This window comes from Erinaceus europaeus, chromosome 6 (genome assembly GCF_950295315.1).
Source record: "Erinaceus europaeus chromosome 6, mEriEur2.1, whole genome shotgun sequence".
NCBI classification, from domain to species: Eukaryota; Metazoa; Chordata; class Mammalia; order Eulipotyphla; family Erinaceidae; genus Erinaceus; species Erinaceus europaeus.
The window spans coordinates 43,224,073-43,512,430 of record NC_080167.1 but is presented as its reverse complement, the minus strand read 5'-3'; the positions used below and the strand labels follow the sequence as shown (position 1 = coordinate 43,512,430).

The 288,358-nt window shown below is 41.2% G+C and overlaps 3 protein-coding genes and 1 non-coding gene across 5 annotated transcripts in view; 3 read left to right on the top strand and 1 right to left on the bottom strand.

Moving 5' to 3' along the window:
- The window catches only part of CNST (consortin, connexin sorting protein), a 107,618-nt gene extending 32,710 nt beyond the window's left edge, over positions 1–74,908 (bottom strand). Inside the window, exons 1-4 of one of the 2 annotated variants that reach the window (XM_007534599.3) lie at positions 74,682–74,908; positions 20,801–21,226; positions 8,536–8,747; positions 1,327–1,357 (exon numbers count right to left, since the gene is read on the bottom strand). In XM_007534599.3, coding sequence (XP_007534661.2) covers positions 1,327–1,357; positions 8,536–8,747; positions 20,801–21,176 — 619 coding nt within the window. In that variant the 5' untranslated portion in view covers positions 21,177–21,226; positions 74,682–74,908. Of the gene's footprint in view, positions 1–1,326; positions 1,358–8,535; positions 8,748–20,800; positions 21,227–74,681 lie in introns of those variants that run through there. The other variant, XM_060192105.1, reaches the window with a different exon arrangement.
- Positions 74,909–75,074: 166 nt separating this feature from the next.
- Positions 75,075–100,785, top strand: TFB2M (transcription factor B2, mitochondrial). The gene is made up of 8 exons (XM_060192107.1): positions 75,075–75,474; positions 77,914–78,002; positions 82,540–82,693; positions 83,500–83,648; positions 85,806–85,895; positions 93,043–93,099; positions 94,515–94,672; positions 100,365–100,785. The coding sequence occupies exons 1-8, from the start codon at positions 75,174–75,176 to the stop codon at positions 100,540–100,542; spliced, it is 1,176 nt and encodes a 391-aa protein (XP_060048090.1). The 5' UTR covers positions 75,075–75,173; the 3' UTR covers positions 100,543–100,785.
- Positions 81,311–81,427, top strand: LOC132539185 (small nucleolar RNA SNORA38). Its single transcript, XR_009550480.1, has one exon. It is a non-coding gene; the product is annotated as a small nucleolar RNA SNORA38 (small nucleolar RNA).
- A 28,704-nt stretch (positions 100,786–129,489) lies between the features above and the next one.
- Positions 129,490–286,064, top strand: LOC132538912 (histone-lysine N-methyltransferase SMYD3-like). Its single transcript, XM_060192110.1, has 2 exons — positions 129,490–129,736; positions 285,900–286,064. The coding sequence occupies exons 1-2, from the start codon at positions 129,573–129,575 to the stop codon at positions 286,033–286,035; spliced, it is 300 nt and encodes a 99-aa protein (XP_060048093.1). The 5' UTR covers positions 129,490–129,572; the 3' UTR covers positions 286,036–286,064.
- Positions 286,065–288,358: the final 2,294 nt, after the last annotated feature.

Below are 288,358 nucleotides of genomic sequence, written 5' to 3'. Positions count from 1 at the left end.
GACATTCATGGAATGTACTATGTGTAACTTACCTAGCAAGCTCTACCATATGAATATTACTAGCGGTGTACGTCTGTTTAATTCAAGAGAAAGAAAATTAGGGTCTGGGTGGTGGTATGCTTGGTTAAGTGCACATGTCACTGTGAGCAAGGGCATCGCTTCAAGCCCCTGCTCCCCACCAGCAGGATGGAAGCTTCATGAATGGTAAAGCAGTACTGGAGGTGTTCCTCTGTCTTTCTCCTTTTCTTTCTCCCTCCTCTCAATTTCTCCCTGCCTTATGAAACATACAAAAAAGAAAAGAAAAGAAAAAAAAAATCAATGGAAATTTTTATTGTATTTTTCAAAAAGATGTTTCCCACACTTAAACATCTATGGGGCCAGGTTATAGTGCACCTGGTTGAACGCACATGTTACAATGCGCAAGGACCTGGGTTCGAGCCCCTGGTTCTCAACTGAAGGGGGAGAGCTTTGCAAGTTATGAAGCAGTGTTGCAGGTGTCTCTCTCCCTCTTTATCTCCCCCTTCCCTATTGATTTCTGGCTGTCTATGTCTCTACCCAATAAATAAATAAAGGTAATTTAAAAAATTTTTAAAAATATATAGATTTTGGTAAGAATTAAACTTATCTATGGAAGAACTAATTTGGGACATTCTAGAAACTTGTCTGGAATGACAGAAATTCCCTACAGCTTGCTTTTACAGATATTTATGCAGAAGAGGACAATTATTAAGACTCACTAAAATTATCTCATATTTTACTGTATACAAAGTATATCTCTTCCTTCCTTCCTTCCTTCCTTTCTTTTTAAAGATGTTATTTATTTATCAAAAAGACAGGAGGAGAGAGAGAGAACCAGACCTCACTCTGGCACATGTGCTGCCGGGAGTTGAACATGCTTGAGAATCTAATATTAGTTTGAGAATCTTGAGAATCTAATGCTTTATCTACTGCACCACCTCTTGGACCACTCCATTTTTTCTGTTTTAAGTTAGTGATTTAAGAATACCTCTGGGAGTCGGGGGTAGCACAGCGGGTTAAACCACATGGTACAAAGTGCAAGGACCGGCTTAAGGATCCTGGTTCGAGACCCCAGCTCCCCACCTGCAGGGGAGTTGCTTCACAAGCGGTGAAGCAGGTCTGCAGGTGTCTATCTTTCTCTCCCTCTCTCTGTCTTCCCCTCCTCTTCCCATTTCTCTCCATCCTATCCAACAATGGCTACAGCAATAAAAAACAAGAAGGGCAACAAAAGGGAATAAATAAATAAATAAATATTTTTTAAAAAAGAAGACCCCTATGAAATTCTTCCTTTAAGTATGAAAAGGATACAGTCTTCCTCCTGGAAATACGATTCAGCTATCTGTAATTGAAAATAAACAAAAAGAGGAAATTAACATTTGGATTAAAGGACAAAAGACAAATTAAAAAGAAATTAAAGCAAATTGAGAAGTAAAGCACTGACACCATAAAAGTCTTTGATATTAAACTAAGAAAACTTTTATTTACCTACATTCATTAGTTCAGAAGAAATCTGACAGTAGTCAAACGACACACTTCAGAAATCTGTTCATCTTAATGTAGGACCTTTTCAATGAAAACTATAAGGCACTGTTAAAAGAAATAGAAGATGACACAAAGAAATGGAAGAACATCCCTGTTCATGGATTGGAAGAATAAATATCATTAAAATGATAATCCTACCAAAAGCATTAAAATGCCAGTGACATAGTTCAAGGAAATTGAACAACTTATCCAAAAACTCCTGTGGATCTATTAAAAAAAAAAAAAAAGAATTCCTGACTTTAGTTTATACTTCAAAGCAACAGTAGTTAAAACCGGTTGTATTGTGGGGGAGGAGAGATGGACATATAGACCACTGGGATTGGACAGAGAGCCCAGAACTAAATCCACACATGTATAGGCACATTATATATGATAAAAGGGGCCAGAACTGCCCAATAGGGAAAAGCAAAGTCTTTTTAACAAGTGGTGTTGGGTTAATTGGACAAATACATGTAGAAAAATGAAACAGACCACCAATTAACACCATACACCAAAATTAACTCAAAATGGGTCAAAGATATAGACATTAGCCCTGAAACTATTAAATACATAGACTACACTGGTAAAACATTTCAAGACCTTAACATTAAAGATGTATTTGTATTTGGAGACTTTACCCTATGAACAAATGGAAGTTGAAAAGCTTCTACACATCAAAAGAAAATTCCATAAAGATAAACAGGAAACCCCCAAAATGGGAAAAGATATTTGCACACTACACTTCAGACTAGCAGTTGATATCAAATATTTATAAAGAATTCATACAGTTCAACAAAAAAGAAAAAGAACAACCCAGTTAGAAAGTGGGCAGAAGATATGAATAGATGGTTCTCTAAAGAAGAGATACACATGGTCACAAACATATAAGGAAATGCTCCAATTCATTCATCATTAGAGAAATGCAAATTAAAACCACATTGAGATTCCACTCCACACCTGTTAGAATGTCCTTCATCAACAAAACAGAAGAGCATAAGTGTTGGAAGGGATGGGGAGAGAGATGAACTCTACTACACTGCTGGTAGAAGTGTAAACTGGTGAAACCACTATGGACAACAGTATGGAGAATCCTTAAAAAATGCAAATGGAAATACCTTATGGATCCAGCAATTACACTCCTAGGCATTTACCCAAAGATACAACACTGATTCAAAGGGGGTATATGTACTCCTATGTTCATAGCAGCTCTATTCACAATAGCAAACACTTGGAAATAAGCAAAAATCCCTTTAAGAAATAACTGGATAAAAAAGTTACGGGGCATATACTGAGTGGAATATTACTCAGCAATAAAAAGGTGATATTGTGTCTTTTGGATAAAGTAGATGAAATTGGAGAAGATTATGTTTAGTGAAGCAAGTAAGGAGGTAAAGGACAACTACAGAATGGTTTCCACTCATATGCAGAACATAGAGAAATGAATAGGGAGATCAGGCAGTGATGCACCCAGTTAAGTGCACATAGTGCTAAGTGCAAAGACCTGTGCAAGGATCCAGCTTTGAGCCCTTGGATCTCCACCTGTAGGGGCTCTGCTTCATGAGTGTTGAAGCAGGTCTGCAGGTGTTTATCATTCTCCTTCTTTATCTCCTCCTCCTCTCTCAATTTCTCTTTATCCTATGCAATAAAATGGAAAAAAATGGCCATGAGGAGTGGTGGATTCATAATGCTGGCACCAAGCCCCTAGTAATAACCCTGAAGGAGAGGGAGTTGAACACATGAATGTGAAAAAAAAAAGTGAACCTATATCTAAGACTGAGGGAAAAGTATAGAGGTTATCTAATGGGGTGGGGATGGAGACTGGGAATGGTGATTAAAAAAATTTAAAAAGAGATATAGTGATATTACATTATTATAGAAGAAGATTATAATCCACAATATTCTTCAGTATTAATTGTATTTTAGCAGTGCTTTTTTACACATAAGAACAATAAGTAAAAGATACAGTTAAAATAAAAAATATTAAAAATAAAACACTTAATAGTAATAAGACTCCTGTAATGATTGTGGAAGAAATGTTATCTACACAATGCCTAGCACATAACTGTAAGCACTCAAAATGACTTTGAGTCTAAGTCTAAAGCAGAAATGCAGGATGCAAGGTGGAATCATGTGAAAAAGTAACCCAAAAAGGCTTGGTGGCCAGGTGGTGGCGCACCAGGTTAAGCACACATATTATAAAAGACTAAAGAATCTTGACAACCAAATGCAATACATGAACTTTGATTAAGAAAACCTAGTTGGGGAGTTGGGCAGTAGCGCAGCAGGTTAAGAGCACGTGTTGCAAAGCGCAAGGACCGGTGTAAGGATCCTGGCTCGAGCCACCGGCTCTCCACCTGCGAGGGAGTCACTTCACAGGTGGTGAAGCAGGTCTGCAGGCATCTCTCTTTCCACCTCTCTGTCTTCCCCTCCTCTCTCCATCTCTTTCTGTCCTATCCAACAACGACGACATCAATAACAACAATAATAACTACAACAATGAAACAACAAGGGCAACAAAAGGAAAAATACATAAATATTTCCAAAAGAAAACCTAGTTATAGAAAACCTTTCTGGAAGAACCTACGGGAAAATATAAAACATGGCTGAGTATAAAATAATGGTATCAAATATCTAATTTTCATGTAGTTGGTGATCGCATTCTAACTTAAGTAGAAGAGTAACTTTTTAAAAAAACCTCTTTTTTATCTTCATTTATTTATTGGATAGACACAGCCAGAAATTGAGGGAAGGGGGCTATAGAGAGGGAGAGGGACAGAGAGACACCTGCAGTCCTGCTTTCCCCCTGCAGGTGGGGACCGGGGACTCAAACCTGGGTCCCTGTGCACTGTAACCTGTGCACTACCACCCGGCCCCTAGAAGAGTAACTTTGCTCTTGGGAAATCTATGTGCAGTGTTTAAGGGGTGATATGATATACTTAAAAAAATCACTGTAAAAGTGACTCTGGAAAATGTGTGTGCAGCAGAGGAGCAAAAATTTGGCAAACTATCAACAACTGGAGAATCCCAGGTAAAGGCACAGAGAGAGGTGCTGAGAACGAATGAAATGCAGTATCAATTAATCTCCCTTTGGTTTTTTGGTCTCTCTTTAGAGGCAAAAGGATATTTGTGTTCTTGGGCTAAGCCCCGGTGTTCCAGCTTACTGGAGATTTCAGTATTTCTTTGCTAGTCTTCAGGTCTAACAAGCAATTTTTTTAGTTATGATGGTGACGACATAATTATAATATTTGATATCTAGGTTCCTTTAGCAAGAGAGAAGAAACTGCTGAGGTGTTTACGATGTATGACTTACTGGACTCACTCAGCAAATTGCTATGTCCCTAGAGGATGGTAGTGGACCATCATCGAAATGTAATAAGATGGAAAAATCTTCAGACCTGATCAGCACTACTGCCATCTTCCCATTTCAAAATGTAATTGTCCACTACATCTGTTTTGGTGGTATACTACCAAAACAGTGGGAAAGAGCATCCTTTTGTTTGTTTGTTTGTTTGTTTCCACCAGGGTTATCACTAGGGCTCAGTGCCAGCACTACGAATCCATGGCTCCTGGTGGCCATTTTTCCTTTTTTTTCCTTATTTGACAGGACAGAGAAAATTTAGAGGGGAGATAAAGAAGAGAGAAGAGAGGCAGAGGGTAGATATCATAATGGTTATGCAAACAGACTCTCATGCCTGAGGCTCCAAAGTCCCAAGTTCAGCCCCCTGCACCACTATAAGCCAGAGCTCAACAGTGCTCTGGTTAAAAAAAAAAGAGGAAAGACAGACACCCTGCAGGTGGGGAGCAGAGCTCAAACCCAGATCTTTGCACATGGTGATATGTGCACATAACTAAGTGTGCCATTGCCTATTCTCCCATTTATTTAGTTATTTGTTTGTTTGTTTTTATTGCCACCAGGGTATTGCTGGGGCCCAATGGCCATTTTTCCTCCCCTGCCCTTCTTTTTTCTTTTTTTACTTGATAGGACAGAGACAAATTGAGAGAGGAAAAGGTGGTATTTGGAGAAAGAGAGACATGCAAACCTGCTTTACCACTCGTGAAATTTGATCCTGCAGGTGGGGTGCAGGGGCTTCAATCTGGGTTCTTGTGCACATTAATGTTTACAATGAACCCAGAGCACCATCACCCAACTCCCATCTTTATTTTGGACCAGAGCTCAGTAATTCTAACTCCTTGAAAAGGCTTGACTATAATTGCTATTTTTTTTTTTTTAGTTTTTTTCTTATTAGGGGATATATAATTGCTATTTTCAGTTTTGTTTATGTATTTACTCTTTAATGAATTTTTAAATTTTTATTTATATTTATTTATTTTGGATAGAGACAGATAAACTGAGAAGGGTAGGGGAGATAGAGAGGGGAAAGAGGCAGAGAGACACCTGGATCACTTGTGAAACTTTTCCCCTGCAGGTGGGGACCAAGGGCTTGAAACTGTGTCCTTGCGCCCTATAATGTGTGCACTTAACCACGTGCGCCATCACTTGGCCCTTTAATTTTATTTATTTCAAATGGCTTTCTCTCCAACTTTTTATTGAAATCCTACCAGGAAAGTTTAGACAAAATTAAAATCAACAGCCAACTATCTTTCACTCAGATTTCTAACAGACCACAGTTTGCCAAATTGGTTTCTCAAAAAAAATTTTTTTTCTTATTTTATGAGAGAGAGAGAGACCAGAGCACAGTTCCATCACAAGTATTATAGGATCTCATGTATGCAAGAATGTGCCCTATACACTAAGCTACCTCCCTGGTCACCAAAATTTGTTTTCTATTTTCTTTCACTCACATATTTTGCCCACTGAGATATTTTTACTAAACTGGAGGCATTATGTTACTTCACTCCTAAACACTTGGGTATATTACATATTATATTCAAGAACTAGAATATCCACCTACATAACCTATAATTTTATTATCAAACATGGAGGAATAATATTAGTATAATTATTATTTAGTATATAACTTTTGAACAAATTTCTTCAAAGTTGTTCCAAAAACAGACACACTGAATGAAATCAATAAATCCTAGCCACACAATTATAAGGAACTTGCTTTGTAAAGTTTTTTTTTTTAAAGGATTTTTTATATCTTTATTATTGGATAGAGACAGAGAGAAATTGAGAGGGGAGAGAGAGTGGGATAGAGACAGAGAGACACTTGCAGCCCTGCTTCACCACTCGTGAAGCTTTCCCTCTGCAGGTGGGGACCAGAGGCTTGAACCTAGGTCCCTGTGCACTGTAATGTGTGCACTTTACCAGGTACATCACTGCCTGGTCCCTGCTTTGTGAAGTTTTACCTCTCTCAGTTGTCAGAAGACAAAATAATAATAAATGTGAGTATCTTTTGAAATTCACTTCAGTGTCTAAATTTAAGGAAGGCTGAGAGATTAGAAAGCCTTCTTGGTGGGTGTTTTCATTTATGGTAAGAATACTTCCTTCTTTAAAAAAAAAGTTTTGGGAGTCGGGCGGTAGCGCAGCGGGTTAAGCGCAGGTGGCGCAAAGCACAAGGACCAGCAGAAGGATCCCGGTTCCAGCCCCCGGCTCCCCACCTGCAGGGGAGTCGCTTCACAGGTGGTGAAGCAAGTCTGCAGGTGTCTATCTTTCTCTCCCCCTCTCTGTCTCTCCCTCCTCTCTCCATTTCTCTCTGTCCTACCCAACAACAATGACATCATTAACAACAACAACAACTATAACAATAAAACAACAAGGGCAACAAAAGGGAATAAATAAATAAACATTTTTAAAAAGTTTACTTATTTTGCACAGAGACATATTGAGAGGAAAATGGGAGATAGAGGAAAGAGAGAGACAACTGTAGCACTGCTTCACTGCTTGTGAAGCTTCCCTACTGCAAGTAGGTACTGGGGAGATTCAACCCAGGTCCTCATGCACTGTAGTCATCATTTCTTCATTTCTTTCCAGATAGAGCTTTTGTATAAAAATACTTCCTCATCACTGTACTAAAGACTTTCAAGTTTCCAGGACCTCCACTAATTCATCCTCCTCCTCATCCCAAGTGTTATTATTATTATTACTGAAGTTCAGCTTTGATTTTGGCACTTCTATAATGAATTCTCAGGCCCTAGAAGTAAGGCATTAATGTCACAAACTATGCAATCTCTATTTCTGTCTCTTTTCAATTTTAATTTCCAACAATAACCCAGTTGAGCCATTGCACAGATTGATCTTTTTATATCTGATTTGGGTAGTCCAGTGAGAACCTACATGTCCTGCTAAACCTAGTTCAAAAGTCACCTGCTTTGTCCCTAATGCAAACACAAATTCGTACGCTTTTCTTGAACCTTAAGCATAAGTCCACTCCAACATGTCATACAGAGTTCTTTAATTAATTACTCACATAATTGTTTCTTCTAGTTCACTGTGGCTCTCTTAAGGACATACCCTGATTGGTTTCCCCAATGTCCAGCACAATTTTGCATACCTACTTGGTGGTTACTACATTTTCCTTATTTGTATACTAGTTATTTACTAAATTAAAGATGTAAACCACTGTGTGAATCTCAGGTTGATTAGTCAAGGCCAGTGTGTGGCCAACAGCCAATAATAAGTTCAGTTTCCCAGCAGCGGTTAATTCAGGGTCATGGTCCTCCCCCTCCCAGGCTCACCAATGGAGTTTTGATCAGTTACTGAGAGCTGCATTTTCTTTCTTTATTTTTTTGAGAATTGCATTCAATTTTTAATTTTCATTTATTTATTACTGGATATGAACAGAGAGAAATTGAGAGGGGAGGAAGGGAGACACAGAAGGAAAGAGACAGACTTCTGTAGCCTTGCTTCACCATTTGTGAAGCTCTCTCCTTGCAGGTGGGGACCAGGGGCTTGAACCTGGGTCCTTGCATATTGCAGCATGTGCACTCAACCAGGTGCGCCACGACCTGGCCTCAGGAATTGCATTCTAGATGACAAACACCAGTATTAGAATTTCAGTGAGACTACAAGTGAAGACTTTAATGTAGTACCTGATGAAGGCAAAGGGGCAGTGCTCTTGAATCCAGCTGTTCAACTTCACCTCGTATAAGTGAGAAGAGAGCTTGCAGAACTAGGCTTGAGGCTTCATCATTGCTTGGCTGCTCATTAGCATCTACTTTAGCAGACTCTTCAGTAACAGTCCCGGTGGCTTCACTTGGCACGTGTTCTCGTATTACAGTTGTGGCATCTCCTGAAGAAAATCCTTCAAAAAGTTTTTTTTTTTTTTGGGGGGGAGAACCTAGGTTATGATAAGTTCCGATCATGATATAACATCTTAAAAGAATTTTGTGTGAACCATAGTGTTTTCAATTAAAACTAATCATATTGAAAAAAAAAAAAACACATGCCAAGAACCATAAATCACTTTCATTAAGATGTCTGTTGATATCTGACTACCTCAATTAGCACACATACAAATCAAATTGTTCGAGTCATAAATCAGTAATAATAAAAAGCTAAAGAAATGCATATAGCTTAAAATAAAAAGAAAACCTAATCAGAACTTGATTGTTCCAAAGGAAAAACAGATTAGCTATGACCTGAAGTTCTTGCTTGCCCAAAACAAAAACAGAAGTGAATAAGAAGGCAATTGCATTGCCTTCTTATATCTATACTATACAATAGCCAAAGAAGTTGAACCTTTCTCTTTAACCTCTGGTCTGAAAGTATCAGAACTACTTGTAGATCTTAGGAAAGAAACAAAAATTCAAGTGCTAGAGCTGATGATCATAGAAATGCTTTAATTCAGGAGTCGGGCAGTAGTGCAGTGGTGTAAAGAGGAAGGACCGGGAGTAAGGATCCCGGTTCGAGCCCAGGCTCCCCACCTGCAGAGGAGTCGCTTCACAAGCAGTGAAGCAGGTCTGCAGGTATCTATCTTTCTCTCCCCCTCTCTGTTATCCCCTCCTCTCTCCATTTCTCTCTGTCCTATCCAACAATGATGACATCAATAACAACAACAATAAAACAACAAGGGCAACGAAAGGGAATATTTTAAAAAGAAATGCTTTCTTACTAAAATAAAGTTAACACATATGTATAAAAAAATTATTAATCTCTAGTCCCCACCTGCAGGGGGAAAGCTTCACCAGTGGTAAAGCAGGGCTGCAGGTGTCTCTCTCTCTCCCCTCCCAATTCCTCTGTCTCTATCCAATAGTAAATAATTATAAAAAAATCATTAACAAATGCTTGTCTCACAGTTCCTGAAAGAATGCACCAACTATTGGGGGGAAGAAAACAGTAATTATACACTATAACTTCACCATTCATGGAAATCTTGGGTATCAGCTCTAATTTTCATACACTGAATAGAAGGTCTGCATTTGTAATACCTCCAACTAGTCTTAGGATCATTCTCAGTAATTTAATGTATATGCACAACCTAGAGTACCCTTACCAGGACTCCAGGCTGTGCACAGAACCCTGTCTTTGACTGCCCTTGATAAATCCCCTCCCCTCACCAGACTCGTCAATTCTTTGTTTAGGAGTTTAATGATCTAGAGTAAATGCAGTTGTTGATACACATGTAAAAGTTCTCAATTTTCTGCAAGACACTCTCACCCCCAGCCAAGGTCCTTCACCATCATACATCAGAACCTGAGCTACCACCAGGCCCCCAGTCTTTTACTCTGGTGCAATACACCAAACTCAGTCCAAGTTCTACTTCGTGCCCCTCCCTTTCTGTTCTTATTTCTCAATTATTTTCATGAGTGTAACCATTCCATATTCATCCTTCTCTTTCTGGCTTATCTCAATTAACATGACTCCTTCAAGCTCCATCCAAGATGAAGTAAAGGATAATTCATTATTCTTAATAGCTGAGTAGTATTCCACAGCTTTCTTTTTTCTTTTTTTTTTTAATTATCTTTATTTATTGGATAGAGACAGCCAGAAACTGAGAGGGAAGGGGGAGATAGAGAGGGAGTGAGACAGAGAGACACCTGCAGCCCTGCTTCACCACTTTCGAAGCTTTCTCCCTGCAGGTGGGGACCGGGGGCTCAAACCCAGGTCCTTGTGCACTGTAACCAGTGCACTCAACCAGGTGCACCACCACCCGATCCCTCCACAGCTTTCTTAGTCTGTTATAGAACATCTAGGTTGCTTCCAGGTTTTGGCTATTACAAATTGTGCTGCTATGAACATAGGGTATACACAGATATTTTTGGATGAGTGTGCCTAACTCCTTAGGATACATCCCCAGGAAAGGAATTGCCAGGTCACAGGGTAGGTACATTTCTAGCCTTCTGAGATTTCTCCAGACTGTTCTCCATAGGGGTTGGAAGACTGGTCAATTCTTATCTTCCAAGTAAAATACTCTGTGCCTTTTCTCAGTTTTCATCACTATGGTAGTAGTGCCAACGTAGGAAAAAAAATATTCCAAGAACAACAAAAACACTAAGCAAACTACTAGCTTGAAATAAATTAATGAATGTTTTTATTTACTGTTGGGTTATAATATTATGTAAGTTGAGAATTACTGTCTTCTTTCCCTGTCTCCCAGTTACTCAATTGTGCCCAAGACATTTGATTTTGAAAAGAATTGGGTACTGCCTGTGTTCTAAATTCTTTTTTTTTTTTTTAATTAAAGTCTTCCCATACAGTTATCAAATATCAAACCTGGTTTTCAAATTGTTGAAATTATGTAAAGTTCATTTTCAGTAAAAGGGAGTTTAATGAAACCCTTGAAAACTTATTACCGAAGGAGATCCTCAAAGATAAGGAAAAAGGACAGAAATTATGACACCTTTATCTAAAAAGGAAGCTTTAATAAAAAGTAAGCTGAATCATGGACATGGACACACGTGTTGCAATTACTTCGATTATTTGGTCAGTGTACATTTGAAACCTCCATTTTCTAAGCTATTTTAATAATTTTTTTATATTTATCTTCCCTTTTGTTGCCCTTGTTTTATTGTTATAGTTGTTGTTGTTATTGATGTCATTGTTGTTGGATAGGACAGAGAGAAATGGAGAGAGGAGGGGAAGACAGAGAGGGGGAGAGAAAGATAGACACCTGCAGACCTGCTTCACTGCTTGTGAAGCAACTCCCCTGCAGGTGGGGAGCCAGGGGCTCGAACCAGGGTCCTTACACTAATCCTTGCGCTTTGCACCATGTGCACTTAACCCGCTCAACTAATGCCTGACTCCCTCTATTTTAATAATTAACCCTATGACTGTATACAAAATATAAACAGGCAAAGCATTAGTCAGTGAAATTACCTATGCCATCATATATGCATATTTAGACATATGTATGTATCTCATCAAAATGTGTCAACAGAAAGCAGGGCTTTGAGGAATGAACAGTGGGTCTCATGCATAGTAACCTGTTATGCTTTACCTCTGTGACACTTCTTAGCTCCCCCCCCACCTCCAATATGTTTATTAACTACTGGCTGTATTTTGCATAACCTGTGGGCTGCACAGTGGCATACTTGAGGTTCAGGCAAGAAGAGCACTACATGGTGATTCCACCATGCAGCTGGAATTCTGCAGCATTCCACACCAAAGAGCATGTTTCTGCTTTCCAGTGCTGTCAAGACTTTAGGAAAATAATTGTGTCATGGTTTATATAAACTTATAAATTGTTTTTTATTTTATTTTTTTTAATTTGTTATTGGATAGACAGAGACATTGAGAGAGAAGGGGGAGATAGAGAGTAAGAGAGACAGAGAGACACCTGCAGACCTGCTTTACCGCCTGTGAAGCAACTCCCCTGCAGGTGGGGAGCCGGGGCTCGAACCGGGATCCTTAAGCTGGTCCTTGCACTTTGTGCTACGTGCGCTTAATCCGCTGCGCTACTGCCCGACTCCCAGCTTATAAGTTGTTAATGTGTGTTATTTCTTTATCTTAGACACAACTAAAATTCAACAAGAAAACATCATTTAGTCATATTCTAGCTACATGGACTTGTAAATTACTCAAGATGTGATGTGATTAATGTTAAGCTATAAGCATACAGAATTCATTTGAGAAAACCATCTAATGCCAAAGAGTTAGATGAAAAAGCACACAGAAGTCAGGGTTGCCCTTAGTTTCCACCTGGGTTCCACTATTTACCAGCTGCCTCTGTGGCAGGTTAGTGGTGTGCTAATGCCCCCGCTTTCTTCATTTATAACATGGGGGCTGTACATCAGTCTTTTAAGATTATCACAAACATTAAACAAGGCAGTGCTTGCAAAATGCAGTCTGTGCTCCCAAACCTTAGCTCAAAATAAAACAGATCACTGGAGCTGTCAGGTGGTGATGCACATCATCTTGTCCAAGGAGCTGGGTTCAAGCCTCTGGTCCCATCTGCAGAGGACAGAAACTTCACGAATGGTGAAGCAGTGATACAAGTATCTCTCTCTATCCCATTCTATCTTCCCCTTTCTTCTCAGTTTCAGTCTCTATTTTAAAAAAGGGAGACGTGCACAGGAGTGGTAGGCCAAGCCTCAGTGATAATCCTGGTGGCAATAAAAAAGAAATGAACAGACTTGATGGGCCTAGAACTCGAATAAATGCCTCCATTGTTACTGGACATTTCTATCAAGAACAACAAAATAGACCCCTTTGTGGGCCCCCATAGGACCTTGCCCTCAATTTGGATCAACAATGGTAGAGAATGTTCCATCCTCCGAAGGGAGGACGGACAACATACTCTATGCTACACCTGAGGAAGATGGGTTGATACTGGGGCAGCATGGAATGTTCCTACTCATGACCACAGAATGTGAGCTCAGATCTAGAGGGATGCAGAGGTCACACAGGCTCCTAAGCTAATTACGGGCCCCAGATCACATCAAATCGATGGGGTTTACAGTCAACAATATTTATACCCTTTTCCCATATTAGGGAGATACTCTCTTCCCTGATCCAGCTTTCTGGTCCTTTTCCCAGCCATGACATCATCTCCCCAGACAATAATTAGGATCCACCTGCATATCAGATTTCAGGCTCAGGCAAAAAAAAAAAAAAAAAGAAAGAAAGAAAGAAAAGAAAAGAAAAACACTAGTATAGCCACAGTCCCATTGGAATATAACTAAAATATGCCTACTAGCTATCTACAAAATGGAGGGCCCCCCCCCCCAACATTTCATCTGCACTATTCCAGCCTTTAGGTTCATGATTGGTCAACAATTTGTTTGGCTTTGTATGCTAACTCTCTTTTCAGCCACCAGGTTCCCAGAAGCTAGCAGGATGCGACCAGACTTCCCTGGACAGACAACCCCACCAATGTGCCTTGGAGCTCCGCTTCCCCAGAGCCCATGCCCACTAGAGAGAGACAGGCTGGGAGTATGGATTGACCTGTCAACGCCTATGTTCAGCGGAGAAACAATTACAGAAGCCAGACCTTCAACCTTCTGCATCCCATAATCTTGGGTCCATACTCCCAGAGAGTTAAAGAATAGGAAAGCTATCAGGGGAGGGGATGGGATACGGAGGTCTGGTGGTAGGAATTGTGCCAAGTTGTACCCCTCTTATCATATGGTTTTGTCAATGTTTCCTTTTTATAAATAAAACATTTAAAAAAAAAAGAAAAAGTAAGAAAGGAAGGGGGAGAGGAAGGGATGAAATGAGAAAGAGATTACTGAAATCATAAAGCATGCACACATACACACACATAATAGAATATATATATATATATATATATATATATATATAATTTTTTTGAAGACACACATTCAGAAGGCAAAATAAAAATAAGGTCATCTGGGAGGTGGCACAGTGGATAAGGCATTGAACTTTCCAGTCTGAGGTTCCAAGTTCAATCCCAGCAGCATATGTAACAGAATGATGTCTGGTTCCTTCTCTCTCTCTCCTTCTATCTTTCTCATTAATAATAAAAAAATGTAAAAAAAAAAAAAGAGAACATATTCCTAATATCACAGTGAATATAGGAATTATACAGGAACTCTGGTTAGAGTATTTAATATCTTAGTTATTATTCACCAAATTAGAGGTTTAAGCATGATTGATCTTTTTAATTTATTCATTATTTTTAGGTAGAAAGAGAGGCAGGCAGACACCATAGCACCAAAATTTCCTTCATTTTAGTTGGGGGCAGTTGAACTTATTATTTAATAAAGTTAATAATAAAGAAAATATGAAAAGAGGGGCAGGGGTAGATAGCATAATGGTTATGGAAAGAGACTCTCATGCCTCTCATGGACTTTCATGGTTCCAAAGTCCCAGGTTCAATCCCCTGCACCACCATAAGCCAGAGCTGAGCAGTGCTCTGGTTAAAAAAAAAAAAGGAAAAAAGAAAGAAAGAAAATATGGGGCTGGGGAAATAGCTTAGCTGGTAGAGCATAAGAGTTTGCATGTTCCAAATTGGTATTCTGGCTTCTCTAGCTTATGAATTAAAATAAAACTCCCCCACTACAGTACTGCTCCACTCTGAATTATTATGGTGGTGGTGGGGATTGAACCTGGGACCTTTGGTGACTCAGGTATAAAGGTCTTATTTGTATAACCATTATGCTACCTCCCCTGCTCAAATCTTTCTGATTTTTCTCAAAAGCTTCAAAGAAAAGGAACACTAGTTTAACTGCTTAAGTAACTAATTTGTATTTCATGGACTAATACATTATAATGTACTAAAGCATTTTTGAAAGATAAAGCATTATATAACAGAAATTTCAACACATCTCTTTAAAACATCATGCTTCAAACATTTTGTTTGAAAATTTAAAACTATCAAAATTTAAAACTATCACCGGACTGGTGAAATGGCTCAGTTGGATAATGTTCTACTTTGTCATGTAAAAGACCCAGAGTTGGGTGGTGACACACTTAGCCAAGCACACGTTACAATGGGCAAGGGCCTGGGTTCAAGTCCATAATCCCACCTGCAGGGGAGACACTTCCTGAGTAGTTAAGCAGTGCTGCAGGTGTCTCCTCCTTTCTCCCTTCCTCTCTAGGTAACCCTTTCAGTCTCAATTACTCTCTGTCCTATCAAATAAAATAAACAAATATTTTATTTTATTTTAAATTTTTATTTATAAAATGGAAATATTGACAAGACCATAGGATAAGAGGGGTACAATTCCACACAGTTCCTACCACCAGAACTCCATATCCCATCCCATCCCTTGAAAGTTTTCCTATTCTTTATCCCTCTGGGATTATGGACCCAGGATCATTATGGGGTGCAGAAGGTGTAAGAGCTGTCTTTTGTAATTGCTTCTCCACTGAACAAAATACATATTTTTCTTTCTTTATTTATTTCCTTTTGTTGCCCTTGTTGTTTTATTGTAGTTATTATTGTTGTTATTGATGTCATTGTTGTTGGATAGGACAGAGAGAAATGGAGAGAGGAAGGGAAGACAGAGAAGAGGAGAGAAAGACACCCGCAGACCTGCTTCACTGCTTGTGAAGCAACTCCCCTGAAGGTGGGGAGCAGGGGGCTCGAACCAGGATTCTTACGCAGGCCCTTGCCCTTTGCGCCACCTTCACTAACCTGCTGCACTACCGCACAACTGCCACAAAATAAATATTTTTAAAAGTCATGTGGGGGTGGGGGAGATAGCATAATGGTTATGCAAACAGATTCTCATGCCTGAGGCTCTAAAGTCCCAGGTTCAATCCCTCGTACCACCATAAGCCAGAGCTGAGCAGTGCTCTGGTATTTCACTCTGTGTGTCTCTCTCTGCATCTCTCTCAAAAAAAAAAAAAAAAGAAAGAAAGAAAGAAATATTTTTAAAAATCACGTTAGTTTTTACATAGATAGTAATAATCATTCATAGGCCCTAATTTAACACTTGTCACTTCATCTCCCTGTCATTTCTCAATTTCTCTCTGTCCTATCTAATAAAAATTAAAAGAAAATAAAAAAGGAAGAAATGGCTGCCAGGAATGGTGGCACCGAGCCCCAGCAATAAACATGATAGTAATAATAATAATAAGAGAGAGAGATACAGACAAAGAAAAACCACAGAACTAATTAACTTTGGCTTTTGGTGGTGCTGGGGATTAAACCTGGGCTCTCTGAGGAGAGCCTCCAGCATGAAATCTGTTGCATAATCATTTTGCTGTACCCCAGTCCTACAGTTGTTTAATTTTTTAGTATTTACTTATTTTGGATAGAGAGAAATAAAAAGGGAAGGAGGAGACAGAGGAGAGAGAAAGAGAGACATTTGCATCACTGCTTCACTTCTTGTAAAGTCTCCCTCCCAGGAATGAAACTGGGTTCTGAGTCAGGGTCTTTGCACAATATAAAATGTACACTTTATTAGACGTGCCACCACCCCAGTCCTATGAAGAATTTGTGTGTGTGTGTGTGTGTGTGTGTGTGTGTGTGTGTGTGTGTGGTGGTGGGGGGGGGATACAATATTGGGAAATGGAGCCTCGGTCTCAAGCATCATGCTGTGGTGCTTCCCTATACTACTGAGCCACCATAGTATTCTGAGGTGAGGTGGAGAGAAACACCATAGCTCTGATGCACCATCCATGTAGTTTCCTCAGTGTTGTGCATGGTGCATCTGTGTGGTGCTGGAGTTGAACCCAGGGCCTTATGCACAGAAAGGCAAGTGCTCTCTACCAGGTGAATTATCTTCCACTCCCTGTAATTAAAAGATATATATATATATATATATATATATATATATATATATATATATATGAACACACACACACACACACACACAATTTGGAGCTAGGGATTATATAAATCATCTTGACTGAGAGATTTCATTTGTCATACTACCTGAATTTAATGTGACTTCTGACATAAAATTGTTTTACTATTCAACTTAGAACATCTCTGACAGTAGCTTAAAGGTGTTTATGGGAGAACAAAATAGAATTCTTTTCCTTAAAACATTAAGAATGTACTATTTTATTCTCCTTAAGTAACTTAGTATTGGGTCAGTCATATATTAATATAACCAAGAAGTATGTATTACTGCCTGTGTACTATATGGAGAACAGTGCAGCTCAATAATTAATGACTATATAGGTTACTGAATTAAAAAATTATGCAAGAAAAAAAAATATCTACAATTTTGTGGCTTCAGGCTTTGATCCTTGGATACACTACATAACAGAATTCTTCAAACCACATCAGCCATTCATGTTGCCCCATATTCTGGCCACACTTTCTTAGACAGTGGATCAGGGGGGATCTCAGTAGCTAGTAGCTCATGTAGCTCCAGAGCCAGACTCTGCTCTGCTTATTTTTGTTTGGTTTCTTTCCACATTTCCTCACTCAAAAGTTTTAATGTCATGAAAATCAAGAGGAGGGTTGTAACAATACACACACACACACACTTATTTTTTAACTGCTCAGTTCTGGCTTATGGTGGTGTGGTGGACTGAACCTGGGGCTTTGGAGGTATTCACCATTTAAATGTGACGTGATGATTCTACAAAAGACTTTCTTGCCTGACACTCTGAAGTCCCAGCTTCAATCCTCTTGACTACCATAAATCAGAGCTGAGCAAAGCTTTGGGGAAAAAACAAAAAAACAAAACTCCTAAAACATACATAGTGTTAAAAAAAAAAATCACAAAAAATAAAGAAAAGGAAGGAAGGGAGGAAGAAAAGAGACATGAAGACATGTAAGTGATAAAAAGGAATTATTTCCTTTCCTCAACACTAGACACCAGTATTCCAAGTGAGGTAAAATTGAAAATGGGGCAATTTCGTTCTGACCTAATCTGGGGTCAAAGGGATTCATGATGGCATAACTAACTACCTTTAGATCCACGAGGCAGTCTTCTTCTGTGCCCTCTGACTATATGGCCTGACTTCACAGAGAGCTGCATTGACACAGGAGACTAGTCTAGTCAAGATGCTTGTGATTTAAGGAAAGTGACTTGATTCCTGTCTACCTGGATTCTTTTTTTTTTTTAAGATTTTATTTATTTCTGAGAAAGATAGGAGGAGGAGAGACAAAAAAAAAAAAACCAGACATCACTCTGGCACATGTGCTGCCTGGAATCGAACTTGGGACCTCATGCTTTAGAGTCCAAAAGCTTTATCACTGCGCCACCTCTCGGACCACAATTCCTGTCTACCTGGATCCTCAATAAATTAATGGCCAAACATCAGTGACATGCAAAACTTGATAAATTGGTACTCAGTATGGTTACACTGATCTCTTAGAGCTGGGATATATGATCTCACTGTCAACATAAATGATGGACAGAAAGAGACAAAAATAAAAAGACTGGGGCTGGGGAGACAGCATAATGGTTACACAAAAGACGTTCATGCCTACGGCTCTGAGGTTCCAGGTTCAATCCCTAGTCATAAGCCAGAGTTGAGCAGGACTGTGGTCTGTCTCTCTCATTAAAGTAAATAAAACACTTTTTAATAAGTAAATAAATCACTGGGTTGTATTTTCTGTGGCATCTTTTTTTTTTCTTTATTATGGGATTAGTGTCTTAGAAATGTTACCACTTTACTTAGGGCATACAGATTTACAGGATTATTGTTCCACAGGGATATAGTTCCACTTCTCTCCACAAAACGTGTCTGCCTACCGCATTCTTCGCTAAGCCATCGCGATGTTTTTCTCCACCATATATCTGTTTATAAACTTTTTTTGCATGGGATGAAACAAGTCCTTGTGCCTGCCTCTTACCAATGAATAGTCTCTCCAGCTGAACTATTTATATCAAATGCTTAGATACCACAGTGGCTGAAGTAAATGAGTGTGTTGTTATGACAACTATCTTTTACTTAGCATCATTTTTTTTTAATTCACCCATGCTGTAACCAGTACCAGTATTTTATTTCTTCTTATGGTCAAGTTGTAGTCCACTGTGTCGGTCTAACACCTTTCATTTATCTCCCAGAAATTGGGCAGTTTCTACATTTTGGCTTTTATGAGTAATACTCCTATGAACATTTGCATGCAATCAAACACATGTTTTTTATTTTTGTTTATTTTTTTCTCAGAGTAGAATTCCTGGATCCTAAAGTAACTTTTTTTTTTTTTGGACTCCAGGGTTATTGTTGGGGCTCAGTGCTGCACAAATCCACTGCTCCTGGAGGCTATTTTTTCCCCTTTTGTGGTCTGAAGGTATCTATCTTTCTCTCCCCCTCTGTCTTCCCCTTCTCTCTCCATTTCTCTCTGTCCTATTCAACACAACAACATCAATAACAACAATAATAATTACAACAATAAGACAATAAGGGCAACAGAAGGGAATATATATTTTTTAATCTTGAAAAGAATAAAAATAATAATAAAAGAAATAATTTCAGGATTTTTTTTTAAACTTTTTTTTAATATTTATTTTATTTATTTTTTCCCTTTTGTTGCCCTTGTTGTTTTATTGTTGTAGTTATTATTGTTGTTGTTGTTGTTGGATAGGACAGAGAGAAATGGAGAGAGGGAGGGGAAGACAGAGAGGAGGAGAGAAAGATAGACACCTGCAGACCTGCTTCACCGCCTGTGAAGCAACTCCCCTGCAGGTGGGGAGCTGGGGTTCGAACCGGGATCCTTATGCCAGTCTTTGTGCTTTGCGCCACCTGCGCTTAGCCCGCTGTACTACAGCCCGACTCCCAATTTCAGGATTTATTAAGGTGAAAATATTCAGGGCCAAGACAGGAGCAGGGGAAGCATGCCCACTTTGTAAGTATGAAGCCCTTGGTTCTGCTCTTGCACCATAAGAGAGCAATACACTTTGACTTTCTTGCTCTCATGTGGTGCCAGGGCCAAAAACAAAGCCTGCATACAGTGGTGCACATGATATGGGCTGGAGAGAATTTTTTTTTTTTTAACCAAAGCATGGCTCAGCTCTAGCTTCTGGTGGTGCCAGTGATTAAACCTGGGAACTTAGAGCCTCAAACATGAAGAGCTTTTGCATAGCCATTAAGCTATTTCCCTAGCCTCTCTGAGCTGGTTTGTTTCTAAAGACAAGTATAAATAATATAAATAATTACATACATATATATCCTCCAGGGTTATTGCTGGGGCTTGGTGCCTGCACTACAAATCCACTGCTCCTAGAGGCCATTTTTCCCATTTTGTTGCCCTTGTTACCCTTATTATTGTGGTTATTATTATTATTATTGTCATTACTGGATAGGACAGAGAGAAATCGAGAGAGGAGGGGAGACAGAGAGGAGGAGAGAAAGATAGACACCTACAGGCCTGCTTCACTGCCCCAGAAGTGACCCCTGCAGGTTGGGAACTGGGGCTCGAATGTGGATCCTTATGCCAGTCTTTGTTCCTTGCGCCAGTCCTTGCTCCTTGCGCTTTGTGCCATGTGCATTTAGCCCACTGTGCTACCGCCCAACCCCCAATAATATTAAAAATATATATACCTTGTGGCATCTTCTTAGTCGTGCCTCTTTTGCTTCTTGAAATTCTTTTTCCGGATATTTTTTTGTCCTTTCCCAAGGTCTGTCCATCTCTGAAATCTTCACAAGGAATACTCTCGGAGTTTCCACTTGTAGCCACTTCACAGCTTGGCATGCAGTTTTCATTATTGTTGAGACTGTCCTGCTCAAACACTTCAGGTCTGCCCATTGCACTGTCACTGCTGGTCAGATGCCCATGACTGTCCCCATCAAGCTGATTTTCATTTTCATCTGATGCAGAAGGCAAGCGTGTTACTATGCTGTCCAGACTCTCATCAGGATGACACCCATCTTGTGGTTCTATCTGCAGATTATTTGTAGGAGTTTCACAATCATCCATTAGAGCATCTTCTGCTGAACCATTTAAGTTTCATTAAAGTCCTTCTATGTCTACAACGACAAAAAAAGAAGAAAAGCGACTTGATTTTTTAAACTCTAGATTCTCAGTGACCTTTTTGCATTTCCTCTTTTCTTAGGTTATTTTACTGTAGGTAGTGAAACGATCACATCCCTACTGCCTTTCCCCTCCACTCTGCCCCACACAACCTCACCTGATTCTTGTCTGCACACAATGGTTCCCAATCCTAACTGTGTATTTATTACCTGTGAAGCTTGCTCAATTGCTAACCTAGATATATTAAATCCAAATCAAGACAGATTAAGCTGGGGTACTAATACGTTTTACAAGTTCTCTAGGTGATTAAAGTGCATCACATGAAGGATCACTGCCTTAACGAAAGAAAACACTGGTTAAATTTACTATTTTGTTTTGGTTTGGTTTTTTTAGTTGCTAAAATCAACCACTCATATTATTCCTGTGTCCTTAGAAAGCAAATGAAAATTAACTGTATAAATTTTGGTCTGGTTAAGCATCACCAATATCTGCAAATAAAAAAAAAATTTAACAATTTAAAAAATGTGTTTGTTTGTTTTTGAAAGAGAGAAAAGCCAAAGTGCTGCTCAGCTCTGGCTCACACAGATGCGGTGGATTAAATCTGTGGCCTTTGAAGCCTCAAGCAAATCTTGCACTTTAACATGTTAGGTCATCTCCTCAGTCCCAAAGATCTTTTTTCTTTTTTCTTTTCTTTCTTTATTTATTTTATTTATTCCCTTTGTTGCCCTTGTTGTTTTATTGTTGTAGTTATTATTGTTGTTGTCGTTGTTGGATAGGACAGAGAGAAATGGAGAGAGGAGGGGAAGACAGAGAGGAGGAGAGAAAGACAGACACCTGCAGACCTGCTTCACCACCTGTGAAGGGACTCTCCTGCAGGTGGGGAGCCGGGGTTCGAACCGGGATCCTTATGCCGGTCCTTGTGCTTTGCGCCACCTGCGCTTAACCCGCTGTGCTACAGCCCGAATCCCTTCTTTTTTCTTTTGTTTAAATTGATAAAAGCTATAAAAAAAATTCAGGCGGGGAGTCGGGCAGTAATGCAGCGGGTTAAGCGCACGTGGGGCAAAGCGCAAGGACCAGAGTAACAATCCCGGTTCCTGAAACTTTGGAGTCTCAGATATGAAAGTCTTTTGCATAACTATTATGCTACCTCCCCCACCCATTCCTGCTAGCATTTAAAACATACACACACCAGGAGCCAGGGAGACAGTCGAATGGGTATAGCACAGGCTGTTCATGCAGGAGACTCTGGGTCTCATCCCCAGCACTACAAAAAAGTCTACTAAATAGATTACAAGCTCTATATCAATCACGTTGAAAAAAAGAAAGAAGGGAGTCGGGTGGTAGCGTAGCGGGTTAAGCGCTGGTGGCGCAAAGCGAAAGGACCAGCATTAGGATCCTGGTTTGAGCCCCCAGCTCCCCACCTGCAGGGGAGTCGCTTCACAAGCAGTGAAGCAGGTCTGCAGGTGTCTATCTTTCTCTCCCCCTCTTTGTCTTCCCCTCCTCTCTCCATTTCTCTCTGTCCTATACAACAATGACATCAATAACAACAATAATAATAACTACAATAATGCAACAAAAGGGAATAAATTTAAAATTAAAAAAAGAAAAAAGAGCTTATCAAATTTAAACATGCTTATACATCCTACACAGTATTATAGTTCTGAATCAAATATACCAGTATTTTGGGACCAAGTGGTATCACACCTGGTTAAGCACATACATTACAGTCCACAAAGACTCAGGTTCAAGCCCCAGGTCCCCAATTGCAGAGGGAAAGCTTCATGAGTGGCGAAGTAGGGCTGCAAGTGTCTCTCTCTTTCCCTCTCTATTCCCCCCTCCCCTCTCAGTCACTATACAATAATATATATATATATATATATATATATATATATATATACACATATATATATCAAAGATTTTATTTATTTATGAGAAAGGCGAGAGAGAAAGAACCAGACATCACTCTGGCACATGTGCTGCCAGGGATCGAACTTGGGACCTCATGCTTGAGAGTCCAAAGCTTTATCACTGCACCACCTCCTGGACAACAAATAAAAATATTTTTTAAAAGGTGTGTATACTAAAAAAAAAAAAACAGTATTTTTTGTCTATAAAGGTTTCTCTGGGGCTTCACACCTGCATAATTCTACCACTCTTGGTAGACTCTTCTTTTTCTCATGTAGAGGGTGAGAAGCAGACACACACACATACACACAGAGAGAGAAGCTTCCCCTTTGTACAGTGCTCCCATGTGGTGGTTGTCAGGTCCCAAAGACACTGTTAGATAAGTGTTCAGTCTATCAGGTGAGCTATTTCTCAGTCCTCTCCAGTAATTCTAAAATAAGACATTTTTCTTCAAATTAACAAAAGGGATGTTTACTTTTTAGAAAAAGGGATGATTTTACTTAAAAAATAGTTATTATTTTAGTAAAGTTTCTTGAGGGCCAAGTGGTGAAACAGCCAGTGAAATGCTTGCTCACATTACCATGCTCAAGGGTTTGAGCCCCTGCTCCCCACCTGCAGAGGGGGAGCTTTACAAGTGGTGAAGAAGAGCCGAAAGGATCTCTCTCTCTTTCTCTCTCTCTCTCTCTCTCTCTTCCCATCTTCATTCTCAATTTCTTACTGTGATATCAAATGATAAAAAAATTCAAGATTTATTTAAAAATAAAGTTTTGGGGACCAAGTGGTAACACAGTGGATTAAGCGCACATGGAGCAAAGTACAAGCAGCAGTGTAAGGATCATGGTTCGAGCCCTGGCTCCCCACCTGCAGGACGGTCACTTCACAATTGGTGAAGCCGGTTTGCAGGTGTCTATCTTTCTCTCCCCCCTCTCGATTTCTCTCTGTCCTATCTAACAACAACAACAACAACATAATTGGCACAATAATTACACAGCAACAAGGGCAACAAAATGGGGGAAAATGGCCACCAGGAGCAGTGGATTCGTAGTGCAGGTACTGAGCCCTCCGATAATCCTGGAGGCAAAAAAAAAAAAAAAAAAAAAAGTGAAAATAACCCAAATATTCATTTATGGACCAAAAACCAAAATGTGCACCAGGGAAAGATAGAAACAAACTTGGGGTATGGGTCAATCTGCCAACACCCATGTCCAGAAGCCAGACCCACCTTCTACAATCCATAAAGAATTTTGGTCTATACTCACAGAGGGGGAAACATTAGGGGAAGATGACTGGAGGGCTCTGAAATCTAATTCCATCAGGACCCAGAGAGAAAAGAGTATGTGTGTGTGTGGGGGGGGGGGGGGAGAAGGATGCTCAGAAGTAGGAGTGTTGGATGTGAGGGTGATATGGCTGCGACATCTGTCACCCCATTGATCACCAGGGTTGATTCGGCTGATCTGGCTGGCTAGGTGGGTGTCCCCTTCCTCCCTCACCTCTCCATGTGCGTCCCTACTGGAGCTGCGCACTTGGTGGAAGAAGACGGCCTTCCCCAAACAGAGCCTTCCCCAAACAGAGACTGACCCGGTCTTCGTCAAGTGTATACGAGTAGCTGCGCTCCCCTGCTAGAACCTCCAAGCAAGCTCTCAAGGTCCAGAAGTAGTAGGTGTGACTTAGAAAGGAAAAGGCAGAACTTTAGGAAAATGGATATATATATGTTTGTGTGTGTGTGTATATATATATATATATATATATAATGTTACATTTATAGAAATAATAGCCAACCCATATGTATGATCTTAGGAGAACTAATGCAGTTTCCGATGGAGGGGATGGGAACACAGAAATCTAGTGGTAGGAAAGGTGTGGAATTATACCCTTGTTATTTTATAATGTTGCAAATCAATATTAAATCACTAGTAATTTTAAATGTGGTATGTTCACACAGTGGAATATTACTCAACTCTAAAAGGAATGAAGCTCTGATTTGTTGTTTTCGCTGGGCTGGCTTCACGGGCGGGTAACAGACGACCAGGGACTCATGGTTGAGCTGTACGCAGTATCTCTTTATTCATGCAGGACACAGCGCAATCTATACCAAGCTAAGCTAAACTAAACTACAAACAATCTTGTCCTTATAAATATACTAGCCCAGTAGGGTGGGAACAGGATTCAACACAGAGAGGGTGGAGAGAAAAGTGACTGGTGAAAATCAGCGTATGACAAGGAGAAGGGGCGGAGCAAGCAAGAATTCTATCACTGAACCACCAATGTCCTGGAAGGAGGGTGGTGCTTGTTAACAGTGGTTATGTAAATAGAATGAAGTGGTTATGTAAATAGAATAGTGTTAAGCAGGGGGGATTAAACTAATGAAACAGAAGGGGTTTTTAGAAGCATACCAACAATTCCCCCTTTCCTTTTAACTAATGGCCATAGTATCAGGATTGTGGGGTGAACAGAAACCTATATCGTACAGGCGTTTTCAAAAGAACTGGCATAAGACATGGAAAACAAAATAGGCGAACAGCAATAACCAGTATGATGCCAAGGGGAACGTTTCTTGGCTCAAAGGGCAAGGCCGAGCAGGCAAAAGGGCATTTCTTGCCTCTAGGAGCGCTTCATGGCTCTGGGGGCATATCTTGCCTCAAAGGGCGTTTCCTGCCTCTGTGGCCATAACCTAATAAGGAGGGAGAGTTTTCTGTCTCTGGGAACAGAGCCTGCAGGCGAGGGGCCATGGTCTATAAAGTCTCAAGGCAATTGGCTGAAGTTAGTCTTTGAGAAACACAGCAGCGAGTACCAGTAAGTCTGATGGAAGTGTCAGTCCAAAGTAGATGACCATGGAAGAAAATGCCAGGGGATGAAAAGCTGCACGTCTGTCTCGATGGGGAATGTCGGCCACCAGAATTCTGCTTTTCTGTAGAGAGTGAGCTTTGGAGTCTGTGAATCTGTTTCTTCAGGTCGTGCCAGGTCACATCATTGGTTTCCAGGGGTGTGTTGTAGTCATTCCATCTTGTGGGCGATGTCAGAGAACAGGATCCAAATGGATTTCCAGGAAATCCATTTGAGTAGATGCTTTTTCATGTGAAGACTTGACAGCTGAAATTCACTTACTTGTCAAACAAAACTTGTAGCAGATTAGAAGTTTACTATAATTGATAACTCCATTATAATTGGAAGTACTTTCTAGTATCATTTCAAGGTTGTTAAAACAGTTTAAACTCAATAAAATGTGGAAAGGTAAACAGAAGAACCACGGTAGAAGCCTCAGGCATGAGGATAATTAACATAATGATGGCACTATCTGCCCCGCCCATAACTCATACCGTTTCAGGATTAAACGGTTCAGATTTATGCCAAGACGTAAAAAAAATAAATCAAAGGAGGAAAAAACAATTTTTTGGATTGTTTCTGGATGTCTCTAGAAATCATGGCTGAGTCCAGCATTTTTTATTTTAAGTCAATGTCAAGCAAAAATTCAGTCATTCAAATCACTCTCTTCTTCTTCTTCTTCTTCTTCTTCTTCTTCTTCTTCTTCTTCTTCTTCTTTTTCTTCCTCTTCTTCTTCTTCTTCTAGCGTTTGCCCTTCTTCCGTAGCCAGTCAACAGCATCAGGTTGAGCCTGATGTAAAGTTTCGAGACCTCCTTTGAATCTGGAGAGGTGGCAGTCGTTGACTATGTGGGTCTTAGTCTGTCTGTAGCCTCAGGGGCAGTTCGGGTCGTCTCTGGCTCCCCAGTGATGGAACATAACTGCGCACCGGCCATAGCCTGTTCGATAGCCATTGAGGAGGGCCCAATCATAACGTGCTAGGTCAAAGCCGAGTTGACGCCTGCAGGGGTCTATGATGAGGTGTTTGTTCTTTACCTCAGCTGACTGCCAACTCTGTTTCCAAGAGATTGGAACAGAGAAGTTCAGTGTAGGTGTAGGAGACCAGATTGGGTGACGAGACGTCAAGCGTTGGACAGGGTGGGCAAAGATCTCCGCGTAGATTGGCAGGTCCGGTCGAGCGTAGACGTGGGAAATGAACTTAGATGATGCCGCATCCCGACGAATATCTGGCGGGGCGATGTTGCTAAGAACTGGCAGCCATGGAACCGGGGTGGAACGGATGGTTCCAGAAATTATCCTCATGGAGGAATATAATTTGGAATCAACCAAGTGGACATGGGGGCTACGGAACCATACTGGAGCACAGTATTCTGCAGTGGAATAGCATAATGCCAGAGATGATGATCGTAGTGTGGAAGTGCTCGCGCCCCATGAGGAGCTGGCCAGTCTTGCAATGATGTTATTCCTCATGCCCACCTTTGCTGCAGTTTTTATGAGATGTTTGTGAAATAACAGAGTGCGATCGAGAGTAATGCCAAGATAGACTGGCTGGGCTTCATGCCGGATTCTCGTATCGCCAAGCTGCACATTAAGCTCACGTGAGGCCGAGGCATGGTGTAGATGGAAAACAGATGATACCGTTTTTGCAGTGCTAGGAATTAGTCGCCATTTTTTACAGTAATCAGATATCAGAGACATGTCTTTCGTGAGTGTTATCGGCGTAGATGAACTTCCTTGAAGAAGTTTCTGGGAGGTCATTGATGTAAATATTAAATAGTGTAGGAGCCAGAACAGAGCCCTGGGGGAGGCCACTTGAGACAAGTCTCCATCTGCTAGACTTGTCACCCAGATGCACCCGGAATCTTCTGTTTTGGAGAAGAAACAATATAGTGTTGGCCACCCATGGAGGCAGGCATCTTGAGATCTTGACTACGAGACCACTGTGCCAGACCGTGTCATAGGCTGCTGTGAGATCAACAAAGACAGCACCCATCTTTAAATTCTTCTGGAAACTATTTTCAATGTAAGTTGAGAGGGCCAGGGCTTGTTCGCAGGTAGATCTTCCTGGGCGGAAACCAGCTTGGGCGGGTGATAGGAATTTCTCTGTAAGATGAGAAATATGTGACAGAAGCAGCCTCTCAAGGAGTTTGTAACACACGGAGAGGAGAGAAATTAATTGGTCTATAGCTGGCGGCCAGTGTTGGGTCTTTCTTTGGTTTCAAAACCGCTATTATCTTCGCACGACGCCAAACTTTGGGCATAGACTCAGATTCCAAGATGTGGGACAGGAATGAAGCGAGCCACTTCTTTGCCACGGGACCCAGGTTAAGAATGAGTTCTGGGGTGATGTTATCATAGCCAGCAGCTGTTCCCGGTTTAACCCTCTTCAAAGCGTCTTCCAGTTCAGACAGTGTAAAGGGAGAGAGTTTTGGAGATGGACAAGATAACCAGAAGTGGGATGACCACTCATGGGAAATTTCTCTTTTCCAGACTAGGTCGATCTTAGCATGTCCAACTTGAGTTAGGTGACTGGCCACTGAGTTTGGAGATACGGGAGGATGGGAGACGGGAGGGGGTTGGCTACCGGGACCCAGTCTGTGAAGAAGCTTCCAGGCCTTCCTACTTGAGTGGGTGAAGTTCAGACTTTCCGTGAGTTGTTGCCAGCGGGCTTGGCATGCTGCATCCAGGGAGGCAATGAGATGGTCAGCCTGACTCATCATACTGCTTTAGTAGTTGCTCGCATTCAGCATCAAGACAAGGTATAGTTAGCATGTCTCCCACGAGGAATGGCTTGGGAAGCTGCTTTGAAGATGGCTTGGCAGAAGCGCCTGTAGGAATTTTCAGAGGGGATAGAATTAATTGGAATTGCAGGAATAGATTTGTTGGTAAGATCACTGAACAGACGCCAGTTTGCTTTCCGAAAGTTCCATCTTAGTTTCTCCGAGCACGGAATCAGTGGGAGCTGGAGACCAATGTGGATGATAGCTGGGCGGTGATGACTGTGCGGGAAGTCCTTGAGAACTTGTCTTGTAGCGGGAAAGGCTTGGCCATTGACTGTGCTAATCCAGCACATGTCGGGTGACGAGTCTTTATTCCATCTAGCACTGTGAAAAGAGCCTGGCTGTTTGGGATCGTATAATAGGGAGAGGTCATTCGCTGAAGCCCAGTTGGCTAAGATAGAGCCGTCAGAACGAGTGGAGGAATATCCCCAGTCTTGGTGATGACTATTAAAGTCTCCAACGTAAACGGCTGAGTGATTCGGGCTGGGCAGGACCTCATGATCCCATGAGGCACTGGGAGGCTTATATATGTTGACGAGCTGAATAGTTCCAATAGTAATGGAGTCGTAGAAGGTCGAAGAGGCCGTATGGTAAACGTCCGCAAGATACGATTTGGCGTAGATGGCCAATCACTCTCTTATGAAACAGATCTCACCATGTAGCATCAAGAGTCCCCGGAGGGCGTCCTAGTCCAAAAAGCTCTTCAAAATTCCATTTAGGGTGCTTCTGACTGTTCCTGCTGTATTGCTTCCAGGACAAATAGATAACCATTTTCCTTCCAATAAATTGATAGCTTCTTTACCTCTTCTGCCTCTACTAGCACCTAAACTTTTCTCTCGAGATCCCATTCCTTCTGCTCCTACAGTCTTTACTGATGGTGGAAAAAAGGGAGCTGCTGCCCTTATATATTACTCAGACAAACAATCTCCTAAACCTCTCTTTACTGAGCTTTCTGAGAATTCCCCTCAGTACAAAGAACTTTATGCTGTTTTCCTTGCATTAAAAGCTGTACCAGAATCCTTCAACCTTTTTTCTGACAGTGTGTATACTGTTAACTTACTTCCATGGCTTGCTTGTTCCTATGTGAAAACTGATGACAACCCACTTTCCCCTCTCTTGATTCAAATCGCCTCTATGCTCTGTTCTCGAATCCAACCACTGTATATTCAACACCTTCGCTCCCACAGCCCTCTTCCTGGTGCCCTGTCTGAAGGGAATGCTGCAGCTGACCGCCTTGCCTCCACAGGAGCTCTCCTAGTCTCTGTCTCTGATCCTGCTGACTTTCATTCCCTAACCCATGTTAATCTTAAAGGCCTTCGAGCTCAATTTCCTGATGTTCCATTACCACAATTAAAACATATCCTAGCTACATGCTCTTCCTGTGCAAGTCTCATAAAAACACCTGCTATTCAGACTCTTGGTGTTAACCCCCGAGGCTTAAAAGCTAATGCTATTTGGCAAATTGATGTCACCCACATACCAAACTTTGGCAAACAAAAACATGTGTTTGTCTCAATTGATACCTTTTCTAAATTTATGTGGGCAACAGCTCAGACAGGAGAAAGCTCTAAAAAGCTTATAAGCCATATGCTCTCCTGTTTTGCTGTGATGGGCTTACTCTTCAACTGAAAACTGACAATGGACCTGTGTTTACCAGCAAACAATTTAAAGATTTTTTTTCCCTCTGGAACATTACTCATGCCACAGGCATTCTCTATAATCCACAGGGACAAGGCATTGTCGAGAGGGCCCATAAAACCCTTAAGGCTCAATTAAATAAAGATAAAGGAGGAATGTACCCCCCCCAAATCCAGCTAGCAAAAGCCTTAACTATGTTAAATCTCTTTAATATTTACAATAACTCGGACTTACCTCCTATTATCTTCACTAGATGGCAAACACCATCTACTCTCCCATCTATTAAGGTCAAATGGAAAGATCCACTTGATAAAATTTGGAAAGGGCCTGACCCTCTATTGACCATGGGAAGAGGTTTTGCATGCATTTTCCCTCATAATTACTCTAAACCTGTCTGGGTTCCTGCCTGCCATGTCTGACAATACCCTCATGATGGCACTGTTATCCCTGAAGAACTAGAAATAATACAAGAGAACTAGCCGCAGGATACATCCCAGGATCCATAATATGACATGGCAGAAGTTACAAAAGTTGGCTCACAGAGCCCTCTCTCCTACACCTTCTCTGAATGTCTTATGTTATGAATGGCCAGTTGTGTTTTGTGAATGAGTGTGTTGAATGACCAAAAATTTTTGTATGACCCATCTGCTCAGAGTACTCTAAATGTTCAAACCATTGACACTAACATGCATTAACTCTCTAAGTAACCTGAGTCTGCTTATAGTCCAAAGTCAATTATAGTAAACCTCTAACTTGTTACAAGTTTTATTATTTTTTTCTTCACAAGTAAGTGAGTACAGCTATCAAGCCTTCATATGAAGAATCATCTGTTCATATGGTAAGGTATTAAACTGTAAGAAGTTCCTCCATATCCAACCTATGTGAATTAACAACATTCACATATTCTTGTAAACTTAACTGGGGTAGCTTGTCTTGCCACCATAAGGCATGCCTTTGTCAGCCAACAATTTAAAGATGTTTCTCTTTATAACATCACCCATGCCACAGACATCCTTTACTACCCCCAAAGACAAATGGCTGTTCCCCTAGACATCACATCCACTGACTGCTTCCCTTAGACTTGAGATATGATCCCACCTCTTCATACAATAGATACATTCCCCCTTCCTTACCTGTCTACCCTTACTTGTGGGACCCTAGCTTGTTTTACTTCTTCTGCTCACAATAGGTCCTATAATTCTTTTTTTTCAACATTTTAATTTATTTATTAATGAGAAAGAGAGGAGGAAAGAGAAAGAACCAGATATCTTTCTGGTACATGTGCTGCCAGGGATTGAACTTGGGACCTCACGCTTGAGAGTCTAACGCCTTATCCACTGCGACACCTCCCAGACCACAGTCCTATAATTCTTAACAAACTCCTGGCCTTTTGTGGCAAAAGATTGATGCCATAAAGATGCAACCTATACAAACTCACTATCATAGGCTGGACATGGCAGAATATTGAGTTGCTGTGGAGGATTTGGCCCCCTCCATCAGAACGTCCACCATGTAGAGGGCTGGCTAGCCAATGATGGGTAAGAGGAAACTAGCGCTATCCAGTCAACCTAAGACAGGGGACCTGGTACTACTGGGCAAAAATGACCAGGTGTTCCAATGACGGGTAAGACGGAAGGCTGATCCCCAACCTAAAACAGGCACAGTCCACACTGCCACAAAACAAAGTCCACCAAACATCATGTGGGGAGCCACATGTGCCCTCAAGGTTGCTATTGGCATGGCCATAGAGTTTATGTTAAAAGATAGTTCCTGGGAATCGGGCGGTGACGCAGGAGGTTTAGCAGAGGTGGCGCTAAGTGCAAGAACTGGCTTGAGGATCCCAGTTTGAGCCCCAGGCTCCTCACCTGCAGGGGAATCACTTCACGGGCGGTGAAGCAGGTCTACAGGTGTCTTTCTCTCCCCCTCTCTGTCTTTCCCTCCTCTCTCCATTTCTCTCTGTTCTATCCAACGACCACAATATCAGTAATAACAACAATATAATTACATACAATAAAACAACTAGGGCAACAAAGGCAAGATACAAAAAAAAAGGGGGGGGGGAGAAGATAGTTCCCGCTTCCCTACACCTTAGAGTCTTTGTTAAAAGATAAGTTCTTTTTCCCCATGAATCACCCGGGACCTTCCAGATAACAGCTAACTACCATGACAAATAATATAAAATATAATCATAAATGAATAGGAAAGATATAGCCCCCAATACTCAGTTGGTCAAGGCACCAAACCTCTTTTTCTATAAAGCATTCAAATCAGATGCCCTGCTAACCACGAGAAGCAGATTGTTTGTGTTTCTTCCACAGGAATCCCGGAAAAAACATCTGGACCCCTGCACACCCTGACATCACCCACTAGATGGCACGACTATAGTGGCACACCCCCCGAAACCCTAGATGTCACCTGACGTGATCTGAAGAACCTGATTCACAGACTCCAAGGACAGAACCTTTTTACTGCCTGTCTGCCTTTCCTGCTTCTGCTTTGACCTGTCACGTTTTGGCGGTTCCAGCTCACTTTCTACAGAAAAGCAGAATTCCAGAGGCTGACCGTCCTCATGCACCATTTCATCTCCTGCCATTTCTCCCCCTAGTCGCCTACTTTGGACTGAGACTTTTATCGGACTTGCTGGTATACCCTTTGGACACTTTAGACAATTTTACAGCAGCTTTCTTCCCTTCACGTTGCTGGTTTTTCATAGACTGACCCTGAATAGTTCACAGACTTTACACACTGTTGCCCTGGGCATTAGATAAAAGGAAAGGGGGAGATGCTGGGAAATTGTGCAGATGCATTCACATCTACCATGTTTTCCCCTCAGGCTACTAGTTCCTGTGAGAGTTGGGACATTCTGGGAGTGCCTGTTCCGCCATGTTATGCCCTCAGGACATTGTCTATATCCCCGCGATATTTGGAGTGCTTTGGTTACTCCTCCCCCCTCCCATTCTCATGAGAGTTATCATCCTATCCTGGAGTGCTATGGTTACTCCTCCCCCTTCCCATTCTCGTGAAAGCTACTTCTATAAAAACCCTTCGTTTTCCGCACCTCGCTCTCTTGCCAGCACTTCACTCCGGTGTTCAGACGCAGAAAAGGTTACTGAGTGAGGTGGCCATTTTCGCTACCTCCACGTGGCCCAACCTGCCTCTCTAACACCCAACTCTGAGGTGCCAGCGCAAATAAAGATTTGTGTTTCCTCTTTGCTCCGGACCCCCTCTCTCTCTTCTCCGCGGCCCGCGCTTAACAACATCTGGCTCAACAACACTGATTTAAACAATATAAATGAACCCTGAAAAATAAATTGTGCTCTAAGTGAAGTAAGCCAGGCATGAAAGGGTATACATTGCATGACCCTTCCCTTAATTGCATTATCTAAAAGGGAAATTCATAGGCAGAGCCAGTACAATGATTATATATTACCAGGGATTGTAGGAAGGGGAATGAAAGTATAGCTGGGGAGCCACACAGGGGTGTACCTGTTTTAATGCACATGTTACCATGCATAAGGACCTAGGTTCAACTCCCAGTCCCCATCTGTAGGGGGAAAGCTTCATAAGCAGTGAAACAGTGCTACAGTTGTCTCTTGATTTTCCTGTCTCTAGCCAATAAAAAATGAAATTAATAAATAAAATACTAAAAGAAAAGAAAGGAGTGTTATTGCTTGATGGACACTGATTTTTGTCTAAGATGATAAAATATATATGAAACAACCTTGGGAAAACTAAGGCAGGGGGATAAGAGCATAGAACTCTGGTGCTAGGAATGATGTGGAATGATACCTCTACTATCTTATATCTTTGTAAATCACTAATAAAAAATAATAAAAGAAAATACATGAAAAAAACAACAGTGGTTACCTAACAGTATTAACATAATTAACCTCATTATATTCTTTAAATGCCTGTTTTATCTTACCTAGACTTATCACAATAAAAACAGTGAACAGAAATTCATGTGGTAACGTAAAAACAAATGCCAATCTTATAAATATCAATCTTTAAAACAAGTAAACTGTCTCCAGTTGTTTTCATTCCAACTCACATTCTGACACGTATTTGCAGTTGAAAGAATAGCAGTTTTATGGGGCCGGGTGGTGGCAACCTGGTTTAGCACATGTTACAATGCGCAGGGACCCGGGTTTGAGCCCCTGGTCCCCACCTGCAGGGGGAAAGCTTTACGAGTGGTGAAGCAGGACTGCAGGTGTCTTTCTCCCTATAACCCCCCCTCCCTCTTGATTTCTGGCTGTCTCCAATAAGTAAAAAAATAATAAATAAATAAATAAAATAGCAGTTTTATTTCTACCTATAAGAGACACTAAAGTCACATGCCAAAGGGGATAGTGGGAAGCAGAAAATAATCTAGAGACTTTAAAACAATAACAACCACCCTTTTTTGAGTCTCTGCTATGCACTAGCAAAGGGGTCAAACATATTACTTGCCTTATTTCTAATTTTCCTAACAAAACAACAGGAGAGGACATTCATATAGTATTTTAGAAGAGAACCTGAGGCTTAGAGAAGCAAAAATAACTTTCTCAGGGTTTTTTTTTTCCTCTAGGGTTAATGCTGGGACTCGGTGCCTACACTAGGAATCCACTGCTCCTGGAGGCTATTTTTTCCCTTTTGTTGCCCTTATTGTTTTATCATTGCTGTTGTTATTACTATTGTTGTTATTGCTGTCCTTGTTGGATAGGGCAGAGAGAAATCGAGAAAGGACCAGAAGACAGAGAGAGGGAGAGAAAGATAGACACCTGCAGACCTGCTTCACCGCCTGTGAAGTGACCCCCCCTGCAGGTGGGGAGCTGGGGCTTGAACTGGGATCCTTACGCTGGTCTTTGTGCTTGGTGCCATGAAGGCTTAACCCACTGCGCTACCACCTGGCCCCCACTTTTTCCATTTGTGAAAAGTGGGGCATGTAACACCCACCTTGATGAGCCATTTAGAGGGCTTAGAAAGCATTGCAGGTAATTAACAATGTGGTAAGTCAACAAAGATACTCAATGAAAGCCATTATGATTCCCCATAGGACACTCACAGGTTCGCAAGAAACATAGGTAGACATCACTCAAAAGAGTCCGTAGCCTTATGGCAAGTGAAGAAACAGTTTTCCCAGGTCTTCCTAAATGATTAGGTTCTTGATGATAGACTAATGTTAACAAACATCATTTGAGAATGCCAAAGTATTAATTTATGATGTAGACAACTCATTCAGTTCTGGTAAATGCATAATACTTGTTCTGTGTACATAGTTTCTCATGATTAAGATATCTAGAAATTAACGATGAGGATTCCCTGGTGAGTATATAATTACATATTACATTCATAGCTTTGTTGATTGTCATGTAGCAAGTCCTCAGTGAGACTATCTTCACAGACCGATAACTTTAGTACTATAAAACTAATGAAGAAACCAAGTCTCATATCTTGTCAAGCGTCACTGAACTAGTAAGTTTAGAAATGGAGTTTGCTATAGGCTTGAGGCCATACTCTTTATCATTATGCTCGATGGGTGGGAAGAAAGTAACTGAAAGAATATTTCACTTCAGCTTTGTTATACACAAATGAGGAATCTCAACCATGCCACAGAGGATACATTTTTCTTTTTCTTTTTTAAGAAAAAGTTTCATTTACTTTCTTTTAATTTTTTTTTTTTCTTCCTGCTTCACCGCCTGTGAAGCGACTCCCCTGCAGGTGGGGAGCCGGGGTTCGAACCGGGATCCTTAGGCCGGTCCTTGTGCTTTGCGCCACCTGCGCTTAGCCCGCTGCGCTACAGCCCGGCTCCCTTGTTTTAATTATTTTCATTATCCTTATTTATTGAAGAGACAGCCAGTAATCAAGAGGGTAGAGGGAGAGAGAGAGGAAGAAAGAAAGACACCTGCAGCACTGCCTCACCACTTGCAAGAAAATGGGGACCAAGGGCTTGAACCCCAGTCCTTACACACTGCAACATGTGTGTTCAACCAGGTACACTACCACCTGGTTCCTGAAGGATGTATTTCTTTTTTTTTAATGCTCCTTTAACAATTTTTTGATTATCTTTATTTTATTTTATTTATTGGATAGAGACAGTCAGAAATCAAGAGGGAAGGGGATAGAGAGGGAGAGACAGAGAAACACCTGCAATACTGCTTCACCACTTGCAAAGCATTCTCCCTGCAGGTGGGGATTGGGGGCTCAAACCTGGGTCCTTGTGCATTGCAATGTGCACTTAATCTGGTGTGCCACCACCCAGCCCCAGGATACATTTCTGACAGCCAAAAGTAACAGTTTCTGAAAGTTTTTTTCTCTTTCCCCAAGAGGAGCTAGATTCACATAAAATATCACTTCCCACTATCACAATTACTATTGAACACTTCAAAAAAAGTAACATGCTATTTAAATTAAACAAGTAAAAAAAAAAAAGGATTCTTTCTTTTGAGGTTCAAAGCATTTTATTTCCTATTACTTTATGATGACATAGTTTGAAGCTCCAAAACTTCATAAGCTACTTTCTAGCATTAATTCTTAGGATCTTTTCCAAGTGTAAATGGTCTGAAATTACTTTCACTTACCTATTAATCTTTAAGCCCTATTCCAGAAGATAGTTCCCTATTCCAAAAGATACATACAAAATGTACTAGTATAGAGTACTTCCTAAATGTGATATATATAGTGTGTGCCCTATTAGACTTGAGCTATTTAAATACAACACAGTCACTAAGTAAGGCCCCAAACTAGTCAATACATTCAGTAGTAACGAAGGTTCTCTTTGTACATGAAGTTCTATCTACACCCCTGCCCCTCTTCTGAAAGCCAGAGGGGAACTATTACACAATATTTGACTTTTGTCTGCATTCTTAATGCATTTCAATTGGAATACTTCAGGAAACAGGTTAGCTCTCTTTCATCTTATCTTTCAAATTTATTTATTTTTTATTCTGGTGCAAGGGATTAAACCTGAAATCGCAGAGCATCAGGCATAGGAGTCTTTTTGCATAACCCCATCTCCTCCTCCCTATACCAAACATTTTAAAAAGTTGCTCTTCGGGGTTCGGGCGGTGGCAGAGGGTTAAGCGCACGTGGCGCAAAGCGCAAGGACGGCGTAAGGATCCCGGTTCGAGCCCCCAGCTCCCCACCTGCAGGGAAGTCGCTTCACAGGCGGTGAAGCAGGTCTGCAGGTGTCTTTCTCTCCCCCTCTCTGTCTTCCCCGCCTCTCTCCATTTCTCTCTGTCCTATCCAACAGCGAACAACATCAACAATGGTAGTAATAATAACCACAGCGAGGCTACAACAAGGGCAACAAAAGGGGGAAAAGATGACCTCCAGGAGTGGTGGATTCATGGTGCAGGCACCGAGCTCAGCAATAACCCTGGAGGAAAAAAAAAAAAGGTTGCTCTTCTGTTATCCTTATATCCCACAATACAAAAGCACCTGTGCAAGAGAAATTCACATAGAGAAAGAGAATGAACTTAAAATACTTTCAATATATACTAATACTATTTAGAGCCTGGAGGTGAGTGAGTAGTGCAGTTGAAATGGCATTCAAAGTAAGTTCTTGTATTTAAACTGCATGTTGGGGGGGGCAGGTGTGCACACAGTACAATGCACAGGGACACAGGTTCAAGCCCCTGGTCCCCACCTGCAGAAGAAAAGCTTCACAAGTGGTAAAGCAGGGCTGCAGGTGTATCTCTGTTTCTTTCTCTATCTCCCTGTGCTCTCTCAATTTATCATTGTCTCTATCCAATAATAAATAAATTAAATTTTAAAAAATAACCTGCAGGGGAGCTGGGCGGTGGCACAATGGGTTAAACGCACATGGCACGAAGCGCAAGGACCCGTGTAAGGATCCTGGTTCGAGCCCCTGGCTCCCCACCTGCAGGGAAGTTGCTTCACAGGTGGTGAAGCAGGTCTGCAGGTGTCTATCTTTCTCTCCCCCCCTCTGTCTTCCCTTCCTCTCTCGATTTCTCTCTGTTCTATCCAACAACAATGACAGCAATAACAACAACAACAACAATAAATAACAAGGGCAACAAAAGGAAAAAAATAAAGTTTCTTTAATAAAAAAAAATCTGCATGTCAGTTCTGAAAGAGTTATGTCTACACCAACTTTCACAGAAGCAATAAGGACACACTGCATTCACTGCAAAGCACTGATTCTGGCATAGTTTGCCTTTTAAAAATATGGTAGTGAGGGTGTGGGTATAGCATAATAGTTATGCAAAAAGACTTTCATGCCTGAGGCTCTCAAGTAACCAGGTTCCACCCCCAACACTGCCATAAGCCAGTGCTGAGCAGTGCTCTGGTAAAAAAAAAAAACATGGTAGTGAGCACTGCCCAAGTTTCCAGCATCTGTGGCAAAATAGCATTCCAAATATGTACACAGTATAAAAGTTATTTGACATGCTGACTCTGTGTAGCTGAAGGATTTCAAGCAAACATACTGAAGTGATATTTATACAAGAGTCGGAAAAAAACCACAAAAAGTGTTGAATAAACAAGTAGTTTGGAGTAACAGACTGACAAAAATAAATCTCAATTATTTTTTTTCAGGCCCAGGACTGATCTGACTTTATTTCTGATACATCTAAATGGTTGTGTGATTTAAGTCTTACCAGGTGCTATTAAAATTAACTCATCTGAGAATGTACCTGGCTTTGCCATGCCTGTGACTCAGGTTCAAGTCAAAGGGACCCTGTAGCACTGGGGGAAGCTTAGATGGTATGGTGTCTCTCCCTCTTTACTCCTTCTTCTTCTCCTTCTTCCTCTTCTTCCTCCTCCTCCTCTTCTTCTTCTTTTGCCTCCAAAGTTATGGCTGGGGCTCGGTGCCTATACTACAAAGCTACTGCTCCTGGCGGTCATTTTTTCCATTTTATTGGGCAAGATAGAGAGAGATAGTGAGGAGGGGAATATCGTGAGGAAGACAGAAAGACAGACACCTGCAGACCTGCTTCACCAACCCCCCTGCAGGTGAGGAGTGGCGGTGAATACAAATCCTTGTGCTTTACACTATGTGTGTTCAAGCCGGTGTGCCACCATCCAACTCTTTCCTTCTTTATTTCTAGTTCTCTCCCTTTCCATCTGAAAAAGATCAGCTCAGAATAGTGAAGTCCCAACAATGACAAAAAGAAAGTTAACTGTGGGACTGGGGTAGCTCACCTTGTAAAGAACATGCCTCACCTTGCCTAAGACCCTAGGTTAGAGCAGGTCCTATGAGGGACAAGTAGAGACAACTCTAGATGAAGGGTGTGTGTGTGGGGGGGGGGGGTGTTGTGGTGTCTCTTCTCATCTCTCTAAATTAAAAAAAATAGAAATAAGCCAAGAACCTTAAGAATCAAATGCAAAGCCAGCAAAATAGCTCACTTGGATAGTATGATACTTTGCCATGTGAGAGACCCAGGTTCAAGTCCACCCCCACCCTGCACTGAAGGAAGTTTCCATGCTATAATCTCTCATTTTCCCTCTCTGCCTCTGTGTCTATATGTTAACAAAAAAATTAATTTTGACAACTTAGGGACTAAAAGACAGCTCACTCCACAAGGCATGTCCTTTGCCATGTGCACAGCAACAGAGAAAGTACCAATGCTAAGGTGTCTCTCACACTGTGTCTGTCTATCTTTATCTGAAAGAAAAGTAGCTAAAACCTTGGCCTGGGAGTGGTCAGATATACATGGGTGAGTCCCCAGTGCCAATAAATTAATTAATTAGCTAACTAAGTTGATAACTTACAGTCAAACCAAAATTTAGAAGACATTTACCTAACCAATCAGGAACTGATTCTATTAAGCTCTAGTTAAAACTGACTTCTCACAGTCAAACTTAGAATTGAGGAACAAAGTCACTTATATACACATTATTATTGTGTTTATTATGGTATTTACATACCATTTTACATTTTAATCCCATGACATGTCCCCAACATCAACAGCAAATCATTACTCAATTCATAGTTTTCTGTGACGGTCACTTTGTTTAGACATAAATCTGTAAGTAGTATTTTGAATACCAGTTGTCAAAACTATGCCTCAGAGAAATGGCCCGCAAAGAATTTGTGACCCAGGGCTAGGGAAATAGCATAATAGTTCTACAAAAAGACTTCCATGCCTGAAGCTCTGAGGTTCCAGGTTCAATCTCCAGCACCATCATAAGCCAGAGCTGAGCAGTACTCTCTTTTTCCCAATACTGTTGTCATTAAAATAGTTTTTTGGGCGGTTTGGGCGGTGGCGCAGTGGGTTAAGCCCATGTGGCGCAAAGCGCAGGGAAGGGCGTTAAGGATCCCAGTTCAAGTCCCCAGCTCCCCACCTGCAGGAGAGTCGCTTCACAGGTGGTGAAGCAGGTCTGCAGGTGTCTATCTTTCTCTCCCCCTCTCTGTCTTCCCCTCCTCTCTCCATTTTTCTCTGTTCTATCCAACAACGAACAACATCAACAATGGCAATAATAATTACCACCACGAGGCTACAACAAGGGCAACAAAAGGGGGAGCGGTGGATTCATGGTGCAGGCACCGAGCCCAGCAATAACCCTGGAGGGAAAAAATATATATATATTTTTTAATTTTGTGACTCATGGGCATAGGATACAGTTCAGTGACAGAACATAAATACATACTTAAATGCTACACTGGGCCCCAGGTGGTAGAGTAGTACAGGATAAAGCTTTAGAGCCTCAAGCATGGGGGCCACAGTTCGATCCTCAGCATCACTTATGCTTTGCTTCTTTTTTTCCCTCTTGCTCTCTACCTCTCATTGATAAATAATAAAAGTAAATCCAGGTGGAAGGTAGATAGCATAATGGTTATGCAAAAAGACACTCATGCCTGAGACTCCAGAGTCCCGGGTTCAATTCCCCACACCACCATAAGGCAGAGCTGAACAGTGCTCTGGTAATAAATAAATAAATAAATAAATAAATAAATAAATAAATATCCTGCATAAAAATACCTCCCATAGTTTCAATACAATAATTCTGGTTAACTGGGTTAGGTTTATTTAAACGTGTTTAAAAAAAAACTATACAGGGAGTCGGGCGGTAGCGCAGCAGGTTAAGCGTAGGCGGCACAAGGACCAGCGCAAGGATCCGGGTTCGAGCCCCCGGCTCCTCACCTGCAGGGAAGTCGCTTCACAGGTGGTGAAGCAGGTCTGCAGGTGTCTGTCTTTCTCTCCCCCTCTCTGTCTTCCCCTCCTCTCTCCATTTCTCTCTGTCCTATCCAACAACAACTACATTAATAACAACAATAATTACTACAACAATAAAACAAGAGCAACAAAAGGGAATAAATAAATATATTTTTTAATTATATAGCTCACATTATACTTAACAATTATTTATTTTATTTATTGGATAGAAACAGAGAGAAATGGGGAGTCGGGCGGGCTGTAGCGCAGCGGGTTAAGCGCAGGTGGCACAAAGCACAAGGACCGGAATAAGGATCCCGGTTTGAACCCCGGCTCCCCACCTGCAGGGGAGTCGCTTCACAAGCGGTGAAGTAGGTCTGCAGGTGTCTAGCTTTCTCTCTCCTCCTCTCTGTCTTCCCCTCCTCTCTCCATTTCTCTCTGTCCTATCCAACAACGACAACAACAATAATAACTACAACAATAAAAACAACAAGGGCAACAAAAGGGAATAAATAAAAAAAATTAAAAAAAAAAAAGAAACAGAGAGAAATGGAGAGGAAAAGGGGAAACAGAGGTGAGGAGGGGAAAGAGAGACACCTACAGCACTGCTTCACTGCTTGTAAAGTGTTTCCCCTGCAGGTTGGTGTTGGGACTATGTGTAAGCCTGATAGAGCTTAGGGAGAACCACCCCCGTCCTTGGATGGAGGTCTGAGAAGATAATCTCTTGGTAAGTCTCTCTCAACCGAGGTGAGCAAAAGGGGGGAGACTCAGACTTAGTTCTTTCCTTCTCGACTCTCAGGCCCACAGAAACCCCAATACTTCCCTCCATTAACTGCAGGCCACATCGCCGCAGATTCACTTATTCAAAGTCACCTTCTGATCACAGGAGATCACACACTTCATCACACACCTCAGACCCCAGACAAGAGAAATTCCAAACTATGTGCCTTTTTGATATCCATCTTCTCTCTGTCTCACTCTTCTGGTTTAACCCCTATGCTTCTCTCAAATACCTTTGGATAATTAAGTTGCTTGTGTCATGGAGAATAACTGTCTAGTATCTCATCAATTCCTGTCATACCAGCCCCCTACCATAGGGGCAAGCCGACCTTTAAGAAACCTGTAATTTCTGACATATTTCAGTAATAATTCCCTTTGTTTGTTTTTCTATTTAACTCATGTCCACCTTGCTAATAAATGAGTTCTGAACACGCTGAAGAGCTCCCCAGTGTCTTTTACTTCATGTCACCCCTGTCGTGAGCGAGAAAGAACCGGTCTGTTACCTTTTCCCTGGAGATCATCCCTCCAGAGACCCGAAAGGTTTGGACCAGGGGCTTGAACCTGGAACCTTGGAAAAGATAACTTATCTGGGGCGAGGGTAGATAGCATAATGGTTATGCAAAGAGACTCATGCCTGAAGCTCCAAAGTCCCAGATTCAATCCCTCATACCACCATAAACCAGAGCTGAACAGTGCCCTGGGAAAAAATATACATACATACATACACACACATATATACTAAAATGTAAAAATTAAAAAAAAAAGACAACCTGTTCTAGTGAGGTCACCACCACCTGCCATGCCCATGTTATATATTTTTAAAGATATTATTGACTGATACTGAGATGGTGAGGAGCAGGAGAGAGAAATAGAGACAGGGAGGATAGGAAGAAGGAGAGAATGAGCATGAACCAATCTGGCACACCAAGCACCAATCTGGCACACGCAATGTCAGAGACCAAACTTATTAGGATGCCATGCTTGAGGGCTCAGCATTTTACCCATTATGCCACCTCCCAGGTCACTCATATTACATTTTTTTTTTGTTTAAACATTTTTATTAAAGTAACTGATGATTTATTTTGATTCAGTTCAGAAATACAGTTTGTTGAAACCAGAACTATTTTTTTTTTTTTTTGCCTCCAGGTTTATCCCTGGGGCTCAGTGCCAGCACTACGAATCCACTGCTCCTGGATCATATTACATTTTTATTGTATAACATCACTCTCTAGGATGCTGCCCTGAGAGTGTATCAGCAGTCAGAGTCACTCCATCCTGGTTCTGTTTTCACTAATCCAAAGTATGTTGGAGGCATTTTCTGTATATATTATTACAACTACAGCTAAATTAGGTAAATACTCGTCAAAGGACATAGTTGGATGTTACACACAATTGTAAGTATCCTGTATATTTATTTTTAGGATCTAAAACCCCAGGATTCTATCATCCTATATTTTGGGTTCTGGGGTTAGAATACTGCTTACCCATTAGAGAAAGCACCTTACTTTTATATAGGGCCAAGGGTTTGAGCCCGTGGCACCACATAGGAATAACAAAGGAGGTGCTGTGATGTGTTCTCTCTCTAAAAAAAATAATAATAAGTAACAATAGTAATAATAGGAGAGGCTGGGAAAATTAAAAAATAAATAAATAAAGGGCCTGAGATATGGTTCAGCAGGCTAAGTGCTTGTCTTAATAATGAATGAGGCCTTGGGTTAGATCCCCGGCACCACATGGAAGTACTGGTGACACCTGGTGTGTGTGTGTGTGTGTGTGTGTGATTCCATGAATGGTAAAGCCCCTCAGGTGTTTTATATATATATATATATATATATATATATATATATATGGTCCTAGGTTCGTTCTGCAGTACTGCATTTTGAAAAAAGAATTAAAAATAATTCCACAGTAACTAGTTAGTTTTTAATAATAGGAAAAAAGAGGTCATCAACCAGGAAACATGGCATAAGTAAGGAGAATGAAAATGTATACACAATGAATATAAAAATATAAAAGGAAAAATAATAAGACATTCACAATCAGTTATGGGACAATACAACAAAGATGGGTTTTTACTTAGGCAGATAAAACCCTATTAATATATGAGAGATTAACTAAAGTTTTATGACATAAATCTAAAACAACCTGGGGGCAGAAAAGTTGAAGGAGAGGAAGCATAATTTGCTTCATTTCCTGGGTCCTCCCAGTCATAAAGTGCCTGAGTGCAAAACAGTTTATACACAAAGGGCTGGGAACATAACAGCAGCAGCAAATGCTGGAGAGGCTGTGGGGACAAAGGAACCCTTTTGCACTGCTGGTGGGAATGAGAATTGGTCCAATCTCTGTGGAGAGCAGTCTGGAGAACTCTCACAAGGCTAGATGTGAACCTTCCATATGACCCAGTAATTCCTCTCCTGGGGATATACCCCAAGGACTCCATAACACCCACCAATAGGATAGGTGTACACCTATGTTCATAGCAGCACAATTCGTAATAGCTAAAACCTGGAAGCAACCCAGGTGCCCAACAACAGATGAATGGCTGAGAAAGGTGTGGTATTTATACACAATGGTATACTACACAGCTATTAAGAACAATGAACCCACCTTCTCTTGACTAATCTTGGATGGAGCTAGAAGGAATTATGTTACGTGAGCTAAGTCAGAAAGACAAAGATGAGTATGGTATGATTCCACTCATAAAAGGAAGCTGAGAAAGAAGGAAAAGGGAAACTCAAAGCAAGATTTGACTGAGTTTGGAGTAGGGCACCAAAGTAAAAATTTCTGGGTCGAGGGTTGAGGGTGAGGGTGGATGTTTGGCTTCACTGGGGAGGGGGGGGGGAGGATGTGATGGGACACAGTCTTTTGGTGGTGGGAATGGTATTTCTGTACACTCCTATTAACTTGTAGTCATATAAATCACTATTTAAATAATATAAGAGGGGAAAAATTGAATGTCTCAAACTTTTTAATGCACAGACCATAGGCCAAGTCTTTGAAATGTTGACTCTTAAAAGCTTAGACCAGGGAAAACAGAAGCAACTGGTGGCATTACTCTGTAAGACACAGCTATATACAAATAATGTCAAAGGACACAAATTATGGTGATGTTGTGTATGATACAGGAAATCCTAACAAAGGGATTTTCAAAGTTAACGCAACTGCCAGATAATTTGATTAAAGCAATACCTTTCTATTGCCTTCTTAAACCCTAAGACAGCAGGAACCTCCCGCTTCCTCTATAGAGCCTATATTTACCCCAGTCCTGGAACCTCTAGGGTGGGGCTCACTTTCCTGCATGCTTCTCTCAATTCATATCAAATGATATTGTATATGCTGAACCCAACCTAATCAACACAACGAATATTACCTCAGCAAGCTTCACTTCAGACTGTGTTTAGAGACATAAGGCGTGGAATGTCAGCCCTTCAGCCTCATAACACAAGATTTTCATGCCTGAGGCATCAGAAATTCCAGGTTTAACCCTGGTACCACCATAAGCCACAGCTGAAAGGGGCTCTGGTAAAAACAAAAAGAAAATGGGGGTTGGGGGCTGAGCAAATGCCTAGGTACCAAAAGTCCCAAGTTTTTTGTTTTAATATTTTATTATTTATTTATTTATTTTCCCTTTTGTTGCCCCTGTTGTTTTATTGTTGTAGTTATTATTGTTGTTGTTGTTAATGATGTTGTCGTTGCTAGATAAGACAGAAAGAAATGGAGAGAGGAGGGGAAGACAGAGAGAAGGAGAGGAAGACACCTGCAGACCTGCTTCACCACCTGTGAAGCGACTCCCTCCCAGGTGGGGATCTAGGGGCTGGAACCGGAATTCTTAGGCTGGTCCTTGGGCTTTGTGCCACATGCACTTAACCCACTGTGCTACCATCCGACTCCCAAGTCCCAAGTTTAATCCCCAGTATTACCATAAACTAGAGCTGAGCAGTGTTCTGGCAGGAAAAGAAAAAAGAAATATATATATGGCATTTAATAAAGCCTAAGGAAAATAGCTTACAGATCCACACAGTCACTGAATTTAACTCCATTACTTAGGTCAATATGACAGGTCAAAAACCTTATTACAGAATTATGGGTATAGCCAAACAGGGGAAAGATATAAAACCACTGCTCACCTTTTTCCCTTCGTTTTTATACATGAAGATAGTTTTTCACTTGTACTGTTGTTTTTTATCCTGCACAGTTCAGCCCTTCTTCAAATAGTTTCTTTTTTCTTTTTTTTCTTTTAAACCATAGCACTCCTCTGGTTTATGACGGTGCTGGGGACTGAACCTGGGATTTTGGAGCCACTGGCATGTAGTACTTTTTTTTGTATAACCATTATGCTATCTCCATCACCTTCATATGTTTTCATGTAAACTGAATATCGTTAGTAATGTCCTTGCTGTAGCTTATTTAATTTAAAGAAAATAAATTCCTAAAATCAAGATGAAAGGGACAGTGAAATCGACACACCCACTGCTTGTGACGGTTCCCCCTTATAGATGGGTCCCTCAGGCATGAATCCAAGTTCTTGCATGGGGCACTGTGTGTACTCTACAGAGTATGCCCCGACTAGTCCCAATGCCTTATTTTAATCAGTCATTTAAGTCTCATTAAAATTCGATGTTTTGCAAAGTCCACAGACATGCAGTAAAATAGATTGTCTCTTTTATTTGTCTGCTTATTTATTTAACTTGTTGAGTGAGGGTGGGGCTAGTGAATGCCTCACTGCTCTGGGCCAACCTTTTCTTTTGGCTAAGCTTCCCTCACTATTTTCATCTGTAAGTGAGGACTCAAAACTGGGTTTTAGGTAAGACAAAGCAGGCACCCCCCCCCCCCAGATGAGCTCTCTTTCTAGCTTCTTACTTTCTTTTTAAATTTCATCTTATTCTCTTTCTTCTCTTTAATAATTTAGATTCTTTCTGACACTAATCTGAGGCGAAATTCATGTTACTCTCTAACTCATGTCACACACTCTAAAGTGTGTGAATCAGAAAACTTGAGTTTTGATGCCATGTCATTTCCTGGGATCTAGGTATCTTCTAACATAAACATTCACAGATTCTAAGTATCCCTGTCCAAGTTCTGTTACTTGTCTTTACTGCTTCAGATCTAAAACAAATACCATGTTCTTGTTCATTTTCTGTGAACTGCAATCACTTGTTATCTACTTTGAAATGACAGCTACTGGCAAATTCACACCTCATCTGCCACCTCAAGCTTGTACCTTTCTTTATCTTTAAAAAAGATATAAAGTTGCTCTTTGAATGGAAATTTGATGCTTCCGTCCCACATCCAGAAGAATAATAGTTTTGAACCATTTATGCAATGCAGAAGGTAATCCTTTGTTTTTTACTAGAGCTCTTTGGAGCCCAAAGCACACATTTGGCAGCATTAAAGGATTACTGTGAGCATGTGAGCTAAAGCAAATGTTAAATTCTCACCCAGAGACTGAATTTTAACCTCAGAAGCGGAGTATTTTAACTGAGTTACCCTGGTGTTGTTACATATAAGATAAACTCACTGGGTACAGTGGGGGAAGAGAGATGAGTTACAACATGCTCAAGACAGCCTGGACTCTAAAAGGAAATAGTTACAAACTCTGCTCTACCGTCTCCAAAAATCCTTTGCTACAGAGAAGAATGTGATAAATCACAAGCAAGCTTTTTTTTTTTGGTGAGAATTCTGAAGAAAGTCACATATAAAGAGAGTGTAATGTCTGAGTATTTCAAAATATCTAATTCTACATTATAAAAATTCAACAAATAGGATAAGAGTGAAAACTAAGAAGAATTCAAGCAGCTTGGCATGTTAAATATAGAAAAAATGAACAGATTAAATATGTATTAATATATTGTGTTGTCGGAAAAAATCATGATATATTTTTCCTGTTTTTTTTTATGCAGAGTCACATGACTTTTTCTGACAACCCAAACAGAAAGGAATGAAACCTACCCACAGTCATCAAATATTCATCAAAACATAGAGGAGACAAATATTCATGAAAATATTGATCCTCGTGCATTTTTAGTTAAGCTAGCCCACCCACTGGTGACAGCCATTCTAGATCTGTACATTTTGTCCAAGATAACAGATGAAACGCATAGCTGTTTATCACACTAACTAGCAGACAACAGAACTGGTCAGTTGTTCTTGTCCCTGCATTTCTTGGAAAGGGCAAAAAGCACTGGCCCTGAGTAACTTCAGTTTGTTGAGTTGCCTTGCTCCATTTCAACTCTGGTCCACACCATCAGACAGTAGGGCTGATGATAACCGAAGACAAGACATATAGATATGATATAAGCTGACTCAGAGGCTGTGGTTTTCCACTACAGTTGCACCCCTGGGGCCCATCCTAATTGTGTGCTGAGGCAATTAATTCAAAGAGGAAAAGCAAAGGAGCAAAATTTTAAAAAGTGAGGCAGAGGATTTGCACACTTTTTTTGAAAAAAAAAATTATTATCTCTATTTATTTCTTGGATAAAGACAGCCAGAAATCGAGAGGGAGGGAATGATAGAAAAGGGAGAGACAGAGAGACACCTGCAACACTGCTTTACTACTCACAAAGCTTTCCCCCTGCAGGTGGGGACTGAGGGCTCGAACCCAGGTGCTTGCACATTATAACGTGTGCTCAACTAGGTGTGCCATGACTACCTGGTTCCAGGATTTGCACATTTAATGCCCCATAGGTCACAAGTGAAGTAAAGTAAATTAGTCATTAAAAAAAAAAAAACCCGAAAGGTTGGAAGGTGGAGCAATGGATAAAGCACTGGACTCTCTCAAGCATGAGGTCCTGAGGTCAATCCTTGACAGTACATGATACTATGACCCTCTTTCTCTCTTCTCCTATCTCTCTCATTAATCAATTAAAAAATATTTTAAAATATTGAAAGGTGATCAAATACAACATATGCTTTAAGAATAGCAAATGATTAAACTCTGGTGACACAGGATGAAAACAATGAAGAGACTGATGAAGTTGGGGCAGTATGCTTCTTATACTACCTGCTGTGGAAGATTTTTTTTTTTTTAATTTTTATTTATAAAAAGGAAACACTGACAAAAACCATAGGATAAGAGGGGTACAACTCCACACAATTCCCACCAGAATTCTGTATCCCATCCCCTCCCCTGATAGCTCTCCTATTCTTTACCCCTCTGGAGTACAGACCCAGGGTCATTATGGGGTGCAGAAGGTGGAAGGTTTGGCTTCTGTAATTGCTTCCCTGCTGAACATGGGTGTTGCCAGGTGGATCCATACTCCCAGCCTGTCTCTCTCTTTTCCTAGTGGGGCAGGGCTCTGGGGAAGCAAGCTCCAGGACACATCGGTGGGGTCGTCTGCCCAGGGAAGTCTGGTTGGCATCCTGTTAGCATCTGGAACCTGGTGGCTAAAAAAGAGTTAACATATAAAGCCAAAAAAAATTGTTGACTGGCGGCCATTTTTTTTTTTTTTTGGAAGGGACAGAGAGAAATTGAGAGGAAGGGGAAATAGAGAGGGGGAGAGAAAGATAACCACAGACTTTTGCCGCTAATCAAGCGGACCCCCGGCAGGTGGAGAGCAGAGGTTCGAACCAGGATCCTTGCGAGTCCTTGCACTATGTACTATGTGCACTTAACCAGGTGTGCCACCTCCCCCATTTTCTCATCATTAATTCACAAGTTGATTACCAGCAACAAATAAACAAATGGGGAGGGGAACAAAACATAAGTCCAGTTTCTAAAAATTATTATATTCGGGGGGGGGGCAGGCAGTGGCATACCAGGTTAAGCACAAGGACCTAGGTTCTAAGCCCTTGGCCCCCATCTGCATGGGGAAAGCTTCATGAATGCTGAAGCAGGGCTGCAGGTGTCTCTGTGTCTCTTTACCTCTCTCTATTTCCCCTCCCCCTCTCAATTTCTCTCTGTCTCTATCCAATGTTAATAATAGTAATAATAGCTCACTTGAGTAGTGTGCTGTAAAAAAATTATATTCAATTGAATTTTACTCTGTTAAAATGCCCAGGAAGCTTCAGAATAGTCTTGATTTCTGTAATGACTTCACTATGGATAGGTAATAAAAGATCTGCAGGACTACCACTGGCTCAAAGATCATCACTGAGTATCATTGATTTAAACTGTGTATGGGCGGGACTGAGAAGCCTTATTAAAGACTACCGAATTAGGGGCCAGCGTATCAGAACTGTGCTTTACTCAGACTAATCTGATGGTAATCTGCATACTAGACCAGTTCAGAAATGGGTCAGAAAGATGAGATGACCAATGTTCAGTGGGAATAGAAACCAGAAGGATTATGTATGTATCCATGGAACTTACAGTCTTCAAACCCAGGTTTCATGCTTTGAAATTCTACCCTACAGCATTTCAAAAGGGAAGTGTACAGGGACAGTAATATTATAGACGGTTAGATGTTCTGATTAAAATGAAAATTTCATATATATATATACATATATATATGTATATATATGTATATATATATATGAAAACTGCCGCATGCAGCACCTCATTTGGATGTGTCTGGAGATTTGGAAGCTTGACTATTCTATGTTCTCCTAAAAATGGACCTTGAGAGCTTGTTTGGAGGTTCTAGCAGGGGAGCACAGCTATTCATATACCGTCAACTGAAGACCGGTCCGTCTCTCTTTGGGGAAGGCCGTCTTCGACCGAGCACGCAGCCTTGGTAGGGTCACACATGGAGCGGTGAGGGAGGAAGGGGACACCCGCCTAGCCAGCCCAATCAGCAAAATCAACCCTGGCAATCAATGGGGTGACAGATGTCGCAGCCAGATCACCCTCACATCCTAAAATGAAAATTTCTTATCAATCAAGCAAAGCAGTAAATAACTCCCTACTATATTGATAATGATAGAACTGCTTTGGCTGAAAAATAAAGAAACACTAATTTGTATTTATGAATAGTTTTGATTTGTATCTAAGAATAGAGTAAAAAATTAGAAATAATTTTGATCCATGCCCTTAAAACCATCTGTGCTATTACTCATCTGACAAGCTCAATGAATACATTTTCACTCATGATAGTTTCAATTTGCATCAAGAGATTGCTCAACTATGGTGAGAGAAGTGGCATACTGGTGCAGGGCAGGACTTGTAGGCATTTAGGGCCCCACATGCCAGAGTGATGTTCTGATTCTTTCTCTCAGGAGTAAATAAATAGGTCTGTAAAGGACAGGAAAAAAAGCGCACTGGCAACATAGCACACTTGGATAGTGTGCTGCTTTGCCATGTGTGTGACCTAGGTTGAAGTCCGGCCTCCACCACACTGAAAGAAATTTAGGTGCTGTGGTTTCTTTAATTTGCTCTGTCTTTCTCTACCTAAAAGATAAAGAGAAAAAGATAGAGAAAGTGAAGGAAAAGAAGGAAGGAAATGAAAAAAATTAAAAGATCACTCTTAGCTGTTGGGCTTAGGCAGAAATTAGTAAAGTCAAGGCCCCTTGGCATATACCTAAAATAGAGCTTTTTCCAAAATGGAGACCCCAAATCTTATCTACTATATTCTTACCTTTAAGTTCCTGATTATTAAACAATTTGTTCTGCTTTATATCTCAATGTTTTTTCAGCCACCAAGTTGCAAATGACACCAACCTGACTTCCCTGGAGAGGTGACCCAGGAACCCCAACTCTGCAGAGCCCTGCCCTACTATGGAAATAGTCTGGAAGTATGGATCGACTTGCCAATGTCCATGTCCAGCAGAAGCCAGACCTCCCACTTTCTGCATCCCATAATGATGCTGAGTCCATGCTTTCAGAGGATAAAGAACAGAAAAGCTTCCAATGGAGGGGATGCGTTACAGAACTCTAGTGGTGGGAATTGTGTGGAATTCACTCAACTATTAATAGTCTAGAAAATTGAAGTCTACATAGTAGACAATAACCATTCATAAGTTATCTTATAGTGTGACTTTCATTGTCTTCAAGACACAATTAAAATATGTAGTTAAAAAAAATCTCCATATTGGGGAAGCAGCAGCTAGAAGAATTCTTGAGTTTTTCAACTTCTGGTTAGAGTATGAGTGAGAGAGTCGGGTGATAGAGAAGTGGGTTAACCGCACACGTGGCACAAAGCACAAGGACCAGCATAAGGATCCTGGTTCAAGCCCCCAGCTCCCCACCTGCTGGGGAGTTGTTTCACAAGCAGTGAAGCAGGTCTGCAGGTGTCTTTCTCTCCCCGTCTTTCCCCTCCTCTCTCCATTTCTCTCTGTCCTAACAATGACAACATCAATAACAATAACTACAACAACAATACAAAAAACAAGGGCAACATAATGGAAAATAAATAAATGAATGAAAAAAAGAAGTATGAGTGAGAGGTCTGGGGAAAGAGCATAATGGTTATGCAAAATGCCTTTCATGTCTGAGGCATCAAAGGTGCCAGGTTCAATCCCCAGCACTGCCATAACCCAGAGCTGAGTAGTGCCGGGGAGGGGGTGGGTAGGGAGTACGAGTGACAACTCATGGTTTTAAAGAGAGACGAATAAATGTAGAAATATATATACACACACATATGCACATCACACACACATTTCCTAACTATGGATGCTGAGGAAATCTAGAAGAAATGCCTCAACTGAGTTTATGGTGCCTGCCATCCAGAACAGGTTCCTAAAAAACATTAAAAAATAAAATTAATTGGTCCGGGAGGTGGTGCAGTAGTTAAGGAACTAGACTCTCAACCATGAGGTCCTGAGTTCAATCCCCAGCCGCACATGTACTAGAGTGATGTCCGGCTCATTCTCTCTCTCCTCCTATATTTGTCATTAATAAAATAAATAAAATCTTACAAAGAAATTAAAATTGGAAGTCAGGCAGCAGCACAGCGGGTTAAGCGCATGTGGCGCAAAGCACAAGGACTGGAGTTAAGAATCTCGGTTCGAGCCCCTGGCTCCCCACCTGCAGGGGAGTCGCTTCACAGGCGGTGAAGCAGGTCTGCAGGTGTCTTTCTCTCCCCCTCTCTCATCCCCTCCTCTCTCCATTTCTCTATGTCCTATCCAACAACTAGGAAGGGCAACAAAAGGGGAAAAAATGGCCTCCAGGAGCAGTGGATTCTTAGTGCAGGCACCAAGCCCCAGCAATAAGCCTGGAGGCAAAAAAAAAAAAAAAAAGATAACTCTGAATTTTCTATTTGAATATGGGCTACAGCATAGACATTATTACATAAATATCCTCCCTGACTTCATAAGTACATTTGGTCATGTAAGAGAATGATCTTATTCTGAGGAAATGTAACTTCTTATACATTTACAAGTAAAAGACATGTCTAAACTGTAACCTTAAATAACACACCAGGAGGTGGTACAGTGGATAAAACACTGCATTCTCAAGTGTGAGGTCCTGAGTTCAATCCCCAGCAGGTCATGTACCAGTGTGATGTCTGGTTCTTTCTCTCTCTCTCTCTCTCTCTCTCTAACCTCCCCTCCTATCTTCTTCATGAATAAATAAATAAAATCTTAAAAAAAAAAAAGTTCTGTCAGGCGGTAGCACAGGGTTAAGCGCAGGCAGCAAAAAAGAAAAGTTCTTATTACCATTTTGTTTACAAGCTTGAAGCCTTTTTTTTTTTTATTTACAAAATTATAAGATAACAGGGTACAACTCTACACGGTTCCCACCACCAGAGTTCTAGATCCCCAGTCCCTCCATTGTAAGCCACAGCAGTTCTCCCAAGGTTGCAGATATGAGTCAACTATTATTTCTACATCTGTCTATACTTGTATATATTTGGTCTTTATTATTTTTTTAAAATATATATTTCCTTTCTGTTGCCCTTATCTTTTTTTTTATTGTTGTTGTAGTTATTACTGTTGTTGATGTCGTCGTTGTTGGATAGGACAGAGAGAAATGGACAGAGGAGGGAAAGACAGAGAGGAGGAGAGAAAGATAGACACCTGCAGATGAGGAGCCGGGGGCTCCAATCAGGATCCTTATGCGGGTCCTTGCACTTTGTGCCACTTGTACTTAACCCGCTGCACTACCGCCTGACTACCGGTCTTAATTTTTTTAATATAGGTACCATTTTCTCTTCCTTTCCAAGTCTTACATACACTCATTACTACATCCAAATGCCCCTCCCTCTTTCTTACTCTCTCTCAAGTTCCTGATGGAGTTGGAGTTCAGAGCCACCTGGTCATCTTCCCTCTATCGTTTCTTCCCCACAGGAAGTCTGGATCAAAATTGGTTTTGGGATGCAGAAGGTGGGAGTTTTGGTTTCTGTAATTGCTTCTCTGCTGGACATAGGTACTGGCAGGTCTATCCATACCCCCAGTCTGTGAAGCCATTTATTTTTTTTTGTAAATTCTCCCCACAATTTATATTTATTTTCATGGCAATCTTTTAAAAAAAATTATTTATTTTCCCTTTTGTTGCCCTTGCTTTTTATTGTCATTGTAGTTATTATTGTTGTTGTTATTGATGTCGTTGTTGTTGGATAGGACAGAGAGAAATGGAGAGAGGAGGGGAAGACAGAGAGGGGGAGAGAAAGCTAGACACCTGCAGACTTGCTTCACAGCTTTTGAAACGACTCCCCTGCATGTGGGAGCCGGGGGCTCCAACCGAGATTCTTAAGCTGGTCCTTGCGCTTTGCGCCGTGTGCGCTTAACCCGCTGCGTTACTGCCGGACTCCCAGCTTTAAAAACAAAATTAACACCATAAGGTTTTAACTATCTAGCAAACACTCTTAAGTGTACTTGTTCTTTTCATGTATGTATATTACTTCCTAGCAGGAATTCACTCCCTGAATGAAGCAAGAGAGCTTGTTATTTCTTTTTCAACTCTTGTTTTATTTATTTTATCTATTTTTTTTTACCAGAGCACAGCTCAGCTCTGGCTTATGGTGGTGCAGGGGATTGAACCTGGGTCTTTGGAGCCTCAGGCATGAGACTCTTTGCATAACCACTATGCTATCTACCCCTGCCCCTTTTTCAACTCTTAACACACAACAACATGCACATAATAGATATTTAATAAATGATTGTTCAACTGAACTAAAATACTATAATATCTCTTTTTACTACATCTTATCCCAGGAAAGTTAGTGAGCAAAAAATGTTACTTAAGATGATATTTAAAAATGCATCAAAATAACCAAACAAAACCAACAAATATTATCTAGTAGGAAACAGAAATAGTGGGGAAACACCACAACAGGAACAGTAAATGTTTTTGTCATTGAAAGATTAGATATAAAGACAAGTCAGCAAACTCCAAAACGAGGTAGTTAAAACAAAAATACGGGCGGTAGCGCGGAGGTTAAGTTAAGCACACATGGCACGCAAGGACTGGAGTAAGGATCCCGCTTCAAGCCCCAGCTCCCCACCTGCAGGGGAGTCGCTTCACAAGCAGTGAAGCAGGTCTGCAGGTGTCTGTCTTTCTCTCCCCCTCTCTGTCTTCCCTTTCTCTCTCCTTTTCTATCTGTCCTATCCAACAACAACGACAACAATAATAACTACAACAATAAAACAACAAGGGCAACAAAAGGGAATAAATAAAATATTTTTTTAAAAAAACAGCAGCTTGGGAAGTGTCATTCATAGTGGTGAAAGTGCTGGACTTACAAGCAAGAGGTCCTGGCTTTGACCCGCAGCATCACACATGGCAGAGTTAGGCTCTGGTTCTCGTCTCCCAACTTTGAGAATTTTTTTTTTTTTTAAGCAAAGGAATGAAACTAAATAGGCCAACTCTACTTTCTTTTTTTTTTTTAATTCTTTTAATTATCTTTATTTATTTATTGGATAGAGACAGCCAGAAATCAAGAAAGAAAGGGGGTGACAGAGAGGAAGAGAGACAAAGAGACACCTGCAACACTGCTTCACCACTCACAAAGCTCTCCCCCTGCAGGTAGGGATCGGGGATTTGAACCTAGGTCCTTCAGCCTTGTAATATGTGCGCTCAACCAGGTGCACTACCATCTGGCCCTTAACTCTACTTTCTAACCAAGAAAAATTTTGAGTCTATAATTTCAAGTTCTTGCGTTTCAATGCTATGCAAATTAAGGGCAAAAGTTAAATATTCAAAGAAAATGTAGTACTATTACAAGTGCTTAAAATAAAACAGATGTATTGCACCAAAGCAAACGTTTCTGGGGTGGGTGGAAGAGGACTCTGGGGTGGGGCGGAGGGTTCAGGTCCTAGAACAGGATGGCAGAGGGCCTAGTGGGGGTTGTATTGTTATGTGGAAAACTGAGAAATGTTATGCATGTACAAACTATTGTATTTACTGTCAACTGTAAAACATTAATCCTCCAATAAAGAAAAAAGCAAGAGTAAAAAAGATTAGTAAAGGGAAGACAGAGAGAGAGACTTTGCACTGGGACAGAATTCTATGTTAGCTATTTTCTTTGTTTTTTTTTTTCATAATCTCAAGGCAATTTTTCAAAACTTTAAACAATTTTAATGTCAAAAAAAAAAGAAAAGAAAAGAAAGAAAACAGAGGCCAGAAAGATAGTATAAAGGTTATGTGAAAAAGGCTTTCACACCTGAGGCTCCAAGGTCCCAGATTCAATCCCAGTGCTACTTTTAAGTCAAAGTTGAGCAGTTGTCTGATAAAAAAAAAGGGGGTGGGGTGGGGCAGGGGAAGGAAGTGTGGCTGAAAGAGTGCAAGTTATAATGCATAGAAACATGCTGCGAAGCAGGTCTGCAGAATCGTCCTCCCCCTTCTCTCTCAACTTCTCTCTGTCATATCAAATAAAATAAAAAATTATGGCTGCCAGGATCAGTGGATTCACAGTGCCAGCACCAAGCCACATTGATAACCCTGGAGACAGAAAAATAAAAATAGGTATTGGGGGGTTGCACACCAGGTAGAGTGCATGTGCTGCTCTGCACAAGGACCCGTCCCCCCCTGCAGGGAAGAAGCTTCATGAGTGTGAGTGTGTGTGGGGGGGGGGCGGCGCTGTACTGCAAATGCCTCTCATTTCTCCCCCTTCCTTCTCAATTTTTCTCTCTCTCAATTTTATGTTTAATTTAAGGAAAGTTTTAGATACTGATTTTCAGGCCTGTCCCCCACCCCATCAGGGTTTTCACTGGGGCTTGGTGCCAGTGAGATTCCATACACCGGCAGCCATTTTTCCTTTCTTTTTTTTTTTTTAATTTTGATTTAAGTATTTTATTTTATTTGATATAACAGAAATTGAGAGGGGTGTGAGAGAGAGAGAATGAGATCCCTGCAGTACTTGCAGGTGGGGAGCAGGGTTTAGAACCTGAGGTCTTGAAGATGGTAATGAGTTCTCACAACTGTTGTGCCACCACCGAAACTCCCCTTTTCAAAATATTCTATTTTATTTTATTTATTTTTGCCTCCAGGGTTATCGCTGGGACTTGGTACCTACACTATGAATTCACTGTTCCTGAAGGCCATTTTTTCTGTTTTAGAGAATGGGGTAGAAAGAAATGGAGGGGGAAGAGGAAGATAGAGAGGGAGAGTAGAAGGACAGACATGCTTCACCTCTCATGAGGCAACCTTTGCTGCAGGTGGGGAGCCAGGGACTCGAACCTGATCTTTGCGCTTCATACTATGTGCACTTAACCTGGTGCAGTATTGCCCGGCCTCCTCCCAAATGACTCTTTATAGTTTTCCTCTCTACCTTTATCTTCTTACTCTGATTTTCTTTGTTGACTCTAATTATTAACTGTCTGTTTTTTAATTAAACTGAAAGCTAAAGTGCCACAGACATGGTAGTATTGACGACATCCTTTACTTCAGCTACAGCTTTCTCTCCATTATTCAAATTCTCAAAAGTATTTCTTTACTTGCCCTTGGACCTCAGAGGTTGCTGTTATTTTAGTGTTTGACTTTTAAAGTTTTAGGAGTTCTGCTAGTAAAATAATCCATTTTCTTTTTTCAGTAAAGGTGGCATAATTCTTACTGGGGCCATTTTTATTCCATTTGTTTTACAGGTCTTCATTTTGCCTAACTTTAAATGAACATGGGATTTTATGTTTTCCTATAGTAGAAATTTAATCTAGACTGTGAGGCGATTTAAAAAAAAAAAAAGGAAAGGAAGGTGAACCTTCTAAGAGATAATTTATGGGAAAAAATAAGTGAAAATAAATTTGACCTTGGTCTGATTCCATATGTCTCATCTCTCTCTCTTTTTTAATTAACTAACTAATCAATTAATTAATTAGGTTATTTACTTACTTTGTCTTGGATAGAGACAGAGAAATTGAGAGAGACACCTGCAACACTGCTTTACCACTCCCTGCAAGGTGGGAAGCTAGGGGTTTGAACCAGGATCCTTGCGCTGGTCCTTCTGCTTCATACTATGTGCCCTTAACTAGATGCACTACCGCCCAGCCCCCTGTTTTAAAAAGTAAACACTGTTCGTTCCTTTACTTGTCCATGTTATAACAAGATTTGCAAATATTTCCATTCTGGCACTTGCATGAATTTTGGAGGCCAAGTTTCCACGAAACCCTAAAGGCAAAAATCAATGGTCTTTAGTAATATTTCTTTAGTGTCTGATGAGTACATATCTGCAGGCTTAATGCAGTGTATGTCTGGGATTGGAGGTGGGATGGGAATAGGACAAAAAGTATAGGGTGGGGCAAATAGCATACAGGTTATGCAAACAGACTCTCATTCCTGAGGCTCCCAGGTCCTACGTTCAATTCCCCCACCCAACCTCAAGCCAGAGTTGAGCAGTGCTCTGGAAAATATATAAATAAATAAAATTTTATCTGTGCCTGTAAGTACTCTATTTGAAGAGACAGAGGAAACATGCAAGAAACAACAGTTAAAGGCAAACTGAGTAAAGATGAAAAGAAAAATAGAAGAGAGCCGAGTGGTAGCCCACCTGGTTGAGCTCACATGTTACAATGGTACATTGTACACCTGGTTGAGCTCACATGTTACAATGGTACATTGTACACCTGGTTGAGCTCACATGTACATGGTACACTGTACACCTGGTTGAGCTCACATGTTACAATGGTACATTGTACACCTGGTTGAACTCACATGTACATGGTACACTGTACACCTGGTTGAGCTCATATGTTACAATGGTACATTGTACACCTGGTTGAGCTCACATGTATATGGTACATTGTACACCTGGTTGAGGTCACATGTACATGGTACAACTCAGGTTTAAGGCCCTGGTCCCCATCTGCAGGGGGAAACTTTGGGAGTGGGGAAGCAGTGGTGCAAGTGTCTCTTGGTCTCTCTTCCTCTCTCTCACACCCTTCCCTCTCGACTTCTGGCTGTCTCTACCCAATATATAAATAAAGATAATAAAAAAATTTAAAAGAAGAATATGATAAAGTATAAATAAGCATTAGGCACAAATACTGAAATCTACATTCTGATTCAAGCTCCATTAACAATATTTTTTTTTAAACTTGGACATCTAGACACTCTTCTGAGCCATACTTTCTTTAGCCATAAAATCATGGGGTTAGGTAAAACAATTCTATTCTACTTATGCCAATATTTATTTCACACACCTCAATCAGTACAAAGTTTTTATTTGTAGTCTCATTTAAAGATATCAAAACAGAATGTATGTGCTTATAATCCTAATGCAACCATTGAACCCAATTTTTAAGATTACATGTAATAAAAACACCAATTAAAACAATGATTTAATATGACTTATGATATAGCTCTATAAAAAATTGATTTTCTGCTTATAGCTTACATGTGGGTTGTAATGAGACAGCTTCTTTCTACGGATTACAAGAATTTGAGGACTGAATTCTCCCACCACGTCTCTCTCTTTTTTTTTTCTCTTACAGCTTGCGGTGGTACTTAATTTTATTATTTTTACTCTCATAATTATAAAAAGAAGTGCAAATCTGGGCACTGAAATTTCTATAGGAATGTTTGGGAATTAGCAGGTGTTTCACCCTCTAAAGCACACACATTACTATGTGCTTCACCTTGCAGAAGGACATGTGTTCAAGCCCAGGGCCCACAACCACACCTGTACCTGCAGGGGAGAAACTTTACCAATGGCAAAGCTATGCTCCAGTGCCTCTCTTATTTCTCTCTTCCTAGCTCTATTTCTCACCCTATTATCTATAGGGCAGGAAAAAAAGAAGAAAAAACTACCCAGTGCAGTGGAATCATGCAGGCACAGATTTCCATTGATAACATGGGTGGGGGGAAAATGTTACTCTAAGGTTCTGCCTATGATCATCTGAACATACACTGAAATAAAAGCCAAGAATTTTTTTATATTTATTTATTTATTCCATTTTTGTTGCCCTTGTTGTTTTGCTAATAATTTTTAAGCATTCTAATTACATTTTAAAATTTTTTTATATTTATTTATCCCCTTTTGTTGCCCTTGTTTTATTGTTGTAGTTATTATTATTGTTCTCATTGTTGTTGGATAGGACAGAGATAAATGGAGAGAGAGAGCGGAAGACAGAGAGGGGGAGAGAAAGATAGACACCTGCAGACCTGCTTCACCCCCTGTGAAGCGACTCCCCTGCAGATGGGGAGCCGGGGCTCGAACTGGAATCCTTACACCGGTCCTTGCGCTTTGTGCCACCTGTGCTTAACCCACTGAGCTACAGCCCGACTCTCTAATTACATTTTCCCTCTTTTTTCTTTTTTGCATTTCTCTGTTTTTTATAAACATGTATTTTTCCAACTGAGGTTTTATAAATGATAACTTTGCTGAGATATAATGCACATACCACGCAATTTACACATTGAAGATGTATAATCCAACAGTTCTAAGTATAGTGACAAAATTGCCACAACCAATTTTAGAACATGCTATCACTCCAAGAGCCTCCTTATTCCTCTAACCCCACTTAGGCGCACTGTCACTTTCCATTCTCTCAGCCCTTCTTCCTCCCCACCACCCAAGCCCTAGGCAACCACTATGCCACTAGTCTTATTTTCTGCCTGTTTGGACATGCCTATTCTGGATATTTCATAGAAGTGGACTCATACAGTATGTGCTTCTGATAATTAGCATAATGGTTTCAAGGTACATCTATCTTGAAAAATGTCAAAATTTTGTTTTACTGCCAAACAGTAGTTTATTGTATAGGTCTACCATATCTTATTTATCCATTTGTTATTAGCTGATGGACATTTGAGCATCTGCTTTTTAGCCATTATAAATAATGCTACTGCAAACACTCCTGTAGGAGTTGTTCTTACACACCTGTTTATAGTTCTTTTCAGTATATACCTAGATGTAGAGCATGCTAGCTTAATGTTTAACTTATGGAAAACCCACCATACCCTTATAACTATTACATTCTCACCAGCAAAAGCTCTAATTTCCGTGCCTCAAGGAAGGAAGTAGAATCTCATTATGGTTTTGATCTGCACCATAACCAAACTTCCACAGAAAGCACTGTGGAAACTAGTCACTTTAACATATTATTTCATGTAATTATACATTTTTCTCCCTTTTGGAAAGAGCGCTTAGCTGTCATTTTCCATTATTCCAGTGGGTACTCTTTGCCTTAGAATCCTATTTTGGGGGAGTTAGGCGGTAGCGCAGTGGGTTAAGCACACGTGGTGCAAAGCACAAGGACCTGCCTAAGGATCCCGGTTTGAGCCCCTGGCTCCTCACCTGCAGGGGAGTCGCTTCACAGGCAGTGAAGCAGGTCTGCAGGTGTCTATCTTTCTCTCCCCCTCTGTCTTCCCCTCCTCTCTCCATTTCACTCTGTCCTATCCAACAACAACAACAATAACAACAACAAGGGCAACAAAAGGGAATAAATAAATATTTTTTAAAAAAGAATCCTATTTTGGGGGGCTGGATGGTGGTGCAACTGGTTGAGTGCACAAGTTACAGTGCAGGAGGACCCAGGTTCCAAGTACCTCAGTCCCCACCTGCAGGGGGAAAGCCTCACGAGTGATGAAGCAGTGCTGCAGGCATCTCCCCCCCCACTCTCTTCCTCTTCTGTCTCCATTTCTGGCTACCTATCCAATAAATAAATCAAGATAATAATAAAAAAAAAATCTGTTTTTGAGGATCATTGAGTGTCCTGACATATTTGTCAATCGCACACAGAAGCAAGAGTTTCTACAAAGCCACAAAGGCATTAAGTAGAAATGACTAGAGAGGAAATCTACAACTCTTAGAAATAAGCTCATCTGGGTGGGGGAGATAGCATAATGGTTATGCAAACAGACTCTCATGCCTGAGGCTCCAAAGTTCCAGGTTCAGTCCCCCACACCACCATAAGCCAGAGCTGAGCAGTGCTCCGGTGTTTCTCTGTGTGTGTGTCTCTCTCTCTGCATCTCTCTCAAAAATAAAATAAATATTTTTAAAAAAGAAATAAACTCATCTGAATGACATCAGAAAATTTCCCATACACTTCCTAAACACTAAATTAGTAGTGTGTCACCGTGATATTCTGGTCCTCTCTTCTCTTTATTAGTAAATAAATCTTTTTTTTTTCTTTTTGGCCTCCAGGGTTATCTCTGGAGCTCATGGCTACACTATGAATCCCCTGTTACTGGTGGCCAGTTTTGTCCGTATTATTGGACAAGGCAGAGAGAAATTGAGAGGGAAGGGGAAGATAGGGGGAGAGAAAAATAGACACTTACAGACCTTCACTGCTTGTGAAGCGACTTTATTTAAAAAAAAAAAAAAATTGCAGGGGCCAGGTGTTAGCACAGCAGGTTCGGTGCACATGGCACTAAGGGCAAGGACCTGCCAAGGATCCTGATTTGAGGCCCCAGCACCTCACCTGTGTGTGTGTGTGTGGGGGGGGGGGTTTGCCTCACCCATGGTGAAGCAGGTCTGTGCAGCTATCTATCTTTCTCTCCAACCCCCCTTTCCCTCCTCTCTTGACTTCTCTCTGTCCTATCCAACAACAGCAGCAGCAATGGCAACAGTAACAATGGCAACAAGGGCAACAAAATGGGAAAAATGGCCTCAAGGAGCAATGGATTTGTAGTGCAGGCATCGAGCCCCAGCAGTAACTCTGGAGGCAAAAAAAAAAAAAAAAAAAAGCCTGGCAAAATAGCTCACTTGGATAATGCACTGCTTTGCCAAGTGTACGACCCGGCTTCAATCATCATCTCCACTTCATTGAAGGAAGCTTCAGTCTCTTTTACTCTCTGTTTCCCTGTCTCTATCTTATTAAAAAAAAAAAAATCCATCAGGAACAGTGGAATCATACAAATCACAGCAATAAGCCATAACCCCCCAAATATATATTTGGATAAATGTGTATAATTACGTATATGTCTCAGTCTACTTACACATGTACTTTAAGAATGGATGTTCATATTGATTAACAAACAAAGTTGTATCACGAATTTAACTAGAATAAAGAACATTATTATTTAATATGGTACCACACAATGTTAACACTGGCTTGTTTGCTTTTTCTTTATCTGATAAGAAAGAAATTGAGAGGGAAAGAGACAGAGAGGGAGTCTGGCGGTAGCGCAGCGGGTTAAGCGCATGTGGCGCAAAGAGCAAGAACCGTTGGAAGGATCCCAGTTCGAGCCCCCGGCTCCCCACCTGCAGTGGAGTCGCTTCACAGACAGTGAAGTAGGTCTGCAGGTGTCTATCTTTCTCTCTCCCCTTCTCTGTCTTCCCCTCCTCTCTCCATTTCTCTCTGTCCTATCCAACAACAATAATAACTACAACAATAAAACAAGGGCAACAAAAGGGAGTAAATAAATAGCAAAAAAAAAAATTAAAAAAAAAAAAGAGACAGAGAGACACCTGCAGTACCTGCTTCACCACTCGTGAAGCTTCCCACACACAGGTGGGGAGTGGGAGGCTCGAATCCAGGTAATTTCTGCGCTTAACTATGTGTGCCTTTGCCCAGCCCCAACACTATTCCAAATTTTAAACCCAAGTCAGGAACTCTATCCTGTCCTAACAAGGAATGGAGTCTCCTTAATTCTATCATTTCATAAATTATGAGATGTTAAAATGAATTTAGGCCAATGTTTGCTTTTAATTAAGGCTCTCATTGTCTCATGGAGCCTGTTCAATCATCCTGTTTACTAAAGGCAGATGACTCTTCAGTAAACACTGAAACACATATGTAATTATACACATTTATCCATATATATATATATATATATATATATGTGTGTGTGTGTGTGTGTATGTATATATAGGGCATGGCTTATTGCTGGGGCTTTGTATGACTTCACTGTTCCTTTTGTGTTTCACATAAGAAAAACAGTGAATTTCTACATATGAAATAAATACTTCGGGGTTTTTAGCATATATTTCCATTACCTTATGAGATAACTTTATTTTTATTATTTTTCTTATTTATTTTAGTATTAATATTGGCTTTTATTATTTATTAATAATGTTATTTAACTTTAATTTCTTACTTATTTTTATTTATTTATTTTATCTTATGAAATAACTTTAGTATATTTATTTGCGTTATCTTATGAGATAACTCCTCCTCTTTGGTTCTAACACACTAAAAAAAAAAAAATTGAGGCTCCTGCTATATTTTTCAATGGCTGATCAACTAAACCACATTCTCTGCTCTTATACCCAAGACACATGTATCTGCTATTAAAGAAACCATGACTACAGAAATTGGTGAACTATAAAAGCCGTAGCGATCCAACCTCAGTAGTCTCAAGGTTGAGCAGATGTGACTCCTCACAGATCTCCCAGGACTACATCCTACAAAACTATAATTAACAATCACAAGGGAGCCTCCAGTCGTCTTCCTATCCTTAGCTCAGCAGTCTCACCTGGACCACAAGTCTAGGTTACCAGATGTTTTCTCATCATCAGGGGCACGTCTACCACCTAAACAGTCTAGTATAGTGAAAGTTTTCTTGCATTTGGAGTTTCTTTCTGGCAGATTCATCAGACATCAAGAATAGGAAGAAAGAGATCAATGGCTTCTGATGGCTAAACCTAAGTTCCTGTTCAACTTTCACTACAGAGAAAAGAAAACAAAACCACCAGGGTCTGAGGCAGAGCATAATGGTGTATAAAATTGCCTACAGAATGAGACCTCAAGGTCCCAGGTTGAATCTCCAGCACCACTATGAGCCACAGCTGAGCAGCCCTCTGGTAAGAGAAATGAATAAATAAATAATAATCAAGAAAGGAAAAAGGAAAAGAAAAAAACAACAACCAATTTTCAAATAACCATGTTTTCCCCAAGTTAAAATTAGTTTAGTGATAAAAAAGAGAAAAAGAATACTATTTGTATGACTTTTTTTTTTTTTTACTAGAGCACTATTCACCTCTGGTTTTTGGTGGGGGGTGAGATTGAACCTGGGACTTTGGAGCTTCAGGCATGAGAGTCTCTTTGCATAACCATTATGCTGTCTACCCTACCCAAAGAATACTATTTATACTCCTAGCGCCACTTCAAGTTTATGAGAAAACCATATCCAATTCTGATTTTGGAGTTTTCCCTAGGAGACAGAAGAGGAACTCTCTCTCTCTCTCTCTTTCTCTCTCACTATCATACATCAGGAGAGGGAAGGCAGAATGCCTCCTGAATATCTTTTTACACACTGTGAAGGGTTAGAGCAAAATGGCTATGACAAAATACGGAAGTGCATGGACACTTCAATAATAAGTCAAACATTCTTAGAGTACCTGTTTTCTTAGCCTGGATAAGTGTTCCTAGAACTAGCTTCCAAGTTTTTTTTTTTTTATGCACACAGATAAGCTTTGTAGGGCTGTCAGGGAATGTGCAACTACACAAAGGTCAAAGTCCTATTGGGGTTCACTGGGAGGTTTCTAAGTTTCCTCCAGGAATACAGCTGAGAAGGAAAAAAGCTTCCATAATCCATATATCATAGTTATTATTTATTTGAGATAGGACAGAGAGATATTGAGAAGGGAAGGGAGATAGGAAAAAAAAAAGGCACAAATCATAATTAACTAGGAACTACTACTTGGTATAATAAACATCGATTTTCTGAACTATTTTTTTATTCTGGTTTAGGCTAATATGAAATAAATCTCTGGCTAGTCAACATATGGACCTTGGTGGACATAACAACCATTAAATCAATTTAAAAACTACAGTTCAAATGTACCAACAAGACAAACGCTCTCCTTTAAATATAGTCACAAGTACTCACTACATGATTAAAACAAGGAAGTCAAATGACAGTCCTTCTAATTTTGGCTCTTCACCATGCTTACCCTTGGCTATTGGAATACTTTGAATTGCATGACAAAAATCCATTAACAACGTTTTCAAAAGTTATTGAGGAAAAGAACTAGTGATACCTCTCAATTATCAAAGAAAATAAAACTTGATTTTTTTTTTTCTTCCCACCAATATTATTGCTGGGGGTTTGGTACCTGCACAGAATCCACTGCTTCTGGCAGCCATTTTGTCTTTTCTATTCTTTTTTCTTCTTTCTTTTCATGTGATGGGAAAGAAATTGAGAAGAGAGGAAGTCAGGAGGTAGCGCAGCAGATTGAGCGTGCCCAGCACAGGGACCAGCATAAGGATCCCGGTTCGAGCCCCCAGCTCCCCACCTGCAGAGGAGTCGCTTCACAGGCGGTGAAGCATGTCTGCAGGTGTCTGTCTTTCTCTCTGTCTTCCCCCCCCTTTCTCCATTTCTCTCTGTCCTATCCAACAATAATGACATCAATAATAATAATAATCACAACAACGATAAACAACTAGGGCAACAAAAGGGAAAAAATGGCCTCCAGGAGCAGTGGATTCGTAGTGCAGGCACCGAGCCCCAGCAATAACCCTGGAGGAAAAAAAAGAAAAAGAAGAAATTGAGAGGGGAAAGGGAGATACAGAAGGAAAGAGAACTACTAGCTTTATCTACAAAACAGAGACACTTCCCCCCCAACTCTTCATCTGCACTATTCCAGCCTTTAGGACCATGATTGGTCAACAATTTGTTTGGCTTTGATAACTCTCTTTTCAGCTACCAAGTTCTAGATGCTAGCAGGATGCCAACCAGACTTCCCTGGACAGACAACCCCACCAATGTGTCCCGGAGCTCTACTTCCCCAGAGCCCTTCCCCAACAGGAAAAGAGAAAGACAGGCTAGGAGTATGAATCTACCTGTCAAGGCCCATGTTCAGCAGGAAATCAATTACAGAAGCCAGACCTTCCACCTTCTGCATCCCACAATGATCTTGGGTCCATATTCCCAAAGGGTTAAAGAATAGGAAAGCTATGGGGGGTTGGGGGGTGGCATACAGAGTTCTGGTGGTGGGGATTGTGTGAAGTTGTACCCCCCCCCCTTTTTTTTTTTAACCAGAGCACTGCTCAGCTCTGGCTTATGGTGGTGTGGTGACTGAACCTGGGACTTGAGAGCCTCAGGCACGAAAGCCTCTTTGCATAACCATTATGCTATACCCCCACCAAGTTGTACCCTCTTATCCTATCGTTTAGTCAGTGTTTCCTTTTTATAAATAAAAAATTAAAAAACAAAAAAAAGGAAAGAGAAAGAGACTTCTGCAGCCCTGCTTCACTATTCTTGAAGCTCCCCCCTCCCCCCGCAGGTGGGGACTGGGGGCTTGAACCCCGGGCCCTTATGCATGGTAGGTAACATGTGTGCTCAACTGGGTGTGCCACCACCCAACCTCACTGGATTAAGGAGTCTTAAGCATGTGTAATAAAGCCTTCTTTCAGAAAATCAAGTTTAATAATTTCCTACAAATGTCTGTTTTCTAAAAGATGCATATGTTTGCTTACAGTGAGATTGGAGCAGCACTGCAGTAGAGGCCATGCCATGGACTGAGCCAGGGACCTTGGGTTTCAAAGCACATAGTCTACCCACTGAGCCCCCTGCCCGGATGCTCTACAGATTTCAAATCCTTTTTTCAGTTCAGGTGGATCAAATCTGAGGGGAAAAATCCGTCAGTTGTTTGTTATGAATCCTTGTTATGCCTTATTTCAGTAACCACAAGTGGCAAAACAACCTAGTCTACTTTAGGGGATTTCATAAGAAGAAAAAGGGAAAAAAAAGTTTTAATAAAAGTAAATAAATTTCTACAAAATTAAATCTCCACTGAAAAATCCATAGCAGCATTTTCCAGCTCATCTAAAATTCTTTTTAAGATGTAGCTGTTGAGTGGTAATCACAAATAAGAAAAATGACAGTGCCTGAATAAAATGAAAATATAGCAGTATAGTCATATATACAGAAATAGCCAATTTTGGTCAGAGAGTTTTCACTTCTTCTTCCTCTTCTTTTCTTTTCTTTTTTTTTTTTTTTTTTAAGACAGGCAGCAAGGCAGAGAGAGTGAAAGAGATCATAGCACCAAAACCTCGTTTGGACACATGGCAAAGCAGCACATTATCCAAACAAATTATTTGACTCACCCAAGTATTGATGTTTTAAGAATATTCATTTCAAAGTCTACAAAAAGGTATAGATTACAAAGTGTTTTACAGTTTTAGTGTCCCTTTGATTAAGTTGAAAACTTTACCTTAGAGTAAAATCTTACTAGGGTTCAAGCCCCAGTTCCCCACCTGCAGGGGGGATGTTTCACAAGTGTTGAAACAGGGCTACAGGTCTTGATTCCTCTCACCCTCTGCATTTCTCTCAGTTCTGGTTAAAAACAATATATATATAATATATGTTATATATATGTATGTATGAAAATTGTGCCTATTTACTGGGTTTTCAAAATGCAACTTAACAAAGTGTTTTCAGTTGCGTAGTAGTTTTCCAAAAACAACAAGTATTCTCATAAGAGAATTTCACAGATATACCAGCTGTAAAATACTGTTACTTCTTGAAATTTTCTAATTACTGTCTATAAGTGTGACTACATTTGTCAATTACTGCTTCAGAAGTCTTCCTATACACAAAAGAGGGGAAAAAATCAAGACTTGTCAGTATTTCAACAAACACACTAGCTATATGGCTTAATGATGATGAAAAAAAGAAAGTTCTGTGGTCCAAGAAGTGGCGCAGTGAATAAAGCACTGGACTCTCAAGCATGAGGTCCCGAGTACAATCCCCCACAGCACATGTACCAGAGTGGTGCCTGGTTCTGTTTCTCCTCCTATCTTTCTCATTAATAAATAAATAAATTCTTTTTTAAAAAAAGCCCAGAAATTTATAACAGATAGCAGGGAGTTGCGGTATAAAAATACCCAAATATATTATAAAACAGAATCTCAAAACAACTAAATATTTAAATCTCAAGCGATTTTATTTACTACTTTCTAAAAGATGTATTTCTTTACAGTATATCACAAATGCTTATAAAACAAAAAGTATTCCCTGGTTGAAAGAAAATATAATTACCCCCTAAGGAATGACTTCTAAATAAAAAAAAACACATGTGATTCTTTAGTGTCCTAATCTGGTGAAATACTCTTTGCTAACAGTATAAAGACAGACAAGTAGGTATCAAATTTCTCAATAAAAATATAACCCCTAAGAGGCCATCATATTTTCTTTTCATCAAGAATTGTCAGATGAATAAGCTGTTCTTCTAAAATTACTAAAAAAAAAAAAAAAAAAAAAGACTAATTTGTAGAAACAAATCAATTAATTTTCTTTCTGATCCAGTCAGATGGGTTATCCAAAAAAACAATGTATTTTTTTTCTTATCCAACTAAAGTGATGTCATATAGGTTTAGAGAAAAATAACAGCTTGTGTTTTCCTATATGCTATGCAAGTATCTCTCAAGAAACAAGCAGTAGCCAGTAACTACTTCAATAGCCCATTTCTGCCTTTGTTCCTTTGCTGCCAGTATGTGCTAGGTTTAAAGTGACCAGACCTTACAGAGGGATTCTGTTTCCTGACCAGGTAAATTGTGATTTCTTTATGCTGTAAAAGAACATTTACCAGGTAAATTGTGATTTCTTTATGCTGTACTAAGAAAGTAGCTGTAAAGAGATCTTAGAGAGGGGCTGGGGAGATAGCATAAGAGTTACTTATGCAAGAAGACTTTAATGCCTGACATGCAGCTTCCAAATTTAATCCCCAGAACTACCATAAAGCAGAGCTCTGGTAAAAATAAACAAGTACGTATTTTTAGAAATGAAGTTATACTTAATTAGGCATTTAGCCAGATTCTGATAGTGAATTTTGACATTAAATGTGGGTGCAACATGCATAAAAGCTCAAGTAGTATTAAAAGAAGTGTATTAGTGTGCAGGAGGCACTAAGAACAAGGATGGACCTTACTGCTTCCCACTGAGATCAGTTAGCTGCAGGACTAACTTCCCAAGAGTTACCTTAAGCAAAACAGTACTGAAGAATAAAGCAAAGGTTCCATGCAAATTATCACTCCCATTACAAAAACAACTTACATAATATGCCTAGGCAGTAATATAGTGCTTTTCTATGAAAACTGCCATGTTTCCTTTTAATTTTACCTAAACCAATCTACACATGTTTGTCCTTTGCTTCTAAGACTCAGTATTTTACAGCCAAGAATTTCTTTCTTTCTAAATTTTGTCTAGGAAATTTTTTTTTTTTTTACTTTTCCTTTAATAAGAAACATCAACATCTATTGTAGAAAAGCAAACTTATAAAACTTTAATTACACCTAAAACTGATTCAAAAAATAATTCAACAATAGGCTACTCTACCTGCTCACAAGTCAAGTTCAACCTTCTTCTGGAAGGTTCTCAAGTTCTTCGTATTTAGTGTCAGTGGTTGCAGTAGTTGAAGACTCAAACAATGCTTTGACAACCTGTTGACATGCCGATGTGATTAAAGTAACAATGACACCCCAGGAAATGACTGGGCACTCTATTCACCTCATGATTCTCACTAAACAAGCTCTGAGCACTTGTTTGTTCTCCTCATTATTAACACAGTCAACACTAAGAGGAAAAGAAATTTTTGGAACATACTTTCTGCATATAGCTTCATATTTTGAATATCCCCAAACTTTAGGCAAAGGATTTTAAATTTTGCTCTAGGGAATTTAACCCTAGATAGTCAGAGCAGGATAACATCTTAAGAAGCACTCTTAAATGAGCACTCTCACTGCTCATTTAAAATGCAGCTAGTTTTAATTCAGGTATATCCTACACCCCATTTCACATATTTAATATAAAACAATGTGCAATGTCTCATTAATTACTTTTCAAGTTGATTATACCTTGAAAGGACATATCTAGGACTGAATTGCATTATTAAACTTATTATTTTACCAAAGTACTGCTCAGCTCTGGCTTATGGAGGTCCATGGGGAATTGAACCTGGGACTCTGGAGCCTCAGTCATGAGAATCTCTTTGCATAACCATTATGCTATCCATCCCCACACGAAATTAATTTTACTTGCCTTTGTTGTTACTTTATTAATGTCTAGAAAACTTTAAGTTGCTTAATGCCTTGCATTGTATTTCTATTTGTGCTGCAACACATCTTAGTTCTGCAGGCAAACAAGGACTAACATTTGGCAATTCCAATTACAACTGTGATTTAAAATGCAGAGAAACAAGTATTTGCTCTTCTCTACAACTGAGATGTTTTGACAATAAAAGTAACTTTAGGGGGGGGGAGTAACTTTAAAAGGATGGAAAAATAATCAACAGACTCACTTTGCCCTGGCAAAGCAAACAGCATAGGATATATATATATATATATATATACCTCTGAAGAAAATAAGTTTCCCTAAAAGAATGGTCTAAATGTTAGGAAGACAATGAAAGAAGACTGTATACACCCAGGTGTTGGACACTGCACAGTGTTACATAGGAAAAGACACAGATTGACACACACCTGCAGTCAGGACCTCTGGAAAACCCGTTCTACCACTTGAGAAAACCATGATGTTCTGCAGGCATCCAGAGACCACCCACCCACCCACCCTTTTCAGTGCCAGGCAAGCCAAGTAAGGAGGAGAGCCAAAGACCCACATGCTATCTGACCAATTAAAAGTGATGAGAGGGTGGAACACTTAAAAACTTAAAGGTGTATGACCTCCAGCCCTTTTGTGCTCCTTTTCAGAAATAGCCCTTTTGGGAGAAAGGTGAGAGAGGCTGCACTATTTCCTAAATAAGCTTACTTACTGTTTCCTAATAAATTTCTTTAGCACATTAATGGTTCCTGTACTCACTGATCCTTTTGGAGTTTGGTTAAATCCTTCCTACCCTGAGTAAGGCCCTGGGTCCGTCCACAGGGATTTATGAATTAGCCTGTTCATTATAAGGTTCACCCTTAAAGTGAAATGGACATTTTCTTTGACATCCACATAAAATGTACAAGATTCTGTCTCTATAATTCAAGCACCACCGTCAGCCACAAACAAGCCATTAACCCTATAAAAGGAAATAATTACCATAACCTAAAAGAAAATAGCACCAAAGCAAAATAAATTTTAAAAATCATATTTTCCTACGGCTGAGTAGGCTACCTTCAGTTCCACAAATGTTATGAAATAAGCATTTTTTAAATCAATTTTATTGATATGTCACAACTTTTAAAGTGACAACTAGGGGGCCAGGAGGTGGCACACCTGGTTTAAGTGCTCACATCACAGTGTGCAAGGACCCAGGTTCAAGCCCCTGGTCCACGCCTGCAGGGGGAAAGCTTCACAAGTGGTGAAGCAGGGCTACAAGTGTCTCTCTGTCTCTCATCCTCTCTATCTTCACTCCCCTCTCAATTTCTTTCTGTCTCTATCTAGTAATAAATAAATAAAAATATATTTTTTAATTTTTTAAATAAAATATGCTTTTTAGGCTCCCCACCTGCAGGGGAGTCGCTTCACAGATGGTGAGGCAGGTCTGCAGGTGTCTGTCTTTCTCTCCCCCTCTCTGTCTTCCCCTCCTCTCTCCATTTCTCTCTGTCCTATCCAACAACGACAACTTCAATAACAACAATAAAACAAGGGCAACAAAAGGGAATAAATATTATATATATATATATATATATATATTTAAAAAATGTATATGTAAGAGAGTAGGGGACGGTTCAGTAAAAAAAATGGAAGAAAAGCGTTCTTAGGAATTCAAGAGGATTCAGAAGTCCCTTATAGGAAATTGTCAATAGGTGGCCATGTGGTGGCGCACCTGGTTAAGCGCACATATTACAGTGTGGAAGGACTGGAGTTCAAGGCCCTGGTCCTCCAAGTGATGAAGCAGGGCTGCAGGTGTCTCTGACTCTTTTCCTTTCTCTCTCCTACTCCCATCTCAATTTCTGTCTCTATCCAATAATAAATAAATAAATAAATAAATAAATACATGGTGTTTTTTTTTTAAAGAAAACTGTCAAGAGGGAAACTACATATAAAATAAGGGGAGTCGGGCGGTAGCGCAGCGGGTTAAGCACACAACAACATCAATAACAATATCAATAGGGAAACTACATATAAAATAATTTAAGGGGAGTCGGGCAGCGCAGCGGGTTAAGCGCCAACAACATCAATAACAACTACAGCAGCAATAAAAAGACAACAATGGCAACAAAAGGGAAAATAAATAAAAAATTTTTAAATCTTCTAAAAAAATAATTTAAGTAAGGTTAGCGTTTTCAGGACTTCCACAATATTTGGTTAAATATTTTGTATGTTATCCCAACAAGTTTATAATCCAAAACAGGGCACACTTGGCTATCAAGTCTTTCTCCATTTGAGATTCATCATCTGAGTAAGTCTTTAGGCTTCTATTTGCTAGGTGATACATTCCTTAGAAATTTTTTCCTTGTGTATTTAAATGTCAAGCTCAATTATATGTCCAGTAGAGTAAGCAGAAAGGACTCTTCATATTTTAAAATAAAAGTTGACTGGCTGCAGTTTCCTTCCTTGGTGGAAAGGATAGTGGTTAAAGCTCCGAGTATAATCCTTAAAACACTGAAGAGTTCACTCTCACAGAACCGAGCCTTCTAATATTGCCCAATTCGTAAGGAGACTGCCAAAATTTCCATTAAAGCATCCTATTTTTAGTCTTTGGGGTTAGTCTTTTTTTTTTTTTGTTAAGCGCATTCCCCAGTATAATGTGTTCAACTAAGTTTATACAATGAAGGGGAAAAGCACCCTAGGATCTTTAATCTTTTAAAGATTAGAATGAGAAGCTATTAAATCTGAATTTTAAAAAATCTAAGTTTAAACCTTTTAATACGGTTAAGGTAAACACTGGGCCAGAGGAAAGGATGGAAGGGAGACAACTAGGCGGTTCCAGACAAGCAAAGCGGCGAGGGGGCAAGACAGGTAGAAGGCGGGTGGGTACACGCCCTGCGCCAGGACGGAGAGCCGGGCCGTGGGCGCCAGCACCCAGGGGCGCGGGGCGCGGGGCGCGGGGCGCGGGGCGCGGGGCGCGGGGCGCGGGATCCCGGCAGCCGAGCGAGGACCGACTTCTGGCGCGGCTCCCCGAGGGAGGGCGGAATTGGCGCGATGCGCAGGAACCAGCCCCAAAGGCTGGAGAAAGGAAAACAGCAGCCGGGAGGGAGGTGCGGGACCCGGCTCCACCTTGCGCGGCCGGCAGAGGCGGCGCTGCCCGCGGGGGGCAGTGCCGGGGGAGGAGCGAGGGGGGGATCCGAAAGGCTGTCCGCCCCCGCCGCAAGCCCGCGGGCCTCCTGCACCTCGCTCTGCTTCTCCTCACCTGGGAATCGGGGGCGAACAGAAGACTACCGCTGGGCGCCCCGCCGGTTTCCAGCCCCACTCGCTGACATGGCGGCCGACGAGCTGTCACAGAGCTGGCTCGGGTCTTCCGCGGCACCGGCGGAGGAGACACCTCTTGCCTTCCCGCCCCGCCTCCCTCTGCGCACCCCTCCCGACTGGCCGGCGGGCTGTCCCCTACCGCGGAGCATAGAGTGCAAACTGCTAGAGAGGAAGCGCAGAGTGCAGATGACCATAGAGTACGAGTCCAGACGCAACCCGGAAGGTCCTTCTCTCTGCTCCTCTGTGTAGGGCGGCTGAGTCTGAACGGAAGTGGAAGTGAGGGTGTAGGAGCAGTCGTTCGCATGCGCAGTTCATAGTGTGTACTTCCGCCTTTCCTAGCAGAGAGTTACGGAGATGTCACACGTGGGGTGACCTGCAACTGTATAGCAGAAGAAGCGACCCTGGATTAAATCTGAGTCGAACTTTAAGAAAGATGTGGGTCGCTGTCGGGGCACTTTCTCCGCGGCTTACTCTGTCAGCCTGGACAGGCGCGAGCCGCTTCTGTCTCCTGCGATGCGGAAAGACAAAGAGGAAGGACTTGCCTTTGAGGAACTGCCTTGGAGTGTCAGACTTCAGGCAGTCTTTGTGGTCCGGTGTAGGTTTCGAAGACCAGATAGGCAAAAACCGCTTCGACCCCAGGCGTTACATAACCTGTCCGGAATTGGCAAAGAATATGGCGCGTGTAATTGAGAAACACATAAAACCTAGCCCTGTGGTCCTGGAGTGCAGTCCAGGTAAGGTTGTCGTGAATTCTATTCTCTCTTCTGAAGACTTTTATGAAACCCTTTGGGTCCCGTCTAAGATATGTCCCTTTCCTTCAAATAGTAAGATTTGTATGAAACATGACACCCCACAAACAACGTTGCTGTCAGTTAATGATTTGCGCAGTGCTCTTGTCAAGCATGCGCTTAGATTTAACCGTTTCCCCACATTTTTATCATTATTAGCAGAGCATTGCTAATGGTGGTGCTGGGGGATGAACCTGGAAACTCGGAGCTTAAAGGCATGACAGTTCTTTGCATAATCTTTATGCCGTCTTCCCTGCGCTCTCCCAAACAGTGGTAAATCCATAACCAAGCACTTGCTATCTTTGCTATCTCATATCTATAGCAGGATGTCGAAAACACAAGTTATATAGACATGGAAAAGCGCTTTCAAGTAATACGGATATTCGAATATAATTTTGAAATATTTACCTGTTTATAATGTGCCAGGAATTGAGGGGAAAGTGGCAGCCATGCACATCGGTGCTTTCTTGAGTAGAATTAAGTCTCTCCAGACACAGACCACTTTTCTTGTATGTTTGTTTTTCTTTAGAGATAATGAAATTTGAGGGGTAGAGGAGATAGCATAATAGTTATGCAAAAACACTTTCATGCCTGAGGCGCTAAAGTCCCAGGTTCAGTCTCCAGCACCACCATAAACTAGAGCTGAACAATGCTCTGTTAAAATATATATATATATATATAGAGAGAGAGAGAGAGAGAATGAATGAATGAATGAAATTTGTGATTTAAGAGAGTGCAGGTTTTATGTGGTCCGGGAGGTGGCGCAGTGTTAAAGCTTTGGACTCGCAAGCATGAGATCCTGAGTTCGATCCCCGGCAGCACATGTGCCAGATTGATGTCTGGTTCTTTCTCTCTCCTATCTTTCTCATTAATAAATAAATAAAATCTTTAAAAAAAGAGAGAGAGAGAGAGAGTGCAGGTTTTGCAGTTCCTCGTAGAATAGATTCAAAACAAGCCGCAGCAGTTATTGCCATGTTAGTGTCAAATTCCTATGTAATCCCCAGTTTCTTTTTTTTAATTATTATTTTTCCTTTATTGGGGGGTTAATGTTTTACATTTGACAGTGAATACAATAGTTTGTACATTCATAACATTTCTCAGTTTTCCACATAACAATACAACCCCCCTAGGTCCTCTGTCATCCTTTTCCAGGACCTGCACTCTTTCCCCCACCCACCCCAGAGTCTTTTTATTTTATATTTATTTACTTTCCCTTTTGTTGCCCTTGTTGTTTAACATTGTTGTGGTTATTGATGTCGTTGTTGTTGGATAGGACAGAGTGAAATGGAGAGAGTAGGGGAGACAGAGAGGGATAGAAAGATAGACACCTGCAGGTGGGGAGCTCCGGTCCTTGCGCTTTGCACTACGTGCACTTAACCTGTTGCGCCACTGCCCTACTCCCTATTTATTTATTTATTTATTTATTTTAAAGAGGGGGGAGAGAAAGACACCTGCAGACCTGCTTCACTACCCATGAAGCAACCCTCTTGCAGGTGGGGAGTCAGGGCCTCAAACCAGGAGCCTAATTCTGGTCCTTGTGCTTGGCACCATTTGCGCTTAACCCACTGTGCTACTGTGCTACCGCCCGACCTCCCACCCCAGAGTCTTTTACTTTGGTGCAATATACCAACTCCAGTTCGGGTTCTACTTGTGTTTTCTCTTCTGATCTTGTTTTTTCTACTTCTGCCTGTGAGTGAGATCATCCCATATTCATCTTTGTGTTTCTGACTTATTTCACTTAACATGATTTCTTCAAGTTCCACCCAAAATGGGCTGAAAATGGTGAAATCACTATAATCCTCAGTTTCTTTATGGGTGACTGAGTAGAACTATATCTATTTTGAATGATATGCAAGTTAAATGTATAAATAGCAGCCTAGAAAGTAGTGCCGCAGTTAAAACATTGAACTTTCAAATAAGGTGCCAAGTTCCATCCACAGCACCGTATTTGCCAGAGTGATGTTCTTGTTCTCTCATTAGTAAGTAGATATATCTAAGAAATCAAGAAAGGGGGCGTCGTGCTGTAGTGCAGCAGGTTAAGTGCACTGGCACAAAAAGCGCAAGGACCGGCACAAGGATCCCGGTTTGAGCCCTCCGGCCCCCCTACCTGTAGGGAAGTCGCTTCACAAGCGGTGAAGCAGGTCTGCAGGTGTCTTTCTCTCCCCCTCTCTATCTTCCCCTCCTCTCTCCATTTCTCTCTGTCCTATCTAATAATGACATCAGTAACAACAACTACAACAATAAAAAATAAATAAATAAGAAAGGGTGGAAAGTGCTTATGCAAAAATACAGAAACAATTCTAAATAGGACAGTATATTAAACCATTATAAAAATGTATTCAAAGAAAAAAATTGAATACACTTTTCATTCTATTACTATTCTAGGTCCTGGAATCTTGACTCAAGAATTAGTTGGACTTAGCAGTAAAGTGATTGCCCTTGAAAGTGACAATACTTTTATTCCACAATTGAAGGTATGTGTTGAGTTAGCTATCTTTGAGAAATTTAGAGAAAGAAAATTAAGCACACAATTTATTCTTATAGGCTCAGCCTTTAGGGACCATGCCTTAAGTATCCTGTTAACTGTCCCCAGTGACTAAAACACAGTAAGTCCCAGTGCTTGTTGAATGATGAAATATTGGGGGGTCAACAAGGGCAACAAAAGGAAATAAATAAAATTTTTTTTTTAAGATTTTAAACATTATATATATTAAAAAAAGAAATATTGGGGGTTCTGGTCTTAATGCTAGACTAGTTTGGTAGCGTTGAGCAAAATGTATATATGGCATCTAGACTTGTTTCTTCGACTCAGAAATAGACTCTGATGTGCTCTTTGTGAGTCTAGCATCTCCAGTTAAGAGCACTAAGATTAAACTGTGGAATTAGAGTTACATAGTCAAGAACAGTTTTAGTTTTCTTTTTGTTTTGTTTTTTTTTTACTATATTTGATAGAGACAGCCAAAAATTGAGAGGAAAGGGGGAGATACAGAGAGACACCGACAACACTGCTTCATCACTTGCAAAGCTTTTTCCCTGCAGACAGAGACGAGGGGCTTGAACCTGGGTCTATGCATATTGTAACATGTGCGTTCAACCAGATGTGCTACCACCAGGCCCCCAAGAACAGTTTAGGCAGCTACAAATGCATGGGATTAAAGTGTTATCCAAATGGATTTTTCAGTGACTTCTGCATCTTATATACCAAATGAGTTATCAATACAATGGAAAGTCCTTGCATCACTGGTTAGTTGGTTTTTTTGTTTGTTTTTTTTCCCATTTTTTATAAATCTCTAGATTCATTTTAAGAAACATCTAAGGTAGCGGCACACCAGGTTGAATGCACATGTTATCATATACAAGGCCCTTGGTCCCCACCTATGGAGGAAAGCTTCACAAGTGGTGAAGCTGTGCTGCACGTGTCTTTCTCTCACTTTGTCTCTTCCTGTCTTGATTTCTCTGTCTCTATTCAATTAGTAATTTTTTTTTTTTTTGACAAAAAGAAAGGATCTTAAGAAATATCCAGCTGGGAGTCAGCCGGTAGTGGAGCGGGCTAAAGTGTAGGTGGTACAAAGTGCAAGGACCGGCATAAGGATCCTGGTTCGAGCCCCCGGCTCCCCACCTGCAGGGGAAGTCGCTTCACAGGCGGTGAAGCAGGTCTGCAGGTGTCTATCTTTCTCTCCCCCTCTCTGTCTTCCCCTCCTCTCTCCATTTCTCTCTGTCCTATCCAACAACGATGACATCAATAGCAACAATAATAACTACAACAATGAAAACAAGGGCAACAAAAGGAAATAAATAAATAATTTATATATATATATATATATATATATATATATATATATATATATAGCTTCCTAAGCCATGCCAAAAAAAATGCTACCTAAAAATACAGAATGACAACAAATAATTGTGAAAATGTCTACCAAATCCAGGTATTTTGGGGTTTTTTTAATAGAAATGAACTCTAGAGATTGTTTTTCTATTTAAAAAAAAACCACACATTTATTTATTCCCTTTTGTTGCCCTTGTTTTTTTATTGTAGTTATTGTTGTTGTTGATGTCATCAAGCTTTCTCCCTGCAGGTGGACACCAGTGGCTTGAACCCGGGTCCTTGGGCACTGTAGTGCACTTAACCAAGTGTGCTACCGCCTGGCCCCTCTCTCCTTTCTATCTCAGAAAACAGTAAAATTGGGCTGGAAAGCAGCTCAAAGATATCAGTCATGTTTATTTAATGCCTGGGGTTAATTCCCTTGCACCACATAAAACACACACACACACACACACACACACACACCCCTCTCCCCCACCCCCACCCCGTCAGCTGATTCAGTGAAAAAGGGAGAGCCAGCCAGTAACATACCCTGGGACTATAACCTAGAATTTTGTATACATTATTTCTCACTAGAATATCAGTCATGCAATGTTTTTGAATAGCCCAGGAAGGTGATAGGATTAGGGGAGCAGTGGATTCATAAAGCCAGCACTGAGCCCTAGCGATAACCCTGGTGACAATAAATAATAGACAAAGTTAATTAAATTAGGAAGGCAAGTAAGAACTATAATGAACTATACCTGTAGATGAAGTCATTCCACAGTCTAATGACAAAAAACTCAACCCCCCAAAAGAAAACCTGCAATGTGAGCTTATGGGGGGGGTAGTTTCTCACAAAATAAGATTCCTTAAAAACTGATTATCGGGGTGGAAAGGGGGGGGAAACTGATTATCAGGGTTAAGTGAGAAGAGCTTGTCTGCTTTATTGTTCTCATGACCCAGGTTCAAACCTGGAGGAAGCTGGTGCTGTGGTATCTTTCTCTCTATCCATCTGTCTTTCCCTATCTGAAATAAGTCATCTGGGGGGTGGGGGGCCTATGGCACTGGTGCACCCAGTTAAGCGCGCAGAGCACTATTCACTAGGACCCAAGTTTGAGCCCCCATTCCCCACCTGCAGTGGGGATTCGGCACAAGCTGAAAAACTAAAAATAATAACATTTCCTATGCATGAGAACCTCAACAGCACAAGAAAACACTGTCCTCTTCAAGTTGATTTTTTTTTTTTCTAACATCCAATTAGGTTTATGGAATCTGTACTGAGTTCTCTAGCACTGCTGCAAGGTGAAACTTATGGCAGTGAAGTGAATGGGATATATAAGCCCTCTTTCAACAGAAAGAATCTTCTATTAGGGACTAGGTGATGATGGACCTGATAGGATGCACATATTGCCATGTATGAGAACCTGGGTTCAAGCCCACAATCCCCACCTATGGTGGGGAAGCTTCTGAGTCCTGGGGTAGTACTGCAGGCACCTCTCCTGTGGCATGCAATATCGCCTCTCTCTCTCTCTCTCTCTCTCACCTTCTATTAAAGGAAAAGACCAAAAAAAAACCACCAAGAGCAAGAACCAAGCCTCAGTAATAACCCTGGTGGGTGGATAGAAAAAGAAAAGAAAGAAAAAAAATCTTCTGTTATCGTCTCTGATATATCTTAATAAGCTATGGCCAATACAATAAGAGCTAAGGTCATTTGGTGAAAGACTAAACTCTTGGAGTCAAAGGGCAATATTCTCTTGATTATATCTGCCTTCTACTCTAATATTTTTAGTGCTTTTCTCTGCTATGAAGCACCTTCTCATGACTATCAAAATGGGTTGCAATTCTTTGCCCAGATGTGGTCTCAAAAATCTGCTCACTGCTACTGAGTTCTTAGAGATGAACAAGAAGCTTTTTGAACAACTGAAGCACTGAGATAAAGTAAAGCAAAAGGATAAATCAAGCTTTATTGTATCTGCCTACAAAGGTGTGTGTATGGTTCCATGTCTTTGGATAAATGAGAAATATGGAATTGGAGAAATCTTAGGCCAGCTTGCTCCCTGCAGGCTAAAGATCCACCTTTCCACAAAAGCATGTGGCATTTAGTGTATCTCAGTCTTCCCAGTAGGATTTCAGAGATCAAGGGCAAAGAAAAAGATGGTTTCAAAGAGAAGCTTAGTAATAAGACATAGAAGTTGTCTAAATGAAGTCTACAGTAGGCAACTATCAGGTCTTCAATATGACATGTTTTTTCACCTCCCCACATTAAAGAAGAAAGAATCTGAAGGATTTGTGATCTTTATAAACTGTTTAGATTTGAGGTATCTTTCTGGAGGTAATAGTTGTTTATGTAGGAATAACTCTTTGGGGCCAGCGAGATAGCATAATGGTTCTGCAAAAAGTCTTTTATTTATTTTTTATTATCTCTTTATTGGACAGAGACAGGAATTAAGAAGGAAGGGAGAGATAGAAACGAAGTGAGACAGAGACACCTGCAGTACTGCATCACCACTTGCAAAACTTTCCCCCTGCAGGATCTCTTTTTTGCCCTTTCTCCCTCTTAATTTTTGTCTATCAAATTTTTAAAAATATTTATTATTTATTCCCTTTTGTTGCCCTTGTTTTATTGTTGTAGTTATGATTGATGTCGTTGTTGTTGGATAGGACAGAAATAAATGGAGAGAGGAGGGAAAGACAGAGGGGGAGAGAAAGACACCTGCCAACCTTCTTCACCGCCTGTGAAGCGACTCCCCTGCAGGTGGGGAGCCGGGGCTCGAACAGGGATCCTTACTCCGGTCGTTGCGCTTCGTGCCGCGTGTGCTTAACCCACTGTACTACCGCTAACTCCCTATCAAATTTTAATAAAATTACTTTGTAATTACTTTAAAAAGATTCGTAAGTATATATATTTAAAATAATTATTCTGGGGCGGGGTGGTGGTGCACCTGCTTGAGCACACATGCTACAATGCACTAGGGCTCAGGTTCGAGCCCCCAAGTGGGGACCTACAGAGGGAAAGCTTTGCAAATGGTGAAGCAGTGTTGCAGGTGTCTCTCTGTCTCACACTCTCCCTTTCTCACCCTTCCCTCTCGATTTCTGTCTCTATCCAATAAATAAAATAATAGTAAAATAATAACTTTCAATTGTTACAAGCTTTTGCAGCACTGAAGTCTCTTAACATATTGCTTCTTGTCTCTCTTTAGTCCCTACAAAAAAAACTGGATGGACAACTACAGGTGGTCTACTGTGACTTTTTTAAACTGGATCCTGCCAGTGGTGGAACAGTAAGACCTCCCATTATGTATACAGACACACTTTTTGAAAACTTGGGAATAAGACCAACTTCTTGGACAGCAGGTAATTTTATCATTCAGTAAAGCAAATAGAAGCCTAATAACTTGCCAGCTTTCTCTTAACAGTACATGTGTTCTGGTGAAAAGATTCATGTGTAATTTATATTATACAGTTTCCGGGTAGATGTTCTTAAGTTGAATTTGACTCTCTCTGGCTTAAACACAGGTAATTAGAGCATTTCTATAGATGCTGATTCAAACAGGGAAAGATGCTGAAGCTTCCTTTTTATTAAAACAAACAAACTAGGAATTAATACAGTTTGACTTAAAAGGTAAACGGGGGTGGGGGGGGAGGTAGATAGCATAATGGTTATGTAAAGAGATTCTCATGCCTGAGGCTCCAAAGTCCCAGGTTCAATCCCCTGCACCACCATAAGCCACAATAGAGCAGTACTCTGGTTTAAAAAAAAAGGGGGGGGGGGTTTGCTGGGCAGTAGCACAGCGGGTTAAGTGCATATGGTGCAAAGCGCAAGGGCCAGAGTAAGGATCCCAGTTTGAGCCCCCCAGCTCCCCACCTGCAGGGGTTTGCTTCACAAGCAGTGAAGCAGGTCTGAAGGTGTCTTTCTCTCCTCTCTGTCTTCCCCTCCTCTCTCCACTTCTCACTGTCCTATCCAACAACGACAGCTGTGACAATAATAACAGTTACAACAAGGACAACAAAATGGGAGAAATGGCCTCCAGGAGCAGTGGATTCATAGTGCTGGCACTGAGTCCCAGCAATAACTCTAGAGGCAAAAAAAAAAAAAAAAGAAGAAAGAAAGAAAAACACTTAAAATTTTACTCAAAAATTCTTGCTTGTGTTCATAACAGATGTCCCTATGAAAGTAATTGGACTCTTACCTGTTAAAAATGAGAAGAAGGTACTTTGGAAACTTTTACATGACATATATTCCTGTACATCTATATTTCAATATGGACGAGTAGAACTGAATCTGTTTATTGGTGAACAAGAATACCAGGTAAGTTATTGACAGTACTTACTTTGGTGGGAGGCTTTGGAGGAGGGGGTTGGTTATGGGAGCAGTAGAGTTGGCTGTCAGATGTTGCTTGTTTTCTGGACAAGGGAAAGGACTTTTGAAGTGGAGGCATTTGCATAGTGGATCTGGCTGGAGGAAAAGGTAAAAGTCAGGAGGAGAGCATAAAAGCTGTGCAAATGACTCTTATGCCTGCGGCTCTGAAGTTGCAGGTTCAATTCCCCCTGCACCCCATAAGCCATAGCTACTATGGAAATGTTCTAATGTTTTTCTTTCCCCCATGAATCTTTTCACATAAGATCTTTCTTTTTTTAATTTTAATTTTTATTTATTTCCTTTTGTTGCCCTTGTTATTTTACATATGATCTTTCTTTCTAATACTTCACCAAAGTGACTATTCATCTTTCCAGTGTCAAGCTGTAAAATTCAGTAACCCAATTATAATATATATTTCTTTTTTTTTAAATTTATTTTATTTATTTATTCCCTTTTGTTGCCCTTGTTGTTTTATTGTTGTAGTTATTATTGTTGTTGTCGTTGTTGGATAGGACAGAGAGAAATGGAGAGAAGGAGGGGAAGACAGAGAGGAGGAGAAAAAGATAGACACCTGCAGACCTGCTTCACCGCCTGTGAAGCGACTCCCCTGCAGGTGGGGAGCCGGGGTTCGAACCTAGATCCTTATGCCGGTCCTTGTGCTTTGCGCCACCTGCGCTTAGCCCGCTGCACTACAGCCCGACTCCCCTATAATATATATTTCTAACATACTTGCCCTCCAATAATTAAACTGATTTTTTTTTTTTTTACTTTAATGAGGTTTTTGACATATTGGGTAATATGATTAGAAGTCTATCTCAAGCATATTTTGTTTTGAATTTATTTATTTTTGCTTCCAGGGTTATTGCTGGGGCTAGTGCCTGCACTGCAAATCCACTGCTCCTGGAGGCCATTTTTTTTTTTAATTTGATAGGACAGAGAGAAATTGAGAGAGGGGAGGAGAAAGATAGATACCTGCAGGCCTGCTTCACCACTTGTAAAGCAACCCCATGCGGGTGGGGTGCCTGGGCTTCAAACCGGTATCATTGTGCTGGTCCTTGCACTTCATACTTTGTGTGCTTAACCCGGTGTGCTGCTGCCCTGCCCCCTTGTTTTGAATTAATATGTTATAAATATTTTATTTATGTATTTTGGATAGAGACGGAAATTGAGAGGGAAGGGGGAAACAGAGACCTAGAGTACTACTTCAGCACTCCTAAAGCTTCCATTCTGCATGTGGAGTCCAGGAACTTGAATCTGGCACCTTGGTGATGTGTTGACCCCTTGAAGAACATTCTTATTTGAAACAGTTAAGATCAAGATTTTACAGGGCCGGGTGGTGGTAGAGCAGCAAGTTCAGCACACATGGTGCAAAGCACAAAGACCTGTGTAAGGATCCCGGTTCAAGCCCCCTGCAGGGGGTCACTTCACAGGTGGTGAAGCAGGTCTGCAGGTGTCTGTCTTTCTCTCCCCTTCTGTCTTGTTTTTTATTGTTGTAGTTATTATTGTTGTTGATGTCATGATTGGATAGGACAGAAAGGGGGAGAGAAAGATAGACACCTGCAGACCTTCTTCACTGCCTATGAAGGGACTCGCAGGTAGGTAGCCAGGAGCTTGAACTAGGTTCTTTTTTTTTTCTTTTTTTAAAGATTTTTTTTAATATTTATTTTATTGTATTTATTCCCTTTTATTGCCCTTGCTGTTTTATTGTTGTAGTTATTATTTTTGTTGTCATTGTTGGATAGGACAGAGAGAAATGGAGAGAGGAGGGGAAGACAGAGAGGAGGAGAGAAAGATAGACACCTGCAGACCTGCTTCACCGCCTGTGAAGCGACTCCCCTGCAGGTGGGGAGCCAGGGTTCAAACCAGGATCCTTATGCTGGTCCTTGTGCTTTGCGCCATCTGCGCTTAACCCGCTGCGCTACAGCCCGACTCCCTGAACTAGGTTCTTATGCAAGTCCTTGCCACAGGCGCTTAACCCACTGTGCTACCACCCGACCTCCATTTTCTTTAATTTCTAGATAGTATTAAAATATCTCTAGGAAGATAAAGCATTTTGTTTTGATTGACTATAGTTGTGTACATGTGATTTTATTTTCCTTTTACTAGATATTAGTGGCAAATCCTAAATCTCCTCGCATGTATCAGTCATCAAGTGTGCTGTGGCAAATAGCTTGTGATATTAAGCTTCTGCATACGGTGAGTAAAATCCTTTTAAATTTCAACAGAGAACTTGTTTGCAGAGTCTATGTTTCTGTAAGCCTTAAATTGGGGGGTTGGGGTGAACCTATTTTAAATAGGCATCAAGTATCTGGTCTTTTCCATAAATCAAAGTTGCTATTTAATATAAAATCAGCAAATGAATATGGTAGGAACATCACAGAATAATTTTATACTAGAGGAAGATTTGTCAAGGGTAACCAGTTTATTCCACAAATATCTTCTCTTGAAAAGTAGGCCTATTTAATTTTAAGGCCCCCAGATTTCAATTAGTTCACTTTTTTTTTTTTTTGCCTCCAAGGTTATTGCTGGGGCTCAGAGCCTGCACCATGAATCCACTGCTCCTGGAGGCTATTTTTTTCCCTTTTGTTGTGGTTATTATTATTGTTATTGATGTCATTGTTCATCATAGGACAGAGGAGAGGAAGATAGACACCTGCAGACCTGCTTCACTGCTTTTGAGGTAACCCCCCTGCAGGTGGGGAGCTGGGGGCTTGAACCAGGATCCTTATTTTGGTCCTTTCGATGCACACCATGTGCGCTTAACCCGTTGTGCTACCACCCGACCCCCAAAATCATTCATTTTTATACATCTATTTTGTTGTAAGTCCGTTGTCTTGCAACGAGAACCTTACATGTGCACAACTTCATTGCTTCCAACAAGAAACCACAGCACTAGACCTTCCCCTGGTGCCATGGCACCTCTTACGAGATCTGGGCCTTCTGACTAGGCCACATACATGGCACGGCATAGGCCCAGTGTGAAGTGATTATCTCAGTGAGCTATCTCTCTGGCCTATGAATCATCTTTTTGAAAAGAAGGAAAAGGAGCTGAATGGTGCCGCAGCGGGTTAAGTGCACATGGCAGAAAGCGCAGGGACTGGCATCAGGATCCCGTTTCTAGCCCCTGCCTTCCCACCTGCAGGGGGTTCACTTCACAGTCGGTGAGGCAGGTCTGCAGGTATCTTTCTCTCCCCCTTTGTTTCCCCCTCCTGTCTCGATTTCTCTCTGTCCTATCCAACAACAGCAGCAGCAATAACAACAACAATAAACAACAAGGGCAACAAAAGGGGGAAGAAAAGAAGGAGGATGGTCGATCTGTTAACCCCTAGACTGATTGTGACTATACAGGAAATGCTGCCTGTTAAAAATTAGGGCTTAATGACCTGGGATAAAGCATACGACAGGCCCTAGTTGTTTTGTTTTCCCCTAAGAAAGAGAGTGAGATTGAAAAACAAGATCAGAAAAGAAAACACAAGTCGAACCTGAAATGGAATTGGTGTATCGCACCAAAGTAAAAGACTCTGGGGTGGGTGGGTGGGGAGAATACAGGTCCAAGAAGGATGATAGATGACATAGTGGGGGTTGTATTGTTCAATGGGAAACTGGGGAATGTTATGCATGTACAAACTATTGTATTTACTGTTGAATGTAAAACATTAATTCCCCAATAAAGAAATAAATTAAAAAAAAAGAAAGAAAGAGAGTGAGAGTCCACAGAGTAATGGAGGCTAGGCTCAAACTTGGTTTGTTTGCCAATCTGAGGGGCCAAGTTATATCTCTAGCATCATGTGTGCCCGACTGAGAGCTCAGGTTTTCTCTCTCCTCCATCTCACTCTTATTAATAGATGAATTACTTTGTTTTTCTAGCAGAGTCATTGAGGCTTGGTGCCTGAACAATTCCCCCCCAGTGGCCATTCTTTTATTTATGGTAGAGAGAACAAGGGAGACAAAGAAGAAAAGACAGAGCACTGCAGCACTGCTCCACCACTTGTGAATCTTCCCCCTATTAATGGGGTTGTTGGGGGAGGCATTTAGCCCAAGTCCTTGCACCTGGTAACACATGGTGGTATATCTGACTTCATGAGTAAATTTTTTTTTTAATTAAAACCTAAAAACCTACTCGTGGGTGAGAGAGACAGCATACTGGTTATGCAAAAGACTTTCATGCCTGAGACTCTGACATCCCAGGTTCAGTCCCTCTACCCCACACCACCACAGGCAGAGCTAAGCATTGCTCTCTCTTGTTTTATTTTAAGATAAATGTTAGGAGTTGGTTGGTGGCACACCTAGTTGCACGCACACATTTCCATGTGCAAGGACAGGGTTTTAAGCCCCTGGTCCCCACCTGCAAGGAGTAAGCTTCACAGGTGATGATACAGTGCTGCAGATGTCTCTCTAGATCTCCCCTTCCTCTCCCACTTTCTCTCTGTCCTATCAAATGAAATTTTTTTTAAAAATTGGGGGATTGGGCGGTAGTGCAGCGGGTTTAGTGCAGGTAGTGGAAGGACCAGCAGCGTAAGGATCCCAGTTCAAGCCCCCCGGCTCCCCACCGGCAGGGGGAATCCCTTCACAAGCGGTGAAGCAGGTCTGCAGGTGTCTGTCTCTCTCCCCTCTCTGTCCTATCCAACAGCAATAACTACAACAATAAAAAAAAACAAGGGCAACAAAAGGGAATAAATAAATATTAAAAATAAATAAATATATTGTTGAACTGGGAGATAGCATAATGGTTATGCAAAAAGACTTTAATGCTTGTGGCCCCAGGGTCCAAAGTTCAATGCCTAAAATACCATAAACCATTGTTCAGTTCTTTGGTTAAAAAAAAAAAAACACTTGTCAGACTGAGCAAATAACTTAGAGCATAGTGCTTGCATGCTTATTAAGACCCAGAGGTCCAAACACAAGTCAAACCTGAAATGGAATTGGAGTATTACACCAAAGTAAAAGACTTTGGGGTGGGTGGGTGGGGAGAATACAGGTCCATGAAAATGATGAATGAAATAGTGGGGGTTGTATTGTTAAATGGGAATCTGGGGAATGTTATGCATGTACAAACTTTTGTATTTACTGTTGAATGTAAAGCATTAATTCCCCAATAAAGAAATAAAAAAAATAAAAAAAAAAGACCCAGAGGTCCTGGGAACAGGCGGTGGATGGTAACACCTGGTTAAGTGCACACTTTACAATGTAAAAGGATCCGGGATCAAGGCCCTGGTCCCCACTGGCAGGGGGAAAGCATCACAAGTGATGAAGCAGTGCTGCAGGTGTCTCTGTCTCTTTCCCTCCCTTTCTCCTCCCCTCTCAACTTCTCTATCTCTGCCTAATTATAAATTTAAAATATTAAAGGAGGCTGAGCAGTAGTGCAGCAAGTTAAGCGCACATGGCAAGAAGCGCAAGGATTGGCTTAAGGATCCCTGTTCGAGCCCCCAGCTCTCCACCTGCAATGGGGTCGCTTCACAGGAGGTGAAGCAGGTCTGCAGGTGTCTAGCTTTCTCTCTCCCTCTCTGTCTTTCCCTCTCTCAGTTTCTCTCTGTCCTATCCAACAACAACAAGGACAACAAAAATGGAAAAAAATGGCCTCCAGGAGCAGTGAGTTAATAGTGCAGGCACCAAGCCTCAGTGATAACCCTAGAGAAAAAAAAAGAACCAGAGGTCTTAGGTTCAGTCTTTGTCATCACCATATAGACCTGAGCTCAATTTTTCTGTCTCTATCAAAGACAAAAAAAAAAAAAGGAAAAAAATGGATGCCTAGATGGGGTAGATTTGGCATGCTGGCTCTGAACCCCAGCACTAACCCTGGTGGCAAAAGAAAAAAAAAGGAGAACATCGGGCCGTAGCGCAGCGGGTTAAGCGTATGTGGCGCGAAGCACAAAGACCGGCATAAGGATCCTAGTTCAAGCCCCCGGCTCCCCACCTACAGAGGAGTCGCTTCACAGGTGGTAAAGCAGGTCTGCAGATGTCTATCTTTCTCTCCCCCTCTCTTTCCCTCCTCTCTCTTTTTTTTTTTTTAATTTATTTCTTTATTGGGGAATTAATGTTTTACATTCAACAGTAAATACAATAGTTTGTACATGCGTAACATTCTCCAGTTTCCCATTTAACAATACAACCCCCACTATGTCATTTATCATCCTTCATGGACCTGTATTCTCCCCACCCACCCACTCCAGTGTCTTTTACTTTGGTGCGATACGCCAATTCCATTTCAGGTTCTACTTGTGTTTTCTTTTCTGATCTTATTTTTCAACTTCGGCCTGAGAGTGAGATCATCCCATATTCAGCCTTCTGTTTCTGACTTATTTCACTCAACATGATTTTTTCAAGGTCCATCCAAGATCGGCTGAAAACGGTGAAGTCACCATTTTTTACAGCTGAGTAGTATTCCATTGTGTATATAGACCACAACTTGCTCATCCACACATCTGTTGTTGGACACCTGGGTTGCTTCCAGGTTTTGGCTATTACAAATTGTGCTGCCAAGAACATATGTGTACACAGATCTTTTTGGATGGATGTGTTGGGTTCCTTAGGATATATCCCCAGGAGAGGAATTGCAGGGTCATAGGGTAGGTCCATTTCTAGCCTTCTGAGAGTTCTCCAAACTGTTCTCCACATAGGTTGGACCAATTGACATTCCCACCAGCAGTGCAGGAGGATCCCCTTGACCCCACACCCTCTCCAGCATTTGTTGCTGTTACCTTTTCTGATGTATGACATTCTCACAGGAGTGAAATGATATCTCATTGTTGTCTTTTATTTGCATTTCTCTGACAATCAGAGATTTGGAGCATTTTTTCATGTGTTTCTCAGCCTTTTGGATCTCTTCTGTGGTGAATACTCTGTCCAAGTCCTCCCCCCATTTTTGAATGGGGTTATTTGTTGTCTTGTTGTTGAGTCTGGCAAGCTCTTTATATATGTTGGTTATTAAACTCTTATCTGATGTATGGCATGTAAAGATCTTCTCCCATTCTGTGAGGGGTCTCTTGGTTTGGGTAGTGGTTTCTTTTGCTGTGAAGAAGCTTTTTAATTTGATGTAGTTCCATAGGTTTATACTTGCCTTAGTCTTCTTTGTAATTGGATTCGTTTCATTGAAAATGTCTTTAAAATGTATGCGGAAAAGAGTTCTGCCAATATTTTCCTCTAAGTATTTGATAGTTTGTGGTCTAACATCCAAGTCATTGATCCACTTGGAATTTACTTTTGTATTTGGTGAAATACAGTGATTCAGTTTCATTCTTCTGCATATTTCAACCCATTGTTTCCAACACCATTTGTTGAAGAGACTCTGCTTTCCCCCTGTAATAATCTTTGTCAAAGATTAGATGTCTATAGGTGTGGGGCCTCATTTCTGGGCTCTCAATTCTATTCCACTGGTCAGTGTGTCTATTCATGTTCCAGTACCAAGCAGTTTTGATGACAATGGCCCTATAATACAGTTTGAGATCTGGGAGTGTGATGCCTCTAATTCTGTTCTTTTTTCTCAAGATTGTTTTGGCAATTCTAGGTCTCTTCTGTTTCCAGATAAACATTTGTAGCATTTGTTCTATTCTCCTAAAAAGTGTGCTTGGTATCTTGATGGGGGTGGATAGCATTAAATTTGTAGATGGCTCTGGGTAATATATTCATTTTGATTATGTTAATTCTTCCAACCCATGAACATGGAATCTCTTTCCACTTCTTTGTGTCTTTTTCAATTTCTTTGAGTAGTGACTCATAATTTTCAGTATACAAGTCTTTCACTTCTTTGGTTAGGTTTACTCCTAGATATTTTATTGTTTTTGTTGCTATAGTAAAAGGAATTGATTTCTGGATTTCAGTTTCTTCTAACTTAGTGTTTGCATAGAGGAATGCCACTGACTTTTGAATGTTAATTTTATAGCCTGACACCTTACTGTATTGCCTGATGATTTCCAAAAGCTTCTTACTGGATTCCTTAGGTTTTTCCATATATACTATCATGTCATCTGCAAATAAGGAGAGTTTGACTTCTTCTCTTCCAATTTGTATCCCTTTAATTCCTTGCTCCTGCCTGATTGCTATGGCAAGAACTTCCAACATTATGTTGAATAGTAATGGTGATAGTGGGCAGCCCTGTCTAGTACCTGATCTGAGTGGAAATGCTTCTAGTTCTTTCCCTCCTCTCTTCATTTCTTTCTGTTCTATCCAAGAACAACAATAATAACTACAACAAGGGCAACAAAAAGGAATAAATAAGTTAAAAAAAAAAAAAAAGGAAGGGACAGGGGTAAATAGCATAATGGTTATGCAAAGAGACTGTCATGCCTGAGGCTCCAAAGTCCCAGGTTCAGTTCCATGTACCACCATCAGCCATAGCTGAGCAGTGCTCTGGTTAAAAAAAAAAAAAAAGGAAGGATGACAACAATAATAACGACAACAAAATGGGAAAAATGGCATCCAGGAGCAGTGGATTCATAGTGCAGGCACTGAGCCCCACCAATAACCCTGGAAACAAAATAAGTAAAATAAAATAAAAAATAAAGGAAGGAAGAAGATAACAGTATTGATGCTTTTTCAGTTTGGTGGAGTTCTGGGGTTGTACCTGCATTGTGCACATGGCAAAGCAACACACTATCTGAGTGTGTTATTTGCCTTCCATAAGTACTAATTCTTAAATTGATAATCTTATCTGACTCTCAAGTGATGCTATAAGTGTCCAAATGTCTCTTGACAGTTTACCTTGGAATAAACCTTTGGTTATTGTCATCATTCAAATATATACATATAATCATTCAAATATATACATATATATATAATATATATGTATATATTTCTCTCATATGTGACTTTACTTAGATTAAAATAATTGTGTGTTTAAACATGACTTTTCTTTTTCCCCCAGAGTCGAGCTCAGCTCTAGTTTATGATGGTACTGGTAATTTAACCTGGGACCTTTGGTACCTCAGGCATGAAAGGCTCTTTGCATAACCATTGTGCTATCTGTCCAGCACTATCTGACCTATTTTTTAAATTTTATTATTTATTTATTTTAACGAGAGCACTTCTCAGCTCTAGTTTATGGTGGTGTGAGGAGCTCCAGGACTTCAAGAGCCTCAGGCATGACAGTGTCTTTGCATTAACCATTATACCATCTACCCCCACCCATGACCTATTTTTCAGATCACTTTATTGAGGGAAATTGTGATTTACAAGACAGTTGTTATTATGTGTGTAGAGTTTTTGTCTCCTGGTATTTTCCCTCTTATGAATGAGAGCCTCTGTTATTTGAAAAGTGGGCATTATTTTGGTTTTTAAAATAGCAATAATTTGGGCAGTTTTACCAGAGAACTAAAATGTTTTGGTTTTTTATTCTGTTTTCCTCAAGGAATCTTGCTCATCATTTGACATAAGCAAACCAAATGGAAAACTGAAAAAGCCAAAGGTGAGGATGAATATTGTTCAATGTCTGCAAGATTGTTTACTTGATAGAGTAGGTACCTTGCCATGTGTGCAGCCCAAGGTCAAGTGGTGGGCATGCTGGTTGAAGGTACTATAGCAGCACCAAGGGACAGTGTGGTATCTCCTTTATGTCTCACAGTCGGGAATGGTCACCCCTGAGTTGTGAAGTTGTACTACACTAGGTGCAATTTCAGGACAGGAAAGATAAAACAAACAAAAAAATGAATACCTTTCTCTTTGTTTTTGTTTTGTTTTGTTTTGTTTTACCAGAGCACTGCTCAGCTCTGGCTTATAGTGGTATAAGGGATTGAACCTGGGACTTTGGAGCCTCAGGCATGAGTGCATAACCATTGAGCTATCTAACACCACCCTCTGTTTCTTTTTAAAAAGAATTGTTTCTTAATAACAGGACCATAAAGACAGAATCAGAGCATCATGACACAGGCTAGAAGGTGACACAGTGATAGTACATTGGACTCTTAAGCATGAGATCCTGAGTTCAGTCCCCAGCATCACATGTGCTAGAGTGATCATGTGTTAACTCTCTTTCTCTCTCTCACCCTCTCCCTCTCTCTTCCACTAGTAAGATTTTATTAATTTTTTAAATATCTAGTAGTGTTCTCTGTTTTATTTATTCTTTAAGATTTATTACTCGAGCACTGCTCAGCTCTGGCTTCTGGTGGTGCCAGGGATTGAATCTGGGACCTTGGAACATCAAGCAAGAAAGTCTTTTGCATAGACACTATTCTATCTTCTCATCTGGGGAATTTATACCTTTTATGGCAAATATGAAACACCATGCGTTCTTTTCCTGGAAGAACTGTCATCCTTCATGGTGACTTATCTACAAACAACCTTACTATGAAGTAGCTGTGACTTACCAGGAGGTAGTTCTCCTGATAGAGTTAGGTGGACTACTATCTGTAGATACCTGGGTTCAAGCCCTGATCACCTCATGCGGGAACTTCATGAGTGGTAGAGCAGTGGTATTGTTTCTTCCTCTCTGTCTTTTACCCTCTATCAAAAAAAAAAAAAGATACGCCTCCTCCATCATCTCCCCCATCATCCCCCAGGGATAACCTTGGTGGCAGTAAAATACAATAAGGAGACCAGGAACTGTCTTATCCAGTAGAGCACACACATGTTATCATGTACAAAGACCCAGTCAAGTCCCCAGCCATCGTATGGGAACACCATGGAAAGGGAAAGTAGTCCTATGCTGTCTCTCCTCCTCAAAAAGAAATGACTCAGGTGAGTAATTAGTCCACATTCCCCACAAGGACACTCAGTGTCTGCCAGTGATGGTTGCCTCTTCTAGCAGGTAGCTTGAATGAGTAAGTGGACAGTGTCTTGTTCTGGTAATATTTTGTAACTAACACAATCTGTTTTTCTCTGCAGGAGCCACATCAACCACTTCAAAGGCTGTGTTTTGTTCAGCTGACTCCTCGTAAAAACTTATTTACAGAAAACTTAACACCTATTAACTATGATATCTTCTTTCATATGATAAAGCAGTGCTTTGTAAGGCGCAGTGACAAACTTACAGACCACTTACCGTAAGTGAAAAGAATGAAAGCATATATAAGAGTAGCCACTTAGGGTCAGAAGTAATATGTCCATCTTAGTGTCTTTTAATACGTATCGTCTTTTTGTTTTGTTTTGCCTCCAGGGTTATTGCTGGGGCTCAGTACCTGCACTACAAATCCACTGCTCCTGGGGGCCACTTTTTTCCCTTTTGTTGCCCTGGTTGTTTTATCATTGATGTGGTTATTACTGTTGTTGTTATTGATGTCATTTTTTTTTATTATCATATTTATATATTTATTAATTTTTAAATTTAATTTAATTAATTTATTTTTATTTAAGAAATGATAAATTAACAAAACCATAGGAAAAGGGGTACAACTCCACACAATTCCCACCACCCAATCTCCATATCCCACCCCCTCCCCTGATAGCTTTCCCATTCTCTATACCTCTGGGAGCATGGACCCAGGGTCACTGTGGGTTGTAGAAGGTGGAAGGTCTGGCTTCTGTAATTGCTTCCCTGCTGAACATGGGCGTTGACTGGTAGGTCTATACTCCCAGTCTGCCTCTTTCTTTCCCTATTAGGGTGGGTCTCTGGGGAAGCAGAACTCCAGGACACATTGGTGGGGTCTTCAGTCCAGGGAAGCCTGGCCGGTATCCTGATGACATCTGGAACCTGGTGACTTCAAAGAGAGTTAACATACAAAGCCAAACAAATTATTGAGCAATCATGGACCCAAAGCTTGGAATAGTGGAGAGGAAGTGTTAGGGGGGTACTCACTGCAAACTCTAGTGTACTTCTGCTTTCAGGTATATATTTTGCAGTAGTTTATGGATACGTGTGAACATACGCTCTCACAGAAACTGGTGTATATCTAGGTTTTGGGACTTTGTTAGAAAGTGAACCACCTGAGATAGGATTAGAGTATACTATAAAAGGAATGAAGCTGAAGGGTTGTCATTCCACACATGAAGTCTGAAGTGAAGCATGTTGAGCTGGCAGTCGTGTTGATTAGGTTGCAATCGACAGATGCAATATTTTTTGATATGGATAGGGAGAGGCATACGGGAAAGTGGGCCCTATCCAAGGGTTCCAGGACTGGGGGAAGTAGAGGCTCTATAGTGGAGATGTGAGGTTCCTGCTGTCTTAGGGTTCAAAAAGACAATGGATAGTTAATGTTATCACATTATTTGGTAATTGGGTTAACTTTGAAAAGTCCTTTTGTTATGGTTTGCTGTACAGTACCCAGTATCTTATATATAGCTGTGCCACTGGTTGCTCCTGATCTATTTGGTCTAGGCTTTTTTTTTGTGTGTGTGTGTGTCTCCCCTTTTTTATTTATTTATTTATTTTTTTATTTAAGAAAGGATTAATTAACAAAACCATAGGGTAGGAGGGGTACAACTCCACACAATTCCCACCGCCCAATCTCCATATCCCACCCCCTCCCCCGATAGCTTTCCCATTCTCTATCCCTCTGGGAGCATGGACCCAGGGTCATTGAGGGTTGCAGAAGGTAGAAGGTCTGGCTTCTGTAATTGCTTCCTCGCTGAACATGGGCGTTGACTGGTCGGTCCATACTCCCAGTCTGCCTTTCTCTTTCCCTAGTAGAATGGGTCTCTGGGGAAGCTGAGCTCCAGGACACATTGGTGGTGTCTTCAATCCAGGGAAGTCTGGCCGGCATCCTGATGACACCTGGAACCTGGTGACTGAAAAAAGAGTTAACATACAAAGCCAAACAAATTGTTGAGCAATCATGGACCAAAGCTTGGAAAAGTGGAGAGGAAGTATTAGGGAGGTACTCACTGCAAACTCTAGTATACTTCTGCTTTCTTGATGTCATTGTTGATAACAAGGTCAGAGAGAAATCGAGAGAGAACGGGAAGACAGAGAGTGAGAGTGAAAGATAGACCTGCTTCGCCGCCTGTGAAGTGATTCCTCTGCAAGTGGGGAGCCGGGGCTCGAACCAGGATCCTTATTCCGGTCCTTGCACTTTGCACTTTTGCATTTAACCCACTGTGCTAGCACTGACACCTGACTCCCCTTCTTTGAAAGACAGCCATATACCTAGTGTTCTTTCTTCGTAAGGGCTTATAAAAGCTATCACTACTGGGGGCCAGGCAGTAGTAGCTCACGGGGTTAAGCACACACATAGTATGAAGTGCAAGGACAGGAATAAGGATCCTGGTTTGAGCCCCCAGTTCCCCATCTGCAGGAGGTTGCTTTACAAGCAGTAAAGGTCTACAGGTGTGTGATCTTTCTCTCCCCCTCTCTGACTTCCCCATCTCTCTCAATTTATCTCTATCCTATCTAATAACAACAACAATAGAAAAAAAGAAAAGAAAAGATGGCCTCTAGGAGCAGTGGATTCTTAGTGCAGACACTAAGCAATAACCCTAAAGGCAAAAAAAAAAAACTATCACTGTTTCACTGCTGCTATCTACTTTGTTTTGTTTGTTTGTTTGTTTTTGCTCAACTCTGGTTTATGGTGGTGCAGGGGATTGAACCTGGGACTTTGGAGCCTCAAGCATGAGTGTCTGTTTGCATACCATTATGCTATCTACTTTGTATCTATGTAATTTTTAGATAGAACTGATGCATATAATTCTATAAGTTGGGGGCCAGGTGGTGACACATCTGGTTAAGCTCACATACTATAATGCACAAAAACCCAGGTTCAAGCCCCTAGGTCCCACCTGCAAGGAGAAAGCTTCACAAGTGGTGAAATAAAGTTACAGATATCTGTCTGTCTCTCTCCTTCCATATTTCCCCCTCCCCTCTCAATTTCTCTTTGTCTCTATCCAGTAATAAATTAAATTAAAATATAATAATTTGTAAGTTGTATATTGCACCTTGTAATCAACAACCTATAGTGCTTCAAAGTATTGTCTGAGATTAGGTAAAATGTTAGAATAATCATTTTAATTTATTCAACTATTCAATACAGCACTCTGAACTATTGATTATGCAGTTTTTATATAAGAAATAAGAGCATAGGTTAGATAGCATAATGGTTATGCAAACAGACTCTCATGCGTGAGGCTCCAAAGTCTCAGGCTCCATCCCCCGCACCACCATAAGCCAGAGCTGAACAGTGCTCTGGTAAAAAATAAATAAATAAATATTATGGGGGGCCATGTGGTGGCTCACCTGGTTAAGTGCTCACATTATAGTACACAATAACCCGGGTTCAAACTCCTGGTCCCCATGTGCAGGAGGAAAGCTTTATGAGTTTTTAGACAGGGCCACAGATACCCCTCTCTCTCTCTCTCTTAGATACTTTTATTTATTTATTACTGGGTAGAAACAGAAATTGAGAGGGGCCAGGGGAGATTCAGAGGGAAAGAGACACCTGCAGTCCTACTTCAACACATATGGAGCTTTTCCCCCTGCAGGTGGGGACCAGGGGCTTGAACCTAGTCCTTGTGCATTATGATATGTGCGCCACCACCTGGCCCCTCTCTGTCTCTCTATCTTCCTTCCACCTCTCAGTTTCTTTCTGTTTCTAGCCAATAATAAATAAATATTATGGGAACAAATAGTCTTTTGGGAGCAGTGGACCTGCATGTCTGAGACCCTGGCAGGTAAAAATAAACTATAAAATGACAGGAGATGAATAAATGTAATCCGCTGCTTTGTAGCTTGACGCTTTGTGGGTATTTTCAATGAAATACCAAGAACATGCATAATGTCCTCTATAGTTTTCATCTGTAAATTGTGACTTTAAACAAAGCTGCAATTTATGAAAGCGTGTCCTTAAATAGTGTATCATTTAGTTGACAATATAGGATAAAGATGAAGACTGGCTACTTAGGAATTAAGTAGTGACTATGGTAAACTGGTGGAAAATGTTAAAGATTCTTTTGGCAATCTCTGGGAATTTAAAAGCATGTTTATACCTATGACCAAGAGTCCATTCAAAAATTAGAAAGTACTGTGATCCGGGAGGTGGCGCAGTAGGTAAAGCACTGGATTCTCAAGCATGAAGTCCTGAGTTCAATTCCTGGTAGCACATGTACCAGAGTGATGTCTTATTCTTTCTCTCTCTCTCTCTCTCTTTCTTTCTTTCTTTCCCTCTTTCCCTACCTTTCTCATTAATAAATTAATAAAATCTTTTTAAAAAGAAAAGAAAGTACTCATTCAACAATAACGACATCTTCTGTTGCAGCTGCTAATTATTGTCAGGGATTCACTAACGTATTTCTTGATAGACTAATATGTAAGGCTTTTTTTTTTTTTTTTTTGTCTCTAAGCTTATTGCTGGGGCTTGGTAAAGCCTGTACTATGAATCCACTGCTCCTGGAGGCTATTTTTTCTCTTTTGTTGTCACTGTTTATTGTTGTTATTGCTGTTGTTGTTGCTGGATAGGTCAGAGAGAATTGAAGAGAGGAAGGGGAGAGAAAGGCACCTGCAGACCTGCTTCACTGCAGGTGGGGAGCCGGGGGCTCAAACCAGGATCCTTATGCCAGTCCTTGCTCTTTGCGTCATGTGTGCTAAATCCACTGTGCCCAGCCCTCTGGCAGTTTTCTGTGTTATGTTTGTTAGTAATTTTTATATAAACATGAAGACAATTGTTCTGTCTCTGAGAAATCCAGTTTTCAGAATGAGTTAGAAGATGAAAAGAGGTAGACAGGAAATACCTTTTTAAGATTTATTTTATTGAGAGAGAAGAACAGCACTCTGATATATGGGTACTGGGGAGCTCATTTTTGTCAGTATAGAATTCTACCATTACATCACCTCTCAAACTGGCAGTGGAAAACATGTTTAAGGGATGCTGTTAAGAACAGGGGAAGGGGAGTCGGGCTGTAGCGCAGCGGGTTAAGCGCAGGCGGCGCAAAGCACAAGGACCAGCATAAGGATCCCGGTTTGAACTCTGGCTCCCCACCTGCAGGGGAGTCGCTTCACAGGCGGTAAAGCAGGTCTGCAGGTGTCTATCTTTCTCCCCTCCTCTCTGTCATCCCCTCCTCTCTCCATTTCTCTCTGTCCTATCCAACAACGACAACAACAGTAATAACTACAACAATAAAACAACAAGGGCAACAAAAGGGAATAAATAAATAAAATAAATATTTTAAAAAAAAAAAAGAACAGGGGAAATGGGTAACATAATAGTTACACAAAAGAAACTTCTACATGAGGCTCAAGCTCAAACCTAGCCATTGCCATAAACCAGAACAGTATGTTTTCTAATTAAAAGAAAGAGAGAAAGAGAGAAGGTAAGGGAGGTGGACATTGTTAAACTGGAGCTTTGTGTGAGAATTTACTAGAACATGTTAAAGTGTTCCATTACACATAAATCTTGAACTTTTAGGAATAAACATAGAAAGTCATACAGTATACTCAAGCTCTTAAGTTTAACAAGATTAGTACAGTATGGTAAGTTAGGCACTTTAAGTTGGACCTAGCTGTCGTCATCTCTATCAATATTAACCAAGAGGGGCCCAGGCGGTGGCACACCAGGCTATGTGCACACATTACAGTGCACAAGGACCTGGGTTCAAGCCCCTGGTTCCCATCTACAGGGGGAAAGCTTCAGAAGTGGTGAGGTAGGACTGCAGGTATCTCTTTCTCTTTCCCTATCTTCCCCTCCTCTCTCAATTTCTGTCTGTCTCTTATCCAATAAGTAAAAATGCTAAAAAAATAATAATAAAATACTAGCCAAGAAGTTTTATGAAAAATGTTTAATAAACTTTGTGGGTTTTTTTGTTTGTTTGCAGTTCTTTGAGTCCAGTTGACGTGGTGGATATATTGAAGCACATACATACTTTAAACCAATCAAAAATAACAGATATATACCCTGAAGAATTTAAGCGCCTTTTTGAAATTATAGATAGCTCCAAAGAGTATACTCACAGATGGCTTTATGATGAGTACATGGAAGAGGTAATCTTGTAGAGAACTGTGCTACTCAGGAAGCTAGAGCCATTTATTTGGAAACAATGGCAGATGAAAAGGGACTCCATTTGAAAACGCATCTTTTAAGAGAAGATATTTTTGTCCTATCAACAGAAGATAAACTGTTCATGATTTGTATGGGTGAGGCAAATCGTTCCTTTTAAAGTTATTACCATTTCATCATCTTAGATGAAACTATGGGTGCTATTCATTCACAACTGAATAAAATGAAAATACAAACTATTTATGACTTTTATGAGATTGAATTTGTGTTGTTTCAGATTCCTATTTACTGTAAATATAGACGGGATAGTTGCAGGATGCTACTACATGAAATTTGACTTGACTGAAAGCTTAACAGTTATACAGAAAGTCTTTTCCCAGGGCACCAGTGTCCCAGGTTTAATTTCTGGCTGTACCATAAGGCAGAACTGAGCAGTCCTCTGATTCGCTTAACCCTTATGTCCACCCCCCACCCAAATAAATAAACAAATCCAGCCTAAACTGGGATTATGGATTTATAAGTTTACCATGCATGAAACCCAGGGTTCGAACCCTGGCACATGAGAGCACCAAGGGCACTGTCTAAGCCAGTATTGTATTTCTCTCTCTCTCTCTGTTTCTGTCTTTTAAAAATGTTTTTCTAATGGTCCAAGAGTTGGCGCAGTGGATAAAGCATTGGGCTCTCAAGCAGGAGAGATGGAGTTGCAGGGTACATTGGTGAGGTCATCTTCTCAGGGAAGTCAGGTTGCTGTCATGGTAGCATCTGCAACTTGGTGACTAAAAAAGCATTAAGATATAAAGAAGAACAAATTATTTAATAACTAGGACTTTTCTAAAGGCAAAAATATAGCAGATGAGATTTGGGGTTTCCATTTTGGGAAAAGCTAGTAGGTCTATTTTAGGTATATTCCAAGGGCCCATGACTTTACTAATTTTTGCCTGAGCCTGACAGCTTGTTGGGTAGTATGCCAGCTCCCCTGGCTTCTACTTAACCTAGCACCGGTATGCCTGTATAGGGATTGGTTTGATCCCATTCAAAGCTGCGGTCTATTTACATAAATCACTTTTATATTTACATAAAGCACCACCCTCCCTCCAGGGCATTGGTGGTTCAGTGGTAGAATTCTTGCCTGCTCCGCCCCCTCTCCTTGTCATACCCTGATTTTCACCAGTCACTTTTCCTTCCACCCTCTGTATGTCACATCTTGTTTACACCCTATTTGGAAAGTATGTAAGGACAACATTGTTCGTTTTAGTTAGTTGGTAGTTGTGTTAGTTTTAGTCTAGCTCGGCTTAGATTGCGCTGCGTCCTGCATGAATAAAGAGATACTGCCGTACAGCTCAACCATGAGTCCCTGGTCGTCTGTTACCAGCCCGTGAAGCCAGCCTGTCAAAAACAACATATGGCGCCTACAACGTGGGACCAGACCTGCGCAATTCCCAGATAAGTCAAGACTTTGCTTACCTATGCACTATGGTCTTCTCTTCTGCTTATGAAGAGGTTTGCTAAAGCCTCTACTGTTTCATCATGAGTCAGTTTCTCTGTCTCTGGAACATTTTGCTCTGGGCCACACTTCAGTTCCCTGACTGGGAACTTTGGTTTCTTATGGCCGTGATCGTAGAGCTTGGAAGATGCATAGAGATTTCTCCTTGGTCTCTCTGGATTCCCTCTCCCATGTTTCCCGAGGAAAAGGACTACTTTTTGCTCCAGGCCACAATTTGGTTCTTTATGACCATGATCGTAGACCTTGGGATATGTACGGAGATTTCCCCTGGGACTTTCTGAACTTCTCACATGTTTCCCGCTGAGAAGGACTACTCTAATTTGAGGAGTGTTCTCCAGTACCCTGGCAGTCCCCAAGAATGGAGACACATGGTTAGTTCTACTCTCCTGATTGGATTCTATCTTCAATGGGAAGACACTTTTAAAAATGGGTGCCTGAAACAATCCAGCAGGAACAGTCAGAAGCACCATAAATGGAATTTTGAGGAGCTTTTTGGACTAGGACGCCCTCTGGGGACTCATGATACTACATGGTGAGATCTTGATAATCTGGTTCAAGTTGCATTTCATAAGAGAATGATTTGAATGACTGAATTTTTGTATAACATTGACTTAAAAAAAATGCTGGACACAGCCATTTCTAGAGACATCCAGAAACAATAAAAAAAAATTGTTTTTTCCTCCTTTGATTTCTTTTTTTATGTCTTGGCATAAATCTGAAACGTTTAATCCTGAAAACAGTATGAGTTATGGGCAGGGCAGATAGTGCAATGATTATGTTAATCTCATGCCTGAGGCTTCTAACCGTGGTTCTTCTGTTTACCTTTCCACATTTTATTGAGTTCAAACAGACTATGACCCACATAGTCAATGACTGCCACCTCTCCAGATTCAAAGGAGGTCTTGAAACTTTACATCAGGCTCAACCTGACGCTGTTGACTACCTATGGAAGAAGGGCAAACGCTAGAAGAAGAATTGGACAGAGAAATAGGAGAGAGAGAGAGACACATCTGCAGCCCTGCTTCACTACTTGTGAAGCATTCCCCTGCAGGTGGAGACCAGGGGCTTGAACCTGGGTCCTTGTACATTGTAATGTGTGCACTTAACCAGATGCGCCACCACCTGTCCCATCAGTATTTCTTTTTATTTATTTTTTATTTTTTTATTGTAGGTGTTGGATAGGACAGAGAAATGGATATAGGAGAGGAAGACAGAGGGGGAGAGAAAGACACCTGCAGACCTGCTTCACCACTTGTGAAGCGACTTCCCTGAAGGTGGGGAGCCGGGGCACTCAAACCGGGATCCTTATGCTGGTCCTTGCGCTTTGCGCCATCTGCACTTAACCCACTGGCTACCACCAGACTTCCTCATCAGTATTTCTTAGAGGATACAGCACCTTACTTCTACCATCCATGGTGAGAACAGCAGGTTACCCTGCACACGGCCCCCTGATACAGCCAGGAGAGAAAACATCTGAAGTATATGAACTCACTAAAATTTAGGAGGCATTTACATTTTTATTTAATCCATGATGATGCAACATTTAATCTTTAAGGCATTTAAAATTCAGTTAGAAAGCATATAGGTTGGCCATAGTTTTCCTTCCCAGAGATACTTAGTTTAATCATGTAATAGTTAACACAAACTTTTTTCCACTTCACTCCAGTGTGAATCAGAGAGGTGATGTCACTAAAATTCTCTAATCAAAATGCCCCCTCACAGTCAATGATTTCAGCCTTGCTAAAATGGGCCTCCTGAGAGTGTCATTATCTAGTCTTTCATGCCTTCTCCTGAAGCTTCAGGTTGCTTTCACATATCTTCATAAGCAATTAAGCCATGGATGCCACTCCCTGGGATTTTTGTCACCTTGCCTTTAGTTTCCATGGCAGTCTCCTTGACTTTTTTTTTCAAATATTTTATTTAGCGGGGGTAGATAGCATAATGGTTATGTAGAGAGACTCCTAAATGCCTGAGGCCCCAAAAGCCCCAGGTTCAATCCCCCACACCACCTTAAGCCAGAGCTGAGCAGTGCATTGATTTAAAAAAAAAAAAAAATTTAAAGGATTTTATTTATTTATTAATGAGAAAGATGAGAAGAGAAAGAACCAGACATCACTCTGGTGCATGTGGTGCTAGGGATTGAACTCAGGGCTACGCCACCTCCCGGACCACTTGACTTTTTTTTTTAACTTTTTTTTTCATTTTTAATATAATTTTTTATTTCTTAATAGTTTGTTACAAGATAGTAAGATTATAATGTATAGTTACACACCATACCTACCACCAAAAGTCTGTATCCCCACCCTCCCACTTCCCAAAGATAACCCCATAGTTTTCACAAGTCTTACAGTTTGCTCTGTGACCTTGATGTCAGTATAGGGTCTCTGTTGTTATTCCAGCCTCTGTGGGGCATCAGCATTGGAAACTCAAGAAGTCATAGCTGTCATTGGTGAGTTTTTAGGTGATTTTTTTTTCTTTTTAACAATTTTTTTGTTGCTTAAATTTGGACCTGGAAGTGGTGCAGCTCAGCTGTCACCCTCCCAATTTGGTGCCAGCCACCCCTGGGCACACATTTTAGTCCTGGGAATTGCTCCCTTACTCCCTTTCCAGCCACAAGCCACATGTGTCTGTACCTACCTGTGGCATAGGTGATCTTTTTTTTTTTTTAACATTTGTTTCTTTGACACAGACCAGGAAGTGGTGCACTTCAGTCTGGTGCCAGCCATCCCTGGATACAGCTTTTTAGTCCCAGGAATTTCTCCCTCACCCTTTTTCTGTCCATGAGCCATATGTATCTGTACTCACCTGTGGCTTGATGAGTTTCTGAAGAAATCCTGGTTGTATTTTTTGTTTTGTTTTTGAGGTTTAGTTGACTGGAGAGAGCAAAAACAAGTCTGCTGCTACTCCATAGCCAACCTCTGGAAATCTCAGCTGGGACATTTTTTATTATTATTATTGGAGAATTAATGTTGTACATTCTACGTTAAGTACAATAGTTTGTACATGAATAACATTCCCCAGATTCCTACTTAACAATACAACCCCCACTAGGTCCTCTGAATCCTTCTTGGACCTGTGTTCTCCCCACTCACCCACCTCACCCCAGAATCTTTTACTTTGGTGCGTTACGCCAATTCCATTTCAGGTTCTATTTGTGGGGTTTTTTTTGTTGTTTTTTTTTATGATCTTATTTTCAACTTCTGCCTGAGAGTGGAGGGGAGAATACAGATCCAAGAAAGATGACAGAGGACCTAGTGGGGGTTGTATTGTTATGTGGAAAACTGAGAAACGTTATGCATGTACAAACTACTGTATTTACTGTCGAATGTAAAACATTAATCCCCCAATAAAGAAATTAAAAGATATATTTTTGACATTTAAAGTATGCCAAGGTGATCACTTCTTGGCCTTTTAGCTAAGATCTAGTGAAGACTGTCAGCCATGCCATCACTCATTTATAATTTATGGTTGCTGGGCTCAAGGTGCCTTGAAACTTGAATCGCCTTCAAAGAAGTTTTAGTAGATTGAAATAACAATATACCAGTGTGCAAGACTTTTTTCCCTAGAGAGAAAAGTGAAAAGGAGCTAAAGTCAGACATGACCAAGAAGTGTTCCTACTCTTGTATAAAGTAATAATAAGAAGACATGAAGGAACTACTGCCTTGGGTTTAAGACTTGTTGTCGGGCTGTAGCGCAGCGGGTTAAGCGCAGGTGGCGCAAAGCACAAGTGTTGGATAGTATGCCAGCTCCCCCTGGCTTCTGCTTAACCATATGCCTATATAGGGATAGATTTAATCCCATTCAAAGCTTTGGTCTATTTACATAAATCACTTTTACATTTACATAAAGCACTCCAGGGCAATTGGTGGTTCAGTGATAGGATTCTCCCCTGCTCTGCCCCCTCCTTGTCACACTCTGATTTTCATCAGTCACTTTTCTCTCCACCCTCTCTATGTCACATCCTGTTTCCACCCTACTTGGCAAGTATATATAAAGACAGCATTGTGAGCTTTAGGGTACCTTGAGTTTAGCTTAGCTCGTCTTAGATTGTGCTGTGTCCTGCATGAATAAAGAGATACTGCCTACAGCTCAACCATGAGTCCCTGGTCATCTGTTACCTGCCCGTGAAGCCAGCCCGGCAAAAACAACATAACCTGTTGAAAACAACACACAAGGACCGGCATAAGGATCCCGGTTCGAACCCCGGCTCCCCACCTGCAGGGGAGTCGCTTCACAGGCGGTGAAGCAGGTCTGCAGGTGTCTATCTTTCTCTCCTCCTCTCTGTCTTCCCCTCCTCTCTCCATTTCTCTCTGTCCTATCCAACAATGACAACAACAATAATAACTACAACAATAAAACAACAAGGGCAACAAAGGGAATAAATAAATAAATTTAAAAAAAAAAAAGACTTGTTATCGTGGAGACTGAGCAGTAGTGGCAACGGGTTAAGTGTACGTAGTGCCAAGTGCATGAACTGGCTCAAGGATCCGGGTTCGATCCTGACCCCCCCACCTCCTCACCTGCTGGAGTAGGGGGTCGCTTCACAAGCACTGAAGCAGGTTTACAGGTGTCCATCTTGCTCTCTCTGCCTCCCCTTCCTCTCTCAATTTCTCTCTGTCCTATCCAACAACAGTAGCAGTAACAACAACAACGGTAACAAAAAATGGAAAAAGAAAAAAGGCCTCCAGGAGTAGTGCATTTGTAGTGAAGGTACTGAGCCCCAGCGATAACCTTGGAAGCAAAAATTTTAAAAAAGACTTGTGAATCTTGTTCTCTGTCTTTTAAACGGTTGACATAACTGAATTTATCACTTTAATGTTATATATAGAATGGGAGCTAGTAGGTGTCTTACCTGGTAAAGTACACAGATTCCTATGCAAAACGACCCAGTTTTGTTGGGTAGTTGCCACCTCCCCCTGGCTTCTGCTTAACCATATGCCTATATAGGGATTTTACTGATCCAAAGCTTTGGTCTATTTACATAAATCACTTTTACATAAAGCACTCCAGGGCATTGGTGGTTCTATGATAGGATTCTCTCCTGCTCCACCCCCTCCTTGTCACACACTGATCCCTTCTTTGTCACACCCTGATTTTCACCAGTCACTTTTCTCTCCACCCTCTCTATATCACATCCTGTTTCCACCCTACTTGGAGAGTATAAAAACAGCTGCTCTTCTGATTAAAGACACTTGGAAATTGCTTTCCGGCTCCGAGAGTTCCAGAGTGTATCTCCTGCGGAAGTTGGTGCAGCACGAGTTCCTGATCCCTCTCCCACACAGCAGCCTAGATCAGCTCCAGTTGAGTTCTCTCCAACCCAGAGAGCACTAACTCGGGAAGAAGTACCCTCAGGCTATCCCGGCACAGTTTGACCTTTAGGCCACCATGTGGGAACGCCTGCAGGACAGACATATTGGTTGAGCAGTGCTACGGTGTCTCTCCTCTCACCCTCTAAGAAAAAAGGACAAAACAGAAAGACAAATAAACAAAAAAAACTGGCGGAAGCTCTAGAGTCATGCAAGCACTGACTCCTAGAAATAACAATGGTGGCAAAAAATATATGTAAAGATTTTTTAAAATTTATTTGTTCATTTATTGGATGGAAGCAGAGGAAAATCATGAGGGGAGTAGGAAGATAGAGAGGGAGAGAGACAGACTTTTGCAGCATCACTTCACCATTTTGCAAAGCTTCCCCCCTAAAGAGGGGGACTAAGGGCTTGAACTCAGGTCCCTGGGGATTGCAACGTGTGTTTAACCAGGTGTACTACCACCTGGTCCCCATATATAAATTTTTTTGTTTGTTTTTCCTCATTGTTGCCCTTGTTTTATTGTTGATGTAGTTATTGTTGTTATTGATGTTGTCGTTGGATAGAACAGAGAAAAATGCAGAGGAGAGGAAGACAGAGAGGGGAGATAAAGATAGACACCTGCAGACCCGCTTCACCGCCTGTGAAGCGACTCTCCTCCAAGTGGGAATTCGGGGGCTCAAATCGGGACACTTAGGCTGGTCCTTACACTTTGTACCACATGTGCTTAACCTGCTGCACTACCGCCCGACTCCCGTTTCTTTCTTTTAAATTTCTTTATTGGGGAATTTATATTCAATAGTAAATACAATAGTCTGTACATGCATAGCATTTCCCAGTTTTCATATAACAATACAACCCCCACTAGGTCCTCTGTCATCCTTTTTGGACCTGTATTCTCCCTACCCACCCACCCCAGAGTCTTTTTACTTTGGTGTAATGCGCCAATTCCAGTTCAGGTTCTACTTGTGTTTTCTCTTCTGATCTTGTTTTTCAACTTTTGCCTGAGATCATATCCCATATTCATCTTTCTGTTTCTGACTTATTTCACTAAACATGAATTTTTCAAGGTCCATCTAATATCGGCTGAAAATGATGAAGTCACCATTTTTAATAGCTGAGTAGCCCCCAACCTGTTTCTATCTTTGCCTAGTGGACCAAAGCTCTGGAGGGTCCAGGACACATTGGTGAGGTCATCTGCCCAGAGAAGTCAGGATGGAGTTATGGTAGCATGTGTAACTTGGTGTCTGGAAGGTGGTGTGACCTAAGTTTAGACAAAATGTTAATGAACAGGAACCAAAAAGTAGACTGAAAGCAGATGAGATTAGGGATTTTAGGGTAATAGAAAGCTAGAAAATCCATTTCAGGCATGTTCCTGGGGGCACACAACTATGGTAGTTTTGCTTGAGTTTGGTAGCTAGCTTGAGGTTGGATAAGAATATTGTCTGAGGGAGTCTGGAGGTAGCGCAGCGAGTTAAGCACACATGGCGCAAAGCTCAAGGTCCAGCATAAGGATCCCAGTTCGAGCCCCTGGCTCCCCACCTGCAAGGGGGTTGCTTCACAAGCAGTGAAGCAAGTCTGCAGGTGTCTATCTTTCTCTCCCCCTCTCTGTCTTCCCCTCCTGTCTCCATTTCTCTCTGTCCTATCTAACAATGACAACAATAACTACAACAACAATGAAAAACAATAAGGGCAACAAAAGAGAAAATAAATATATAAAAAAAGAACATTGTCTGAGAGAATGGTGTCAGAGTAGAGAAACAGGGCAAGAAAGATGTATTAGGGCAGGGAGTAGCTCCCGTTCTTGAAAAAAAAAAATTCTTTGGCTAAAATGAACTATTTAACTCCATCCACCTGCTGCAGGGCATATATATATATGGCACCAGAACCTGTATCACCTCTAAGTCCCTATTGGTGTGAGCTTATAGCTCATAGTCACAACTGGGAATATTGCAGGCTGCACTTACTTCAGAATCAATCTTTTTTGAGTGGCTGGGCAGGATATCCCTTTGGAGACTGGGGCTATCCCTACTGTCGTTGCTTTATGGTGAGGACAAGGTCCTGAGAGGGCCCACAAGATGCCGTTCCTTATGGAAGTGACCAGTGGTGGTGGAGAGAGGGACCCTTTAGAGATCGAGGCTCACCCACCATATGTGTACAGGAATCCAAGGATGCTCTAACTAGGGCCCCAGATGATGAGGTTATTTTCTATATTTTATTAAAGTAACTTTTTCACTGTTATTATTTTTTGCCTCCAGGGTTATTATTGAGGCTCAGTGTCTGTACTAGGAATCCACTGATCCTGGTGGCCATTTTTTCCATTTTGTATTGAATAAGACAGAGAGAAGTTGAGAGGGGAGGGAAGATGGAGAGGGAAAGAGAAAGATAGATACCTGCAGACCTGCTTCACCACTTCTGAAGTGACCCTCCCCCCGCCCCCACAGGTGGGGAGCTGAAGCTGGCATCCTTGCATGGGTACTTGTACTTTGTACTATGTGTGCTACCACCCTGCCACTGTTGGTATGCATGAGACCCTTTCTGTTTCATTTGGTTTAAATCCCCCCTGCTTAACACTATTCTATTTACATAACCACTTCATTCTATTTACATAACCACTGTTAACAAGTTCCACCCTCCCTCCAGGGCATTTGTGGTTCAGTGATAGGATTCTCACCTGCTCTGCCCCCTCTTTGTCACACTCTGATTTTCACCAGTCACTTTTCTCTCCACCCTCTCTATGTCACATCCTGTTTCCACCCTACTTCGCAAGTATATATAAAGACAGCATTGTGAGTTTTACAGTACCTTTTAGTTTAGCTCAGCTTGGCTTAGATTGCTCTGTGTCCTGCATGAATAAAGAGATACTGCCTACAACCCAGCCATGAATCCCGGGTCGTCTGTTACCCACCCGTGAAGCTAGCCCGGCGAAAACAACCTAACCCGTCGAAAAAAACATAGCCCGCACAAAACAACATATGGCGCCTGAACAGGGACTGAAATAAGCCCTGAAACATGGACCGGCATCAACGTGGGACCTAACCCACCCATCGTCCAGATAAGTAAACTTGGCTACCCATCCACCATGGGTTGCCTTTCTACTTATGAAGAGGTTTGCCAAAGCCTCTACTGTTTCATCATGAGACAGTCTGTCTCTGGAACATTTTACTCTGGGCCACACTTCGGTTCCCTGACCGGGAACTTTGGTTTCTTATGACTGGGATCATAGAGCTTGGGAGATGCACGGAGATTTCTACTTGGACTTTCTGGATTCCCTCTCCCATGTTTCCTGAGGAAAAGGACTACATTTTGCTCCGGGCCACAGTTTGGTTCTTTATGACCGTGATCGTAGACCTTAGGATATGCATGGGGATTTCCCCTGGGACTTTCTGGACTTCTCACATGTTTCCCGCTGAGAGGGACTACTCTAATTTGAGGAGTGTTCTCCAGTACCCTGGAAGTCCCCAAGAATGGAGACACGTGGTTAGTTCTACTCTCCTGATTGGATTCTTTCTTCGATGGGAAGACGCTTTTAAAAATAGATGCCTGAAGCAATCCTGCAGGAACAGTCAGAAGCACCCCAAATGGAATTTCGAGGAGCTTTTTGGACTAGGACGCCCTCCAGGGACTCATAATACTACATGTAAACTTCTAATCTGCTACAAGTTTTGTTTGACAAGTAAGTGAATTTCAGCTGTCAAAGTCTTCACATGAAAAAGCATCTACTCAAAGGGAATTCCTGGAAATCCATTTGGATCCTCTTCTCTGACATCGCCCACAGATGGAATGACTACAACACATCCCCAGAAACCAATGATCAGACCTGGCACGACCAGAAGAAACAGATTCACAGACTCCAAAGCTCACTCTCTACAGAAAAGCAGAAATCTGGTGGCCGACATTTCCCATCGAGACAGACATACAGCGTTTCATCCCTTGGCATTTTCTTCTGTGGTCAGCTACTTTGGACTGACACCTCCATCGGACTTACTGGTACATGCTGCTGTGTTTCTCAAAGACTAACTTCAGCCAATTGCCTTGAGACTTTATAGACCATGTCCCCTCGCCTGCAGGCTCTGCCCCAGAGGTAGAAAACTCCCCCTCCTTATTAGGTTATGCCCACAGAGGCATGAAGAGCCCTTTGAGGCAAGAGATGCCCCGAGAGGCATGGAGCATTCCCAGAGGCAAGAAATGCCCTTTTGCCTGCTAGGCCTTTCCCTTTGAGGCAAGAAAAGCTCCACTTGGCATCACACTAGTTATTGCTGCTCGCCTATTTTATTTTCCATGTCATATGCCAGTTCTTTTGAAAACGCCTGTACGATATAGGTTTCTGTTCACCCCACAATGGCCATTAGTTAAAAAGAAAGGGGGAATTGTTGGTATGCATGAGACCCTTTCTGTTTCATTTGGTTTAAATCCCCCCTGCTTAACACTATTCTATTTACATAACCACTTCATTCTATTTACATAACCACTGTTAACAAGTTCCACCCTCCCTCCAGGGCATTTGTGGTTCAGTGATAGGATTCTCGCCTGCTCTGCCCCCTCTTTGTCACACTCTGATTTTCACCAGTCACTTTTCTCTCCACCCTCTCTATGTCACATCCTGTTTCCACCCTACTTCGCAAGTATATATAAAGACAGCATTGTGAGTTTTACAGTACCTTTTAGTTTAGCTCAGCTTGGCTTAGATTGCGCTGTGTCCTGCATGAATAAAGAGATACTGCCTACAACCCAGCCATGAATCCCGGGTCGTCTGTTACCCACCCGTGAAGCTAGCCCGGCGAAAACAACCTAACCCGTCGAAAACAACATAGCCCGCACAAAACAACATGCCACCATTGTTAATTTTTTAAATATTTATTTATTCCCTTTTGTTGCCCTTTTTTTATTGTTGTAGTTATTCTTGTCATCATCATTGTTGGATAGGACAGAGAGAAATGGAGAGAGGAGGAGAAGATAGAGAGGGGGAGAGAAAGACAGACACCTGCAGACCTGCTTCACCACCTGTGAAGCAACTCCCCTGCAGGTGGGGAGCCAGGGGCTCAAACTAGGATCCTTATGCTGGTCCTTGCGCTTTGCGCTACATGCGCTCAACCCTCTGCGCTACCGCCTGACTCCTATTTTTTTTTTTTAATTTACAAATATACCCCAAGACAGACAACAAGCCTTAATTCTACTTAGTTTATCTATGGTCCTTTAAAAAAATTTAATTAGCAATTTAATATTGATTTTAAAAAATTACATGTCAACAGAAATATAATTCCATACTGTTCCTACCACCCAAGTTCTGAATCCCAAGTCCCTCTATTGCAAAACACCGTGGTTCTCCCAATGTTGGTATGCATGAGACCCTTTCTGTTTCATTTGGTTTAAATCCCCCCTGCTTAACACTATTCTATTTACATAACCACTTCATTCTATTTACTGTTAACAAGTTCCACCCTCCCTCCAGGGCACTGTGGTTCAGTGATAGGATTCTCGCCTGTTCTGCCCCTTCTTTGTCACACTCTGATTTTCACCAGTCACTTTTCTCTCCACCCTCTCTATGTCACATCCTGTTTCCACCCTACTTGGCAAGTATATATAAAGACAGCATTGTGAGTTTTAGAGTACTTTACCTTGAGTTTAGCTTAGCTCATCTTAGATTGTGCTGCGTCCTGCATGAATAAAGAGATACTGCCTACAGCTCAACTATGAGTCCCTGGTCGTCTGTTACCTGCCCGTGAAGCCAGCCCGGCGAAAACAACCTAACCCGTCGAAAAGGACATATGGCGCCACAACGTGGGACCAGACCTGCGCAACTCCCAGATAAGTGAAGACTTTGCCTACCTATGCACTATGGTCTTCTCTTCTACTTATGAAGAGGTTTGCCAAAGCCTCTACTGTTTCATCATGAGACAGTTACTCTGTCTTTGGAACATTTTACTCTGGGCCACACTTCGGTTCCCTGACCGGGAACTTTGGTTTCTTATGACCGGGATCATAGAGCTTGGGAAATGCACGGAGATTTCTCCTTGGACTTTCTGGATTCCCTCTCCTATGTTTCCCGAGGAAAAGGACTACATTTCGCTCCAGGCCATAATTTCGTTCTATATGACCGTGATTGTAGACCTTGGGACATGCATGGGGATTTTCCCTGGAACTTTCTGGACTTCTTCTCGCATGTTTCCCATGGAGAAGGACTACTCTAATTTGAAGAACATTCTCGAGTACCCTGGCAGTTCCCAAGTATGGAGACACGTGGTTAGTTCTACTCTCCTGATTGGATTCTTTCTTCGATGGGAAGACACTTTTAAAAATGGGTGCCTGAAGCAATCCAGCAGGAACAGTCAGAAGCACCCTAAATGGAATTTCGAGGACCTTTTTGGACTAGGACGCCCTCCGGGGATTCTTAATCCTACATGGTGAGATCTTGATAATCTGGTTCAAGTTGCGTTTCGTAAGAGAATGATTTGAATGACTGAATTTTTGTTTGACATTGACTTAAAAAAAATGCTGGACGCAGCCATGATTTCTAGAGACATCCAGAAACAATTCAAAAATTGTTTTTTCACTCCTACGATTTCTCTTTTACGTCTTGACATGAATCTGAAACGTTTAATCCTGAAAACTGTATGAGTTATGGGTGGGGCAGATAGTGCAATGATTATGTTAATTATTCTCATGCCTAAGGCTTTTAACCGTGGTTCTTTTGTTTACCTTTCTACATTTTATTGAGTTTAAACTGTTTAAACAACCTTAAAATCATACTAGAAAGGACTTCCAATTATAATGGAGTTATCAATTATAGTAAACTTCTAATCTGCTACAAGTTTTGTTTGACAAGTAAGTGAATTTCAGCTGTCAAAGTCTTCACATGAAAAAGCATCTACTCAAATGGAATTCCTGGAAATCCATTTGGATCCTGTTCTCTGACATCGCCCCCGGAAACCAATGATGAGACCTGGCACGTCCTGAAGAAACAGATTCACAGACTCCAAAGATCACTCTCTACAGAAAAGCAGAATTCAGGTGGCCAACATTCCCCATCGAGACAGACATACAGCGTTTCATCCCTTGGCATTTTCTTCTGTGGTCAGCTACTTTGGACTGACACCTCCATTGGACTTACTGGTACACACTGCTGTGTTTCTCAAAGACTAACTTCAGCCAGTTGCCTTGAAACTTTATAGACCATGTCCCTTCGCCTGCAGGCTCTGTCCCAGAGGCAGAAAGCTCCCCCTCCTTATTAGGTTATGCCCACAGAGGCATGAAGCGCCCCAAGAGGCAAGAGATGCCCACAGAGGCAGGAAATGCCCTTTGAGGCAAGAGATGCCCCCAGAGGCATGAAGCGTTCCCAGAGGCAAGAAATGCCCTTTCGCCTGCTAGGCCTTGCCCTTTGAGGCAAGAAAAGCTCCCCTTGGCATCACACTGGTTATTGCTGCTCGCCTATTTTGTTTTCCATGTCTTATGCCAGTTATTTTGAAAATGCCTGTATGATATACGTTTCTGTTCACCCCACAATGGCCATTAGTTAAAAAGAAAGAGGGAATTGTTGGTATGCATGAGACCCTTTCTGTTTCATTTGGTTTAAATCCCCCCTGCTTAACACTATTCTATTTACATAACCACTTCATTCTATTTACTGTTAACAAGTTCCACCCTCCCTCCAGGGCACTGTGGTTCAGTGATAGGATTCTCGCCTGTTCTGCCCCTTCTTTGTCACACTCTGATTTTCACCAGTCACTTTTCTCTCCACCCTCTCTATGTCACATCCTGTTTCCACCCTACTTGGCAAGTATATATAAAGACAGCATTGTGAGTTTTAGAGTACTTTACCTTGAGTTTAGCTTAGCTCGTCTTAGATTGTGCTGCGTCCTGCATGAATAAAGAGATACTGCCTACAGCTCAACTATGAGTCCCTGGTCGTCTGTTACCTGCCCGTGAAGCCAGCCCGGCGAAAACAACCTAACCCGTCAAAAACAACATCCCAAGGTTGCAGACATGGGTTAACTGTCATCTGTACAACTATCTGTCTACATTTGTACATAAGTGCCCCCTTTTTCTTCTAGTTCCAATCTTCTCTTTGCCTCCAAGCCATACATAACCCTATTACTACATCCAGATAGCTCTCTCCTTTTTATTCTCTCCCTCTGTATAGAGCTGGTGTTCAGAGCCCTCTTACCCTCTTCCTCCTATCACTTATTTCCCACTGGGGGTATGTATCAAAGTTGTTTTTGGGGTGCAGAATGTAAGAGTTCTGGCTTCTGTAATTGCTTCTGCACTGGATTTGGGACTTGGCAGGTCAATCCATACCCCCAGCGTGTTTCTATCTTTCCCTAGTGGGGTAGGGCTTTAGAGAGGTGAGGTTCCAGGACACATAGTTGAAGTCGTTGGCCCAGAAAAGTCGGGATAGAATCATGGTAGCACATGCAACTTGGTGTCTAGGAGATTGGCAGGACATAAAGTGAGACAAAATGGTTAATGAACAGGAACCAATAAGTAGGAACAGAGCAGATGAGATTAGGGATCTTAGGCTGGAAGAAAGTCAGGAAGTCCATTTGAGGCATGTTTCTAGAGGCAATGACTATGATAGTTTCTGCTTGAGTTTGATAGCTAGCATAAGGTTGGATAAAAACATTGTCTGAGAAAATGGTGTCAGAGTACAGAAAAGGACTAGAGTGTTGGTTTAGGGCAGAGAGTAGCTCCCATTCTTGAAAATATTCTGTGGATAAAATTAACTACCTCCATCTACCCAATCCAGGGCATAACATATATATATATATATATATATATATATATATATATATATATATATATATATATATATATCTCACCAGAGCCTGTGTAACCTCTAATTTCCTATTAGTCTGAGCTCACAGCACATGATCACAGCTGGGAGAAGTGCAGGTTAAACTCATTTCAGGACCAATCTTCCTTGAGTAGCAGGGCAGGATACTCCAGTCTCTGAAGGAAGACTCCTAAGGGAGACTGGTGCCATCTCTACCATAGCTGCTTCTGAGAGGGCCCACAAGAGGGCTTGTGATGATGTTCCTGATAGAAGTGACCAGTGCTGGTGCAGAGAGGGATCCATTAGAAGTCTAAGCCCATCATATTTGTGTGGGAATGCAAGGATTCCCTCACTAGGGTTCCAGATGGCGAGGTGGTGTGATACTTACCAAAAGGGCTATTATTAAGTGAGCCTGTCTCTGGCCTTTATCCAACTTTTGTAGTTCTCTCTTTGATTATCTTAGACAGTCTCCCAGTTGTTTAATCTGTGGTCGTTTATAATGTGGGTCAGGCAAATCCAGTTTGCAAATTCCTTTGCCATTAAATACTCCATTAGGCATCTAGAAGGGAGGGAATATATTTTAAAATATTTATTTTTTTCCCTTTTGTTGTCCTTGTTGTTCTTTATTATTGTTGTAGTTATTATTGTTATATATATATATATATATACATATACATTAAATATTTATTTATTTCCTTTGTGTTGCCCTTTTATTGTTGTTGTAGTTATTGTTGATGTCGTCATTGTTGGATAGGACAGAGAAATGGAGAGAGGAGGGGAAGACAGAGAGGGGGAGAAAATGATAGTCACCTGCAGACCTGCTTCACTGCTTGTGAAGGGACTCCCCTGTAGGTGGGGAGCCGGGGCTCGAACCAGTATCCTTATGCCAGTCCTTGCACTTTGCACCACATGCGCTTAACCCTCTACGCTACCTCCCGACTCCCTGTTTATATTTTTAAATATTTTATTTATTTTATTTTTGAGAGAGATACAGAGGAAAAGAGAGAAACAGAAACACCAAAGCACTGCTCAGCTCTGGCTTATAGTGGTGCGGGGGATTGAACCTGGGACTTTGGAGCCTCAGGCATGATTGTCTGTTTGCATAACCACTATACTATTTCCCCTGCCCTGTTGTTGTTTATTGATGTCATCGTTGTTAGATAGGACATAGAGAAATGGAGAGAGGAGGGGAAGACAGAGAGGGGAAAAGAAAGACACCTGCAGACCTGCTTCACTGCCTGTGAAGCAACTCCCCTGCAGGTGTGGAGCCAGGGGCTGCAACTGGGATGCTTACGCTGGTCCTTGTGATTTGGCCACGTGTGCTTAACCTGCTGTGCTACAGCCCAGAACTCCCTTAAATATTTTTTTAATCTGGTTTAGGCTAATATGAAATAAATCTCTGGCTAGTCAACGAATTTATTTCTTTATTCCTTTTTTTTTTTTTTACCAGAGCACTGCTCAGCTCTGCCTTATGGTGGTGCAGGGGTGTTGTTAAGGTTTCGGGGGCTCCAGCTGGCCGGGCTAGCATCGCGGCGGTAGAGAGAGACTTGGGGATACACAGCTGGGCTGAGGAGCTGCAGTTTAATCTTTATTCCCGAACGGGCAAATCACCACACCATGTGCTTTTCCATCATTCTCCCTCTGCTACTGCTGCTGGGACTCTGAACGTCCTTAGCATACGGGTTGGGGAGAAAAAGGGGCACGAAACTAGCAAGGACCAAACCATTTCTCTCAGAGGTAGGGGCAATGGGGCCAAACCAACACGAAGAATGCCAACATATTTCCCCTTTTCTATTTGACTAAATGACCACAGTATCAGGGGTGTGGGGTGAACAGAAACCTATATCGTACAGGCATTTTCAAAAAAAAGAAACTGGCACAACATGGAGAAACATGTAAGCGAGTAACAAGAACCAGTGTGATGCCCAGGGAAGGCCTGAGGTGGCCATTTTTTGCCTCTGGGCAAAACTTTATCAGCTTAAAAAAAACATTTCCTGCCTCTGGGGGGCGTACTTGCCTCAACGGGCATTTTCTAGCATGGGGGGGAGGGTGAGGCCTAGAGTCCCAAGGCATGGCTGCAGTCAGTCTTTGAGAAACCCAGCAACATAAGGGAAGCTGCTAGTTTTGTGCAAAGTGTCCGAGGTGTACCAGTGAGTCCGATAGAAGTCCAAAGCAGATGTCCACCAAAGAATTTCCAGGGGGTGAATTGTTGTACGTCTGTCTCGATGGGGAATGTCAGCCATCGGAATTCTGCTTTTCTGTAGAGAACTTGACAGCTGCAATTCACTTACTTATGAATCAAAACTTGTAGCAGGTTAGAAGCTTATCACAATTGATAACTCTGTTACAATTAGAAGTCTTTTTTAGAATGATTTTAAGGTTGTTTAAAGTTTAAACAATAGAATGTGAAAAGGTGGACATAAGAATCAAGGAAAGAAAACCTCAGGCATGAGAATCATTAGCATAGCCATTGTGTAATCTACCATTTCTAATAGAGAAGGTAATCAAGAGTTTTACATATCAACAAGTCTATTTAACCTTTTGTTACACCCATTCAAGACGGAGACACACCCTAGGTGTGCGCAGGTTTTGTTTAGACCAACTTGGTTAAAATATATTGATATTTAAACTAATTTTTACCTCAGACTTTAAATGTAAGTTAATTTTATCTTTATGAGAATTACGTTGAAAACCTTTTTCCTTTAACTCTGTCTGGTAAGAATATAGCCTTAATGTTATATTTTTAACCTTAAAGTTAATGTTACCAAACTTTAAACACACACATAAACATGGTCTTTAATACACAAGGAGAGAAACCTTTGTTGCGAAGACATGTCATTTTAAACACGAATTTAGATCTGTACTGTCTTAGTTGTTGGGGGGTCACCATACGGAGGTGGCTTCCCGCGCAGCTCCATTCCCGTGCAGCTTCACTTCTAGGAATTGTAGGTTGCGATCTCTGGATGAATCTCTGTGTGTTCTAGCTTGTCTGCCTTCAGACCCAAGCTGGAGATCTTGGCCAGGGGGCCCAGTTTCGGCAGGGAACCTGTGGTCTCCGGGTGGTCCGGGATCTGTCCAGACTTCATAGCACGAGGGCGGGCGGGCCAGCGGTGCAGAAGGCTCAGGCCAAGGTGCCCCAGGGTGGCGGCCATGATAGGCCTCCACTGCCCTGCCCCATGGCCCTGCCATGTCTGCTGCCCTGTTCCCAGCGGCCGAGTAGCGTGGAGGGAGCCCACGCCCAATGCCCGGTGCCACGTGGCGGAAAGCCGGCTCATGCGGGCTGGTGTTGGGCTCCTGCGAGCTGGCGTTGGGCAGAAACCACAGAGTGGTCCAGAGATAAATGTTCCAGAAATAGCAAAACAGTCTCGTGAAGAAAGGGCAGAGGCCTTTGGAGATCTTTTCATAAGCAGAAGAGAAGGCCATAGTACATAGGTAGCCAAATTGTCTTCACTTATCTGAGAGATGCGCAGGTCAGGTCCACATGGGCGCCATTTGTTGTTAAGTTTCGGGGGCTCCAAGGCAAGAAGAGGTTCCCCAAGATTGGGAACTTCTCCCTGGACCCAGTATACATGGAGTAGGAGGGGTGACCCCATCATTTTGCACACAAGATTCGATTGTGTGGGAAGACCCAGAAGGCTCTACCGGACACTTCCGCCCTTTGGTAGTTGATATCAGCACCAACCTACTGGGCAGGGATCTTCTGGAATGTCTTGATGTTAGGATATCCACAGATGCCTCTGCAGAGCGTAACACTCACTCCCGCGAGACCAGATCTAATCAGCACCCCCAATGCTAAACGCCACTGTTCATAGCCAAACACCCCGCTTAAGCTGGCTTTCTAATGAGCCTGTCTGGGTGGAACAATGGCCTTTACCTAGGGATAAGCTAGAAATTTTAAAAGAGCTCGTCCGAGAGCAGTTGTCCTTGGGACACATTTGTCATTCTCGAAGCCCATGTAACACTCCTGTCTTTGTGATTAAAAAGCACTTGGGAAAATGGCGCCTCCTTCAAGATCTCCGTGTGGTAAATAAAACCATGCAGGCCTGGGGCTCCCCCCAAAGGGGTTTGCCTCTTGCTTCTGCAATTCCCACAGGAATTCCAGTCATAGCTATTGATATACAAGATTGTTTTTTCTCTATTCCCTTGCATCCACAAGATTGTAAATGTTTTGCCTTCTCTGTTCCTTCTATTAATAACGCCAGCCCTGCTGGTGCCAGACAGATTTGAATGGGTGGTGCTGCCCCAGGGTATGGCCAATAGTCCTACAATTTTTCAGGAGGCTGTTAAATCTGCCCTTGTCCCATATATTCATAAGGGCCTTAATGTTTTTCATTATACAGATGATATTTTAATATGGGGAAAATCAGATACAGATCTCTATGCCTTACGTGATTTTCTCATTCCTGCATTAAAGAAAAGCGGCCTTAATGTAGCTCCTGAGAAGATACAGCTAATTCCTCCAATATCCTTCTTAGGTTCAGAGATTTCTTTAACGCAAATTTGTCCCTTAAAACCTAATGTCACCTTTCCTTCTAACCTTACTCTTGCTTCTTTACAAAGTTTTCTAGGAAATTTAAATTGGATTAGGCAGTATCTCTATCTGCCTACAAGCTGCCTCCAACCACTGTTTGACCTGTTGAAAGGAAACAAACAGCCCTCCTCAAAACGTAAGTTAACTCCCGAGGCCTCCTCGGCACTGGAAAGGGTTAACCAGGCCCTCCAGGACATTCTCCCCCTCCTCTCTGGTAAACCTTCTAATCTTCAACTCCACCCCCATAGTAGTAGGGGCATTGTGGCAAGACCATGGGGTTCTCCAGTGGCTTCACACACCAGTAGGAGGAGCTCCAAGACTCCTCACTGAGATAGACGCGTTAGCATTCATGGTTAGCCAAAGGAGAAATAGGTCTGTGCAGGTCTTAGGGAAAGAACAGGATTTAATTATTCTGCCCTTTTCTCTCACAGATACAGAGTGGCTCATATGCCATCATTCCCACTTTGCCATAAGCTTCGTGGGGTTTCCAGGACAAATAGATAACCATTTTCCTTCTAATAAATTGATAGCTTCTTTACCTCTTCTGCCTCTACTAGCACCTAAACTTTTCTCTTGGGATCCCATTCCCTCTGCTCCTACAATCTTTACTGATGGCGGAAAAAAGGGAGCTGCTGCCCTTATATATTACCCGGACAAACAATCTCCTAAACCTCTCTTTACTGAGCTTCCTGAGAATTCCCCTCAGTACAAAGAACTTTATGCTGTTTTCCTTGCATTAAAAGCTGTACCAGAATCCTTCAACCTTTTTTCTGACAGTGTGTACACTGTTAACTTACTTCCATGGCTTGCTCGTTCTTATGTGAAAATTGATGACAACCCACTTTCCCCTCTCTTGATTCAAATCGCCTCTATGCTCTGTTCTCGAACCCAACCACTGTATATTCAACACCTTCATTCCCACAGCCCTCTTCCTGGTTCCCTGTCCGAAGGGAATGCCACAGTTGACCGCCTTGCCTCCACAGGAACTTTCCCAGTCTCTGTCTCTGATCCTGCTAATTTTCATTCTCTAACCCATGTTAATCTTAAAGGCCTTCGAGCTCGATTCCCTGATGTTCCTGTACCACAGTTAAAACATATCCTCGCTACATGCTCTTCTTGTGAAAGTCTCATAAAGACACCTGCTATCCAGACCCTTGGGGTTAACCCCCGAGGTTTAAAAGCTAATGCTAGTTGGCAAATTGATGTCACCCACATACCAAACTTTGGCAAACAAAAATATGTGTTTGTCTCAATTGATACCTTTTCTAAATTTATGTGGGCTACAGCTCAGACAGGAGAAAGCGCTAAAAAGCTTAAAAGCCATATGCTCTCCTGTTTTGCTGTGATTTAAACCAATTATAATCATCGAGGTATCAACTATAACAAACCTATAACTTGCTACAAGTTCAAATTAACCACGAGAAGCAGATTGTGTTTCTTTCACAGGAACCCTGGAAAAACCATCTGAACCCCTGCACACCCAGACATCACCCACTAGATGGCACGACTACAGTGGCACACCTCCCGAAACCCTAGATGTCACTTAACGCTATCTGAAGAACCTGATACACAGACTCCAGGGACAGAACTTTCTTAATGCCTGCTTGCCGTTCCTGCTTCTGATCTACCTGTCACGTGTTGGTGGTTCCAGCTGGCTATCTACAGAAAAGCAGAATTCCAGCGGCTGACCTCCCTCATGCAGCATCTCATCCCCTGCCAATTCTTCCCCTAGCCATCTACTTTGGACTGAGACTTGTATCGGACTTTCTGGCATACCCTATAGACATTTTACACAATTTTAAAGCAGCTTATTTTCTTTCACGCTGCTGGTTTTTCATAGACTGATCCTGAGTAGTTCCTAGACTTTACAGACTGTTGCCTTGAGGACTATACAATGCCAAATAGCCCCTCTGGTTGGTGGGTCATGCCTCCTGCCTCCCCCTCATTATGTACCCTTGCCCCTTTCCCCACCCAAGCAGGGAACGTTCCTTTACACACCAATCCTTCCCTTCACTTCACACTGGTTTTTACTACTCCCCTACTTGTCCCTTCCTGTTTTGTTATATCATTTAGGTTTATGCCCAAAAGGTTTCTGCTCCATGATAGTCTTTTACAGACTTTGAACCATCTTATGCTATTACTAGATAGAAAGATAGAAAAGATATAGAGATATTGTGAAGAGATGGTTGAGCAGGCTGCGCTTAAACCTATTAGATGAGTCCCTCCAGGTAAGTCTCTCTCTCTAAAAAGGGGTTGAGTACAGGAGGACGAATAAATCTCACAAGGTTGGCAGCCATTTAAGCCTTCCCTCCTCCACAGAAAATCCTACATCTTCCCACCTGAGCACGGCACTCTTTAATAACATTTAAGCCTGCTCCATTCCATTTTTCTTTACTGTGTCCATTTAGATATAAAGGGAAAGGAGATGACGCTGAGGAATTATTCTGATGCAGTCTCCGCCCCCATGTTTTACCAGGCCCGAGATATCCTAGCAGTGCCCCCTTCAACCAATCCTGCCCCCATACCCCTGGTTGTCGCCCAATAAAAGCCCCCTCCCCCCCTCGCTCTCTCTGGGCTCTCGGCTCCCCCCCCCATCTCTCTCTCAGCTCCTTCGGCTCTCTCTCTGATCTCTCTCCCTTCTCTCGCCCCGTGGTCAGGTAGCAGGGACGGCTATTATTGGCTGACTCCACGTGGCCGAAGCCACCCCCCCCCCGTCCTATAATAAAGATTTGTGTACCACTTGCTCTGGACTTCCTCTCTCTTCTCTGCAGTGCAGCCTGACACCTGACCACAACAACAACACAGGGGATTGAATCTGGGACTTGGGAGCCTCAGGCATGAGAGTTTCTTTGTATAACCATTATGCTATTTACCCCTTGCAGCCCTTTTTTTTTTTTTTATTGTTGTTGTTGTTATTGATGTCATCATTGTTGGACAGGACAGACAGAAATGGAGAGAGGAGGGGAACACAGAGGGGAAGAGAAAGATAGACACCTACAGACCTGCTTCACTGCCTGCTTCACTCCCCTGCAGGTGGGGAGCTGGGGGTTTGAACGGGGATCCTTACACCTGTCCCTGTGCTTGGTGCCATGTGCGACCCACTGTGCTACTGTCTGACTCCCTGGGATGAAATATTTTATAATATAACCATAATGCCATTAACATACCCAATGAAATGAATAATATGTTCCCCAACTTCATAAAAATTCCCCAAAATTCTAAAGCTTTTTTTTTCCCCATCAGAGTTATCATTGGGGTTCAACTTCACATAGTGTGAAGTTCAGGGACCAGTGAAAGGATCCTTGTGGGAGTGTCTGGCTTCACAACCGCAGTGGGGGCGGGTGTCACTTCACAGGCGGTGAAGCAGGTCTGTGGGTGTGGATCGTTCTCTCTCCCCTTTCTGTCTTTCCCTCTTTCAATTTTTCTCGGTCCTATCCAACAACAGCAGCTGCAACAACAATAATAACAGCAGCAATAACAACAGTGGAAAAAAGATGGCCGCCAGGAGCGGTGGATTCATGGTGCAAGCACCAAGCCCCAGCTTGGTGATGACCCTGAATGAGAGGGAGAGGAAGGGGAAGGGGGAGAGGGAGGAGGAGGGGGGAGGGGAGAGATAACAGCTCTTGAAGCTGCCTGCCCCTCTGTGTATGTTCCCATATGCTAGCTGAGCCGGGCCCTTAGACATCACAGCTGTGTGCTTAACTTTAGGCTTGAGACACTATGGAAGGCTAGTAAGTCTCATAGGTCTCTTTTGTATTTCTTTCATGCTAGAATATTTCCCTTCCTTCCTTTTCTTACTTTTTTTAATTTTTTATTTATTTATTTATTTATTTTATTTAAGAAAGGATTAATTAACAAAACCATAGGGTAGGAGGGGTACAACTCCACACAATTCCCACCGCCCAATCTCCATATCCCACCCCCTCCCCCAATAGCTTTCCCATTCTCTATCCCTCTGGGAGCATGGACCCAGGGTCATTAAGGGTTGCAGAAGGTAGAAGGTCTGGCTTCTGTAATTGCTTCCTCGCTGAACATGGGCATTGACTGGTCGGTCCATACTCCCAGTCTGCCTCTCTCTTTCCCTAGTAGGATGGGTCTCTGGGGAAGCTGAGCTCCAGGACACCTTGGTGGTGTCTTCAATCCAGGGAAGTCTGGCCGGCATCCTGATGATACCTGGAACCTGGTGACTGAAAAGAGAGTTAACATACAAAGCCAAACAAATTGTTGAGCAATCATGGACCCAAAGCTTGGAAAAGTGGAGAGGAAGTATTAGGGAGGTACTCACTGCAAACTCTAGTATACTTCTGCTTTCTTACTTTGGTGCCATACTCCAAACTCAGTCAATTTCTGCTTTGCGTTTCTACTTCTTTTTTTTTTCTACATGCATAACATTCCCCAGATTCCCATTTAGCAATAAAACCCCCACTATTTCATTCATCATTTTTCATGGACCTATATTCTCCCCACCCACCCACCCACCCCAGAGTCTTTTACTTTGGTGTAATACTCCAATTCCATTTCAGGTTCAACTTGTGTTTTCTTTTCTAATCTTGTTTTTCAACTTCGGCCTGAGAGTGAGATCATCCCATATTCATCCTTCTGTTTCTGACTTATTTCACTCAACATGATTTTTTCAAGGTCCATCCAAGATCGGCTGAAAACGGTGAAGTCACCATTTTTTACAGCTGAGTAGTATTCCATTGTGTGTATTTACCACAACTTGCTCTGAATGACTCTGAAAATGTCCAATAGTTCTAGGTTATCTATCTCTTCATTTAACTCCCTTATGTCTTTACTGATTTTCTTCCTGGATGATCTGTCAAGTTGAGATAGTGGGGTGTTGAAGTCCCCTACTATGATTGTGTTACTGTTAATATATTGCTGTAGCTCTTTCAGTAGAAGTTTGATGTATTTAGATGGCTTCTCATTGGGTGCATAGATATTAATAATTGTTAAGTCCTCTTGATTGACTGATCCTCTGAGCATTAAGTAGTGTCCATTCCTATCTTTTTTAATCTTATCTATTTTAAAGTCTATCATGTCAGATATGAGAATAGCTGTTCCTGCCCTTTTTTGTGGGCCATTGGCTTGAATGATAGTTTTCCATCCTTTCACTTTAAGTCTGTGTTTGTCTTGTTGCGTTAGGTGAGTTTCCTGTAGACAACATATTGTTGGGTTGTGTTTTCTGATCCATCTTCCTACTCTGTGTCTTTTAATAGGTGAATTCAGGCCATTCACATTTATTGATATCAAAGATTGAAGATATTTTAACGCCATTCTTGTAGAGTTTTAGAGTGTTTTGATATATGTCCTATTTGTGGTGGTCTGGTTGTTTATAGGAAACCTTTCAGAACTTCTTTCAAGGCAGGCTTGGTGATGGTTGCTTCCTTCAACTGTTGCTTGTCTGAGAAGGTTTTGATGCTTCCATCTAGTCTGAATGACAGTCTAGCAGGATATAATATTCTTGGCTGAAAGCCTTTCTCATTGAGCACTCGATAGATATCTTGCCATTCTCTTCTGGCCTGTAGTGTTTGTATGGAGAAGTCTGCTGCTAATCTTATGGGTTTTCCTTTGTAGGTGACTCTTTGTTTTTCTCTTGCAGCCTTGAGGATCCTTTCTTTATCCTTATTCCTTTCCAACCTAAGTATGACATGTCTTGGTGTCTTTAGGTCTGGGTTAATTCTGTTTGGGACCCTCTGGGCTTCTTGAATCTTTATGTCTTTGGTGTTGTCTGGACTAGAGAAATTTTCAGCTATTATGGCCTGGAGAATGCTTTCTTCCTCCCCTTCTCTTTCTTCCTCTGGTAAGCCAATAATGCGTATATTGTTTCTTTTGAAGTCATCCCATAGGACTCTGTTGTTGTTTTCAGCATCTCTTAATCTCTTTTTGAGATCTCTTACTTCTTCTTTAGTTGTCTCTAATTCATCCTCAATCTTGCTAATTCTGTCTTCAGCCTCATTGATTCTATTCTCTCTGCCCTCTACTGCTTTCTGGAGTTCATCTATTTTGTTGCCCTGCTCTGATACTGTTTTAGCTTGTTCAGCTAGTTGCCTTCTTAGCTCAGCAATTTCAGCTTTCAGCTCTCTAATAACCATGAGATAATTAGAATTTTCTTCCATATTCTCATTTGTTGTTCCTGCAGTTCTGATTACAATTTTTTCAAATTCTTTACTCACTCCTGTTATTATTTCCTTAGCTAATGTTTGGATGTTGAACTCGTTGTTGTGCTTCACCCTCTGGAGGACTTTTAGCTGGACTCTTGTCTTGGTTCGAGTCTCCATTATTTTTTCTTGTTGTTTTAACCATTTTATATAAGTTAAGAGGTTTTTCAATCCCTGAGTTGGAGTTCAGTGGTGTAAAAGCCTTTTTTTTTCCCCCTGTAGGCTATGGTAGCCTGAGGGCTTTTAAACTATCAATAGGCTTCTTGGCTTAATCAATGACTCCTGACCAAGAGATAAAGCAGGGTGTGGCAGAGATAATCCAGTGGTTATGCAAAGAGACTTTCACAGCCCTTCAGCTATGCCACCGAGGTATAGGTCTTCTCCTGAGTTTCCCGGTTAGATCTCTGTGCCCTGGTGTCCCTCCCTGTTGCTGCTCCAGATTCTGAGGGTAGTAGCAATGGAGACTCAGAGTTGTACTTGGTGAGTCTCTGGGGAGTCCTTTCCTCCCTTCAGCTGTCCCCTTGTTGGTGGAGCAGACTGGAGGTGGTGTCTCCACTGACAAACTGTCGAACTGTTAGCAGTCACTTAATCTCTCCTTAGGCCCCTCTCTCCTCTCTGTCACCAGCCACGCGTGTTTGTACTCACGGGTGATTTACTGGGTTTCTGTGGTCATTCTAGTCCTGTCTTGTTTCGGTTCGGGTGGTCTCTTTTGGTATTCCTAGTTGATCCGGGAGAGGAGAGGAGAGGAGAGAAAGCGATCTGCTGCTCGTAGCTCCGCCTCCGGAAGTCTTCTCCACTTTTTTTCTTTTTCTTTTTCCTTTTTTTTCTTCCGGGATTATTACTGGAGCTCGGTGCCAGCATTACGAATCCACTGCTTCTGGAGGCCTGGAGGCTGTTTTATTCCATTTATGTTGCCCGTGTTGTCAAACGTTGTTGTAGTTATTATTGTTGTTGTTATTGATGTCTTTGTTGTTGGATAGGGCAGAGAGAAATTGAGAGAGGAGGGGAAAAGAAAGATAGACACCTGCACACCTGCTTCACCGCTTGCTCCCTGAGGTGGGGAGCTGGGGGCTTGAACCGGGATCCTGATGCCACGGGTCTTTGTGTGGGTCCTTGTGCTTAGCGCTATGTGTGCTTAACCCGCTGTGCTACCGCCCAGCCCCCACTTGCTTCCTTTTCTTTCCCTTGCCTACTGCTCTGCTCCTCCATTCTATAAGCCTGCACCTTTGCATTCATAGAGAAGAAAGTTTTTTGGTTCTATACCCTGTGAGTATATTATCTGTGATATTCTAAGACTTAAAAGAGGACTATTTACCTAATGAGACATACAGTAGGTTTTAAAACACTCCGGTACTTCGTGGCTAGCTACTCATTCAGTTTATTGGTAAAACTGTTGGGTAATTCTGTATTAAGCCTTTATAGTCTCCGTTTAATTTACTTCTTGCTAATAAAATATTATATGAAACTTTCAGTTAGAGTTTATGGGGACTTGAGGCATAGTAGCCTGTGCTCTTAGCTTTTGTCTGCTCTTTGAAAGTATGAAAGTAATGGGACACTAAAGAAACATTGATTTTTGTGTGATTTTAGTATTCAATTTAGGGTGCTGGTAAAAGGCATACGCAAAGCAGAGGACTAAGAATTCTCACTGAAAGCATAAAATATTCTCTCTTCCCCCCCTTTTGTTGCCCTTGTTGTTGTAGCCTTGTTGTGGTTATTATTGTTGTTGTTGATGTCGTTAGTTGTTGGATAGGACAGAGAGAAATTGTTGTTGTCACTGGAGCTTCAGCACTCTGAGCTGACTTCTATTTTCAAGTAGAGAGAGGCAGAGAGGGAGAGGGAAAGACACCATAGCACTGAACCTACTCACCAATATGGTGGGGACTAGGCTCAAACCTGGGTCACATGAATGATGAAGGCACATTATTTGAGAGGTTTTTTTTAAAAAAGACTTTATTTATTCATGAAGAAGATAGAAGGAGGGAGGTGGCGCCCCTGGTTGAGTGCACATGTTACAGTGAACAAGGACTCAGGTCTGAATCCCCCTCCCCATCCGCACCTGCAACTCTCCCTCACCACAAAGCTTTCCCCCTGCAGGTGGGGATCAGGGCTCGCACCCTAGTCCTTGTGCCCTGTAACATGTGCTCCACCACCCGGCCTCTTGTGACTTTCTTTTAGGTGGTTCAACAACATGTTGGGTGGTGGTGGTCGTGGTGGTGGTAGAGATGTAAGTGAACATGGCAAAATGCTAAGAGTTGTCCTCCTAGCTGGAAGGTATATGGGCGTTCCTGTCATTGTTCTCTCAACTTTTCATCAGCATTAAAATTAAGATGGGACCAGATGGGGCCGAGTGGTTATGGAAACAGCTGTTTGCCGAGGCTCTGAAATCCAATCCCAGGCAGCACCATAAACCAGAGCTGAGAAGGGCTCCGTTTATATAAGTTAAGTAAATACATACAGACTTAAGTGAGAATTCTGAAAAAAGGGGGTAAATAAAGCCTCTCCCTGAGGAGCCAGCTTGGGCACAAATACACAGCCATAAGACGTGAAGTAACTACTGGCAGCGCAGAGTCCTACCTACACTCCGGCTGCTCCTCAGACACCGTCTGCACATGCGCGCAGAGCCCGCGCGCCAGCCCCGCCCCTCGGGCTCAGGTCACTGAGCGGGGCGCAGGCGCAGGCGCGGGGCTGCAGGCCACCCACGAGACTCCGGCTGCCGTCTGAGGCGGCTGTCTGAGGTACCCGGGCTTCGCTACCATGGAGCGGCGCAAGGTGGAAAAGTTTCGTACTGCCGACAGGGGACACGGTCTGCGCGCCGTGGCGCCGCTGCACCCGGGAGAACTGCTCTTCCGCTCGGACCCCTTGGCATATACGGTGTGCAAGGGGAGTCGTGGCGTGGTCTGCGATCACTGCCTCCTCGGGTAGGTGCGCGGCGCCTCGCGAGGCGGGCGGGTCCGGGATCCCGGGATTCTGCCTGGCGGCCCCGCACTCCGGTGCGCGCTTCTGGGGGGCGCCGTCCCGTCGCTGGATTTGGGAGTCCCTGGCTCAGCCGCTGCGTCTCTGCTGGGAGGAATGGCAGCCGCTGCTCCCCTTCCCGGCTCCGGTAGCAACTGGGGGGAACCCGGGGCCCTGGGTCACGTCGCCGAGGAGCACGAAGCCTGTTGCGTGCAGCTGCGAGCTGCACTGGAAATCAAATTTGGCGGCTGGGTGGGAGCTCCCGGAAGAACGGGGTTTGCAGATGGCCCCATGATGCCTGTGTTTTCAGAGCAACTCTTGTGGTCCAGATTCTCCTTGACCTCGGGATGTGAGGATAAAGAGGCGTCTTAAAGGAACCTCTAGGAGATCAGTGAGAGAGCGATATGCAGCCTATCTCAGAAGGGCTGAAGTAGCCATGCAGTAGTGGAAGGCTAAGTGTGCTTTGCATTTGATGGTTGTGCAGCTAACCCTGTTTTTTTTTTTTTTTTTTTTTTTTTTTTTACCAGAGCACTGCTCAGCTCTGGCTTATGGTGGTATGGGGGATTGAACCTGGGACTTGAGAGCCTCAGGCATGAAAGTCTCTTTGCATAACCATTATGCTATACCCCCACCCAACCCTGTTTTTTTCTTAACATATATATATATATATATTTTATTTTTAAAAAATATTTATTTTCCCTTTTGTTGCTCTTGTTTTTATTGTTGTAGTTATTGTTATTGATGTCGTCGTTGTTGGATAGGACAGAGAGAAATGGAGAGAGCAGGGGAAGACAGAGATGGGGAGAGAAAGATAGACACCTGCAGACCTGCTTCACCACTTGTGAAGCGATTCCCCTGCAGGTGGGGAGCCGGGGGCTCGAACCGAGATCTGCGGGTGTCTGTCTTTCCTCCTGTCTTCCCCTGCCCTCTTGATTTCTCTCTGTCCTATAAAACAACAACAACTACAACAAGGCCAACAAAATGGGAAAAATGGCCAACAGGAGCAGTGGATTCATAGTGCAGGCACCAACCCCCGCAGCGATAACCCTGGAGGCAAAAAAGAAAAAGACAATAACCAACTTAGATGGAGAGATTCATGGGGCACTGAATTCTGAATTCATGGGACTATTGCACCAAAGTAAAGTGCTATGTAAAAGCAGTTTGTGAGATGGGGCGATATCATAATGGTTATGCTGAGGCTCTCACGTCCCAAGTTCAGTCCCTAGCTCCACTATAAGCCAGAGCTGAGTAGTGCTTGGTTAAAAAAAGGAAAAAAAAAAAAAAGCAGTTTGTGGAAATATGCATTAAAAGTATAATTATAACAATTGTATTCAAGCAACAAATGATTTTGATCTCCTGTTATGCCAGAGATAAGAGCTCAGAGTGAGAAGGGTGGGTGTTTTTCCATGATTGTTCTTTCAGATTTGTTAACCCAAAGTCAGGTTGCATAAAGAAAGAGGTTAAGTTGGAAACTCTTATCACTAGCCTGACCATTAATCTTGTTAACTCCTTATTTTGTTTCATTTTGTACCTTAGAGTTATCAAACAGTAGTAATTGTGTTGTTGACTTTGGAGGGAACTCTTAAGACTTAAATTTTTTGCTGAGGTTTCAGACATTTGAAGTCATAGATCTCTGTGATTCTTTTTAAAGTAAATGAGGGAAAATTGAACTCTTCATCCTGTTGAATCCTTTGGTGGGGGGGTGTATCCAAAATTTGAATTCATAGCAGGTCCTTTGATGTGGTTTTATTTACTTTTGTTATGACATTGATGAGAGAACCAGTAGCCCTTTGAATTAAAGGGTGTTATTTGACAGCCTGATTTATCTTTATCATCATTTTTAAAAAAATTTATTTATTAATGTAAAGGAGGAGAGAAAGAATCACACATCATTCTGGTACATGTATTGCCGGGAACTGAACTTGGAAACTTATGCTTGAGGGTCCAATACTTTATCCACTGCGCCACCTCCCAGACCACATCATCATCATCATCAATTTATTTTCCCAGAGCACTGATTAGCTCTAGTTTGTGGTGATGCAAGAGACTGAACCTGATACCTCATATCAGAGCCTCAGGATGAAAATCTTTTTACATAACCGTTATGCTATTTCCCCAGCTTCAGGACTTGATTATTTATTTATTTTAAATAAGTGCTTTTGCTTAAAGTTGAAGTTTCTAATATTTATGACATTGCTTGGGGTTTCAGTGGTAGAATTCTCGCCTGCCAATATCTGTAATGTTGAGGACTTACTGTAGTCAAAAGTAGAGAACTTGCTGTTTAAGCCTAGAAATATTACTTCATGGAGAAGATGTGGGGGTTGGGGATAGATAGTGTAATGGTTATACAAAGAGACTCTCATGCTTGAGGCTTCAAAGTCCCCGGTTCAATCCCCTGCGCCACAATAAGCCAGAGTTGAGCAGTGCTCTGGTGTTTAAATATAATTTAATTTGGATTTGTTGTGCAGGCACAGAGCCCCAGTGGTACTCCTGTTGTGTGTGTGTGTGTGTGTGTGTGTATAATTTGAATTACATGACATATGAAATTGCTATTTTCCAGAAAAGGAATTTTAGGCCTAGAGGGGAAAAACAGACTTAAGGAATTATGGCTCTGAAAATGGGCAGGAGAATTCTACAGTCAGTGGAATTGCAGTTCAGAGGTGATTGGCCAACAAGTGCAAAAAAAATGGGAAAAAATGGCCTCCACGAGCAGTGGATTCGTAGTGCAGGCACTGAACCCCAATAATAACCCTGGAGGCAAAAAAAAAGTGATTGAGGCATGGTCCGGGAGGTGGCACAGTGGATAAAGCATTGGACTCCTAAACATGAGGTCTGGAGTTTAATCCCCAGTAGCACGTGTTCCAGAGTTATGTCTGGGTCTCTCCTCCTATCTTTCTCACTAAGAAATAAATAAAATCTTAAAAAATAAAAATAAATGTTAAAAAAAGAGAAGTGATTGGAGTTGGAACTGGGGAATACATTACTTCTGGTGATGTGCTCTGATCGATACTATTGGAACACCATGCCACTGGGCCCTGCTGCTACCTTGAGAAAACTGCTACCTTGAGAAAACTGGTTATTGCTGGAGGACTCTCAGCCATGCTTCTTTGTGATACTAACTTTAAAAAAAATTTTTTTATTTATTTATTTTCCCTTTTTGTTGCCCTTGTTGTTTTATTAATTGTTGTTATGGTTATTGTTATTGATGCCGTTGTTGTTGGATAGGACAGAGAAGTGGAGAGGAGGGGAAGACAGAGGGGGAGAGAGAGACGCCTGCAGACCTCTTCACCGCCTATGAAGCGACTCCCCTACAGGTGGGGAGCCGGGGGCTCAAACCGGGATTCTTAAGCCGGCCTTTGCACTTCGCTTAACCCACTGCGCTACCGCCCGACTCCCTGCCATTTTGGCTTTTAGGAGAGGAAACAGGCACTACTTGCCACCAGTATTCATATTGTAAGGTCGTCAGCAAACATGACCGGAAGGAAAGGCATTTCAGGGAATGCTTATCCTCCAAACAAAACGAAAACAAGGGAGTTGGGCGGTGGCACAGCGGGTTAAGTGCACGGGGCGCAAAGCTCGCGGACTCGCAAAGGGCAAGGACCAGCGTAAGGACCCGGGTTTGAGCCCCCGGCTCCCCACCTGCAGGGGAGCCGCTTCACAAGCGGTGAAGCAGGTCTGCAGGTGTCTTTCTCGCGCCATCTCTGTCTTCCCCTCCTCTCTCCATTTCTTTCTTCCTGTTCAACAATAGTGTCATCAATAACAAGAATAATAACTACAACAATAAAAACAAGGGCAACAAAAGGGAATAAATAAATATTTAAAAAAAAAAAGAAGAAAGAAACAGGGAGTTGAGCGGTAGCGCAATGGATTAAGTGCAGGTGGCGCAAAGCGCAAGGATCTGCGTAAGAATCCCGGTTTGAGCCCCCAGCTCCCCACCTGCCAGGAGAGTCGCTTCACGGGTGGGGAAGCAGGTCTGCAGGTGGCTATCTTTCTCGCGCCTTCTTTTGTCTTCCCCTTCTTTCTCCATTTCTCTGTCCTATCCAACAACAGCGACATCAATAACAATAAAATAACAAGGGCAACAAAAGGGAATAAATAAATAAAAATAAATTAAAAAAAGAAAAAAAGAAACAAAACTAAAACAAGCAAATGGAGTCTCATACTAATGAACACTTGTTTCTTTGCAATTACCAAAATGAATAAAATCACATATCAGATTTCTAGATATAGTTTACTAGTGCTATGGTGGCAGGTGCTTTTTTGAAAACTTCCACTTCAGTGGTCATAGTGCTTCTGAAGTGCAAATTAGTTTTCATGGGACTAGGCGGTGGCACACCTGGTTAAACACACACACACACACACACACACACACACACACACACACACTACAGTGCTCAAGGAGCCAGTTCAAGCCTCTGTCTTCCAGCATATATTGTTTCTTTTAAACATTCTTTTATTTTATTTAACTGGTTTAAACAATACAAGGTTTATTAGGGTGAAACAGGTAAAAGGCAAAATAAGCACTTTCATCAAAGATTAAGTGTACGCTTCGTCCTTAAAGTCTAAGCATAGTTATCAAAAGTTTCGTCCCATAAGATGAACAATTATAAGCTCTGGTAAAGGTTGCTCATGGTTGTAGAGGGGTCTAAAAGTTTACCGGCTAGCAGAGTCACACTTGTTCAGTTCCCAGGAGAAGTAGACATGGCGGATGGATGCCTGAAGCACCTCTGCCAAGATGCATCTGACCAGGAAAAGAAGCCGCAGCCAAAGAGAGCCTTAAACATTTTTTTAAAAAAATATTTTATTTTATTTATTTATTCCCTTTTGTTGCCCTTGTTGTTTTATTGTTGTAGTTATTATTGTTGTTGTCGTCGTTGTTGGATAGGACAGAGAGAAATGGAGAGAGGAGGGGAAGACAGAGAGGGGGAGAGAAAGATAGACACCTGCAGACCTGCTTCACCACCTGTGAAGCGACTCCCCTGCAGGTGGGGAGCCGGGGTTCGAACCGGGATCCTTATGCCGGTCCTTGTGCTTTGCGCCAACTGCGCTTAACCCGCTGCGCTACAGCCCGACTCCCTAAACATTTTTTTTAAAGATTTATTTGAGAGAGAGGGAGAGAGAGAAAGAGAGAAAGTGTGTGTGTGTGTGTGTGTGTGCATGCATGTGTGCATCATTGACTTGTGCAGTGCTGGAGATTGAACTCAGGATTTTTTCTTTTTAATTATTAATGAGAAAGATAGGAGAGAGAGAAAGAACCAGACATCACTCTGGTACATGTGCTGCCAGGGATTGAACTCAGGACCTCATGCTTGAGAGTCCAATGCTTTATCTACTGCACCACCTCCCGCACCACACTGAACTCTGGATTTTTTGCTTGGGAGTTCCTAGGCTTTACCTACTGAGTCAATTCCCAGGACACTTGGCACACTGTTTCATGCAATTTTCTACTAAATACCTTTTATTGGGGTGTAGTTTTCCTCTTTCCTCGTCTCTCTCTCTCTCTTTCTTTCTTTTTTTAAAAAAGATTTTGTTTATTAATAAAGATAGGAGGAGATTAAGAACCAGACATCACTCTTTTTTAAAAATTTTATTTATTTTCCCTTTTGTTGCCCTTGTCTTTTTATTGTTGTAGTAGTTATTATTGTTATTGTTATTGATGTCATCATTGTTAGATAGGACAGAGAAATGGAGAGAGGAGGGGAAAACGGGGAGAGAAAGATAGACACCTGCATACCTGCTTCACTGCCTGTGAAGGGACTCCCCTGCAGGTGGGGAGCCAGGGGCTCCAACCGGGATGATTACGCTGGTCCTTGTGCTTTGCACCATGTGTGCTTAACCTGCTGCGCTACTGCCCAGGTCCCCCAGACATCACTCTTGTACATGTGCTGCTGAGAATTGAACTTGGGACCTCCTGTTTGAGAGTCTAATGCTTCATCCACTGTACCACTTTCTGGATTAGTAGTTTCTCTCTTTCTTTTTTATTTTTTTTTTATTAATCCCTTATTGGGGGATTAGTGGTTTAACCCTAAACAGTAAAATACAGTAATTTGTACATATGTAACATTTCTCAGTTTTCCACATGGCAATTCAGCTCCCTCTAGGTCCTCTGCCATCATGTTCTAGGACCTGAACTCTTCCCCCCCACCCCCACCCCAGAGTTTTAATTTTTGTACATTATACCAAGGTTTCTCCCTCCCTTTATCCATCCTTCCTTCCTTCCTTCCTTCCTTCCTTCCTTCCTTCCTTCCACCTTTATTTATTTATTGGATAGAGACAGCTAGAAATTGAGAGGAAAGGGGGTGATAGAGACAGAGACACCTGCAGCCCTGTTTCACCACTTCCTCCATGCAAGTGGGGACCAGGGGCTTGAACCTGGGTCCTTGTGTACTGTGACATGTGCATTCAACCAGGTGAGCCACCACCTGGCTCCAGTTCCTTTTTCTTATCATGTATAGATAACATTTGCTTCTTTACCCATCATCAACTACAGAGTTCTAGAGAGTAGATATTAAACCTTTCAATTTAAAACAGACAAGATTTCTTCATTTCATATGAACTAGACATGGAGTTTCATATGAAAGATAGAAACTGGAGGATCATTCCAGTAGATACAATGCCAAGGATTGAATTAGGAGCCTCGGGCTTGCAAGTCCTGTGTTCTGTACTATCTGAGCTATTTCTCTGACACTCCCTCGTTCAGTTTTTGTAGTCACATCATTTGGCACTTAGTAAACTCTTAGTTTATAGTATGAATATCTGGCAGAAAATTTCCCTAGTTTGCCTTTTTACTCTGTCGTCTCTACTTGAATTAAGAAATGGAACTGAAAATAGTAGTCTACAATAATTAGCAATCTACGCCGATGACATCTGCTGTGCAACTCAGGCATCCAAGTTCGACATCCTCGAGGAAACACTCAGGAAAGACATGTCTCTGATATCTGATTACTGTAAAAAATGGCGACTAATCCCTAGCACTGCAAAAATGGTATCATCTGTTTTCCATCTACACCATGCCTCGGCCTCGCGTGAGCTTAATGTGCAGCTTGGCGATACGAGAATCCGGCATGAAGCCCAGCCAGTCTATCTTGGCGTTACTCTCGATCGCACTCTGTCATTTCACAAACATCTCATAAAAACTGCAGCAAAGGTGGGCGCGAGGAATAGCATCATTGCAAGACTGGCCAGCTCCTCATGGGGCGCGAGCGCTTCCACACTATGATCATCATCTCTGGCATTATGCTATTCCACTGCAGAATACTGTGCCCCAGTATGGTTCCGTAGCCCCCATGTCCACTTGGTTGATTCCAAATTACATTCCTCCATGAGGATAATTTCTGGAACCATCCGTTCCACCTCGGTCCCATGGCTGCCAGTTCTTAGCAACATCGCCCCGCCAGATATTCATCGGGATGCGGCATCATCTAAGTTCATTTCCCACGTCTACGCTCGACCGGACCTGCCAATCTACGCGGATATCTTCGCCCACCCTGTTCAACGCTTGACGTCTCATCACCCAATCTGGTCCCCTACGCCTACACTGAACTTCTCTGTTCCAGTCTCTTGGAAACAGAGCTGGCAGTCAGCTGAGGTCAAGAACAAACACCTCATCACAGACCCCTGCAAGCGTCAACCCAGCTTTGACCTAGCACGTTATGATTGGGCCCTCCTCAATGGCTATCGAACAGGCCATGGCCGGTGCGCCGCTATGTTCCATCGCTGGGGAGCCAGAGACGACCCGAACTGCCCCTGCGGCTCCAGACAGACTATGACCCACATAGTCAACGACTGCCACCTCTCCAGATTCAAAGGAGGTCTCGAAACTTTACATCAGGCTCAACCTGACGCTGTTGACTGGCTACGGAAGAAGGGCAAACGCTAGAAGAAGAAGCAATTTTATGGTGATTGAAAGCGAAGTAGAAGATACTTACAGCTATTTCATTCATCTCCAAATGATTTACTATGATAAAATGTTACTTTATTTCCTTTGACTTTGGGCTATGTTCATAAGGTGTTTCAGTTTCATTTACTTATGCCACTCCAGGCTGAGTTTTTCAGAGAGAAAGAGAATGATAGAAAGAGGGGGAAAGAGTAGTCGGGGAGGTGGCACAGTAGATAAAGTATTGTATTCTCAGCCATGAGGTCACCAGTGTCACAGGACTTCCTGCAAAGAAGAGAATCTTGAGAGAGGGCTTCAAGCACTAGCTACAGGGATCATCTGATTCTTTTCCTCTCTCCTCTTATATTTCTTCTAAATAAATAAATACATCACTGTTATTTTTTGCCTCCAGGGTTATCACTGGGGCTCAGTGCCTGCATTACAAATCCATTGCTCCTGAAGACCATTTTTTATGCCCTTGTTATTATTGTTATTGTTGTCATTGTTGTTGTTGGATAGGGCAGAGAGAAATCGAGAGAGGAGGGGAAGACAGAGAGGGGGAGAGAAGATAGACACTTGCAGAACTGCTTCACTACTTGTAAGGCGACCCCCCCACCCCCTCCCCCTGCAAGTGGGGAGCTGGCAGCTTGAACGGTATCCTTTTGCTTGTCCTTGCACTTGGTGCCATGTGCGACCCGCTGTGCTACTGGCTGGCCTCCAATAAATAAATTATTTAAAAAAAAAAAAAGAAAGAAAAGAAAGAGGAGAAAAGACGTCACAGTACCAGAACTTCCTCCCATATTTATATTTGTTAGCAAGGAATATTGAACCTATTTCATGGACTGTTGCTTTTATCCTCACTAAGAATAGCCTTTTGATTTTTCATATATGTAGAAAACAAAATGAACTGTGTAAATTGGAGAAAGATTAAAGTGACAATAATAGTAACCTGAAATAATTTATATGATCTTTTCTCTATTGTTGCGTGCATTCTTAGTTTGATGGTACTGGAAGAGATCGGCAAGTTTGTGTTTTGTTTGTTTGCTGTGGATAAATGTGGCAAATTCCATTGTAATTTTATTTTATTTATTTTTAAGTCTCCCCATGCCCTGAAGTAGTAACCTAAGTCTTAGGAGATTTAGAAGTCTTGGAGATGCTGTTGACGTTATGAAGGGATAACATTTTGGGAAATTCTAAGGCACTCAATGCTTGTTTTTGGCTTTTTTAAGTTCCAAGATGCCTGCACTTTCCATATCAGTAACTACTTTTGGCAAATGCTAATGAGAGTTTCTTCTGTAGGGTGAAAAGGAGATAATTTTCATCATGGGTCAAGGTGAGATTTAATGTCTCCCTGAAGGAAGGCAGATGGATTTGAATTGGAAAGTCCTTCGTTTTTAGTCCCGGTGGATTATGGGAAGAAGGGGGACAGGTAGGGAAAACAGACTGAGAAATTTATGTTCTGATCTTCCCCATTTGGCCAGATTTCTGGGTTTGTGGAAAAGGTATGTCGATAAAGGGGGTATTTAAAAGTAGAAGACCCCCTGACTCTGGTCTCATTTGGAATCTTGAGGTCTAGGTTGGAGCTACGTCATTATTGGGGGCTGTAGCACAGAAGTGATAAAGAAATGAGTATCTAGATGAACCCATGGTAGGGATTCTGAAATGCTTCTCATAGTACTGTGAGAGATGTGAAGGAAAAATTAGAGGCCTGTGAAATAGGAAGCATCACGACACATGGCTGTGTATTTCTAGCCTAAAGGTCAAGGCTATGGATGCCAGAGGTAGGATGTAGCATAACATCCGGAAAGGTGAGATGGTAAAGCACAAACAGAATGCTTTAGTGGGGTCTTCCATCTTGACCAGGACTGAATATGGGGTGAAGGCAGGAGGGAATACTCTCATTGTCGGGATAAGAAGAGTTGCCAGAGAAGGCAGGCCATAGTAAGTGAGAGGTTTCAGATTAAGCAGAGAAGTGGTCCCTGAGTGGCTCAAATAGTCTTCTAGAGAGAAGAGTGACTTGATAAGTCCAATGTGAGTTTGGGTCCACTTAAAAGTTGTGCTCACAACTTACAGTAAGGGCAGTTAACATGGTGATACTTTTATTTCTCCTTATTTGAATATGCTAATTGGGCTTTCCCAGGTTTGCCAAGTTAATAAGATGGATGGAGAGAAAGAGGAGTTAAAGTTGTAGGCCAGAGGGTGAAATGATGTACTGTAATTTCTAAACTAAGAATGAAGGTTATGAGAAGGGTGATAGACTGAAATGAGGTAGGATCCATAGATGAGAGGTGCTGAAGTTGCCAGAACAGTGATAGAATGACACTTCTGTGCTTTATTTATTTTTTAATATTTATTTATTCCCTTTTGTTGCTATTGTTTTATTGTTGTAGTTATTATTGTTGTTGTTATTGATGTCATTGTTGGATAGGACAGAGAGAAATGGAGAGAGGAGGGGAAGACAGAGGGGGGAGAGAAAGATAGACACTTGCAGACCTGCTTCACCGCTTGTGAAGCGACGCCCCTGCAGGTGGGGAGCCGGGGCTTGAACCAGGATCCTTACGCTGGTCCTTGCTCTTATCGCCACGTGTGCTTAACCCGCTACGCTACCACCTGACTCCCATTTCTGTGCTTTAGAAGTAGTATACATATTGGTATGGTAAGGGCCAGGGTATGGCAGAAAGTGGCTGGGATAAGGAATGCTTACTAAAATAGTCAGGAAACTGAGAGGCTGAGTTGCTAGGTGAATTTTCTAAATACGTTATTCAGAATGATAGGCATTGGGATGGATGTTTCAGTAGAGATAGAATTCTCTTTTTGGATTCCTAAATAAAGTTTTAAAAGCTGTCTTTGGATTGTCAGAAAAGTCACTTTATGTTTTCTATGCAAAATACTTCATGACCTTTCTAACAACCCAGTAGAATAGAAAGTCAAATGGAAGCCCCACTCGCTTATTCAAGTAATGGATAAAAGGCATGCTGTGGGTTTATAGCTGATTTTATGAAATATGTCGGCACCAGGTGGAAGTGAACCATTGTGGTATTACATACTCTTGAGACATTTGGGGGTTGGGGATGAGGAAGGGACCTGAATGTCACAGGACTCCCCACAAAGCAGAGAACCTTGAGAGAGGGCTTTAAGAACTAGCTACTGGGCTCACCTGAAGGACAAGGACTTGAAATAAAGTAAGGTGACCAGATTCATAGGAAGGTTGGGAATGAGCTGTATGGATATGATCTTCATTTTTCTAAGTGGGTATTAAAATTCCTGTTTCTTTTGCTTCTTTTTCTTCTACAAGGAGATTTGGGAGAGGGCCTTATGGCTGAGACCTGAGTCTGAAAACACTGGGCCCATGTGACTGGCACAGCAGAGGACCCAGTTATCATTTGGATAGCAAGCAGTAAGTTGTTCTTCAGACCAGCTTGGTGCTTGTTCAGAGGGCTCAAGAACAGAACAACTGAGGGTACAGGGATGGAATCTGGTGCCTGGATCAACTGTACAGACTTACCCTCACCATTGCTGTTGTGACTTCTACTGGTACCGAGTGCTCAATAATTTGCTACCAGTAGTAAGGGATCCTGAGTTTTCCAAATGGCAGCACATCTTCAGGACCAGCCACTCAAGTGTCCATTGTGTCACAACTGTTGTGTCAGCTTTGAATTTGAGATCTTTTTGTAATGGAGGGAATCATTGATTTATTCACTTTTTTCCCCTTGTACTTGGATTTCTCTTCTCTTCCTGTACTACCATCTCTGAGAGCCATGGTATTCCTCAACACAGTTACTACTACTACTTTTCCTTTTCCTCCTCCCCCTCCTTCTCCTTCTTCTTTTTTGAAAGGGGAGGGAGGAAATAGAGAGGAATAGAGATAGACACCTACAGCTCTGCTTCACTTGTGAAGCTTTCCCCTGTAGGTAGGGACCAGGGATTTGAACCCAGATCCTTGCACACTGTGATATGTGCTTAGCCACGTGCTCTACTGCCTGGCCCAAACACAGTTACTTCTGATCTTTACAGAAAGAAAAAAAGTAATGAACCAAGGCTTATTGGTTTTGCTGTTTTTAACATATGCTATCATGCAGCTGTTAATATTAATTAATATTTTTATTAATGATTTAACACTGATTTACAAAGTTATGAGACAATGGGGGTATAGTATAATTCCATATCTTTTCCACCACTTGAATTCTGTGTCCCCATTCCCTATGTTGGAAACTGAAGTTCTCCCAAGGTCACAGATATGGGTTGACTATTATTTCTTTTTCTTTTTTTAAAAATTTTATTTATTTATTTTCCCTTTTGTTGCCCTTGTTGTCTTTTTATTGTTGTTGTAGTTATTATTGTTGTTGTTATTTATGTCGTCATTGTTGGATAGGACAGAGAGTAATGGAGAGAGGAGGGGAAGACAGAGAGGGGGAGAGAAAGACAGACACCTGCAGACCTGCTTCACCACCTGTGAAGCGACTCCCCTGCAGGTGGGGAGCCAGGGGCTCGAACCCGGATCTTACACAGGTCCTTGCGCTTTGTGCCACGTGCACTTAACCCGCTGTGCTACCGCCGACTCCCGACTATTATTTCTATAACTATATTGATACATATTTGCCCATTTGTTCTGTGCTCTTACCTTCCCTTTCTCACACCTACACCTATTGCTTTTTCCATTTTTCATGAAGCTGTTAATCTCATAGACCAGTACTTCCCAAACTTTTCAGTCTGTGGACCTATTTGCATTCTTAAAAAGTGCTGAAAAGGATTTCGGGGGGGTGGTTTACAAGAAGTTATTAGTGACTTCTAAAGAAGTTTAGAGTTATGTGGTCTTGCTTTTTATGTATGTGATTTTATGCATACAATTAGAACTTAAGTCTTAAAAGTTTGTACTTACTGAATTTTGGTGGTGGGTGTGGTGTGGAACTATGAATTGTAATCTTACAATCTTGTAACAAACTATTAATAACAAATACATTTTTAAAAGTATGTATTTAAACATAGTAAATGATTATATTTGAATAAAGTTTTTTTTAATGAAACAAACTTTTTCCCATAACAACAACAACAACAACAACAAAAATTGCTGAGAAAATTTTCTTGCTTTGCATTTCTGCTTATTCTGTTTGTATCTGGAAGAATAGAAGATCCTTGGATTCTTATCGCTGCTGCATTCTGTGTGCTGGAAAGTCACATACCATCTAACCTTCAGAGTTTGGGATTGGGTGGGGCTGCACCTGCTTGAGTGTGAGTGTGCATAGTATAGTGCACAGAACCCCAGGTCAAGCCCTTGGTCTCTACCTGCAGGGAGCAGCTTCATGAACAGCGAAGTAGGTCTATAGGAGTCTCTTTTTATCTCGTAGTTTCCTCTCAACTTCTCTTTGACTCTATCCAAAAGAAATAAAACAAAAAATATTTTTCAAAAGGCACATTGTTTAGATTTGAACTTATTTATCTCCAGAGAGGGCTTCAGGCATTCTTACCGGCCGGGCGGTAGTGCAGTGGGTTAAGCGCACATAGCACAAAGCACAAGGACTGGTGTAAGGATTCTGGTTTGAGCCCTTGGCTTCCTACCTGCAGGGGGGTCACTTCACAAGCGGTGAAGCAGGTCTGCAGGTGTCTATCTCTATCTCCCCCTTTCTGTCTTTCCTTCCTCTCTCCATTTCTCTCTGTCCTATCCAATAACAACAATAATAACCACAACAATGATAAACAACAAGGGCAATAAAAGGGAAAAATAACCTCCAGGAGCAGTGAATTCATATTGCAGGCATCGAGGCCCGCGATAACCCTGGAGGCATTAAAAAAAATGCTTTTTGGATAGTGCATTACTTTGCCGTATGTGCAGCACGGCTTCAAGCCTGACACCCACTACATTGAAGGAAGCTCCAGAGCTGTGGTTGTCCCCCATTGCCCTGCATCTCTGTTTTCCTGTCTGAAAAAATCAAGATAAAAGACAAAGCACGAATATGTTTTTTTGTATCATGTTGATAGGCGGGTATGTTCTCTTACATGTTGTGAACCAATAAGTGACATTGAGTTCTGATTTTCTCATAACCTACTAGGCTATAGATGAGATGAGGAACCAGTATATGAGGTTTTTGAGGGCCATCCTCAGTCTTCCTGCTGCGTTTGGCCATTTCTGAGTTAATGATGAGAGATTTCACTGCATTAGATAGATAAAGCCTAATATGGGGTTGACCTTGATTAGCAAAGGAAAGGAAAGAGAACTACGTAACATTTACTTAATATTACAGTTTATGACAATTGAATATTATTTTTCTTTTATTATTTGATAGAGTTAGAGAAATTGAGAGGATAGAAAGAAATAGAGAAGTTAAGAGACAGACACCTGCAGCCCTGCTTCACCACTTGTAAAGTTTTCCCTCTGCAGATGTGTGTGCTTATTAACCAGGCATGTCACCACCAGGCCCTCTAATACTATTTTTGAATGAGTAATATTTATCATCACTTACTGAGCAAGCCAGAGAAGATTTCAACATGCTATACCTTATGCAGTACTTTAATTAATTTTCATAATAACTTTAAACTGTTGTGTCTTGTATTCCTTCTATGTACTAGAAGCATTTGCATACTTGTTTCTTAAAAATTATCTTTATTTACTTATTGGATAGAGACAGCCAGAATTTGAGAGGCGAGGGGGAGCTAGAGAGACAGAAAGACAGAGTTGTATTATGTACAGCTACAGCACTATTTCACCACTTGTGAATCTTTCCCCCTATAGGTAGGGACCAGAGGCTCAAACCTGGGTCCTTGCACATTATAACATGTTATCTCAACCAGGTGTGCCACAGCCCAGCCCCTTTTACACAAAAGTGTGAGTTGGGACCCTTCCTGAAGAACACAACATGGTGGTATGTATCAAAGTTGATCAGTATGTTTTCTTGATCTTACTGAGGGGATTTTAATAGAAATGCAAATAAATAATCAAGAAAATGGTTACACAAGGATACTAACTGTAGCATTTTGATGATTACAATGGAGAGAGTTTTTTTTTTTTCCTTTTTTGCCTTCGGGGTTATTGCTGGGGCTCCGAATCCACTGCTCCTGAAGGCCATTTTCCCCCATTTTGTTGCCCATGTTGTTGGATAGGACAAAGAGAAATGGAGAGAGGAGGGGAAGACAGAGAGGGGAGAGAAAGATAGACACCTGCAGACCTGCTTCACCACTTGTGAAATGACCCCTGCAGGTGGGAAGCCAGGGGCTTGAACTGGGATCATGCCAATCCCTGTGCTTCACGCCATGTGTGCTTAACCCTCAGTGCTACTGCCTGACCCCCTTGGCGAGAGTATTTTTATATCCACTACTAGGTGACTGTTTAAGTTACAGTGCAGCCATACTATTTTTGTACTACCTAGCTACTGACATTGAAGTAGATCTGTGCAGATGTGAATTGAATGTTCATGATGTTACTGAGTACATAAAATTGTGGAACAATCCAAGTTTTAAAATTACATTTATTTAAATCAAATTTAATTTATTAGCCATAGGTTTACCTTATTACAATTGATTGGAAGTATAGCTTCACGTCTCTGTGTAGACATGTCTTCATGTCTTATACTCATTACTAAAGCTGGAGTGCCTCACACTATCAAAATGTACCCGTTATTATTATATACATATATAATTATATATAATAATCTTTGTTTTGTTAATTATATTTTATTGGATAGAGAAATTGAAAGGGAGGATGAGGTAGAGAAAGAGAGAGAAACGGGGTCGGGTGGTAGTGCAGTGGGTTAAGTGCACATGGCGCAAAGCACAAGGATCCTGGTTCAAGCCCCCGGCTCCCCACCTGCAGGGGAGTCGCTTCACAGGCAGTGAAGCAGGTCTGCAGGTGTCTATTTTTCTCTCCCCCTCTCTGTCTTCCCCTCCTCTCTCCATTTCTCTCTGTCCTATCCAACAATGAACAACATCAACAGCAACAATAATAACCACAACAAGGCTATGACAAGGGCAACAAAGGGGGGGGGGATGGCCTCCAGGAGCAGTGGATTCATGGTGCAGGCACTGAGCCCCAGCAATAACCTTGGAGGCAAAAAAAAAAAAAGAAAAAAAAAAGAGAGACACCTCCAGCTCTGCTTCACCACTTGTGAAGCTTTCCCCCTGCAGGTGAGGACCAGGAGTTTAAACCTGGGTCCTTGCACCCTGTAATGTGTGCGCTTACCTAGGTGCCCCACTGCCTGCCCCCTGTCTATAATCTTTGTACGTGGAGTACATGCATCTATGTATCATATATACATAAGGTCTGGAAGAACACTCCAGAATTCTAACATGATTCCTTCTAGAGAATGGAACTTGGAGGAACTTTTGACCTCATGCTTGAAATTCCAGTGCTTTTGTTCACTGCACCACCTCCCTAACCACACAGCTCGTTTTTTTTTATAGTTATTTATTTTCCCTTTTGTTGCCCTTTTTAAAAAAATTGTTGTAGTTATTGTTGTTATTGATGTCATTGTTAGGACAGAGAAATGGAGAGAGGAGGGGAAGATATAGAGGGGGGGAGAGAAAGACACCTGCAGATCTGCTTCACTGCTTGTGAAATGACTTCCCTGCAGGTGGGGAGTTGGGCTCGAACTGGGATCCTTACACTGGTACTTGTGCTTTGTGCCACTTGCGCATAACCCGCTGTGCTACTGCCTGACTTTTTTTTTTATCAGAGCACTGCTCAGCTCTGGTTTACAGTAATGTGGGGGATTGAACCTGGGACTTTGTAGCCTCAGGCATGAGAGTCTCTTTGCATAACTATTATGCCCCACAATTCATTTTTTCTAATGAGATCAAGAGCTGTTCAAAGACACAAAACCTATCTGGAAGATTTTTTTTTTTTTACCCGATTTTATTTATTAATGGTAAGAGAGAATGAGAGAACTGCAGATTGAATCTGGAACCTCATGCCTGAGGGTCTAATGTCTACTACTGCTTCATCTATGGGACCATCTTCAACATTTCTATGTTTCTACTTGGGATACCAGTTTGATGTAGGAGTTACCACTGGGAGGTGACACAATGGATAAAACATTGGACTCTCAAGCATGAGATCCTGAGTTCAATCTCTGACAGCACATGTATCAGAGTGATGTCTTGTTCTTTCTCTCTTCTCCTATTATTCTCATAAATAAATAAATAAAATCTTAAAAAATAATTGTCCCCTGTAGGGCACCATGAGGCAGAGCTCTGTTCAAAAAAAAAAAAAAAAAGGCCACCAGAGAATTTTTTTTTAAACAAACACAAAAAGATTTATTTATTTAATATGAGAGGACTGCAACTTTCCCCTTTATTCTTTGGGGACTTAGAACACTTTGATCGTAGATCTAGAAAAAAAGGTCATTGTGAGGATAGTCTTTTAAAAAAATTTTTTAAAAATTATCTATTTATTTGATAGAGACAGCCAGAAATCAAGAGAGAAGGATTACAGACATCTGTAACACTGCTTCACCACTCACAAAGCTTTCCCCCTTCAGGTGGGGATCAAGGGCTCGAACCCAGGTCCTATGCATTGTAACAGGATAGTCTTGAGGTGGATCAGTAATCCTTCACAAGATGCATATCACAGGGGAGACCATTGCAAGTTCTTCATGCAAGGGGAAATCAACCTCTTCAGCACACTTATTTTTTATTTTTTTATTTAGTTGTCTTTTATGATAGAGATGGAGAAATTGAGGAGTCTGGAGATAGGGAGAGAAAGAGCTTCGCTGCTCATGAAGCTTCCCTCCAGCAGGTGGGGAGCTGGGGGCTTGAACCCAGATCCTTGCATATGGTGAGGTGTGCCTTCCAAGTGGGTGTGCCACCTCCTAGCCTCTCTTCAGCAAACTTTTACTGATGAAAAGAAATTGAACACAACTTCATAAGTTCAAAATAGCAAGTTTCATGACTATCTGCCCAAATGTTTCCATTCAAATCTAGGCTCTTAGTAATCCTTATGAATCAGTTCTCTAGAATTATGTCAGAATTAACCAAGTCATATTGAAAATTCAGTTCAGTTTGTGTTGCTGTCCAGTTCCTGATAGTACAAGTGTGGTCTGTGGACCAACAGAATCACTATCAACTTTGAATTTGTTACTGATGCAGACTTTTACACAGCACCACTGACCTACTTAGTCAGAATTGCAGTTTCTGTATATAATTTCAAGATAATCGTTGTAGCTTGCATTTACATTTAAACAAGACAAACTGATTTCTGTACTTTTAAATTTAGATTTCCGAGTTGCCTAGATATTTCCCATGGGATTCTTTTGGTGTAGTCTATACTTTGATTTTATGTTTAATTCTATATGTTGCTTATAAGCTTCACATTTTAGACGAGCTCCTCTCATGGAGTGACCCATAACGTCTTAATTATATAGTATAGATGTGATGCTCCCTCTGGTGGACAATAGGGTGAAAAGCACCAAGAATTTTTCAGAATAGTGAGCTAATTTTCAGCCATTCAGTCTCAATATTTCTGATGATGAACCTGCTTCCCAGTTTTTTTATTATATTTATTTATTTTCCCTTTTGTTGCCCTTGTTGTTTTATTGTTGCTGTTGTCGTTGTTATATAGGGCAGAGAGAAATGGAGAGAGGAGGGGAAGACAGGGGAAGAGATAGACAGACGACACCTGCAGACCTGCTTCACTGCCTGTGAACCGACTTCCCTGCAGGTGGGGAGCTGGGGGCTTGAACTGGGATCCTTCAGCGGGTCCTTGCACTTTGCGCCACGTGCGCTTAACCGGTGCGCTACTGCCCTACTCCCCAACAGTTTTTTTTTTCCCCCAGAGCACTACTCATTTTTGGCTTATGGAGGTTTGGGAGCTTGTACCTGGAACTTTGGAGCGTCAGGCATGAGAGTCTGTTTGCATAACCATTATGCTGTCTACTCTCCCCAGTTTTCAATCTCTGATATTTAACATTAATTTTGAGATTTATTTATTTTTGTTATTCTCTTTCTTTTTTTTTTTTGCCTCCAGGGTTATCATTGGGGCTTAGTGTAGGCACTACTAATCCATGGCTTTCCCCTTTGCAGGCAGGGGACTTGAAGCTGAGCCCTTGTTCATCTATCATAACTTTTGATTTGAATGTATAAAGAAATGGCAAAGAAGTTAATTTTTTTTTTTTTTTGCCTCCAGGGTTATTGTTGGAGCTTGATGCCTGAACTATGAGTTCATTGCTCCTGTGGCCATTTTTTATTTTATTTTATTTTTTTGGATAGGACAAAGAGAAATTGAGCTGAAGGGGAAGTTAGGGAGAAAGATAGATACCTGCAGACCTGCTTCACCGATTGTGAAGTGACCTCCCCTGCAGGTGAGAAGCCGGGGAATTGGACTCCTTGCTCAGGTCCTTGTGCTTTGTACTGTGTACGCTTAATCCGGTACGCCACTATCTAGTCCCCAGAAGAAAAAATTTCGGCTATATCTCTATAAAGCTTATTATAGTAAAAATATAGTAGCAGTGCCTTAGTATGAAATGATTATGCCTTTTACTTTAAAAAATAGTTTAAAATTGGTAGTCATATTTGAATTTGTGACGGTCTGTAGGGAGGATTGTGTTTGTTGTTTCATTGACAGTGGAATGTGTTACCATGAAAGACGGCAAATCACCTTCCTCCCAGCTTTTGCTGTAGTAATTTACTTGTTAGAATGAAGATAATACACATGAGGGGGCCCAGGTGTTGGCACACCCGGTTAAGCGCATGCATTACAGTGCTCAAGGACCCAGGTTCAAGTCCCTGGTCCCCACCTGCAGGCGGAAAGCTTTGCAAGTGGTGAAGCAGTGTTGCAGGTGTCTCTCTGTCTCTCTCCCTCTCTATCACCCCCTTCCCTCTTGATTTCTGGCTGTTTCTGGTAAACAAAATAAAGATAGTACAAAAATTGAAAAAAAAATACACGTGAGGGGGCTGGGTGGTGGTGCACCTGGTTGAGTGCACATGTTACAATGTGCAAGGATCAGGGTTTAAACCCCCAGTCCTCACCTGCAGGGGGAAAACGTCACAAGTGGTGACGTAGGGCTGCAGGTATCTCTCTATTTTCTCTTTCTCTCTCTTATCTCCCGCCACCCTCTTGATATCTGGCCGACTATCCAACTAATAGATAAAGATAGTAAAAAATTTAAAGAAAAAAGTTGATAGATGTGACTCTGTGGAATCCAGTGCCAGTGCCTCACACAGGGGAGATTCCGCCACTCCCAAGCCAAATATTTATCTTTTTTTGGTTTATTTTTTTTAAATTAATTTTTAAATATTTATTTCTTTATTGCCTTTTGTTGCCCTTGTTTTATTGTTGTTATTGATGTCATCATTGTTGTTTAGGACAGAGAGAAATGGAGAGAGGAGGGGAAGACAGAGGGGGAGAGAAAGACAGACACCTGCAGACCTGCTTCACTGCCTGTGAAGTGACTCCCCTGCAGGTGGGGAGCCGGGGGCTCGAACTGGGATCCTTACGCAGGTCCTTAAGCGCCACCTGTGCTTAACCCTCTGCGCTACCACCCAGTCCCTAAATTTATTTTTTCGTTTGTTTATTTATTGACTAGAGATAGAGAAGTCAAGAGGGAAGGGAGAGAGGGAAGCTTGCAGCACTGCTTTACTGCTTGCGAAGTTCCCTGTCTTCCCACCCCGCAGTGGGGATGGGAACTTGAGCCCAGGTAACATATTGTAACACATGAGCTCAACTGCGTGACCACCACTTGGCCCCCTACATTTTTTTATTTTATTTGGATAGAGACAGTGTTGGACTGCAAATCTAAGGAAGCACCAAGAGACTGGGGTGATGTAAAAGCAAAGAGCCTTTATTGTTCTAGCCGGCTAGGGTCGAGTTACTGAGGGGCTGCCACACCAGCTCTCTGGTAATCGACCCCGTACCCAAGTCCTATTAGGATATATATACATTTCAGATTACAGACTACATGACAGGGTTCAGCTACACAATGTCAGCTTTACAACAGTAGTTATCTATGATCCCCAGGTGCAGGGAAGGGGAGGAGGTCTTTTTGATCTCGAGGTTATCTCTCTCTCCGGACCCTAGGCTCCCGGACTGTTTTCTCAGAGTCTGTCCTTGGATTTATCTCCTGCCTTCCAGATTCCCCGGATTCTCTGTTTACAGCTTTAACTCCTGAGAATTGCTTTCTTCCTCAGGGACAGGCCTGTCTTATAATTGCCTACTTAACCCTTAGGTTTCCTGAGACTAGGTTCATTTGTCTCATTATTTCTCATCTTACATTAATTTCTTTTTGTCTCAGTTCCTACAACAGAAAAATTGAGAAAGGAGAGGGGGATAGGGAGGGAGAGAGAGAGACACCTGTAGCGCTGCTTTATCCTTCATGAAGCTTGTCCCCCTGCAGGTAGGGGCCATGGGCTTGAACCCAGGCTCTTGTGCATGGCAGTGTGTGCACTCAGTAGGGGGCACCGCCACCCACCCATTTCCCCCTCCCACCTAAGTTTTTAATGTCTCATTCTTGCCTTGGAACTCCATGGATGCTTACTTTTTAATTTTTAAAAATTTTCTTTATTTATTGGATAGAGACAGCCAAAAATTGAGAGGGGAGGGGAGATGGAGAGGGAGAGAGAAAGAGCGACACTTGCAGCCCTGCTTCACCACTTGCAAAGCTTTCCCCTTGCAGGCTTGAACCTGGTTCCTTGAGAACTGTAACATGTGCGCTCAGCCAGGTGGGCCACTACCTTCTTCCTTTCCTTTCCCTTCCCTTCCCTTCCCTTCCCTTCCCTTCCCTTCCCTTCCCTTCCCTCCCCTCCCCTCCCCTCCCCTCCCCTCCCCTCCCCTCCCCTCCCCTCCCCTCCCTTTTCCCTCCCCTCCCCTCCCCTCCCCTCCCTTTTCCCTCCCCTCCCTTTTCCCTCCCCTCCCCTCCCCTTCCCTCCCCTCCCCTTCCCTTTTCCCTTCCCTTTTCCCTCCCCTCCCCTCCTCTCCCCTCCCCTCCCCTCCCCTCCCTTCCCTTTCCATTTTTCTTCCCTTTCTTCTCTCCTCTACTTTCCCCTCTCCCCCCTCCCCTCCCCCCTCTCCCCCCTCCTCTCTCTCCTCTCCCTCCCCCCCTCCCCTCCCCTCTTCTTTTCTTTCTTTTTACCACCAGACCACTGCTCAGCTCTGGGTTATGGTGGTGAGGGGACTGAACCTTGGACTATGGAGCCTCAGACATGGGAGTCTGTTTAAATAATCATTATGCTATCTGCCCCCACCCTCCATGGTTGTTTTCCTAGAAATCTTGTTTTTATTTATTTTTTGAACACTTCTGAAAAGCTACACAACCAATTTTATACACACACACACACACACACACACCTGGAGCTCTGCTTCACCGCTTATGTGAAGCTTCTCCTCTGCAGATGGGGACTTGAACCTGGGTTGTTCTGTGTGGTGATGTGTAAGCTTAACCAGGTGCTCCACCACCCAGCCCCCTTACACTGAATTTTTAATTTACTATTTTGAGAATCATAATTCCATGAGAATCTCTGATTTGTTGTTGTTTTGTTTCTGTTGTTAGCCTTTGAGGTAAAGATAATAAAGAGAATCATAAGAGGGAAAATAGATTGACAGATCAATAGATTCAACTGAGTAAAAGTAAAAATCTCCCTGTGTCAAGTAATTGCTTAATAATGGAAAAGCAGTGGTCTGGGAGGCTCAGTGGATAGGGCGATGGACTCTTAGCATGAGGTCCTGAGTTCAATCTCCAGCACCAGAGTGATGTCTAGTTCTTTTTTCTCTCATCCTCTTTCTCATTAATAAATAAAATCTTAAAAAAAAAAAAGTAATAGGGGAGTTGGGCAGTAGCGCAGCGGGTTAAGCACACGTGGTGCAAAGTGCAAGGACCGATGGAAGGATCCTGGTTTAAGCCCCCGGCTCCCCACCTGCAGGGGAGTCGCTTCACAGGCGGTGAAGCAGGTCTGCAGGTGTCTATCTTTCTCTAATCTTCTCTGTCTTCCCCTCCTCTCTCCATTTCTCTCTGTCCTATCTAACAACGACATCAATAACAACTATAATAACTACAACAACAATAAAAAGACAACAAGGGCAACAAAAGGCAAGATAAATCAAATAAAAAAAAAAAAGCCTTTTAAAAAAAATAATAGAGTGGTCCGGGTGGTGGTGCAGTGGATAAAGCATCGGACTCAAGCATGAGGTCCTGAGTTCAATCCCTAGTAGCACATGTACCAGAGTAATGTCTGGTTCTTACTCTCTCTCCTCCTTTCTCATTAATAAATAAATAAAATCTTTAAAAAAAAAGAATAGGTTATTTAAAAAAAATAATAGTAAAGCAAAGCAACTGAAGAAGATATTTGTGAAACACCAAAAAGCATGTATCTAGCTAGAGCGAGTTCACTAGGTAGAATGTAGGGCTCGAATGCAAAAAGGCACATATACCATATACTTGACATATGAAAACCATTCATAAGGGCTAGAGAAATAGCTCACTTGAACAGGGCGCTTATTCTGCCATGTGTGCTACCCAGGCCCGATCCTGGCTCCCACTTCATTGAAGGAAGTGTCTGTGCTGTGGTATCTTTCACTCTCTGACTCTGTCTCTAGCTAAACATCAAATAAAAGAAACAAAAATTGTTCATAAGTTACTAAGAAATAGCAGCTTAATTATGAAGTCTTATTGCCCTCTGGAGCTTTTTTCTTTATTTTTGTCTCAGAACATTTCTGATCCTTACACTTCTCTAGAGCGTCTTTATTAGAATCTTTGAGAGTCTCTCTTGCTTCCTTGGTTCTGCACATTGGCTACACCTTGGAGGCACTGAGGGAGCTTTAAAAAAATACTGACACGTAGATCCCACCTGAGAGATTTTGATTTCATTCATTTAGGGTGTGGTTTGAACATGGACATTTTAAAAGCTCTCCAAATTATTGTAATGTGCAATCTGGTTAACAACTAGTTTTTTTTTTTTTTAAATTTTTTACATTATAACTGACTCCCTTTTCAGCAGACTCATTCTCCCTCCCTTTTTTAAAAATCTCTTTCTCCCTTCTTTTCTCTCTCCCTCTACCCCCTCTTTTCCATAGTGTTTTGGGGGGAGTTGGGCTGAGTTTATTCTCCACATGTTTAAAGGTTTGTCACACATAAATTCAACAAATTGAGGAGAAATTTTGATTTTTAAGGAATTTTAAACGTTATTCAGGAAAATTCAGAACACCCACATGTTAGAATACATGTGGGCCAACAGAGGGAGTGGGGTGGAGGAGGAGGAGGAGGAGGAGGAGGAAGGAGAGCAAGAGCAGGAGCCTGAGAGCCCTTAGGCCCTAAGGTCTAGCTTATAAACATTCAAGACCCACCATCACCTCCTTTCTAAGCCACACCCACACCTGTTACCACTCCCATTTCCTGTGCAGTAATTTTCTTCCCCTAGGGGAACATGTGTTTTGGCTTGGTGCAGTAGTGTCTGTATTCCCCAAGGTACTTCCTGTCATTTTTGACCTTAGCAATAGCACTGCTCAGCTCAGCTTATGTTGATGAGGAGGTTTGAACCTGAGACCTCAGAGCTTCAGGCATAAGATTCTTTTTGCATACCATTATGTTGTCTCCCTCACCTCCCTTCTATATTCAAGGGCTAAGGTGCAAATGCCACTGGAATATATTGTCATACCCATTACGCACATTTACATGTTGAGTTCAAACTGGGCAGTTAGATTAGCATTTTTGTTCACCTTTAAAGGATTGTAAGATAGGCATGTATTAATTTTTATGCTTCTTTTTTTTCTCTTCTCCCCAGAGCACTGCTAAGCTCTGGTTTATGGCTTACTCAGTTTGGGACTTTGGAGCCTCAGGCATGAGAATCTCTTTGCATAACCATTGTATCATCTTCCATAGCCTAATTTTGAAATTCAAATGATTGTCCTGTTTCTTACAAATGAATTTAATGGGTATACTGAAAAAGTAAATTGTTATTATTATTATTTTTTAAAATAATTTTTATATTTTCCCTTTTGTTGCCCTTTTTATTGTTGTAGTTATTGTTGTTATTGATGTCGTCGTCGTTGTTGGATAGGACACAGAGAAATGGAAAGAGGAGGGAAGACAGAGGGGGAGAGAAATATAGACATCTGCAGACCTGCTTCACCGCTTGTGAAGCGACTCCCCTGCAGATGGGGAGCGGGGGCTCGAACCAGGATCCTTACGCTGGTCCTTGCACTTTGCGCCACCTGCACTTAACCCGTTGCCTTATCACCCGACTCCCCAATTCTTATTTATTAACATGACACAGAGAGAACCAAAGAGTAGCACTGTGCATTTTAAATCGACATAGGAGAACATTTGGATTAAACCTTGGACTCTTTAGTACCTGCTTTGAAGCTAAATACTAAAAGTCAGTTCCTTGGCTCTGGAAGTGGTGCAGTAAATAAAGCATTGAGCTCTTTGCATGAACTCCCAAGTTCTATTTCTGGCATTGGATATGCCAGAGTGATGCTTCAGGTGTCTCTCTCTCTCTCTCTCTCTCTCTCTCTCTCCCATCCATCCATCCAAAAAAGAAAACAGTGATCTGGGATGTGGAATGTAGATAAAACATTGGACTCTCAAGCTTTGCATGTGCTCAAGTGTTTCCTCTCCATCTCCCCCCCTTCTCCATCTCATTAATAATTCTTTTTAAAAAATATTTATTTTTCCTTTTGTTGCCCTTGTTTTTTTTATTGCTGTAGTTATTATTGTTCTAGTTGTTGTTGGATAGGACAGAGAAATGGAGAGAGGAAGGAAGACAGAAAGGGAGAAAGAGAGACACCTGCAGATCGGCTTCACCGCCTGTGAAGTGACTCTCCTGCAGGTGGGGAGCCAGGGGCGGAACCAGGATCCTTATGCCGGTCCTTGCGCTTCGTGCCACGTGCACTTAACCCACTGCATTATACCGCATGACTCCCCATTAATTATTAAAACAAACACCCCTTTTGGTTCAAATTGATTCCTTGCTATAGTGACCCACTAGATGGCAGTGTAGGGACATGAGATAGGAAAAATTACTGGAGGAATCTTGTATTTGTGCAGTTACAACAAGCTGTACACAGTTACCCTTATTTGTAGTAGTAGGTGTGGTTGTTTTTGCAGACAGAAAAATCTAGATAAATTTGCTAATGCATAATGATCGCTGATGACGAAGTCTCCTAGTTATCTAAATCAACCTTCTCATTTCTGTCTGGCTTCTATCAATCTAGTATTAAATATAGCAATCTACTTGTCTTTTTTTTTTTAAAGATTTTATTTATTTATTTATTCATGAGAAAGATAGGAGGAGAGAAAGAACCAGACATCACTCTGGTACGTGTGCTGCCGGGGATCGAACTCAGGACCTCATGCTTGACAGTCTAGTGCCTTAGCCACTGCGCCACCTCCTGGACCACTTATTTATTTATTAATGAGAAGCATAGGAAGAGAGAGCCAGGTATCACTCTGGTACATGTGCAGCCAGGGATTGAACTCAGGACCTCATGCTTGTGAGTCTGATGCTTTATCCACTGCGCCACCTCCCGGACCACTTACTTGTTATTTTTGTTACTCTTTTTGTATCTGCCATTCTTTAAGCCATTTAAAAATTTTATTTTATTTATTTAAAAACTTTTTGTGGGCTGGGGAGATAGCATAATGGTTACGTAAAAGACTTTGATGCCTGAGGCTCTGAGGTCCTAGGTTCAATCCCCAGTGCCACCATAAGCTGAACACTGCTCTTGTCTTTCTATGTCTTTCTCTCTGTCTATTTCTCATTAAAATAAAATAGTGACTGTTAAAAAATGTTTTTATGATTGTTTGGGCTTCAATGGTCCAAGCTCACCTTTTCAGATAGAAAGAGAGAAATGGGAGGGGAGGGGCCAGGCAGTTGGCGCACCTGGTTAGTCACACACATTACAGTGCACAAAGATCCCTGTTCAAGCCCCTGGTACCGACCTCTGCAGGGGGAAAGCTTCATGAATGGTGAAGCAGTGCTGCAAGTGTCTTTCTGTCTCTCTCCCATCTCTCCCTCCCATTCAGTTTCTCTTTATATCCAATAATAAATTAAAAATATTAAAACGCAGAAAAACTGCTGGGTCTCTGGCGGGGTGATCTCCAGGGGAAAGGTAATGGACCAGTTCTTTCTCGCTCACAACAGGGGTGACATGAAGTAAAAGACACCAGGGAGCTCTCCAGCGTGCTCAGAACTCAGAACTCGTTTATTAGCAAGGTGGACATGAGTTAAATAGAAAACCAAACAAAGGGAATATTACTGAAATATGTCAGAAATTACAGGTTTCTTAAAGGTCGGCTTGCCCCTATGGTAGGGGGCTGGTATGACAGGAATTGATGAGATACAAGACAGTTATTCTCCATGACTCAAGCAACTTAATTATCCAAAGGTATTTGAGAGAAGCATAGGGGTTAAACCAGAAGGGTGGGACAGAGAGAAGATGGATATCAAAAAGCCATATAGTTCGGAATTTCTCTTGTCTGGAGTCTGAGGTGTGTGATGGAGTGTGTGATAAGTTGTGTTCTTCTGTGATCAAAAGGTGACTTTGAATAAGTGAATCTGCGGCCATGTGGCCTGCAGTTAATGGAGGGAAGTATTGGGGTTTCTGTGGGCCTGAGAGTCGAGAAGGAAAGAACTAAGTCTGAGTTTCCCCCCTTTTGCTCACCTCGGTTGAGAGAGACTTACCAAGAGGTTATCTTCTCAGACCTCCATCCAAGGATGGGGGTGGTTCTCCCTAAGCTCTATCAGGCTTACACATAGTTCCAACAAAAAAACAGGAGGAAAAATGCTGCAGCACTGAAGTTTTTTTCCCCTAGGGTTGTAGTATTTTCATGTGTAGTATTAAAGATTGAATCTGCATCAGCTTCAGGGCAAAAAAAGACTCCCTCCCTGAAGAACTCCCCCCCCCACTGTTTTTCTAAACCTCTTTCACCATTTCCATTGTTTTTCTTTTTTTTCCCTCTGAGCCATGAGCCAGGGGCAGTCTCTATCTAACACAGTGATTTTCAACTTTGCACATTGAAATTATCTGGAGGGTTAAAAAAAAATATCTGATGCTCTGACTACACAAAATGGCTATTTGTTAAGGTTTTCACAGGGACATTGTGCTTACATGATCTTACCTTCGTTGGTCAACTCTTCCATTCATCCATCCATCCATCCATCCATCCATCCATCCTTCCTTCCTTTCTTCTTTCCTTCCTTCCTTCCTTTTTTTTTTTTTTTTTTCATGTAATGGGAAAGAGGGAGATGGAGAGGGAGGTGTTCTACAGCTTGTGAAGGTTCTCATTTTCTTTCTCCCTTTTCTTTCTTTCTTTCTTTCTTTCTCTCTCTCTCTCTCTCTCTTTCTTTCTTTCTTTTAATAAAAAGGAAACACTGACAAAAACCATAGGATAAGAGGGGTACAACTCCACACAGTTCCCACCACCAGAACTCCACATCCTATCCCCTCCCCTGATAGCTTTCCTATTCATTAACCCTCTTGGAGCATGGACCCAGGGTCATTATGGGGTGCAGAAGGTGGAAGGTCTGGCTTCTGTAATTGTTTCCCCACTGAATATGAGTGTTGACAGGTCGATCCATACTCCCAGCCTGTCTCTCTCTTTCCCTAGTGGAGTGGGGCTCTGGGGAAGCAAGGCTCCAGGACACAATGGTGGGGTTGTCTGCCCAGGGAAGTCTGGTTGGCATCATGGTAGCATCTGGAACTTGGTGGCTGAAAGAAGAATTAACATATAAAGCCAAACAAATTGTTGACTAATCATGAACCTAGAGGCTGGAATATTGCAGATGAAGATTTGGGGGGTCTCCGTTTTGTAGATAGCTAGTTAGGGCTATTTTAGTTATATTCCAAAGGGCCCATGACTACAATACTTTTTTCTTGAGCCTGACATCTGATATGCAGGTGGACCCAAGTTATTGTCTGGTGAGATGATGTCATGGCTGGAAAAAGGACCAGAAAGCTGGATCAGGGAAGAGAGAAGCTCCCAAATATGGGAAATGGGTATAACTATTGTTGACTGTATGCTTCTCATTTTCTTTTTCTTTTTTTAAATTTTTTATTTATAAAAAGGAAACATTGACTAAACCAAAGGATAAGAGGGGTACAACTTCACATAGTTTCCACCACCAGAACTCTGTATCCCATCCTCTCCCCTGATAGCTTTCCTATTCTTTAACCCTCTGGGAGTATGGACCCAAGGTCATTGTGGGATGCAGAAGGTAGAAGGTCTGGCTTCTGTAATTGCTTCCCCGCTGAACATGGACATTGACAGGTTGATCCATACTCCCAGCTTGTGTTCTCTTTCCCTAGTGGGGAAGGGCTGTGGGGAAGCAGAGCTCCAGGACACATTTTTTTTTTTCTCTTTTTTTAATTGGGGAATTAATGCTTTACATTCAACAGTAAGTACAATAGTTTGTACATGCATAACATCACCCAGTTTCCCATATAACAATACAAACCCCACTAGGTCCTCTGAATCCTTCTTGGACCTGTATTCTCCCAACCCACCCACCCCAGAGTCTTTTACTTTGGTGTGATATGCCAATTCCATTTCAGGTTCTACTTGTGTTTTCTTTTCTGATCTTGTTTTTCAACTTCGGCCTGAGAGTGAGATCGTCCCATATTCATCCTTCTGTTTCTGACTTATTTCACTCAACATGATTTTTTCAAGGTCCATCCAAGATCGGCTGAAAACAGTGAAGTCACCATTTTTAATAGCTGAGTAGTATTCCATTGTGCGTATATATACCACAACTTGCTCAGCCACTCATCTGTTGTTGGACACCTGGGTTGCTTCCAGGCTTTGGCTATTACAAATTGTGCTGCCAAGAACATATGTGTACACAGATCTTTTTGGATGGATATGTTGGGTTCCTTAGGATATATCCCCAGGAGAGGAACTGCAGGATCATAGCCTTTTGAGAGTTCTCCAGACTGTTCTCCACAGAGGTTGGACCAATTTATATTCCCACCAGCAGTGTAGGAGGGTTTCTTTGACCCCACACCCTCTCCAGCATTTGCTACTGTTACCTTTTCTGATGTATGACATTCTCACAGGAGTGAAGTGGTATCTCGTTGTTGTCTTTTATTTGCATTTCTCTTGACAATCAGAGACTTGGAGCATTTTTTCATGTGTTTCTCGGCCTTTTGGATCTCTTCTGTGGTGAATATTCTGTCCATGTCCTCCCCCCATTTTTGGATGAGGTTATTTGTTGTCTTGTGGTTGAGTTTGGCAAGCTCTTTCTATATGTTGGTTATTAAACTCTTGTCTGATGAATCGCATGTAAAGATCTTCTCCCATTCTGTGAGGGGTCTCTTGGTTTGGGTAGTGGTTTCTTTTGCTGTGAAGAAGCTTTTTAATTTGATGTAGTCCCATAGGTTCATACTTGCCTTAGTCTTCTTTGTAATTGGATTCATTTCATTGAAGATGTCTTTAAAATTTATGCAGAAAAGAGTTTTGCCAATATTTCCTTCTAAGTATCTGATAGTTTGTGGTCTAACCTCCAAGTCCTTGATCCACTTGGGATTTACTTTTGTATTTGGTGAAATACAGTGGTTCAGTTTCATTCTTCTGCATGTTTCAACCCATTGTTTCCAACACCATTTGTTGAAGAGACTCTGTTTTCCCCATTTAATAATCTGAGCCCCTTTGTCAAAGATGTCCATAGGTGTGGGGGCTCACTTCTGGGCTCTCAATTCTATTCCACTGGTTAGTGTGTCTATTCATGTTTCAGTACCAAGCAGTTTTGATGACAATGGCCCTGTAATACAATTTGAGATCTGGGAGTGTGATGCCTCTGGTTCTGTTCTTTTTTCTCAAGATTCTTTTGGCAATTCTAGGTCTTTTCTGTTTCCAGATAAACATTTGTAGCATTTGTTCTATTCTCCTAAAAAGTGTGCTTGGTATCTTGATGGGGGGGATAGCATTAAATTTGTAGATGGCTCTGGGTAGTATATTCATTTTGATGATGTTAATTCTACCAACCCATGAGTATGGAATATCTTTCCACTTCTTTGTGTCTTTTTTAATTTCCTTGATTTGTGACTCATAATTTTCAGTATACAAGTCTTTCACTTCTTTGGTTAGGTTTACTCCTAGATATTTTATTGTTTTTGTTGCTATAGTAAAAGAAACTGATTTCTGGATTTCAATTTCTTCTAGCTTAGTGTTTGCATAGAGGAATGCCACTGACTTTTGAATGTTAATATTGTAGCCTGACACCGTACTGTATTTCCTGATGATTTCCAAAAGCTTCTTGCTGGATTGCTTAGGTTTTTCTGTGTATACTATCATGTCATCTGCAAATAGGGAGAGTTTGACTTCTTCTCTTCCAATCTGTATCCCTTGAATTTCTTGCTCCTGCCTGATTGCTATGGCAAGAACTTCCAACACTATGTTGAATAGTAATGGTGATAGTGGGCAGCCCTGTCTAGTACCTGATCTGAGGGGAAATGCTTCCAGTTTTTCACCATTGAGTATGATGTTGGCTGTAGGTTTGCTATATATAGACTCCACTATCTTCAGGAATTTTCCATCTACTCCCATTTTTTGTAGTGTTTTGATCATAAAGGGATGTTGTATTTTGTCAAAGGCTTTCTCTGCATCTATTGATATGACCATGTGGTTTTTGGTCTTGCTTTTGTTGATGTGGTGGATCACATTGATTGATTTATGTATATTAAACCAACCTTGCATGCCTGGGATAAACCCCACTTGGTCATGATGAACAATATTTTTACTATACTGCTGTATCCGGTTGGCTAGAATTTTGTTCAGTATTTTAGCATCTATGTTCATTAGAGATATTGGTCTGTAGTTTTCTTTTTTGGTTGTGTCCCTGTCTGCTTTTGGTATCAGAGTGATGTTAGCTTCATAAAAGCTGCCAGGGAGTATTCCAGTGTCTTCAATCTTCTGGAAGAATTTTAAAAGTAGAGGTTTTAGTTCTTCTTTGAAGGTTTTGTAGAATTCATTTGTAAAACCATCTGATCCAGGACTTTCATTTTTGGGGAGATTTTTGATAACTGTTTCAATTTCATTAGCTGTGATGGGCCTGTTCATGTTATCCACTTCCTCTTTACTTAGTTTTGGAAGTTGGTAGGTATCTAGGAAATCATCCATTTCTTCTACGTTCTCTAGCTTGGTGGCATATAGTTGTTCAGAGAAGACTCGCATGATATGTTGAATTTCTGCAGTGTCTGTTGTGATATCTCCTCTTTCATTTAGTATCTGATTTATTTGGGTCTTCTCCCTTTTTTGTTTTGTGAGTCTGGCTAAAATTTTGTCGATTTTGTTCACTCTTTCGAAGAACCAACATTTACTTTCGTTGATCTTTTGTATGGTTTTCTTATTCTCAATGTTATTTATTTCTGCCCTAACTTTAGTGATTTCTGTCCTTCTGGTTGCTTTAGGGTTCCTTTGTTGTTCTTCTTCTAGGTCTTTAAGATGTGCACTCAGGCTGTTTATTTGTGTCTTTTCTTGTTTCCTAATGTGTGCTTGTATAGCTATGAACTTCCCTCTTAGGACTGCTTTAGCTGTGTCCCAAATATTTTGATAGCTTGTGTCTTCATTTTCATTGAACTCTCGAAACATTTTGATTTCTTCCTTGATTTCCTCTTTGACCCAGAGGTTGTTAAGAAGTGTACTGTTGAGCTTCCACATTTTGGGACTATTACTAATCTTTTGTTGATTGTTAAGTGTTAGTTTAATTCCACTGTGGTCTGAGAAGATGCTTAGGATGATTTCAATGCTCTTAAATTTGCTGATTCTGTCTTTGTGGCCTAACATATGGTCTATCCTTGAGAATGACTCATGTGGATTTGAGTAAAATGTGTATTCCAGTTTCTTGGGATGAATGACTCTGAAAATGTCTAATAGTTCTAGTTTATCTATCTCTTCATTTAGCTCCCTTATGTCTTTATTGATTTTCTTCCTGGATGATCTGTCAAGCTGAGAGAGTGGGGTGTTGAAGTCCCCTACTATGACTGTGTTGCTGTTAATATATTGCTGTAGCTCTTTCAGTAGACATTTGATGTATTTAGATGGCTTCTGATTGGGTGCATAGATATTAATAATTGTTAAGTCCTCTTGATTGACTGATCCTCTGAGCACTGAGTAGTGTCCATTCCTATCTTTTTTAATCTTACCTATTTTAAAGTCTACCATGTCAGATATGAGAATAGCTGTTCCTGCCCTTTTTTGTGGGCCACTGGCTTGTATGATTGTTTCCATCCGTTCACTTTAAGTCTGTGTTTGTCTTGTTGAGTTCAGTGGGTTTCCTGTAGACAGCATATTGTTGGGTTGTATTTTCTGATCCATCTTCCTACTCTGTGCCTTTTACTAGGTGAATTCAGGCCATTGACATTTATTGATATCAAAGATTGAAGTTTTTTTTGTTTTATTAAAGAAAGGATTAATTAACAAAACCATAGGGTAGGAGGGGTACAGCTCCACACAATTCCCACCACCCAATCTCCATATCCCACCCCCTCCCCTGATAGCTTTCCCATTCTCCATCCCTCTGGGAGCATGGACCCAGGGTCATTTTGGGTTGCAGAAGGTGGAAGGTCTGGCTTCTGTAATTGCTTCCCTGCTGAACATGGGTGTTGACTGGTTGGTCCATACTCCCAGTCTGCCTCTCTCTTTCCCTAGTAGGGTGTGTCTCTGGGGAAGCTGAGCTCCAGGACACATTGATGGGGTCTTCAATCCAGGGAAGCCTGGCCGGCATCCTGATGACATCTGGAACCTGGTGACTGTAAAGAGAGTTAACATACGAAGCCAAACAAATTGTTGAGCAATCATGGACCCAAAGCTTGGAATAGTGGAGAGGAAGTGTTAGGGAGGTACTCACTGCAAACTCTAGTGTACTTCTGTTTTCAGGTATATATTTTGCAGTAGTTTATGGATACGTGTGAAGATATGCTCTCTCTCACAGAAACTGGTGTATATCTAGGTTTTGGGACTTTGTTAGAAAGTGAACCACCTGAGATGAAATTAGAGTATACTATGAAAGGAAAGGTCTCACTGGAGTAATGAAGCTGAAGCGTTGTCATTCCACATGTGAAGTCTCTGGACACAGTCTGAAGTGAAGCATGTTGAGGTGGCAATCGTTGCGTTGGTTGATTGACGATATTTTAACGCCATTCTTGTAGAGTTTTAGAGTGTTCTGATATATGTCCTATTTATGATGGTCTGACTGTTTATAGAAGACCTTTCAGAACTTCTTTCATGGCAGGCTTCCCTTCCCTTCCCTCCCCTCCCCTCCCACCCTCCCCTCCCCACCCCTCCCACCCTCCCCTCCCCTCCCCACCCCTCCCAACCTCCCCTCCCCTCCCCTCCCCTCCCCTCCCCTCCCCTCCCCCTCCCCCCTCCATGGTTATTGCTGGGACTTCGTGCCTGCACTGCCAATCACTGCTTCTGCAGCCTTTTTTTTTGGATAAGACAGGAATTGAGAGAGGAGGAAAGATAGAGAGGGAGAGAGAATGATAGACATCTGCAGACCTGCTCTTCCGCTTGTGAATCGACCCCTGCAGGTGGGTTAGCCGGGGGCTTGTACCGGGATCCTTGTGTGGGTCATTGCACTTGGTACTATGTGTGTTTAACCTGGTATGCTACCACCCGACCCCGTTACTCATTCTTTCCATTCTCACCTGGAAACGTCTCCTCCTTTCTTCCATTTCCCCTACCACTAACCTAATTCAGAGTCTCATCACTGCCATTGCCTTCCAGCCAAAGGCTGTCAGGAGCATATTTGTAGCTGAATGGATTTGAGTTTATTAAATCATTGCTGTGAGAAAACTCATATACCACAGGGAATCGTGGGGTGTCTCAGTGGATGTTAGAAGAAATTTATGGCAAGACTTGACCTGTGTTAGGTGCTTTGGGGAGAATTCAAGGAAGCAGGACTTAGCTCTGGATTGGATTCTTCCAAGAAGTGGGAGTAAACCAATGACTGTCTTACTGAATCTTGTCTAGGAGGCAGGAGGAATGAAGTGAGACGAAAGCTGTGATTGCTGAAGAAGCCAGCAGTCACTGTGTTAGCCAAGATGGGGGTGTGTGTGATCATTTTTGTGGCTTGGATAGTGTTCATGTTCTGTCTGTTGAGACATGATTATGAAGCATTCTTGTTTTTGTCTTATTCATCCTTGCCACAGGGTGACCTTGTCTGACATTGATGTTCTGTGAAGTTGTTTGTGTACAACACGAGGACGCCATCACCTGCCTCTGAGTGTCAGTCAACTTGTAGTGACACCCAAACTTTCTGTGAGTGCTTAGGACATGCTCGGTTCTTAACTGACTGTGTGACTTTACAGATCCTCCTTTTTTCAGACTGTTCTGTGGAATATTGTCATCTTTTTTTTAAAAAAAATTAAAAAATATTTATTTATTTCCTTCTGTTGCCCTTGTCTTTTTTTTTTTTTTGTCTCCAGGGTTATCACTGGTGCTCAGTGCTTGAACTACAAATCCACTGCTTCTAGAGGCTTTCTTCTTCCCTTTTGTTGTCCTTGTTGTTTATTGTTATTGTTGTTATTATTATTGTTATTGCTGTAATCATTGTTGGATAGGAGAGAGAGAAATGGAGAGAGGAGGGGAAGACAGAGGGGGGAGAGAAAGATAGACACCTGCAGACCTGCTTCACAGCTTGTGAAACGACCTCCCTGCAGGTGGGGAGCTCGGGGCTCGAACTGGGATCCTTACTCTGGTACTTGTGCTTTGCACCATGTGCACTTAACCGGCTGCCCTACCGCCCAGCCCCCAGTTTTCTCTCTTTTAAAAAATATTTTTATTTTACTTATTTATTCTGGATAGAGACAGAGAGAATTTGAGAAGGGAGGGGGATAGAGAGGGAAAGACAGAGAGACACCTGCAGACCTGCTTCACCACCTGTGAAGCAACTCCCCTGCAGGTGGGGAGCCGGGGCCCTCGAACTGGGATCCTTATGCCGGTTCTTGTGCTTTGCACCACCTGCGCTTAATCCACTGCGCTACTGCCCGACTCCCCAGTGTTGTCATCTTAATCACCCTGATGTGTCCCTTTAGTAACTGATCCATATCTCGTCAGATGCAAATAATGGTTCTTTATAATTTGACCTGATTCTGGCCGGCTTCTCCCCTCCCTCAGCCCCTCCTAGTTTTTGTCAGACTGGTGTCCTCAGTGCCTAGTGAACTAGTCATAATTACCTTTGCTTTGGTGTTTACCTGTGTTATCTTTCCTGGGTGTGTGAGTTGGGACATGCTGCATAATTGCTCTCCCCACACCCAAACATTTCTCAGCTCTGGCTATTGGAGATGTGGAGGGTCAAACCCTGGACTCCTTTCATTCAAGTCCAGTGTGCTATTTCCCTAGCCCCTGCTCGGAACTTCCCCTTCACTTAAAACCCTGACATGTAGGGACATTCTGATAAAAGAGATAAGACATGAAGATATGTGGCATAGGTAAAAAGTAATGGTAACAGTAACTAGTATAAAGGGCGATGATATTCAACTTTTATGGAATACTTGTGTGTCAGGAATGGTACCAAATTTTAATGTGTATTATCATATTTACTATCGCAAAGTTGCTCAGGGTTTCTGTAGGTCTTCTTTCTTTCTTTTCTTTTTTATTTTATTTTATTTATTTTTTATTTTTTTATTTAAGAAAGGATTAATTAACAAAACCATAGGGTAGGAGGGGTACAGCTCCACACAATTCCCACCACCCAATCTCCATATCCCACCCCCTCCCCTGATAGCTTTCCCATTCTCCATCCCTCTGGGAGCATAGACCCAGGGTCATTTTGGGTTGCAGAAGGTGGAAGGTCTGGCTTCTGTAATTGCTTCCCCGCTGAACATGGGTGTTGACTGGTCGGTCCATACTCCCAGTCTGCCTCTCTCTTTCCCTAGTAGGGTGTGTCTGGGGAAGCTGAGCTCCAGGACACATTGATGGGGTCTTCAATCCAGGAAAGCCTGGCCGGCATCCTGATGGCATCTGGAACCTGGTGACTGAAAAGAGAGTTAACATACGAAGCCAAACAAATTGTTGAGCAATCATGGACCCAAAGCTTGGAATAGTGGAGAGGAAGTGTTAGGGAGGTACTCACTGCAAACTCTAGTGTACTTCTGTTTTCAGGTATATATTTTGCAGTAGTTTATGGATACGTGTGAAGATATGCTCTCTCTCACAGAAACTGGTGTATATCTAGGTTTTGGGACTTTGTTAGAAAGTGAACCACCTGAGATGAAATTAGAGTATACTATGAAAGGAAAGGTCTCACCTGAGTAATGAAGCTCATCAACAGAAGTTGACTGTGAAGACCTGAAAGGGAAACTAAAAGCAGGACCTGACCAAATTGTAAGTAGGGCACCAAAGTAAAAACCCTGTGGTGAGGGGTAGACATGCAGCTTCCTGGGCCAGTGGGGGGTGGGAGTGGTTGGGAGGGATGGGTCATAGTCCTTTGGTGGTGGGAATGGTAATGGTGTTTATGTACACTTCTAGCAAAATGTAGACATATAAATCACTAGTTAATTAATATGAGAGGGGGAAAATAAATTGTATGTCTCAAAGTTTTTCAAAACACAAACTGAATATTTTTAATATATAGGCTGTGTATTTGATATGCAGACTCTCTCAAAAGCCTAGACCAAGTAGATCAGAAGCAACCAATAGCACAGCTATATACAAGATACTGGGTACTGTACAGCAAACCCTAACAAAAGGACTTTTCAAAGTTAACCCAATTACCAAATAATGTGATGATAACATTAACTATCGATTGTCTTTTTGAACCCTAAGACAGCAGGAACCTCACATCTCCACTATAGAGCCCCTACTTCCCCCTGTCCTGGAACCCTTGGATAGGGCCCACTTTCCTGTATGCCTCTCCCAATCCATATCAAATAATATTGCATCTGCCGATCACAACCTAACCAACGCAACGATTGCCACCTCAACATGCTTCACTTCAGACTGTGTCCAGAGACTTCACGTATGGAATGACAACCCTTTCTTTACTTTTTTAGTCAAAGCTCTACTCAGCTCTGGCTTACAGAGGTAATGGGAATTGAACCTGGGACCTTTCCCATGTGGAAATCTGTTAAATGTCAACAGTAATTATATTTCCTGCAATGATACTATACATTGATAATAAAATAATTACTCTCTTAGAGATAAGGGGGGTGGAAGGACAGACAAGAATTCATGCAAACCATGCAGGAAATGTGTAGTTTAACAATTTAAAGATCTAGATTGAAGTTAGCTATTTTTATGCTTTTCATTATCTAAGAGGTTTTGAAACATTATGATTCTGTTACCATTGTGAGGGAAAATTAGTAGTTAGTAGACTTAATAATATGTGAGATGTTACTTGGAATTAACCACAGAATTACTTGGACTAACTTAAGATTTTCTTCCTTTCTGTCAGACTGATGGAAAAACAGCAGGGTTGATGAAGTGAGAACAAGTGGTGGTGGTGGTGAAGGGCGGGTGTGGGGGCTCTAGCTACCCTCTTTACTGTGAATACTACATCATTGCTTATTTTGTTATTGTTTTTGCTGTGTTGCATCGTATCATAATTGCTCTGCCCTCTTCTGAGAAAGCTGATAAGAAAGTCACTGTTGTATAAGAGCATAACCACATAAATACACAGCCCTCTGCCCCTTCTCATGAGCCGTTCTTTTTTTTTTAATTTTTAATTGAAAAAAAAATTTTTTTATTTATAAACAGGAAACATTGACTAAACCAAAGGATAAGCGGGGTATAACTTCACACAGTTCCCACCACCAGAACTCTGTATCCCATCCCCTCCCCTGATAGCTTTCCTATTCTTTAACCCTCTGGGAGTATGGACCCAAGGTCATTGTGGGATGCAAAAGGTAGAAGGTCTGGCTTCTGTAATTGCTTCCCCAATGAACATGGGTTTTGACAGGTCGATCCATACTCCCAGCCTCTCTCCCTAGTGGGGCGGGGTTCTGGGGAACCGGAGCTCCAGGACATACTGGTGGGGTTGTCTGTCCAGAGAAGTCTGGTCCACATCCTGCTAGCATCTGGAACTTGGTGATTGAAAAGAGAGTTAACATACAAAGCCAAACAAATTGTTGACCAGTCATGGACCTAACGGCTGGAATAGTGCAGATGAAGAGTTGGGGGTGGGGGTGATTCTGTTTTGTAGATAGCTAGTAGGCATATTTTAGTTATATTCCAAAGGGCCTGTGGCTATACTAGTGTTTTTTTTGTTTTGTTTTGTTTGTTTGTTTGTTTTTTTGCCTGAAATCTGATATGCAGGTGGATCTTAGTTATTGTCTAGGGAGATGATGTCATGGCTGGCAGAGGACCAGAAAGCTGAATCAGGGAAGAGAGTAGCTCCCAAATATGGGAAAGGTGTGTAAATATTGTTGATTGTAAACCCCATCGATTTGATGTGATCTGGCAGCCCATATTCAGCTTAGGAGTCTATGTGACCTCTGCATTCTGTAGTCATAAGTAGGAATGTTCCAAGCTGCCCCAATATCAGGACCCATTTTCCTCAGGTGTAGTATATTGTCCAGCCTCCCTTCAGAGGATGGAATCATGAGCCATTCTTTAAGTCTTTAGGTCAGAAATAGAAGTAGCTGACTTTTCTATCAAAGAAGTTAAGAAATCCTTTTGTTCCATATTTAGAGGAATGAGTCTGTATTTGCATACAGCCAGCGCTGCTTTGGTAAATGCTGTGTATTTAAGGGAAAGAACATTTGGTAAATGATGTGTATTTGGGGACTCAGTATTTTGATGTTAGTCTTAATATATATTTTCATGCTGTGAACGATGATGACTCGTGAACAGCCGATGCTCTGGTGTCTCAATGTCTGTTCTTTTCACTGCCATTTTATGACTCATTTTGAAATGCTCTTTAATGTTTTGCTTGAATTAGTGTGAATGTTTTATGAGAATACCAGCTTTCAAGGACTTATCAACAGTTTAATTCTTAGTTTAATGTTGAAATACATTACCCAAGGTATATATATCATCAAGGTGGAAATCCTTCTTTGATTACCTTAACTTTGCTAACTTAGAAAGGAACATTAAGAAAAGTCATCTGGGTGCAGTAGAAAATTGGTTTTGTTGCCATGAACAGTAAATCCTTTCTAAGTGTACAACCAGGTTCTGCTTAGGTTCAGGAGAAGGGCAATGAGATCAATCTGTTGGTGTAAGAACATATGGTCTGCATCAGAAGAAACCTGAAAAAATTTTTCCCTTTAAAAAAAAGTTTTTTTTTCATTTACTAATGATTGACAAGACCCCAGGATAAGAGGGGTATGGTTCCACACAATTCCCACCACCAGAGTTCCATATCCCATCCCCTTCATTGGAAGCTTTCCTGTTCTTTATCTTCCAGGAGCATGGACCCAGGATCATTAAGTGGGAAAGAAGGCGGAAGGTCTGGCTTCTGTAATTGCTTCTCTGCTGACATGATTGTTAGAATGTCAGTCCATACTCTAGCCTGTTTCTATCTTTCCTAGTTGGGCTGGGCTCTGGAGAAATGGGGTTCCAGGGTACATTGGTGAGTTCATCTGTCCAGTGAAGTCAAGTTGTTATCATGGTAGCATCTGTAACTTGGTGGCTGAAAAAGCTTTAAGATATAAAGAAGAACAAATTGTTTAATAACTAGGACTCTAAAGGTAAGAATATAGCAGATGAGATTTGGAGTTTCCATTTTGGAAAAAGTTAGTAGGTTTATTTTAGGTATATTCCAAGGGCCCATGACTTTACTAATTTTTGCCTGAGCCTGACAGCTAACATGCAGGTGGGCCAAAGATATTATCTGGGGAGATGGTGTCAGGGCTGGGAATAGGACTAGATAGGATCAGGGAAGAGAGTAGCTCCCAAATATGGAGAAAGTGTATAAATATTGTTAGCTGTAAACTCCATTGATTTGATCTGGGGCCCATCTTCAGCATAGGAACCTGTGTAACCTCTGCATCCCTGTAGGTCTGAACTCACATACTGTGGTCATAGTTAGGAACATTCTAGGCTGCTCTTGCCAGACCCATCTTCCTTGAGTGGCAGGGTATGTTGACCCAACCTCCCTTTGGAGAATGGGGAAGTCCCTAGCAATGTTATCCCACACTGAGGGCAAGGTCCGGTAGAGGCCCACAAGAGGGCCCGCTATGTTGTTCCTGATGGAGATGACCAGTGACAGTGGAGAGAGGGATTTGTTAGAGGTCTGGGCCAATCATGTCTATGTAGAGAAACTTGAAATTTTTAGGTAACTGGTTTTATCCATTTGGGAAATCTACTTATAACTGTCATCTTTTCGAAATTTTAACTTAATTTATTATTACTGTTATCATTATTATTTGCCACCAGGGCTATTCCTGGGGCTTGGTGACTGCACTACAACAAATCCTCCACTCCAGTGGCCATTCCCCACCCTCCCTTTTATTGATATAGAACAGAGAGGAAAGCAGGATATGTGGAGTGAGAAAAAAGATACCAGTGCACTGCTTCACCACTGTGAAACTTAATGCTGCAGGTGAGGACTGGGGACTTAAACCTGCGTCCTTGTGTATGTGTGCTCAATTGAATGTGTTACCACTTGGACCCTGACTCTTGGGAATTAAAAATTATATATATTTATGAGAGAACCAGAACATCACTCTGGTACATGGATGCTGTGGATCAAACTTGAGACCTCATGCTCTTAGGACCAATGCTTGACTCCCTCCTGGGCCACTTACATATTTTATTTAAGGGGGCTAGGTGGTGGCATACCTGGTTAATCGCATATGCAGTGCACAAGGACCCAGGCTCAAGTCCCCGGTTCCCACCTGCAGGGGGAAAACTTCACTAGTGGTAAAGCAGGGCTGCAGGTGTCTCTCTGTCTCTCTCCTTCTTAATCTCCCCCCTTCAATTTCTCTGTCTCTACCCAATACTAAATAAAGAAGATTTGAAAGAAAAGATTTTATTTATGAGAGAGAAAGAGGGAGGTAGAGAGAGACAGAGAGAATGAGAGGCACATATGATGCTGAGGCTTGAGCTCAGGACTTAGTGTTTGTGAGTCCAATACTTTATCCACAGTGTCATCTCCTGGGCTTCTGGGGCTCTTAAAGGCTCCTTGGCCCATACTTGCTGAGGGTGCAGTTTTCTTTGTTTCTGGTAGGTTCCAGGACATTTCATATATGGATATGTATGACTTTGATTTCTCTGGACCAGTTAGTTATTGAAGCTGTATTTGCTTCTCACTGGACCCCCGGTTATTGTGTTCATAAAATGTGGAAATTATTAAGTTAATTTTGTTGACTAAAGTTATGTGCTCATGAGTTCAAAGAGTAGCCACTTCTTTAGGAAAAGGTATAGAACTGGCAAAACAGCTCACACGGGAGGTAAGTGTGCTACTTTGCCATGTGTACAAACCAGGTTCCACTGCACTGCAGTGGTGCTGTGGTCTCTGTCTCTGACTCTCTTTCTTTGTCTCTCTGTCTGAAAAACTCAGCCCAGAGTGACAATAAAACTAAGTCACCACCATCCATTAGATTCCATGTACCTGTTTGTTCTCTTACGTATTTTTTTCCCCTCCAGGGTTATTGCTGGGGCTTGATGCCTACTCCATGAATCTACTGCTCCTGGAGGCTAATTTTCCCCCTATTTTGTTGCCCTTGTCGTTTTATCGTTGTTGTGGTTATTATTGTTGTTGTTATTGTTGGATAGGACAGAGGGAAATTGAGAGGAGGGGAAGACAGAGGGGGAGAGAAAGATAGACACCTGCAGACCTGCTTCACCACTTGTGAAGCAACTCCCCTGCAGGTGGGGAGCCGGGGGCTTGAACTGGTATCTTTGCTCTGGTCCTTGCACTTTGCACCATGTGTGCTTAACCTGCTGCGCTACTACTTGACTCCCTGTATTTTTTTTTAAAAAGATTTTGTTACTGGGTCGTATGGAAGGTCCATGTTTAGCCTTGTGAGAGTTCTCCAAACTGCTCTCCCCAGAGGTTGGACCAATTTACATTCCCACCAGCAGTGCAGGAGGGTTCCTCTGTCCCGACAGCCTCTCCAGCATTTGTTGCTGCTGTCCTTTTTGATGTATGCCATTCTCACGGGAGGGAGGTGTTGTCTTTATTTTGCATTACTCTGACAATCAGCGACCTGGAGCAATTTTTCATGTGTCTGTTAGCCTTTTGGATCTCTTCTGTTGTGAATGTTCTGTTCATATTCTCTGCCCATTTTTGAATGGGGTCATTTGCTTTTTTGGTGCTAAGTTTGCTGAGCTCTTTGTATATTTTGGTGATTAGTCTCTTGTCTGAAGTATGGCATGTGAAGATCTTCTCCCATTCTGTGAGGGGTCTCTTTGTTTGGGTATTGGTTTCCTCTAACCAGTTGGCATTTAATAATTAGTTTTTCGGGAAGGAGGTGGGGTAGATAGCATAATGTTTATGCAAAGAGATTCTCATGCCTGAGGCTCCAGAGTCCCTGGTTCAATCTCTGGCACCACCGTAAGCCACAACTAATGAATGCTATGGTTAAAAAAGGAAAAAAAAGTTTGTTTTTTTTTTTTTGTCTCCCAGGGTTATCTCTGGGGCATGGTGCCTGCATTATGAATTTACTGCTCCTGTGGCCATTGTTTTGATTTTTTTTTTTTTTTTTTGGATGTGATAGAGAGAAATTGAGAGGAGGAGGGGAAGATAGAGAAGGGGAAAGAAAGATAGATACCTGCAGACCTGCTTCACCACTTGGAAGCGACTCCCCTGCAAGAGGGGAGCCAGAGGCTTGAACCGGGTTCCTTGCATGGGTCCTTATGCTTTGTACTATATGTGCTTAACCCAGTGTGGCACACTTGGTCCTCCCCAAAATTAGTTTTTCAAGTATCAGTAGTGTACAGGTAGTTGTTGATTTTTGTGCCTAGTATATATGTACAGGCTTTATTTATTTATTTGGACAGAGAAGCAGTTGAGAGGGGGAGGGGAGAAAGACATAAAGACTGAGACCTGCAAGTACTGTTTCACCACCCGTGAAGATTATCCCCTGTAGGTGGGGACTGAGCATTGTAGAAGGTGTACTCAATAAGGTATGCCATCACCCAACACTGATACTACTACTACCTGGCCCCAATACAGGCATTCAGAAATGAAAGATTCATGATTAGTGTGTGAGAAATACTTATCTCAGTCAGTCAATTAGCAATTCTGTATTAGAAGACCAATTACTGGGTCAGAAGTGAAATTTGGGAATATGAAGTTAGACAGAGCTGAGCTTTTCATTAACTTTAATTTTTTATTTTCTAAAAGTGGTCTGTAATATCTGATGGGACAAAAACTATGTGATTGAGTGTGTTGTATGTAGAACAAAGAATTGCAAGATTGTAAGTTTAGTTATATCTGTCCTTATGTGATGCAGTCACTAAGTGTGAATGTGAACCCAGGCCTGTTCATTTGTCAAGCTTGTGCCTGATGTCTGGTAGGCATGCTTAAATCATGGATCTCCTCTGCCTTTTTCTTTAAGTTGGTCCTCTAGTTTTTAAAAATTCATTCATTCATTCATTCATTCATTCATTCATTTATTGGATAGAAGCAGAGAATCTGAGATGGAGGGGGACACAGGGAGAGAGAGAGAGAGAGAGAGAGAGAGAGAGAGAGAGACTTCTGCAGTACTGCTTTACCACTTGTGAAGTCATTGCCCCCCCCCCCCATGGGTGAGGTGTGGGGCTTGAACCCTGATCCTTGCACCTGGTAACTCGTGCTCAACCAAGTGTGCTACCACCTGACTCCTTGTTTCTCTAAGTTTAAAAAAGAGCTTTAGAATATAATCATGTTTGGGGGCCAGGCAGTGGTGTATCTGGTTAAGTGCACACATTATAGTGTACAAGCACCCAGGTTCCCACCTGCAGGGGGAAAGCTTCACTAGTGGTGAATCAGAGCTGCAGGTCTCTCTCTCTCTCTCTCTCTCTCTCTCTCTCTTTCTCTCTCTCTCTTTACCAGAGCACTACTCAGCTCTGGTTTATAGTATGAGGGGGATTGAACCTGGGACTTTGGAGTCTCAGGCATGAGACTCTTTGCATAACCATATGCTATCTACCCCCGGTCTGTCTTTTTCCCTCTCTATCTCCCCCTCTCCTCTCAACTTCTCTCTGTTTTTATCCAATAATAAAAAAGTAAAAATATATTTTAAAAAGGAATATAGTCATGTTTGTGATAATTTTAAAGTATAAGGATTTTAAGTACTGTAACAATTGGAGGAAGCTGTTATAATTAATTTGGTATCAACAAGACAATTTTTAATTTTAGAATCTTATTAATTCTTGGTTACATTTACTCAGGAATCACACGAGAAAAAATTGAATGCATAAACAAAATTCTGAATTGTCCTTAGAAGAAACAAGCAAATTCGTTTCAATTCATGTCAAATATGCCTTTAAATGTCTTTAAATGTCTTCTAGTGCCTAATGCATGTTGTTTTTAATAGAGAGGCATGACTAGTTGGAACGATTTCTTTCTATAATCCCTCCTTTAAAAACTTGCTGAGCTAGAGTAATCCAGAGACAGGCTGTCCTTTGCAGCCTTTTGAGACGTATTTGAGAACTGAATAGGCAAGAGTTTTTGTGCCTTAAGTGATGTGTCTGTTTTTACATTTTCAATCAAATTTTCAATCAAATGCCAAGTTGAAATCCTATCTAACCACCATATTTCCCCAAGAAGAAGGTGGTTTTTCTCCTATATCTTTGCATGGGAATAGGGAGGAATAGGTTTTTGTCCCAAGAGTAGAAAAGAAGACACTGCATGAACCAAAATGTATTTGTTGTTGGCTTTGAACATCTTTGTACATCAAAGCTTTTCTTTCTTTCTGTTTGCTAGGACAGAGAGAAATTGAGCAGGGGTGGGGGAGTAAGACAAGAAAGAGACACCTGCTGCACTGCTTCACTGTTAGTTAAGCTTCCCCCTTCCCAGTGGGGATGGTGGGGTCTTGAACCCAGATCCTTGTGCATGGTAATGTGTGTGCTTAACTGGGTGTGCCACTGACTGCTCTCACATTTCATTTTTTCCCCCAGATTTTTATTTATTTATTCATGAGAAATGATAGGAGAGAGAGAAAGAACCAGACATCACTCTAGGTCGTGTGCTGCCGGGGATTGAACTCAGGACCTCGTGCTTGAGAGTCCAAAGTCTTATCCACTGTGCCACCTCCCAGACCACATATTTCATTTTTTATGGCAGCACTGGGTAGGGGAGTGAATCTAGGGCCTCATGCATGCCTGATACCACCGAATGGACTTCATGGAGCAGTTGTTTCGTTCCTTATTTTAGAGTGAGAGATAGAGAGAGAGACTGCTTCACCTTCCATAGAGTCCCCTCTTCCCTGTGCTCTTCATGGCAGTTTGATGTGGTGCTGGAGCTTGAATCCATCTGCACACACAATCAAGGTATGTGTTCTACCCGAGAAGCTAGTTCCCAGCCTGTAAACTGAAATGTGCTTGAAAACAACATATTACAGGGGGATGGAGGTGTAGCGGGTTAATCACACGTGGTGCAAAGCGCAAGGACCGGTGTAAGGATCCCAGTTTGAGCCCCTGGCTCTCCACCTCCAGGGGGTGTCGCCTCGCAAGTGGTGAAGCAAGTCTGCAGGTGTCTATCTTTCTTTCCCCCTCTCTGTCTTACCTTCCTCTCTCGATTTCTCTCTGTCCTATCCAGCAACGACTACAGCAATAACAATAATAATAGTAACAACAACAAGGGCAACAAAAGGGAAAAAATGGCCTCCAGGAGCAGTGGATTTGTAGTACAGGCAGTGAGGCCCAGAAATAACCCTGGAGCCAAAAAAAAAAAAATTACACTTGTGCTTAATTTTAAACAGTCAGTGTTGCATATTACTGGGCCTTAAACACTACCCTCTTAGTACTTTGCTGAGCAACGGAGCAAAGTGGTTAAAATTTTTATTTCTAAAAAGGTAGTCTGTGGACCATCATCATTAGTATAGCTAGATGATTTCTGGACATGTAAAAACTCAGGTTCAACCCTAGACCAATTTAAGCAGAGCCAACATTTTAATGAGATCTCTAGGGGACTTGTGTGTATATTTAAGTCTGAGAAACACTATCAGAGCTTTAACTATAGGGCCAGACTACCTACATTCAGTGTGAAGCAGATTCAATTTTAAGATATGCTGAAACTGACACTTTCTAACTTTGTGACATTGGGCAAGTTATTTAACCTACCTTGTCTCAGTTTTCTTTTTTTAATATTTATTTTATTTATTTATTCCCTTTTGTTGCCCTTGTTGTTTTATTGTTGTAGTTATTATTGTTGTTGTCGTTGTTGGATAGGACAGAGAGAAATGGAGAGAGGAGGGGAAGACAGAGAGGAGGAGAGAAAGATAGACACCTGCAGACCTGCTTCACCGCCTGTGAAGCAACTCCTCTGCAGGTGGGGAGCCGGGGTTCAAACCGGGATCCTTACGCTGGTCCTTGTGCTTTGTGCCACCTGCGCTTAACCCGCTGCGCTACAGCCCGACTCCCGTCTCAGTTTTCTTATCTGTAAAATGGACATTAATGATGACGCAGGTCTGCAGGTGTCTCTCTCTCTACCTGTTTTTATACTTTTGTTTATTTATTATTGGATAAAGACATATATAAATTGAGAGGGGAGAGGGAGACAGAGAGACACCTGTGGCACTGCTTCACCAATCATGAAGCTTCCCTGCTTCAGGTGGGGACCAGAGGCTTGAACCTGGGTCCTTGTGCACTGTTATGTGAGTGCTTAACCAGGTGAGCCACCGCCTGGCCCCTTCTCTCTTCCTCTCTAAAGTCCCCTTCTCCTCTCAGTTTTTCTCTGTCCTATCCAATAATAATAAAAAAAAAAAAAAAAAAAGGAAAAAATGGCGGCCAGGAACAGTCATTCATAGTGCTGGCACTGAGCCCCAGTTCTTCTTCTAGCGTTTGCCCTTCTTCCCTAGCCAGTCAACAGCGTCAGGTTGAGCCTGATGTAAAGTTTCGAGACCTCCTTTGAATGAGCCCCAGTGAGCCCCAGTGATAACCCTGGAGGCAAAGAAAAGAAAAGAAGACAAAAGAAAAGGGTAAATGTGCTGTATCTAGAGGGACATAGCTCACAGTAGGTGCTCCACTAGAATGTGCTGGGTACCTTAAAAATATAAGGCACGGGAGTCAGGCGGTAGCACAGCGGGTTAAGCGCATGTGGTGTAAAACGCAAGGACCAGCTTAAGGATGCTAGTTCGAGACTCTGGCTCCCCACCTGCTGGGGAGTCACTTCACAAGTGGTGAAGCAGGTCTTCAGGTGTCTTTCTCTCCCCCCCTCTGTCTTCCCCATCCCTCTCAATTTCTCTCTGTACTATCCAACAACGACAACATCAATAACAGACGATTCCCCTACAGTGTGGAGTGGGGTGGGGGTGGGGGGCTCGAACCGGGATCCTTATGCCGGTTCATTAATGCTTTGCGCCACGTGCGCTTAAAACGCTGCGCTACCGCCCGATTCCCAAAAATATATTTTAATTGTTTTATTTTAAGGAGAGATTGAGAAGGAGGGGGGAGAGGACGGGGGGGGGGGGGGGAGAGGGATGGGATGACTGATCAACTCTGGCATATGGTGGCGTGGGGGATTGAACCTGAGACCTTGTTGCCTCAGGCATGAGAGTTTTTTGTGTAACCGTTATGGTCTCTCCACCACCCTTTTCCATATATATATTTGCCTCCAGGGTTGTTGCTGGGACTTGGTGCCTGCACTACGAATCCACTGCTCCTGGAGGCCATTGTTTCCTATTTTTTCCATTTTTGTTGCCATTGTTGTTGCCGTTATTGTTACTGTTATTATTGCTGTTGTTGTTGGATAGGACAGAGAGAAATCGAGAGAGGAGGGGAAGACAGAGAAGGGGAGAGAAAGATAGACACCTTCAGACCTGCTTCACCGCTCATGCAGCTACTCCCCTGCAGGTGGAGAGCCGGGAGCTCAAACCAGGATTGTTGCACTAGTCCTTGCATTCGCACCTTGTGTGCTTAACCTGCTGTGCTACCACTGGGTTCCTTGAATGCCCATTTTTTATATTTATTTTATTTATTTTTTCCCTTTTGTTGCCCTTGTTGTTTTCTTGTTGTAGTTACTATTGTTGTTGTTGGATAGGACAGAGAGAAATGGAGAGAGGGAGGGGAAGACAGAGAGGAGGAGAGAAAGATAGACACCTGCAGACCTGCTTCACCGCCTGTGAAGCGACTCCCCTGCAGGTGGGGAGCCGGGGTTCGAACCGGGTTCCTTATGCCGGTCTTTGTGCTTTGTGCCACCTGTGCTTAGCCGGCTGTACTACAGCCCGACTCCCGAATGCCCATTTTTTAATAGAATCATTTTGATAACCTTAGGCACCATTAGTAACATCATCTTTAGATTTTTTTTTCTTTCCTTGACTGGTCTAAGTGTCTACACTTTGTATATTTGAATTGTGTTTCTTGCAAATTATTATTTTTTAATTTTTGATTTTTAGAAGCAGAGACAAAGAGAGGGAGAGAGACAACACAGCATCAAAGCTTCTCTCACTGTGGTGGGAGCCAGACTTGAACTTGCACCACACACCTGGCAAAGGAGCACACTATTCAAGTGAACTATTTTACTCGTCTCTAATTACCTATTAAAGGCCAGTTACCTTAGGAGTCATATTGGTACCTATGAGGTTCTTTCTTTCCTCTCTTTTTTTCCCCTTTAAAAGATAGAGATAGAAAGGCAGAGATAGATAATTAAAGAGACACAGCAGCAGGCTCAAACTTGGACTGAAGACATGGCAAAGCAGCACACTACAGGTTAGCTATTTCAGTGCCTTGGCTACTCGCAGCCCACCCCGTTCTTAGCCAGGTTAACTTTAAGAGCAGTCTGCCTCTATATTTTTACAGAACTATATTTTATTCAGATGTAATGATCTATTTATAGATAGGAGATAAAGTGTTTTAATCTTACTCAGGGGATCCCTGATGAGCTCAAAATGAAATCCAAGTGGAACTATAAGCTGACTACCAGTGCATAATTGCTGTGCTAGCTGAAGCTTTAATTGTCTCATAAAATATTTATCTGTGCTTTATATCACATTGATTTTTACATCTTTTCCACTAGAATGTATATTTTGTTAGCTTCCTAATTATGGTTGAAATTAAAGACGAATTGTAAATGCATTCTTATTATGTATAAATATGCCTTGAAATTGGCTAGTCCATTTAAAAACTCCTATTTTGGAATTATTTTTAGATTGCAGAAAAGTTGAATGAACTGTACAAAGAACTTTCATAAGCCCTTTACCTAAATTTAGCAAAAAATAAACATTTGGTCACATGAGTTTATCTTTTTTTCTTTAATTATTTACACTCACAGAAACTATCTTTTTTTCTAAAACATTTGAGAATAGATTGCAGGCATAATATCCCTTAACATTTAGCATGTGTTTCCTGAGTACAAAAATATTCCCTTATATACTTAATCAAGTCCAGGAAAATTAATGTTTACACAATCTTTTCTATTTTATCAAGTGTTCTGTTTTATTGCATTCTTTTTGTTGTTCAGTTCAAAATTCTGTCCAGGATTATATGATACATGCAGTTGTAGTCATTCTTTTTTTCCTATTTACTTACTTATTTTTGTAATCATTCTTTAGTTTAATTTGACTCATAATATTTTTCAACATTTCTTTTTTTTTTTGTTGTTGGGTTGTGTTTTCTTTTCTTTTTTTTTTTTAAATTTAAGAAAGGATTAATTAACAAAACCATAGGGTAGGAGGGGTACATCATTTCTTAATCTTTTATGACATTGGTACTTTTGCAAAAATCGAAGCAGTTCCATTATAGGATGTTCCTAAATTGGGGTCTCCTTGTGGCTTTGTGTAGTTTCCTTAGAATGATCTTTGACGATTCACTCCCTGCCACAGGACTACATAAATGGTCTGTGTCTTTCATGGAGCCTTACATGAGATGAAGTATTGGTGAAAGTTTAGTCACCTTGTTCAGCTGCCCCTTTTGTAACTGAAGGAAGACAGTTTGAAACCACTCAAATATCTCTTCTCTGTTGTTTTTTTCCTCCATAGATTTAGCTTCTATTTATGTTCTTGTCTGAAACGATATTTACTATGATGGTTGTAAACTAAGTTTTTTTTCCCAGTGCTTCTGATTCCTTCACTTATTTGCCTTTATTCTCTTCTGCCGCTTGCTTTCAGTATGAAATTATACTTTATTTATTTTTTTCTTTTTTTGCCTCCAGGGTTATCATTGGGGCTCAGTGCCAGCGCTATGAATCCATTGCTCCTGGAGGCCATTTTTCCCATTTTGTTGCCCTTGTTGTTGCCCTTGTTGTGGTTGTTATTGTTATAGCCGTTGTTGCTGTTGGATAGGAGAGAGAAATGGAGAGAGGAAGGGAAGGCAGAGCGGGGGAGAGAAAGACAGACACCTGCAGACCTGCTTCACCGCTTGTGAAAGGACCCTCCTGCTGGTGAGGAGCTGCTGGCCCAAACCGCAGTCCTTACACTGGTCCTTGCGCTTTGCGCCACGTGCGCTTAACCCGCTGCGCTGCTGCCCAGCCCCCTGAACTTATACTTTATACTGAGACAGAAAGAATATATTTTCAAATGTTTTATTTATTTATTTTGGGTAGAGTCAAAGATAAATTGAGAGGCAAGGGGAGATAGAAAAGGAGAAAGAAAAAAGACATCTGTAGCACTGCTTCACCACGTGTGAAGCTTCCTCTTTGCAGGTGGGAACTGGGGCTTGAACCTGGGTCCACATGTGCCACTGCCTAGCCCTGAAAATATGTTTTTAAAAAACCCTTTTATTCCATGGGTTACAATCTATTGTTGTTCTATTTATATTGTTGAAATTGTCACAAGTTTGATTCATGGGAGAACCTTCAAACTGGCTCTGTATCTTTTGGTCTGCCTCCATAATTTTTGTTTAAGTATTTATTTCCTTTTGTTGCCCTTGTTTTATTGTTGTTATTATTGTTGTTATTGATATTGTCATTGTTGGATAGGACAGAGAGAAATGGAGAGAGGAGGGGAAGACAGAGGGGGAGAGAAAGATAGACACCTGCAGACCTGCTTCACTGCTTGTGAAGCGACTCCCCTGCAGGTGGGGAGCGGGGGCTCAAACCGGGATCCTCACGCTGGTCCTTGTGCTTTGCGCCAACTGCGCTTAACCCACTGCGCTTCCACCCAACTCCTTATGATTTTTTTTGCCTCCTGGATTATTGCTGGGGCTCAGTGTTACGAATCCACTGCTGCTGGAGGCCATTTTCCCCCCTTTTGTTGCCCTTGTTGTCGTTATTGTTATTGTTACCATTGATGTTGTTGTTGGATAGGACAGAGAGAAATCAAGAGAGGAGACAGATAGGAAAGAAAGACACCTTCAGACCTGCTTCACTGCTTGTGAAGTAATCCACCCCCCTGCAGGTGGAGAGCTGGGGGCTTGAACTGGGATCCTTATGTGGGTCCTTGTGCTTTGCGCCATGTGCGCTTAACCTGCTGCGCTACTGCCTGACCCCCTATAATTTGTATTACTTTCTTACTCTCTGGCACATCAAAATGTTTCAGGTTTACTTTGTCTTTCCCAGCATGGAATAAATCATAAACCTGAAATTTTTAAGAAGAGGGGACCAAAATGACTGAATGGATCTCTTTTGCCCTCTTCCTTGTATTGACAATAAATAACAGACATAGAAACATACCTGTCACGACATGTAGACAGCAGGGCACAGAAAAACACCTGCCCCCCCCCCCCCCCAACTTGACAACAACAGACGAAAGAGGTCTATGATTTTTCGGTTTGTTTTGTTTTTTACCAGAGCACTGCTCATCTCTGATTTATGGCAGTGCTGGAGATTGAACCTATGAGCCTCAGGCATGAAAGCCTTTTGCATAACCAGTATGCTGTTATCCTAGCCTGAGGTCTGTTAAGTTATAGGACTCTGTCTAATGTGCATGGTTAAGGAGGAGTAGTTTTTAGACAGTACTTTTTTTTTTTTTTTTTTTTTGCCAGAGTACTGCTCTCAAGATTTATGGTGGTGTGGAGGATTGAACCTGGGATTACGGAGCCTCAGGCATGAGAATCTCTTTGCTTAACCATTATGCTTCTACCCCCATGGCAGCACTGTTAAAGCTACTAATAGCGAATGGGTGAGCTAAGGTGTCACTTGTAGAACCTGATTGAACTTTGATGGATACAGTTATATTGGAATTCAGTTTTCAGAATAGCAGACCTGGTGGTAGATTCCTGGCTCAGTCTGGCAGAAATCTGTGCCCCACCAAGCACACAAATTGCAGAGTTATCAGTACTCGACTGACACCCTAGCCACATAATCAAACAAGAACCCCACTCACAGCAACCTAATTCCAGGTTTCTTTTTTTTTTAAATATTTATTTATTTTCCCTTTTGTTGCCCTTGTTTTTTATTACTGTTGTAGTTATTATTGTTGTTATTGATGTCATCATTGTTGAATAGGACAGAGAGAAATGGAGACAGGAGGGAAAGACAGAGAGGAGGAGAGGAATAAAGACACCTGCAGACCTGCTTCACTGCCTTTGAAGCGACTCGTCTGCAGGTGAGGATCTGGGGACACAAACCAGGATCCTTACTCCGGTCCTTGCGCTTCACCCCATGTGTGCTTAACCCACTGCGCTACCGCCCGACTCCCAATTCCAGATTTCTGATCAATACCCAGGTGTAACCATAGTCCCGTGTCAGAGAGAGAGAGGAAATTACCTACATTATCGAACCAGGACAACAAATGGAAGAAAACCCTAAATTCAACAAAGCTATGCAAACCTCCTAAAGAGGATATCAAAACTGTGATCCCCAAAAGAAAATAATTTGGTTAGCTCGTTAAAACAAGAAGGAATATTTCACCTACTTGAGAATTGAAAACAATTATTGGTCCTGAGTTTGCTCATTGAAATGAGGAGTTCAGTGGAAGAAATCTTCAACAAAAATCAGAGACCATGGGAGAGAAGTCATAATACATAGTAGTTAAGTTAAAGAATACAGTAGAAGGTGGAGTCAGGCGGCAGCGCAGTGGGTTAAGCACAGGTGGCACAAAGCGCAAGGACTGGCTTAAGTATCCCGGTTTGAGCCCCCAGTTCCCCACCTGCAGGGGGAAGTTGCTTCACAGGCGGTGAAGCAGGTCTGCAGGTGTCTGTCTTTCTCTACCTCTCTCTGTCTTCCCCTCCTCTCTTGGTTTCTGTTTGTCCTATCCAATGACGACGACAACAACAATAGCTACAACAACAAATCAAGGGCAACAAAAGGGAAAATAAATAATAATAAAGAAATAATAAAAAAAGAATACAGTAGAGGGAAGCACCAGTAGTAGAAAGATGGAAGTTAAGGCCTAGCAGTGATGCACTTACTTAAGTGCACATGTTACCATGTTCAAGGACCCAGGTTCAAGTCCCTGGCCCCCACTTGCAGAAAGGAAGCTTCACAAGTGTTGTTTTACTATAGAAATGTCAGTGGTGACAATAAAGAAATTTCATGGAGTCTGATCCTGCCATTCCAACTCTTAAACACTTTCCAGTTCTTTGTTTAGTACACACACACACACACACACACACACGCACATGTGCACAACTTTTCTGATCTTAACATTCCAACTCTTAAACACCTTCCAGTTCACACACACACCCTACTACTACTACTACTGCTGCTGCTGCTGCTGCTGCTGCTACTACTACTACTACTGCTACTGCTACTGCTACTGCTACTGCTACTGCTACTACTACTACTGCTACTCAGTGCTCAGTTGTGGTTTATTATAGTGCCTGGGACTCAACTGCGACCTCTAGTGCCTCAGAAAATGAAAGTTGGTTGTAATATGATCATTTTCTCTCACTAATTGTGTATCGATTTTTTTTTTCCTGATGAATTTAACATATCAGTATTTCCTAACAATCCACACCACGCCTGGTGTTTTTCCTATTTCCTGGAGCTATGAGTAGTCAGTGTTCAGCAAACCTTTCTTGTTGCCAGTGAAGAGTGTCAGAATTTCTGCTATCTGATAAGAGTTTGGTAGCCTTTCATTAGAGAATAAACATGTTTGAAATAATTTTCCAGGAGCTGGGATATAACACACTTTGTCATGCACATGGAATAGATAGATGTAAGCCCTTGACACCACATGCACAGCATCAGGGGAAGCTCCAGGAACAGTGGAGTGGTGCTATGGTGTTTCTCCTCTCACCCTCACCCTTTTATCTAAAATTGGAAAGGAAAATAAAAATGTCTACCGGGAGCAGTGGAATCATGCAGGAAAAATAATTTTCCACAAAATGACATCAAGTTCTTAGAATCAAGACACTTGAAAGCACAATACTAGAGTATACCCACAGATTTTTTTGATATATTAATCTTACATTCTCTTCATTTAATGACTTTAAAGTTACCTGAAATGATTTAGAGTCATTGTATGTCTTTAATAATATTTGAACACAGCTATCTTTTGCCTCCTGGTCTTTTCCCCAGGCTAATTTGTCATCTTTTGAAGCCTGGTAGTTACCCTAATTATGAGTTGGGTTTTGCTGGGTTAGCGCATTCATTGTAAGTATGGCAGAAACTTTCTGAATTTATATTAAGCTAATTGAGAGTTTACAATAGTTCTGACATGCTGGTTTGAACCTTCTTCGTACAGTTTAAGGCAAAAAGAAAAGAGTTTGTTTAGCTAGTTAAAACTGAACAAGTATGTCATCTGCTCAAGGCAGACCAATAACTATTTTCAAGCACTTGTAAAATTAACACAAAGCAAGGTTATTCCAATTAAAATTATTTTTGATTAATTAAAGCCGAAATGGATTGTCTGAGTCATTACTTTTGGTCCCATTCTGCTTTTGGCATTTGTTGAGGTTCTGAGGAAATAGGGGCCCACTGGTATTTCTCAAACAGTTCATGACTCAAGGTAAGAAGTGCATATTATGCTGCTATCCAATACAAACACACATGCAACTGAAACCGATGTTACAGAAAACAGTATTGCCTTTTCTTTCTTGTGGTACATTATATTTTTATCCTTTTATTTTAGTTCAGCTTTCAAAAAGTGCTCTTTGTGATCAACTAAATTCATTCTACACATTTAACAAAAGGAGATAGCATAATGATTATGCAAAGAGACTGTCATGCCTGCGGCTCTGTCAAGTCCCAGGTTCAGTTCCCTGCATCACCATAAACTAGAGCTGAGTGGTGCTCTGGTAAAATAAATAAATAAATAAATAAATGATCTGAAAACAGTATTGCACTAAATTATGAACTCAAGTGTAGGGACCATGGATTTTTTTTTTTTTTTTTTTTGTCTCCAGACATTGGGCCTTGGTGCTGGCACTAGATAGCATAATGGTTATGCAAACAGACTTTCAAGCCTGAGGCTCCGTCAAATCCCAGGTTCAATCCCTCGCACCGCCATAAGCCAGAACTGAGCAGTGCTCTGTTAAAAAAAGAAAAAAAAAGAAAAAAAAAAAGAAATCCACTGCTTCTGGCCGCCCTTTCTTTTCATTTGATAGAACAGAGAAAAATTGAGAGGGGAGAGGGAGATAGAGAGAGGAAGAGAAAGACAAACACCTGCAGACCTGTTTCACCACTCACAAAGTGTCTCCCCTGCAAGTGGGGAGTGAGGGCCCAAACCCAGGTCCTTGAGCATAGTACTATGTATGCTTAACCAGGTGCACCACTGCCAGGCCCCCAGGGACCGTGGATTTTTCATGTGAACAGTCCTTGACATAACGTTGATGCTCAGTAAAGATAGTAGTTAGAAAAAACAGTAAGAGGGAGTCGGGCAGTAGCACAGCGGGTTAAGCGCACGTGGCGCAAAGCACAAAGACCAGCATAAGGATCCGGGTTCGAGCCCCCGGCTCCCCACCTGCAGGGGAATCGCTTCACAGGCGGTGAGGCAGGTCTGCAGGTGTCTGTCTTTCTGTCCCCCTCTCTGTCTTCCCCTCATCTCTCCATTTCTCTCTGTCCTTTCCAACAACAACATCAATAACAACAACAATAATAACTACAACAACAAGGGCAACAAAAGGGAAAATAAATAAAGTTAAAAAAATAAAAAACAGAGGTGAAATAGGCATTTTAATATGAGTAATTTATATATTTTTAAAGACATAAAAAGCAGAGGGCAGCCCAGGAAGTGGCACATTGGATAAAGTGTTATACTCTGAAGTATGGAGTCCTGAGTTTGATTCCCAGCATCACATGTACCAGAGTGATGCTTTGGTTGGACTCTCTCTCTCTTTCTCCCTCCCTCTCTCCCTCTTTCTTAAACATAAAGCTTAAATAATAAAATGAAAACAGCAGGTTCAGAGCACTTCTGGTATTTTCTTGTTATAAGATTATCATTATAATTATTTTTAATTTTAATCTTTTAAAACTTTAAAAATATTTATTAATTTATTCTCTTTTGATGCCCTTGTTTTATTGTTGTAGTTATTGATGTCGTCGTTGTTGGATAGGACAGAAAGAAATGGAGAGAGGAGGGGAAGACATAGAGGGGGAGAGAAAGACACCTGCAGACCTGCTTCACTGCTTGTGAAGCGACTCCCCTACAGGTGCAGAGCCGGGGGCTGGAACCGGGATCCTTATGCCGGTCCTTGTGCTTTGCGCCACTTGCGCTTAACCCGCTGCGCTACCGCCCGACTCCCTAGAATTCTTTTTTGTTTCCAGGTATGAAAGACAGCTTGAGCTAGCTTAAGCAAAGAGTAAGATATTAAAAGGATTCAGGTTATCTTGTAAAACTTAAGGATCGGGGTGCATCTTCTGATCTGAGAAGGGATTGAAACTAGAGATTGGAAAGCCTACAAGAGTCCACACAAGTTATCCCTGTGTGTTTTCATTTCTGCTTCATTCTGCTTGGTTGCTTTATTTTTATTTTGCAGCAGAATGGTTTCCTGTGATGTTCAGCCCACATGATAGGCAATTTATATCCAAAGTTCCTGATTTTAAAATTTCAGCCCAGCCTTTAATATTGCACGTGACTTGTATATCATAGAACAAATTAGTCTTTTGAGAAGTATTTTTTGCTAGATGTTAGTTATGTTAAGTCACTGGTTAAATTTAGTGCTTTGTTTTATCTTCTGGGATATGGAGTACACAATGCACATGTGCAGGTACATATAAATATTTCTTGCAGAAATGTGAATTCATTCAGTATTGTGCAGCATCCATTCCTAGTGTTAGGCTGGACTGAAGGATGATTACAAAGATGAATATAATTTATTTAGAATGGTTTTGCTCCTTGAAGGTTATGGCCATTTTTCAGCAATATGCACCAAGTCATGCACAGAAGAGCTATGTTTCTGTTAGTTCAGAATTAGTCTTCAGTTTTTCTATTTTTTATATTTATTTTCCCTTTTGTTGCCCGTGTTGTTTTATTGTTTTTATTATTATTGTTGTTATTGATATCGTCGTTGTTGGATAGGACAGAGAGAAATGGATAGAGGATGGGAAGACAGAGAGGGGGAGATAGACACCTGCAGACCTGCTTCACCGCTTGTGAATCGTCCCCCCTGCAGGTGGGGAGCCGAGGGCTCCAACCGGGATTCTTACTCGGGTCCTTGCGCTTGGCGCCATGTGCGTTTAACCCGCTGCGCTACCGCCTGACTCCCTTCAATCTTTCCTTACTTGACTTTCTTCTCTGCCTTATCTGTTTGTCATTTTTATCTATCTCCTTCTCAGCTGGGATGAAGACCTACTTTGACTCATCTTCATCTTTTGTCCCCCCCCCCCCCCCAGGGTTATCTCTGGGGCTCGGTGCCTGCACTATGACTCTGCTGTTCCTGGAGGCGCCCCCCTCCCTTGTTGCCTGTGATGTTTATCGTTGTTGTGGTTATTATCATTGTTGTTATTGATGTTGTTGTTGGCTAGGACAGAGAGAAATGGAGAGAGGAGGGAAAGACAGAGACGGGGAGAGAAACACCGGTAGACCCACTCCACCACCTGTGAAGCAGCTCCCCTGCAGGTGGGGAGCCGGGGCTTGAACCGGATCCTTACACCGGTCCTTGCGCTTGGCGCCATGTGCGCTTAATCCCCTGCACTACCGCCAGACCCCCATCTTCATTTTTTTTTGTTCATTATTAAATATTTTATTTTAATGAGAGAAAGATACAGAGAGATACCAGGGTACTTCTCAGCTCTGGCTTATGGTGGCATTGGAGATTGAACCTGGAATTTCAGAGCCCCGGGCATGAAAGTATATTGTAAACTATGATACTGTCTCCTCAACTCATTATTTATATATTTTCTTTTTTAAAAATAATTTTTACTATTGGATAGGACAAAGAGACATTGAGAGAGGTGGGGGGAGATACGGAGAGCTCTGCTTCACCACTTTGAAGCTTTCTTCCTGCAGGTGGGGACCAGGGGCTTGAACCAGGGTCCTTGAGCACTTTAATGTGAGCATTTAACCAGATGCACCACAGCCTGGCCGTATTATTATTATTATTTTCTTTAAAGAAATTCTTTTTTAATTCTAATTGTATTTATTATTGGATAGAAACAGAGGGAAAGTGAGAGGAGAAGGGGAGATAGAGAGGGAGGGAGACAGAGACACCTGCAGCTATACTGCACCACTAGTGAAGCTTCTACTTGCAGGTGAGGACCAGGGGCTTGAACCTGGGTCCTTGCACACTGTATTGTGTGCACTTAACCAGGTGCACCACTGCCAACACCCCCCCTTATTATTTATATTCTACATTGCAGCTGTTTTTTTTTTTTTTTTTTTTTTTTTTTGCCTCCAAGGTTACTGCTGGGGCTCAGTACAAGCACTACGAATCCACCACTCCTGGTGGCCATATTTTCCTTTTTTTTTTTTTCCTTCCATTTTACTCGATAGGGCAGAGAGAAATTGAGAGGGGGAGGGGAGATAGAAAGAGAGAAGGATAGACATCTGTAGCCCTGCTTCACTTGTGAAGCATCCCTGCTCTGCTGCAGGTGGGAATAGTGGACTTGACATGGTTCTTTGCGTGGGTCCTTTGCACAGAGTACTGTGTGCGCTTAACTGGGTACGCCACTGCCCATCCTCCCCTCCTTTTTTTTTCATCCTATTTTATCTTTTTGCCACCAGGGCTTTGCTGGGCTTTGTGCCTGCATGATTCTACTGCTCTAAGTGAATTTTTTTCTTTTTTTCCCTCCCCGCCCCAGACTAGAATAAGAAATAGAGAGGAAAGAGAGATAATTACAGAGAGCAAAGGAGAGATACCATAGCACCACTCCACTGCTCCTGAAGCTCCTCTGTATAAGGTCCAAATGGAGTTCCTTGTATGTGGTAAAGTGTGCTCTCTCCATAGGATGAACTTCTGATATTTCCTGGCATTCTGGCTAATGTTTTTATTCCAGTGTTAGTCCTTGTAGTGGACTGTACTACTGTGAACTCCCAGACAGCGAGTCTTTACTAGGTCTAACCTGGAATTCTGGGCCCCTCTTGGACCCAAGTAGCAAAAATGAGAGCTGGGACAGAAAATAAGGTTCTCGCTTTAAATAAATGGAGAAGATAAAAATCACTGGTGGGGATGATCTGGGGTAGGTAGGTTGGAATGATGCATTTGGAAGAGCAGTGGGTGTGGATCTTAGATGCTCATTATAGGCACTAAGCAAGTTAATCATAACCTGATCTCCCTAAGCTGCTCCTGTGTCTTCATTGCACTCTAATTTAGATGATTAATATCTACTTTAATATATATATATATATATATATATATACATACATACATACATATATATATTATTGCTGCCAGGGTTATCGCTAAGACTCAATGCCTGCATGATAAATCTGCTGTTCCTGTTAGCCATCATTTTTTTTTTCCTTTAAAAAATAGTTTTTGGATAGAGACAAATTGAGAGGGAAAAGGGAGATAGTGAAAGGAAGAGACAGCTGCAGCACTGTTTCACTTTTTAAAAAATATTTATTTATTTATTTTCCCGTTTGTTGCCCTGATTGTTTTTTATTGTTGTAGTTATTATTTTTGTTGTTATTGATGTTGTCTTGTTAGATAGGACAGGGAGAAATGGAGAGAGGAGGGAAAGACAGAAGGGGGGTGGGGGGAAGAAAGACAGATGCTCCACCGCTTGTAAAGCAACTGCCCTGCTGGTGGGGAGCTGGGGATTGAACCAGAATCTTTACTTCGGTCCTTGCGCTTCACGCCATGTGCGCTTAACCCATTGCCCTACCACCAACTCCCTACTTCACTGTTTTTGAAGAATCCCTCCTGCAAGTGAGGATTAGGGGGCTTGAACCTGGGTTCTTGTGCATGGTAATGTGTACGCTCAACTAGGTATACCACCATTTAGCCCCTCAAAGTATACTTTTCATAATTTTCTCCCTTAAATCCCAGAGTGTATATTGAACTATGCTATATAAATATTACTCATGCAACAGGCAAACATTAATCCCTTTATCACTGATGTAGAAAAGCATGACTGTCATTCATTTAAAAAATTTTTAAATTAGTTTAATTATTGATTTGCAAAACCATGTAATGGGTATAATTCCACACCTTTCCCACTACCAGAGTTCTGTGTTCCCTTTCTCTCCATTAGAAACTGCAGTAGTTGGTGACTTCACCGTTTTCAGCCGATCTTGGATGGTCCTTGAAAAAATCATGTTGAGTGAAATAAGTCAGAAACAGAAGGATAAATATGGGATGATCTTACTCAGGCTGAAGTTGAAAAACAAGATCAGAAAAAAAAAAAAGTAGAACCCGAACTGGAATTGGCATATCGTACCAAAGTAAAAGACTCTGGGGTGGGGGTGGGGGTGGGTGGTTGGGGAGAATACAGGTCCAAGAAGGATGACAGAGGACCTAGTGGGAGTTGTATTGTTATATGGGAAACTGGGGAATGTTAGGCAGGTACAAACTATTGTACTTACTGTTGAATGTAAAACATTCATTCCCCAATTAAAAAAGAGAGAGAGAAAAAAAAAAGATAATTTCAAAAAAAAGAAACTGCAGTAGTGACCCCAAAGTCACATATATGAGTTGACTGTTATTTCTATAACTATGTATCTGTATTTGTATATATATACTTCATGTGTATATATTTAGCACCAGAGTCTATGTAACCTCTAAGTCCCTGTTGGTCTGAGCTTATGGCTCATGGTACAACTGGGAGTATTGCAGGCTGCACTTAACTTCAGGACCAGTCTTTTTTGAGTGGCAGGGCAGGAGACTGGGGCTATCCCTACTGTCATTGCTTTATGGTGAGGACAAGGTCCTGGGAGGGCCCACAAGATGCCGTTCCTTATGGAAGTGACCAGTGGTGTTGGAGAGAGGGATTCTTCAGAAGTCTAGGCATATCATATGTGTATGGGGAATCCAAGGATTCTCTAACCAGGGACCCAGATGGTGAGGTGGTGTGATATTGACCAAAAGGGCCTTTGTTAAGTGGGCAGTCTCTTGCTCTTATCCGACTTTTGTAGTCCTCTCTTTATCTGATGATCTTACATAAGCCAGAACTACTTTCTGCACCCCCAAAACAACTTTTTTTTATTAAGTACTTTATGGAATTAAATTATTTATTATTATTATTTATTTGTTTATAGAAAGGAAACACTGACAAACCATAGGATAAGAGGGGTACAACTCCACACAATTCTCACCACCAGAACTCTGTATCCCATCCCCTCCCTTGATAGCTTTCTTATTCTTTATCCCTCTGGGAGTTTGGACCCAGGATCATTGTGGGATGCATAAGGTGGAAGGCTGGCTTCTGTAATTGCTTCCCTACTGAACATGGGGAACATGACAGGTCGATCCATACCCCCAGCTTGCCTCTCTCTTTCCCTAGTGGGGCAGGGTTCTGGGGAAGCGGAGCTCCAGGACACATTGGTGGGGTTGTCTGTCTAGTGAAGTCTGATTGGCATCATGCTAGCATCTGGAACCTGGTGGCTGAAAAAATAGTTAACATATAAAGCCAAACAAGTTGTTGACTAATCATGAACCTAAAGGCTGGAGTAGTGCAGATGAAAAGTTGGAGGGGGGGGTCCTCCATTTTGTAGATAGCTAGTAGGCATATTTTAGTTATATTCCAAAGGGCCTGTGGCTATCTATACTAGTTTTTTTTTCCCTGAGCCTGAAATCCGATATGCAGGTGGATCCTAATTATTGTCTGGGGAGATGATGTCATGGCTGGGAAAAGGACCAGAAAGCTGGATCAGGGAAGAGAGTAGCTCCCAAATATGGGAAAGGTGTATAAATATTGTTGACTGTAAACCCCATCGGTTTGATGTGATCTTTGGCCCATATTCAGCTTAGGAACCTATGTGACCTCTATATCTCTGTAGATCTGAGCTCATATTCTGTGGTCATGAGTAGGAATATTCCAAGCTACTCCAATATCAGGACCCATTTTCCTCAGGTGTAGCATAGAGTATGTTGTCCATTCTCCCTTCAGAGGATGGAACATTCTCTACTGTTGTTGATCCAAGTTGAGGGCAAGGTCCTATGGGGGTCCACAAAGGGGTCTGTTGTGTTGTTCCTGATATAGATGACCGGTAACAATGGAGAGAGGGATTTATTTGAGGCCTAGGCCCATTATCATGTCTGTTTGGGAATCTCAGGACTCCCTGACTAGGGCCTCCCAGAACAATCTTGATTCATATTCCCAGTGGGGGAGAAGTGATAGGAGGAAGAGGATAAGAGAGCTCTCAACTCCAGCTCCATCAGGACCTGGAGAGAGAGGAGGAAAAGGGGAGGGTCATTTGGATGTAATAATGGTATCATGAGTGGTTTGGAGGGCAAGAGAGGATTGTACCAGAAAGAAAAAGATGATTGGCAACCTTAGAAGAACTGCAGTGGCTTGTAGTGGGGAGATTGGGGGTTCAGATCTCTGGTAGTGGGAATAGTGTGGAATTATACCCCGGTTGACATGCAATTTTGTAAATCAATATTAAATCACTAATGATTCTTGGCAGCACAATTTGTAATAGCCAAAGTCTGGAAGCAACCCAGGTATCCAACAACAGATGAGTGGCTGAGCAAGTTGTGGTATATATACACAATGGAATACTACTCAGCTATAAAAAATGGTGACTTCACCGTTTTCAGCCGATCTTGGATGGACCTTGAAAAATTCATGTTAAGTGAAATGAATCAGAAACAGAAGGATGAATATGGGATGATCTCACTCTCAGGCAGAAGTTGAAAAACAAGATCAGAAAAGAAAACACAAGTAGAACCTGAACTGGAATTGGCATATCGCACCAAAGTAAAAGACTCTGGGGTGGGGGTGGGTGGGGAGAATACAGGTCCAAGAAAGATTCAGAGGACCTAGTGGGGGTGTATTGTTATGTGGAAAACTGGGAAATGTTATACATGTACAAACTATTGTATTTACTGTTGAATGTAAAACATTAATTCCCCAATAAAGAAATTTAAAAAAATCACTAATGAAGAAAAAAAAAAAAAGAAAGTTGGACTAGGGTAGAGAGTAGCTTCCAAACTTGAAATAAATATATAAATACAATTAAGTGTTTACCACATTAGTCTGACCCAGCGCAGGAGCCTGTATAATCTCTGCATCCCTATCAGTCTGAGTTCACAGTCCATGGTCACATTCTAGGCAGCACTCATTTCAGAACCAGTCTTTCTGAGTGGCAGAGTAGGATTACCCAGTCTCCTTTTGGAAAGCAGAGCAGTCTCTACATTCCTACTTGAGTGGCACTAAGGCAGGGTCCTGGAGAGCCCCACAAAAGGGCTTATGACTACTTTCCTGATGGAAGTGACCAGTGATGGTAGAGAGAGGGATCTATTAGAGGTCTAGGCCCATTGTTTCTATGGAGGAATCCTAGGATTCCCCAACTAGAGCCCCAGATGATGAGGTGGCCTGATGACCTTTAATTTTTATCAACATGGAATACTTATATCTGCCTCCAAGTTTATTTAAAAGAATAGAGGAGAGTAACAGTTTATATGAATCCGTTTTATTTTCTGAATTCAAAGTCACCTGTCACTTTTGCCATAAATTCTTTGAGGCATGAAATAGCCTGTCAGTTGTCTATTGCTCACAAAGTTAATGAATGGTTATCAATTTATCATGGGTAATAACCTAGCTGCAAATTGTAAAGAAGGCATTCTATCACTTCCTAGCATTTTTGCCTCAAGGCAGTTTCTGACTTTTCTATAGCTTGTGAAGGCTCAGTGTCCCTAAAGCTTTCAATAGAGCACAGCTCTTACTTGAAACCTCTTTATACATGGTAATAATAACTCAGTGAAGTATTAGCTGGCTCTGTCTTGCTTTGTGTGATAGATTTTGTGTAAATAAGAATTCTTGGATGTAGGATGTCTTAGTTTTGCACTGAACCAGTACAAGAGATCTTTAATTTAAATTTCCAGTTCATATGCCATTCAGTTCTTACAAGTATTTGATTTTTTTTTAAATCTCTCTACTCTCATATTTAGATAGTTAACAATGGGGGAAAAGGGTATTGTTTAGAGGAACCTAATTTTTACTTGCTTTGTGTGTGTCGTGTTGCACACACACACACACACACACACACACACACACACACACACACCAGCAAAGAGAAGAACTCTGAAACTTGAGCTCTTTGGGTAAAGGACTCGGCCTTGTATGTATTTATATTTCAAAACAGCCACCACAACAAATGGAATCTTATCTTAACTCAGTTTGACATTTGAGGCATTGAACACAGTGTCCTGATCCAGCAAATACTTGTTGCATTAATTGTGCAGTATCCTATCCTCTTTGTAAATCTTTAGTTTATTGTTATTTTAGTTTGTGGTATTGTAAAATGGCTTATCTTAGGAATGGGAGGACACTGATTCGACACCACCTGTGACTGTTATCTTCATAGTATAAACAAGGATATCTGCACATCTCAAACTGCTTATTTTTTAATTATAAACTTAACAATTTCAGTTCCTGGCCTTTCTTACCTGAGAGTTACCCTCAGAATCAGATTGGGTGAACTGAGTTAGAAGAAGGACACATGGGAGTTGGGCGGTAGTGCAGCGGGTAAAGCGCAGGTGGTGTAAAGCACAACTACAGGCGTAAGGACCCGGGTTCGAGCCCCTGGGGCCCCACCTGCAGAGGAGTCACTTCATAAGCGGTGAAGCAGGTGTCTATCTTTCTCTCCCCTGTCTGTCTTCCCTTTCTCTTTCCATTTTTCTCTGTCCTATCCAACAATAATAATAACTACAACAGTAAAACAAGGGTAACAAAAGGGAATGAGTATATATATATATATATATATATATATATATATATATATATGAAGAAGGACACATACTGATGATCTTACCAATAGATACAATCTAAGACAGAAAACAAAGGACCATACTGGGTGAAACCTCAATGGATTGTAGTCTATTGCAGCAGATTTTTGGGCTGAGAGAAGGGAAGGGAGGAGCACTAAGGAGAAGGTGGGAATCTAAAGCTTTGTGGTGGTGGAGGAGGCTGGTGGTTTGATGGAGAGTGACAAGTACTAATAACCTATCTGGGAAAGTGTGGAGTGTTCTCTTGTGCAATAAGCATCATGTAAAGCAACATTTCCTCAATAAAGGGATAGTGAAGTTGAGGGGATAAAATAATAGGAAGAGTTGCTCTGAGAATTTGCTTCCAGTCTTGCTGTAGTACTTTTTTTTTTTTTTTTTTTAATGTTTCATTTTGGCCCATTTAAGAGTTGCTGAGCACTGTGGTTTGTGTATAGTAGCGGTCAGTTAAACTAATTTATGAATATGCTTTAGAGAAAAAGGAGAATAAATAGTTCTGAGCTTCTTTGAGGTTTTTGTGTGTTTCAGTAATCCCTGATCATTTTTCACCATCACTATAGTTATTTACCTGTGCATGTTCAGGAAGCCTTCAAAGCCTTTCAGCTTCTCTAACTTGAAGGAAATAAAATTCTGTTTGACTGACTGCTTCTTGTATTTCTGTTGCTGAAATATATATGGGAAAGCAGAGAGAGATACCCTATCACTATTTCTTTGCCTTATTCATTTTGTGTATGGATTGGTGTTCTTGCCTATGTTTATCTTTCCAGCCACATAGTAAATAATATGTCTCTTAATGGAACCATATTTTACATTTTCTTATAGTGGCTGCAGAATTATGCCGATAGGAGGAACTCCACAAATTCTTGATTGGTTGCTTGACTGACTGATTAGTTTTGGGACTCACTTTAACTGTGAAAGCCTTTTTTTCTTATCTCAATGCTTAAGTTTGTGAAAACATATCTTCCTGGAAAAATCATTTCCTAGAGAGAATCCTAGTTTCTCATGTTAACTCACTTTGCAGATGCTTTGACCTTACTTTTTAGGAAGCATAGCTCTGCATTTTTATTCAGAATTTTCTTTTTGCAATGTGAACAATTTTCTCAACATGACCTCTGTGATTCAGATAGACTAAAGCATCTGTCTTCATATAAGCATTGATTATTCACCTTTTGTCAAGCCTTTAACTGAAATAGAATCCAATGAGAAGACTTTTTAATCTGTTAGATTCTCCTATCTCTCTCTCTCTCTCTCATTGTTTGGAGAGTTGATGCTTAAGTATCGAGTAGTATAAACACATGAAGTACGATATAAAAACAATCAAAGAGAAATAATTGAGATAAGATAGAGATGAGGCAAAAGACTTTCATAGCTGAGGCTCTGAAGTCTCAGTTTCAATCTCTTGTTTCATCATAAGGCAGAGCTGAGCAGTACTCTGGTATATTTAAACAAACAAATAAACAAAATCCCCCAACCTTCACATGCAGGGACAAGCTTCTCAAATGGTCAGGCAGGTCTCTCTCTCTCTCTGTGTCTTTCTCTCTCCTCTCAGATTCTCTGTCCTGTCAAATAAAAGGAAAACAAACAAAAAACCCAGGAGAAAGTGGACTCTAGGAGCATTGGATTCATTGTGCAGGCACCCTTTCTAGCAATAACCTTGGTGGATAAAAACGAACAAATAAATACAGTTGAAGTTTACTCATACTTTACAGAAAGTTACTCTGTATTGTTTTTCTCTTAGGGACACTAAGTGTTGGACATAAATTAGTTGACAGGTGGCCTGAGAAGTGGGGCTGTGGATGAAAAATGAAGCCTTGGACTTTGAAGCATGAAATTTCAGGTTCACAGGGTTGGGCGGTAGGTAGCGTAGTGGGTTAAGTGCATGTGGCTGCAAAGCACAAGGGCCGGTGTAAGGATCCGGGTTCGAGCCCCCGGCTCCCCACCTTCAGGGGGCTCCCTTCACAGGCGGTGAAACAGGTCTGCAGGTGTCTTTCTCTCCCCCTCTCTGTCTTCCCCTCCCCTCTTGGCTTCTTTGTCCTATCCAACAACAAAGACAGTGATAACAACAACAACAATAATAACTACAACAGCAATAAAACAACAAGGGCAACAAAAAGGGGAAAAAATAGACTCCACAGGAGCAGTGGACTTGTGCAGGCACCGAGCCCCAGCAATAACCTTGGAGGCAAAAAAAAAAAAAAAAAAAAAAAAGAAGAAATTTCAAGTTCAGTTCAGTTCCTTGGATTACTTGAGCTAGAGTGATGCTCTTGTTATCTCTTTCCTCCTCCTTTCTTGTATTAGTACATACATACATACATACCTTAACAAAACTCCTACTTTTTCCATGGTGTTCATATGATCAGGGTAGGACTTTTAGGGTTGATTTGCTTCTGACAATTTCTGTTTGTCATTTAAGCCTTTTTCAAAAAAATATTTATTTATTTATTTTCCCTTTTGTTGCCCTTGTTTTTTTTTTTTTTTAATTGTCATTGTAGTTATTATTGTTGTTGTTATTGATGTCATTATTGTTAGGACAGAGAGAAATGGTGAGAAGAGGGGAAGACAGAGAGGGAGAGAAAGATAGACACCTGCAGACCTGCTTCACTGCTTGTGAAGCGACTCCCCTGCTGGTGGGAAGCTGGGGGCTTGAACTGGGATCCTTACACCGGTCCTTCCGCTTGGCACCACGTGCACTTAACCCGCTGCGCTACTGCCCGACTCCCCACTTAAACCTTTTGATCCAGTTTACACATTAAACTGCCTCATCCTTTCCTTTTTTTTTTTTTTTTTTAAGTTTTTATATTTTTGTCTCTAGGCTTATCTCTGGGGCTCGGTGCCTGCACTAGGAATCCACTTCTCCTGTGGCTATTTTTATTATTACTTTTTTTTTTTTGGATAGGACAGAGAGAAATTTAGAGGGTAGGAGGGAAGATAGAGAGGGAGAAAGATAGATACCTGCAGACTTACTTCACCACTTGTGAAATGATCCCCCTGCAGATGGGGAGCTGGGGGCTTGAACTGGGATCCTTGTGCTTTGTACTATGTGCCCTTAACCTGGTGCACCACCACCCCCCCCATCATCATTTCCTATAGATCTGGAGTTTATATTTGCTCATAAACTAGTAGAGTTGTATATTTTTATTAAAAGGGAAACTATCCAACAAGGGCAACAAAAGGGATTAAATAAATATTAAAAAAAAGGGAAACTTAAATTAAATAAATATTAAAAAAAAGGGAAACTCCATTTCATCTCCAGGAAATTTATTTTATTTTGATTTATTTATTGGATAGAGACAAATCCAGAGGAAAGGGAGACAGAGGGAGAGGCAGACACTCCTACAACATTGCTTCACTGCTCATAGCTTTTCTTTTCTATTATTTCTTTTAAAGTGAAAAGAATGTTAAATTACGAAGGGAAGTGATTCAGTCTGTTTTAAATTTATAGATGAACAAACAGTTGTTTGTTTATTGTTATTTAACTGCAGCTGCTAGAAGAGATCATCTAGGGTATGCGTGGTCTGAGAGGTGGTGCAGTGGATAAAGCACTGGACTCTCAAGCATGAGGTTCTGAGTTCAGTCTCCGGCAGCACATGTACCAGAGTAATATCTGATTCTTTCTTTCTCTTCTCCTCCTACTCCTATCTTTCTCATAAATGAATAAATAAAAAAATATTTTTAAAAAGAGATGGTCTAGAGTTGTGCCATGATGATGAGGAACTAGTTTAAAATAAGTTGCTAGACCTATTTTATTTAAAAAAACTTTTTATATTTACTTATTTTCCCTTTTGTTGCCCTTTTTGTTGTTGTTGTTATTATTATTGTTGTTATTGATGTTGTCATTGTTGGATAGGACAGAGAGAAATGGAGAGAGGAGGGGAAGACAGAGAGGGGGAGAGAAAGATAGACACCTGCAGACCTGCTTCACCGCCTGTGAAGCGACTCCCTTGCAGGTGAGGAGCTGGGGGCTCAAACCGGCATCCTTAGGGAGGTCCTTGCGCTTTGCGCCACGTGTGCTTAACCAGCTGGCTACACCTATTTTTAAAGCAGTCTTATACTTTTGATGTTTTCATTAGATGGGATTCTGCTAATTTGAATATTTAAAGTCAGCATTAAATTTCTGTTGATGTTTAAAAATAGACTCCTTCTTAAAATTTTTTATTAGTGATTTAATATTGATTTACAAAATTACAAGATAATGGGTACAGGGGCATAACTCCGCACCATTCCCACCACCAAAGTTCTGGAATCCCCAGTCCCTCCTTTGTCAGCTACAGCAGTTCTCCCAAGTTGCAGATGTGAGTCAACTATTATTCTACAACCTTCTGGATATATTTGACCTCTTTTTTTCTTTTGGTCCCATCTTCTCTTCTTTTTCAAGTCACACATGCACCTATTATTATATCCAAATGTCCCTTTTTCCTTCTCTCTCTATGGCTCCTGATGGAGTTGAAGTTCAGAACCCTCTAGTCATCTTCCTCCTCTTTTCTCCCCCACTGGGAGTATGAATCAGAATTCTTTTATTTATTTATTTTTTAAAAAAAATAGGAGATATTAACAAAATGATAGGATAGGAGGGATACAACTCCACACAATTCCCACCACCAGATCTCTATATCCCCTCCCCTCCCTTGATAGCTTTCCTATTCTTTATCCCTCTGGGAGCGTGGACCCAAGGTCATTGTGGGTTGCAGAAGGTGGAAGGTCTGGCTTCTGTAATTGCTTCCCCGCTGAACATGGGCGTTGACTGGTCCATCCATACTCCCAGCCTGCCTCTCTCTTTCCTTAGTAGGGTGGGTCTCTGGGGAAGCGGAGCTCCAGGACACATTGGTGGGGTCGTCTGTCCAAGGAAGTCTGGTCGGCATCATGCTGGCGTCTGGAACCTGGTGGCTGAAAAGAGAGTTAACATACAAAGCCAAACAAATTGTTGAACAATTAAGGACCTAAAGGCTGGAATAGTGCAGATGAAGTGTTGGGGGGTAGGTACTCACTGCAGACTATTGTGTACTTTTGCTTTCAGGTATATATTTTGCCCTAGTTTATGGATACGTGTGAGTATATGCTCTATCTCAGGGGACCTGGTCTATATCTAGGTTTTGGGACTTGGTTAGGAAGTGAACCACCTGGAATGGAATTAGAGAATACTATGAAAGGAAAGGTCTCACCTAAGTAATGAAGCTGAAGGGTTGTCATTCCACACTTAAAGTCTCTGGACACAGTCTGGAGTGAAGCATACTGAGGTGGCATTCGTTGCGTTGATCAGGTTGTGATCGGCAGATGCAATATTATTCGATATGAATTGAGGGAAGCAAGAAAGTGCGCCCCACCCTAAGGTTCCAGGACAGGGGAAAATATAGGCTCTATAGTGGAAATGTGAGGTTCCTGCTGCCTTAGGGTTCAAGAAGACAATGGATAGTTATTATCATCATCATATTATTTGGTAATTGGGTTAACTTTGAAAAGTCCCTTTGTTAGGATTTGCTGTACAATACCCAACATCTTGTATATAGCTGCGCCACCAGTTGCTTCTGTTCTCCCTGGTCTAGGCTTTTGAGAGAGTCAACATATCAAAGACTCATCTGATGTATTAAAACGACTCAGTCTGTGCTTTAAAAAGTTCGAAACATAAAATCAACTTTCCCCCTTATATTAATTAAATAGTGATTTATATGACTACAATTTAGTAGGAGTGTACATAAATACCATTCCCACCACCAAAAGACTGTGTCCAATCCCCCCCCCCACCAAAAGACTGTCCCATCCCCCTCCCCCCCCCCACCCTGGGAAGCCGAACGTGCACCCTTCCCCTCACCACAGGGTTTTTACTTTGGTGCCTTACTCTAGATTTAGTCAAACCCTGCTTTTAGTTTCCCTTTCTGTTCTTCTTTCTCAACCTCTGTTGATGAGTGGGATCATCCCATACTCATCTTTATCTTTCTGACTTAGTTCACTTAACATAATTCCTTCTAGCTCTGTCCAAGATGGGTCAGAGAAGGTAGGTTCATTGTTCTTAATAGCTGCGTAGTATTTCATTGTGTATATATACTACAGCTTTCTCAGCCACTCATCTGTTGATGGGCACCTGGGTTGCTTCCAGGTTTTAGCTATTATGAATTGTGCTGCTATGAACATAGGAATACACACGTCTTTTTGGTTGGGTGTTAAGGAGTCCTTGGGGTATATCCCCAGGAGAGGAATTACTGGGTCATATGGAAGGTCCGTGTCTAGCCTTGTGAGAGTTCTCCAGACTGCTCTCCACAGAGGTTGGACCAATTTACATTCCCACCAACAGTGCAGAAGGGTTCCTCTGTCCCCACAGCCTCTCCAGCATTTGTTGCTGCTGTCCTTTTTGATGTATGCCATTCTTACAGGAGTGAGGTGGTATCTCAGTGTTGTCTTTATTTGCATTTCCCTGACAATCAGAGACCTGGAGCAATTTTTCATATGTTTGTTAGCTTTTTGGGTCTCCTCTGAGGTGAATGTTTTGTTCATATCCTCTGCCCATTTTTGAATGGGGTCATTTGCTTTTTTGGTGCTAAGTTTGCTGAGCTTTTTGTATATTTTGGTGATTAGTCTCTTGTCTGATGTATGGCATGTGAAGATCTTCTCCCATTCTGTGAGGGGTCTCTTTGTTTGTGTAATAGTTTCTTTGGCTGTGAAAAAGCTTTTTGATTTGATGTAGTCCCATTGGTTTGTTTCTGTTTTAGTCTTCCTTGCAACTGGGGTTGTTTCATCAAAGATGTCCTTGAGGTTTAGGTGGGAAAATGTTCCACCAATGTTTCCTCTAAGTATTTGATTGTTTCTGGTCCAACATCCATGTTCTTGATCCATTTGGAGTTGATTTTTGTTGCTGGTGAGATAAGGTGGTTCAGTTTCATTCTTCTGCATGTTTCAACCCAGTTTTCCCAGCACCATTTATTGAAGAGAGCCTCCTTCCTCCATTTAATACTTTGGGCCCCATTGTGAAAGATTAGATGTCCATATGTGTGGGGGTTTAGTTCTGGGCTTTCAATGCTGTTCCACTGGTCTGTGTGCCTATTTTTGTTCCAGTACCAGGCTGTTTTGATGATGATGGCCTTATAATGTAGTTTGAGATCTGGGAGGGTGGTGCCTCCATTTCTGTTCCTTTTCTTCAAGATGTTTTTTTGGCAATTCTAGGTGTTTTCTGGTTCTAGATAAGTGACTGTAGTTTTTGTTCTATTCTCTTAAAGAAGCTTGGTGGAACTTTGATGGGTATCACATTAAATTTGTATATGGCTCTGTGGAGAATATTCATTTTGACAATATTTATTCTTCCAATCCATGAGCATGGGATGTCTTTCCATTTCTTGGTATCAGTTTCTATTTCCTTGAATAGTGACTCATAGTTTTCAGTACACAAGTCTTTCACTTCTTTGGTCAGCTTTATTCCTAGGTCTTTTATTGATTTTGTTGAAACAGTGAATGGGAGTGATTTCTAGATGTCTTCTTCTTCAGATTTAGTGTTTGCATAAAGAAATGCCACTGATTTTTGTACATTGATTTTGTAGCCTGATACCTTGCTATATTGCCTAATAACTTCCAGTAGTTTTCTGCTGGATTCTTTAGGTTTTTCTATGTATACTATCATATCATCTACAAATAGTGAGAGCTTGACTTCTTCCCTTCCAATCTGTATTCCTTTGATTTCTTTCTCTTGCCTGATTGCTATGGCAAGAACTTCCAATAGTATGTTGAAGAGTAATCGTGACAGTGGACAGCCCTGTCTAGTTCCCGATCTGAGGGGAAATGCTTTCAGCTTCTGCCCATTGAGTATGATGTTGGCTGTAGGTTTGCTATATATGGATTCCACTATTTTGAGGAATTTCCCGTCTATTCCCATGTTTTGTAGTGTTTTGAGCATGAATGGATGTTGGATTTTTCAAAGGTTTTCTCTGCATCTATTGAGATAATCGTGTGGTTTTGGGTTTTGCTTTTATTGATGTAGTGAATGACATTGATTGACTTACGTATGTTGAACCAGCCTTGCATTCCTGGGATAAATCCCACTTGGTTGTGATGAACAATCTTTTTGATATACTGCTGTATCTGGTTGGCCAAGATCTTGTTTAAATTTTAGCATCTATGTTCATTAGAGATATTGGTCCGTATTTTTCCTTTTTTGTTGTGTTCCTATCTGCTTTTGGTATCAGGGTGATGTTGGCTTCATAGAAGGTGGAAGGGAGTGTTCCTGTTTCTTGGATCTTGTGGAAAAGTTTTAGAAGTATGGGTATTAACTGTTTCCTGAAGATTTTGTAGAATTCGTTTGTGAAGCCATCTGATCCAGGACTTTTGTTGTTGGGGAGATTCTTAATAACTGTTTCGATTTCTTTGTCTGTGATTGGTGTATTTAGGGATCAAAATTCTTTATGGGGTGCGAAAGGTGGAAGTTCTGGCCTCTGTAATTGCTTCTCTACTGGACATGGGCCTTGGCAAGTTCATCCATACATTTCACCTTTTTCTTTTTTTTTCCTCTCTTTAAAATTTTTTTTTTTTTCGGGAATTAATGTTTTACATTCAACAGTAAGTACAATAGTTTGTACATGCATAACATTCCCCAGTTTCCCATATAACAGTACAACCCCCACTAGGTCCTCTGAATCCTTCTTGGACCTGTATTCTCTCCACCCACCCACCCCAGAGTCTTTTACTTTGGTGCGATATGCCAATTCCATTTCAGGTTCTACTTGTGTTTTCTTTTCTGATCTTGTTTTTCAACTTCTGCCTGAGAGTGATTTCATCCCATATTCATCCTTCTGTTTCTGACTTATTTCACCTTTTTCTATAAAATAGACTGGTTTTTAGAACTTTTTATGGCAAAGAAGAGTGAAAATATTCCCAAACTGAGTGAAAGTGTATACCTGTTGCCTCTGTATCACAGCCTTCTTCCCTGGAAACTACCAACAAACCCCACCAGAATGAAACATTTATAATAATAGTTGATGAACCTATATTGACATCTTATTATTACTGGAAGTTTATAATTTGTTTACATTTGACATTTGGATTCACTCATTATGTTGTACATTCTGCAGTGTGTGTGTGTGTGTATGAGAGAGAGAGAGAGAGAGAGAGAGAGAGAGAGAGAGAGAGGGGTGGGGGAGAGAGAGAGGCAGAGATGAACCATACATGCATACATGTGCACCTGGGCTTTGCACAGGCATGAGTCTGCTTCTCTTGGTTACATTTTTTTTTTCCTCACCAGAATTATAGACCTGGGAGTCAGTCAGTCCCCAAAGGACTCCACTGCTCTCAGAGGCCATTGTGTTTCTTTTTCTCTCTAGATTAGAGGTTGGGGGGGGGGAGGAGAGACCACAGCACTACTCTTCCACCATTGATGAAACTTCTTTCCTATAGACACTCCTGTGTTGTGGCCAAGAGCTGGAACCAGGGTCCCTGTGCATGGTAACGTCTGTAAAACCTGGTAAGCCACATGCTGGTCCCCTCTGGGTCACTTTTTCACACAGAGAGGGAGAGATGCCAAAGCAACAGGGCTTCCTCATGTTGTGCCCAGGTTTGAAACTGGGCTGTGTGTATACCATGGCACACACCCTACCAGATCAGCTATCTTTCTGACTCTGAGTTTTGAGAAAGGTATACATGACATTGGTCACCATTATAATATCACACAGTAGTTTCACTGCCCTCTCTGCTTCTCCCCTACTTCTGCTAACCCCTGGTAAGCATTAATCTCTCTTATACTTTTGCCTTTACCATCATGTCATATGGTTGGGATCACATAGTATGTAGCCTTTGGCATTAATTTCATTGACTTAGTAATAAATAGTTTGGGTTCCTCCTGCTCCTGTCATTCCATGGCTTGATAATTTTTTTCTTTTAAGAATAATATTTAATCATCTCTTTTTAAAATTCTGTTGGTTTTGGTTGACTGTGTTTTCTGAATATTTTGTCTTAATTTCTTTTTAATTCTAAAGTCTAGTAGGTCAACTAATCAGTATTTGTGGAAAGCCAGCAAAGTGTTTTGCCACTCTTCTAAATTCTGGTTACTTAGCAGTGATCAAAACCCACAGGAATTAAAACTTTACCTTTGTGGAATCCAGAACAGTTTTTTTTTTTTTAATTGGAGTACTGATCAGCTCTGGTTTATGGTGGTACAGGGGATTGAACCTGGGACTTACAAACCTCAGGCACAAGAGTCTCTGCATAACCATTATGCTCTTCAACCCTCGCTAGCAGTTTCTAGAACCTAACAGGTGCTTAGTGAATGTTTGTCATTGAAATATGTTTGCTTAAGGTCTCCTGCCCATATTTGAAGATTCTTTGTCTTCCAACAGCTTCTAAATGTGGTAATAAGTATTTATTTCCACTAGGTGGGGGTAAAGTTCTACATCCAGAAAGGTGTGCACCATAAGTCATTAATTGCTTATGTAGTTCTCCTTATAATAAGTAAAATTTAAAGTATGTTTATATTAATTCACTAGAATGTAATCACTAATTAAAATGAGAATTTTAACACATAGTTTGGAATGAATCTCAATAAGTAACATTCCTCAAGTTCGTCAGTTTGCCTCCCTTTGTTTAATGAATATGATTTTGAGATTTGGCCACATGGTAGGTATGGTGCTTGTGTTGGGGATTAAAGTTGATTATGATTCCCAGTGTGTTTTTAACAATTAAATGTCACATTTTTTTGGAGGGAATCAGTCATGAAAGGAGACCCATTGCATTCAGTGATGTTTATACCATAAGTCTATAGTCAGATGCATTTTGACAAGTGTATGCATCTCTGCCCAAAGCCATATCAAATTATAGATCATTTCTATGGGGTGGATTTTTTAAATTATTATTTCTTTATTAGGAGATTAATGGTTTATAGTGGACAGTAAATACATTAGTTTGTACATGCATAACATTTCCCAGTTTTCCATATAATGATACAACCCCCACTAGGTCCTTCTTTGCCATCCTGTTCCAGGACCTGATCCCCCACCCTCACCCGACCACCACCACCTAGGAGTCTTTTACTTTGGTCCAATACACCAACTCCAGTCCAATTTCTGCTTAGTGTTTTTCCTTCTGATCTTGTTTTTCAACTTCTGTCTGTGAGATTATCCCATATTCATCCTTCTGTTTCTGACTTATCTCACTTAACATGATTTGCTTAAGCTCCACCCAAGATGGGCTGAAAATGGTGAAACCACTATTTCTAATATCTGAGGTGTATTTTTCTTCCTCCAGGGTTACTGCTGGGCTCGGTGCCTGCACTACGAATCCGCTGCTCCTGGAGGCCACTTCTTCCCATTTTGTTGCCATTGTTGTTGTGGGATAGGACAGAGAGAAATTGAGAGAGGAGGGGAAGACAGAGAGAGAAAGACAGACACCTGCAGACCCACTTCACCACTTGTGAAGTGACCCCCCTGCAGGTGGGGAGCTGGGGGCTCAAACCAGGATCCTTACTCGGGTCCTTGAGATCTGCGCCATGTGAGCTTAACCCACTGTGCTACTGCCCAGCTCCCTAGGGGTGTATTTTTTAATATTTATTTTATCTATCTCTTTTAGATTTTATTTTTTCATTAATGAAAGAAGAAGGAAGGAAGGAAGGAAGGAAGGAAGGAAGGAAGGAAGGAAGGAAGGAAGAGAGGTAGTAGTATCATGTATCACGCAAGTGCTTGAGCATGAGGGATGGAAAGAGAAAGACAGAGATTGAAATACTAGATCTTTGTTCAGCTCTGGTGTATGACAGTGTTGGGGATTGGGTCTGGGGTCTCAGGCATTTAAGCCTTCTGCCTTGACCCTGAGGTATCTCTTCCAGTGATCCCCCCTCCCCCCCGATTATCTTTGGGTCTTAGTTCTTGCACAATGGCTGGACTGCACCTGGCAGTAATTTTTCCTCCCCTCCCCTCTCCCCTCCCCTCCCCTCTCCCCTCCCCTCCCCTCCTCTCTCCCCTCCCCTCCCCTCTCCCCTTCCCCTTCCCCTTTCCCCTCTCCCCTCATCTCCCCTCCCTTCCCCTTCCCCTTCCCCTCTCCCCTCTCCCCTCCCCTCCCTTCCCCTCCCCTTCCTCTTTTTTGATAGACATAGAGAAATGGGTGGAGGTGGGAGGAATACCTGTGGCACTTTCCTACCACTTATGAAGCTTTTCCCCATATAGGTGAGGATTAGGTAACTTGAACCCAGGTCCTTGTACATAGTAACATGTGTACTCTAATGAGTGTGCCTCTGCCTGGCCCCTCAGTGACTAATTTTAAGACCACATACAGACTGAATAAATAAGAAGCCAGTTGAGAAAAGAATGGAGATGTGCAAACCAAACATTTCCCCTAGAGAGTAGTCTGGTTTTGTTACTTGTTAGCCCACTTTTAGTCCTGTGAGCTCTGGATGGATTCAGGTTCTTTCTGTGATTCAGTTTTGGTGGTTTTCTGTTACTGTAGTAAAGCAGCTTTCCATGTTAGAATGCCTTTTCTTGGGAGTCGGGTGGTAGCGCAGTGGATTAAGTGTAGATGGTGCAAAACACAAGGATCCGTCATAAGGATCCCGGTTCTAGCCCCTGACTTCTCACCTGCAGAGGAGTCACTTCACAAGTGGTGAAGCAGGTCTACACGTCTCTATCTTTCTCTCCCCCTCTCTGGCTTCCCCTCCTCTCTCCATTTCTCTCTGTCCTATTCAACAACAATGACATTAATAACAACAACAATAATAACTACAACAATAAGAAAACACGGGCAACAAATGGAAATAAATAAATAAGTATTAAAAATAAAGAATGCCTTTTCTTAAGTCTCCACTAAAGAGAAGCCCAGGTCTCTTAGGTTCCAGAGGAGAGTTATTTTTCTGTCTCTCCCCATCACACCTTGTTGTCTCAGTAGAAGGAACTTTAAAAAATATTTTACTCAGGGCTGGGTGGTGGTGCACCTGGATAAACGAACGTGTTACAATGCACAAGGACCCAGGTTCGAGCCCTCTGTCCCCAGGGGGAAAGCTTCATGAGTGGTGAAGCAGTGCTGCAGGTGTTTCTCTGTCTCCCCCTACCCTCTTGATTTCTGGCTGTCTCTGTCCAATAAATAAAGATAATAAAAAATTTAAAAAAGACTAAAATACCTTATGTTTTTCTTTATCTATTGGGGAGAGACAAAGAAATCGAGAGGGAGAGAGAAAGAGATTCCTGCAGCGTTGCTTCACCACTTGTGAATCTTTCCCCCTACAGGTGAGGTCCAGGAGGCTTAATCCTGGGTTCTTGTGTGTATTTATTTATTTATTTATTTATTGCTATCAGGGTTATCACTGGGGTTTGAGTGCTTGCATGATGACTCCACCAGTCTTCTTGGCCCCCCCCCCTTGAAGAGACAGAGAGAAGGGGAGGGAGAGATACCTGCAGCACTGTTCCACTGCTTGTGAGCTTCTCTCCCTGTAGGTGGGGACCAGGGGCTTGAACCTGAGTCTTTATGCATGGTGACACGTGCTCTCAATGAGATTCACCATCTCCTGGTTCTCAAAGAAGGAATTGTTAGGTTACAGAGGAAAGATACTGCACGCACACACACAATTCTAGCTGATTCCATCTTAGTTGTGGAAATAGATGAAGAAGGGGACGGGTGGTGGTGCACCTGGTTGAGTACACATGTTACAACACACAAGGACCCGAGTTTGAGCCCCCAGTCCCCACCTGCAGGGGAATGCTTCATGAGTGGTGAAGTAGGTCTGTAGGTGTCTCTCTGTTTCTATTCCTCTTTATCTCTCCCTTCTCTCTCAATTTCTGACTGTCTCTATCCAATAAGTAAATAAAGATAATAATTAAAAAAAAAAGAAAATGAACAGATGAAGAATTCCAGATGGGAACAACTGTAGGTCAAAGTTCAGAGTGCCAGTATGCCGGGCCAGTATGCCGGGCTAGCTTCGCAGCGGGAGACAGACGATCAGGGACACATGGCTGAGCAGAGTAGCAGTATTTCTTTATTCACGAGCGAATGGTTCAAAAACTAATCTAATCACAACCCTATTCTGTCCTGCATCCTCCTCAGGCGGCAGCATCAGCAGCCCAGGAAGTATGTAGGGATAGGGGGCCGAGAGAAGGAAGAAGTGAGAAAAGGCAAAGACTAAACCAAAATCTCCCGGAGGCAGGGGGAGTGATACCAAACCAATGTAACAAAATGACCATGTAAATAGACCACAATGTCAAGCAATGTAACAGGAGGGATCCCAGAAGCAGAACTAGAAGCATACCAACAAACAACCAATGACTAGAAAGTCAATATTTGACACAGACTCAAAGGCAGGGAAAAGAGTGCAGAAATTCTTAGGTGTGTCCTCATTGAAGGGTGTTTATATGGTAAAGCTCCAGGAAGGCTAACAAGGTGCAGGGCATCCTATGTGATTCATTGGGGGTGTACTTTTGGTTTTCTCTGTTGAGCCTCAAAGTTTGGAAGCTTTGCAGAAGCTGTCAGTTATTAATCAGTCCTGGCCATTTTGAATTGATTGTTACAGGGATTAGTGTTTGATTTTCTGGACTGGTTGTTATTAGATGACTTCCTAGACTGACTGCTTGATAGTGGGTTAGCTTTTTTTGGCTTTTAACTACAGGTTTTGGGGCCATGTTACATTTTTACATGTAGTTTGATCATTATCCATTTACATATTCAGTCTTTCATCATAGATGGGTTTGAATGCATTTTTTTTTTTGTAAGACGATGGCTATTCAAATTTATTTTATTTCATAGTTTGACTTCTAGTAGGGGAAGACTAGAGGGAGCAGAGAGTATTGACCATCTGTTTTATCAGTCTCTGTATATTGCTTCTCAAAGTGTGGTCTTGCTATGTGAGTTCTACTTCACTAAAAATGAAACAACTACTCAAACCAAACAACCAACCAACAAAAACAAAAACCTGTAGTAGTAATCTAGGACTGCCTTAACAAACTATTAAAAATGTGATAACTTAAGGTAACTATTCTCATCATTTTGGGAACAGAAGTCTGAAATCAATGTATTGGCCAGACGTCCTGTGAAGAGTGTGGGTCTAAAATCCTTTCTTGACTTTTTCAAACTTTTGGTGACTCTGGCATGTGCCAACTTGTAGTTGCATGTCTTTCTAGTTTTTCTCTTTATGGCCACATGTCTCTTCTGTGTCTATGTGTGTTCTTTCTCTCTCTCTCTCTCTCTTTTTTTTGCCTCCAAGGCCTATTGCTGGAGCTCGGTGCCTGCACCACACCACGAATCCACTGCTCCTGGAGGCTATTTTTTCCCTTTTGTTGCCCTTGTTGTTTTATCATTGTTGTGGTTATTATTGTTGTTGTTACTGATGTTGTTGTTGGATAGGACAAAGAAATGGAGAGAGGAGGGAAAGACAGAGAGGGGGAGAGACAGATAGACACCTGCAGACCTGCTTTACCACTTGTGAAGTGACCCCCTTGCAGGTGGGGAACTGGGGGGCTTGAACCAGGATTCTTACGCCACTCCTTGTGCGCTTAACCTGCTGTGCTACTGCCTGACCTCTGTGTGTTCTTTCTTTTAAAGATGCTAATCCTTGGGTTTAGGTCTCATCAAGTCCAGCACGACCTCCACTTAACTAATGACATCTGTAAAGACCCTATTTCCAAATAGATCACCTTCTGGGTTCTGAATAGATGTGAATTTGGGGGTCACACTGTTGAGTCCACTTCACGACCTTTGTAGAAAACCTACTACTACTACTGGTGTGGTTTTCTGTCTCTAGATATTCTGCTTTGAGATGCTCAAAGCAGAGTTGTCATGACCTAATTTCAGCTTATTTCATCTTCACATGGCCTTCTCTCCTCTCTGACTTCTCCTCTTCTATCTCTTACAGGATAGTTGTTACTAGATTTAGGACCCACTCTGATAATGGAAGATCTCATCTTGTAATTCTTACCTTTACCTGCATATATATGTACATACATACATACACACACACACACACACACACACACACACTTTTTTTTTCTTCTTTTTCCAGGTAATATCACATTCACTAGTTCTGGGTCAGGACCTATTCAGATCTTTTTGAAGTCCACCTTCCAAACTAAAAACACAAAAAACAAATGCAAATCATGCTTATATGCTGAGTATATGAGAATGTTAGATCCATTTTTCTCTGATCTTGTATTTCTTTTACTGGATAGAGACAGAGAGAAATTGAGAGGATAGGGGAAGAGAGACAGAGAGATGCCTGCCTTCCTGCTTCATTGCTTGTGAAGCTTCCCACCTGTAGGTGGGGGCCAGGGACTTGGACCTGGGTCCTTGTGCACTGTAGTATGTGCGCTTTAGCAGGTGCACCACCACCTGGCCCCAGATATTGTATTTCTTCTTTTTTTAATTTAAAAAAATTAAAAAATTACCTTTATTTACTTATTGGATAGAGATAGAGAGGAAGGGGGAGAAAGGGAAAGAAACCGAGAGATGCCTGCAACCCTGATTCACCACTCACAAAGCTTTGTCCCTACAGATGGGGACTAGGGTCCTTGAACACTGTATGTACTTAGCCAGGTGCGCCACCACTCGACCCCCGGATATTGTATTTCTTTCTTTCTTTCTTTTTTTTTTTTTTTTTTTTAAAGATTTTATTTATTTATTAACGAGAAAGATAGGAGGAAAGAAAAAGAACCAGACATCAGTCTGGCACATGTGCTGCTAGGGATCGAACTCAGGACCTCCGGCTTGAAAGTCCAAAGCTTTATCACTATGTCACCTCCTGGACCACCAGATATTGTATTTCTTAATAACTGCTTGTTCCCAGCCCACTGAACTCTAGTTTTCACACTTTCTTCTGGTTTCCTCTCCATGCATGACTGTTGCTTGGTTACCATTGCCTGGGTTTCTTTTCTTTCTTTTTTTGTAAACTCTGTTTAGAGACAGAGAGGAATTGAGAGGGGAGAGGGAGATAGAGAAGGAAAGAGACAGAGAGACACCTGCACATCTGCTTCACCACTGGTGAATCTTTGCCCCAGCAGGTAAGGACTTGGGCTTGAACGTGGGTCCTTGCGTATTGTAATGTGTAGGCTTAACTAGATGTGCCACTGCCTGGCCCCTTTGCCTGGGTTTCTCATCCTTCAGATGACATATGCTGCATCCTTGTTCATTTGCTTTGAGGTGTTCAATGTCATCAGTGATTCTTTTTACTATACTAAAAACAACTATTTTCTATTGTTCCCCAGTCCCATACACAGCTTTACTTTCTTTCTAAACTGTTGTCATCATCTAACACCATCATCTCAAAAACTATAATGTAAGTTTCACTACAGGGGGGACTTCATTGTTCATTAATTTAGTCCCAACACCAAAAAAACATTGACCACATGATAGAGGCTTAGCAAATGTTTTTGATGAATATAACTTAATGAGTAAGAGATTTTCTTTCAGTGGGAAAATAACCTTTATAAAAGAAGATAAATTTATTGTATATATTGTATACGATATATATTGTAACCCAGGTTTTTATTTTTATTTTTTTCATCTTTATTTATTAGGCAGAGACAGCCAGAAATTGAGAGACAAGGGGGGGTAATAGGAAGGGACAGAGACAGAGAGACAGAGAGACACCTGCAGCCCTGCTTCACCACTTGCAAAGCCTTCCCTTTGCAGGTGGGGACCTGCTTGAACCCGGGTCCTTGCGCACTGTAACATGTGCACTCAACCAGGTACACCGCCACTCAAGTCCCCAGTAACCCAGGTTTTTAAAGAAAATTTTTTTAAAACTCTATTTGAGCATGGGAAGGTGGTTCCGTGGTTGAGTATGTACTTTGTATGCATGGGGCCCTAAATTTGATCCCAATCACCACATGATAAAGCACTGGGGATGACATAGGTAATGCTCCATGGAGAGTGAACTGGTGCTTTGCTATTTTCTTTTTTTTCTCCTTCTCCTTCTCCTCTTCCTCCTTTTCTTTTAGATTTTAGTTATTTATGAGAAAGATCAGAGAGAGTAGGAGTCGTGTGGTAGCGCAGTGGGTAAAGCGCAAATGGCGCAAAGGGCAAGGACCGGCGTAAGGATCCCGGTTCCAGCCCCCAGCTCCCCACCTGCAGGGGAGGTCGCTTCACAAGCGGTGAAGCAGGTCTGCAGGTGTCTGTCTTTCTCTCCCCCTCTCTGTCTTCCCCTCCTCTCTCCATTTCTCTCTGTCCTATCCAACAACAATGACATCAATAACAATAATAATAACTACAACAATAAAACAAGTGAAGCAGGAGGAAATAAATAAATAAATATTAAAAAAGGAAAGAAAGAAAGAAAGATCAGAGAGAGAGAGAGAGAGACAGAGAGAACATGAACTAGATATGTGCTGCTGGGGATTGCATTCAGGACTTCATGATATATCCACTGCACCATCTCCTAGACCACACTTTGTATTTCTTTCTCTCTCACACATAAATGCACACACACACTTGCTCATTAAAAACAACTGGAAAAATTTGGTTGAGGAGGTGAGTTGGTAGAGCACATGACTTAGGGGAGACCCTGGGCCAGATGCCCCACATTGCATTAAATCGAAAAAGCTTTCATTTGACCTCTTGAAATGTGTAATATACTCCTACTGGCCTCGAATTCCTCAGCTCTGGATCAATTTACTAAGATTGTGTCTGATGCAAATCTTACCCCTCAATGTAGTCATAATTTTGATGCTAAAACTCTTTGTTGGTACTGATGTTCTCCCCACCAATCAAACAAAAATCACGAATAATGGTCCTAGGGTATTTATCCTTTTCATTGTGTCGGCTTGACAGGTTAAATTCATAGCCTTGACCATTGAGCTCAGTCTCAATTATAGGAGTGGAACAGAGGGTAAGAAGTTCTAACCTTTTCATCAGTACATTTGGGGGCAAGTGGCCCCCAGATGAATTTATGGGGGCTCCTCTGAGTCATCTCTTTAGCCATTACAAGCAATGCACACACACACACACACACACACACACACACACACACACACACACACACACACTTCTTTTTGCCACATCTGAGACAAACAAGGAAGGGGTAGGGGAGATAGCATAATGGAAAGAATCTCAAGTCTGAGGCTCTAAAGCTCCAACACCACCATAAACCAGAGCTGAGCAGTGCTTGGGTTGAAAAAAAAAGAAAAAGGAAAAGAAAAGATAGTGCCCTGGGGACAAAAGAGAGCAGTATGAAAAGCAAAGCTCTTAGAGAAGGATGTCTTCTAATAAATATGGGTGAGTGTTAAAAATCATCACTATGAAATGTTCCTAAATAATATTTATCTTCAATTTAACCGCTTGTGAAGTGACCCTTCGCGTCCTCCCACCCCTCCCCCTGCAGGTGGGGAGCCACAGGGGCTCGAACTGGGATCCTTGCACCTGTCCTTGCATTTAATACTATGTACACTTACTTGGTGCACCACTGCCTGACCCAAAAAGTGCACAATATTTCTCTGACAATTTTCCTGGACATTTTTTTCAAAAAGTTGTCATAAAAGCTAGACTTTGGGGGCCAGGGCGGTAGCGCAGCGGGTTAAGCCCACTTGGCCTGAAACTCACTGACCTGGATAAGGATCCCGGTTCGAGCCCACGGCTCCCCACCTGCAGGGGAGTCGCTTCACAAGCGGTGAAGCAGGTCTGCAGGTGTCTGTGTTTCTCTGCCCCTCTCTGTCTTCCCTTCCTCTCACTATTTCTCTCTGTTCTATCCAACAACAATGACAACAACAATAATAACAAGGGTAACAAAAGGGAAAAAATAGCCTTCAGGAGCAGTGGATTCCATAGTGAAGGCACAGAGCCCAGCGATAATTCTAGAGGCAAGAAAACAAAACAAAACAAAAAACAAGCAAACCAAAAACTAGACTGTGTGTGTATGTGTGAGAGAGAATTCTTTACACTAATGGACTAATTGAAACTAAAAAGACAGCTAATTTCCAGTTGTGATGTGTGAATTTAGACTGGATGCAAATTGAAGGGGGGAATTTATGACATACTTTCTTCTGGAAAAACTTTTAGTTTAAACTGCGTTCTAAATAATGTTATTGTTTATTATCTTGGATGGGATAATATAGTATGTGATTGTATAAGAGATATTTTTATTGAGCATCACATTCTGAAAGTTTTAGGGGATGAGTTATGATTTTTGGCAACATTCTAGTGAATGAAGGAAAGATCAAATGTTTATGTATAGAGATGAAACCGACATGGCAAATTGGTAACAAACGTCAAATACAAGAGGAGGAGGGTCTATCAGTGACCATTGTATTTTTCGCCTTCAACTTTTCTGATTGAAAAACTGAGAGAGAAATAGTTTTCTTAAAAAGCCAAATATGAAAGAGAGCCCAATAATCCAGTGATGACTTCATAGCAATTAATTCCCCAGAGGAGATGAGACTGTCTTGAATTGGGAAGGGATGTTGGATGAAGGATTGACTAAGCATGAAGTTGACTCTGTGATTTATGATCTCTGGGTCTTTCTAGCATTTTATTTTTTATGTGGGTGCTTCTGTAGACTATATGGTAGAAAAAATAATGGAAAGACAATCATCCTTGTATTGAGAGAATCAATCTTAAAGGAAAGGGGAAATAACTTCAGGTATGTGGCCAATGAGTCAGTGTTTCTCTCATACTTGTGAGAAAAATCTCTGGGAGTCAGGTTTATTCTAAAATATTTTAAAAATTTTCTTGTCATAAGCCTGCATTTTTCAGTCAATAACCATTTTTCTTAGAGCAGTTATTTTTATTATGGTGTTAATTTTGTAAATATTCTTTTTTACACTCCATTTTGTTATTCAAGACAAAGAAAGTAAATGGGACCAAAAAAATCAGTGTACACTCCAAATCACTTATTAGTTACCCACACATTTTTTAAAGAAAAGTAAAATTCAGATTACTTAACATTAAATCTAGTTTCCAAAGGAAACATTATAATGATAGTAACACATTTAACACTTCACTAATATTTTCATTTGTAGAACATGGTATTGCTTTTGGAAAACTGTATCACTTAAGAGCTAAAATTTGTTCTATGATGTGGTAAAATTAACTAGGGTGCAATTTTAGATTTTCTATTTTACTGTAGTAATAGAAACTGCATTTTAATAGTGCATTATCATCAGATGCCTCAACTTAGATTTGTAAAATGTGTCCCCATATTGTACCAATCTCAATAACAGATACATTTTAATTGAATTTATAGAAATGAAACCTCTTACAAATAGAGATCCTGTTGCAAGGCATAGAGAAACATCAACTCTCAGATACTATCTATAACACAAATGTCCTATAATAAAAGATTAGTACATTTTCTCATCAACATCAGAGGATTTACTAGCTAATGTAGCTTTTTTTTTCCCCCTTAACTTTCTTTGGGGGATTATGTTGTTTATATGTAGTAAATTTTCCACCTTTCCTTATTAGAGTTAGTTTTATAATTGTCTTCAGAGCAAATGAAGTAACATATTATCTTGTGAGTGTAGCTTTAGGATGACTTGATTCTCCACTTATTTGTTCTTTGCTACATATATAGTGATCATAGTGTGTCCTGTAGTGAAACGATTCATATTTTTGGTCTCCGTTACCACAAAAAACATGAGACTAAAATACTCTCTTTGACATTTCAGTATTTGGTCATTTAAAAAATTTATAATGTTTTATTTATAAAATGGAAACATTGACAAGACCATAGGTTAAGAGGGGTTCCCCAGAGCCCCGCCCCACTAGGGAAAGAGACAGGCTGGGAGTATGGGTCGACCTGTCAACTCCCATGTTCAGTGGGGGAAGCAATTACAGAAGCCAGACCTTCCACCTTCTGCATCCCATAATGACCCTGGGTCCATACTCCCAGAGGGATAAAGAATAGGAAAGCTATCAGGGGAGGGGATGGGATTCGGAGTTCTGGTGGTGGGAATTGTGTGGAGTTGTAACCCCTCTTTTTTTAAGATTCTTTAAAAAATTTTTTTTATTTATAGAAAGGAAACACTTGACAAAAACCATGGGATAAGAGGGGTTATTGCTGGGCTCGGTGCCTGCACTACGAATCTACTGCTCTTGGAGGCCATTTTTTCTCTTTTGTTGCTCTTGTTGTGTATCATTATTGTTGTTTTTATAGTTATTATTATTGTTGTTATTGCTGTCATTGTTGTTGGATAGGACAGAGAGAAATGGAGAGGGGAGAGAAAGATAGACACCTGCAGACCTGTGTTACCGCTTGTGAGGCGACCTCCCTTGCAGGTGGGGAACCGGGGCCTAGAACCGGATCCTGATATGCGGATCCTTGTGCGCTACTGCCCGGCCCCAACAAATTAAATTCTTATCTGTATGAATTTCTCCCAGACAGATGTCTGGAAGTCCCCTCCATACTTGCATAGGTGAAGTTGCTAATGTCTTAGTTTGTGAAAGACCACGTCTCAACTGCTGTAGGGGTTTTCTTTTTTTCCTTTTTTTGCCTTCAGGGTTATCGCTGGGACTTGGTGCCTGCGCTATGATTACACTTGATTACACTACTCCTGGGGGCTATTTTTGTCCCTTTTGTTGCCCTTGTTATTGTTATTATTGCTGTCGTTCTTGGATAGGACAGAGAGAAATGGAGAGAGGTGGGGAAGTTAGGGGGAGAGAAAGACACCTGCAGACCTGAATCACAGCCTGTGAAGTGACTCACTGCAGGTGGGGATCGAACCAGGATCCTTACTCACGACCTCACGCAGGTCCTTGTGCTTTGCACCATGTGCGCTTATCCACTGCACCACCAGCCAGCGTGGCTGTATGGGCTAAGTCAGCTCTCTTGAGTTTGTCTTCTTTGTTAGTTATGCCATATGACATTAGACTCTGGTTATCTTAAATATATAAGAACTTAAGAAGATTTGAGGGTGATTTAAAAGAAACAGAATCTTATTCTCTCTTAGCCTAACAGTACAAAAGGGAAAATTCTTATATTGTCTGTTAACTGTGCTTTGACTGGGGTTAGATTCCTGAAGGGCAATTTTAGTGACCTAGAACAGACAATTGAAAAATTGAAAAAGGTATGTCTCCATTTTGTCTGAGCTGATGTGAGGATGTTAACAGTCTTATTCCTGTGTCTAGGGAAATGGCTCAACTGCTGGATTTATATGGTTGAGTTTCCCAGTTTTATCACTGGTACACTATGTTAGTTCAAGCCCTTGGTTCCCACCTGTAGCAAGAGGCTTCATGATGGTGAAGTAGTGCTGCAGGTTTCTCTCTCTTCTCTATCCTACTTTCTCCTCAATTTCACTGTGTGCTATCTAATAAAATAAATAAGATTAAGTTTTTAAAAAGCTGTGTATAAAAAAGAAATACTTAAAAAGAGGACAAGACTACTTTGCTCTTTTTTGAGGTTTTTTTGTACTCCCAAATTAACGAAGGGGAATGAAAATTATTTATAGTTTCACTTACTGAATCAGCAACATTAGATCCAGTAATAAATTTCTTCTAAAACAACTCTATTAAAGTTTTATGTAGCTATCAAGTTGAATTTACATTTCAGTGATCTGAAGAGGAGAGAAAAGCTAAAGCTATACAAAGGAACAAGATAGACTCTGTTCTTATTTTATTTATTTATTTTTATTGATTTAATAATCATCGGCAAGACTGTAGAATAAGAGGGATACACTTCTACACAATTCCCTCCACCAGTGTTCCATATTCTATCCCTTCCATTGGATGCTTTCCTGTTCTTTATCCCTCTGGGAGCATGGGCCCAGGATCTTATGGGGTGCAGAAGGTGGAAGGTCTGGCTTGTATAATTGCTTCTCCACTGAACATGGGTGTTGGTAGGTCGATCCATACTCCCAGTCTGTCTCTCTCTTTCCTTAGTGGGGCAGGGCTCTGGAGAGGTGAGTTCCCAAGAGACATTGATGAGATCGTCTGCCCAGGGAAGTCAGGTTGGCGTCATGGTAACATCTGTAACTTGGTGGCTGAAAAAGCATTAAGATATAAAGCAGAACAAACTGTTTAATAATCAGGAGCCTAAAGGTAAGAATATAGCAGATGAGATTTGGGGTATTCATTTTGGAAAAAACTGGTAGTTCTGTTTTAGGTATGTTCTAAGGGGCCCACGACTCTACTAATTTTTGCCTGAGCCTGACAGCTAACATGCATGTGGACTAAACTAAACATACAGTCTGGGGAGATGGTGCCAGAGTTGGAAATAGGACTAGAAAGCTGGATCAGGGCAAAGAGTAGCTCCTAAATATGAAAAAAAAAAAAACAAAAAAACAAAAAAACAAAAAACCCAGACTCTATTCTATAGTGCTTCAACAGATACCAAAGACCCTAATTTTAGGAATTCTTATGACATTTGTTTCAGGCAACAGAAAAGTCTTCTTCTACTTAAAGAAAAAAAGTGCCATATCATTTATTTTCAGGGAATTACTTGTTTTCAAAGTGCAGATTTAGGGTTTTTAGACTTTTTACATAAAGGAAAGTCCAGGGAATGTGGTGAATTGTTGGTCTATACCAGAAAAGTAATTGGATCTGAATTAAGTATATTTTCAGTATCTTGCTCCAGCTGTCTCTCATCATTCACTCATAGATTGTGCTTGTAAAATCCTCTTGTTGGCTAAAAATTCATTTACAATGTGTGATTTTTATAACAGAAATATGATCATGTGATATATTGCAGAAAGAAAGATAGAAATAAGTGACAGCACTTTACTGACTTGATTTTAGTTTCTTATAGCTGATATCATTTATATTTTGGCAAAAGATAGTTGGATCTCATATACAAGAATTCCCTGTGAACTTTTGCCAGAATCAGTTTACTGTCATTTCCAGTTATAATGGTATTCTTTTGCTTTTTTTTTTCTTTCTTTCTCAAACTTAACATACACATCCTCCTTTTGCAAAGCAGATGGTAAAGATCAATGATCTGCGACAGAGAATTATAGTTTAAAATAAAAAAAAAATCTGTTTGATCTTTGATCTTAAGATAGTTTTAACCCTGTGGTAATCTCCCAAGAGATTTGAAGAGCTATTTTGTAAAACAGAATTATGGTGACTATGAGTAAGTAATTGATGCTCTCAAATTGTTCTGTCAAATGTAATGTGAATGCTTTTAAGAAACCATTATCAATGTTATATGTTTTTTATTAGACTGACTTCTCTATGTGGTTTATGTCTAAAGGCATAATTGCAATTTATGATTTTGAATTAATTTTATTAGAGAAATAAAGAGACTTTTTTTTTGTTTGTTTCATCAACAGCTGGTGTGGGGAGGAGTTCGTGTATCTGTGACTAACCAAAACACTCAAGTTTTAAGACTACAATTTAGTTTGGAGTATTTTAATTTGGAATTTGGAATGTACTTTTCAGTGGGCTTTAAAGTTGCTTTCATTAGAATTGAGAATCCAAAAGTAAAACCACAACTACATAGAACACTCATTTATGACACAGAAGCCAAGTGTTTATAGTAAGACAAAGTTTCTTCAATAAATGATGTTGTGACGACTAGACAGTCAGATGCAAGAGGTTGAAACTGATTATTATCTAACACCATACACACCAAATAATTCAAAATGAATCACATATTTGGATGTAAGACCTGAAAATGTACAGTACATAAAAGAAAGCACCCATGGTATTCCTTGACATCAAAAAGCCTTAGAAATGGTGTTTGGGAGGGGCCGGGTGGTGGCACATCTGGTTGAGTGCACATGTTACAATGCACAAGGACCCAGGTTCCTGCCCCTGGTCCTCACCTGCAGGGAGAAAGCTTCACAGAAGGTGAAGCAGTGCTACAGATATCTTTCTGTCTGTCACCCGTTCCTCCTCAATTTCTGGCTATCTCTATCCAATAAATAAATAAATAAAGATAATGATAAAATATCTTAAAAAATAAAAAGAAAGAAAGATAGAAAGAAATGGTGTTTGGGGCCAGGCAGTGGCATACCCAATTAAGCATATGTGTTACCAAGCACAGAGATTAGTGGTGAATCAGGGCTGCATGTGCCCCTCTCTCTTTCCCTTCCTATCTCCCCTCCCCTCTAAATTTCTCTATGTCTCTATCAAATAAATAAATAGATACATAAATAAATACTAAAAATGGCGTTTTTAAAAATTTTATTTAGTCAGAAATTTAGAGGGGAGGGGAGATAGAAAGGAAGAGAGAAGCAGAGAGACACCTGCAGCCCTACTTTCCCCCTGTAGGTGAGGACTGGGGGCGCAAACCAGAGTCCTTGTGCATTGTAATATGTGAACTCAACCAGGTGCGCCACCGGCTGGCCTCTAAAAAATGGTGTTTGGGGGGACGGGCGGTGGCTCAGTGGGCTAAGCGCATGTGGCTCAAAGCGCAGGGACTGGCGTAAGGATCCCGGTTCGAGCCCCCGGCTCCCCACCTGCAGGGGAGTCGCTTCACAGGCGGTGGAGCAGGTCTGCGGGTGTCTTATCTTTCTCCTCCCCTCTCTGTCTTCCCCTCCTCTCTCCATTTCTCTCTGTCCTATCCAACAATGAACGACATCAACAATGGCAATAATAATGACCACAACCAGGCTACAACAACAAGGGCAACAAAAGGGGGGAAAATGGCCTCCAGGAGCGGTGGATTCATGGTGCAGGCACCGAGCCCAGCAATAACCCTGGAGGAAAAAAAAAAAAGAAGATGTTTGAACACTTACTTATTCAATGACAAGTAGAACAAAAACAAAGTAAAACACTTGTGCAGAGTGAAAGAAACATGCATCAAAGTGAAAAGACGTTTTACTCAGTGGGAGAAGATAGTTCACAGCGTGCATTTATTTGACAGGGGGCTACTATCCAACCCCCCCCCCAAAAAAAAAAAACCCAACCTGATTCTAAAATGGGCAAAGGATCTGAATAGACACTTCTTCAAGGAAGACACCAGAATGTAGGCAAATAAAAATCATATCTCTTACTGTCAGGGGACTAACTACAAGAAGCTACATCTCACATCTGAGTTACTATGTCACGTCTATGAGAATGGTTATTATCCAAGTAAGAAGAAACAACAAATGTTGGAGAGAAGGGGGAACTCTGACATACTGTTAGTCAGAATGGAAGTTGGTATGGCCATATAAAAGGCAGTATGGAAAATACTAGAAAAACTGAAAACAGAAATAGCATATGGTGAGTCGGGCAGTAGCACAGCGGGTTAAGCTCAGGTGGCGCAAAGCACAAGGACCGGCATAAGGATCCCGGTTCGAGCCCCCAGCTCCCCATTTGTAGGGGAGTCGCTTCACAAGCGGTGAAGCAGGTCTGCAGGTGTCTATCTTTCTCTCCCCTCTCTGTCTTCCCCTCCTCTCTCCATTGCTCTCTGTCCTATCCAACAACAAGGACATCAATAACAACAACAATAATAATTACAACAATAAAAAAAAAACAAAGGGCAACAAAAGGGAATAAATAGATAAAAAATAAATAAAAGTTAAAAATGAAATTGCATATGAAGGCTGGGAATACAATATAATGGTTATGTGAAAGACTTATGCCTGAGGCTCTAAGGTCCTAGGTTGAATTCCCAGTACCACCAAATGCCAGTGCTGAGCAGTGCTCTGATCTTTCTCTGTGTATTTTTCTCTCATTTAAATAAACAAACATATAAATAAAGTTTTTTTTTAAAAGATAGTCCATGTGATTAGTTTTCTTATGTCTGGGTACTTACTTGAAAAACAAACAAACAAACAAACAAACAACCATGGGGGCCAGGTGGTTGTGCACCTGGTTAAACGTACACATTACAGTGTGAAAGAGCCCAGGTTGAAGCCCCTGGCTCCTGCCTTCTGGGGGAATGCTTTATAAATGGTGAAGCAGGGCTGCAGGTGTCTCTCTGTCTCTCCCATCCCTCTCAAGTTCTCTCTGTTTCTATCCAATAATAAATAAATAAATAAATAAATAAATAAATAAAATATTCTAAAAAACCAATTCAAAGAAATATGTGCATATCCATGTTTATTGCAGCATTGTTTACAATAGCCAAGAACTGTAATTAATAACTGTAATTAACTGTAATTAATTAACTGCCTATTAATAAAGAAGATATATATCTATAGAAGATATATATAGTGTGTATATAGTATATACAATATACTATATACATACTATATATACATACTGGAAAAGTTATGACACATTTTTTGTATAAGAAAACATAGAATAATACATCATGACTTTTCCAACAGCTTAAAATATGCTACTTGTTTGCTTGTCCTACAACTGAGATTCTCTCATTTGTAACATGAACAGACCTGGAAGGTGTTAGGCTAAATGTTATAAGTCAGATGGAGATAGCCAAACACCTAATGATTTCATTCATTCATATGTATTATATAGAGACAATAATCAAATAGATGAACTAAATAAAATAAAGTTAGAGACAATAAAACCACTTAGTGGTTAGCAGAAGGGGAACAAGGTAAGCCATTTGTTACAAAACAGGTGCTAGAATGGACTTAGTTTTTCACTGGTGAACGTAATGCAGTATATCACATTAATTTTCTGTGATGCACCAATGAAACATAGAATATTATATAGCAGTCTACTTCAATTGGGAAAAAAAAGGGAGTCCTCTCTGCCTGCCCAGGTCAACATGTGAGTAGGAGCTCTCAGGGGCCTATTGCTCTCACTCTGTCATGTTCCTGGCCCTAGGCGATCACTCCATCAACATGTGAGTAAGAGAGCTCTGGGGCTTCTCCCTTTCTCTGTCTCTCTCTCTGTCTAACTTTTCAAAAATAAAAAAAAGGGGGGAGAGAGGAGGAAATACCACAGCTAGTGCATTTTTCAATTGTTAAAAATGCTACTTGGCTATTGAGCCAAGTAGTGGAAACACCCTAAATGTCCATCCACAGACGACTGGATGAAGAAATTATGGAACATATATTCATTGAAGTCCTACTACTCTGCAATCATAAGGGATGGTATTGCATCCATTGGGACCAAATAGATGGGACTGCAGGTGATTATGCTGAGTGAAGTAGGGAGGTAAAAGACCAGGTGATTTTGCTCATTTTGGGAATACACATAGTTGAAACACACGAGAGAGAGGAGAGAGAGAGAAAGAGAAGAGAGAAAGAAGAGAGAAGAAATTATATATATATATACCAGAATTTCCCTGAGACTTTCTGAGAACTGTGGAGGTTGGGTGGGGGTCGGGGGTCACAGACCTTTGCCGTTGCTGTAAATAGGAAGGAAGTTTGTATCCACTTGCAAGCTTTTTCTCTGCAAACTCTCCAGGTGTTCTCAAAGAGGGAAAGTTCCTGAGAGAGTCTCCCTTGGTGGTTCAGGACCCAGAGAGAAGAGCAGCTGCTCTGCCAGGACCTTTCTTTCTTCTTTCTTTCTTTCTTTGTGGCTTTTTAAAAAATTTCTTTATTGGGGAATTAATGTTTTACATTCAACAGTAAATACAATAGTTTGTACATGCATAACATTCCCCAGTTTACCATATAACAATACAACCCCCACTAGGTCCTCTGCATCCTTCTTGGACCTACATTTTCCCCACCCACCCACCCCCACCCCAGAGTCTTTTACTTTGGTGTGTTACGCCAATTCCATTTCAGGTTCTACTTGTGTTTTCTGATCTTGTTTTTGAACTTCTGCCTGAGAGTGAGATCATCCCATATTCATCCTTCTGTTTCTGACTTATTTCACTTAACATGAATTTTTCAAGGTCCATCCAAGATCGGCTGAAAACGGTGAAGTCACCATTTTTTTTACAGCTGTAAAAAATGTAGTATTCCATTGTGTATATATACCGTAACTTGCTCAGCCACTCATCTGTTGTTGGACACCTGGGTTGCTTCCAGGTTTTGGCTATTACAAATTGTGCTGCCAAGAACATATGTGTACACAGATCTTTTTGGATGGATGTGTTGGGTTCCTTAGGCTATATCCCCAGGAGAGGAATTGTAGGATCATAGGGTAGGTCCATTTCTAGCCTTCTGAGAGTTCTCCAGACTGTTCTCCACAGAGGTTGGACCAATTGACATTCCCACCAGCAGTGTAGGAGGGTTCCTTTGACCCCACACCCTCTTCAGCATTTGCTGCTGTTACCTTTTCTGATGTATGACATTCTCACAGGAGTGAAGTAGTATCTCATTGTTGTCTTTATTTGCATTTCTCTAACAATCAGAGACTTGGAGCATTTTTTCATGTGTTTCTTGGCATTTTGGATCTCTTCTGTGGTGAATATTCTGTCTATGTCCTCCCCCCATTTTTGGATGAGGTTATTTGTTTTCTTGTGGTTGAGTTTGGCAAGCTCTTTCTATATGTTGGTTATTAAACTCTTGTCTGATGTATCGCATGTAAAGATCTTCTCCCATTCTGTGAGGGGTCTCTTGGTTTGGGTAGTGGTTTCTTTTGCTGTGAAGAAGCTTTTTAATTTGATGTAGTCCCATAGGTTCACACTTGCCTTAGTCTTCTTTGTAATTGTATTGGCTTCATTGAAGATGTCTTTAAAATGTATGTGGAAAAGAGTTCTGCCAATATTTTCCTCTAAGTATTTGATAGTTTGTGGTCTAACATCCAAGTCCTTGATCCACTTGGAATTTACTTTTGTATCTGGTGAAATACAGTGGTTCAGTTTCATTCTTCTGCATGTTTCAACCCATTTGTTGAAGAGACTCTGCTTTCCCAATTTAATAGTCTGGGCCCCTTTGTCAAAGATTAGATGTCCATAGGTGTGGGGGCTCACTTCTGGGCTCTCAATTCTATTCCACTGGTCAGTGTTTCTATTCATGTTCCAGTACCAAGCAGTTTTGATGACAATGGCCCTATAGTACAATTTGAGATCTGGGAGTGTGATGCCTCCGGTTCTGTTCTTTTTTCTCAAGATTGTTTTGGCAATTCTAGGTCTTTTCTGGTTCCAGATAAACATTTGTAGCATTTTTTCTATTCTCCTAAAAAATGTGCTTGGGATCTTGATGGGGATAGCATTAAATCTGTAGATGGCTCTGGGTAGTATATTCATTTTGATGATGTTAATTCTACCAACCCATGAGTATGGAATATCTTTCCACTTTTTTGTGTCTTTTTCAATTTCCTTGAGTAGTGACTCATAATTTTCAGTATACAAGTCTTTCACTTTTTTGGTTAGGTTTACTCCTAGATATTTTATTGTTTTTGTTGCTATAGTAAAAGGAATTGATTTCTGGATTTCAATTTCTTCTAGCTTAGTGTTTGCATAGAGGAATGCCACTGACTTTTGAATGTTAATATTGTAGCCTGACACCGTACTGTATTTCCTGATGATTTCCAAAAGCTTCTTGTGGGATTGCTTAGGTTTTTCTGTGTATACTATCATGTCATCTGCAAATAGGGAGAGTTTGACTTCTTCCCTTCCAATCTGTATCCCTTGAATTTCTTGCTCCTGCCTGATTGCTATGGCAAGAACTTCCAACACTATGTTGAATAGTAATGATGATAGTGGGCAGCCCTGTCTAGTACCTGATCTGAGTGGAAATGCTTCCAGTTTTTTACCATTGAGTATGATGTTGGCTGTACGTTTGCTATATATAGACTCCACTATCTTCAGGAATTTTCCTTCTATTCCCATTTTTTTTTGTAGTGGTTTGATCATAAAGGGATGTTGGATTTGTCAAAGGCTTTCTCTGCATCAGTTGATATGACCATGTGATTTTTGGTCTTGCTTTTGTTGATGTGGTGTTTCACATTGATTGATTTATGTATATTAAACCAATCTGATCGGCCTAGCAATTGAACAGGCATGCCTATCTTCCGGGCATGAAGACCTTTACCTCAGGCCTTATTATCCTTTGCAAGATGTTAAAAATGAATAACTCAGTGAATGAAGAGAAGGAGGCTGGCAGCATATGGAAGATTTTGAATAACAAATATAGAAGAAATAGGGGAAGTAGAAAATCACCACTAGGACACCATAGGAAAAATGTTACAGGCAAGATCCAGTGATGGGCACTAAGTGTCATAAGTGAAAGTTTAAGAAGATACAGGAGGTTTTCAGAATTTCAATACACATCTTCCAAGATATTAATTACAAGAGAAAAGAGTAACTTTTTTCAGTGGAGAAACCTGGCAGATGCCACCCAAGCAAGAGCACATCTCCTTTATGATATTCTTGCCAATTAAATATTCAATTTAATCATGAGGAGTCATAAGACAGACCCCCCAAAAATAGTTGACCACTTCTCCTCAAAAGTATGAAGTGTCTAAAATAAGGGAAGATTTAGGATTGTCACAGATTGGAGGAGACAATGGGAATAGGAAACCTAACTGCATTATAGGCTTCTGGCACAGGGCAGGATGAATGTGGAAACATCTGGATGAAATCCGAGCAGTCAGTCTATAGTTTAGTTGGCAGTACATCAAGATTTGTTTCTTGGTTTTGACTCTATGCTATTATTGCAACTTTCATATAAGTTTAAATTACTTTTAAATGGAAAGTTAGAGAAGAAATTATAGATTAAAAAATGATACTGCCCCAATGACTGAGATAGTCCATAAAAACTAAGCTTCTGGGGAGTAGGGTTGTAGCACAGCGGGTTAAGCACAGGTGGTGCAAAGTGCAAGGACCGGCTTAAGGATCCCGGTTCTAGACCCCGGCTCCCCACCTGCAGGGGAGTAGCCTCACAGTCGGTGAAGCAAGTCTGCAGGTGTCTATCTTTCTTTCCCCTTCTCTGTCTTCCCTTCCTCTCTCCATTTCTTTCTGTCCTATCCAACAACAATGACATCAATAACAACAACAACAAAACAACAAGGGCAGCAAAAGGGAATAAATAAATAAAATTTAAAAAGAGTTTTTTTTTTTAAAAAAACTAAGCTTCTTTTTTTTTTTGTAATTTTATTTATCTTCCCTTTTGTTGCCCTTGTCTTTTTTTTTTTATTGTTGTTGTAGTTGATGTCGTCGTTGTTGGATAGGACAGAGAGAAATGGAGAGAGGAGAGGAAGACAGAGAGGAGGAGAGAAAGACAGACACCTGCAGGTCTGCTTCACCGCCTGTGAAGCGACTCCCCTGCAGGTGGGGAGCCGGGAGCTCGAACCGGGATCCTCATGCCGGTCCTTGCGCTTAGCGCCACCTGCGCTTAACCCGCTGCGCTACCGTCCGGCTCCCTTAAAACTAAGCTTCTATCTCCTAACTGCTGGACATTTAAATCTGTAAATTTTTATTATTTATTTAATTTTTTTTGTTATCTTTATTTGTTTGATAGAGACAGTCAGAACTGAGAGGGATGGGGATGACAGAGAGGAAGTGAGACAGAGAGACACCTGCAACACTGCTTTGCCACTCACCACTCACAAGACTTTAACCCTGCAGGTGCTGTAGTGGGGGCTTGAACCTGGGTACTTAATATTTTGTTTATTTATTCATGAAGAAGATAGGCAGAGAGAGAGAAAGAAGTAGACATCACTCAGGTACATGTGCTGCTAGGGATTAAATTTGGGATCTTATGCTTGAGAGTCCATTGCTTTATCCACTGCAACACCTTCCAGACCACTGTAAACTTTATCTTTTTTATTTTATTTATTGCCACCAAGTTATCACTGAGGTTCAGTGCCTGCATACAAATTAACTGCTGCCTGTGACTTGTGTGTGAGTGTGTGTGTGCGCGCGCGCTTGTGTTCTTTCTTTTGTCTTGTTGATAGAGACATAAATTGAGGGGGAAGAGGGAGATAGAAAGAGAGGGGCTGGAGAGGTAGCAGTGGGCTGGGGAGATAGCATAATGGCTATGTAGAAGACTTTCATGTCTGAGGCTCAGGAGTCCCAGGTTCAATCCCAACCTCCACCATAAGCCAGAGCTGAGCAGTGCTATGGTCTTTCTCTCTGTATCTCTTTCTCTTAAGTAAAATAAATAATCTTAAAGGGATGGGTGGCAGGGTGGCTGTACACCAGTAGAATGCACATATTGCCATGCATAGGGACCTGGATTCAAGCCGCCCCAATTCCCACCTGCTTAGGGGAAGAAGCTTCATGAGTAGTTCTTCTTCTTCTAGCGTTTGCCCTTCTTCTGTAGCCAGTCAACAGCGTCAGGTTGAGCCTGATGTAAAGTTTCGAGACCTCCTTTGAATCTGGAGAGGTGGCAGTCGTTGACTATGTGGGTCATAGTCTGTCTGTAGCCACAGGGGCAGTTCGGGTCGTCTCTGGCTCCCCAGCGATGGAACATAGCGGCGCACCGGCCATGGCCTGTTCCATAGCGATTGAGGAGGGCCCAATCATAACGTGCTAGGTCAAAGCCGGGTTGACGCTTGCAGGGGTCTGTGATGAGGTGTTTGTTCTTTACCTCAGCTGACTGCCAACTCTGTTTCCAAGAGTCTGGAACAGAGAAGTTCAGTGTAGGCGTAGGGGACCAGATTGGGTGACGAGACGTCAAGCGTTGGACAGGGTGGGCGAAGATATCTGCGTATATTGGCAGGTCCGGTCGAGTGTAGACGTGGGAAATGAACTTAGATGATGCCGCATCCTGACGAATATCTGACGGGGTGATGTTGCTAAGAACTGGCAGCCATGGAACCGGGGTGGAACGGATGGTTCCAGAAATTATCCTCATGGAGGAATATAATTTGGAATCGACCAAGTGTACATGGGGGCTACGGAACCATACTGGGGCACAGTATTCTGCAGTGGAATAGCATAATGCCAGAGAGGATGATCGTAGTGTGGAAGCGCTCGCGCCCCATGAGGAGCTGGCCAGTCTTGCAATGATGTTATTCCTTGCGCCCACCTTTGCTGCAGTTTTTATGAGATGTTTGTGAAATGACAGAGTGCGATCGAGAGTAACGCCAAGATAGACTGGCTGGGCTTCATGCCGGATTTTCATATCGCCAAGCTGCACATTAAGCTCACGCAAGGCCGAGGCATGGTGTAGATGGAAAACAGATGATACCGTTTTTGCAGTGCTAGGGATTAGTCGCCATTTTTTACAGTAATCAGATATCAGAGACATGTCTTTCGTGAGTGTTTCCTGGAGGATGTCGAACTTTGATGCCTGAGTTGCACAGCAGATGTCATCGGCGTAGATGATTTATTTTAATGATTTAAATCTATTATTTTTTTTAAATTTTGTTAAGATGAGAAAAAATATCTTATAAGTAACTATTTCTCCTGAAATATTGAACTTTTTTTCTCTTTCATGGGTGTGAAGGACTTGTATTTGAACATTACGTAAAGCTTTCGGTTACATTGCTGTTTTAAGCTCAGCACCCTCTTACCCTTGTTTTCATTACTGATTCCGTAGATGTTGAATAGCAAGAATGTGACAGGTGCTATACTGGAGCCCAAGGGATAGACTATTAGGTGAGGCTTTGCCTACCTGTCAGTCTCTCTGAAGCTTGTCCATTGACTCTAGGTGAAGAGCCAACTAATCTTGCTTGGTTTGGATCTTATCATGTAGGACCTGTAGAGGCCCACAAGAGGGTTTATGATGTTGTTCCAGATGGAGATGACCAGTGATGGTAGAGAAAGGGATCTGTTAGAGGTCTAGGTCCATCATATCTATGTAGGAATCCAAGAATCTCCTGTCTAGAGCCCCAGATGATGTGGTGGCCCGGTAGTGACCAAAGGGGTCATCATTAAAGTGAGCCAGTCTCTTCCTCTTATCTAGCTTTTGTAGTCCTAACTTTAATAAGGTTAGATTAGAGTGATTGACGAAAGTGAAGTAGGGGGTAAGAGATAAGGGTAACTAGGTCTAAGTAGAAACTATTTGATTAAGTACTTATGGTGTCTTTTTAGGTCTTTCTACTTGCTTGCTGTAGACTACGGCACACTTTTACTTTTTTTTTTTTTTTCTCCCTCCAGGGTTATTGCTGGGCTCGGTGCCTGCACCATGAATTCACCGCTCCTGGAGGCCATTTTTTTCCCCTTTTGTTGCCCTTGTTGTTGTAGCCCTGCTGTGGTTATTATTATTGCCATTGTTGATGTTGTTCGTTGTTGGATAGGACAGAGAGAAATGGAGAGAGGAGGGGAAGACAGAGAGGGGGAGAGAAAGATAGACACCTGCAGACCTGCTTCACCGCCTGTGAAGCGACTCCCCTGCAGGTGGGGAGCCGGGGGCTTGAACCGGGATCCTTATGCCGGTCCTTGTGCTTAGCGCCACATGTGCTTAACCCATTGCGCCACCGCCTGACCCCCACACTTTTACTTTTATATATTCCCCCAACTTATGGACCTGTCGACATGTACTCTATCCCTTGGACCCTGGCCTATATCTAGGTTCTGTAACTTTGTTAGGAAATGTGCCTCCCCAAATGGAACTAGGGAGTCCCATGGCCTAGGAAAGGTCTCACCAGAGTGTTGAAGCTGGAGAGTTGACATCTGTCTCTGGACACAGTCTGAAGTGAAATATGCCACGGTGGTATTGTTTGCATTGATTTGGTTGAGGTCAGCAGATGTAATATCAAATGGTATGGGGATCAAGAGAAACACGGAGGAAAATGAGCAAAGCCCCAGAGACTACAGGACTGGGAGAAATCTGGATTTTAAAGAGAATGAGGACGGTTCCTTGCTGTCTTAGGGTTTAAGAAGGGGGGCCAGGAGGTGGTGCACCTGGTTAAACATACTGTGAAAGGGCCTGGGTTCAAACCTCGGGTCCCTACCTACAGGGGGAAAGCTCCACAAGTGGTGAAACAGGCTCGCAGGGTTCCTCTCTGTCTTCTCCTCCTCCCCTCTCAATTTCTCTCTGTCTCTATTCAATAATAAATAAATAAATTTTAAAAAGTTTAATAAGGCAATAGATAATTATTACTGTAACCAAGTTATTTGGGAGTTTAGTTATCATGTAGGGCAATACTTTTTTTTTTTGGAGGGGCGATTTGAGCTAAAGCAATAAAAAACTATATATAAAAGACTGAGGGCAGGGGTAGGTAGCATAATGGTTATGTAAAGAGACTGCCATGTCATGCCTGAGGCTCCCAAGTCCCAGGTTTAGTCCCCTGCACTGTCATAAGCTAGAGCTGAGCAGTGCTCTAGTTTGAGGAAAAAAAAAAAAAGGCCTGTGGAAACATCCAGCAACATCACTGTCAAACAGAAGGCTGTCTTCACACTGGCCAAATACCTCCCTTGGATAGTGTGTTGCTTTGCCATGTGTGTGACCCAGGTTTAATCTCAACCCCCACCATGGCTAAGGAAGCTTCAGCGCTGTGCTCTCCTCTTTGCCTCAGTGCCTCTCTGTCTATATGAAAACAAACAAACAACGCAGGCTGCCTTCAGAGTAGAATTATCATTTGGAAAATGGCATGTCATCAGCCAAGCAGCTAATGAGCAAAAAATAGCTGGTGTGTGAGAGTCCTGGAAAACTATTTATATATTAATATTTATTTATTTATTTATTCATTCCCTTTTGTTGCCCTTGTTTTATTGTTGTAGTTATTGCTGTCGTTGTTGGATAGGACAGAGAGAAATGGATTGAGGAGGGGAAGACGGAGAGGGGGAGAGAAAGATAGACACCTGCAGACTTGCTTCACTGCCTGTGAAGGGACTCCCCTGCAGGTGGGGAGCCCGGGGCTTGAACCGGGATTCTTATGGCGGTCCTTGCGCTTTGCGCCACGTGCGCTTAACCCACAGCGCTACCTACCGCCCAACTCCCCTGAAATACTTTTTTTTGCCTCTAGGGTTATTGCTGGGGCTTGGTGCCTGCACTACGAATTCACTGTTCCTGAAGGCCATTTTTTCCCTTTTGTTGCCGTTATTATTTATCGTTATTATTATTGCTGTTGTTGTTGTTGGATAGGACAGAGAGAAATGGAGAAAGGAGGGGAAGACAGAGAGGAGGAGAGAAAGACACCTGCAGACCTGCTTCACCACTTGTGAAGCGACCCCCAGCAGGTGGGGAGCCGGGGGCTCGAACTGGGATCCTTATGCTGGTACTTGTGCTTTGCACCCCCTGCCCGTAACCCACTTAACCCTCTCAATTTCTGGCTGTCTCTATCCAATAAATAAAGGCAATTAAAAAAATAAGGTAGTGGGGACCGGGCAATAGTGCAGCGGTTAAGCGCACATGGCGCAAAGCAAAAGGACGGGCATAAGGACCCCGGTTCAAGCCCACCCCCCCCCCCAGCTCCAAACTTGGAGGGGTTGTAGCTTTGCAGGCGTTGAAGTAGATATGCAGGTGTCTTATTCAACCCCCTCCCTATCTCTCTCGATTTCTCTCTGTCCTATCCAACAATGACAACATTAGTGACAACAACAATAATAATGACGACAAGGGTAACCACAAGGACAACAAAGTGTGAAAAATGACCTCCAGGAGCAGTGGATTCGTAGTGTAGGCATCAAGCCCCAGAGATAACCCTGGAGGCAAAAAAAAAAAAGGTTGTGCTTATGTTTTGAACATCACCTCTAACACTAAATGCTCATATCAGAGACAGAAAATTAGAGAGGATGAGAGAGGGAGAACTACCCTGGTACTTACCCACCACTACGAATGTGTCCATTGCTCCTGTGGCAAGTGTTTCCTTTTTTTTTTTTTTTTAACCTCCCTCAAAAAAAAATCTCAGAGGTCGGGCGGTGGCGCAGTGGGTTAAGCGCACGTGGCGCAAAGCGCAGGGACCAGCATAAGGATCCTGGTTCAAGCCCCGGGCCCCCCACCTGCAGGGGAGTCGCTTCACAGGTGGTGAAGCAGGTCTGCATGTGTCTATCTTTCTCTCCCCCTCTTTGCCTTCCCCTCCTCTCTCCATTTCTCTGTCATATCCAACAATGAACAACATCAACAATGGTAATAATAATAACCACAACGAGGCTACAACAACAAGGACAACAAAAGGGGGAAAAAATGGCCTCCAGGAGCGGTGGATTCATGGTGCAGGCACCGAGCCCAGCGATAACCCTGGAGGAGAAAAAAAAAATCTCATATACAGAGAGTGAGACAGATAGAAAGGGAGCGACAGAAAAGGATGGATCTATGCCCTACTCTGCCACCCATGGAATGTCCCCTGCTGTTTTACTGCTCCTATGTGGTGCTGGGTTCTCAAACTCAGGGCTTCATACTTGGTAATGTGTGCTCTATACTGGGTCAGCTATCTTCTGGCTCAGGAGTTTACATATGAAGATGGAGTAAGCCTCTTTTGAAATAAGTTGCTTTGTTATTAATGAAGGATGGATGTGATGTGAGGTATGTATGCTACAACTATGGCATATGATTTATTTGTTGATTGGGAGTATTTTGAATTCTCTTATACTAAACCTTTTAGTTTAGCTTAATTTGTAACACATTTGAGCATTATATACCATAGATTATTTTTTTGGTCATCATCATCATTATTTTATTTTATTTTTGCTTCCAGGGTTATTGCTGGGGCTCGGTGCTAGCACTACGAATCCACTGCTCCTGGAGGCTGTTTTTCCCATTTCGTTGCCCTTGGTGTTGCCCTTGTTGTGGTTGTTATTGTTGTTGGATAGGACAGAGAGAAATTGAGAGAGGAAGGGAAGACAGACAGGGAGAGAGAAAGATAGACACTTGCAGACCTGCTTCACCTCTTGTGAAGCAACTCCCCTGCAGGTGGGGAGCCAGGAGCTCAAACTGGGATTCTCAAGCTGGTCCTTGTGCTTTGCACCACATGTGTTTAATCCACTGTGCTACCGTCCAGCCCCCATTATTATTTTTTTGTTGTTGTCACTGGGACTTCACCATTCTAGGCCAACTTTGTCAGACAGAAGACAGAGACAGATATAAAGACACTGTAGCACCAGAGCTTCCTTTAGTTTGGTGGGACTGGACTTGATCCTGGGTGGTACACAACAGGCCAATGCAAGTGAGCCATATCCCATTCACTTATATCTATCCTGACCCAATATCACATTTGTCTTTTTAGAAATCTTTCATTCTAGAAATTTCTATTCTATTCTATTTTTCTTTCATTCTACAGAAATTCTAGAGATGTCATTTTGTTACAGAGTGAAATGCCATAGTATATTGAACACTAAGAGCTGGCAGTTAAATGAGAAAAAAAATATTTTCCCTAGTGAACATGAGTGAATTCATTAAAGAGAATCTTGCTGTTTCTTGATCCTCTGCAGATTACATATTATAAGTTTTTTTTAATATAAACTTTATTTCCTAGATGATCTCTTACTAGGGACCTTCTCATTAACTTTTAAAAAAGAAATCCCCAAACATGACCACCTCTCCACCTCCTTTGAAATCTTTTGTGAGGACAAGGAGAATGATTAACTTTTCCCTTTATGTATGGTGTCATAGTTACCTAAACTTACTTTTAAAAATATAGCTGAGATAAATATGTAATTACTCTCCAGAGCAATTAAAGTAAAAGAATGGACATAATTAGAAATTATGTCTGTCTTTTTGTGGGGTATTATTTAACTGATGATTTTGCTGTGTACATGGATGGAGGTAATAATAAATGGGTCTGATAGTTTCCTTGGAGAAAGTGCTCGAGGTAGTACGTTCACACTTGTAGTCTGATCTGAACTTGACAATGTATTTTATGTTACTTTTGTGTCATGCTTATAGTTCTGCAGTGGGGCAAAAACCCTTGTGTGTACATGCTGTCTGTTTTTTCCTCCCCCAGCTTAGCCAGAAATTTGGGGTTCTAGGAATAGATTGATTTTTCTCAATTCCAACAAGTAAAGAGGGACATTTGAATTTCAGAGTGGCTCCTTCTCTTAGAAAATATTAAGTCGGGAGTCGGGCTGTAGTGCAGTGGGTTAAGCGCAGGTGGCGCAAAGCACAAGGACTGGCATAAGAATGCCGGTTCGAACCCCGGCTCCCCACCTGCAGGGGAGTCGCTTCACAGGCGGTGAAGCAGGTCTGCAGGTGTCTATCTTTCTCTCCCCCTCTGTCTTCCCCTCCTCTCTCCGTTTCTCTCTGTCCTATCCAACAACGACAACAACAATAATAACTACAACAATAAAACAACAAGGGCAACAAAAGGGAATAAATAAAATAAAATAAAATAAAAAAAGAAAATATTAAGTCCTTTTAAAAGAGAAGAAGGTTGAAATTTTGTTGTCAAGTGCTAGCTTGAGCAGAATAGCAGAACTGGGGAGTAATTTACAGTGTAGATACACACAAAACCTCTTTTAAAAAGATGTCACACAAAAGGCTTGCCCATATTTGCATGCCTTTTCATCAAATGTTGCTGAGCAATGTGTTCGCCAGATTTTTGAGCTCATTTCTTTTTCTCAAAACACTAATACTGCTGGGGCATAGCTTACAAGGTTGACCACATGGAGAGTCTGGAGCAGTGCTGTGTTAACCTCCCTTCCTCCCTCCCTCTCTTTCTCTCTAAAATAAAAGAAATGAAGAATGAAAGAATGACTTGGGAGTAGTGGAACTGCACATACCCAAGGTCCTAGATACTAGGAAAAGAAGCTAGCATTATTGTTAAAACAAAAGATATATATATCCATATCCAACTTACACTGCTCAACTCTGGCTCATGGTGGTGCTGGTGATGGAACCTGGAATTTTGAGAGAGTCTAAAATGTCACAGTTCTGGAGCTTCTCTTGGTACCCAGGGCTCTCCTGTGGTGTGAAGATTCAGATATGGGACACAAAACGTCGTACCTGGTGAGCTTTCTCTCGGAGGGCTTTCCACTTACTGCTGGGGTGGAGAAACAACACCACTTCTCAAGGGAGGAGCAAGGCATGTTAGGTCCCGTAGTTTACAGACTGAATGTAAGTGGGCCCTCTCTTCTGCCCTCTTCAGCTCATTTATAGAGTTTTAGTTGATTGCTTTTCACAATGCACTGTGGAAAAAGTCTGAATTTTCATCTGAATTGCATTTTATTATGACTATAGATAGCATCAAACCTGTCATTGGAAGTAAAAAAAAAATCAGTGACCTTAATCATGTTGTTTTACTTTTTAAATTTTTTGTATTTATTTATTTTCCCTTTTGTTGCCCTTGTTGTTTTTTATTGTTGTTGTAGTTATTGTTGTTGTTATTGATGTCGTCATTGTTGGATAGGACAGAGAGAAATGGAGAGAGGAGGGGAAGACAGAGGGGGAGAGAAAGACAGACACCTGCAGACCTGCTTCACCTCTTGTGAAGCAACTCCCCTGCAGGTGGGGAGCTGGGACTCGAACCGGGATCCTTAGGCTGGTCCTTGTGCTTTGCCCCACCTGCGCTTAACCCGCTGCACTACCGCCCGACTCCTGACCTTAATCATGTTTATATTTACAGTGCTACACAATCATCACCATCATCTCTTCTAAATTTTTTTTTGTCACCTCAAATAAAGATCAAAGTTACCCATTTCCTCCACCCCCAGCTCCTGGTAAGCCCTACTTTCTGAGTCTCTTAATGTATCTGCACTAGATATTTCATACATGTGGGATTACAGACTTAACGTTTTATGTCTGGCTTATTTCATATAAGATTCATCTACATTATAATAGCAGAACTTCCTCAGTTTTTTAAAATTTATTTAATAAGGTACTGGGGAATGAACCAAGGGCCTTGTCCATGGGTGATACTACTCAGTAACCTCTTTGGCCCAGTTAAAAAAAAAAAGCTGTGCAATTACAGAGAGGGTAGAGACAGACAGACAGACGGAGGAAGAGGTAGAACAGAGAGGAGAGAAACCAAAGCACTCTACCATACATGGTGCTCCCTTTGGTTTTGCCTGTGGTGCTTCCATGGTGTGCTGGATCAAACCCAGGGCTATGTGCTTTATGCACTCCAATTTCTGGTTATTTACATAATTATTTAAAATATTATATTATTATTATTTTGTTTACCAGAGCACTGCTCAGGCCTGGCTTTTGGTGGAGCTGGGAATTTATTTATTTATTATAGAGAAATCAAGAGATACCACAGTACCAAAGCACAGAATATCTGAATGAGCTATTTTGCAAGCCACCAATTTCTGTTTTTAATCTTGGATCATTATACTAATTTTTTCTTCAAACACTTGTGTGATTTTCAGTACAGCACTGAATTCTTTATTTTTCTCCTTTTTGCATTACACGATCTTAGTAATAGATTTTTGAAAAAAATACTTTTCCCAGTAGGTACTGCTGGAATTGTGACTTTTAGATTTATGTTGTTTAATAGTAATTTATAGTAAGTTAATCTGTCACACAGAATTCATTTTTCATATGATCTGCATAAGAATAGTGATGGTGAATATTAATCAACTTAGAATGCAGATTTGAATGCTAAACTTCAGTTAAGCTTAATTAGATTGTATAAGTCACTTTAGTGGTCTCTGCAGAGAAAGCATGTTTACCTAGATTTTTTTTCTTGGTTCAACTTTTAAATTAATAGGTGTCATTTGTGTGTGTAAAAATTCGAGGTGAAGGCCTGGGAAACAGCACAGTGATTGTTTACCAGCCTTTCATGTCTGAAGTGCCAGAGGTACCAGGTTCATTTTCTTTTAAAAAACTTTTTTTTATGATCTTTATTTATTGGATAGAGACAGTCAGAAATCAAGAGAGAATGGGGGTGATCGAGAGGGAGAGAGACAGAGAGACACCTGCAGTACTGCTTCACCACTTGCAAAACTTTCCCTCTGCCAGTGGGGACCTGGGGCTTGAACTGGGGTCTTTGTGCATGGTAACTTGTGTGCTCAACCAGATGCATCACCACTCGGTCTCCAGGTTCAGTGTCTGGCACCACCGTAAGCCAGAAATGAGTAGTAATTCTCTCCCCCCCACCACATGCATCTTTAAAAAAATATTTATTTATTCCCTTTTGTTGCCCTTGTTTTCTTTATTTTTGTAGTTATTATTGTTGTTGTCATCCTTGGATAGGACAGAGAGAAATGGAGAGAGGAGGGGAAGACACAAATGGGGAGAGAGAGATAGACACCTGCAGACCTGCTTCACCGCTTGTGAAGTGACTCCCCTAAAGTGGGGAGCCAGGCTCGAACTGGGATCCTTACTCCGGTCCTTGTGCTTCGCGCCATGTGCATTTAATTCACTGTGCTCCTGCCCGACTCCCACATGAATCTTTTAAAAGAAGTTGCAGGTAGAGTGGTGCAGAACTGCTGTGCTCATATGAAGTATCCAGGACGATTCACCATTAAAGTTTTATTTATTTGTTTGTTTATTTATCTTGTGTGTGTGTGTGTGTGTGTGTGTATGTAAGAGAGAGAGAGGGAGAGGGAGAGGGAGGGAGAGGGAGAGAGAGAGAGCGAGCAAGCGCCAGCAGGCAGAGCTCTGCTTGATCATATGCTGTTATGATGTGGTCTTGCCAGGGATCAAATTCCACCACTCTTGGCACATTGTCATTCTTTTAATTTCAATTAGAGAAAGGCAGATGGAGAGGGAGAGGGAGAAAAAACAGTGCTTTTCTAACATCATTGTGTTGTGGTGTTCAGGCATGGGAATCTTAGAAAATATCTGTGTTAACTGTTCCGAGGATCTATTAGTTTTATTGTTCCTTTTGGATGTTATATTTATTAGAATAATGTGAAATATATCTAGACCTAAAGTCAGTCTTCAGTTAGGACAGTATTTTGTTTTCATTGCCACCAGTTTTATTGCCAGGACTTGCTGCCTGCAAGACGAACCCATCACTCCTGTTAGCTGTCTTTCTCCTCTTCTCTTCCCCCTACCTCCTCTCCTTTCCTCCTTTCTTCTTCCTTCTTCTTTCTGTCTTCCTTCCTTTCCTTTTCCTTCTTTTCCTGTTCCCTGCCCTCTCCTCCCCCCATTAACTAAGACAGAGAGAAATTGAGAGGGTAGGGGAAGATAGAAAAGGAGAGAGAGGGAGTAGTGCAGCGGGTTAAGCGCACGTGGCGCAAAGCACAAGAACCTGCATAAGGATCCCGGTTCGAGCCCCCAGCTCCCCACCTGCAGGGGAGTCACTTCACAGGCAGTGAAGCGGGTCTACAGGTGTCTATCTTTCTCTCCCCCCCCTTTCCCTCTTCTCTCCATTTCTCTCCGTCCTAGTCAACGACAACATCAATAACAACAATAACTACAACAACAATAAAAAACCAAGGGCAGCAAAAGGGAAAATAAATAAATATAAATAAAATATAAAAAAAATAAAGAAGAAAGAAAAGGAGAGAGAAAGACAGAGCAGGGTTAGAACCTGGGTCCTCAAGCCTGATGATGTGTGCGTTTAACTGGATGTGCCACCACTTGGACCCCAGGAAAGTATTTTATAATGAATGCTGTGCTTCTTATGGGGATTGTTCAATGCTGATGTCAAAAACGTGTTGTGTTTTACCGAGCAGGTGTGATTTACCTGATCCAGACGAACACTTCTATCTTTTTATGTGTATATGTTTATGAAAATATTATGTGTTTTATCTACATATATATTATATGGATAAACTATAAAATGTTTCAGAATGATGAAAGTGAGAACTCTTGGTATGAGAGCACACATGAATCTCTCAGGTCTTTTCTTGGTAAACTTGTACTACACCTTAACTTGTGTGGAGGAGAGAGGGATTCCTTTTTTGCCTGGATTGTCCTTTGTGTCCCACATGACTGAGTTGACATACTTGATTCTTATCTAGGATTTCTTTAAATTTATTCAACAGTTCTTAAAGCTTTTCCATACATTTTGTCCAGGGACAATCTTTTAAAATGTTTTTATTTTATCTGGAAACAGAAAAGACCTAGAATTGCCGAAAGAATCTTGAGAAAAAAAGAACAGAACCGGAGGCATCACACTCCCAGATCTCAAATTCCATTATAGAGCCATTGTCATCAAATCTGCTTGGTACTGGAACATGAATAGACACACTGACCAGTGGAATAGAACTGAGAGCCCAGAAGTGAGCCCCCACACCTATGGACATCTAATCTTTGACAAAGGGGCTCAGACTATTACATGGGGAAAGCAGAGTCTCTTCAACAAATGGTGTTGGAAACAATGGGTTGAAACATGCAGAAGAATGAAACTGAGTCACTGTATTTCACCAAATAGAAAAGTAAATTCCAAGTGGATCAAGGACTTGGATGTTAGACCACAAACTATCAGATACTTAGAAGAAAATATTGGCAGACCTCTATTCCGCATAAATTTTAAAGACATCTTCAATGAAACGAATCCAATTACAAAGAAGACTAAGGCAAGTATGAACCTATGGGACTACATTAAATTAAAAAGCTTCTTCACAGCAAAAGAAACCACTACCCAAACCAAGAGACCCCTTACAGAATGGGAGAAGATCTTTCCATGCCATTCATCAGACAAGAGTTTAATAACCAACATATAGAAAGAGCTTGCCAAACTCAACCACAAGACAACAAATAACCCCATCCAAAAATGGGGGGAAGACATAGACAGAATATTCACCACAGAAGAGATCCAGAAGGCTGAGAAACACATGACAATATGCTCCAAGTCTCTGATTGTCAGAGAAATGCAAATAAAGACAACAACGAGATACTACTTCACTCCTGTGAGAATGTCATACGTCAGAAAAGGTAACAGCAGCAAATGCTGGAGAGGGTATGGGGTCAAAGGAACCCTCCTACACTGCTGGTGGGAATGTCAATTGGTCCAACCTCTGTGGAGAACAGTCTGGAGAACTCTCAGAGGGCTAGAAATGGACCTACCTTATGACCCTGCAATTCCTCTCCTGGGGATATATCCTAAGGAACCCAACGCATCCATCCAAAAAGATCTCAACATATGTGTACACATATGTTCTTGGCAGCACAGTTTGTAATAGCCAAAACTTGGAAGCAACCCAGGTGTCCAACACCAGATGAGTGGCTGAGCAAGTTGTGGTATATATACACAATGGAATACTACATTTTTTACAGCTGTAAAAATAATGGTGACTTAACTGTTTTCAGCCGATCTTGGATGGACCTTGAAAAATTCATGTTAAGTGAAATAAGTCAGAAACAGAAGGATGAATATGGGATGATCTCACTCTCAGGCCGAAGTTCAAAAACAAGATCAGGAAAAAAAAAACACACAAGTAGAACCTGAAATGAAATTGGTATATCACACCAAAGTAAAAGACTCTGGGGTGGGGGTGGGTGGGTGGGGAGAATACCAGTCCAACAAGGATCACAGAGGACCTAGTGGGGGTTGTATTGTTATATGGGAAACTGGGGAATGTTATGCATGTACAAACTATTGTATTTACTGTTGAATGTAAAACATTAATTCCCCAATAAAGAAATAAAAATTAAAAAAATTTGATTTACAAAATTATAAGATAACAGTGGTATAATTCCACACCATTCCCACCACTAGAGAGTTCTGTATCCCCATTCCCACCATTGAAAACTGTAGTAGTTCTCCCAAAATCTCAGCTATGGGTTGACTGTTATTTCTATAACTATCTATTTATATTTATATATATTTGCCCATTTCACCCCCCCCCCCCATGGCCCTACCTTCTCTTCCTTTCTAAGTCACACCTAGTACTTCCAAGTATCTTTCCTTTTCTCTCTCTCACTCTCTCTCTCCAGGTCCTGATGAAATTGGAGTTCAGAATCATCTTCCCTTAACACTTAGCCCTCTGGGAGTATGGATCATAATTCTTTATGGGGTGTAGAAGGTTGAAGGTCTGGCTTCTGTAATTGCTCCTCTGCTGGACATGTATGTTGGCAAGTTGATTAATATCACCAGCTTGTTTCTGCCTTTTCTTAGTGGGGTAGGGCTCTGGAGAGGTGAGATTCCTGAATACATTGGTGAGGTCATCTGCCCAAGGACAATCTTTAAATGCTATCTAAAAAATTATTTCTTTAGAATTGTTGATTTTTCTTTAATATGTTGAATATGTTCTCAAGGTAGTTTCATTTGCCAATAACTTCTTGATACCATAGCCCTGTTTCTCTCAAAAGGCAACAAACTGTTTTTCTTTCTTTTTAAAAAAATATTTATTTACTTATTTCCTTTTTGTTGCCCTTGTTTTTATTATTGTTGTAGTTATTATTGTTGTTGTTTTTGATGTCGTCGTTGTTGGACAGAACAGAGAGAAATGGAGAGAGGAGGGGAAGACAGAGAGGGGAGAGAAAGATAGACACCTGCAGACCTGCTTCACTGCCTGTGAAGCGACTCCCCTGCAGGTGGGGAGCTGGGGGCTAGAACCGGGATCCTCATGCCGGTCTTTGAGCTTTGCGCCACGTGCGCTTAACCCACTGCACTACCGCCCGACTCCCAACAAACTTGTTTTTCATCTCGTATAGTTATTTCTTTCTGACTACTCTTGGGTAGGAAGGAACTGGTGTTTGATGGATAAACAATAAAACGAATTTCCAATTTAGCAGGTACGAGGAGACATTTCTGTGTTGCACCATTAAATAATCTTCCTCCCTTTCCATCCACAAATAGAAGTTATAGGGAGTTATTCTTTAATCACTTCATGTTCAGTATTTACAATATGGTATTTAATTTGTTTTCTTCCCCTTCAGAAAAGCGGATTTATTCAGAGCTGGGGCGCCACCTTCCACATGGTGGCCAGCAAGTTGCTCAGTTCCTTCTGCTTCCTCTTGGCGTGGGGATGTGGGTCCTCACCCGCTTCTTGATGAACTTGAAAGCCTGTTTGACCTTGGATACCTTGAACAGCTCCATGGGGCGGTGCTCGGAGGGGGATGAAGTCTCACACACCCCAGATCATGTCCCACAAGACCATAGTGTGCTTGGTGAAGCGCCTGCGGTGACATCTGTGCCTTGGCTTGCTGATGTTCTTGGTGACTTTGTGGCCCTTTGTGGCTCTGCTTGGACCACCGAGGTGGAAGGAAAGGATATTTAATTATATTTTCCTTTCATTTATTTATTTATTTATTTATTTATTTATTTATTTATTTATTTTTGATTTAATAATGATTGACACGACCTTAGGAGAAGAGGGGTACAATTCCACACATTCCCACCACCAGAGCTCTACATGCCATCCCCTCCATTGGAAGCTTTCCTATTCTTTTTTTTTTTTCTTTTGGTGGAGAATATCTTTATTACATTGTCAGCTGATTCAAATACATTGACATCAGCTGAGGATAGGACCGAGAGAAATGGAGAGAGGAGGGGAATACAGAGAGGGAGAGAGAAAGATAGACACCTGCAGACCTGCTTCACCTCTTGTGAAGCGACTCCCCTGCAGGTGGGGAGTTGGGGGCTCGAACCAGGATCCTTACGCTGGGCCTTGTGCTTTGTGCTACCTGCACTTAACCTGCTGTGCTACTGCCTGACTCCTGCTTTCCTAATCTTTATCCCTCTGGGAGCATGAACCCAGGATCTTTTATATTATTAATATTTAAGTTATTTATAAAATAAATAATAGAAAACATCAGCAAAGCCATAGGATAAGAGGGGTAAAATTTTATACATTTCCCACCACCAGGGTTCCATACCCCACCCCCTCCACTGGAAGCTTTCCTATTCTTTATCTCTCTGGGAGTATGGACCTAGGATCATTATGGAGTGTAGAAGGTGGAAGGTCTGGCTTCTGTAATTGCTTCTTCACTGAACATGGGCATTGGCAGGTCGATCTATATGCCTAGCCTGTCTCTCTCTTTCCCTAGTGGGGCAGGGCTCTGGAGAGGTGGGGTTCCAGGACACATTGGTGAGGTCATCTGCCCAGGGAAATCAGGTTGGTGTCATGGTAGCATCTGTAACTTGGTGGCTGAAAAAGCATTAAGATATAAATCAGAACAAATTAATAATCTAGGGCCTAAAGGTAAGAATATAGCAGATGAGATTTGGGGTCTCCTTTTAGGAAAAAGCTAGTAGGTCTATTTTAGTTATATTCCAAGGGGCCCATGACTTTACTAATTTTTGCCTGAGCCTGACAGCTACCATCAGGTGGGCTAAAGGTATTGTCTGGGAGAGATGGTGTCAGAGAAGGATATTTACATACTCTTTTCAAGTTTTTATTCATAAAATGGAAACACTGACAAGACCATAGGATAAGAGTGGTACAATTACACGTAATTTCCACCACCAGAGTTCTTCTGTATCCCATCTCCTTCCGTGATAGCTTTCCTATTCTTTAACCTTCTGGGAGTATGGACCCGGGGTCATTATGGGGTGCAGAAGGTGGAAGGTCTGGCTTCTGTAATTGCTTCCTCGCTGAACATGTGTGTTGACAGGTCAATCCATACCCCCAGCCTGCCCCTCTCTTTCCCTAGAGGGACAGAGCTCTGGGGAAGCAGGGCTCCAGGACACATTGGTGGAATCGTCTGCCTGGATATTTAATTTTTTGAAAAACATTTATTTATTTATTCTCTTTGTTGCCCTTGTTTTTTATTGTTGTAGTTATTATTGTTACTGTTGTTGTTGTCATTGTTGGGTAGGACAGAGAGAAATGGAGAGAGGAGGGGAAGACAGAAGGGGGAGAGAAAGATAGACACCTGCAGACCTGCTTCACCACTTGTGAAACGACTCCCCTGCAGGTGGAGAGCCAGGGGCTTTAACCGGGACTCTTACACTGGTCCTTGCGCTTTGCACCAGGATATTTAATTCTTAAGGTTATTGGCCTTATAGGAGTATTAATAGTTTGTGAATAAAAAGAATCCACTTAAATTAGAATTAGTAAATTTACTAATGTGTCCATATGAAAATAACCACTGTTAACTAAATAAACCATTCTTTTGGGAATATAACTGTTATAATTTTATCAGTAGTTTTTATTCAGTCTTTGCCTAGTCAATTTTATGCCTGGCTGAGTACTGTTTAATGATTAAGAGCAGGAAGCCTGAAATCAGACTGATGGCGTTTGAGTATAAGTTGTGCTGTTTACAATTTAACTTTGGCAGCGTTGTATTTTTTTCTAGACTTAGTTTTCTCATTTATAAAATGGAGCTAAATTTGGAATCTACACCATAGGATTATTATGAAGACTAAATGAGTTACTTCACACAGTTTTTGGTGTGTGACTATTCTGATAGCTATTGCCAATAGTCAACCTGCTGTAGTGAAGTTAGTAAACATAAGTTGATCATCTTAGCACTGGAGTTGGAAGTAAAGGTTTTTTTATACATGATTTGAGAAATCTCTGAATGGGTTCCTTTAACCTGTACATGATGGGTCACTCTTATCAGATAATTAGAAAGATATTACAAAATTAAAAACTGACACTATCCTATATCCCCCCCCCAATTTTTAGTGGAGTTTAGGAATGCTAAAATTTTATTAAAAAATGTTACTTTCTTAAAATCCAGTCAATATCCTTTTATATAACATAAGTTTTAATTTGTAGTATTTTTTCAGTGCTTGCCATATATATAATATATTTATTTGTTTTACTGAATCACACAAGATCAATAGAAAACATGGAAAAGGGACCGTGTATTAAAGTTCCTTAAGGCTTTACAATTTTTTATTTTTAGTTTTTTTAAGCCATTTTAAAGTTGTGATTAATAGTGGTTTGCAAGACTATAAGATTATAGGGTACAATTCCACACTGTACCCACCACCAAAGTTCTGTGCCTTAAGATATTATTCTCTTTTCCTCCCTCTTCTTTCATTCCTACCTTCCCTCCCTTTATCCCTCCTTCTCTCCTTCCCTTCTTCCCTGTCTCATTCCCCATCTCCGTCCTCCCCTTCTCTCTCAGATCACTGTTCAGCTCCTACTTGTGGTGGTACAGGGGATTGAACTTGGGACCTCTCAGAGCCTCTGGCATAACAATTATTTGTCATAACCTTTATAATGTCTCTCCTGCCCATGGTTTCAAAGGATAACTAGAACCCAAGTTCAAGTCTCCAATTTACACACGCAATGGGAGAAGTATCACAAGCAGTAAAGAAATATTGCAGTTGTTCTCCCCTGCCCCCCCCCTCGCCCCGCCCCATGCTCTATTAAAAACTAGCCTCTTGGAACCATGTAGTTGTGCAAATACCAAGAGACCCATAGATAACCCTGGTAGTAAGTTAGTAATAGCAACAGCAGCAAAATAGATATTCAATGCAGTTTTATTTTCATTAGAAAGTATGAGATAAGAAACTAAAAGTATGCCAGTTAGGTCTGTGAAATAAGATAGTTCTGTGTTCTTAGATTGGTGTGGAAAACGTAAAACGTATCAACATTTGGAATCTGAGAGGTGGCTGTTGGAACTACCCAGAGGATTGTAGTTCTTCTTCTTCATTTTTTTTTTTAACTGGGTAAGTTTGAGATTCTGAGAGATTTGAGATGATCTGATGGTGAGAAGTCTAGGATCATGAACTTTTCTGTAGTTTCAGAACTATATTTGGGGGCAGCAACAATAGAGAAGGGATAGTTGCTTATATTGACATTTTATTTATTTATTTATTATTGGATAGAGACAGAGAGAAATTGAGAGGGGAGGGGAGGGAGAGATAGAGAGGGGAAGAGACAGAGAGACACCTACAGTCCTGCCTCACTACTGGTGAAGTTTTCCCCCTGCAGGTGGGGACCAGAGGCTTGAACCTGGGTCCTTGCACACTGTAATGTGTGCACTTAACCAGGTGCGCCACCACCTGGCTTGACATTTCTTAATGACTGTTTGTGTTGGGATTAGGGTGGGGAGAGGTCAAGATTTTGTGATAATCTCATGAATTTCTTCTTGCCGCCGGTATATCAATACTCTTGTGCAGTCAGAAAGCTGGTGTTGGAGATTTCCCTGTGTGGTAAAATATTGGTAGAACAAAACAAGAAAATATAGATGCTTTTATTTTGTGAGCCACCTGTTTTACTAGAGACTTGGAATACAGAACATCACTCCTGTGTATCACAGTATCCCTTTCCACATTTTGAATTTACGTTTTCTTTCTATGTATGTATGTATGTATGTATGTATGTATGTATGTATCTATCTATCTATCTATCTGTCTATCTATCTATCTGACTCCAGGGTTATCGCTGGCGCTCAGTTCTGGCAGTATGAATCCACTGCTCCTGGTGATCATTTTTTTGGATAGGACAGAGAGAAATTGAGAGATGAGGGGGAGATAGAGAAGGAAAGACAAAGAGAGACATCTGCAGACCTGCTTCGCTGCTTGTGAAAGGTCCTTCGTGTAGGTGGGGAGCCAGGGATGAATATTAAATAGATAGGTATATTAAGTTTTACCTTGTGGGTTTGTTGTGAAGATTTAATAAGCTGGTGTGTGCTATGTGCTTTGAATAGTTCTCGACACATAGCACTGCATACTGTGCGTGCAACAGAGACTTGTGATAATTGCAAACAGGCAGTATCAGGAAGGGAATATTAAATTATAAAGATATAGTGCAGAAATAAAAGAGAGGGAAAGGGGAGGTAGAAAGGGAAAGAGAAAGAGAAAGTGAGACACATCCAGCATCACTTCACCGCTCATGAAGCTTTTCCCCTACAGGGGACCAGAATTTGAGTCCAGGTCCTTGGGCATTGTAACTCATGTGCACTCAGCTAGGTGCGCCACCATCCAGCCCATATTTTTATTTTTTAGCAAGCCTTTACCAGAACTCTAAATAGATTATAATGGATAAAATTACTTATATTTCTTTTTTTTACTCCTTTTGGCAAGAAAAACTATGGTTAGCAGTAAACACTTCTATAGCTCTTGACATATGCCAAGCAGAGTGCTTATATATTTGCAAGAATTATTATCATCTAAATTCTAAACAAACCCATGATGTTGTTACTGTTGTTATCTCTGTCTTTAGAAGGAAATGAGAGGGGACCAGTGGTGTGGAACACCTGGTTGAGCACAGATGTTACAATGCCCAAGGAGCGGGTTTGAAGCCTCAGCCCCCACCTGTAGGGGAAAGCTTTGCGAGTGATGAAGCAGGTCTCTAGGTGTCCCTCTGTCTTTCTCCGTCTATATCTCCCCATACCCTCTTGATTTCTGGCTGTCTCTATCTAAAAAAAATAAATAAATAAAGATATTAAATAAAAAAAAAAAGAAGGAAACGAGAAAGACTGAGTAATTAAGAATGTCACAGTTTATAGCCACACTTAAGTTATCTAACTCCAGAATTCATTCTGGGTAACATTAAATAATGAAATGGGGAAATAAAAGATACCACTGAAGAGAAACCTCTATCATCTAAGTCTCTAATCAGTCTCAGGTTAATTATGCTGAGAAACATATTCTGGTTGACACTAGGATTTTTTTTAATGGTTAGCACAGGGATGAGTGTTTTGGTTTATTTTAAAAAATGAATTAGTGTCTAAAACAGGGCTATTCATGGTACTCTCTGTAAAGATAGAAATATGTATTTGTTCTTTTCAGTACTATAGCTAGCCACTAGTCACACGCCATTATGAATCTTGAAATGTGACTGCTATGATTTAGGAGGCTAAATTAAAATTTTTATCACATTTCAATTACTTTAAATACAAATAGTCATATATGACTAGTATTAGACAGCAGAACTCTAGGCAGATAAAGCAGCTGCAAAGAGAAAGTGTGTGCAGAGTTCTTATTTTTTTAAAAAAAAATATATATATTTTTTGCCTCCAAGGTTATTGCTGGGCTCGGTGCCTGCACCATGAATCCACTGCTCCTGGAGGCCATTTTTTCCCCCTTTTGTTGCCCTTGTTGTAGCCTCGTTGTGGTCATTATTATTGCCATTGTTGATGTCGTTCGTTGTTGGATAGGACAGAGAGAAATGGAGAGAGGAGGGGAAGACAGAGAGGGGAAGAGAAAGATAGACACCTGCAGACCTGCTCCACCATCTGTGAAGCGACTCCCCTGCAGGTGGGGAGCCGGGATCCTTATGCCGGTCCCTGCGCTTTGTGCCACATGAGCTTAACCTACTACACCACCGCCCGACCCCTTAAAAAGATTTCTTTATATTATTTTATTTATTTATTCATTTATTGAATAGAGACAGAGAGAAACTGAAATGGAAGGAAGAAATAAAAAGGGAAGGAGAGAGAGAGAGACACCTACAGACCTGCCTCACCACTTGTGAAGCTTTCTCCCTGCAGGTGGGCACTGGGGGCTTGAACCAGGGTCCTTGCTCATTGTAACATGTGTTTGCAACTGAGTGTACCACCACCCAGCCTTTGTGTAGTTATTCTAAATGCTGTGATTCACTTGTCTTTACTGTCCCTAGGACTTGCAAAACTCCCTGCTCTTGCATTTGAACAGGAATGAGTCTGCTGTAAGATACAGAATTAGTAGAGGTAATTGGGCTTCTGCTTTTCTTTTCGAAAACAGAGACCTCAGAGCCCTGTCTTCCAAAGTGTCCTCTGTCTTTGAGGTGGAGGCCTGTGTAAAATTCTCTGGTGAGCTCACAGGTCATCAGTTTCACTGTTTCTGGTACTGTTGAATTGGCTCAAGGTACCTTTAATTATTGCAGCATATGTTCCAATTTTCAGGCTGGAGGAATAGTCCCTTCAGTCTGAAGTCAGCACAGATGGGATCTTGAGCTGAGACCTCAACAGGAAAGAACCAAACTGCTAACCCTGCACAGCTGCCGCAGTGCTGCTGACCACCACAGCTGTGGATGCTACCGTGTGTGGAAAACTTTTATAAGAAGAAGCAAAAAAAAAAAAAAAAAATAATAATAAAATCCATTTATTGCTGTTGTGATTTGAATTCAGGATCTATCCATGAAGGGCAGCATATGTTGGCTTTATTTGTTTATTTTAAAAAGATAGCAGCGTTAGAATAGCAGTGGGTTTGTGTTTGCTGTGCTCATGGATGTATAGGGTTGTACACCCCCTAATTCAGGTGCACATCAGAACTTGAATAAAGTGGAAATCTTGACATTGAAGAGGGTATCTGAGACATTTCTGTGCTTTTTAAAAATCACAAATGTATGCCGTCATAAATGTATTTCTTTCTTTTGAGCTATGTGAGCAAGGACAACAGTACTGTTAAAAATATAGCCTTACAGATTAAAAAAAAATTGTGGACTTACTTATTTGCACGTATACAAGGCATGCATTCTGCTACTAAGTCACCTCTCCAACTAGGATTTGTAAAATTTCACATTATGTCTTTATCTGTGTTACTGCAATACTTATAGTCCACTTATTTTTACTACTACATAGTATTCTGCTCTTTAGAATATACCACACCTACTCATTCTCTTGTAAGAACTCCTTGGGTTGTTTCCTCCTTAAATTTTCTTCCTATGTCTCCTATTGCAATATTGTCTGAAGGTAGCAAGATTTCATTTTTTTTAGGAGAAACCAGCAGGAAGAGAGACCAGGAATATAGAATAAACTGGATTGTTGGAAAAGTTATGATGCATTTTTTGCATAGAAAAACATAGAAAAAAATATACCATGCCTTTTCTGACAGCCCAATATATAAAATAAGAAAGAGAGAAAGGAACGGACATTATTTTCTTAGTGCTTGACCTATACCACACACACCATTTTATTTAATTCTGACAACAGTCACGAGAGGCCCTTTGTATTATTCTTAATAAATTTTGATAAGGCATAATTGACATGTAACGTTACATTGGTTTAAGCTGTATAACTGTGATTCAACATTTGTGATGCCATTTGCTACTATACAAAGTTAATTTTTAGGATTTGCTTTCTTTTTTTCTTTTCTTTTTTAATATATTTTTTTGTTTGATTTTATTTTTTTCATTTTTTTTTCTGCCTCCAGGGTCACTGCTGTGGCTTGGTGCCTGCACCTTGAATCCACTGCTCTTTTTTCCCTTTTTGTTGGCTATTTTTCCCCTTTTTGTTGCCCTTGTTGTTTATTGTTGTTGTTGTTATTGATGTCGTTGTTGGATAGGACAGAGAGAAATAGAGAGAGAAGAGAAAGAGAGACACCTGCAGACCTGCTTCACCACTTATGAAGTGACCCTCCTGCAGGTGGGGAGCTAGGGGCCCAACTGGGATCCCTACACCGGTCCTTGCACTTCGTGCCTTGTGCACTTAGTGCCATGTGCACTTAACCTGCTGCGCTACCACACGACCCCCAGGGTTTTCTTTCTTGGTTACTCCAATACTATTCCCACATCTTGACTTAGGCTATGATTTATCTAACTGGCACTGTAGTCCTTAGTCCTCTAGTAATTTACCTTTGTCAGTATGATCCCAGTGTGATCCGGGGATCACATTTAGCCTTAAGCAGAATCAGTTGATTCTGATTTGTCATATGAGCTTTTTTTTTTTTTTTTTGATAGTAATCCTTTATGAAAACTAGAATAAAAGTGCCATCCTGGAAAAACAGAGAACCACTTTTCTCTTTTAGTCTGTAGTACTTTTTAATTACTAATAGAACAATTCATAATAGAATGTAAATATATGTTTAGACTTTATTTCCATGGTTTAAGGTTGCCAACTACTGTGAACTCTGGCTCTTTTAAAAGTATTATTATTTACTTTAATGAGAAAGAAATAGAGATAGAAAGGCAGAATGAAAGACCACAGTACTGCTTAGCTCTAGTTTATGATGGTACTGGGGATTGAACCTGGGGCCTTGGGGCTTCAGGTATGAGGGTCTTTTGCAGTACCTTGGTGCTGTCTCCCTATCCCAAACCCAGAGCTCTTACAACCCAAGTAAAGTTAACTAAAGAAAAATCTCTTGGTAAGCAAAGGGTAGAAATTGACATTGCTGTAATAGTAGGTGACTTATTTTTGCTCAGTGTTTTATTATTTATTTATTGTTTTCATAACATTTCCCAGTTTTCCACATAACTGTACAACCCCCACTAGGTCTTCTGCCATCCTGTTCCAGGACTCATGTTTTATTTAGGTATTTAGCAATACCACTTGAATTTCTAATTAAAGTTATACCTCTACTTCAATTGTTTATGAAGACTCATAGATTTATTCATCAGATTAGCTTGATGAGGATTTGCAAGGTAAGCTTTATTGCTTCACACAGTGACTTCTGACTCTTTGTTTGACTGCGAAAGGAGCTCTGATTCATAAGAACATTACAAATAGCTCAATGTTCATTGGAGTATATTGAGTGGGGAATGAAATGCAGCAGTCTATTACAGATACTCTGTCTCTATTAACCTCTCTCACCCTTCCATTTAGTTTGATGGATAGAGGTATTTGTGCCCTGAAATCACAGAGGTAACATGTACTCAGATGTGAGATCATCTTAAGATGGTGTTCTTAATTATTTTAGCAGTTCAACTCTCAGCTTAAAGGACTTTGAACTGTTTTGGTTTACATGTTTTTATGTTTTTTTTTTAAAGAAAAATGGAAAACAGATAATCAGCAAATCTGATCTTTAATGCACTCATTAGGATGAATAAACATTAGTATTTGATACTTACTGTTATCTAGATGTTGAATTGCTGTTCCCATGACTGCAATACAAATATTGCAATTTGTGTGTGTGTGTATGTTCGCACAATTTTTTAGGAAAAAGAAAGGTTGAATTTAGGATGTACGATGTAGACAGTTTACTCTTATTCTAACCTAGAATGCATCATCATCATCCTCTTTAAAGAACATTTGAGGGAGTCGGGCCGTAGCATAGCGGGTTAAGCGCAGGTGGCGCAAAGTGCAGGGACCAGTATTAAGTAAGGATCTGGGTTCGAGCCCCTGGCTCCCCACCTGCAGGGGAGTCGCTTCACAGGCTGTGAAGCAGGTCTGCAGGTGTCTCTCTTTCTCTCCCCCCTCTGTCTTCCCCTCCTCTCTCCATTTCACTCTGTCCTGTCTAACAACAATGACATCAATAACAACAAGAATAATAACTACAACAATAAAAAACAATAAGGGCAATAAAAGGAAATAAATATTTTAAAAAAGAACATTTGAGTTGCTAATCTTTGACAATGTTTTCTGGGATGTTTTGAAATTTTATTATGATTAGTTCATTTCTTATTTTTAGAGTTTCATATAAGCCATTTTATTTTAATGACTTTTTGGTTACCTTGCAACATTCTTTCCATCTTTCTCTTGCTCTTTCTCTTTGTTTTGTTTTTTAATAGAGACAGAGAGAAGCTGAGAAACAAGGAGGAGATAGGGAGAGAGACACCTGCAGGACTGCTTCACCATTTTTGAAGCTTTCTCACTACAGGTAGGGACTGGGTGCTTGAATCTGGGTCCTTGAGCATAGTAATGAGGGCACTCAACCCTATCCACCAATGCCTGGCCCCCATGCCTTTAGCTTTAAAAGAAAGCTTTGATTGAAAAATAACCATTGAATTAATCTAAAGAAATAGAATTTAATATACTGTGATGAAGCTAGACACATTTACATGGCCCCAAACTCATTTACAAAATTTAATATTGTGGGGACTGGAGAGATAGCTCATGTACAGCCTAGGTTTGAGCCTGAATTTGTGTGCTGTTGCTCTCTCATCTGTATTTTCTTTTTCTCCCTCAGTGAAAAAAATGGCTTAGACTGGTAAGATCATATGTATGTTAAGCCCAACTCTGCTGAGAGGAAGAGGGAGAAGGAGAGAGAGAGGGAGAGAGACCCACCATGCTTATGTGAGGCCTTGGGTTCAATCTCCTACACTATTATACACATGAAAAGGGCAGTATATAATCATTTTAAATGGTAGAATGGTGCTCTGATCTCTTATTCTTTCTTATACAAACATTACTAGTTTATTGAGTATGATCATATTCTTTTGATCTAAACAGTTTAGACTTTGTGAGACTTATAAATTTGAAGAGCTTCTGGAAAAGACAATAGCAAAGATAATTTCTTCCCACATGAATGTTTATGTTACTTTCCACAACTGTCTTGTTTTTAAATGAAAACTTAAAAATAAATATATATATTTATTTCTTTTTGTTGCCCTTGTTGTTTTATTGTTGTAGTTCTTATTGATGCTCTTGTTGTTGGGTAGGACAGAGAGAAATGGAGAGAGGAGAGCAAGACAGAGAGGAGGGGAAGAGAAAGATAGACACCTGCAGACCTGCTTCACCGCTTTTGAAGCAACTCCCTGCAGGTGGGGAGCTGGGGACACCAACCTTGCGCTTTGCACCACCTGCGCTTAAACTGCTGTGCTACTGCCCGACTCCCTAAAACTTTTTGTTTTTGTTGTTTTTACTGGGACCTGACCATTCTGGGGTGACTTTTTGAGAAGATAGATAGATAGGGACTGAACATGGCACAGAAGCTTTCTCTAATGTAGTATGGGCTTGCTCAAACCTGGGCAAGCTCATGTCATATCAAATTAAGCATATTATCCAGATGAGCTATTTTTCCCAGCCCAACTGTTTTGTTTGATTATTTAATCTTTTTTTAATATTTTTTAAATATTTATTTTATTTATTCCCTTTTGTTGCCCTTGTTGTTTTATTGTTGTAGTTATTATTGTTGTTGTCGTTGTTGGATAGGACAGAGAGAAATGGAGAGAGGAGGGGAAGACAGAGAGGAGGAGAGAAAGATAGACACCTGCAGACCTGCTTCACCGCCTGTGAAGCGACTCCCCTGCAGGTGGGGAGCCGGGGTTCGAGATTATTATTTTTTTAAATAATTTATTTCTTTATTGGGGAATTAATGCTTTACATTCAACAGTAAATACAATAGTTTGTACATGCATAACATTCCCCAGATTCCCATTTAACAATACAACCCCCACTATTTCATTCATCATTTTTCATGGACCTGTATTCTCCCCACCCACCCACCCCAGAGTCTTTTACTTTGGTGTAATACTCCAATTCCATTTCAGGTTCGACTTGTGTTTTCTTTTCTAATCTTGTTTTTCAACTTCGGCCTGAGAGTGAGATCATCCCATATTCATCCTTCTGTTTCTGACTTATTTCACTCAACATGAATTTTTCAAGGTCCATCCAAGATCGGCTGAAAACGGTGAAGTCACCATTTTTTACAGCTGAGTAGTATTCCATTGTGTATATATACCACAACTTGCTCAGCCACTCATCTGTTGTTGGACACCTGAGTTGCTTCCAGGTTTTGGCTATTACAAATTGTGCTACCAAGAACATATGTGTACACAGATCTTTTTGGATTGATGTGTTGGGTTCCTTTAGGATCTATCCCCAGGAGGGGAATTGCAGGGTCATAGGGTAGGTCCATTTCTAGCCTTCTGAGAGTTCTCCAGACTGTTCTCCACAGAGATGGACCAACTGACATTCCCACCAGCAGTGTAGGAGGGTTCCTTTGACCCCACACCCTCTCCAGCATTTGCTGCTGTTACCTTTTCTGATGTATGAGATTCTCACAGGAGTGAAGTGATATCTCATTATTGTCTTGATTTGCATTTCTCTGACAATCAGAGACTTGGAGCATTTTTTCATGTGTTTCTCGGCCTGTGTTTCTAGCCTGACACATTACTGTATTGCCTGATGATTTCCAAAAGCTTCTTGCTAGATTCCTTAGGTTTTTCCATGTATACTGTCGTGTCATCTGCAAATAAGGAGAGTTTGACTTCTTCTCTTCCAATCTGTATTCCTTTAATTCCTTGCTCCTGCCTGATTGCTATGGCAAGACCTTCCAACACTATGTTGAATAGTAATGGTGATAGTGGGCAGCCCTGTCTAGTACCTGATCTGAGGGGAAATGCTTCCAGTTTTTCACCATTGAGTATGATGTTGGCTGTAGGTTTGCTATATATAGACTCCACTATCTTCAGGAATTTTCCATCTATTCCCATTTTTTGTAGTGTTTTGATCATAAAGGGATGTTGTATTTTGTCAAAGGCTTTCTCTGCATCTATTGATATGACCATGTGGTTTTTGGTCTTGTTTTTGTTGATGTGGTGGATCACATTGATTGATTTACGTATATTAAACCAACCTTGCATGCCTGGGATAAACCCCACTTGGTCATGATGAACAATCTTTTTGATATACTGCTGTATCCGGTTGGCTAGAATTTTGTTCAATATTTTCGCATCTATGTTCATCAGAGATATTGGTCTGTAGTTTTCTTTTTTGGTTGTGTCCCTGTCTGCTTTTGGTATAAGGGTGATGTTGGCTTCATAGAAGCTGGCAGGGAGTATTCCAGTGTCTTCAATCTTCTGGAAGACTTTTAAAAGTAGAGGTATTAGTTCTTCTTTGAAAGTTTTGTAGAATTCATTTGTAAAACCATCTGGTCCAGGACTTTTATTTTTGGGAAGATTTTTGATAACTGTTTCAATTTCATTAGCTGTGATGGGCCTTTTCATGTTATCCACTTCCTCTTTACTTAGTTTTGGAAGTTGGTAGGTATCTAGGAAATCCTTCATTTCTTCCAGGTTCTCTAGCTTGGTGGCATATAGTTGTTCATAGAAGCCTCACATGATATGTTGAATTTCTGCAGTGTCTGTTGTGATTTCTCCTCTTTCATTTACTATCCGATTTATTTGCGTCTTCTCCCTTTTTTGTTTTGTGAGTCTGGCTAAAGGTTTGTCAATTTTGTTTACTCTTTCGAAGAACCAACATTTACTTTTGTTGATCTTTTGTATGGTTTTCTTATTCTCAATGTTATTTATTTCTGCCCTAACTTTAGTGATTTCTGTCCTTCTGGTTGCTTTAGGATTCCTTTGTTGTTCTTCTTCTAGGTCTTTAAGATGTGCAATCAGGCTGTTTATTTGTGCCTTTTCTTGTTTCCTAATGTGTGCTTGTATAGCTATGAACTTCCCTCTTAGGACTGCTTTAGCTGTGTCCCAAATATTTTGATAGCTTGTGTCTTCATTTTCATTGAACTCTCGAAACATTTTGATTTCTTCCTTGATTTCCTCTTTGACCCAGAAGTTGTTAAGAAGTGTACTGTTGAGCTTCCACATTTTGGGACTATTACTAATCTTTTGTTGATTGTTAAGTGTTAGTTTAATTCCACTGTGGTCTGAGAAGATGCTTGGGATGATTTCAATGCTCTTAAATTTGCTGATTCTGTCTTTGTGGCCTAACATATGGTCTATCCTTGAGAATGACTCATGTGGATTTGAGTAAAATGTGTATTCCAGTTTCTTGGGATGAATGACTCTGAAAATGTCCAATAGTTCTAGTTTGTCTATCTCTTCATTTAGCTCCCTTATGTCTTTACTGATTTTCTTCCTGGATGATCTGTCAAGTTGAGATGGTGGGGTGTTGAAGTCCCCTACTATGATTGTGTTACTGTTAATGTATTGCTGTAGCTCTTTCAGTAGAAGTTTGATGTATTTAGATGGCTTCTCATTAGGTGCATAGATATTAATAATTGTTAAGTCCTCTTGATTGACTGATCCTCTGAGCATTAAGTAGTGTCCATTCCTATCTTTTTTAATCTTATGTATTTTAAAGTCTATCATGTCAGATATGAGAATAGCTGTTCCTGCCCTTTTTTGTGGGCCATTGGCTTGTATGATAGTTTTCCATCCTTTCACTTTAAGTCTGTGTTTGTCTTGTTGCGTTAGGTGAGTTTCCTGTAGACAACATATTGTTGGGTTGTGTTTTCTGATCCATCTTCCTACTCTGTGTCTTTTAATAGGTGAATTCAGGCCATTGACATTTATTGATATCAAAGATTGAAGATATTTTAACGCCATTCTTGTAGAGTTTTAGAGTGTTTTGATATATGTCCTATTTGTGGTGGTCTGACTATTTATAGGAGACCTTTCAGAACTTCTTTCAGGGCAGGCTTGGTGATGGTTGCTTCCTTCAACTGTTGCTTGTCTGAGAAGGTTTTGATGCTTCCATCTAGTCTGAATGACAGTCTAGCAGGATATAGTATTCTTGGCTGAAAGCCTTTCTCATTGAGCACTCGATAGATATCTTGCCATTCTCTTCTGGCCTGTAGTGTTTGTATGGAGAAGTCTGCTGCTAATCTTATGGGTTTTCCTTTGTAGGTGACTCTTTGTTTTTCTCTTGCAGCCTTGAGGATCCTTCTTTATCCTTATTCCTTTCCAACCTAAGTATGACATGTCTTGGTGTCTTTAGGTCTGGGTTAATTCTGTTTGGGACCCTCTGGGCTTCTTGAATCTTTATGTCTTTGGTGTTGTCTGGACTAGAGAAATTTTCAGCTATTATGGCCTGGAGAATGCTTTCTTCCTCCCCTTCTCTTTCTTCCTCTGGTAAGCCAATAATGCGTATATTGTTTCTTTTGAAGTCATCCCATAGGACTCTGTTGTTGTTTTCAGCATCTCTTAATCTCTTTTTGAGATCTCTTACTTCTTTTTTAGTTGTCTCTAATTCATCCTCAATCTTGCTAATTCTGTTTTCAGCCTCATAGATTCTATTCTCTCTGCCCTCTACTGCTTTCTGGAGTTCATCTATTTTGTTGCCCTGTTCTGATACTGTTTTAGCTTGTTCAGCTAGTTGCCTTCTTAGCTCAGTGATTTCAGCTTTCAGCTCTCTAATAACCATGAGATAATTAGAATTTTCTTCCATATTCTCATTTGTTGTTCCTGCATTTCTGATTACAATTTTTTCAAATTCTTTACTCACTCCTATTATTATTTCCTTAGCTAATGTTTGGATGTTGAACTCGTTTTGTGCTTCACCCTCTGCAGGACTTTAAGCTGGACTCTTGTCCTGGTTCGAGTCTCCAATATTTTTTCTTGTTGTTTTAACCATTTTATATATGTTAACAGTTTTTTCAATCCCTGAGTTGGAGCTCAGTGGTGTAAAAGCCTCTTTTTTTTTCTTCCCTGTAGGTTATGGGAGCCTGAAGGCTTTTAAACTATCAATAGGCTTCTTAGCTTAATCACAGACTCTTCTTCTTCTAGCGTTTGCCCTTCTTCCGTAGCCAGTCAACAGCATCAGGTTGAGCCTGATGTAAAGTTTCGAGACCTCCTTTGAATCTGGAGAGGTGGCAGTCGTTGACTATGTGGGTCATAGTCTGTCTGGAGCCGCAGGGGCAGTTCGGGTTGTCTCTGGCTCCCCAGCGATGGAACATAGCGGCGCACCGGCCATGGCCTGTTCGATAGCGATTGAGGAGGGCCCAATGATAACGTGCTAGGTCAAAGCCGGGTTGACGCTTGCAGGGGTCTGTGATGAGGTGTTTGTTCTTTACCTTAGCTGACTGCCAACTGTTTCCAAGAGACTGGAACAGAGAAGTTCAGTGTAGGTGTAGGGGACCAGATTGGGTGACGAGACGTCAAGCGTTGAACAGGGTGGGCGAAGATATCCGCGTAGATTGGCATGTCCAGTCGAGCATAGACATGGGAAATGAACTTAGATGATTCTGCATCCCGACTAATATCTGGTGGGGCGATGTTGCTAAGAACTGGCAGCCATGGAACCGGGGTGGAACGGATGGTTCCAGAAATTACCCTCATGGAGGAATATAATTTGGAATTGACCAAGTGGACATGGGGGCTACGGAACCATACTGGGGCACAGTATTCTGCAGTGGAATAGCATAATGCCAGAGATGATGATCATAGTGTGGAAGCGCTCGCACCCCATGAGGAGCTGGCCAGTCTTGCAATGATGTTATTCCTCGCGCCCACCTTTGCTGCAGTTTTTATGAGATGTTTGTGAAATGACAGAGTGCAATCGAGAGTAACGCCAAGATAGACTGGCTGGGCTTCATGCCGGATTCTCGTATCGCCAAGCTGCACATTAAGCTCACGCGAGGCCGAGGCATGGTGTAGATGGAAAACAGATGATACCGTTTTAGCAGTGCTAGGAATTAGTCGCCATTTTTTACAGTAATCAGATATCAGAGAAATGTCTTTCGTGAGTGTTTCCTGGAGGATGTCGAACTTTGATGACTGAGTTGCACAGCAGATGTCATCGGCGTAGATGAACTTCCTTGAAGAAGTTTCTGGGAGGTCATTGATGTAAATATTAAATAGTGTAGGAGCCAGAACAGAGCCCTGGGGGTGGCCACTTGAGACAAGTCTCCATCTGCTAGACTTGTCACCCAGATGTACCCGGAATCTTCTGTTTTGGAGAAGAAAGGATATAGTGTTGGCCACCCATGGAGGCAGGCATCTTGAGATCTTGACCAGGAGACCACGGTTCCAGACCGTGTCATAGGCTGCTGTGAGATCAACAAAGACAGCACCCGTCTTTAAATTCTTCTGGAATCCATTTTCAATCTAAGTTGAGAGGGCCAGGGCTTTGTTCACAGGTAGATCTTCCTGGGCGGAAACCATCCTGGGCGGGTGATAGGAATTTCTCTGTAAGATGAGAAATACGTGACAGAAGCAGCCTCTCAAGGAGTTTGTAACACACGGAGAGGAGGGAAATTGGTCTATAGCTGGCGGCCAGTGTTGGGTCTTTCTTTGGTTTCAAAACTGCTATAATCTTCGCACGACACCAAACTTTGGGCATAGACTCAGATTCCAAGATGTGGGACAGGAATGAAGCAAGCCACTTCTTTGCCGTGGGGCCCAGGTTAAGAATGAGTTCTGGGGTGAGGTTATCATAGCCAGCAGCTGTTCCCTGTTTAACCCTCTTCAAAGCGTCTTCCAGTTCAGACAGTGTAAAGGGAGAGAGTTTTGGAGATGGACAAGATACCCGGAAGTGGGATGACCACTCATGGGAAATTTCTCTGACTCCTGACCAAGAGATAAAGCAGGGTGTGGCAGAGATAATCTAGTGGTTATGCAAAGAGACTTTTCAGCCCCTCAGCTATGCCACAGAGGTATAGGTCTTCTCCTGAGTTTCCCGGTTAGATCTCTGTCCCGTGGTGTCCCTCCCTGTTGCTCCTCCAGATTCTGAGGGTAGTAGCAATGGAGACTCAGAGTTGCACTTAGTGAGTCTCTGGGGAGTCCTTTCCTCCCTTCAGCTGTCCCCTTGTTGTGGAGCAGACTGGAGGTGGTGTATAGGTCTTCTCCTGAGTTTCCTGGTTAGATCTCTGTCACCTGGTGTCCCTCCCTGTTGCTCCTCCAGATTCTGAGGGTAGTAGCAATGGAGACTCAGAGTTGCACTTAGTGAGTCTCTGGGGAGTCCTTTCCTCCCTTCAGCTGTCCCCTTGTTGTGGAGCAGACTGGAGGTGGTGTCTCCACTGATAAACTGTTGAACTGTTAGCAGCCACTTAATCTCTCCTTAGGCCCCTCTCTCCTCTCTGTCACCAGACACGCGTGTTTGTACTCACTGGTGATTTACTGGGTTTCTGTGGTCATTCTAGTCTTGTCTTGTTTCGGTCCGGGTGGTCTCCTTTGGTATTCCTAGTTGATCTGGGAGAGGAGAGGAGAGGAGAGAAAGCGATCTGCTGCTCGTAGCTCCGCCTCCGGAAGTCGAATCGGTTCGAGATTATTTAATCTTATATTCTCTACCTCAATTGCTGTTATCTGAAAGGGACCACATTTTTTTCTCCCAGCCCCACCTTTTTTGAATTAAAAAAAATATTTATAAAAAGGAAACACTGACAAAACCATAGTAGGATAAGGGGTACAACTCCACACAATTCCCACCACCAAAACTCTGTATCCCATCCCCTCCCTTGATAGCTTTCCTATTCTTTATCCCTCTGGGAGTATGGACCCAGGATCATTATGAGGTGCAGAAGTTGGAAGGCCTGGCTTCTGTAATTGCTTCCTCGCTGAATACGAAGCTAGAAGGAATTATGTTATGTGAGATAAGTCAGAAAGACAAAGATGAGTATGGAATGATCCCACTCATTAATAGAAGTTGAGAAAGAAGAACAGAAAGGGAAACTCAAAGCAGAATCTGACTGAATCTGGATTATGGCACCAAAGTAAAAATCTCTGGGTGGAGGGTGAGGGTAAATGTTCAGCTTCACTGGGGGGAGGGAGAGGGAACACAGACTTTTGTTGGTGGGAATGGTGTTAATATACACTCCTATTAACTTATAGTCTCATAAACTTATAGTCTCACTATTTAATTAATATGAGAGGGGAATAATAGATGGAATGTCTCAAAATTTTTAATGCACAGACCATAGCTCTGAATATATGTTCCTTCAATCTAAGCACTTAAAACTTCAAATTGGTAATCAGATTGAATTTTAACAATGGGCTCAAACTATTAATACATTTCTAATAATGACTTGTTCTTTCTCTTTCTTATCATCTTTCTCTTTGGCTTTCTATCTTTCTCTGAAAATTTTTTTTACAAAAAAGTACTGCAGAACCAAATGAGTTTAAAACACTAAGGATAAATTAAATATTTAGGAAATTTAAAAATTAAAAAAAATTCTTTGTGTTGAATGTTTTTTGCTCATAATTTACTTAGATTACTTTGCAAATTATAGGCATTGTATTATACACAGATATTAATGAGCTATTTTGACCTGAAAGACATACTCTATACAAAGATAATTTTTCACACTTGATATCATAAAAATCTAATCTTTTAAGATCTTATTCAATAAAATTCTCAGGCAAAAAATACCTGTTTTGCCCTGCAGAATCTTAAACTTTTTCTTCTTTTTTTTTTAATGTTTGAATGAAAGTTTTCTTTATTAGCAATTCAGTCAGGTTTTTATCACCTTGTAAGTCTTGAACAATATTAATGTAATGTCCCATGGGTGAAATATTTCCATGATAAAAATAGAAAACTAACCCAATTCGGCTACTACAAATAACATTTCTGACAACTAATAAATGGGAAGATCAAGTAACTACCTTAGTTTTTATTACTGAGCTGTTGGAGTACATTTTTCATTATAATTTTTTTCTAAATGTAGACTTAAGGCACTAGCTGGTGGTAGTTTTGCTGATGACATTCAACCATACATGATACATATAAAATTTCTTTCATTAGGTATAACCCTATCTTGCTCACCAGTTACATTTTCTTTCATATTCATCTCTGCTTATTATGGTACCTCATTTCCCCCCCTCAAATATGAATGGAGCTAGATTTTTCAAGGTTTATGAGAAGGATGAAAAAGTTATTCTTTTGGCTTCCAGTTCTACATGTAAGGAAAGTAAAAGTCACAAACCCATATTCAATAAAAGGCGAAGCAGTTTAAAAAAAATTGACAGCTCTTTCTCAATTCATGAGAGAAGCAAGGAGACTAAATCAAAGAAGCGGACAAGTGAGCCTGGGGCATTGCAGCGTATCAGACTAGATGCTCATGAGTGAGACTGCTGGACTAGGAAAACCTAAATTATAATTGGTGACAGTATATTTGGGTGAAGGTCCCCTCATGCTTCTTACCGGGTGGAGGAGAAGGAACCATTTTGAAATATGAGTACTCTCTACTTCCTAACAAGTTCTGTCCTCGGGAGAAACTAGTTAATCTTGCCCTAACTTGCTGGGTAGTTATTGGAGCCTTTCTGGCCCGGGGGAAGGAAAATGCTTAACACCATGTTACTCTTAACTTACACCCAAGGTTCATGAAGAAAAAGAGGGAGAGAAAACACTTGGGAAATTCACAGTTCAGAGGTGTAGAATTTGCAGAGGTCTAATCAGAAATCTGTAGAAGAGGGACCAGGTGGTGGTGCACCTGATTGAGCACACATGTTACAGTGCTCCAGGACTCAGGTTTGAGCTCCTGATCCCCACTTGCAGGGGGAAAGCTTTGCAAGTGGTGAAGCAGTGCTACAGGTGTCTTTCTGTCTCTTTCCCTCTCTGTCTCCCCCTTCCTCTTGATTGTATCCAGTAAATAAATTAACATAATAATAAAAAATCTGTAGAAGAATTCATAGACCCCCACATCTTATCATAGTATTATTAGAGACCCCTTTATTATATTTCATTTTACCTCACATATTCTTCTTCTTCTAGCTTTTGCCCTTCTTCCGTAGCCAGTTAATGGCTCTGAAAGTGACTGGGATCCATGTGGATTCAGTCGGCTAGGAAGGATCGTCAGTTTCCCCAATGAATGGGTACTCACGGGATGCACCACGGGAAGGTCGATCCAATGCATCCCACCTCACATATTATATTCAGTTAAGAAAAAAGAAAACCATGGTCCGAGAGGTGGCACAATGATGGGGCTTTGGAATCATAAGTGTGAGGTCCAGAGTTTGATCCCCGGCATTGCATGTGCCAGAGTGATGTCTGGTTCTTTCTCTCTCCTCCTGTCTTTCTCATTAATAAATAAATAAAATCTTAAAAAAAACTGTAAGAGATATCAAAAGAAAAAAACACACCCAGAATTTGTAAAGGAAAAGGCAGAGCAAGTATGTAAGGTAATATGCTATAGACTCTGTCAGTAAAATAGACAGCATGTAAAAACAGATGGATACTTCAAATAGAGATAGGAATCCAATGTAAGAACCAAAAAGAAATGATGGAATTAAAAAAAATACTGTAACAGAAATGAAGAATGCCTTTGGTGAGCATAGAAGAAGACACTATGGCTGAGGAAAGAGAACTGAGCACTGACATTACCACAGTAAAACATTTCTTCAAGGGCAAAGAGATATAAAGACTTCCCCAACAAATACAAATGGCAGGACTATGTTGCTAGGTGACCTCCCTTGCAAGAACTGTTAAAAGTTCTTTAGAGGGAACAAATAGTTCCTATACTTCCACATCTCACTGTAACATTACTAGAGGATTTATTTATTTTTACTATATTTCTTTTTACCTATAATGTGGTGTTGCTTTATTTGAAAGTGGAGTGGTTTTAAATATATGTTGCAAACTCTAAGGCAGCTACTATAAAAAAATAAGAACAAAAAGAAAAAACAAAACCAAAAAGAAGAAAACAAAACCCGCCCAAAACCCATTGAAGAAAGAACTAGCAAACTAGCTCATTTTGGTCATTTGTCTGCTTTGCCATATGTGTGACCCAGGTAAGAACCTGGCCATCACCACATAGGAGGGAGCTTTAGTGCTGTTATGCCTATTTCCTACTTCTTTCTCTTTGTGACTAAAAAGTTAGCCTAGAGGGGAGCAGCTCAGGTGACGATAATAAACAAAAGAAGCAAAACTTTTATTTAAAGAGGAGAGCAATTGGAATTACGGTACTCACAAAAGAGGGCCTGGGTGATAGCTCATCTGGCTAAGTACAGACGTTATCATATGTGAGAGAGGACCTGTGTTTGAGTCCCTGGCACCGTGTGGGAGGACCATGCGGAAAAGGAAGCTTCACTAGTAATAGAATAGATCTGTGCTGTCTCTTCTTTCTTCACCTCTCTCTCCCTCTCTGGATCTCATTCTCTACTTGGGGAAAAAAGGAGGTTCTTATAGGATCAGTGGAACCACTCAGACATGAATCTCTAGCAAAGCCTTTGCAGCAAAAAAAAAAAAAAAGAGAGAGAGAGAGAGAGAGAGAGAGAGAGAGAAAAGAAACAGAGCTGGGTGGTTGTTCACCTGACTGAATGTGTATACTATAGTGTGCAAGGACCCTGGTTCCTACCTGCAGAGGGAGAAGCTTCATAAGAAGTGAAGCAGTGCTGTAGGTATCTCTCTCTCTTTCTCCATTCCCTCTCAATTTCTCTCTGTCTAAAATAAATAAGTAAAAATATTAAAAAAGGAAACACCAGTGATAACCCTAGAGGCAAACAAACAAACAAACAAACAAACAGAAAACAAAAGACCATGAAAGGCAGAAAAAAGTATGAAGATATAAATAGAACAAGCAACAGAATACCGTATAGAAAATAATAACATGGTAGGTACTGATTCAACTGTATCAATAACCACATTGAATGTTAGTGATTTAGTATGCATAGATTAAAAGATGTATTGTTGGACTGGATCAAAAATTAGAAACGTGGTCCAGGAGGTGGTGCAGTGGATAAGGCATTGGATTCTCAAGCATGAGGTCCTGAGTTCAATCCCCAGCAGCACATGTACCAGAGTGATGTCTGGTTCGTTCTCTCTCTCCTATCATTTCTCATGAATCAATAAATAAAATTTAAAAAATTAGAAACAAGTCTATGTGGTATATGGTAAAGCCATGTTGTATATAAAACAACACACACATACACACACACACACACACACACACACACACACACAGTGAATGGATGGAGAATAATATACCCTGCTAGTAGTAATAGAAAATAGTTGTCACACTATTTTCAGACAGCAAGCTTTAAGCAGGAAAATTATTAGGAATGAAGAAGGGCATTATATAGTGAAAAATGGGTCAGTTCTCCAAGGAAGTAAGACAAATTTTAATGTGTATATGCGTAATAACAGAACATCAAACCATGTGGAACAAAAACTGTTACTAATGCAAGGAAAACTAGATGAATTCATGTTCATAGATGAAGACTTGACAACTCCTGTATGGGTAAATCCAACAGACAGAAAGAAGGAGATATATAACTGAAGTCAGCAAACCCATCTGCTAATGGATCTAACTGAGATTTATAGACTACTTCATTCACTAACAACAGAATATATATTCTTCTTCACTTCACATGAAAAATTCATCAAGGACTTGATTTTAATAGGCATCCAACTAAAGTTGACATACAGATGAAAAAATACACATTAGGGGGGAAAAAAAAAGACTCTGAGCTCAGGTGGTGGCACACCTGGTTAAGTGCACACATTACAGCGTGCAAGGATTCAGATTCAAAGCCCAGTCTCCACCTGCAGGGGGAAAGCTTCATGAGTCATGAAGTGGTGCTATAAGTGTCTCTGTCTCTCTCCCTCTCTGTCTTACCCTTTCCCTCTCAATTTCTCTCTGTCTCTATCCAATAAATAAATATGTAAATTTATTAAAAAAGGAAGAAGAGGAAAAAGGATTCCACAACATGTCACCATTGAAAGAGAATTGAAGCATAAATGAGGTCTGGAAAACAGCTCACCCCATAGTGCGTGTTCCTTACCATGCATAAGACCCTGAGTTTGAGCTCTGGCAACACATGGGAGCACTGTGTGTGGTAGAGTGGTCCTATTGGATCTCCTCTCTCTGCCTCTCTCTCCTTTATCTCTCTAATATATATGTGTGTATATATATATATATATATATATATTTTTTTTTTAATTGTCTAAAGACAGAGAAATTGAGAGAGAAGAGAGAGATAGAGAGACACCTGCAGAAGTGCTTTACCGCTTATGAAACTTCCCTAGTACAGGCAGGGACTAGGGACTTGAACCCAGGTCATTGTGTATTATAATGTGTGTACTTAACCAAGTGCACCACTGCCCATTCCCCATAACTAATAGTTTTCTAGCCCCCCCCTTTTAGTGCATTTGTCATCACACACACACACACACACACACACACACACACACACACACACTTTTTCTGTCATACTTTCCCATTCCTCTTTCAGTGTTATAGATATATAGAGAGTAAAAGTTAGCAGATGTATGTGCATGACAGGGCAGTAGACACAAAGAGTTTTCTGTGTTTTAAGAAAGGGAGTAGAGTTTTGCTGAAAAGAGTTATTTGGTGTGGTCCAGGAGATGGCATAGTGGATAAAGCATTGGACTCTTAAGCATGAGGTCCTGAGTTCAATCCCTGGCAGCGCATGTACCAGAGTGATATCTGGTTCTTTCTCTCTCCTCCTTTCTCATTAATAAATAAATAAAATCTTAAAAAAAAAAAAAGAAAAGAGTTATTTGTTGATTCTGATAGATTAAGCCAGCCCAGGGATACAGGGCTAGAGAGAGGAACAGGAAGTAAGATGAGATGAATGCAATACAATGCTTGTCCCTGGTTGGTGTAGACCTGTAGCTGGCTATTGAGTCCAGGTTTGGGCTGGAGAGTGGTTGGTTTGTCACACATTTTTTCCCTCTGGAGTGATTTGTCCTTTGAGATGGCTAAACTACATTTTGATAATTTTCTTCTATATGTTAAGATGATAACATTAAGCTTCATGTTTTGCTACTTCTGCTAACTAGTGATATATATGTATAAATACATATTTAAATATATCAGTATTTAGTGATATTTATTTGCAGGACAGAATGAGAGTTGTCTATTGGGGTGGTATTTTTTTTCCTTTGAATAAGGGTACATGATCTTTCATATAAATGTTATTATTAGACTAAGATTTCTGAATTATTCATCTCACTAAATATTTATTGAGCACTTGTTGTGAGCTTGGCTCTCTATACCAGATGCTGATGAATAAAGACTTGGAGAGGAGGAAATAAGGAATGCATAAAGAAACCACTAAATATAACCCAGAAAGATAGTTACCCGGTGACTGGAGGCCTCCATTATGACTTAGTTTAGTTGATCCTGTGAGTTTAAATATTCAGGGAGGCCAGATTTTATGACAGCTTTGTCTTGAAAAAGACAGATGTACTTTGGAAAATTCACTGTGAAGCACATTTTTGAAGCATTTTGTTTTTACTTGTCATTTTCACTTCAAAATTACTCCTTTAAGGAAGAAATGTGACTTCAAAAACCAGTCAGTCCAACATTTTTAGGAATAACAAGTCATTAGGCAAATAGTGTCTGGGGGTAGCTGACCTAGATGTGGCCTGGCTCCCAATGCACTGAAGGAAGCTTCCATGCCTTGGTCTCTTTCACTTTGTCTCTAGCAAAAGAAGAGGAGGGTAGGAGAAAGGAAGAAAAACAGGGAAACAGTAACTGTTTCAAACATTGTCTATAGTCTGGGGAGCACTGTTGGAGGATTGCCCTAACTTTACAACCCACTCTGGCTTTTATACTTTCTTAAGTATAAAACGAATCTTTCTTAAAGACCTCATAGTTAATAATACTGTAGCACCTTTCTTGGGGGCCTTGTATACACAGTACTGCTGAAAGGTTCCCAAATCCAAATTTTCATTTTTGGGGATAGAGGGAGAGGGAGGGGAGAGGGAGAGGGAGAGGGAGAGGGAGAGGGAGAGGGAGAGGGAGAGGGAGAGGGAGAGGGAGAGGGAGAGGGAGAGGGAGAAGGAGAAGGAGGTGGGGGGAGAGATGGAGGCGGGGAGAGGGAGAGGGAGAGAGAGAGAGAGAGAGAGGAGAGGAGAGGAGAGGAGAGAAGAGAAGAGGAGGGGAGGGGAGGGGAGGGGAGAGGAGAGGAGAGGAGAGATGAGAGAGAGAGAGAAATGAAGACAGGAAATAGAAAGACACCACAGCACTGCTCCACCATCAGTGGAGCTCCCACATGCTGACCATGGTGCTCCTATTTGGGCTTGGAGCCAGGGTCTTGTGCATGCCCTAATGGGTCTTCTGGCTTCTCAGTGTAGGTAATTTTACTGTCTGCTATTTCTGAGCTATACTCTTACCATTTACCACTAATTGCTATCCTATTCAATCTGTTGCATGCATAACTAAACCACAACCTTCCTTCCCCTGTTTATTTCTTCTTTCTGTTAGGTTGCAACATGGTTTAAGTTTATTTGTACAATCGCAGATCTTAATATCCGTATATACCGTACTGTGTCTACCACCAAAGGTCTAATTTACACTGTAATCTAATCCACTTGCTCTGCCTACTCCACCCTTCCTCGCTGGTAACCACCATTCTGCTGTCAGAATCTAGGATTTTGCATTTTGTATGTTTGCTTTTTTTTTTTTTAAATCTTATCAGGTTGTATCAACTTCTGTGGTACTGCTTTGTTTTATCTGATTTATTTAGTTTAACACATTTCCTTTCAATTCTACCTGTGTTGTCTCAAATGGCCAGATTTCATCTTCTTGTACTGTATCTTTTTTATATTTTCATCAGTTGATGAGCATTTAGGTTAATTTTATGTTTTGACTACTTTAGTTAATGTTGCTATGAATATAGGGATATGAATATGAGAGTGTAATGGTACCTGCATTTAATCTTTTGAGGAATTAAGGATTACTTTAAAGGGATATGGAGTTCTGGTGGTGGGAACTGTGTGGAATTGTACCCCTCTTATCCTATGGTCTTGTCAATATTTCCATTTTATAAATAAAAATTAAAGACAAAAGTGGCTCTTGCTTATTTTCTGAAACAGTTTTTCCCATCTGGAGTGAAGAATCTTTGACATTTGAAGGTGTTTGTGCCCCCTTTTCTTGAATGAAGAACTGCTCCCTCTTGAAGTGCCTTATAACTAGGCAGTACTGGCACAGTATTTTAGAGTGTGATCTGTGGACTTAGATGAGCCTGATGTCTTGCAAGTAATTGAGAAGTTACTAATATTTTCTGTTCCTAATTTCCTCATGCATAAAAAAATGGAAAACAAATGAATTTATAGTGTAGGGTTGCTATTCACATTAAATCAGACAAAATGTGTGTATAATGCATGATTCTTATTAAATGTTTAGTAAATATTAGGCTTGTTACTACTTTTTTATAGAATGGCTGATGATTATGTGTCTAATACTCTTTGGACTCATCTTCTTTAGTAATAGAATTCCACTTTTAATTTGTGATGGCAGTGGCCCAGCTAAGGAATTATATGTTTCTATTTTTCTTTCATTTAGAGCTTAGTTTTCATCAATGTGACATAAGCATAGTTGTGTGTGAGACTTCTAGGAAACACTGTAAGAGGAGCTTATGGTGATGGAAGATTTTTTTCTTTTTAATTAAATTAAATTAATAATAATAATTACTATTATTTTACCAGAGCACTCTTCAGCTCTGGTTAGTGGTGGTGCCGGAGACTGAACTTGGGACTGCTTAACCTTAGGCACGAAAGTCTGTTTGCATAACCATTTTGCTGTCTCTCCTGTACTTATTTGCTTTTAGTCTTTTTAGCTCCCTGAGATATAGCTCTGGTTACTGGAGTCACCTTGAATTCAAAATGACTATCACAGGAGTTAGAAGTCTGATTACCATGCATATGTGATTTCTTCCCAAGGACCCTAGTTTCTGCATGGTCCAGGGTTGGGGATCCTTCTTGGCAGAATTCTGTCTTGGTCCAGTCAGAGTTAAAATAATATAATAGTGTGACTGTTCCTAGTGAGGGAGTGCCACAGTCTCTGAGCTATACATGCCTCCAGCTAGTTTTTGCTTATCTTAACGCCAGAGAATTCGTTTCAGTTTTATTTGGAGAAATAAAATTGTATTTGGAGAAATACAAAATTACCAAAAGTTTTTTCATTTGTTCCTTCTCCCCCCTCCCTTTTCTTACCATGTTATGGGGGGGTTAATGGTTTACAGTATCGTTGTTGACACATAGCTACAATTCCTCATCTCTCCTTGAAAGGTGTCTGTTTGTAAAACATTTTCACTCTCAATTTAGGTCCTTTTCCACCATCATGCACCACACCCTGTTCAAGTTTTACTTTGAGCATACCCTTTCAGTCCTTCCTTCCTGCCTGCCTGCCTGCCTGCCTGCCTGCCTGCCTGATTACCATGCATATGTGATTTCATCCCAAGGACCCTAGTTTCTGCATGGTCCAGGGTTGGGGATCCTTCCTGGCATGGAAGGATCCTTCCTTCCTGCCTGCCTGCCTGCCTTTCTTCATTCCTGCCTGATAGCTAGCCTGCTTGCCCGCCAGCTTGCCTTTCTTCTCTTTCCCTCCCTCTCCCTCCCTCTCCCTCCCTTTCTCTTTCTGTTTCCCTTCCTCCTTCCCTCCCTTCTCCCTTCCTTCCTTCCTTCCTTCCTTCCTTCCTTCCTTCCTCCTCGTCTTCTTTCTTTCTTTCTTTCTTTCTTTCTTTCTTTCTTTCTTTCTTTCTTTCTTAATGCTTTACAGTGTGATTACTGACATGTTCATACGATTTCATTATGCAATAGTCCCCCAAAGTTTTCTTCCTACACCCCCCCCCCGTTTTTTAAGCACAAGTTTTAATGCCACCTAACTCGTTCGGTTCTCCCCCTCCTCTCCAGTAAATCTTCTAATCTTTAACTCCACCCCCACGGTAGTGGGGGCATTGTGGCAGAAACATGGCGTTCTCGAATGGCTTCATACGCCAGTAGGCGGAGCTCCAAGACTCCTTACCGAGATTGATGCCTTAGCATTTATGGTTCGCCAAGGAAGAAACAGATCAGTTCAGGTCTTAGGAAGGGAACTAGATTCAATCATTCTTCCCTTTTCTCTCACAGATACAGAATGGCTCATACGCCACCATTCTCGTTTTGCCATAAGTTTAATGGGTTTTCCAGGACAATTAGATAATCATTTTCCCTCTAATAATTTGATAGCTTCTTTACCTCTCCCTCTCTCTGTTTTCTCCTCCTCTCTCGATTTCTTTTTGTCCCATCCAACAACAACAATAGCAGCAACATCAATAATAACAGTAGTAACAAGGGCAACAACGGAGCAACAAAATGGAAAAAAATGGCCTCCAGGAGCAGTGGATTCGTAGTGCAGGCACCAAACTCCAGAGATAACCCTAGAGGCAAAAAAAAAAAAAAAAAGGAATAACAATAGTGTTTTTATTATGAGAGCAATATTTACTGACTTGTTCTTATGAGCGAAACATTTTTGCTTACATTTTAATTCTTAACATAGTTAAGTGACATTGGCACTATTATTATTCAGTAGTTTAGAGAGATGAAATTCCTTACTACCACTGGCTATTAAATAATAAATTAGGTTTAAATTCCTAGGTTGGGGAAGCAGCCTAGTGGCAATGCAAAGGACTTTCATGCCTGAGGCTCTGAGTTCCAGGATTCAATCCCCAGCACCACCATATGCCAGGGTTTAGCAGTGCTCTGATAAAACAAAACAAAACAAACCATATCAAACCAAACTATGGCACAGTAGAATTAAATTTCAGGTCATAGGACTCCAGAGTCAATGACTAAACTATTGTTTGTTTTTTTTAGACTACTGTTTTATATTCTTTTATGCAGTGAATTGGTTATTGAGGAATAAATTTAAATATAGTGTATGAGAAGTTAGTTTATAAAACATGTATCTAGTGGGTATCTGGGAAAAGATTTGAGTAGACAGTTCATATGAAAGAAACCATTGTCAATTTTATCATTTTAGGGAATGATAAAGAACTTGAAGCTTCACAAGTGGTGAAGCAGGGCTGCAGGTGTCTCTCTGTCTCTTTCCCTCTGTATCTCCACCTTCCTCTCAATTTCTGGCTATCTCTATCCAATAAGTAAGCAAAGATACTCCTACTGCTACTGCTACCGCTACTACTACTAGTAATAATAGAACTTGAAAATATGCTGAGAATCTAATTTCTTCTTGGAGAATACCTATGTAAAACATAGTGAGATAACATTTCATATCCATTAAGTGAGCTAAAAGCAAAAGGACTGAGAGTATCAAAGGACAATAAGACATGGATTTAAGATAAGTCTTAAATTCCAAGAACCACTTTGGAGAACTATTGCCAGTATTTAAAATGGTTCAAGATGTGTTTTTTTTTACAGTTCAACAACTCTACTTTTAGGAATATGTACATTACTTTCTTAAGCCCAATTGATGATTTTTAAAATTTTAACTTATTTATAAAATAGAAATATGACAAGACCATAGGATGTGAGGGGTACAAGTTCACACAGTTCCCACAGCCAGAACTCTGTGTCCCATTCCCTCCCTTGAAATCTTTCCTATTCTTTATCCCTCTGGGAGTATGGACACAGGATCCCAATTGATGAGTTTTATTTATTTTTTTAGTGATGGTTTATGGGATATAAGATTACAGGGGAATATCTACATAGACACACACAGAGACACACACACACACAGAGACACACACACAGATACACACACAGATACACACACACACACACACACACACACACACACACACACACACCACACCCTTCCCACTGCCAGAATTCTCACCAAGTTTTAGTGGCAATTTGGCTTCTTTTTTGGGGAAGTTCATGTATTTCAATTTTCTAGGAATATGTATGTTACTTTAAAGAAACAAAAATCAAGTGTACTTCTGAGACCTTTAGGAACCCCTAAGCTTTTTTCAGGGAATCTCTATGGTGAAAACTATTTCTGTTATGACATTAAGACATTACTTGCTTTTTTCACTCTTATCCCTTCACTAGTATACAGCAAAATTTCGCAGAAGCAACATTTCATCTAATTATTCAACAAATTGAATTCAGAAATATAAATGAGGATCCAGCTGCCTTCTATTAAGCAAGACATTAAAAAGATTTGCAAAAATGTAAAATAAATACTACTCTTCTCACTGACTTATTTCTGTTTCAGACTTTATAATTATTTCTTATAGAATATGTTATTTATGTTGAGCTATAATGGGATTATTATTATTTTTTAAAATTTCTTTATTAGGGGATTCATGGTTTATGGTAAAATACAATAATTTGTACATGCATAGCATTTCCCAGTTTTCCACATAACAATTCAACCCCCATTAGGTCTTCTTATGCCATCATGTTCCAGGGGATTATCATTTTGTACATATGAATGGATATATATTTTTAAATATTCGTTTCAGTATCTAATATGGTAAATAGCAGTATATTCCACAGTGAAAGCAAACCTCTTTGTGGTTCTGTAGTAATCATTTAATTAATTTTTTTGTTTGTGCTACCAGGGTTATTACTGGAGCTTGGGGCCTGCACAATGAATCTAATATCTGATTTCAGTCTTTGGGCAAAATTAATTTTTTTTCTTCCTTATATTGTTACTATTTTAGGTTTTAAGAAGACTTAGAGAAATCGAATACTTGACTAGAGGTTTGTTGTTCTTCCTAGAGTTTTATTATTAGACTAAACTGAAAAAAATTTCCCATTTCTTTTGTCAACAGACCAAATTTCACTTCAGCATTTCACTTGGTCATAGTTTTCACCATCTTACTCAGTCTAAGTTTTCAATTATGTGTTACAGTGACCTAGAATGCAACGCTTATTTTTTGTTTGTTTGTTTTTTTTCTCTCCAGGGTTATCACTGTGGCTCAGTGCCTCCACTGCTCCTGGTAGCTATCTTTTTTCCATTGTTGTTGGTGTTGTTGTTGCATAGGATAGAGAGAAACTGAGAGAGGAGGGAAGGTAGAGAGGAAAGAGAGATAGACACCTGCAGACCTGCTTCACCACTTAAGAGGACCCCCCCCCCCCTGCAAATGGGGAGCTAGGGACTCGAACCAGGATCCTTGTGCTTTGTTCTGTGTGTGCTTAACCCAATGCACTGCCGCCTGACTCCCCAACACCCAGTTTTATAGGGAAACATTGTAAAACGAGGAAAGTTAAAATCTGCACTGTAGCTTGTAATGGACATTACATTTGTTATTATTGTTCTTAATACAGGAAAAATCATGCACTTTAATGTATACTTCCAAACATTTGGAAGATATTATTTAACATTTTGTTTTTTTGTTTGTTATTTTACATGCCAAGCATTTATTTATTATTTTTTATTATTACTAGTGATTTAATAATGAGTGACTAAATTACAAGATGACGGGTATAATTCCACACAGTTCTGACCACTAGAGTTCTGTTTCCCCATTCCTTCCATTAGAAACTGCAGTAGTTCCATCCAGTGGAGAAGCACTTACAGAAGCCAGAACTCCTACCTTCTGTATTCCAAAAACAACCTTGACCCATACTCCCAGTGGTGGAGAAGTGATAGGAAGACAAAGATAAGAGGGCTCTGAACTCCAGCTCTGTCAACACCTAGAGAGAAAGGAGGTAAAGGAGAGGGACATATGGAGTTAATAATGTTGTCATGAGTGGCTTGGAAGGGAAGAGAGGATTGGATCAGGAAGAAAAAGGGGCAGTTGTATATAAATGTAGACAGATAGTTGTAGAGATGATGGTTGGCCCATGTCTACAACCTTAGGGGAACTATGGTGGATTGCAGTAGGGAGACTGAAGATTTCAGAACTCTGGTGGTGGGAAACATGTGGATTTATACCCCTGTTGATATGTAATTTTGTAAAATTAATTAATTAATTAAAATACATAAATAAATTAGGGTAGACATTTTTTAAAAAAAGAAACTTCAGTGATTTTCCCCAGATCACAGGTATGGGTTGATGATCATTTCTATATCTATCTATCTATCTGTCTATCTATCTATCTATCTATCTATCTCTTTTTTTGGCCCATTTTTTCATTTGGTCCTACCTTCTCTTCCTTTTTAAGTCACATTTACACCTATTACTACTTCTGAATGTCTTTCCTTTTTAGCTCTTCTCTCTCAGGGTCCTGATGGAGTTGGGTTTCAGCACTCTCTAGTCATCTTCCCCTATCACTTCTTGCTCACTACGAGTATGAACCAAAATTCTTTGTGGGGTGCAGAAGGTGGAAGGTCTGTAATTACTGCTGCACTAGACATGGACATTGATAGGTCGATTCATACCCCCAGCCTATTTCTATCTTTCCCTAGTCGAGCAGAGTTCTGGAGTGGTGAGGTTCTGGGACACATCGATGAGGTCATCTGCCCAGAGAAGTCACGATGGAATCATAGTAGCATCGTAGTAGCATCTGCAACTTGGTATCTGAAAGGCAGTAAGATAATGAGGCAGAACAAATTGTTTAATAAACTGGAACCAGAAACAAGGAATAGAGTAGATGAGAATAGGAGTTTTAGGATGGAAAGAAGCTAGGAAGTCTTTTTTTAGGTATGTTCCCAGTGACCCATGACTTCATGGAAGTGGGCTAAAATTATTGTCTTGGGAAGATTTAGTCAGAGTTGAGAGTGGAAATAGAAAGCTGTATTATGGCAGAGAGTAGCTACCAAACTAAATACAATTAATTCTTTACCATTTCGATCTAACCCAGGGCCCATATCTATTCATATTCAACACAGGAGCCTGTACAACCTCTGAGTCCTTGTCAGAGTGAGCTCACAGACCATGATGGACATTACTTTACATAAAGCAGACTGTTAGCAGTCCTAATTTCCTTTTCTTATTATTGAAGATAGAGCAGTCTTTTTTGGATTTTCATTTTCACAAATGAAACTTTTAAAAAAATATTTATTTTCCCTTTTGTTGCCCTTGTTTTATTGTTGTAGTTATTATTGTTGTTCTTGATGTCATCGTTGTTGGATAGGACAGAGAGAAATGGAGAGAGGAGGGGAAGACAGGAAGGGGAGAGAAAACCAGACACCTGTAGACGTGCTTCACTGCCTGTGAAGCGACTCCCCTGCAGGTAGGGAGCTGGGGGCTCGAACTGGGAGTCTGGGGGCTCGAACTGCGGGTCCTTGCACTTTGCACCACGTGCTCTTAACCGGCTGCGCTACTGCCCGACTCCCTGAAACATTCATAAAACATAACATATTTAGTTTTTTGAATCAGACTACTTGAAGCTATTTTTTCTGATCAAGCTGAAAACAATAGTGATAGAAATTTTGGTGAGTACAAGTTTAGCAGTGCCTGTGATACTAGTCAAAAGTTGCAGTTGAAGCCAAATATCAGATGTATGCAAGGTTTGGGAAAAATGTATTTTTGAATTGTCAGTGTGCCTGCAATGAAATGTAGATTCTGCTTTTTTTTTTTTTTTTTTAAAGCAAGCCTCTTTTAGAAGATATGTAAGAAATTACTACAAGATATGGTATTAAAGTAGATTGGGTGCTTTGAAAATGTCCTTAAGATCTGTGGTTTGAGCTCTATGATAAGTGCTTTCTTTGACATTTGTTAACAGGCAATTTATTTTTATATATTATTTTTTAAATTTAATTTATTATTATTATTGTTTATTATTATTATTTTCTGCTCAGTAAAAGCACTGCTCAGCTTTGGTTTATGGTGGTACAGGGGATTGAACCTCTCAGGCATGAGTCTCTTTGTGTCTTAGGCATGAGTCTCTTTCAGGGGATTGAATCTCTCAGGCATGAATCTCTTTGCATAACTGTTGTGCTATTTACCCCTGTCTGTAGGCAATTTATATAATCCACTGAACAGCCCTTTTTAAAAAAAAATTGAGAGAGAGAGAGAGACAGAGATTAATAAAGGGGCCACAGCATCGAAGCTTTCTTCAGTGTGGTCGGGGACCTGCTTTGACCTTGGGTCTTAGACATGGCAAAGCAGCACACTATCCAACTGAGTTATTCCACCAGTCCATCACTTTGTAGTCTTATGAATAGTCACTTATTCCCACTTTGTAGAGCAGGAAATTGACACTGAGAGGTTATAAGGTCGGTATCCCAGTCCTTTAGAGTTGTCAAATATCAAAATATCATAGAATCAAAGCATGTTTATTTCTCACAGTTCTGGAAGCTTCAAAGTCTAAGATTACGGTGCCAAAATAGCTACATTCTGAAAGGATCCTCATCTTGTAGCTATCACTTTACTGGGTGTTTAGATAGTGGAAGGGATAAGGGAGCTCTGTGTGTGCTGTTTTTCAGGAACACTAAGCCCATACATGAAGGCTCTACCCTCACAACCTAAGCACCTCCCAGAGGCCACAGCTCATAACACCATCATCTTTGGAGGAGAGGTAGGATTTCAATGTATGAATCTCAGGGTGAGGTGGGGGTGAACACAAACATCCAGACTGTAATGCTTGGACCGCAGATTTTGGATTTCCAGACTGATGGTGACTTTCCTCTTCTAGGTATGGGGATTTCATTTTCCAACTAATCTATTCATTCTATCAGGAGGGAGACACTCCCTTCACCTGCATTTATATAATATAGTTTGTGCATGGTTTCAGATTGTAGCTTCCTGTGAAAATGGTTTGTGTTGGTCTGTCCTCCTTCACTGTGAGCTTTCCTTGGAGCACTGACTGTAGTGTGTTCCTCACAGTCATCTCTCTAGGACCTTACATGGCAATGACAGCTTGGTGGCCAATCACTGAAGATTTTTCAAATCAACAATTAGGCATTGTGTTCATTAGAGGCATTGTCTTCACAAGGACAGTAGTTTTAACTTAGGAGACTGAAGATAGTAGAAAAGGAAGAAGTCAGCTAAGTTAAGATGATCCTTTTCTCTTGACGAACTTGATTCAGATACTTTGCTATGTTTTCACAGAGTGATAATGTGGGTCTGCACTGCAGGAGGCTATGGGGTCTGTGAATCATAGATTTTATTTTCTCTGAAGTGTTGACCATCACATTTCTTGTTTTGTACTCAAAATGTGCAGTACAGTGGGAGTGAATAATAGAGACATGAATCTAGACCAATTTTATTTTCCTGTGTTGAAAATCTGCATAATTTTGACAAGATATGCTATTCTGTATTAAAAATAACTATTAGGAAAAGATAGATGGTGGATATGCATTAGAAAAAAAAAAAACCCTTCAGGACACATCGGTGAGATCATCTACCCAGGGAAGTCAGGCTGGCGTCATGGTAACATCTACAACTTGGTGGCTGAGAAGCATTAAAATATAAAGCAGAACAGATTGCTTAATAATCTGTAACCTAAAGGTAAGAGTATAGCAGATGAGATTTGGGGTTTTCATGTTGGAAGAAGCTAGGAAGTCTACTTTAAGTATATTCTGAGGGGCCCTGTGGCCTTACCTCCCCAGAGCCTTACCCCACTAGGGAAAGGTAGAAACAGGCTGAGGATATGGATCAACCTGTCAGCCCCACTGTCCAGCAGAGAAGTAATTACAGAAGCCATACCTCCTACCTTCTGTATCCCATAAAGATCTTTGGTCCATACTTCCAAAGGGATAAAGAATAGGGAATCTTCGTGGTCTGGGAGTTGGCACAGTGGAGAAAGCATTGAATTCTCAACCATGAGGTCCTGAGTTCAATCCCTGGTAGCACATGTACCAGAATGATGTCTGGTTCTTTCTCTCTTCCTATCTTTCTCATGAATAAATAAATAAATAAATAAATAAATAAATTCTAATTAAAAAAAGAATAGGGACTCTTCCAATGGAGGGGATAGGATAGGGAACTCTGGTGATGGGAATCTTGTTGATCATTATTAAATCACTAATATCATTTAAAAAGAAGTCCAGGATGAGATGGCTCCCCTGTTGGAGCTCACAATTCACTATGTGTGAGGACCTGGGTTCAAGCCCCTGGTGCCAAATCAGAGTGCCATGCATGACACCATGGGGAATTTCAGTGGTAAAGCAGTGCTATGTGTCTTTTCTTCTCTGTCCTCATCCCCTGCCCTTTCTCTGTCTGTCTGAAATAGAAAGGAAATAAAGAAGTCTTCCAGGACCAACAGAATTGTGCAGGTGTAAGGCTCCAGTGGACAGCAACAATATATTGTATAGCAACAGCAAACAATAAGCCTTTGGGCTCAAACCAACATTTCTGTCTTAAAACAAAAGTGAAAGATTGGGGGGTCCGGTGGTAGCACAGCAGGTTAAGCACACATGGCGTGAATTGTTAAGCGTACATGGTGTGAATTGCAAAGACACAAGCAAGGATCCCAGTTGGAGCCCCCAGCTCCCTACCTGCAGGGGGGTTGCTTCACAATGGGTGAAGCAGGTCAGCAGATGTCCTTCTCTCCTCCCTCTGTCTTCCCTTCCTTTCTCAGTTTCTCTCTGTCCTATTCAACAACAACGGCAACACCAATGGCAACAATAACAACAGCAAGGGCAACAAAAATGGGAAAAAATGGCCTTCAAGAGCAGTGGATTCATAGCACATTAATCACAAATAAAAAATTGCTTGGAAAGAAAAAGTTTGTCTTTATGATGCTCAATATTTCTCTCCGTCTCTTGCTGCAGAGCTACACTTGCTCATTTCAGAACTTTGACTTCTTAGGGGAAAGATTTTGACCAAGAGATAAAGTTTAAGTTCAAGTAGCAAGGGTTAATTATCACTAGTAAAGCAGAAGTAGCAGAGTTGGCTGTTCCCAAGGCAAGAGACAGTCCTGATGTTGAGTGTGCAGCCTCCAGGGCCCCTTGAGGTATCTCTTTCTATTGTGTACCACCTTGTTTGCATTTTGGGGGTCTCCCTGGTGAGTAGGAACTCCATGCCTTACACAATGCCAATGGGTAAAGCTTTCACACCAGGGCTGGCACTGGCAATTGTTACCATGAGCAAGGATCTGGGCTCACATCCTCAGCCCCCACCTGCAGGGTGAGAGCATCATGAGTCAAAGCCATGCTGCAGGTGTCTCTTTTCCTTCCCATCTGTCTATCTATCTATCTATCTATCTATCTATCTATCTATCTATCTATCTATCTATCATCTATCTTCCTCTCCCCTCTCAATTTCTCTCTGTCCTATCAATAATAAATAAATAAATAAATGAAAGGTGGAAGCAAATAAAAAGACTTTCAAGTTACCTACCAGATACCCATCAGGGGAAGGAACACTTCAGATCTACCTGCTTGTGACGTGCTTTTGAAAAGTTTAGACTGATTTCCAGAGGAGATGAAAGAAAAGGGGGCTTGGAAAACAAAGACTTAAGGGAGAGGCAGACCATTGAAATCGCTTCTTTCAAGAAGGCTGAACAGGGGAGCAGGGTGAGAAGTGGAAAGTGGTAGCTGGCCTTGAAGAGTGGTCAACATCTGGAAGGGCAAGAGAAGTCAGCAGTAGATAAACTTGGAGTTTGGAGAGGATAGAGAAAAGCCTTAGTCCAGCCTGAGATGGTAAGAATGGGAGGAAGAGAATAATTAGCATTTCTCTGCACACACATCAATCCTCTATAGAGGGAAGCAGGTCCCAAGCCACCCCTTGCATGTCTTATTAAGCTGCCCCCAGTTTCTGGTCTTCCAGAACTCCAAGTTGCTGGCATCTGGGCCTTAGTGCTTCCTGTCAACAAATCAAAATAAATATGCAAGTATTCAAAGGCAATGGGAATGATTGCACTTTAAGACATATGTTGATATAGATAAAGGGAAAAGGAATAGGTAAAAGTAGTAGACCACCCCTGCTCATATGAAGAGAGGAACCCTGAAAAGGGATAGATAAAGGCAGAGAAGGGCAATGGGGTATTCTTCTTTGTAGGTTTCAGGAGAACTGGGTGGCGTCAAGAGAGGGAAAAAGCTGTAAAACATCCATCTCTCTCTCTCTCTCTCTATATATATATATATATATATATATATATATATATTATTTATTGGATAGCAGCAGAGAGAAATCAAGAGGGAAGGGGAAAATAGGGAGGAAGAGAATGAGAGACACCAGAAACTCTGCTTCGCTGCTTGTGAAGCTTTTCCCTTGCAGGTGGGGACCAGGAGCTTGAACCCAAGTCCTTACACATTGTAACATTTGTGCTCAAGCAGATGCACCACCACCCAGCCCTGCCATCTTTCATTTCTGACATATCTGTCAGGACATATCCTGCAGTTTCCATACAGAGATTGGTTGGAGGACAGTCTGGCCTTGTTTATTACTTCCAGAACAGCATGTCACAGACACCAGAGGAACAAAGAAGAAACCAGCATAGCGATTTTTTTCTTATCACACCTTCAGGTGTCAATGAACTCTGCCTGTCACAGTCCCCTGTCTCAAGTCCACAGACCCTCTTACATCTTCATTGTTGAAAAAAAATGGATTCATAAAAATTCTATTCAGAGAAATTTCCTTAAATTTGTATTAAGGCTTGGTGTCCTAAGTCAGATATCCTATAAATCAATTCTCTAGCAACTGTTACTGTTTGTTGTATGATTTAACTAAAGTACTTTGGTCTCTTTCTTGACTTAGATTTCTTTATAAAAGGCACAGTGATTAACTTTAAAACTAAATCCATTCTTTGCAATATTCAATGTGTAAGATTGGTGGACAGTGATCTTGAGATTGAATGAGGAGGCTGCAAAGACACCACTACTTGGGTTTGTTATTGCTGACACAGGGGGATGTGCTCCATCCTCAAGACTGTGATTCCGGGCTCAGGAGGATCTCTGGGCTGCTCTTTGGTGTCTGAGCCTTTGTCTGTCTCTAATTGGTCAACAGTGAGCCAGTTACTTTCTGCTGTTGAAGGAGTGATTCAGCTACTTGCTCCCACACTAGACTTCCAGGGGATCTTGTTGTATCCCTAAGATAATATGAATGATGCATAACAAGAATGCACGGAGTGTATTATAGATGTCCCCCCCGGAGGTTTTTTTCCTCCCCTCTCTAGGATTTTTACTGGGGCTGGGTGTCTACACCTTGAATCAACTACTCCTGGTGGTCATCTTTTTCCATATATATAATTGTTGTTGTTGTTGGATAGGACATAGAGAAATTGAGAGAGAAGGCGAGAGAAAGACAGACACCTGCAGACCTGCTTCACCACTTTTGAAGTCACCCTCTTGCATATGGGGTGTTTCTTTTATCAAAATTTTTTATTTATAAAATGGAAATATTAACAAGACCATAGGATAAGAGGGGTACAATCCCACACAATTCCCCATGGAGGTTTTCTTTTGTTTGTTTGTTTGTTTTTGTTTTTGCTTCCAGGGTTATCACTGGGGCTAGATGCCAGCACTACGAATCTGCTACTCCTGGAGGCTATTTTCCCCATTTTTTTTTGTCCTTGTTGTTGCCACTGTTGTGGTTGTTATTGTTGTTATAGCTGTTGTTGTTGGATAGGACAGAAATCGAGAGAGGAGGGGAAAACAGAGAGGAGGAGAGAGAGATACCTGCAGACCTGCTTCACTGCTTGTGAAGCGACCCCCCTGCAGGTAGTGAGCTGGGGGCTTGAACCCAGATCCATGAATAGGTCCTTGCACTTTGCTCCATGTGTGCTTAACCCACTGCACTACCGACCCCTGCCCCGCCCCATAGAGATTTAAAAATAAATTCTACAGGTGTCAACATGGGAAAATTTGAGAATCACTAGAATTAGTTTTCTTTATTTTTTTTCTCATAAACGTCTCCTTTTCAACTGGCCATTACTATTTAAGGGTTGAGGTTTCTAAGCAGTAGGATACTTTTCCTCTTTGACAAATAAAAGCGACAGAGATAGTCGCTTAACTAGTATACCGATTATTAGGATTTCAGGGAGCCCAGTAATATATTTACCCTTTCCTCTTCAATTTTTTAACGACAGTTAAAAAATTATTCATGTAAAACTATATATTCATGTAAAACTTTTAGTTTGTTTTCTGGAAGAGAAATTTATTTGACTCCGTTTTAATTTCCTCTCCACATGTCAGCTACTTAGGCTGTTGGAGAAAATAAACATGGTTTACTTTTACTTGAAGAAAGGAAGAAAGCTTTTAATTGGAAGAAATTGTTTATGTATGCTTCATGAACCCCTGTATCTGGGGCACTAAACAACTTGGTTATTTTTCTTTTTGCCTTCCCCCCATTTATTGGGGGGGGGAGGATTAATGATTTATAGTCAACAGTAAAATACAGTACTTATTACCTGTGTAACATTTCTCAGTTTTCCATATAACATTATACCCCCCACCTAGGTCCTCTTGCACCGTCATGTTTCGGGACCTGAATATTCCTCCCCACCCCAGAGTCCTCTACTTCAGTGCAGTACACCAAATTAACATAGTTTCCTATAGTCCTTTTCCAGTTATTTTTTACTGGTAGAGACAGAGAGAAGTTGGAAGGGGAAGGGAGATGGACTCAGGAAGCAAGGGTGGGAGAGAGAGAGAAATCTGCACTATTGCTTCACCATTCATGAAGCTTTCCCCCTGTAGGTGGGGACACAGGGGGCTTGAAATAGTTTTCTATAGCATACGATCGTTTTTATGAGCACACAATAGAGGGTTCCTTTCTGTTTTTATAGGGGAGAGAAATCTAAGGATCACACATTAATGTAAAATAATTTTATATCTGCTCCATTTAGAAGTAGTTGCTATTTTATGTCTCTTTAATTCAGGGGGAAAGAGATTAACAGTCACTTTTCTCTTTCTTATAGTTTCCTGAGCTATTTCTTTAGGCTGCTTTTCATCCAGAAATTCTGATTCTTGGTGGATTCTAGAGTTACTTAGTTGGCTTCCAAATAGGATAATTCTGTAATGTGTGAAAACTATATATTTAACATTACTTTTCTACACTACTGAATTTTGGGGTTTGTTGTAGAGATAGAGTTTCGGACCAAAGCTCTTGCTTCACTGAAACTCATGAAGTTTCCCCCTGCAGGGTGGGAAGGGGGCTCACACCCGGTTTCTTGCTCATTATAATGTGTAGACTTAACCGGGTGCGCCACCAATCGGCCCTCTGACTTATTCATTCTTCAATTGTATCTGATTTTTCACCTAATTTGAATTTTTTTTTTTTAACAGGAAGGAGAAGCTGTTGCGATGCTCTCAGTGCCAAGTTGCCAAATATTGTGGTGCTAAGTGTCAGGTAAGCATGTCCAGTGAAATTTTCAATTCTCTTCTTCAATGGTCCTTCATTCTGTTGATTAATTTTTTTTGAATTTTTTCTTTTATTTAAGAAAGGATTAATTAACAAAACCATAGGGTAGGAGGGGTACAACTCCACACAATTCCCACCACCCAATCTCCATATCCGACTCCCTCCCCTGATAGCTTTCCCACTCTCTATCCCTCTGGGAGCATGGACCCAGGGTCATTGTGGGTTGTAGAAGGTGGAAGGTCTGGCTTCTGTAATTGCTTCCCCGCTGAACATGGGCGTTGACTGGTCGGTCCATACTCCTAGTCTGCCTCTCTCTTTCCCTAGTAGGGTGGGTCTCTGGGGAAGCTGAGCTCCAGGACACATTGGTGGGGTCTTCAGTCCATGGAAGTCTGGCCGGCATCCTGATGACATCTGGAACCTGGTGACTGAAAAGAGAGTTAACATACAAAGCCAAACAAATCGTTGAGCAATCATGGACCCAAAACTTGGAACAGTGGAGAGGAAGTGTTAGGGGGATACTCACTGCATACTCTAGTGTACTTTTGCTTTCAGGTATATATTTTGCAGTAGTTTATGGATACATGTGAACATATGCTCTCTCTCACAGAACCTGGTCTATATCTAGGTTTTGGGACTTTGTTAGAAAGTGAACCACCTGGGATGGAATTAGAGTATACTATGAAAGGAAAGGTCTCACCCGAGTAATGAAGCTGAAGGGTTGTCATTCCACATGTGAAGTCTCTGGACACAGTCTGAAGTGAAGTATGTTGAGGTGGCAATTGTTGTGTTGATTAGGTTGCTATTGGCAGATGCAATATTATTTGATATGGATTGGGAGAGGCATACGGGAAAGTGGGCCCTATCCAAGGGTTCCAGGACTGGGGGAAGTAGGGGCTCTATAGTGGAGATGTGAGGTTCCTGCTGTCTTAGGGTTCAAAAAGACAATCGATAGTTAATGTTATCATCACATTATTTGGTAATTGGGTTAACTTTGAAAAGTCTTTTTGTTAAGGTTTGCTGTACAGTACCCAGTATCTTGTATATAGCTGTGCTATTGGTTGCTTGATTAATTTTTAAAAGGTCTTTGATTTATTTTAACTTGGTGATTTTCCTCCAATTTTATTTTATTTCTTTTTCTTTTTTATATTTATTTATTTTTCCCTTGTGTTGCCTTTTTTAAAAAAATTATTGCTGTTATTGATGTCATCGTTCTTGGATAGGACAGGGAGAAATGGAGAGAGGAGGGAAGATAGAGAGGGGTAGAGAAAGACAGACACCTGCAGACTTGGTTTACCGCCTGTGAAGTGACTCCCCTGCAGTGGATCATTACGCAGGTCCTTGCGATTTGCCCACCTGCACTTAACCTGCTCTGCTACTGCCCGACTCCCTTTCCTCTTAAAATAACATATGGAAAGTACTTGATCCTTTGTTTTTTTCCCCTAGAAATAAGCAGAATTGAACTTAATGTTCATTATACCTTCATTCATGTATCTGTGTCCTTGTTTGAAGAAACAAAGAAGGGCCCAGTGGTGGTGCACCTGGGAGAGCACACATGGCATACCTAAAGACCTGGGCGGGTACTGATCATAACGCAGTGGGTTAAGCACAGATGATGTGAAGAACAAGGACCGGGATAACGATCCCACTTGGAGCCCACAGCTCCCCCCCTGCAGGGGGGTCACTTCACAAGCAGTGAAGCCAGTCTGCACGTGTCTCTCTGTCTCTCCTCCTCTCTGTTTTCCCCTTGATTTCTCTCTGTCCTAACAGCAATAACAACAATAATACTAACAACAATAACAATAGCAATGATAAACAAGGGCAACAAAAAGTGAAAAAATAGCCTCCAGGAGCAGTGAATTCCTAGTGTAGGCACTGAGCCCCAGTGATAACCCTGAAGACAAACAACAAACAAAACAACAAAAAACAAAACAAGCAAACAAACAAACAGAAAACCAAACCTGGGCTCAAAGTTCTGACTTTCAGGGGGAAGCTTTGGGAGCAGTGGAACAGTGGAGCAGCGGGGCGGTGTCTCTCCTCACTCTGCTTCTCCTCTGCTCTTTCTCTGTCTCTCACTGTTTCCCCCCCCCCAACATTTGATATTGGCAACAGTCTGCACAACATCCATTTGTACACTTTTAGAAATTAATTATAAAATGAACTCTTTCCAGTTTTATTGATTACTGAAATAATAACTAGATACATATATTTATTATTGTGCCAAGAATGACCTCAGGGCCTTTATACGTGTAATAGTTGTAAGTGGCTCTCCAGCCTAATATTATTGTTATTTATTTTTTAAAGAGAGAGTAGAAGAGAGAAAAAAACAAGGCATCTTTGGTTTATCACCCCAGTGCTCTTCCCAGTGATTTTTGGACTAACATGG

Excerpts from the sequence above, each read along its gene's own strand:
- TFB2M (XM_060192107.1), top strand. The coding sequence starts at position 75,174 with ATGTGGGTCGCTGTCGGGGCACTTTCTCCGCGGCTTACTCTGTCAGCC. Across the intron at positions 75,475-77,913 it reads GGTCCTGGAGTGCAGTCCAG|GTCCTGGAATCTTGACTCAA; the intron begins GTAAGGTTGTCG and ends TTACTATTCTAG. Across the intron at positions 78,003-82,539 it reads CTTTTATTCCACAATTGAAG|TCCCTACAAAAAAAACTGGA; the intron begins GTATGTGTTGAG and ends GTCTCTCTTTAG.
- LOC132538912 (XM_060192110.1), top strand. The coding sequence starts at position 129,573 with ATGGAGCGGCGCAAGGTGGAAAAGTTTCGTACTGCCGACAGGGGACAC. Across the intron at positions 129,737-285,899 it reads TGCGATCACTGCCTCCTCGG|GAAGGAGAAGCTGTTGCGAT; the intron begins GTAGGTGCGCGG and ends TTTTTTTAACAG.